General features: G+C 40.9%; 3 protein-coding genes and 1 pseudogene across 4 annotated transcripts; all 4 read right to left on the reverse strand.

The window, feature by feature from the left end:
* Positions 1-17,580: 17,580 nt before the first annotated feature.
* Positions 17,581-55,488, reverse strand: VAPA (VAMP associated protein A). 2 transcript variants are annotated; one of them, XM_016208927.2, is made up of 7 exons: positions 55,188-55,488; positions 39,205-39,357; positions 34,989-35,092; positions 34,441-34,521; positions 28,823-28,960; positions 24,262-24,435; positions 17,581-20,920 (listed from the first exon to the last, which is right to left on the reverse strand). In XM_016208927.2, the coding sequence occupies exons 1-7, from the start codon at positions 55,264-55,266 to the stop codon at positions 20,762-20,764; spliced, it is 888 nt and encodes a 295-aa protein (XP_016064413.2). In that variant the 5' UTR covers positions 55,267-55,488; the 3' UTR covers positions 17,581-20,761. The 2 variants fall into 2 exon arrangements, with proteins under 2 accessions (XP_016064413.2, XP_016064412.2); XM_016208926.2 differs by lacking the exon at positions 28,823-28,960 and having other exon boundaries at positions 55,188-55,477.
* A 17,121-nt stretch (positions 55,489-72,609) lies between these two features.
* Positions 72,610-74,961, reverse strand: TXNDC2 (thioredoxin domain containing 2). Its single transcript, XM_087818611.1, has 4 exons — positions 74,347-74,961; positions 74,158-74,165; positions 73,422-73,888; positions 72,610-72,971 (listed from the first exon to the last, which is right to left on the reverse strand). Exons 1-4 carry the CDS (start codon positions 74,959-74,961, stop codon positions 72,610-72,612), a joined length of 1,452 nt encoding a protein of 483 aa, XP_087674737.1.
* A 12,567-nt stretch (positions 74,962-87,528) lies between these two features.
* Positions 87,529-191,854, reverse strand: RAB31 (RAB31, member RAS oncogene family). The gene is made up of 7 exons (XM_016208925.2): positions 191,763-191,854; positions 147,090-147,169; positions 138,475-138,556; positions 123,164-123,235; positions 121,627-121,733; positions 104,657-104,766; positions 87,529-90,951 (listed from the first exon to the last, which is right to left on the reverse strand). Exons 1-7 carry the CDS (start codon positions 191,799-191,801, stop codon positions 90,854-90,856), a joined length of 588 nt encoding a protein of 195 aa, XP_016064411.1. The 5' UTR covers positions 191,802-191,854; the 3' UTR covers positions 87,529-90,853.
* LOC107533977 (uncharacterized) lies at positions 185,405-190,326 on the reverse strand (annotated as a pseudogene).
* Positions 191,855-257,223: the final 65,369 nt, after the last annotated feature.

Genomic DNA, 257,223 nt, shown 5'->3' on the forward strand with positions numbered 1-257,223 from the left:
TATAAAATGTCTGGCTTTCTAACATACTAGAAAGCAAGAAATCTAACAAAAAAGAAAATTACCCTTTGGATTCCAGATAGTTGAGGTATAAAGCATGGAATTTAAAATAGCTATACTTAATTTGTGCCAGGGGATAAAAGGTAAAATTTTCAAATCTTTCAAATAACTAGAAACTATTTAAAGGAAATTCTAAAACTGAAAAATGCAGCAAATTAAGAACTGAGTATAAAGGTCTAACTACAGATTAGATATAGCTGAAGAGAAAAACAATAAAGTAGAAGGCAGAAAATATTCAGAAATAAAGCACAGAAAGACAAAGGAAGTAAAACACAAAAGACACGGTGAGATACACAGGGGACACAGTAGGAAATTTAACATACAAATAATTGGAAACTCATTAGGGTAGAAGAAATAATTTGTACAGAAGCTGTATTAGAAGAGATAATAAAGGAAATTTTTCCAAAACTGGTGAAAAAATATCAAGTCACAAATTCAAAAAATCGCTCAAACCCCAAAAAGAACAGACAAACACATACCTCATTGCATCATTATAAAACTGCTTAAAAAAAACAAAGACAATAACAATACTTTAAAGAAGCCTGAAGAAAATAGACAATTCCCTTTAAAGAAGCAATAGATAAACTAATGGCTGACTTCTTACCAAGAAAAGTGGAAGCCAAAGACAATGAATGATATTTTCAAAGGACCGGGGAGGAAAAGGGGAGGAAATTACTAGAAATCTAGAATTGTATACCTAGCAAAAATATCCTTCAAGAATGTAGGTGAAATGACATTTTCAGATAAATGTTTTAGAAGAAAAAGCTGTAGCAAAGGCAGGTTATGAAGTATTATACTACTTAGAAACACTTTTCATCAACATCATGTGGTGAGCAAGAGACTCTAGTAGTGGGCAATCAGGTTTTCTTTCTCTCTCTCTGCCTGGTTTTGGAAGCAGATGGATACCTTTGGTCAACTGTAAAAGGTGGGAAGGGTGACAGGAGAGGAAACCTGATGAGGAAGAGACTAGACTTCCTGCAAATATAGGCACAAGGCAGCTAAAGTGTTTTAACAAGAAAATTTAAAAAGCATAATTACATTTACATTGGGGAAATACCATATTTAAATTAGAAATGCAGAAAATTTAACCACAATTCACTTAAATTAGGGTTATTTTTTTTTTCTTATGGCACATGAAATCCAGGAGTGGGCCAACAAGCATTAGCTCAGCAACTCAAATATATCATCACTGAGACTTCTGTGATTCTCTTAGTCTTTAGTTCCTGGTCTCAAGACGTCTGCTAGAGGTAAAGCCAACCAAATTCACATTACAATCTGGAAGAAAAAAGGAAAATAACACAAGGAAAAAGTAGCAGAAGTCAAAATAAGAAAGTAAAACATCCCAGAAACTTTCAGGAGTGTTCTGTAAACCAAGAAACAGGTCTAAGCTGAAAGTGAATTATTTGAATAGAGAGGTTGCAGCTGGGAGACACAGATTCAGATAGTAACCTGAAGAGTACTCCAGAAGAACAAAGCAAGGCAGGCCTTATAAAGCCTCCAGAGACATGGGCAGTCAGGCCTCACTCCGGTCCTTTCCGGTAAATGAAGGATTCCGGATACCAGGTTGATTGAGAGTTGTTAGTCTGAATATGCAAATGAAGGATGCTGGTTGGCAAAACGGACTGGCTCTTTCAAAGTAAGGAATGTATATGATCTGGTTGCCATAGTGAGGAAGAGACTAAGGTCCAGGCAAGGCTGAGAAGTTCAAAAGCTCATGGAGAAATATGTTGGGTGGAACATGTCATGTGTAAGACAAACTTCTTTATGGCCTCTTGACTCTATTTTAGTTCTCTTGACATAGCAATTCCTATTCTCACTTCCACATACTTCTGATTGTTCAGGACAGTACCACATGACCCTCCACTCAACTACAAAGGAAGCCAAGAAATGCCTTTTTTTTAGCGAGGCATAATGCTCCCCAAACAAAAGCGGTTCTGTCAGTAAGGAAGGACAGCAGGGTGTAGACTGGGTAGGAAGCGGTAATGCTGCTGTTCAGCCACACCAGTTACACACAAAATCCACAATCCTAGCTTTGTAAAAATTCATTGTAATGGCTGCATGGATTTCCAAAACACCTTTATTTAGAGCAATAAATATCTTCTTAAAAGTTACGTTTTATTTTCCAAAATCTGTATGGTGTTTTTTGGTTGGTTTGTTTACTTTTCACCGATTCTTCCAGGCTAAATTTGTGGAACATGGTTTGGACACCACAAAGATTGTTTTATTTTTACGGTCAATAAAAAAAATGTTCTCTTAGAAGTCAAAGAACATCATTAGAAATGGTATGTTAAGGAGTAAACATAAAACTGTTCCCCAAAAAGTTAAAATCAGATTTTTTTAATTGAAAATGTCCCCAGGCTTCATTCCTTTCTACTGAGGTAGGTCGAGGAAATGTATTTATTCATTCTTAGGATAAACTATTTAATGATGCTAATGAACTCCACCTAGCCCCTCTCCCCCCACAGCCTAATGAGAAGCAGAAGTTCACAGCAGCGCTCCCGCCTTAGCTCTCTCTTCTAAATGCAGATGGCTTTCAGCCAAGCGAGCCAGCTCTGGAGAATGCTGGTAATCCCCTTCCTCCTGGTAAACCATGCCAGGCAAAGGGGAAAATGCCCTTTTCATTACAGGAGGGAGACACTGTCCTTCCCTTCCAGGTGGTGGCCGTGAGACCAGATTTCCAGCCTCCATCCACCTGCCCAGGAATTACAGGGTGTGACGAGCCTGTTCTTTGAGGGCAGGGACCGAGCTCTAACCCCTGACAATTAGCTCCAAAGACAACCATCATCTCAAATAAACACACTTCCAGCTGCACAACCAGATAAAGAGCCGGGTCACTCCACCCACGCAGTTTCCCTTTCAGAAAGCTCTGGGTGACCTCGATAACTGACCACTTAAGTGACCCAGCTTCCCCCCGCCACGCTTTAATTCTCCCTCTTGTGTTTTAAATTCTTCAATAAAGAGTGAACCCAAGAAACCCCAGGCACCCCACTCTTGACCCCAATAAAAACAGAACCTCAGGCCTGTGCTCTCTCCTTTTTCTACCTACGACCTGGCTGTGTGGCCCCAGGCCTGTCGGGTACCCTCTGAGCGGTGAGTAATAAACCTTGTTTTTCAAAGTTCCCTGAAGGTGTGGCTGAGGTGCAGCTTTCCACAAGTTTGGCTCAGGTTGGGGAAATGTCTGTGGGGGCTGCCACAAGCAGGACTGGCCCAGGTGAGTGCCCCAAGCATTCCTAGCTGATAGCATCACTGTGGATAGGTTGAGACCCACACAAAACACTCTGCTGCAGAGACATTTATAGCAAATCCTGATGCATGCATTTGAACAGCCCCCTTTAAAACACATTCCTCTGTAGGCTCCAGATTTATTGCCCTGGGGCAAGAGAAGGCAAGTACTTGGCCCTTTAGTAGGACAAGAGGCCTGAAAAAACAAGCAACTATTGGAAAGGGTATTAGAATTTTCTTTAGTGTATAAAGAACCAAAGCTGGAGAACTCAAGTCAATTCTACTCCCTGCCCTTCATTCCGGCCAGACCAGGAGCTGGGAGTGGAGGGTCAGACTAGAGCAGAGCGGGGGAGGGGGCTGGAACACAAGGCCAACCGGCCCCGGGGCCCTCTGAAAGGCCACCTGAGGGGCACAGGCCAACTTGGGACAAGCCGGCAGTCAGATGGCAGGGCCTTTCCAGAGCATGGGTGCTGTGGAGCTGGCTGAAGCAGCATCCGTAGAGGGTGGGCTGGACGCAGGGGAGGAATCTGCAGAGTTCCCAGAGGCCAAGGGTGCGGGCTCGCCCTGAGGCACAGGCTGGCCTGCCTGCAGGTGAGGGAGGCAGCGCTGAGCAGCCGCCACACCAGGGCTCCTGCCGGGGCCCTCGCCCCACTGCCACTGAGTCAGCACGCACAACCCAGAGTCCATCAGAACAGAGCAGGTGACCAAGGAAATAAAAAGAGTAAACCGTTATTAAAAACAAAACACACCATTGCCTGGAGGGGCTTTTTAATGATTGGATTAAGAATGAATTTCAAATGGAACAGAACTAAAAGTGAGTGTCCCCTCATCTTCTGCTTACCAGTGGAAGACGGTGAGAACTATCACTTTATCCATAAAACCAGGAAATTCACTTTCTCAGTCCTCTGAGCCATGATACAGCTGGACTGACCCTACACAGCATTTGTAATCTGTACTATACAGCAGCAGGTTATAGTTTCCTGCAGCTGCTACAACAAGCTACCACAAATTTTGTATCTTAAAACAACACATATTTATCTTACAAGTCTAGCGGTCAGAAGTCCAAATGGGTGACACTGGATTAAATCAAGGTGCCCAGGGCGGCATCCCTTCTGGAGGGTTAGAGGAGATGTGCTTCTTTGCCTTTTCCAGATCCTAGAAAATGATCTCCACCCTCAAAGTCAGCAGCCCTGGGCTAAGGCCTCTCATGCTGCGGGCTTGCTAGTCCTCCCTCTTCCAGTTGTAAGGACCTTGTAATGACACTGGGCCCACTTGGATAATCTAAATAATCTCCCCACCTTAAAGTCAGCTGGTTAGCAACCTTGATTCCACCTGCCGCCTTAACCCTCCCCTTGCCGTGCACCATAACATATTCACAGTGTCCAGGGATTAGGAAGGAGACATCTTTGAGGACCTGTATTCTGCCCACCCCACCTGACAAACATTTTTTCTCCTCCGTGGGCTTGTTGGAAGGACTGTATGAGCTCATGTAAACTGACAGTCACAGAGTACATTCACCCAGCACTGGGTGATTCCACCCCTGATCCACCCACATTCCTGCTAACCTGCCCACTCACCTGTGCACTCACCCTCCCTCTGCCCCCATGGCTAATACCTGGCCCAGCTTGGATGGCCTTTTTGTCAGATGCAATTCAGCCACTCAAGAATCAGGATTCTTGTCAAAGCTAACTATCTTCTTGGTCCTTGGCTCTTAGCAAGGACAGTATGTTGAAGCACAGGCATGGTAGATATTAACTGAGAGTCATTCCAAACTGGTGTGCACAAAACATGATGCATATACAATACCTGCTGGAGAGCAGAGAAAAGCCAGAAATAAATTGCATTTCAAACGTAATAAAGTTAATGAGATTACTTTCATTAGAGTTCCAAAGCAGAAAACTCAAAGACAATTATATATTAACATTTTTAAAGATAAAAAATTTAGGAGTTTTTGCTTTATAAATTACTTTTATTTTTAAGCCCTTATTCAAGCTTTGCTCCTCTCCCCATGGCCAGAGGTTCCATAGGCAATTGAAGGATAGGACAGGCCACTTACATGTTAAAGGGGAGGGGGATACGGAACCCAGAATTTAACCATTTAAATCATTAAATCAAAAAGTTATTCAAGCCGGCCAGCATGGCTCAGCGGTTGAGAATCGACCCATGATCCAGGAGATTGCAGTTCGGTTCCCAGTCAGGGCACATGCCTGGGTTTTGGGCTCGATCCCCAGTTGAGGGCTGCAGGAGGCAGCTGATCAATGACTCTCATTGATATTTTTATCTCTCCCACTCTTCCTTCCTCTCTCAGAAATCAATAAAGATATTTTTTTTTAAGTTATTCAACATTTGAGTGAAGGAGAAGATACAAAAAAACACATAACACTTTATGCAAATATAATATAATTAATTTATGCAAATGTAATTAACATTTGCAACAAAAGATGTCCCACAGATGAAAGTAATGAAATTGAAGGCATCATTCTATAGTATCTTTTCATCAAAGATACTACAAGGACTAACCCACATTCTTGCTATAATTACACTAATTTTCTGATGGAAAAACAAGCTTTATATTAACTATCTGATATCTTCTAAGGAAGGGGGGGAAGTTTGACATCTATTCTTAGAATCAAGACACACACTTCCATCAGTTGGTAATTACAGTTTGAGTAAAAAAAACATAATAGCTTGATTTTGTTTGACAGGTGGGTTTTTAAAAGGAATTCACATGTCAGTACAGATGGGAGAAACCAACTTGAGTTTTCCCTGGGCCAGAAAGCTCAAGACATAAGGCCACACTGCCATCTGGTGGCAGAAAAAAAATTGCAATAATTCATTTTAAGAACTCCCCAGCCTTTGATTTATTATTTGAAAAGTGCAAAGTATGTTTTTTAGGTGGTTATCATTTAAGCTCAAGACAAATGAAAGGGCCTGAGGCACGGGGTTTTGGCGGCGCTGAATTAGAACAACACATTCTTCGAGTTCCAAATCTCTTTAGAAAAGCCATTACGAGGGGCCCTGGGTTTTCAAACTCGACGCGCTCCGGGAGGCCGGTCAGCTCTGAAACGTCCGAAGCCGAGGGGCCCACGGCCGGCAGCTGGGCCTCGGCACCTTGCCCTCAGGAAGCCGCGTGGCACGCTCGACTTCCCCGGGGGGGGGGTTCGGAAACCGAAGCATTTCCTCCCAGGCTTCCGGGTTCGTCAACCGAACTGCTGCTCAGTGGAGACGCTGGACGCCGAGGCCCCGGCAGCGCGCTTCTCGGCGGAGCAGAGCCTCCCCGCCGACGCGCTGGCCCGGCGCAGCCGGCGCTCCCAGGACCCCCGGGTTCCCTTCATCTCCGCGGGCCGGGGGCCCAGTGGTTAGGGCGCAGCCGGCGCTCCCAGGACCCCCGGGTTCCCTTCATCTCCGCGGGCCGGGGGCCCAGTGGTTAGGGCGCAGCCGGCGCTCCCAGGACCCCCGGGTTCCCTTCATCTCCGCGGGCCGGGTGCCCAGTGGTTAGGGCGCAGCCGGCGCGCTCCCAGGACCCCCGGGTTCCCTTCATCTCCGCGGGCCGGGGGCCCAGTGGTTAGGGCGCAGCCGGCGCTCCCAGGAACCGCCCCCCCCCGGTCACCTTGAGCTCAGCGGGCCGGGTGCCCAGTGGTTAGGGCGCAGCCGGCGCTCCCAGGACCCCCGGGTTCCCTTCATCTCCGCGGGCCGGGTCGCCCAGTGGTTAGGGCGCAGCCGGCGCTCCCAGGAACCCCCCTGGGTCACCTTGAGCTCAGCGGGCCGGGTGCCCAGTGGTTAGGGCGCCCGCCGGCGCTCCCAGGAACCCCCCTGGGTCACCTTGAGCTCAGCGGGCCGGGGGCCCAGTGGTTAGGGCGCCCGCCGGCGCTCCCAGGAACCCCCCTGGGTCACCTTGAGCTCAGCGGGCCGGGTGCCCAGTGGTTAGGGCGCAGCCGGCGGCCGGAACGGGGTGAGCTCCACCAGCCGAGGGCATGTACCTGGTCCCTCAGCTGCCAGCTCCTTGCCCTGGCCCTGTGGGGCGGGGGCGGTTTCTCTCTGCCTCTCCCCCTCCCTCCCTCTCTCTCCAAAATGTGAGGATTAACCCAAAAACCCCTCGGCAGTGCCATTTAGCCCAAATAAAACCAGTAAGGCTCTGGAAGTTCGGGAACCAAAGGCAGCTATTTCCCTAGCTTTAGAAAGCACAGAAGCGGCTCCAAGAGCAGGTGTCACTTCAACCCAATAAATGCTCTGTCTTCCTTTTTCAAACACATCATGATAGTTAAAATGTCGGGGCTGAAACATTAAGGAGAATTTCATAAGATAAATTAAGTTGGCACAAGAGCCTACATTTTATGGAAGACGTGCACTTCCCTGAAGCCTCCTGAAAGGTCTGCCGGGAGGGGCATTCTTGGGGGTCAGTGGGTGACTTAGCCATTCCTCAGGAGGCTTTATGACCCTGAAAAATTCAACAAAATGATTCCTATTTTAAACCCATACAATTTATAACTAATTATAGTTGTATAAATTTGACCCAATTATCCAAACCAAGGCCACGTGTATCTTCATAATCTGATTATGGCATCAGGCCCCAAGCACCGAGGCTTTCCCTGGGGGTCGCTCCCTAAACCCTCACGAGGACCACAGCGATGGGCTCGCGGGCCAGTGCCCAGGCCCCTTGACTTCTCCCGTCGCCATGTCCATGCACAGAGTCCCTCCAGCTTTTCCCTAAAAAGCCAATCCCTGTTTGCTGGTCTCCGAACCCAACTCTGCTCCACTGCCCTTTCCAAACAGAGCCTGAGACACCCGGAGACTCCTCACAGTAAAAAGGAAGAAGTTTGAGGGTTTCCCTCAGGAAAACTGCCAGCTCTTCATGACCTACTCCTCAAATTTGCACCCTGCAGCCATGTTCCCCAAGACATGCCCATGAACTCTGTGGCTGATGAGACAGGTTCTCCCCCGAGCCCCGCACCCTTCAGGTAGGGTAAAGGCCTAGCTCTCCTCATGCTGAGAGTGCGGTGGGACCAGAGCACAGACATGTCCCCTTAGGCTGGAAGGACCCTCCAGGGGTCTGCCGCCACCACCTCCCGTTGTGGGAAGTAACTAAATTCCACAAAAGTGCAGGTAAATACCCACCCACCCATGCTACGCCTGCCTCTCTGTTCCTGGACCTGGGCCCAGAGAGCAGAGGAAGTCCTTCCTTCTCCAAGGCCCAAGGCTTGCCTCATTTCCAAATAACCACTTCCCAGAATGACTAATTTTGGGGACACCAATACCTTCCCAGAAAAACCTCAACCCAGTCCCCCAAATCCCAACTAAGAGGCCAGCATTTCCTAAGGTCAGGGGTGTTTGATCTTACTCCTGCATGTGCATCTTGAATGCAAAGCTGAAATGAAGGGGAATGACCTAGCCCCTGACGGCCTCTGCATGTTCTAGAACCTTCCGTGGAGCTAAAACATTCCCTGTGAACCCAGAGAGGGTTGGCATTTGCTAGATGGGGATGAGTGGAAGCAATAGAGTTAAAAGTGTTGTCTAAGCAGGGATTATAATCATGGACAGGGAAACCGAATCTGGCTGACGAGAAAATGGTAAACTCCGTGGAAGAGTTAGTGTCCAAATGTACGGCAACTGGGAATATTTCTGCAACTAAGATGAACGGATAGGAAGCCGTGATTGCAAAGTGGTAAATCTGCAGTCAAGATTCCCCAGATGTTTCTGCCCTGGTGGTGAGAACCTTCAGACAGAGGCTGGGTGAGGGGGTGGCAGAGGCGGTGAGGCCGAGGGAAGTCAGAGCCAGAAACCCGCCCCCTGCAGTCACGGGGAGTCACAAGAGAGGGGCGGAGGGGGCTGCGAGCCGGAGCCACCTGCCGCATGAACGGGAAGCGACTAGGGAACAGCAGCGCACAAGGGGGCAAGTGAGCCACGGACGGAGCGCCTTGGAAATGAGAGCACAGTCGTTTCTGCAAGAGGAAGAGAAAATGCTAATTCAGAATAGGTATGAAAATGAGGAAGGAAACCGGCCCGTCCTGACTGCGAGGTTCCTTCTCCATTTGACATTAGGCTTCTGTCCAAACAGGCTGCCCAAAGCTGTCCCCAGAAGGTGAAGATAGAGGAGTCGCACATTTGTTGATCGCACGCTATGAATCCAGAGCTCTGTGCTGAGGTCAGGAGGGCAAGGGCGAGGGATAGGATCAAACGGAGGCAGGTCACAGTTTCCCTTTAACTAAAACCCATGCTAAGAACGCATTTTATATTGTTAACCTGTGTGTGTGCACGGTTGTGCTTCTTCTCACGCTCCAAAGATTTATTGAGCACCTACTATATGCCAGTTGGTTCTAGGCAGTGGGGATACAGCAGCGAAAAACACATATAAAACCCTGCTCTTATGGAATTTTCATTCCAGTGGAGGAGCAGACAATAAACAGAGTATATTGCATATGCCGTGGAAGCGGGAGGCACAGGGGGAATAGACCTGGAAGGAAGCTAGTGTGCAGGGTGGGGTGGTGCAGGCTTAGCTGGAGCGGCCCGGAAGGCCTCCCAGAGTGAAGGCCTGAGTGACATGGAGTGAGCCACACAGACAGAGGTAACACCAAGTTCAGTCTCCAAGGCCAGGGTATGCTGGAGTGTTCCACAAACACCCAAAGACAGGCAAGATGGAGTAAAAGAAGGAGGAACTTAGTCTAGAGGTCAGTGGGGGTGGGGAAGACTGCGGAGCCTTGTAGAGCATTGTAAGGTCTTAACTTTTACTCAGAACGAAATAGGAAGGCTTTGGAGTATCTTGAAATCTGACTTAGTATGTTCACTCTGATTCCTGGTCTAAGAACAGGCTGAAGGGGGAGAGGGGTGGAGTCAGGGAGATCTGTTAAAAGACTCTGGAGAACACGAGGGAAATGAAGGGGACTCACACTGGGGTGGTAACAATGGAGGTGGTGCAAGGTAACAGGGGTTTTTTTAAAGTAGAGCTAAAAGAAGTTTTTAATAAGGTTGGCTGTGGCACATGAAATAGAATAGAATAGAATCTGCCCGGCCGGTGTGGGCCAGTGGTTGCGCATCAACCATGAACCAGGTCACGCACAGTTGGATTCCTGGTCAGGGCACATGCCCGGGTTTTGGGCCTGATCCCCAGTAGGGGGAGTGCAGGAGGCAGCCAATCGATTCTCTCTCATCAATGTTTCTGTCTCTCTCCCTTTCCCTTCCTCTGAAATCAATAAAAAAATTTTAGTAATTAAAAAATAAAAGAGAGACTCAAGGACAACTCCAAGATCTGTCGCCTGATCAACCAGAAGGATGTCCATGGGAAGACTTGGATGAAGCAAGCGTGGGAGTGAAGACATATCTAGTTTGAGATGTTGAATGGATGTCCAAGGTGGTTGGGTATGTAGTCTGAAATTCAGAAGAGAGACCTGCACTGGAGGTTAAAGCTTTCAGCTAGAGGAGGAAGCCAAAGCTCTGCTTCCTGCAGGAGACTTTGGAGACCTCCTTACAGAGCACCCTGTCCCAACAGGTGGCAGCCTGGAGGGATGAAAAAACAAAGAGTGGCATGCCCTGAGGGAGAGCGAGCCCGAGTGAAGCATCTCCCTTCAACATCTGCTGTATGGAAGGATCTGCAAGTCCCGCTGGGCACTCGGAAAGCAGCCCCGGTTTGAGAGCCAGTGCCTGCCGAGGAGGAACACAAAGGTGGAGGGTGAGGGGACACTGGGGCAGGCAGGCTGTGCGGAACCCTGCTGAGACCCAAGGACCAGCAGCACTGTGAAATCCAGATCTTTTGAGATGAGAATAGTGTTGACTTAAACTTTGACTTAATAGGAGAAAAACTTAATCTGAAGTGGACTAAACCATAAGAAACTGAGACCCACTTAAGGGGTAAAATTTTATCTTCTCTGGCCCTGACTGGGTCACCTTGTCTCTGAACCAGAGGGATGTAATAACTGGCTTAGATCTGGACCTACTTCCTCCTGGGCTAGAGGTGGAGCCCAACCGGAGACTGAAGAGGGAAGAAACGGTGCCTCTGGTCAACAGGATAACGGCCCCCAAAGAAGTTCACATCCTAGTCCCTGGAACTCGTGAATATGTCACCTTACAGGAAAGGGACTTTGTGATTGAGTATCCTGGATTATCCAGATGGGTCCAATGTAATGACAGGGTCGTTAGAAGAGGAAGGCAGGGGGATCATGATGAAGGAAGCTGTGATGCTGGAAATTCACCCTGAAGTGGTCAGGGATAATACAGGGGTGGCAAAAGTAGGTTTACAGTTAGAATGGAAAATACAATAAACAACACAAGAGTAAACTGTTTCTCATACTGTTTCACAACTATAAATCTACTTTTACCCGCCCCTGCATAGGCATGCTATATGCTACATGCAATGCATATACATTATGAATGCATGCAGGAGCATATATGTATATATGAATGTGTACATGCATATAAACTGTTCATGTATTTTGTGTATATAGAGAATATAAAGTAAATGGGGCAAAATGTTAATAACTGATGAATCTGCCTAGAGTGTGTGGCTGTTTTGTACTATTCTTACAATTTCAAAATTATTTCCAGGTAAAAAAATAATTGTAACAATTTTATTTAGTTTACAAAAACATACATATTGATTGTGATACTATTAATATGTATTTACACTAAACATTATATTACATATATTTGACACTCACCTAGGCATTTATAAAGCTATTAATAAGCTGTCTCCAAGGAGTGAGATATTGGAACCTTTTCCTTTTCTGTAATATCCAAGGCTCTATAATCAGTGTTACCGTCACATTTAGAAAATAAAATTTTTAAAAAGTATAACACACTTAACACAGGCTGCTTACCTTGAAGAACAGGCTTCTTTAAACTTTAAGATATTTTTACATTTTCTAACTCAAGATTACCATTAAAGAGCTATTAAAACTTAAATTCTTGCCATGTTTTGACATATAGACAGTGGAAAATTGCAATTTTAATGTTTATTGTGTACCAGAAACTATGCGAGGTTCTTTAAAGCAGGTCTTAGAGTCATCATTACAACCCTACAAGGTTACAAAAGAGGAGTGTGAAAAATCAGTTACTGACGAGGAAGCTGCACTTGGAGAGGTTCCACCGTTTGTTCAAGAGCACGTGTCTTGTCAAGGGAAGAGCTGAGATCCAAATGCAAGTTTGTCTATCCTCCGAAACCGCACTGCATACGTCCTGCTTCCTCTACAGGTTCCTTTTTGCATAGTCCAAAAATGCCTTCAGCTGAACTGTCTGGATATCTTATTTTAATTTTTAACCCAAATAATCCAGTAACTGCCTAATTTTCCACCTCATTTGTACATAAATAATAATTACTAACATTTGCTGACATCTCTGGGCCAAGCTCTGTTCTAGGCACTGTATTCTTCAATCCCCTTCACAGCCAGCGAAGCAGGCACACTTATAGCATCCTGTTTTAGAGAAAGCTGGAGCACTGAAATAAAATGCCCAAGGTCATAACTAGTGAAGTGACTCAGGTAAAATTATAACCTAGTGTCACTCCACACCCCAGGCTCATAGCCACTTTGATATGCTTCCTTCCCAAACTACTCATGCTTAATATTTAAAACTATAATGTTAAATGCCATTTATACGGCCATTGACCTAAGTTAACTTATTGAAAGGCCATCTATAAAGAGCCCAAGTTTCAAAATACCTTAAATTCTGGAAGCATATTGCAGTCACACTCCAACTTCTAGCCACTAGTGCAATGTTAATAAGCTTTAGATATATTACGCTTGACGCCAAAATTCTGGAAAGCAGAAAGCAATTTAAACTCTCGGTACTCAGAATGACTGAGTCCAAAGCTCTCATTGTTACTGAACTGACCACACTTAAGTCAATTTCACAGCACCACTCCTTTCCCCCAAAGGCAGCATGGCATGGTGAAGGGCCCAAGCTAGGGACCAAGACTTGGCCCTACCACAGTAAGCCTGGCAACTTATTTCTCCAAGCTCTCCTCCCGTTAAGTTGGGAAGGTTGTTCTCTAAAGGACATGTAAATACAGATCTCCTGGCATACAATAGCTACTCTGTAAAAGTAGCTTTTAGTGCTCCTCAAACTTGATGCCTGCGTTTCAACTGACCATTTTTGGACATTCTGGGCCCAATGATCTGTTTGACTAGGCGTAAGTGTATTTTTCACCTCCTAACAATAGGACCCCTTAGATTCAACCCCATTGTCCAAAACTAAATTCCAATCTGGTATCACCTTACCCCACTTCCATTCTCATTACTGTCCAGTACAGGACAAGTACTCAAGTACTCACTCAATATTAGTAACAGGTGATGAGTATCTAAAACAGGGTCACAAATTCGGATGAATCCAGGGATTGTACAGGTAACTAATAAGGCTGTAACAAGAAGTGACGGGAATTGTAGATAAAATTGTGAAGTTTTTGTTGCCTGTGGGAATGCAAATCCTGTGTTCCAAATCTTGAATTTTTCAAAAGTAGAATTCCAGACTTTTGTGACACTTTTCCATTTTCGAAACATACAACATCACTACAATGGGTCCAAGCTGCTGGTGCAGAAAATGGTATATTAGTTCATGCAACGCATATGAAGACACCTCAAGGGATATACTTGGAAGTGTGGAGGCTTCCAAATAAGAACTTTTAGGTGAGGCTAGAGCTATAGAAATAAAATCCAGTGTAAAGGACACTTTAAAACATGCAAAATTCACTATATACTATTACATACGTATGTAGTAAAATATTGATGCAGGAACAAGAATGATGCACATACATTTCAGGTTAGTGGTTTGACAAAGAAAAATGTGATTGGAAAAGGGTATTAAGGGGACTTTAGTTACCATTATCTTTGATTTGTTCCTTAAAAGAAACCAAAATATCCAAAGAAAATAGAGAAAAAATCTGTGAAGGCTGGGAGAAGCTTCCTAATGAAATAAAAACAAAGACAACACCACCAGTCTGCAAGCACTACAGTCCATCCTATCCCCACACAACTGTGGGATGGGAAACACATTATTTAAACGTAAAATAATCTCATTTTCTATCGATATCTGCAATGCAGTTTCTTGGAGTTAGGAGATCTAAGAATTATTGGATGGAAAGAATTTGCTTACATATTTAAGTAGCTTAAACACTACTTGCTGGGAACACTTACACCATTTTACTGTCTCAACCAAATGCACGGATGTTACAAGACTCGTTAAATACTCCACAACAGTAGCTGTTCCTCTCATATTCCATAGCAATACAAACATTGTTAGCACACATTTTAGCGCTTTAAAGTTCATGCTGAAAACCTTTCAGTATACATTCAATATACTTATCTCCCTGAAATTCCCATTCCACCCACCACTTTTACAAAGGAACCACTTTATCCAATTATAAAATTCTCATCAAAACATTTCCTCTTTGCTTAATGAAGAATCTTGCTAATAAACCATCATTTCTTAAAACATATATAAGTAAATTCCCCATTTGACAAATTTAATTGGTGGGGAGGGGGGTGTCAAAGTCCAAGAGAATTTTTCCCTTGTGGAGATAAGAATTCACTTATTTGATAAGCATGATCATTAAACTTTTCAAAGAAAATCTGAATTTTATTTCAATTTCATAAAACTTGATGGCAAATTACACAAAAGCACCCTAAGGAATTCTTTGCAACAACAGTTTTGGTTCTCAAAAATTTATCTTTATGTTGAATTAAGTGAAATATTTCCCTAAATTTAATTCAAAGTAGTTTGATACACACTCTCACATATTTATCTACATATTACACATTTAAGGATATATACATTTATCTATGTATTACACATTTAAGGATATACACTTTGGATTAAAATAAAAAAGAACAAGCAAGTTTGCCCTCCAACACTGTATTACATACAACTCTTTATATAACTCCTAACAAACCTCTACTTCTTGACACAAAGAATGTACTAAAATGAGGAATTATACTACTCAGGAATGTAAAACAGTACTTGCAGTTTCAACTCTCCACATTTTTTTAGAACTTAGGTGTCAATGACTTCTAAAAAAAATGTCCCTTCAAGGTTCTTAAGTCTATTACTTGACATCCTTTGTTCTTTGTAGAACCATAAACAGTATCAAGAATTTAAACCATGAATTATATCAAAATTCTCCAGCCTTGGTTACATAAACCATTTCTGTAAGCTCCATAGCCTCCTTGATATAATACACTAATACATTTGCTTACTAATGTTCGTGTTGATTTTGTTTAAGAGCTGTAATTGCTAACAGGCAGTTTATTTCTTCTCACCTGAGATAATGGCGGGGGAAAAAGTCTGAAAATTTAAGACCAGATTTTCACAAAGAAGTATCAGGAAGCACTGCCTTTAAAGTGAATTCAAAAGCATCACAGAATTACCTAACATTTTTTATGGAGACAGTATTTGACTTGGACCAGGGTACAAGTCATTTCCTTTGAATGGCTCTAGGGTCAGATCATCAGGATCCAACTTTGCATAACTCCTGTGGTTATGTAAAGCTGTATAAACCTGAGCATGTTTAAAAACCTCTAAAACTGTCTGCCACTCTGCACCCCATTCAATAAAGGTAAGAACAGTACCTACTACCTAATTCATAGGATCTAGGAGATTATTAAATGCGTTGACATAAAACTAACACATAGCACATAGTAATAATAAGCATCTTGAAAACCATCTGTTATTTTGAGAAATATATAATGGGCAAAATAAATTTCCTAGGTGGGTAAAGATAATCACTTTGGGCATTGTGGTAATTAAAAATGAACCCCATAAAATTTCTCAAACTGTTTATTTTCATGCAGACAGCTCTCATTTATTTACAAGTTAAAAGCCTTACTGATATTCTAACAATGCAAACTTTACAAAGATAGTTCTTGCATTAATAACTAAAGGTGACTCCTGCAACTTAAAGATTAATATACAAAGAATTGTGAAAACACAGCTTCCCTATACTGTAGAACTAAAGTCTTGCTTAAACCTATTTTGTATCCAACTTTGACATTTAAAAGCCTATAAAGCAGTTGTCTGGCTGCAGATTAAAATGAGTAGAGCTTAAAAACAAATGACCATACCAAGTCTCCACCCCAGATGAATTAAGTCAGTATCTCCACAGATACTGTTCAAGCATCATTTAAGCTCATTGCATGAGTTAATGTACTGAAGTTGAATACCAATAAAAATAAGTTATCTTAATAGTTTCTTTCACCTTCTTTCAAAATGGGTATTATATACAGGAACAACAGGAAAACAAGACTGAGTTTTAAAACAAATGTGATACATTTATATAATGGAATACTATGCCGCTGTAAAAAAGAAGGATCTCTAACTCTTTGAGACAGCATGGAAGGACCTGGAGAGTATTATGCTAAGTAAAATAAACCAGTCAGAGAATGACAAATATCACATGATCTCACTTATATGTGGAATTCTAATGAGTAAAATAAACTGACGAACAAAATAAGACCCAGAGACACTGAAGCCTGCAACAGACTGACATGTAGCAGAAGAAAATGGGGTGGGGGGGGGGGGCAGGAAGAGATTAACCAAAGAATTTATATGCATATGTGTATAACCCATTGACACAGACAATAGTGTGGTGAAAGGGGGGAGGAGACATCTGTAATACTTTGTTGATAAATTTAAAAAATAATAATAAATGTGGATATGCACAACCAGAAAGAGAACTACCTGGCCAATCAAGCCTTACATTATAAATAATATGCCACCACCTTAAGGTGAAGTGATTGTAAAAATAAAGTACTTTGCAGTCACCTATGCTTGGTTTTCAATAAACCAGAGAAATGATTAAGTGAAAAAAACAGGATATAAAATTGTAATTTATGATTATAGGGAAATAAACGTCCATAGAAATTGATACTGCTGGATGTCAGGATTTGGCATTCTTTTTAATTTTTTTATAACGTATTTTTCAAATTCTCTAAAGTGCAAACATCCTTATTTCTACAATCAGAAACATGGGAAGATAAGAATCTTCTTTCTCTTTAAGGATGAATGTTCAAACTGCTTCGCACCAATCCCCAACAGGCTGGGCATTGACAAAAGGCCACTGCTCCTGCACAGCACTCTCCAGAAGCATGGCTTCTACCAACAGTGTGGGCCACCAAATGTGGCAATAAAACATCAGCTGACCCCAACTTCCTTCAAACAAGCATTTAACCTCTAGGTCATTAAGCAAAAGACTTATCTGCCATCAGAACTCAGTCCCAGTCGATGACTGGCTATTTTTACTTGAGAGAACATAAACATACAAACCATCATAACCTGTTCAAATCACATTACTTTTTCTGTTTTTTTTGGAAAGGAAAATGACACTTTACCACATTTTAAATCAGTTTATTTATTCATGTAACAGTTTAATTTCCTTTGAAAGCTAGAAAATAAAGATCATTTACCTTCTTATTTTGTTGGGTTTTCCATTCGGTAAACACTTTTCCCTAACTCTCATAAAGGTCAATTTTTTAAAATCTACCCACACACCAAATCACTGAACAGGAATGTGCAAAGCTCTAGGAAAACTTACTTGATTTCTTTTAAAGTGGCAAAAGATCACAATTTGAAATTCTACTATAAAAGAACTCTTCCTTTTTACCTGACAAAACTTGTTTTTGAAGTGGCATAGTTTCAATGATTACAATCCAATAGTAATCCCCACAGTAGATAATATCAATTTTTGAAGTTCTGAGCAAGATATTTGGAGAAATTAATATTATTTTTTTCTTTGACCAGAATTTCTGAATTTGGTACCTATTTTTTCCCAAGTGTCATTTTTTTAAAGGTAACACTCAGAATACAACCCTTAAATTTGTGTCTTGTAAATACAAGAATGGGCAAAGTTAAGGTACATTAGTTATAGGAAGAATGAAGGTAAGTGCATTTAGCGTCACATATGAACTTAAGGCCTTAGTTACTTGATTGTGATTTCAGTATTAGCAACAAATGATTTCCCTCATGCTTACATACACAAGTAAGCAGGCAGACAAAAATTTCTAAACATAAGAAATGAAAACAAACAATTTAATCTTGTTATCAGTCATTACAGTTGGACTCTTTTAAAGTAAGCAATGGTAGTAAAAAAAACCTGATCACATTTCATACAGCAATTTAAAAGAACAGAAATTAAAAGTCTCCTATACAATTGGAGCATCTCGTGATATGTAAAGCGCTTAAGAAGCCCATGTACACTTTTTTTTTTTCCCAGATGCTACCCGGACTATAATCTATCTTAAAACCAACCACTGCATAATGCATTTTGTAGAATGCCTATCTAAAATACACCGTATTTCATAGTGTTTATTACCAATGGGGGGGGCAGATCTCTAGCCTAAACACTAAAAGCAAACATACACAAGACTATTCAACGGTAGCCTGTAATACAAGCTTATGATAGAAAATTTCACATACTTATTAAATAGTATCTTGTGTTCATTACTTCAGCCATGTCAAATTAATACAATTTTTTTTTTCTACAAAGTGACCAGAAAAGACACTGAACTAGAATCAGGAGAGCAGAGTTCTTGGTCCAACTCTGCCTCTACCTACCTATGAGAAAGTTTTCTTAACTCTCATAAAGGCCTCCAATTCCTCAACTTTAAAACAAAGGGGTTGAACAAAATGAATTCTAAGGAGCATTCCCGTAAAATGGGATTTTGTTAAATTTTGAGAACTTCAATTTTTAAAAAAATGACAGCCATCAAATACCAAGCTTGATACTTTATCACCAATAATGTAGGTTACATAGAGCTTTAAGCCAAGGAATTAGAGATTCTTCATTTATGGGACAAAAATGCAAGACTCTTTTTAGCATGCTTTTCGTTATCAGAAAAGGAAGGAAATTTTACAGTGACTATAAAGCATACAACAATGGAAACATTACCTGCATTAGCACTCCAGTAATGGATAGGTGTTACTTGTATTTGTTTTTAGTAACTTTTGCACATAACAGGTTTTATATAGAAGACACCAAAGAGCCAATGACACAATACATGTGATCTGACAAATCAAAATACACTTAAAATGAAAAGGCAACCAAAATATTTAGAACATTTCACTCATTTATAAAATGTATACACAGACCTGGGCCCAAGATACTTGCACCACACAAGTCCCAAAGTCCAATCTCCCTCTCAGATAGAAGTGTATCTTTTACAAAACCAACACCTATTTTCAGGATCAAAATTCACTTGTATTAGACTGTACTCAGTGGGGAAAAAAAAACAAAAACAAAAAAACTGAATACATTTCTATGGTTCCAAAATTTTCTATGCTAATACAAATGAAATAAATTCAAACCCCATAATGCATATTTATACTAAAAATGTGTTTCACATGGTTAACAGATAGATTTGCAAAGAATAAAGTCATTTCTCACAAAGATGATTTCCAAGGCTTGCTCAGTAATAACAAATTTCTATAATGGGAATTTGAGTGTCAAATTGGGCAGAAAAAACACCTACTTTTAACTATTAGTATGAAATATTATATAGGGAATTATTAGGCTCGTTAAAAAGCACTTTACTAGAACCACCAAGAAGAATAAGTCTTTCTTGAGAAGATAGTAAAAGAACCTGTTTAAAATGGGGTAAACACAATAGAGCCACAAGGCATACACATAAACTGGCAAAAATTACAGCACTTTTATTCTCATGGTATTTGCTAATTTTATATTATCGTGAAAACAAACTGATTATGATCTTCCAAAATATCAAAAGTAGCTTGAAATTTATCAATTCCTTTCCTTAATAGAATAAGGTCTTCTACCTACAAATACTGTAAAATCTGAAAGGGTTTCAATGCAAGATAAAATTATGCATTATAAATTTCAAATTATCATAGAGTGGACTCCCTGGTATCCGCATCTAATGACACGACAGACACAAACAAGCTATCGAGCAAGAATCTGTTAACAGTTTTATTTTTTTTTTTATGTTAAATACCATGGGACAGGATTGTAAGGATGAAAAACTCAGTCGACAACTGCCTCACAAGGGATAAGAAAAATTCTGCCATGATATTAGCAAAGGTAAAGGAGAAAATTTACACTGTAAGAGGCACCATTTCCCCACAGAATACCTCTTGGCATTTCCTGAATGAGTGGGATTAGCAATCTAAATAAATCATATCTCAAGAGGTAACAGCAACAGATAAAATTTAAAGGATTATTAAAATAACATTTACAAGACTCTGAACAATTCTTGAACTCTTATTAAAACCACAAAGAAAGAACAATTCTTTATTTATGAATTTCATAAAGGACTGAATGTGCAACTGACATCTGCTAGTGATGATCTGGTAATATACAATTTGTCCAGTAGCCGAACAGTTGGATTTTATTGTTTTCTAACCGTAAGAGATCATTAAAGGCAAAGCCTATATGACGCTGTACACACAAAAAAAAAATGGTCACCGTGGGCCATACTACCAATGAAATGGTAGGTAAACAAATCATTTTCTGGTCAAGAGAAAATAAAAGAAATAGCACTCTGCATGCTTCACTCTACAAGATGAATTTCCCTAGAAAGAATCCAATGAAAATGGCTGCAATTACAACAAGAAGTGAAGGAAGAGGACTGGTGACATTATCTCTGAAGGATGCAGCTGAGGTTGATCCAGGTTTATCCGAGTGTGCTGCCTTTCTGAGCCTTAAGCCTTCATCCTAGGAAAAAAAAAATATATATGCACACACTCACACCAAAAGGTTTTAAATACAAATATGCATATATAAGACTACTGAGCTAAAAATCGACAGAAAGCAATCAGTATGCATGTAGGTGGGTACGGGAATAGAACTGCCAACTGGCATGAGGAAACTAGTTTCTAGGGTGATGCAAATAACCTAAAACTGATTTCTATGAGGGTTGCACAATTCTATAAATTTACTAAAATCACTGAATTGTACACTCACAATGAGTGTCTTTATAGAATGTAAAATATACCTCAATAACGCTGATTTTTAAAACTAGACCTAAGAAATATACTCCTAAAAACCTGAAAAATCAGACATGGCTGTATTTACATAGAAGAAGAAAAATCCCATTAAAATTAATAAAATTTAAGAGTTCTGTGCATGCACTTAAATCCAAGGTGGCTAATAGTATTTTTATACTGGTTACACCTGTCATAGCCCCACCACAGCCAAAGACTACCAGAAAAAACCCCTACAGTCTGACAGGTTTACTGACTCAACGCAACCAGGGCACCCATACAGCCAAGGCACAGGTAAATATCTCACCAAAGGCAGGCAGGACTTTATAGGGTTTGGGAGAAGTTCAGGGTGAAATTTAAATAATGTAGTATATTTTGATATGCTCAAAGTAAAGCAGGAGGGCTGTGTGTGAAAGGGTCAGCATTGGGTCTGAACTGCAAAACAGACACTGAATCCTGTTTCTTTGGAAAATACAAATTACAACAGAAGGGGAATGTTATAAGAAGCGCATTTGAAGCTCTGCACCTGGACTTAACTGGGAGGCTGCTTCTCTGCACCAAAGTGACTTTGACGCTCCAGGCGAGAGCAGGCTGCTTCATTCTTACTGGTATGACGGCTCACAAAGCAAACTTTCTGACAGTCTTATGTTTCTCAGTAAGAAAGCAGTAGGTTGTTATGACACTTTATCAGCTGCAGAATGACCCTGGGAAAAATACTGATATCTGTATCTGGTACCGAGGCAGCTGGTTTTGTCTGTCTGTGTCCATCATCCCAACCAGATGAATGGCAAGGCATATTTTTACTTCCTTAGAGCTAGTTAATTTTTATTGTCTCACACAGATTCCTCTAGTGTACCAAGTAAAAGAGTTCACCTGATGTCATACTATTTTATTTGCATTACTAGATTTTCCAAGGGTTTGTGGGTCTTTTTGGTCTTATGCTAATCAGTCCTATGTGGAGAAGGAGTGATTCTCAATCTCAGCAAGAACTTTAAAAAGTGCTCCTAGTGATTCTGATTCATGAGGTCTGGAGAGGGCCCAGCCAGGTGCATTTTTAAACAGCTCTCTGGGAGATTCAGTTACAGGCTGGATTAAGAACCACACAGGTAGATGAAAAAAAGGGACAGTCGTCAGATATGCTCAAGAAAGTTAATCTGGCAACAAATTATGATGGGCCTTACGTATGAAATGTTAGAGTCTAAAACTGATTCTATAAGCCAGTGGTCTTTTATCTTCTAAACAGCAGAATACTTTTTCAAATAACATCTCCTAGAGAACATCAGCTTATAAACAGTTGAGACCAGGAATTAAGTCTCACTCACCTATCTCCTTGTACACTCTTCCTGTTTTCCAGCCCTGCCCTACCTGTGCCATTCCTACTTACCTTCCCCCTCCCTGCCAAGAGATAAAGTGTTTTTTTGAACAAATATATTGAGCATACTAAGGAACACAACTCTCATCAAAAAACACAACTGTACAAGTCATGGCAGACAAAGTAAAAGTAACAAAAACTGCATGATGTGTGAGGCTGAAATGAAGATTATTTTTCCATTATCCAGACAGCTGCTGGGGGCAGGAGAGTCCCTGAGGAGATACTAAGGAATATCAAGAGATAGCCAGAAAAATTATTTCAACACAGACCAATTCAAGATATAATGCCTTTGATTCAGAAAGTAGTTCCTATGCACACTTAACGGAACAGCCAAATGTAGATTAAGTTCATAATTTAGCTTATTTACACATATACATTTTTGTACCATCTCCTTTGATACAAAAAGCTCAAACAAAGCCTTAAAAAGAAACTTAAAAGGTATTCAGATCTTGAAATAATTACTTGTCAAAGGCTAATTAATAATCTCCATACATATTCAAATAAGTCCTCAATTCACCAGTCCATTCATTTATTCATTCAAATCTATTAATGACTACTGTATACGAATGTGCTATATAGTACAAATTAAATTTGTGGAATGCAAAGATGAATCCACACAGTCCTTGCCCCCAAGGAAACTACTGCCCACTAGAGGGAAGAACACCTCCAAGTAAGAGGTATGGTGGAAACAAAGAGAGACAGCATTCCTAAACAATTTTTCTTTTCTTTTTGGAGGAAGAATATCCTACAAAAGGTTGTACTAAAAAGATGACAAGAAACAAGTACCAAGAGATGAATATGCAAGTATGTACTGCTGTGAGGGTAGGGACAAGAATTCAAGGCATTCCAGTCAGAGGAAAGAACTTAAGCTAAAGCAAAGGAAGGATAATAAAACAGAGAAACTGTAGCCCAACACTGTCCAATACAAATAGAATACCAACTTCAAATGCAGGTCACATATGTAATTTTAAATTTTCTAGTAGCGATTAAAAAATAAAAAGAGCCCGGCCAGTGTGGCTCAGCAGTTGAATCCATCAGATTGAGGTTGAATTCCCAGTTAGGGCACATGCCCAGGTTGCGAGCTCGATCCCCAGTCAGGGGAATACAGAAGGCAGCTGATTAATGACTCTCTCATCATTGATGTTTCTATCTCTCTCCCTTCCTCTCTCTGAAATCAATATATTTTTAAAAAGTAAAAAAAAAACCTGGCAAAATTAATTTTAATAATACATTATATTCAACCCAGTAAAACCAAAATATTATCTCAATACGTAACAATATAAAAAAGGTGTAATTTTACTTTTTTGGAGTATTAAGTATAAGAAATCAGTGTGTATTGTGATGTATTCATAGCACATCTCAATTCAAACTAACAACATTTCAAGTGCTCAAAAGCAACAGATGACCAGTGGCTGGCTACTCAATGGGCAGGCAGCAGGCAGTTCTTAAGACTGGAGCACACAGCGTGAAGAATACAAACAAGAGAGGAAGCTAGCACTGTCCAGGAAAATGAGAAGTCATGCTAAAATTGTCAAAAGAGGCTGGGAGTGGGGAGCAAAAAACAGGACATAATCAAATCGAAATAAAGGAGAAAGAACTGACCAAAGATAAATTAAACAACTGATAGATAAGATGGCCTAATAATATTCACATATCCAATGTATTCATTTAAATCAACTTATTTTCAAAACACAACTTACTCTCAGGTATCGATTTTCTTCTGATAGCTTCATCATTTCTCCCTGAAGTCTTTTACACTCTTCCATGAGTTTCCTTGTTTCAGTATCACTGAGTGAAACACTATGTGGTTTTGGCATAGGTCCATCTTGTTTAGATGCATTCAGAGGAACAGCTTTGCTAGGCTCCATATCATTCTGTATCACAAAGACAGTGAGAATTTTTTTAACTGACCAAATCTCCTTACAGGTTTTCAACAAATAAAATTTTAAATTCCACATCCTTCTTTTCAAAACAATTACTTAGAAGTTTTGACAATTTTCAGTAAGAATTTTTTTGGATAGCAAATGTTATGGTCACCTGCTACAACAATTTTAGAAGGACTAAATCAGTAAATGTTAGCAGTTAGATAAGCAAATAAGCCCACTCCCTTCCTCTACTTCCATAAGCCTTTGCACTTACCTTTGCACTTATCATATATCATAATAATGTATTTTTTACATTCTTTCCTATAATACTTCAAAGGCTGGGAGAGCAAGAGTCATTTCTCTTTGTATTTACCCGTTAACCCAGCACTCTGACATTAACAGTAGTTATTCAATGAAAGTATTCAGAAAAACGACAAAATCCAAATAGGAAGGTCATTTTCAGTGCTCCAATTCTGCAATTCAAATGAGGTTCTGGGAGGGTGGGGGGATATTATCGTAATGATTCCCGTAAAATTAGGAAACTACTGAAGAAAACTATTTAAAAGAAAACCTAACTTTACCAAAGAACTTATATGCATATATGCATAGTCCATGGACAGACTATAGTGCATGGGGAGAGGGTGGGAGCAGGGGTGTCAATGGGGGAAAAGAAGGGGACATCTGTAATACTTTAAACAATAAAGATAATTTTTTTTAAAAAAAGAAAAACCTAACTTCAATTAAAGGGAAAAATGACTGAACACATTCTTGTGAAATAATGAACACAAACATATAGCAAAAAAAGAAAGAGAAGAAGGGAGTTAATTCCATGATCTTAAACTCAAACATAAATGATTCTTTCAAATCATTAACATAATTCATAAATTCAGTATGAATTTATAAATTCAATATGGAATCACAGTACAAAGGCACTTTTAAAACTATGAGCCCCCAAAATCTTAATTCCTATCAACACTTAACCATTTGAAACTAGTGGCAAAGGCATGAAGATAAATATCTAAGTACTCCTGAGCCTGTTATCTAAGGTGCCTTGATATCCTTCAATCCTAAAATCATTTATCCCATCACTACAACATAACAGTACTAGTGCAAGAAGTTATCTTTTAATTAAAATTTTACTTGCTGAAAATTTATGAAATGTTTTATTCAGATATAAACTTCTAACAAAAATATTTCCAAATCAACTTTATGGCATTCCACAACACTCATTAGATTTTAATTATAGATTACATACCTATCAAATCATCCCAGGTTCTGAATTTATAAGTGTAAATAAACTGTTCAAGGGGCAAAACTAGTATTTTCTTATGAAAGGGAGGGGATTTGATCATTATTCCTAAATCCATGTAAAAATTAATTTTATGAGATTCTAATGTACACTATATAGTATTTGACCTCGATTTTCCCATTTTTCTTTAGAAGCTTCCGATCTGTGAAGGATTCTTAAGAAAGCTACTGCGATGTTCTTCTCTGAGCTTTGCTCTTGCTAGCTCTCATTCTTCACCCTACCTTCCTTCCCTCACCCCAACTAATCCCATGTCTACTATATATAATTCGTCTCAGATATATTTTGCACTCCACCAATATTCTTTCCCTTAATAGTAATTATATTTCAAAACCGTTTTTCAAACGTGCTCAAATTCCAACCTACAAGTCCAACTTCTGAAAATGAGGGTGCCATGTTGCCTTCCTCTGTAAAAAAGAGGGCAATAGTCAACAACATGGCAACTGAGGAATCTTTAGGTTTTGGTTAAGAATTGGGGGGAAAATGTCATGCTCATACCAAAAAGTTGACTAAAAAATTAGAGATAAAAGAGGCCAACAAGTGAAGACAAAAAAATTATAATGAATTATTATCAAACTTTACAATTGGATTTTTATTTTTAAATAAAGTCTTGAAATTTAAGAAAATTTAGAATTTTGAGAGGAGAGGAAATTACCTTCCATTATCTCATCAGTCCAACACGACTATTATTTATGCTATCCAATATTTTTTCATAAGCACACTTTGTAAAATCAGCATACACGTAACATTTTAACCTTTCTTTATTCAAATTATATACGTATCTTTTATCATTTTAAATGACAACATATGTCATTAAATATTCTATTCTGTGCTTTATTTACAAAAATTACTTAAACATTTCACTTTTGTTAGACATTTAATGGGTTGCTTCCATTCTTTGGGATTTAAGTGACATCTCAATAAATATCTTCTTATGGTGGCAGAACTGGATTTCCTTTTTTATTGAAATTTTCCTTAATGTTGTTATATTGCTTTTATAACCAATAGAAGAAATGTCATAACCAACTTGTGGAGCATAAACATAAGACTAGGCAGGGATGCAAAAGATACAGTGAAGCTTAAACACATTTCAAAAGCGAGCTAAGTCAGTCATGAAACAAGTTACATGGAGTACAATTATATCATGTACTATTTAGGGCCCCTACAAACCAGTCAACATACATAGGAGATGCAAAGAAATCTAATTTATTTATATATATTTGAAGTATAAGCATATATAACCTAACTTAGTTGGGGGTTAAAATGTAGTAACAATCTGAAGAGTCTGATGGGAAACACTAAGGCTGCTGTGACTTTAAGTATATGCTTCCATTCAGGAGCTCCATTAGTGAGGTTTGGCTCCAGGAAAACAGCTTGTTCCTTGCGAGTTAGTTCAGACTGGTCCAGAAAGTGGAGATTGGTTTTTCTGAGAACCATGAAAAAAGCAAACTAGAGGAATTCAACAACATGCTGCAACACTTAGAAAACTGATGAATAGTAACATTACATTAACATTATTAATTAACACTGTAACTTAGAATAAACTAAAAGGCCAAGGCCATGGTATCAATTAAGAAAATATACCCTACCTTGTACTTTTTCCACTGTTTTATATTATTTAGCCTATCTGCAGTAATCCCTTCTCCATCTGTGAGATGAATTTACTTCTGTGTTTTAGTGTGTGTTTTTAACAACCTTCAGAATTTCAATTCCAATATTCTAAGTAATTCCTATTGGAGGTAATTAGACAAAAAAAGAGCTAGGGACTGGAACTTGGGAAACATAAAATATAAGGCAAAGTAGATTTTTGGAATGAAGTATTGAGAAGGACAGAGAAGCTAAATAATGTAAATATGGGACTTCATTCTTATGACTATTGTGAGTAAGGGGTGTAAATATATAAAAGCTAATGTCAAGAAGCTATGGAATCAAATTGTTCAGAGGCATAATTAAGGTCTTACCCTTGGAAAATATAGTATTTGATAAGGTTACTGAAGATTTATTTTCACTCTAAACAACCAATTTACTCTGTTACTCTAGGATCATCAGTAACTAAACAAATTTACATAAACGATCATTAAAAAAATATGTTTATCCTCACTCACCTGAGGATATGTTTACTGATTTCAGAGAGAGAGGAAGGGGGTGTTAGAAAGAGAAATACCGATGTGAGAGAAACACCCATCAGTTGCCTCCCATACTCATCCCAATCAGGGATTGAACCCACAGCCTAAGTACATGCCCTGATCAGGAATTGAACCTGTACCTTTTGGTGTACGGGAGCCACCCAGCCAGGGCGGATCAGATTCTTTTAAGCCTTAATATACATATTCTCTGCAAAGCCAAATCAAAGTATAAAAAACCTGTTCAAACTGTGGGGCTCCTGGAGTTTCCAGTAAGCAAGAAACAGAAGAGGGAATCATACAGCAACCATTACACTTCCTAAAAGTCAACGCGCGCACACACGCACAAGCACAAACACACACAGGCACACGTGCATGCGTGCACACACGCGAAGACATCAATAAATTCAAATATGACCTAAGATCTTTAGGGTTGATACTACAAATTCTCCTACCCTGGGGCATTGTAAATAACTAACAATGTAGTTAAAGAGGGGTTACTATTATTTGTATTTGATAACAAACCACAAAATAGTAATTTCATTTATCTTTTGTTTACAGATATAAATACAAATACTTATCTGAAAAGCAATGTTTGACAGCTCCTACCTTGACTGCTCTGCCTGCTAAGTCTTCAGATATGCTACTAACTTCCTTTTTAGAGTATACTCCCAAAATCTCAATGAAAGGACAAATTATAGCAATTTCATAACAATGTTCAAACTTACATTTGTCCTGCTCACTACTGAGATTTTTTTAAGTGTTATATTTTTTTGGTTTTTTGAACAGAGAATAGCCTGTGTACATAATTTTTAAGTGAGTTCTGCAATTTTAAACACAGGTGAAAATTTCAATTCTATTTACTTCACTTAACACACTCACAATACCACATATGTGCTAGGTAACTTACATTAAATAACCAGTAACACTAGTAGACTCCTATGTCTGTTAACTCCCTAAAACAAACCTTCTGCTTCTCCTGTTTGAATACATTGAGTCCCCTGGGGTCATTCTTCGTGTTATAACTGGCAGGAATTGCAACTGTGTTGTTGTTGATGATGTTTATTGAAGTGACAGCTGGAGCAGTCCCTGGTGGAGTTATACCCTGAGGTGGCATGGGAAACATATTCTCAGATTCGCACCAAACTCTGAGTTCTCCTGCATGGTGCTGGGAATGACTAACACAGAAATCATTAGGCTCTAAAACATTCACATTTTATTCTATATAAAGGTGTTTACATAAGAAATAATAGTAATAAATAATAACTATGTTAAAACAAAAAATACAAAATTTCTGAACTTATTTCCCCAAGAAAATTAGCTATGACCAATTTGTATTATGTTCACAAATTAATGTACAAACCTTATTAAATTTATGCTAGCCTCATAGTGTCTTAAAATGAATACTTTCAAACTTTGTGGCTCTGAATTTTGTTACTAATCAATACTGTCAATATCTAAACAACAAGCACTTCTTATTTTTCTCACCTTTGATAACACTCAACCTGAACAATTTTTAAGTTAAATGAATTTTTTCCCCTTGAGGTTCAAAAACTATAGTGATTTATAAATCTCTCCTGTACTCAACAACACCCCTCCCCAAATACACACACACCTCCCTCTCCCAGGACCAATAAATAAATTTAAAGACACATAAAACATTCTAGTATACCATTATCTCCATAGTTCTCCTATCTTCTCAAATTCCTCAAATACAGATAAAAATATTACAAAAAAGGTTTCAAACAAACTCTGAAATAACATTTATTGATATATAGGTTATTGTATATAATAACTAAGAAAACTCTATCTTACTTAATAATGCACTGTCCCCAATCTGTTGTCTCAATAGAAAATAATGTATATTTAATCACAAAAAGTCTATACATAAGACCAATGACCTTTTCTTGACAGCCCTTCATCGTTCATTAAAACAAATCACTATTTTTTCCTAGAAAATAAGTCATTAATAGATGTTATATGTAGAGCATAAATGAAATCCAATACATTTTAAAAGTTGGGAAAATGCCAAGTAAAGGTGCAAGGCTCAAAAAAAACCCAAACCATTTTTACTTTAACACAAAGAACTGAATAGGTGATAAACATGATAAATAATGCGTTAACTAAAAACACAATCAATCTTGAAAAAATACTACTAACTGGACATTAGATTTAATACAGAGTTGACAGTAACTAAAAAGGGCTAATAATTCAGAAAACCCCACTTTGTAAAATATAAAATATCAATGTTTTAGTATAATATGCCTCCAGCTATCAAGAACCCAAGAACAATGCTGAATGGCTCTCAGTATGAGCGCTGAATACAACTCAACTGAACTCTATGGGCCATTAATTTACTGAAATATATCCAAAGATCTGCTGTTCCCTAGGACTAAGGAGACCACAAATTTTAGTGTGCTTAAAGGCAGTATTAGCTAATACCTGTTATCCAGGAATAATTGTTAATAGTACTTCCTTTTATTCTAAAACCAAAAGGCCCCTAGATTCCTAAGCCACTTTATCTATAATCCATATTAGACAGTTATTTCCCAAAAAGAAGCCCACATTCTAATGATGGGTCATATAAATTAAGAGTTGTTTTGTCACAAAAAATGACATCTTTAAACTATAAAAATAAAAACCACTACACTTCTAAAGCTGGCACCTTTTTTATTCTACAAGACTGACCACAAAGCTTCAATCATTTATTTATATAGTTGATCAAGGTCCTGAAAGAACTGAAGAAACCAATAAAATAGCATACCCTTTTCCATTGTTTTTAGAACATGCAAATGTCTAAGGATTAATAGCATACCTAAAAAGATTCAAATCCTCAAACAGATATACTATATAGCTTACTTAAATTAAATGCCCATCTACTTCTTGGAGCGGGGTGGTACAGGGAGATGGGCAAGGAGCTGCAGGCAGAGAGGTTTGAGAGTGGGATGGGGTGCTTAATGTAAAAACCATCATAAAGTATAAGACCTGTAAGACCTGCTCGGTACACCAACTTTGAGAAAAATATATCAACAACTATGATAACTATCTATCTACTTTGGATATACTGACTAAATTTTTCTAAGCTGACTACCAAAGATCATAAATTCTGATGAACAACTCTTTAAAATAAATGTGTGAGAAACCACTAACTGAATGTGGGCTTCACTGCACTCAACACTAAATGTGCCATCCTGAGTTTTTTAGTATATTAAACCTAAAGATGTCAAAAACTAAACTAAATTTTGCTTCAATTAACATACTTTTTTTTACAACATATTAACAAATAAACTAAAAAACACCCAAAAAACACGATAAAGGTCAAACAATCTTAATTCACTATATAGTAATCATACTATAAACAAAAAACATTTTTAACATTTTTAACATTTTTGTTAATCTTGCACATTTAGAAATGTATTTTCCTTGAATAGGAAATATCACCTTTAAACAATTTGTGTAAGTCAGAATTCAGCTTTTATCAATATTAACATTTTATCAATTTATCTGTAGTAAACAAACTTTATCTAGACAAAACACTATTCAATAATGCCCTAATTTCCCGACAAGTTTCAAAGTAAACTGAAGATAAACATACAGAAAAAAGGATATTGTGTTATTTTGTAATTTTATCTATGCTAGATAAATACTAGATGGTTTCTAACTAAATTTCTAGCTAGGTGCTAGAAAGGAATAAATGTCAAAGACAGTTTTTAAGCAATTTTATCAACGTCAACTATAAACACTGAACTGGAAATAGAAAGATTCAATTATCAACAGGGTCTAATTACCACATGAATTATTATAAAAGATTTTTTATATGTATTTTTATATATATAAGGTTTCATCCTTAATTATTATAACAAATAAAAACTTTATCATATATTTCATACTATTATAATATAAACTCCAGGTTTGGCAACATTAAGGTTTCATATTTTCTAAAAAGGTTGAGTTGCAACATTAAACTGATGACTTGACAAAGTCTCATAACAAACAACTCAGAACTGGATCTAAATATATTTCTCAATAATTAAGATTTCTTATAGAATCTGCAGGTATATAGGACAAAACTCAGTATCTATAATAAATAACTTGCAAAAGAAAAACAGAGAGGACGTCTATAGATTAAAAGATTTAAGAAACATTATCATCCAATAGCAGTATGTGGACTTTTAAATCAATTCCAACAAACTGGCAAAAAAACTTTTTAATGCATTTGTGAGATTAACTTGAATGCTGCTTGGATTGTTTGATATTAATAATATATTAAGCTTAAAGGCTTAATGGCAGTATTGTCATTAAACTGCTTTCCCTTCTCTTATATTTGAATGATACATACTGAAATATTACAGATTCAACTATATCACATCTGGGATTTGCCTTAAAACAATGTGAGATGGGAAGTAGTGAGGTGTAGATGAAATAACATTAACCATAAACTGGTAACTGTTAAAACTAACCATAGGTTCACGGGGATTCATTGTTTATCTACTGTTCTAAGTGTTTAAAGTTTTTCCAAATAAAATATTAAAAAAAACACACACATTACCTTCAGCAAATATTCCCTACAACTTAATCTCAATAATTGTACCTGAAGTCCAAGTAGTTCAGTTAGTGCAAATACATTCTGCAGCTAGTTCATCCAGCCTCAAAATGAGATATTCTCTGGAGTACTTTGAAATTACTAAACAGACTTCAGGTTACTAACACCTGGTCTAAAAATTTACCAGAGACAAATTACTTCTGCTCATGTTCCATGGTGTGGGACTCTAAGGACTACATTCAATATTTGTTCAAGCCCTTTGGCAGATCCAAAACCGCTTTCTTGGATTACTATGGGGATACACCTCTATGTAGATACACCTGTTACTCTCCTCTATGATAAGGTAAAATGGCTAGGCTCAACTTCCATTTCCATCAACTTCTGGTTTGGTTTCCAAAGTACTGAGAACTACTCTTGATCAGCAATATCAAATACTTGGCTTCCATCCCCTTTCAGGCTATAATGTCAAATTTTCCACTATCCAAAGAATACAAAAGCCCAGATGAAAGACAGCTCTAAGTTTATTAAATGATTATTAAAAAATCATATAAATATTGAGAAAATATCAGTACATGTTTTAAAATAAGTCAACCCATATTCCACTGAATTTCACTTTTTGGAATATATCTGAAGGAAACTAAAATACTACATCAAAGAGATATCTGTACCCCATGTTTATATAACAGCATTATCTATCATAGCAAAGACATGGAAATAACCTAAGTGGTCATTGACAGATAAGTGGATAAAAAAGTTGCGGTGTATATATATATATGACACAATATTATTCAGCCATAAAAAAAAGAAGTAAATCTTGCCATTTGCAGTAACATGGATGAACCTTGAGGGCATTCTGCTAAGTGAAATAAGTCAAGACAGAGAAAGACAAATACTGTAGGATCTCACTTATATATGGACTCTTAAAAAAACTCACAGAAAAGAGATCAAATCGGTGGTTACCGGAGGCAGGAGTGGGTGAGGGAACTGGATGACATGAATAAACAGTTTATTCCAAGTTTGGCTATTCCTGGGTATTTTGCTCAGTATTGATTTTGGTCAAAATCAATCTGATTTTCTTTTTTCTTACTGTAAGTGGTTTATGGTAAGATAATTTATAAATATTGCTGCCTTTAATCTGATTTTATTCTTTAGTAAATAATTTTTATGTTGCTTTTTGATTAGTGTGAGGTAAATATAATTTGGAGGACTGAGGGATATGTGTATGTAATTTAAAAAGTAGTCTTTGAATGTATAGAATGGGTTGTTGTCACTTTCTGTATTCCCTTTCTGAAATGCAAATTTGAATCTTTCTGTGGCCCTACGGGGTACCTGAAAGGTAAACTGGGTTTTTTTTGGGGGGGGGGACTTAATATATAAAATAATATGAATAAACAGAATTGTTTGTCAAAATTGGGTTATAATCTGACATGACTATTGCCTTGATCTGGAGGCTCTTTGCTCTACTGAAAAGTAAGCTTGCAGATTAAGTACGTAGGCTCAATTATTGTGTTACTTTCAGTGTAAGCTGAAATAAAGAAGTCCCTGAATGGCAATTAGGTGTTGATCAAATTACTTTGTTTTTAAATGCTTTTTAAAAGGGATTTTGAGATATGTACCCAAAATAAAAAATGTGAATGCATATATCTTATTCATGTAAATTAAACATTTTACCCTCAGATTGCTGGTATACAGTTGCCAAAAAGTGGTTTACATCTGTTATTTAATTATATTTATGTATATAAATGTCTCATTCTATAAAGAACTTGAAATAGTTTAAGTGGAAAAAATTTGGTAGAATTAAATGATTCTTCTCCATCATGCAGAAATGATTCTTCTCCATCATGCAGTTTCTATCTAAAGGTATTTTTCTTCTTGAACAAATGTTATTAAGATAAAAAGAGCATATCAAGTTTTTTTAAAACTAAGCACTAACTCTTATAAAGTGAAATGGCCATTATTACACACCCCACAAAGGTCAAAACAAAAGGAAAATTAATCTCAAAGTAACAGAGCTTGTCAACAGCTTCCAATTTCTTACTTACCAATTTATCATTTTCATTGGGCATTTCAAAAACACATCTCAATTTAGAATCCATTAATTCATCGGGTTTTGCCTCTTTCCACTAAAAACAAACAAAACCAAACATGAGACAGAAGAGATATGACCATGACAAATAGGTTTCACCTCAAGGGACAACTAAAGGATTAGTGTAGCTGCTTGGAGCAGAAGTGCTGTGTTTGGCTCAGTCAAGATGCAATGCTGCATTGCACTCTGTATTGATCACCCTGCCATAGTTATCTGGCAATGCCAAAGAAATTTCTATATAAGCCTAAGAAGAGCTACTATCACCATCCATTAAAATCACACTAACATCTCTATAGAGATTACAGGACTTTCTTCTTAGTAGGATTTCTAAATTGTTTCTAAAAAATACTATTTCAAAATTCTTTCATTTTTACAGTCAGGATTATCTATAATAAACAGATTCATAGATTTTTTTAAAATTAGGTTTCTCAATTGAGAACTACACAAAACCCACAGTTTAAACAACATTCCCCAAAATAAATTCTGTTCAATTTCTATACTTACCACAGCTTCCATATCTGAAATGTTTGGTGGAGCAAAAATTGTCTGTACCATAAACTTGTGTTTACTTTTTTCATTGGGATCATAGTCAAAAGGCTGTAGCATTACTAAATAAAAAGAAAGAACATATTACATTGTCTTTCACATCTGTGTGCTTCTTATTCCTATTATCTGATTCACTAATATGCAAATTTAAAGAAAACCAGGAAGCATTCAAGAACCCAAACACTGTTTTATTTACATTTAGGATCCAGAATCAACTTTAGGTTTTACAATTATTTTTCAATTTTCCACCATTCTGATTTGCTAAGTCTTTAACAACCCACAAATTAAACAAATGGCTATTAAAAAAATACCAATCCATGATTGTCCCCTCTATACTTATGTTTGGTAAAGTTTTCAAAACTTTCCCAAAACTATTTTCATGCCTGCAAGCTTGAATTAAATCTAGTAAATTTTCTATTGAAACTAGTTATAAATGCAGGCTTCCTTTAGTAGAGATAATATCTCTTAAAATTAGACAACTGGATTATTTAAAGGAGAAACACTAAGTAACTTAAAAACTCACTACACCATGTATTAGTGTTCTAATATAACTAATTTTTTTTAATGGATTTTTTTTTAAATCTTCAATTTTAGAGAGGGAGAAAGGGAGGAATGGAGGAAAGGACAGAGGAAGGGAAGGAGGGAAGGACGGAGGGAGGGAAACATAAATTCAAGAAACGAACATCAACAGGATGCCTCCCATTCTCTCCCCAACTGGGGACTGAACACGAAACTTATGTATGTGCCCTGACCGGGAATCAAACCTACAACCTTTTAGAGTAGGGCATGATACTCCAACCAACCGAGTCACCTGGCCAGGGCTAAAAATAGATTTTAAATAAACACCCATTCAAAAGGAGTTTATCAATTTGTTTAAACCTGAATCTAAGAAAGCAAAGTATACAAGGAAACCATAAGGTCTCATGATTCCTTTAATTTTTCTAGCATTCAAATAATTATATTCAAAATTTTCCTAAGCATTTATGATTGTCAGTGCCCTATAAAATAGGGTTTTTAGAGACTCCATGTGGTTGTAAGTCATGCTAAATTATGTAATATGAATCTAATAATTAATGAATCAGCAATTATGTAAAATATGTATATAGTATTGTGGAAAGTTATTCCCCTGCTAATACTTACATCATTTCTAAGATGTATATACATTTCAACACTTTCAGAAGGACATATGCAATTAAGCAAATGTGAGAAATATCAACTATATAAGAAAATCTTATTTCTAAGCTATGTCTGAGAAGTCCATCAACTTCCATCACGGTTAAAAACAAAATTTTTTTTAAGCCAAATACATAGCAGCAGAAAATGCACAGGATAAACACCCAGAATCCAAATAAAGCACAATAAATTTCCATTAATACTCCACTGAGCAATCATTACAAGCTAATCACTGGGATCTAGATAAAAGGAAAACTTCAAACATGACTGTGACTTTATGACAGTTATACCATAAGGTTGCAAATAACAAGAGGAAGACAATCTTAAAATGTATATAAAATGTTAAAGGGAGGGGGGGGAAATGAGTATAGAAGTAGAGTCAATCAGAGAAAGTTGCTAGAGGAAGTGTAGTTTGAGTGACTCCTTGTACAGAAAGGCACTACACTGAAAACTGGAAAAGCTAAGTTCTAATGGGAAGAGAGGGATCTGAGGACAAATCATAATTAGTGTGTCTGGAACTTTTAATAAGTCAGGTGTTCAATACAAGGGGTTTATGTGGGAAAAAGCGCTTTGAAAAAGTACACTATTTTTACTTTTTAATTATTATTTTTTAATGATCACACACAAGAATGTGGAGATGCTCTGAAGAATATATGACCAAATAAGCCAGGCAGCGAAAGACAAATATCACATGATCTCGCTTATACATGGAATCTAAAGAACTTAATAAACTGATGAACAGAATAGATTCAATGACATGGAAGCATAAATGAGAATGATGAATGTCAGAGGGATGGAGGAGGGTGGGTGGGTGGAGGGGGAGAGAGTAACCAAAGAATTTATGTGCATATATACACAACCCAAGGACATGGACAACAGTGGGGAGAGGGACTGGGGAAGGGGAAGGAAAGGGGTGGAACAGGTCATTGGGGAGAAAAAGGGACATCAGTAATATTTTAAACAATAATAAAATTAAAAAAAAAAAAAAAAAAAAAATATATGATCAAGATAGGGAAACTAATTGTCAGCAACAGAAAGGAAAAGATTCTGGGGAAAGGAAATTCAGCATGAAGACTGGCATGGGAACAATGATTACAGAACAGAAAAGGAAGATGATTTGGGGAGAATCAAGCACTGATGTGTTTGAATAGGTATACTGAGGCCACAGCACTGGAATCAACTGTCTGTGTCCATGAGTTATGCTTATAAACATGTAAGGTCTTTGATTAATCTCTCCCCACTCACTCCCCCCGCCCCACCTTCCCTGAGATCCCTCAGTCTGTTCCATGCTTCTATGTCTCTAGACCCACTTTGTTCATCAATTGATTTTATTATATTCCACATGTAAGTGAGATCATGTGGTACTTGTCTTTCTCTGACTGGCTTATTTCACTTAGCATAATACTTTCTAGTTCCCTCCATGCTGTGTCAAAGAATAAAAGATCCTTCTTTTTTACAGGTGCATAGTATTCCATGGTGTAAATGTGCCACAGCTGTTTGATCCACTCACCTAATGATGGGCACTTGGGCTGTTTCCAGATCTTAGCTATTGTAAATTACACAATTTTAAAATAAACATTAACACAGTAAAACTTCAGCAATCTAGAACCCTCAAAGAAAGTCATTCTGAATAGTTTTATGGACTCCTGGGGATGTAACTGTTTGCACCGAAAACTATTTTTAACCACACAAATAGAAATAATTCTATTTTCATCCACTGTAACTAAAGCTTGAAGATTTAGGGAGCAAATTCCAGAATGCATGTACTCATTGCTTTATCATATTTCTCATCCATTCCCCCAGGAATTGACGACATGGACAAATACAAAAGCATTCCTTCCAGGTCACCAGACCACCAGACTCACTAAAAACATCTTTCCTAGGGCCTCCTTGCTCTGAGTTTTGGACTCTAGATACCGAGGGAGGATTCAGGGTCATTAAGAATTCTATGGTCTGTCTTCTGCTGCCTTTGCAATCAGGTCCTACTTCTAAATACTCTCAATGGATCTGCTCTAGGCTCTCGCTCTTTATATAAATTGCTATTTTTAACCTCTGTGGACTTGAAAACTGATAGTGAATTATTATATCTTAGGAGTACTTATTAGGAACACTCAGGCATGTGTTGTTGTTTTTTAAGGTACACATGTCTAGGCCACGTCCCCAGAGATTCTGATCTGGGAGGGTCCACATGTGCTCCTGTTCCCTGTGTTATTACGACATGCAGTGAGTGTTGAGAGCCACTGCTAGAAAGTAAGAGTAAATGGTCTCTTGTGAAGCCTGAGAGGTTCTCCCATAAGTAAGACACATTCTCATGCTTGTTTCCTGTTTCTCAGCTATGTTAGATCATTAGAAAGTACTGTCTTGGAAAGGAAAGAAAGGAACATTTTATAGCGGGCATTAATCATGGCATTAGCACAGACTCCATGGCAAGGGTAAGTAATCCATATATGGAAGTCACCAAGTATACTCCTTGGACTACAAGTAAACACAAAAGGGAGTAATAAAAATAAAATTTTCAAGTGCAGGGCACTGTTTACAATGAAAAGCAGAAATACTCATCTAATTTGATACAATCAGCAAAAAGGAATTATATATATATATTTTAAGCAAACAATTTAGAATACTTCTATAATTGCATGTAACATGTAACAATAGCTAGGGATCTGAATAAAAATGATCAGCCACAAAAATGGTGTTGTATTTCAAAGATAAAATAATAAGGGCAGAGAATGTGGTAGTGAGCTGTAGAAAAAAGAGACAAACTAAAGATACAAAATTTAAACTGACAATTGCTTATAAATTGATCACATAACACTCATCACAAATAAGAATGAGAAATTTTCTGCAACAGTTTGCATATATATAGTAAGAGAAGAGGACATCACTTAAATAAAGGCAAAGTCAGAATAATTTCTAAAACCCTCTTAATTAAAACCAAATAATAAATAATCATAAAATGTCAATATTCAAAACTGCGTAAATTCTGGATATGATGTGCTACCTGAAACAGTCACAGTCGACCCTGGGTCAATAATTCCACTGTTGGGCCTCACACAGTACCGACGAGGTGCTGTAGTCTTCACTTTGAAACATATTTTTCTATCCGATGGATTTCGCAACTTAAGATTTGTAGTGACTACATCTGTGAAGGGGCCTGTAAGGTTCAAAAACCAAAAACAGGAAAAAAATTTAATTGGATTGTCTCACACATACACACAGCAGAATTCAAAACTGAATGTATATAACCTCAATTTTATTTAAAGTATATATTAAAGTCTGTATACATAAATCAAACGACTACTTTTCTCACAGTGGTAGACTTACAAATGAGTTTTACTTTCTTCTTCATTCCTTACCATATTTTACGAAAGTCCTACATGAGCATGTGTTATTTCTATCAAATAAAAGTATTCTGAAAGTTTCAATTTGTGAAATAAGTCCACAATTATATTCTTATAATAGGCTAGTATCACACTGCAGGATTTTCCAATGGTCTGCAAACTAGTGCGTCAATCTTCAAACTCGCTTTACTGAGCCAAATGAAAAAATTTCTACATCTGAAGACACTACATCTAATGACAAAAGTGCTCTTGCTTCACCTCAATTATGTTTGATTCACTCACTCACTCATATATAGCTGTTAAGTATTTATTATGACCACTGTGTCAAATACTCTAGATACAAAGTTTTTAAGCTTTGGTTCTACACCAAAGCAACACAAAACTCAAAACAAAGAATCCGAAAAGGTGATCTAGTTCTGCCTGAATTAAATAAATCCTAAACTGTTTTTTTTTAAATATGTCTTTACTGATTTTAGAGAAAGAGGAAGGGAGAAGGAGAAGGGAAAGAGAGAGAAAAACAAACGTGAGAGAGAAACATCAATGGACTGACTGCCTCCTGCACACCTCCTACTACTAGGCATGAAATCAAACCGGAGACCTTCTGGTGCAGGGGATGATGAAGCTTGACCAACTGAACAACACCAGCCAGGGCCTAAACCATTTTTTTAAAAGGAGAGAAAAAGAAAGTTTACAGCCATTTTTGCTCTCGGATAAAGAAAAGCCCTAACTCAAAAGCAATTTTAAATGGTTTTTGAAACAACTGGTCTTAAGTTAGTTTTTTTAAAAGCCAGAAGACTGAAATCAAAGACAACTGTTACAAAGGCTTTCTTTTATTTAAATAAACAAGAATGTGCATGTCTTTTAAAACTATAAAACAAGTAGATCTGCCTAATGTAATGAGAGGAAAAGAAATAAATTTCAAATGCAAGGCCTTTAAAAGGTACTTATTTCAAGCTCTAGGAAGGGAAATTATTTTATCCTATATTTAAAGTTTTTGAGTTACACATTGTTTCATAACAAAGATTTGCAACTGGGATGAGAGGGTGAAGATAGAAATGAGAACATTAGAAGAAAATATATGAAGGCAGAGAACAAGTTACAGAAAGGAAAAAAATTTAATGTCAAAATAGCCAATGTAAATCAACAGGTATGCGTGTTTCTTTTCGGAGGGAAAGTATATATACAATATACAGGGTGGGGCAAAAGTAGGTTTACAGTTGTTTGTATGGAAAAGAATACAATAATAATGCAAGAATAAATTCTGAGTTTCCCATACTCAACTGAAAACCTACTCCCCATCCCCACCCTGATATATATACAGTGCAATCTTTCAGTTTCCTTTACTTAATTATATGGTCAAGTTAATCATTCAATTTGTATGTTATTTTGCACCCTTTGCTTCTTCTTTAATCCCAACTGCTTGAATTTTTAATGAGCAGCTGATTAACAGCTACACCATACATTGGCATGTTAGAATAAAGAAGAAAACTCCAATCTGTCCATTTTCCACATGAATTCATCCACAAAATGGTTGGCTATCAAAGCATTTTTAACTACTGATAAAATTGGAGTCTTAAAGACATAGATTCCACTTTTTGACATTCTCCGAGTCCAAATACTACTACAGATCACTGAGAATGTATAAATTTTTATAGGACTATTTCAACTAGACTTTAACATGACAAAGGAAACATTTCACAAAATTTTAATTTTGAACAATCCTATATTTTTACAATGTAACTATGTAAAAGTTTTTAAATTTTAAATTCAATTTTTCTAATTCTCCCCAATTTTAAAGAAAAATACCAATTATCCAAAATAAGGTAAAATAACTGATTTTTTTTTTTTTTAAATATTTCTTTACTGATTTCAGAGAGGGGAAGGGAGAGGAAGAGAGACAGAAACATCAACAATGAGAGAGTCATTGATCAGCTGCCTCCTGCACGCCCCCCACTGGGGATAAAGCCCACAACCCAGGCATGTGCCCTGACAGGGAATCAAACCACAATCTCCGGGATCCTAGGTCGATGCTCAACCACTGAGCCACACCCTGCTGGGCAAATAACTGATTTTTTAAACTAATTTAGAAAATAAACATGTGTCAATTTTAATCAGCACATTCACAACAATTTTACACTGAATTTTGGGGTAGTAGGGTTGAGATAAGGAGATTAGGTAGGGGTGGGAGGGAGACCTGGACCCTTGAAGGCTGCAGGTTAAAAAGACCTAATAAAAATCTACCTTTACAGACCCTTAAAAACAGAGAAAAAATTATGTAATTTACTTGCTCTGAAACAATCCTAAATCCCAGAGTGATACTGTCCCTGTCATGTATTTTTTGTCTGGCATTATAACTGAGTGGTACTGTTGTTGGGGGGAAAAGAGGATATGTTAGACAACATGCAATGCCAGGGCAGATTCATATAATAAAGCATTATGTCCCTATCCCACCAAATTTTCAAATACCCCTCTAAAAATTCATACTGATGAAAAATCTCCTGTTCAAAAATTCATCTATTGTGTAAAACAGGGGAAAAAATGTTCTCTTTCCTCCAGAACTTTAAAAGGTAAGTTTACTATTAAAAAAATTATTCTAACAGCTATGTCACTCATGATACTTGAATCATCACTGCAACATATCTATATTACCCAGCAGACATTTGTAAGTGACACATTCACGATTCTACTTATATGCATAATTATTCTTATTTTGCCCTTATTATAAAATGTTAAAGAAAACTGGTCAGCCCTCTAAGATAAAACTCTTGCCTAACTTTTCTCAAATGCAAACTTATTTGTTATAAGTAGGTCACAAGCATATGGCTACTTCATTATATCTTCTAGTACATATGTGCCCAAACGTTTACACAATAAAATACATATTTCATTAGAAACGTACTTTTTTAAAAATTTCTTCTTTATGTTATATTAAAATTTTTAAATTAGGTATGTTGGCAGAGAATTTTCTATATGAATTTCATTTTGGGATGGTAAAGAGGACATTACAAAATATATATATATTAAAATGGGATACTGTGTTGCACAGTGTTTTAAAATGCTGCATTAATAATTTCTTGCTTTATTAATTGAATAACCTATCCTATGCAATACTTAGGTGGTTAAACCATTAAGAAAATCAAGTTAATGGTTACAAATAGCCAGGATAGGGGTTAACGTAGAGAAAGAAGGAGGTAGTAACTAGGAGAATTCTGGAATGCTGGCCAAGATCTATTTCTTTTTCTTTTTTTGGATAATTTGTTTTTAAATATTTTTATTGATTTCAGAGAGGAAGGGAGAGGGAAAGAGAGATAGAAACATCAACGGTGAGTCACTGATCAGCTGCCTCCTGCACATTCCCTGCTGGGGATTCAGCCCGCAACCTGGGCATGTGCCCTGTCCAAAAATCAAACCTCTATCTCCTGGATCACAGGTCAATGCTTGACCGCTGAACCATGCTAGCTGGGCCCAAGTTCTATTTCTTGTCCTGAGCACTGACTACGTGAGCATTTACTTTTGATAACTCCTTAAACTATACATATTTTTCCTTTACACAAAACAATAAAGTTTTAAATTTTTTTAGAAAAGCTAACCTATAGACACAAACAACAGTAAGGTGATAGCCAGAGGGAAGGGGAACTGGTGCTGGGTGGAGGTGGGCAAAGGGGGTGAAAATGGGGACATCTGTAAGTGTCAACAATAAAGTTTTAAAAAAAATAATAAAACCTATTATTTTTTTTAAAAAGAAAGAAATCTTGTCATTTGTCTAATATAAATGCTTAGTTTAACATTTAGAAACAATTACTGCAATATATTTTAAGATTACCTAATACAAAAGTATACTAGTCACTAATCACAAGTACCATCTGATACATACATCCTACGTTAGAGAAGAAATTTCAGTATCTATATGTAATAATAGTCCATATAAAACAAGAAAATTCCACACAATTCAAGTTATATCTGTTTGCACTCTTTTACTGGGGGGAAAATACTACAATTGAAATAACTCTACAACTCTACCTTTTAATTGCATGGGTTGTCCTCCTTTAAGTCTCCCCTTTAAAGGACCATAACATTTCCTGTCACTTCACTACCACTGTCATTGCGAATAAGCCAAAACCCTATTCCTAGTCCCAAATCCTAACAATTAGATAGAAATATAACATAAACAAATATGGCCTCTGTATAAAAAGGGTTGGACATATGAAACAAACTTGGAACCTGGAATTTCAAAAAGGTAGGAAAAGGTTAGGGTAGCTCACCCAGAAAGGATGTCCTAAAGTGGGACTTGCCTGCTTCCTTTGCCTAAAAATATATTTCAGGCATGAAATGCCCTTTATATTCAGGCTCTACACCTGAAATTCTAGCATTCAGAGCAATGACTTCTTACCAAATAGTGGGGCCTTTTTTGCCCAAACTTCCCAATCTTAAAAGGAACCCCATTAAACTAAAAACAGCTAACAAAGAATCACTGACTAAACAATTTTTTAAATGGTTATCATCCACCCATATTTTGATGGGGATTGCCATTAAAGTTTTCTTGAAATGCCAAGCTGAGCTTAGGTACCAAGAAAATTGACTTGGCAAAGAGAAGAGAGCAACTGGCTTTTCCCCAACATTTTTTAAAATTTCATAGAGAAATTGAAATAACTGTTACAGTGAACAATCACATATCCATTTACCTAAATTCTAAAGTTAACATTTTGTTCTTATTACTTGGAGACATAACCACCTATTTATTCATCTCTATTCATCTAACCATCTTATTTTTTATGCATTCTAAAGTAAGATGAAGACATCAGTACACTCACTCCTAAAATCCTCAGCAGGCATATCAACTTGAGTTCAATATTTGCTTTCTGCAAAGAGAATCAAATTTTTACTCAGGATAAAAAGTGGTATATAGCATGCAGCATTTCAGATACAGGAAAGGCTTCTGAAATGCAGTTTAAGAATAAATGAGCAACACACAAGAACATTTAATCCATGAACTCTGTGACATCCATTTAGGCTAGCTACTCAGAGGCAGGTTGGGAACAATTCTTTATGGATCTCTAGCATTTCTGCATGTTTTTCAAATGGAGGCATGGGGAGCTTATATTGAGAATATCTTTTCAAGAATATATTAAATAGTGAATAGTCTTGGAAAATAATGTCTTCCTCTTGAGAAGAGGGTAGGTTTGTATAATATCCAGTATAATAAAGATAACTTTCTTCTGGAAAAAATGTCAGGCAGCTTTTCATGCATCCCATTATAAAAGATTCAGGTTCCCCAAACTCAAGATTTTCAGCTATGATGAATATTCACTATATATGGGTAGCGTCCACCTAAACTGAAACCCTTTGGGTTACAGCCATGGAACTTGAGGGGGCAATGGAAAACAACACAAATATGAAGCTCATGCTGCTCGCAGTGCCATGAATAGTAACATCCTTTGTCTCTAAACCCAGGAGTTTAATGTCTTCTACCAAAATCCACAAAACTGTAGCAGGCTAAATTTTTGGATCCTTGACAAGGTTTTTCTGAGTTCTTGTCTATGAGGTACAGACTGAGTTAGCGACCTTTGAATAATTAATACCAGAAAGTACAATGCACCAAAGCATGAATCTTTAAAGAGAAACATGGCTGACCATACAATTCACAAGATACATAATCTATACCTCTCTCATGGAACTTTTCACTTTCTTTTATTATTTATGTACGTCTTATCCCGCCCAACTTAACTATAAGCCCCTTGTGAAGAAACATTCAATTCATCCCTGAATGAACTGGAGTAATTAACACAGGCCCAAAGTCACAGTAGCTGCTAACACATTTGTTGAATGAATATGCACTGGAAGTATGGTTGAACAGTCACATGAATTCTTTCTAACCAATATATAAGAACAAAAAGTATCAGAAGTATGCATGTTTTGTTTCAAATGCTATGACTAGGTCTTCAAAAACCATTTATTCCAATATTATGTGTTTCTTCATCCTACCTTAACTAAAAGAGAATAAGTAAAAATCCTAATGAGGAAGGAGGCTAGATGCTCAGCTCAAATATATAAGTAACGTAGCTGTAGCAATGCGGACGATGACTACTTCAATGTTTCCGCAAGTTTTAGTAAATCAACAGCTGTATATCACTGATTAAAACAGGTTTTCATTTATATAAGGGTTATGTTGCTGAACAGTGTCATGTTACATTAACTTAAAATAATCATTCATATAAAGTATACAGAATATCTACTAAGAATTTCCACAGTAATAGAATGACAGCAGCAATAGGAAAAGTAGTATAACAGCAACAAAGGTTTTTACAATAGCTAGCCTTTATCAGTAGCTGCATGAATTATGACATCTAACCCACTCGTAATAAGCCCATGGCGAAGACACTTTTATTATGTATTATCCTCATTTTACAGATGAGTCAAACTCAGAGAAGTTAAAACATTTGTCCAAGGTCACAGGACTCCAAAGCAATGAAAGCAGGAAGTCAAACCAGGTCTGACTCTCCTAAATACTGTAGGTAGTTTATGCAAAGACCTAGCTATGTTTATTTCCTAATTCATAAGCATTCCAGGTAGATTTCCGTGCAACATCAAAGCATTAAATTGCAATCAAATCAGTTATATATTAAAAAGATTTTAAAATAGATATTTATTTCCTTTGGTCCTAAAGGTCAACAATGAACATTTCCTAAAACAAGATTCAAACACTAAGAAAATATTTTATATGTTTACATCCAAGAAAGCCCTAAAACATTTTCAATACAAATTTTTTAAATGAAGTCACCTTAATTTACTTACCTTGTCTATAATATTTTTTGAAACACATTGAAATCTCAGACTTTAGATTACTTTTTAAAATCTAGGTAGCTAGGATAGGATAGGAGAAATTAAAAGAGAAATAGATATTTGGGGAGAACTTTAAATAAACACTTTTTGCACCATTTATAGATCTAAAGCTCTTGTTACATTAGAAGCACAGTATTTATAACATGAAAAAATGGTCACAGTTAATATTAACTTAAAATTACAGGATATAAATGTGCAGAGTTACACAGAAAACATAAAAAGAAATACTACAAATGTTAACAGTGGTAGGTACGTGGTAGGTATTAAGTACTGATTTTATAATCAGAAGGGACTTTTAAATGTGTATATATATTAGCTTAATTTGTCCATAAAACCTTTTACTGGTGAAGTCCTAGCGGGAAAAAAATTGGAAAGATTCTGAAAACTGTATCCTCTGAGAATGTTGTTCAAAAGGTTTTAAGCACTGGGAACAGAACTCAGAAAATAAGACCAAACAATTCATCTTCCCCAATAAGTTATACAATTTTGTCAAAGAGAAAATAAACTAAACAAAAAACACTCTATGATGTTTTTAAAGATATGGCAGTCACTGCAATTCATGTCAAATTACCCAAATACTAAAATAAATATATATGTAAATATACATAAATATAAATATATATGGAGGAATATATATGGATATATATATAGCTACAAAATTAAAAGCTGTGAAAATGCAGGCCCATATTCTTATTATATTGCAAATTTGTATTTTAAAGACCTCTCATATTAATGACTCTATTTTTTAATTTATCTTTATTATTGAAAGTATTACAGATGTCCTCCCTTTTTCCCCCATTGACCCCTTCCCACCATACTCCCCCCACCCCAGGCATTCACCAGACTATTGTCTGTGTCCATGGGCTATACATATAATTCCCTCATTAATTCCGCCCCTCCCCCGCCCCCCTTCTCTCTGAGATTCATCAGTCTGTTCCATGTTTCCACGTCTCTGGATCTATTTTGTTTGTTAGTTTATTTTGTTCATTAGGTTCCCTTTTTAAAATGACATCCCTATTTTTTATAATGGTAACTGAATCAAATCATATCCTTAAAAAGCTATAACACAAATAAACTTCCCATTCATTTAAATCTAAATTTTGAAAATAGTACCAAGTTCTTAATAACTCTAGTTATAGAGAACATCCCATATGCCAGAGAAAAGCAGCTAAGCAAACTATGTTATATTAATAACACATAACACTAACAATAACAAAATACCAAACTTTAAAGAACTTAATCAGGGTTTCCCAATTCTTTATATTTTTCCATTTCATAGAAAAATGTTCTCTTTTTGTACTCAACTGTCATATATATTCACAAACCTTTGGGGCCAGAACAACATCCAAGAAATGAAAAAGGTGAAGCACAAAGAATGAACAATTTATATATGGCTAGTCAGCTCTTAAAAAAATACATTACTATCCATCCCTTTTCGGGAACTACAAAATTATGAAGAATCTAGTCTGTTAATAAGCAAACTTTTCTTTTTCAGAGGCACTTCCTGACTTCTCTTTGTTGTCGCTTTTGGCTCTTATCTTGACTGACCAGTGAAGTCTTATCTGCCTTTTGGAGAAGATAGTGGTTAGAATGGACCTTGCTTTCCTTCAACCATAAAAAGTTGTTTTAAAAGAAAATTAAATGTATGCTGGTTTATTATAGTGTACAGACAACAAAATGTAGTATTATTTTGTCTAACTACTAAAGAAATATCCTTGTAAAAAACTAAATGTAGCCCGGTCAGCATGGCTCAGCAGTTTGAGCATCAACCTATGATACAGGAGATAGAGGTTCGATTCCCAGTCAGGGCACATGGGTCCAGGGCACATGCGGGGTGGAGAGAGAAGGGAGGTTGTGGGCTTGATCCCCAGTGGAGGGCATGCCAGAGGCAGCCCATCAATGACTCATCATTGATGTTTCTCCCTCTCTTCCCCCTCTGCAATCAATAAAGATATATTTTTTTAAAAAATTTAAATGTTAGAGGGGGCTATTACTTGCAAATGCCTGTTTACTGGGTTTATTTTAACTGAAATATGACTCAAATTACTTGACAAAAAGTTTAAATTTAATAACTTCATATACTTAAGTTTAATATTAGCATTTTACCGTATTTGTTTTTTGTTGTTTTTGCTGCAGTATTTTAAAACAAATTCTGGCTATCGTAACATTTCACGCCTAAATACTTGAGCTTGCATTTCTCAGGGGAAAAGGGGGGGGGGGGACATTAAAAAATATAGTCATGACACCACTGTCACTTAATAAAACAAAAAATAATTCTTTAATATCTTCTAATATTTAATCTACTGAAATTTTCCCATTGTACTTCTGTTATCTTGTTGGTTTGTTCAATCTGTGCCCTGTATCCAGTCTTCTTAATCTTAAACAGTGCCTCCCCCACTTTTTTTTTAATCATGCCATTTACTTGGTGAAAAACCCCATTAAAATACATCCAAGACTAAAAACATGGGAATTACAGGAGAAATCACCTGAGTCTTATTAATGCAATCAATGTTTACTGGGCAATCATCCCCCACCAGATCTTGTTATCATGGATTTCAAAATAAATGGGTATATCCTCAAGGAGTTCACAGCACAGTTTGGGAGGGAAAAATATGTACACGTAAATACTATGTAACGTCGTGTTGTCATTACAAGTATGCACAAGCTTGGATAATGCGTGAAGGAGCAGTGACCAACTCAGGCTGGGAGAATCAAAGACTTCACAAGAGGAAGTGATTGTTAAACTGGGTAGACTGCCTGACAGACATGAGGGAGGACAATATTCTGAACAGAGCATGTGTAAAGTCTTCCAACAGCTTAAAGTTTGGGAAAATGGTTTCAGATAACCAAAGCTATGGATAGAAAAGAAATGGAGAGGTAGGGAGTGGATTTTGGACTTAAAATGTCAAGCAAATAATGGGGAAATATTGTAGGTTCTTTAACCAAGGGAACAATATCAGGTTTTCATTTTTCAAAGGGTAGTTCTAGCAGCAGTGTGCAAAACAGGCTGAAAAGAGAGAGGACACTAGAGATAAAGGAGACCAGCCTGGTGTCTAGTAAAGAAAAGATTAAAAGATAATCGCTTGAAATAAAGAAATTATCCAAAGTCCAGAACTCTCCCTGAGTAACACATCCTTATAACCAAATGCTTACTAGTCACCTTGAAAGGGCCTAAACATATCTAACACATCTAATGAGATCATGATCTTCCTACCACTCCCCCACACATCTCCAAATAAATCGAACGCACTTGGTCCTTTACCCAGACACACAATGTTTCTTTGCTCAGTGCATAACACCATCATTTCTCCAGTTATCTCAGAAATCTCAATAAGCCAGAAACCTCAGACATCCAAGAGACCTCTACTCTCACTGCATATACCTAGTAAACCTTCAAGTCTCAGTGATTTGTACCTCTTTAACTTTTCATCATCTCCAACATTCTTTCCGTCCAAGTTATCACCTCTTGCCTGACTGCACCAATGGTAATTCATCTCTACTTCCCATCTAGTATTACATCATACTGCTACCAGAATCATATATATATTTTAAATACAAATACAAATGTGATGTCACTCCACTCCCTCTATCTCTCCCATTCCCTCCCCATCCCCACCCCCTTCAAGTCCCTCAATGGGTTAGGATAAAAACAGAACTCTTTATTTGACCTACTAAACCAACACCATGCTCATTTGGCTGTTTCCACTACTTGTCACACTCTTTCAGCCTTATAAATAACATGGGATGTTATTTAACATGTTCAATTTTATATTAAATAACATGTAAAATGTTTCATGTTCCCTACTGCCACAGGATCTTTCTACTGTATTGTCCTTTCTTCCTCACCTAGATAACTTCTGCTCGTTCTTAGGAAATCTTAGTCCAATTGTGACAGCCTTCCCTGACCAGATCAAGGTTCCCCCTATTTTATATTCTCATAGCACTACATACTTCTTCATAACTACATTTTCTTCTTCTGGTTATCTGATTAGTGTCTCTCTCTCCCATTAGAACTGCTTCATGAAAAAAGATTTTATGTTACTCAAAACTATAGTTCCAACATTTGTTCACCAAGCATTACACATAGCAAAAACTCAAATCTTTATTGCATAATTCAATGAATTAAAACAAATAAATGTAAAGTAGATACACATTAAAGGAGAGAGGTTCAGGAGTTATCTCTGGGATGCAGAAATATAGATTTTAATTATTAGATGTGCAGAGTATTTCTGGTATGTTTAACGATGATGCCACTAAAAAATAAAAAATATGGGAAGAAGAAAGAGACTCAGATAGTAACAAACCAGTTTAGTATATTATGAGTTTGAGATGTATGAATAGCATACAAATCCAGATAGTCAATAATTAATATGTATTCCAAAACTGACTGTAAAGTCTGAATTAAAATAGAGTGTGTAACAACATGCACAAAGAAAGAGGAAGGAAGAGAAAGAGAAGCCCTTAAAACAATGAGACTGAACAAGGAAAGTTCAGAGATAAAAATTAAACCAAATCAGAATCTCAGGAACATTACCATCTAATAAAAAGAAATGAGACAATAAAGGGAGCAAATAAGAAGATAACTATATCACAGGAGTCAAAAGAATTGAATTTTTAAAAAGAACTGTCAATAATGTTAAGTGCTAGAGAGGCAAGTGAGATAAAAATTGGAAATGATCAGTGTAGTTTAACAACCAATAAATAGTAAGGACAGAGACGGTACTATAGTGGACAGGAGGTGAGGAGCTGGAGAAACAGTGAATATGGGCTGTTTTTCCAAAAAGTGTGACTGCAAAGAAAATGAAGGTCAGGGAGGAACATGTACCAGGAGTTGGGGGTCAAGGATGTATTTTGTTTGCTTGTGAAATAAGAGACTTAGGTGTATTTATATGTTTGAAGGAAGCAGCCAATGGTTGAAAACATGAGAAGGAAAATATCTGATGAAGAACATGGTCTAAATAGGAATCATAAGGGTTTTTACCTTAACCAGCAAAAATAGTAAACAAACAAGCCTGGATATGAGAAGAGCTTTTCTTTCTCAGGGAAAAAAGTATGGATGTGTGCAAATAAAACAGGCGTTACAAGAAGAGGCAGCAAATCATGGAAGGGCTTGTATGGCATAGTATGTATATATATGTATGACATATACATATACATATACATATACATATACATATACATATACATATACATATACATATACATATACACAGCTTTTATCCAGTGGACAATCTAGAGCTATTTGTAAGCTTTTAAGAAATAGAGTAATAAAATGACATATACGCACCCCACCCTACAGTCACCCAGGGGTTGGCTATAACCACTGTGAAATAGAAGCTGATCTGAAACACCTAAAAATGTGCCAGATATCCAAGAGTAGAATCTATACCTTCATTTGTGCTTCCTCTTAATGATGTACAACTACTCAAAGATGCTCTGACATATCACAGAACCTTGGGTTCCTCACAGAGCTTAATTTTCTTTACTGATTTATTATTGTTATGGGTCACCTTCAAAACTATGATTTTGGTCTGTTTTCCTCTTTTTCTGATCATTTCCTAGACTTTCTTCTTCAAATGTTCCTCCAAAACTACTAATAGGTAGGAAAAATAAAACGTTATATAATACAAAAGAAGAAATTTTACAACATTAAAAATTTTAAGCACAAAAAAACAGTCTCACTGTAGTAAATTTCCAACCTAACTTCTAGGTCAAATTACTGCCAGGGTTTAAACAACAGAATTTGAAAATATCTACTTTTTCTTTACTAATGAAACAAAAGAGCTACTTCAGAATTCATTGCATCATTATAAAAGCACTTTCATATATTAACAATTATATAAAACAAACAATAAGTTTTAATAATACAGTACTGAGATGTAGAAAATGTACTAAACTGGTATCTGCTTCTCCACAATTGTGCTAAGTGCTGATAATTCATGTCATGATGATTATGTTACCCATATAACAGAAAAAAATCATCACCCAATTTCAGAATGATTAAATGAGTCACTCTTGGAGAAACCACATCAGTGAAATGTAGAGTCAAAATAACTCAAATAAACCTACTAGAAGATGACATTCTGCAAAACCATTCTTTAACAGACTTTTACTTAAATTAAAAATTACAGGTGTCTTAGGGCAAGTCAGAGCTAAATAACTTTATATATCATCATCAAACTAAGCCTAAGGAGACTGTCGATTCTCAATGAATATCCTCACTTAGTGTTGAACTGTGCATTAGAATACAGAAAGAATTCCATCAAAGCAAACTACCTTTGACTAAAAGACTAACATTAAGGAGGGAGGAATCAAATGACACCAAATGTCACCTCCTAATTCATCCTACCCACCCCTCCACTTTTTCAGTCCTCCCCATTATCGCACCTTTAAACAGAAGCACACAGCAAACCATTGGATATCTAAGTATAAGCCATACATTCTCTCACATCAGTGGTAGAGCAAGACTCCCTTGCCCAACACTCTGGCCCCCCAATTGAAAACAAGCTTCTTCCTAGAAAGTTTCCTAAAGAAATGGCAGATGGGGGCAGAAAGAAAGGGGCCTTCTTTCCTCATACTTGTTTTGCCTCCATCTATAAGCCTTCTGTCTCCCTCACTAGTCTCCAAGTTCTTCAAGGACAAAGATACACTAATGCATTTTTCTGTTGTTTAACTATATGCTTTCTCCATTAAACCACAAATTATTAATCTTTTCTCCACCTTGCTTACCACTGAATCCCAAAATATAAGCTAATACCTGTTGAATGAATTACTCATTAATGCTCTTATAAACATACGGATGACACAAAGCTTTCAGTTAAGTGTCCAATAAATAAATGACCCAACTGAATGTGTGTCTCTATAAACTTTTAAAACACTTTTTTAAAGTCAGTCTTAAAAGGTAGTCATTTTTCTCCAAACTTTTAAAAATGGGACTTGTGAATCACTTTCATCCATAACACTAGAACAACCTGTTCTATAATCATAGTAATTCTTCAATACCTAAAACAAGTAAAATGTATGGATGTCATCCTGTAGGGTTTTTGGTTGTTTAACTTGCTTCTCCGCTATTATTAGTCTTACAACTTCTCTAGGGAGAAAGTTTCAAACTCTGGAAATTTCCTGGCCTAAAACTAGTTTTAAAGGCTTCTAAGGCCTTAATAGTAATATACACATAGTTATCCAGTAAATTTCCTCTGTCAACTCAGCCTATCGAAACGTAAAAGCAAAATAATTAAGTTCTGGAAAGAATTTAATGATTACTCAAAGGCCATTTTTTTCTTTCAGCTAAAACTATGTAAAATCATGCCACACACATACACTTGATATAATAAAATGGCACTTAGTGCTCCTCAAAATATTTCATAGTTTTAAAACCAAACCTTTACCTAACAAGCAGCTCATGGGCATTTCTATTCAAAGAAATTTGAAAATGCACTGAGAAGCTTACCAAATAAAGTAATACATAATATTACTCTCACAAAACACCTGAATACAATGTTTTAAAATTTCTAAAACTATTTAAAACTTTTCCCATGTAGCAGTGGAATGGCTATACATTTCACAAAAATTGTCCTCATCATAGCTAAGGAAACTTAAATACATGATACTAAGTCCTCCAAATGGGGATTCACTTTACACTTAACTGTAGAAAGGACTCTGCTTTGTTTGTGATCTTCACACACTTGTACTACTCCTAAAAAGAAACCTGTTCAGTTTAACTCTCTTCCCTAAAGAAACCTACATATTAAAGAGCAAATGGGCCAAACAGCCCCTAGGGTTCCTCAAGGATCACCAAGTCCGATCATTTATCACAGGCATTGCTGCAAAATAAATCAACGGTGCTCCACAGCCGAGTGACACCTTATGAGCCTTCTCAGGGGCGGGGGGGTTGTTGGGAAACCACGAACGTACAGACAAAAGTCAGGAACACTGAAGAAACCGCAGGAAAGAGCTAAATTTAAAGGGCTAAACAAGAGCAGACAAACCCCAGGTCTACCCTACGCCGAAGGTAGACTGAAATGCATTGCCAGAGGACCAGGAAGACGTCTACTATTAACCTACTACTATCAATTCTGGAACTGACGCAGAGCTATCCTGCCCGCGCGCGCTTGGGTCTCTGCCAGCACAACTGGGTAAGTCAGAACCAGGAGACTTCCCGGGCCTCTCCGCCTCCCTAGCCCTCGATGTACCTGACAGCGACTAATAAAGGGGGCAAGAAGGTAGGCAGCAGCACTGCCGGCGAGGGCCGAGGGGTGGTTCTCTCTCGGAGCCGCGTCCAGGGGCCGCCGCACCGCCGCTCGCCTCCCCTCCCACCGCCTCTGACAACCGGCGCGGGCGACGGACGCACTTGCGCCGGCCCCAGAGCCCGGCTTCCCACCGCAGCCCGGGGCGCACGCTCTAAGGTCACCGCCCACCCACGCCCTCCCGGACAACGCCCGTCGGCCCTCCGGGGCCAAGGACAAGTGGCCGGGCGCGGGCAGCAGCACCCGCAACACCAAGAGGCGCCCCCGCGGGACCGCAAGATGGCGGCGGCGGCGCCAGGGCCGGGCCCCTCCGCCTCGCCCGGGTCCAAGCGCGCCCCGAGGCGCCGGCGGGCAAGAGAAGCAGCGGGCCCAGGCGCCCGGCAGGCCTGCCCAGGGCCAGAGCGAGGCCGAGCCGGAGGAGGAAAGTGCTGGGGAGTGGGGGAGGGGACGCTCACCGGGGCCCCGGCCGCAGACATTCCCTCCACACCCGTCCTCCACTCCAAATCAAGTCCTCCGCCCGCCGCACCCCCGTCCGGGGCTGCCTTCTTCCTGCCTACCTTTGAATTTGAGGTCTGTGGGAGGGTCGAGGACCAGGATCTGATCGTGCTTCGCCACGGCCCCAGAGGCGGACGCCATCGGAGAGACAGCGCAGAGCGGGGGCGCGCCCGCGGCGGCGGTTTGCTGGCGGGGACGATGGCGGGGACGGCTCAGCCGAGCTCTACGATGGGGCCAGTTCTCGGCTCCCGCACCCCCGGCGCTTGCCGCTGTGTGGCCGGTTGTCGAGCAGCCCGCTGGTTCAGCAGCTCGGGGTCTCACAACTGACTCTACCCCACACCAGCCGCCCGGCCACGCGCACTGCGATCCTCAGAGCCCCACGTGACGACTTCTGCGTGCCTACGTGCGCGCCCCAGCGGCCGGGAGCCCCCAGCGCTCGGCCCGCCCTCAAGTTCGGCCTGACGGGGCGAGGGCTAGTGCGCCTGCGCGCTCCCGGCCTCCAGGGACAAGGAGTCCAGCCCGGCTGTCAAGGGAACGGGTGTGGACAGGGGGCGGGGCCAAACTCCTGGGGACAGACGCGGTGCGCACCGCGGGGCAAGAGGGCACAATCCTCGGTCACGGTTTAGCTCCTATTACGAAACTGGAGACCTCGCTATGGCCGTGCCTCGACGTCTTCCAAGCGGGAATGCCCGCTGCGAGGAAGCAGCGGCCGGCCGCCCTCGCAGCTCCCGGCATGCTCTGTGCGCAGCGCCGGGCCGGGCCGGGCCCCTTCGCGGCGCCGCGGGCCGCTTGCCGGGAATTGTAGTTGGCGTGGCTGTGGGCGGGAAAGGGGACGGGGTGCGTCGGGGGCGAATGGGGTGGGGCGCGCTGACACTCATCTTGGCTCGCAGAGCGTCTTGTTTGCGCTCAAAAAGAAAAAACACAAAAAACTTTTGGAGACTGATCCGCGGTCCCCTGGATAGAGAGAAAAAACGTCCTCTGTGGACAGCACGCCGGGTTTTCGGCTTGCGCTCCGTTCTGTCTGCCCCTCTGTGGGCAGAGCTCAATCCTCCGTCGTCCTCTAATCCAGCCTCTCCCGCTTCCTGAAAACAGCGGACGAGGAAACGCACCGCGTGTTAAGAAGGAAACGCGTCGGTGGGGAAATGTGACAACGCACACACGTCAAGCTAGAAACAAAAGTCAGACTCTACAGCGTTCCGCGGCTGTAGTGTCCTCTCAGCTTTGGTTAATGATAGACCCGAACCGAAACGTCTGTCACGTTCACAAATTGGAAATGAATTCCATCTGCATCGTTTCCCGTACCATGCAGTAAACTGCGCCAAATGAGAACAATCCCAGCAGCAAAGTTGCTGACAAATCTTGAACCCGTTGACAAGGTAATCGGGGACAGGAATATTAAATGGGGGGGGAAAATGAATGTGCTGTAAATAAATCTTTATAGCACTACCTGAACTTGAATGCCCAGAAGCACCACGAAACAAAGGACATATTGTTGCTGCTGCCATGAAAGAGCAGCCCAGTTTGTCCAGAAAATAAATGAGACAAATGGAACAGTCTAGGCCTAGCTACAAAGTAAAAGTTTTCACGTCCAAACCAGGCATCAGAGCCCTTCTGAGAATAGTTCTCCGGAAGAGCTAAACTAGCATCCACAGAAGTCGGTGCTACACACGAGTAACGTACCTTGTTCAGCTATGAAAGCCTTTGGAGGATAGGAGTGCTTAAATAATTTGAAAAGCATATTCTAAATGTACCTTTACTTTGATTTATTTTTATTCACAAAATTTACTTTGAAATTTCAATGCTTATTAAAAGAGAATACAAAAATTATATGTTTATAAAAGAGGAGCTTAAGACTTTTTTTTTAAGTTGAAGTTGACATTCATGCCACAGGATGGTGTCCCACATATGTTTAGTTGTGAACTGACAACCTTAAAACTGACACAAACTTTTTTTTTTGGCTTGCCTAAGAACTCCTATCCATGGGAAAGTTAGGCTTGGCTGAACTGGCTGCTCTGCAGCTAGATGGACACTTCTCTTACCTAAAGCATGAGGGACTCTTCAGTCTGCAAACAACCAGTTAGCAAGGTATAGTATGCTGAGAAAGTTCCCAGTCACTCCTCTATGGGACAGTGGCTCCCCATTCACCCTGAGTTCAATAGGAAGCTGAAATTGGATGTAGTCCAGTTTCCCTGTCTATATATCATTAAGAAACCCCTGCTCACTTAAGTTGTCACCTTTGCAATCAGCTGTTTTTCTCTTCTCAATATTACTTCAAAAGTCAAATATAGTCTTAATATCTATATGAATTTAAATAGGTGGTAGTCTAAGAATATATGAAATGTTTTTTGGAATAAGTCTCCTATTTTAGAGCATTACACTAATAATGACTCAGAGCCCTCCTGAATTATCTACCCCTCATTAAATAGTGCCGTAGTTCAGTGGTTTGTGCTTGGGTATTTATTAATACCTTTCTTCTAACAGTTCAAAGAACTTTATAAACATCATCACACTCTACTCAGAACAACCTTATAACAGCAAGTGTTACTTTTATAAAGTGTTACTTTATAAATATCATCACATACTACTCAAAACAACCTTATAACAGCAAGTGTTATTTTTATTGTAAATATGAAAATGAAAACACAGGTGAGAGCATCTCATGCCAGTAATAGAGCTAAACTATGGGGAGAGAGTCACCCACTTTTTTATTGTATGCATTTTTGCTCTTCCCAAAGCCACACGATAAAATGACAACCAAGAGTGTATTATGGCAACAATTTACAATGTAACTGACTTCTCTATTCTTTAACAGTTAAGCTAGCAATAGAGAAACATGGGGCCTAATGTTCATTCTTACATTGACTAATGCAGCATATAGAGGTCTCCTGAAATATTAGCATAAATATATATACTCAAGCACATTTTTCTAGCTCCCAAGTTTTCCTGAGTGTAAGAGGTATGAAGGCCTTGCATAGTACTTCAACCTACTTGAATTACTAATAGTATTCACCTTTGGACAGATTATCTCTTATGGCTTTGGCAAAGATAAAAAAACAAAACACATCAGTTTTCAGAACAAATGGTAACAAAGTATACCATTTTCTTGTCCATAGTTAAACATGTTAAACTTTACTACTGAGGTTCTCTGTATTTATAAATATGTTTATGATCAGTTCTCTGCATAATTCAGTTCAGTAAACATTTAAATGGACATACTTTCAATAAATATTGAGGCAGTAAAAGAGTGTAGGCTTTGGTTCTGAACTGCTGGATTCAAATCTTATTCTCCACTCTGTGGTCCTTGCAATTTACGTCACCGCTCTGTGCGCATTCCACATCTGTCAACTGGGGAGAATAATACCTGCATAACAATTCCCATAATTGTTATGAGAATTAAATGAGTTAATATACAGGAAGAGCTTAGAACAGTGCCTGGTTCCAGGACTGTTACCTTGTTAATGTTAAATGTTAAACTGATGTTATGTGCTGGGCACTGTGGTAGGTGGTATTGTGGTGAGCTGCTAGACATGGTTTCAGCCCTTGCAGGCTTACATTCAAGCAGGAGAGACAAACATGAATGCTCCTTTGCAGCTAGGATTCTGTTCTTGACCTAAGTTCAACCAGTAAGTTACATTCAACGTGATATTGGGAATTATGAGTGACACGGAGGAAGCCAGTCTTCTGTGCCGTCTGGCTGTTTTTCTGCTGAGGCAGGAGCCCAGAGCCCGGAGGCTTTGCGAAAGGCCCGCATTCCAGCATTCCAGGCCCATGCACTGGCTTCCTGGATACCAGGAGGCAGTGAGCTGCTGCAGTCAGCAGACGCAGTGGCTCCTTCTGGAGTCCAGCTTCCTGGCACCTGGGTCAGACGTAAGAGGCAGCCTTAAAGGCGGCTGCTGCCCTCGTGGTGCAGATCAGTCTTGCCCTGGGAGTCATTCCTGGAGAGCCTCGTATAAAGCCCGCTCCTCCACCCCTCCCCACATTTTATAAGCACCTAATTTCCTTTATTGTGTTGCTTCACTCTTCTGATCTTAGAGGGCTACAGAGAGTCAGGTGTCAGGGAAGCCAAGAGCTGATGGAAGTCAGCAGTGTAGAGACCAGCTGAACTGCACTCTAGGGTGAGGACTGTAACCTTCCACCTGACAGTACCGTCCCGGGACGCTGGGGAAAAAGGTAATTGCAACAGGCCACGCAAAGAGCTCCTTCTCAAGCAGGTAGGTATGCCAGAGAGTGATGAACTGAGATCTGTACAAGGTCAGCGCGTGTCACGGATGCGATGCTTGTATGAATGTGGTATGTTAGCGGTGCTTCTCGTAGCATATTTGCCAGACTTCTGTGAGGTATACAGAGTCTGAGAGAAGGCAGATGGAAGCTTCGCCAAATAAAATCAAGTCTGGATGAAGAAGAGTTAGAAAAAGACTTATCCTGGGGATGTTTGTTTGTATGACCACTTAAATCAGTTAAAGTTATAATTAATCATCTTCATATATGAAAAGTAATTTGAATAATATGTGTATTCTCAGTCTTTTATATTGTAAAAGCAACATGTGCTTATTGTAACAAGTGACACAATCCAAAAACAAATGAATTCGGTTTCCCAATTTCCATTCCACTGAGGGTAACCAATGTTAACTGCCTGGGTTCTGTATCACTCCCCAACTTTATCCATACTTATAAAAATACAGGTAGTTTGTTTTGGATTTCCCCCCCCCCAAGAATCTTAACATGTTACTATGCAATTGTCTTATTCACTTAACAGTATATTATGGATATCTGACCAGCTCGATTGGCATAGATCAAACTCAGTCTTTTTTTTTTAATCCTCACTGAGGATATGTCTCTATTGATTTTTTTTTTTTTTAGAGTAAGGGTGAGGGCGAGAGAGAGAGAGAAACATCTTTGTGAGAGAGAAACATCTTTGTGAGAGAGAAATATAGATTGGTTGCCTCCCACACATGCCCCGACTGCGGGTTGAACCTGCAACCTGGGTCTGTGCCCTGGTGGGGAATCGCACCCTTAGTCCTTCTGTGCACAGGACAATACGCCAACCAACTGAGTCACACCGGCCAGAGCCAAACTCAGTCTTTTAATAGCTGAATCCATAGAATGGATTATCCTTCTAGGGCACCGTTTGTTCCCTGTTGATGAATGTGTACATTGATCTAGGCTTTTAGCACAACTAATAGCACTGCAATAAGTACCCTCATCCTATCCTTATCATAGGGTGCTTTTGTTTCCACAGGGAGGTGTCCCATCGGTGGGACCACTGGGTCAAAGATATTTCCTATTCAAGACTCACCGCATACTGTTTATCTAAAGGACTGTTGTAGTTCGCACTTCTATCATGAAGGTGTGAGGGTGTCCGTCTCTCCCATTCTCACCAGGTGGAGATCCCACCCCACACCAGCAGCAGCAGAAGGACCGTATATAAGCATCCTTAAATTGTTTGGGTCAATAGTTTCAGCCTCCAAAATTTCCTTTTCATCCTCACCTGGGGATTTGTTTTATTGATTTTTAGAGAGAGGGGGGATTCTGATATTAAAAAGAAATGTACAATTCTGGAGAAAGAGAAAGAGAAATATTTATCGGTTGCCTCTGGTACATGCCCCGATGGGGATCTAACCCACAACCTAGATATGTGCCCTGACCGACAGTCAAACCCACAACCTTTTGGTGTATGGGACAATGCTCCAACCGACTGAGCCACCTGGCCAGGGCCAAAATTGTACATTTTTATTGAATCCATCTTCTCTCATTCCATTATCCTTCTCTGGATTGCAAAGATTACAACCAAATCCTCTGTAGCTAGTGATGTGTTTTCTCCCCCCAAATACAATTATTCTTAAAGGAAACCAAACAAGAAGAAATCTAAAGATGCCTTTGAACACTAAATCCCCATTTGACACCTTGACTGACCTGTCATAGTCTTGAACACACAGTCTTCTTCGTGAAGCCCTAAGGTAGCCTGGAGTAGATGTGGGCAAAGAGCGCAAGTTTGGACACCAGACGGGATGAACTCTAGGCTCCATCACTTTATACCCTGTTGTGCAGCTCAACTCTATGGCCTTATCTATAAAATGACAACAATACAGCCTATATTTAATATTGCTTATGAGCACTAAATCATATAATGTGAATAAAGGGCTTAGCATACTGCTTGGCAAATTGTAAACTTTTAAAAATGATATTACAGCCCTGGCCGGTGGGCTCAGTGGTTAGAGCGTCAGCCCAGGCACTGACGGGTCTCAGGGCCCATTCCCGGTCAAAGTCAGTAAACATGTTCTCAGATGAGGATTTTTTTTTAAAAAAAAGGAAATGCTGACACGGGCTACAGTAGGAATGAACCTTGAGGACATTGTGCTAAGTGAAATAAGCCAGACGCAAAAGAACAAATCCTGTACGATCCACTTATTTGAGGAACCTAAATGGTGAAACTCACAGAGACAGAAAGTAGAATGGTGGCCACCGGGGCCTGCGGGGAAAGGGAATGAGGAATTAGTTTAATGGGTGCCGAGCTCCAGTCTGTGAAGATGGAAAAGCTCTGTGGGTAGGTGATGGTGATGATTGCACAACACTGTGAGTGTACTGACTGCTCCTGAACTGTGCACGTACAGTGGTGCAAGCGGTAAATTTCATGTTAGGTACATTTTACCACAATAAAATCATAAAAGCATTTGTTTCATTTAGTGCAAATGGTTGACCATTTCATCCTGTGACGGCGCCCTTGCTGTCTCCTTCCATCTCAGTAGCAATTCTCACTTATCCTGGCCGTTTTAAGAAATAACTTGGGAGCAGAGCTTAGGCTCATTCAAATCTGGGTTCACTTCCTGGCTCTATCACTTATATGAAGGTAATAAAACTACCTCACAAGGTTGTTGTGAAAATTAAATGACATAATACTTGTAAATGTCTGTGTACAGTACCTGACCCTTGTAAGTGCTCAAATAAATGTTACCGTTATTGACATGAATATCTGCCCGTGTGTGTAGTTTACTTGTGCGCTCTTTTCCTGTTTGGGCTCAGTCCCAAATACATCATTTCCATCTCACGAACTGCTGTGGGCTCTGTCTCACTTTATGAGTTGGTGGGTCTGACAGAAATTCTTATGACCCGGGGGCACTCATAAGGAGCAGCCCCAGATGCATAGTCGCTTGGTGCCCCAGGAACACACCAGGATCTGTTTTTCAAAAGGTGTCAAATTCTCTGCAGCAGACAATATGGTCATGCTCCAGAACACCAGAGCTTGCCATCAACATCAACAAGGTGCTACTGCATCTTTTCCCACCACAGACACCTCCAGCACCATAAACTGCTGGATCTCATGGGCCACAGAGCAAGGCTCAAAGCCCCACTCCACGCTGGCAACCTTCCTTCCGTGTCATCTGAGTTGGAGCGGTATTCCCAGTGTGGAATGTGTTACATCCAGAAACCAGAGGCCTACAGACACTGTGTTTCCTTCTTGTAGAGTGTGCAAGAGCAAGAATTTGGAGGAGATACCTCAGCACACAACACCTCTGATCAGTGGACCTCCTAACAGCTTCCTGAAGAGGCAAGTTTCTGAATCTCCACCATCCTCCCAAAGCCTCCCATACACTAACCCATCTGCTGTCCTGTTCCATCAGCACGAGGACATCAATGAAATGGATCACTGTGACATACCACAGGATGTCCAGACAGTCCCAATTTCTTCATACTATAACGTAACAGAAAATGGAAAAGTTCATGATGCCCTGGAGCAAAACGGTAAATGGATATTGTTGTCTGTTCAACATGAATACAAATTGTTTCTCTTCAGAATAGAAAAGAACACATTTGCCAAGTCAGTGGCCACAGATCATGGACAATAAAGCCTTATTAATCTGCTTTAGCAACAATGCTGCTCTGTTCAGCAGCTGCAGCGGGGCTACAGCTTGGATAAGCTTGTGGTATTCTACCATCCGGTTTCTGCAGGTTCCAGACCCGCTAGTCTAAAGGAGATGTGATAGGAGGGACCACCACCCTGTATCCTTTCATGCTTTAATAGAGGCACTAATCACTTTAATTTACTATTTTGACCTGGGAAGTGGGGACAGTTTAGAGGCTGGTACCTCACCTTCTCCACTATGATAGCTCTTACCCACAAGCCAAGGACCCAAAGAGGGTATTACTCTTATATACTCAGGGCCTAAAAAATAACCATTAAGTGGCCATATGGGGGCCAACTGTAATCCAGGTTGTAATCAGGACTCTAAGGTTGGGACAGGAAGAGGAACACACGCAATATGACATTTCAGATCTCGAGGTATCCATCTCAACCAAGACTTTGTGTCCAACAATCCTTGAAAGTCTGGACATTCCCTTTTCCCCAGTGTATAGTGATCCAGACAAATGACCAGAGGTCTCTTTGGAGTTGTCTTGTGAGATTCACCACAGCATTTATTGGCTATGGTGTTGCTGCATCCTTCCCTCTGTGGACTTAGCCATCTCTTCAGTCAGTGAGTTCTGAATGTGAAAATTGGGTTAGCTCTGGGAACTGAGCAAGAAAACATGACTTTTTGTTGACTTACTGCTCCTCTTTTCCTGAATTCCTACACATATTCTTTCTCCCATTCAGGGTGAAATTCCAGATTACCTCTCACTTTAATCCATAAAAATGCCCTCTGCTGAAAAACCAGTTTACAGTTTCTTATTTTCCTCAAGCTTTTTGTTTCCCTCCCAATGAATTTCTTACTATTTATAGGCCATCTTTCTTATGTGTCATATAATATTTGCCTCTGTTCAGAACACTGGTGTAGGAGCTAACAAAAAAGAAATACAATAAAGTATACGATTGGTTTTTGCATACAATGATTTATAGGTTATAAAAATAACCAACTTTCTATACTATCCCATTCTATGACAAATGAAAATAATTAAAATATTTGTGTGAATAATATTCTCATAATTGGGCAGAATATAAACTTCTTAGGCCATTAGAGAAAACATCATACTAAAAATGCTTATTTCATATGCTGGAACACATTACCCTTAAGTATATCCTAATACCTATCACTGCTACTCTATAATTACATGCCTTTTGCAAAAATATTTTATCAGTTAATATATTAGTTTTCTGTGGCTGCTGTAGCAAATTCTACAAACTATTGTTCAAAACAACAGATATTTCTTTTCCCGCAGCTCTGGAGACCAGAAGTCCAAAATCAAGGTGTGGGCAGGGCTGCGCTTTCTCTGGGGTCCCTGGAGAATCTCTTCCTTGCTTCCTTCGCCTTCTGGTGACTGCTGGCCGTCCTTGACTTGTGTCCACTTCACTCTAACCTCTGCCTCTGTCTTCACATTGCCTTCTCCTCTGTGTGTGTTTAGTCTCCTTCTACCTCTCTCATCACACTTGTGATGGCATTTAGGATTCACCCAGATAATCCAGGAGTGTCTCCTAATTTGAAGAGCCTAAATTTAAGCACATCTGCAAAGACCCTTTTTCCAAAAAAGGTAACTTTTACAGGTTCCTGGAGTTAGGACCCAATACCTTTGAGGCCACCTTTCAGCCTACTACAGTTGGTACTAATAATCTTCACATCAGTTTAAGAGCTTGTTTGAAATTATCTCTGACAAATAACCCAACACAGAGAAATGTAATATAAATAGGTGCCTGTATAACATAACTACTACTAGTTGAAAATAGTTTTAAAAATCAATCAACAGATTGTTTTTACATAAAGGGAAAATTGTTTGCTGTTTCTAATTCTCTTATAAAAATGACTGAGGCACTGTGAAAAATAATATTCTACTTACATTTTATAAATTTACCAATGATTACTATGCAAATGTAGTTTTATTTTTTTTATAATAGGGTTGAAAATTATCAAAAGTTGAAGTGCAAAGGATACCAAAGTCAGACTCAGACTCATAATCAACCCCCCCCCCCCATTAGGGAATTTTGTTTTGTCTTTTATCAAATGACAGCAAACCCGTTATGGAATTAAATATCCTGTATTTCAGATGCACTTTTTAGCCACCCATCCTATTAACTAATTTGCAGTGAGATTGGTAAGCATCATCTAGTTACAGCTATCCAGTTGCTGAAAATTCCAGAAACAGTATGACTAGATTTCTGGTATAGCCCAGTGATCTACTTAGAAAAGAAACACCAAGGGTATTGCTAGGGTGACACTCAAACGCTAAGATCTACTCATTCTGATCCCAGTCCCCGGAGTCAGGGTGACCCAGCTCTGCGTCACACCTCTGCCCACTTCACTCATGGTTGTCCCGGGTAACGCTTTCCTGCTCTTCCCACATTTTCTCTACGTCGTCTCACCTGAGCCTGTTTTGTCTCCCCGCCCTGTAACCAGATTCTGACTTTTGTCTGTGTCATTTCTATATTTATTTATTTAAATTTATCTTTATTGTTGAAAGTCTTACAGATGTCCCCCTTTTTTTCACATTGACCCCCTCCACCCCACCCACCCCGGGTCCCATCCCCCAGGCCTTCGCCACACTATTGCCTGTGTCCAGGGGCTATGCATATATGCATATAAATTCTTGGGTTAATCTCTGCCGACCCCCCACCCCCCGAAATTCATCAGCCTGTTCCATGCTTCGTCGTCTCTGGATTCTGACTCTTATACCCACTGCTAGCTCACCCCTGTGGCCTGGCAACTTCTGCAGCCCCCTCCTGATTTCTTGGGTCTCATCCTCAGTGCTTCATTTTCAGCTTTGTTGGCTTCTCTGCTACCTGATGAGAGAGACCTCTACTCTCAGCCCTTGACTTTCAGGACTTGCCCGTTCCCCTGCTGTTCAGCTGAAGGCCTATTCCTCCTGGAAAGGGGACATTTGGACACGTTTCACTTGAATTGTTGGAAAGTCATCTGATCTCTATCCAAGAGGATCAACTCAGGTTATCAAGGTCTGAAATTTAAGATAGTCAATAAAGTGTAGAAGAATCCTAAGAATTAAAAACTAATTTATTACCTTAATTAAAAGCAAAGGAGTTTTCAGTTTCATATGTACCTCTAAACAGTTTTCCTAGAGGACAGCCTACGGGCTCTGAATATTCACACATTCAGTTTATTTACCAAGCTCTGAATACAGCTCATTCCTGACATATGCACCTATCTTTCTGCCTTCAACCTGAATATCAATAATGAACATGTGTGTTATATGAATCACACATCATACATCTTGGCCTTTTTTTTTTTTTTTTTTTTGAGCACTTAGGGAATCAATCAGTACCATAGCTGGGGCCTGAGGAAGATAAATGACAACTTTATTTTAGCATTTTTATATCTGACACAGACATATATGAAAATAGCAATCTAAAATAAAGTGGGATTATAATTTGGATCTATAAATACTTTTTTTAAAACCTCAGATGCCAAAACAGAGACTATAAAAGCAAGCATCTTTCTCGCATGAGTAATTTCGAGCTCACAGAAAGACACCAAGTGTATTAGGGAAATGAACACAGGGGATCATGAAAATCCATTAATGTTGAATTGTTTCTTTCAGATACTGCTCCCGTTATTTGGCTGTTTCTGATAGCACAACAACACACTGCAGTCTAGCCATTGTTAACTGGTATGGGATTTAAAGGAAATCTCTTTAAAGCCTTCTCTGGGAGGTGACTAGCCTCATCTGCCATTTCTAAACTAAGAATCATTAGCTAACTGGTTGGTGACTTCCTCCTGGATCTTAATGTCAGTGCCAAATATTGATCTATGAGTCATTAGACTTGCATTTAGCTTTGTCTTTCAAACACCAAGGCCCTGTGACCTTCCTGGGGCGCAGGAGAGAGAAGCAATCCTTTCCATCTTCCTCAAGCCCTACCAGTAGGATGGCTCTCCAGAGGCCAGGGACCCTTCAGAGGCCTCCAGTGAAAACGGCAATGCGGCCTGCGGGTATGTTCTGATGAGCGCAACCCTGCTCTTCTCCGCTCCGCCCCATGCCAGATCTCATTTTGAAATAGCCATCCTAACCTAAAAGAAGATTATTCTCCACTTAAGCGCATAAAAATGATACACTTCTAATCAACATGTAATAGAATGATCAAGTTTTCTTTCTGTTTTCACTACTCACTTTTCTTAATGTCAATCACTGCCTCTCTTTTCCAACCTTATCTTTTTTATGTTTACCATTTTCAGCTTCTTCATCTTCAAATAAATTCTTTTTTTCATTCTGGAATTTGAAAATCTTGATTTTTTTTTTAAACCTTGAAGCCACAGCCTTGGGCTTTCTCTGGCTTCATACTGTCTTGATCCCAATATTTGTACTGTTGCTCTGGGCAACTATTTTCACTGCGGTTGTTAAAGGGTCTTGTGATTAGCACGCCACTATTATTTCAAAATTTGCAAAATTTCTCCTTGTACCTTTTGGTTTATTTTGTTTCTTAGTTAACTTCTATCTCCATAGAATATACCATTCCACAGTTCCCTTACAAAATTTGAGAAGCTTAAAAATCTGCCAAAAATCACACTGGAATTCTCCAGGCAACAATATACCATAACTTTCAAATATTTGTTGAATATAATTTATTTGAAATGAACATTTCTGCCTCAAAAAGACAGAAGTACTGAGTACCCAAGGAATATTCTATGTAGATCCCCACTGTTAAACCAACTGGCTCGTACTTAGAGAAAAATAAATTTCAAAAACATCATTTAGAAGGTCAGACCCCCAAACTGTCTTACCCTATGCATCCTTCTGAATACTTACTTCATAAATGTTTCCTATGTCTTTGATTTATATTCCATGTCCACCTTAGTGAAATGTATTATCATAAGATATTTTGTCATTTGGATAAAGCACAGAGTATTATTTAGTTTTAAGGCCATACAGTTACAGACTTAAGGAAATTAGATAGGATTAAAATGAAATGTGTTAAAAAGGAATTTGATAAGTCCACAGATTCTTGTTACCAGATTGAATTTTTCATGGGAACTGCTAAGTGGGGATAAGGGTGATCCTGACCATAGCCTTAGGGTAACTCTTGATCTGACGCAGTGCTGCCAACCGCAGCCCGAGAGGATATGCTTGTCCGCACAGCGGTCCTTCCTTCCTCCCACTCCCCACTAAACACTTTGCTGAGCCTCTCCCCTGTGTCTGTGGACACATTTAGTGCACCATAGATCTTTTCCCCATCGCCATTTACCCTTCCTATACCCTCTCTCCTCCGGCCACCCAGCTTCCTCCCCCCACAATGACCAAACATTGTCCATGTCCACGAGTTCTTTCTCTCGATTTTTCTCCCAAATGTCCAAGTTTTGTTGTATAAGTTTTGAAAATAACCCACTCATAGTCCACCAAATTGAAATTGTTCCTTTTTCATATATTACTACTTACATATCAGCGTTTGATTCTTGCTACTACTATGTTTCGTTGGTCTCTTTTTCCTTCATCGATACCATTATTGGTGTCGCTACACTTACTATGCTAATTATACCTTTTTACTGTCTGATAGGACAAAATTGCTCTCTATTACTTCTCAATTAAGACTTTCTCCTACCTACTCTTGGCTATGATGCTCAGTGAACTTTATTTTGTCAAGTTCTCCCAATGATCTCATTGAGATGTGGGTTTATAATAATACTATGTCTACTAAATTAAGAAAAAAAGAACCAACTTTTTTTTTTCTCCAATGGGGAAAATGAACTGTCTCACTTATTCAGAGCTTCTTGTTGTATACCTCTCAGAATTTTTACATTTAACCTTAATAATCCTTACCATTCTTCTTAGGACTCTTGCTAGATATTTTATTTTAATTATGTTTTATTTTATTTTCACTGTTACGAATGAGACCTTTTCCCATAATGATTCCCAGTTATTTGTCACTGAGTCAAAAGGAAACTTGATTTTTGGCTATCACTCTGAATACTGTCAATTTGTTGAGCTCTCTTATCAATTCAAACAGTTTTCCCATTGATTCTTATTAAGGCTCTAGTTAGATTATCATCATTCGCAGCCAATATGATTATCTGGGATCTTCCTTCTCATTACAAATGCTTATTTCTCCTTCATGTTAAATATTAGAGGTGATAACAGTTGCTTGGCTCATTTAAGTGCATGATTTTTCTCTTAATTAGCAAAGAGAACGTAACTTTGACCTGGTTACTGTTCAACTGTTATCCCTGTAGTAAAGAGAAATAGAGCTTGTGGTGAATAGTTTGAATAACATAAATTGATTTTCTGGTAGTTTTGATTTTGTCCCTGGATCAAACTAGATCATCCAAGACCAAAATGTTTGCTCTGCATTTTCTTGACCCAACAGAATTCTCTTTGCAAAGTTGTGCTTTGCCTTCCTCCTTTGACTTATATCAGGAATAGTATAAAATCACCTGCAAAATCTATTATAATTATTTTGTAGGATTTTTTTAGTTCATTGTTCATGTCATCACTCAGTAACCTAAATATAAAAAAAAAAACCAAAAACCCTATGATAGAAATGTCTTCAATACTACAGTCCCAGAAAAAAACAGTTGGTGTAATTCATTCCTGTTAGATTTCAGGGTCCCTGGTCCTTGAAATTACACAACCTAGAGTGTTGTGGGGCTCACTAAGTTGTCCAAATGGGGCTCTGGTAGCAGAGGGCTTGAGTTAATTTATTGACATCTGGGCCTAAATGTCTAAGCAGATAGTTTTATATCAAAACCAGGCTTGTTCAATATGGAAAATAGGAACGAATCTGAGTGAAAAAGTCAGAGGAAGTTCTCTCTACAAAGCAAAACAACAGCTATATGAATCATTAGTAAAAGTCCATATATATGAAAATACAAAAGCCACAGACTTGTATACCTTGAATCCAGAATCCTCTCCTGGGAAAGTGCTTTATGATCATAGCTTTGGCTTCTAGGAAAGAGTATTACCAGGAATAGCCATATGAAAATTATTTCTGAATTTTTTATTAAAAAAATATTGTCAAGAATGCTATGCAGTGTTCAAGATCTTAAACTTAAGATCCCAGAAGAAAAATTTCATTCAGGAACTTAGTGACAGGAAAGCCTCGATTCCTGTTTCAAATTCGATGCTTGCTCCCTCCAGGTATTAATTGAGTTTTCCACTTGTTCTTCCACCTCCCCATTACTAAGAAGCCCAGAACGAAATCTGCCATTCAGTCAAAGCAATGGCGTGAGCCCTCAGAGTTGACTTAGTATTTATTTTCATGTTTCTAATTTCCTCTTACTAGTTGATTAGCTTTATCACTAATCATTTCAAAATTTTTTTTTTTTTAAAGGCCAAGTATGTATGGTATTTTGTTTGCTGCTGTCAGATGGCTGTTTTTTGTTGTTGTTTTTTTAAAAAATACGTTTTTGCTTTCAGAGAGCGGAAGGGAGAGGGGGAGAGAGAGAGAAACATCAGTGATGAGAGTCATCATGAGTCGGCTGCCTCCTGCGTGCCCCTGCTGGGGACCGAGCCTGCAACCCGGGCATGTGCCCTGACCGGGAACCGAACCTCGGTCTCCTCCTGGTTCATGGGTTGATGCTCAACTGCTGAGCCAGCTGGGCCAGATGGCTGTTTTCAGCGGCTCAAATAGGTCTATGATTGAGATATTAAGGAGAGTCCGGGTAGGCGCACAATGGAAGTTGCTGGAACAGTCCCGCTCCTGCAGTTAAGTGAAGACGGGGATTGCAACTCAGCCGGATAAATCAAGAAGCCGGCCGGGCTCCTCAGCAGTGGACCGGACAGCACGTGCCGCTCTCACGCCCGTGGCTGCCACGCGGCCCTAAGATCAGAGTGGTTTCTCGAGGGAATGCGAGTCCAAATTGCCATATTTTACAATTTTCCAAGAAAATCTAAAATTCACTACGTTAAAGGGAATCCTGGTCTTTGAATGGTCGAAAACTAGTTCAAATTCTTTAAAACACTCTGAACCAGCGGAAGATAGAGTGGAGGCTGACAGACAGGGAGAGAAATAAGCAATAGTTGTTTCACGGGGATAAAGTTACAGTTATACAAGATGAGTAAGCTCTAGAGATTTGTTGTACAACCTTGTGCTTATGATTAACAATGTGGTATTGTACACTTAAAACTTGTTAATAGGTTAGACCTCACGTTAAGGGCTCCTAACACAAGGAAAGGAAAAGTACACCCAGGGAAAGTTCTGAAGGCGATGGGTTTGTAAATGTCACGGGTACGAGCATATTTCCAAAATCATCAAATTGTATATACATTGACTATATGCAATTATTTAATATACACATAGTTTCAAAAAACACACAAAAGCTCAAGTACTCCTTCCTTAGCCACAGTTTTGCTGTGGTTTTGGTTACTCCCTGGTCAACTGCGGTCTGAAAATATTAAATGGAATATTCCAGAAATAAACAATTCACAACCTTTAAACTGGGAAAATTTAACAATTGATTACGTTTTAGTTGTCCTGAGTAACATGATGAAATCTTGTCCCATTCCACTCTGTCCTGCCTGGGATGTGAATCATCTTTGTTCAAGGTCCCTGCACTTACCTGCTCCCTACGCATTTGTCACTGAGCAGCGGCTTAGTTACCAGATTGACTATCGAGGTATCATAGTGCTCGTGTTCAAGTAACCTGTATTTTGCTTGATAATGGCCCTAGAGCACAAGAGTAGTGATGCTTGAGATTGTATATGCCAGAGAGAAGCCTTTAAGTGAAAAGGTATGTATGTATAGAGAAAACATGGTATATAAAGGGCTTGGGACTATCTATGGTTTTAGGCATCCACCGGGGGCGGGGGGGGGGGGGGAGGGTTGGAACATATCTGCTGTGGATAAGATGACAGACCAAGACACCACCTATGGCCTTTGGGCTCTGAGACATCTGGGAGCAGGTATCAAAACCCAGTTACCATGGGGACAAAACAGGAACTTTGCCACCAGGGACTTGATGTCACAATGGCACCAAGGATCACACCAACTTAAACCTGAATAATAAGGCCTTGGCGTGAGAAACCAGGGTTTTGAGCTGTCTCAGACTTCGTGAACACTGATTAACAAAAAAGAGGCCTGGACTTGAAATCTGGAAGCATGGCCATGGTGTCAGCTCTGCCACCAATGAATCAGGCCCATGGAACTTCCTAATGCCTCCATAGCACACCGCACACAAGAAAAAGGTTTGATAGGATATGTGAATCTTTCAGATTTACAAAAATATCTCATCAGAAACCCCAAAGATATGCAAACATGAGAAGTTTCCACGCATCTTTAAATCATGTACTTCTACAGAATTGTCTAAATTTCCAGTGTTTCTGCTAACATGAAATGAGCTGAATTTTCAAGGTTGAGCAAAAAAAGTCAAGATTGAAAAATAGGGACAGCTGGACTTCCACAAAGGACTTCCACCAAAGAATATCCCAACATCATACTTTTCTATCAAGAAAAATATGGTCACAATGTGCTTTAGTGCTCTATTTTTTGAAATGGGTAGAGTTAATATTTATAATTTATAAGTAGGTGCCATTTGGACATACACTTTTGTTATACCTCTTTTTTGTAAACAACAAATCACAAGTTATAAACACCCTACTCTGCAATGTTTTCAGAATGCACTACTTTAATTCTGCGATGATTGTTCTGAGTTTTTCCTTAAGGGGGCCACAAAATTCACCCACCTTTTCTTCCTTTTTGTAAAATTGAAAGGTTGGGATACAAATGATCCCACGGTCTTTCACCAGCTCCTCACACTCATCAACATCCACTTCCAGGAACACTACATCCTCGTGCTTCACAGACAGGGAACAGAACAGGGGCTTGATGGTCCTGCAAGGCCCACACCACGTGGCTGAGAAATCCACGGCCACAAGCCTCTCCCCGGCCTCCCTGAGCGTCAACTCGAAATGCTCTTTGCTCAGGATCACTTTCACCATGTGGACCTCCAAGAGCTCCATTGTTTCTTCTGCTGAGATGTCACCTTCTATAAGCTGAATGTTTTCTTCTGAAGACTTGGGTGTGTCACCCTTCTTGAGCTGGATGGCTTCTTCTGAGGACTTGGGGGCAGTTTCCTCCCCTGGCTGGATGGCTTCTTCTGGAGATTTGGAGATGTCACCCTGCTTGGGTAAAATGTCTTTTTCTGAGGACTTGGGGGCGCTGCCCTGTTTTGGCTGGGTGGTTTCTTCTGGAGATTTGGAGGTGTCACCCTGCTTGAGTGAAATGATTTGGGCTGAGAGCTTGGAGGTGTTGCCCTGCTTTGGCTGGATGGCTTCTTCTGGAGATTTGGAGGTGTCACCCTGCTTGGGTGAAATGTCTTCTTCTGAGGACTTGGGAGTGTTGTCCTGCTTTGGCTGGATGGTTTCCTCTGGAGATTTGGAGGTGTCACCCTGCTTGGGTGAAGCATCTTTTTCTGAGGACTTGGAGGTGTTGCCCTGCTTTGGCTGGATGGTTTCTTCTGGAGATTTGGAGGTGTCACCCTGCTTGGGTGAAATGTCTTTTTCTGAGGACTTGGGGGTGTTTCCCTGCTTTGGCTGGATGGTTTCTTCTGGGGATTTGGAGATGTCACCCTGCTTGGGTGAAATATCTTTTTCTGAGGACTTGGGGGTGTTGCCCTGCTTTGGCTGGATGGTTTCTTCTGGGGATTTGGAGATGTCACCCTGCTTGGGTGAAATATCTTTTTCTGAGGACTTGGGGGTGTTGCCCTGCTTTGGCTGGATGGTTTCTTCTGGAGATTTGGAGGTGTCACCCTTCTTGGATGAAATGTCTTTTTCTGAGGACTTGGGGGTGTTTCCCTGCTTTGGCTGGATGGTTTCTTCTGGAGATTTGGAGGTGTCACCCTGCTTGGGTGAAATGTCTTTTTCTGAGGACTTGGGGGTGTTGCCCTGCTTTGGCTGGATGGTTTTTCCTGGGGATTTGGAGATGTCACCCTGCTTGGGTGAAATGTCTTTTTCTGAGGACTTGGGGGTGTTTCCCTGCTTTGGCTGGATGGTTTTTCCTGGGGATTTGGAGATGTCACCCTGCTTGGGTGAAATATCTTTTTCTGAGGACTTGGGGGTGTTGCCCTGCTTTGGCTGGATGGTTTCTTCTGGAGATCTGGAGGTGTCACCCTGCTTGGGTGAAATGTCTTTTTCTGAGGACTTGGGGGTGTTGCCCTGCTTTGGCTGGATGGTTTCTTCTGAGGATTTGGAGGCATCACCGTGCTTGTGTGAAATGATTTGGGCTGAGAGCTTGGGGGTGTTGTCCTTCTTGGGCAGGATATTTTTTTCTGAGGAACTGAAGGTGTCACCCTGCTTGGACAGGATGATTTTTGCTGAAGACTTAGAGGTGTCAGCCTGCTTGAGCTGGGCTGTTTTTGCTGAGAATTTGGGGGTGTCGATCTGCTTGGATGGAATGTTGTTTTCTGAGGAATTAAGGGTGTTGCCCTCTTTAGGTAGGATGTTTTTTCCTGGGGACCTGGGGGTGTCATCCTGCTTGGGTGGGATAGTTTTGGTTGGGGAATTGGAGATGTCACCTTGTTTGGGCTGGATGTTTTTTTCTGAGGAATTAGCAATGTTACTCTCTTTGGGAAGGATGGTTTTTTCTGAGCAGTTAAAGGTGTTACCCTCTTTAGGCATGATGGTTTTGCCTGGAGAACTGGATGTGTCACCATGCTTGGGCAGGACAGTTTTTGTTGAGGAATTGGGGGTGTCACTTTCCTTGGGTTGCATGGTTTGTGCTGAAGAACTGGAGAGGTCACTGGCCTGCTTAGGAAGAAACAAATCCTCGGGCTGTGAAACGTTGGACTCCTCTGCCGGCATGGGTGGTTTGTTGCTGACATCATGGGCAAAGGCCTTCTCCTGGGTAAGCGCTGGCTCCAAGAACTCTGGGACCGGGAGAGTCACATGGCTGGGCAGAACCTGTAATAGTGGACTCTCTGAACAAAAAAACAAATAAAATATATTGCAAAAGAAGAAACCAAAAATTCTGATCATATACTCCAAGGAAGACCTGTGTCATTCCTAGAGCTCACCGATGTAGTCTTATGAATGATGCATTAATTTGAATATTCACATTCAGCAAAAGGCCAAGGATCGTGTGATTACATGTATCCTTTATGTAGGTTTTTTTAAACTACAATTTCCTCAGCTTAGTCCTACACTACTGCATACTCCTAAGCACATAGGTCCATAAAGCAACAGTCTTCCCTCCGCCTTACCATCAGAATCACCTTCATGTGTTTCTGCTTGTTTGTCTGGCCTCATTGTCAGTTCTTCTGGGGCTCCAGCTTCATCACTGTCCATTTCCGGTTATCTGCCTTCATCCACTCCTACTTCATAAACGCCTCTAGGAAAGACAAGGCCACACCCTCCAACTTTTTCCAACCTATTCAACCTAACATTATATCATGAATAACAAGTTATATCTGGGTAGTACTTACAGATGGTTTTCCCTCTCTGTACTCACAACAGTAATATCTGAGAGTTTCATGACAGCCTCAGTTATGTAAGGTGGCCACACTGTGCATGAAGCTGTCCCTAGTGCCTGATATACATTCATAAGTATTAACTATAACACAACAAACCACTGAGGTAAGTGCCATTGTGATCCCTCACTTTACAAATGAGAAAACTGACCCTTAGAGAAGTTGTATAACTCACTCAAGGCCACAAAGCTAGTATGTGGGGCAGATGCCAAGGCCTCACTCTGAATACTATGCTGTTTGCCAAATGCCCTGTCCAGGGTGGGTAACTTGAAACCAACTTTCCTACAATCTCCCTCTAGGGTTCTCCAGGTCCAGCTTTCCCCTTATGACTCACCCACTGTAACCATCTGCTAAGTGTCTCCTCCTAACCACATTACCCTCCTCTGCAAAGTCCTGCCTGGCTGTCAGATGCCCTGTTTGAGTTATTTAGATGGGAGTAGATTGTGACACAGAGGAATTCCCTGAGAGGAAGAAATAAAAACCTCACCCCTCCCATCCAGGTAGATGGGGAACCAAGGGAACAGATACATGTGTCCCAGCCTCCCCTCTCCAGGTTGAAGCCTCAGCACGGATGCAGGTTAGGTGTTCTCTGAGGGAAGCCGAAAGCAGAGGAGCACTTGCCTCATTCTCCATCCTGAAGGCCATGAAGGGCCCACATCCATGTTGACGCCACATCAACAAATAGCATGGCCCATTGGCAGAGGGTGTGACCCGACTGCTGGGCCTGGGGCAGGCTCCTGGCCCCACAGCCTGCCGTGAGAATTGAAGGCCCCAGTTCCGCCACCAGGGACCTCAGTTCAGCATTGCTGTCGCCAAAGAGACTGTCTTGAGAGGAGAGGGAGTGAGGGGAACACCCTGGTCTAAGAAAGCCAGAGACCCAGTAGAGGCTTCAAGGAAGAAAACAGAAGCCATAGTGTAGGGTGATCTGCAACCAGAGGCAAGGACTAGAGGCACAACCTGGACCAGGAGGTAACATCACACTGCCCCAGCCCTTAAGATGGGGTCAAGGGTTCTCAGTAGCCTTCAGTCTAGGGACCAGACCAGGAGAGGCAGAGGGCCCAATCACAGCAAGTCCACAGAGCACTGTGCACCCATATATTAAGGAGCAAGGGAGGAACTGGAAAGACTGAGCTGCTACCAAAACGAAAAAGTATTCTTTAGGCTGAAACACCACAAGTAGGCAGATTTAACTCCATGACCCTGCTCCCCACCATCCCCCCTCGAATCTCTTCGAGATAAAGCTCACAGGGAAGAGCAGATCCATTGAAGAAAAATTTGAAAGTCGTATTATATCTGAACATCTTAGTAATAAGTGAGGAACTACGATCCTGTGACATTTGTGCTTGGAGATTTGAGTTATGTTTTAGGTTCAGCAGAGTCGTTCCCGTTATTTCTACTCTTCATTCTGTCATTCAGATGGATTCTAAGAAACTTGTAATATTTATGCCTCTGCATGATTTTCATTCAGCTTGTCATAAAATGTTTCTTTTTTCAGCACAAGCTTGTCCCCAAATTGCTCATGAACCCTTATGTTCAGAAAATGAATAATCGGCTATTTTAGACATAGAAAGATTTAGGTAAGTATGAAACAGCTGGAAAGACTGCCTTTGGGCGAGGGCTGAGTCCTCGTGGCAAAACTGGCGCCTCAGGGGGGCTGTGACCCTCATGATATCAGAAAGGTAGGGAATCATAAAGTCATTGTTAGAACTGTTGCCTTCAAGAACTTTTGCTATAGGTTCAATCCAGGGCTGAGTCAGCCACCCCACAACTCCCTCTCAGCTCAGAACTAGAGATAAATGCTGTTCTGCTTCAGCGTCCCTCACCAGGCCCCACCACCGGGCCCCTGCAGAAAGGGACAGGTCTGCACGAAAATGGTCTCCTTCTCATGCAGGTTCATCTATTGGTAGAATTTAATTTGCATCCAAAACCTCAGCTGCAAAGGAGCCAAGGAAACATGGCTTCTAGTTTTCCAGCCTCTACAGTATAGGGAAGCACACTAGAAGCTGGAATAAACACTGCGTGGAAATTCATTTCTACCACATACAATGACTACATGATGGTCTCGTTTTTTTATACATGATACTGGCATAATTGTTTGGTTTTATAATTATAAATATAATACATATTCATAATAGAAAAACTAGAAAACACAGATAAGTAAAAAGAGAAAAAATTACAGTGCTAATCTTCAGGTATCACTACTATTAATATTGTGAAGTATAATTTTAGTCTTTCTTCTATTCGAATGTAGACATTCTCAAGTGAGATAATTTCCCAAAAGCTATTACAGTTGACCCTTGAACAACACAGGCTTGAATGGCACCGGTCCACTTATGCATGGATTTTTTTTTCAATGAATATTGTATGTAAATGTATTTTTCTTATGATTTTTAAACAACATTTTTTCTCTAACTTATTTTATCATAAGAATACAGTATATAATACATATAACATACAAAATATGTATTGATAAACTGTTTATGTTATCAGTAAGGTTTCCAGTTAACAGTAGGCTATTAGTAGTTAAATTTAGGGGGAGTTAAAAGTTATATGCAGATTTTCAACTGTGCAGGAGGTTGGTGCCATTAACCCCTGTGTTGTTTAAGGGTCAACTGTACTTTGTAATATTTTCACTTAATATATTTTGAATATTTTCCATGTCAAACATGTTCACCTACAGCAGGATTCAGCAAACATTTTCTGTAAAGGGATAGAGAGCGACTGTTTTAGACTTTGCAGAGCACATGGTCTCCATTACAACTACTCAGCTCTGGTGTTGCAGTATGTAAGCAGCTGTTGTGGGTTGAACTGTCTCCTCCCAAAGTTCATATGCTGCAGTTTTAACACCCCATACAGATCAAAAAAGACTTCAACTTTATCTATTATATACAGTTTCCTATTGTTTCATTAAATGTTTATGTTTATCACCCATATTTAGAAATAAAATGTTAGCATTTGTAAATTTTGGACGGTGGACATACATTTATGGGTTAGTTGTATGAATCCTTGAAATGCTCTATATTTGTAAGACTTTACATAAAAGAAGGGATACCAGCCGGGAGCACATTCTGATGTGGGGCGATAAGCAACTGGACAAGGGCTGTGGTGGGCGGTGGGGATGACGTCCCTCGTGCAGGTGACTCATGTTGCAATGACATGTCAACTGCGTGGGAACAATCACCTCTGAAGGAATTTAACTGGAAGGTTCAAGTACAGTTCAATGTGGTTCAAGCCATGGATCTGTTAACTGAGAGAATATTACTTAGAGAAGCACTTGTCACAGAAGATCACCCTTCATTACAAACTTTTTTGTAATCAGATGAAGATAGCATGGATGTGTGCTTGCCCCTGGAGTATATAAGGATGCTTATTTTCAATAAAAACCTTCATTTCAGCAGCATTTACTCTAAGCATAAGGTTATCTACACTTCATATTCCCATCCTATTTTTTTCTTGTTGATATGACTGCTGTCTTAGTATTTTTTGCTAAGGTAATCAGAAGATAATTGGTTGTGTAAGTCACTGCACAAGCCTGGATTGAGTTTCTCTTGGGTTTTATTTGGTTCACACGCCCTATCCTACTTTCCTTTAGACTGTCCCCCAAATCCGAAAGATGTTGTTATGAGCTCTAATAAAATAAATAAAGCCATAGATCCATTTAAATATCTATTAGAGGATTATTTTTTTTACCTAGTTTCTCAGTGTCATAATAACAAACACCGGAGAAACTCCTAAAACAATCTAGGTGCTTTGAATGTCAAGGCAGATTGGTAAACTGCTTACCATCCCTTCTATCTTCCAAGGTTTTTCAAATTTTCAAGGATGGACGTTTACATAGAATGCAATGGAAAACAGTATGGAGGTTCCTTTGAAAACTTAAAAATAGAACTACCATATAACCTAGCATTTCCACTTTTGGGTGTTCATTCAGGGGGGAAAAATGAAAACTTTAATTAGAAAAGATGTCTGCTTCCTTGTGTTCATTACAGCATCATGCACAATAGCCAAGACATGGAAAAACCTAGGCGTCCATCAACAGACGAACGGGTAAAGAAAACGGATCTAGCCTGGCCGGAGTGGCTCAGTGGGCTGAGTGTCGTCCTGTGCACCAAAGGGGTGCTGGCTCGATTCCCACTCAAGGCACATACCTGCATTTCCAGGTTCAATCCCCAGGCGAGACGCATGGGAAAGGCAGCTAATCTCTCTCTCTCTCTCTCTTTTTATCCTTCTGTGAGGATAAAAAAAAGAAACAAAGATGTAGTCTGGCCGGCGTGGCTCAGCAGTTGAGCGTAGCCCTAGCACTGGAGGTCCCAGTTCAGTTCCCCGTCAGGGCACATGCCTGGGTTGTGGGCTCAATCCCCAGCAGGGGATGTGCAGGAGGCAGCCAATTGATGTGATGTCAATATTTCTGTCTCTCTCTCCCTCTCCCTTCCTCTCTCTCTAAAAAAAAATCAATAAAAACATATTTTAAAAAAGATGTATCTATATGATGGAATATTGTTCAGACATAAAAGAGAATACAATCTTGCCACTTGAGACCTAGAGGATATTATGTTAAGTGAAATAAGTCAGATAAATAAAGACATATACCATATGATTTTACTTCTGTGTGGAATCTAAAAAAACAAAAAAAAACAAAACAGAAACAAACTTGTAGATACAGAGAGTAAACTGATGGTTATCTGAGGGGATAGGGTGGGGGGTTGGGCTGAAAAGGGCAAGGGGATTAAAGCTAAAAAAGAATAGCCATTTGTATTGGAAAGAACATTATTTTTAAAAGTGATAAATGAATTCTTTTTTTTTTCCCTACCTCCAAATGGTTCATCATGCAGAGGATTTGTCATGATTAATGAGTATTTTATCTAAGGTACAAATTTTGTGCCTTTTCACCTGGCTCCCTGAGTTCATTATCTCACGCATTTCTCATCAAGTCTGGACACAATGGCACCTGTGTTTTGCTCAAGGGAGGTAACTCAATTGACTTAGCTCAGTTCCTTTGTTTCTTATCTAACCCCCAACATTTTTGTGGTTGGAAAGACTCTAGTATAATATTTAAAGCCATCCCATGTAAATATTTACTGGAAAATTCTATTTGGAGCTGCTTTGGTGAGATCCAGGTTATTTGTAAGTTTGTTGATGTTTTAATACTAATATTCTGCTACAAAACTTTAAAAATGCACATGACCCCTCCTAGTGCAGGGACAGTGCTCTCTGTACGTGGTTCCTAGAATCTCCCAACGCTCGCCTTCTAAAGGAAGCCAGACAAGTAAGTTAACAAATTACAGAGTGTACCTGACTCCAGAACAAATGGGACCCACAGCAGAGTAGAGCAGAGCATCCGGTCTCACTGAACATCTCTTGGTGCATTAATTGTAGCTTTGATGTTCAGAGTCAAGACACTGAACTTCCTGGGAAGGGCCCAAGGTCGTTCTCCCCATAAGTGAGTGTGGCATTCACTGGCACTTAATGAATGAATGGATAAAGGCATGAATGGATTACAGCAGGTACAATGGGAAACAGTTGAGGAAGGTTTACATTAAAACAGCTAATTGAAAATATATTTTTGTTAAAATCATCTTTATTAGCACCTGGCAGACCACCATCCCCGCCTTGACCCCTAAAGAAAGAAATGAGAGAAAGGTTAAAAAAAAACCAAAAAAACCTATTGCCATAAGACTTATTCAAACTATCCATACTAAGTACAAAATCAGAACATTGAAAAACAAATGTTTATACCAAAAAGGAGTGAAATGTCACATACTCACCTGGCCCCCTCCTGTCAGCACTACACATTTAGTGAAACAATGTCACATGGCATAAATCTTTCCTCCCCAGTCCAAGTACAAGGTTTTTGAGAGTATGGGACACTGTGTTGGCTTCTCTAGTCTTTAGCCGGGCATGTAACACACCAACACTCAAGGAAAACTTGCGCTGTAGGACTCAACTGCCATGTGAGTTTCTCTTTTTGCCTGACCCTCCACAGTCATACCTCACTAGCTTCCTTGTCTTCTGCTACAATACTGAGAGTAAATAATAAAAATGACAATTTATTCTAGACTCATTGTGTTTAGTGTAAAAAATGTACTATCTTTGATAAACACGATTTGACTTTAACTTACAGACTAACCTGCTAGCCCAAACTCTATGGTGATTACAAGGAGGGCTGTTATTCCCAGGGGGGGTTGGATCTGGAAAAGCTCCTAGGAGTGTTCCCCAGCCTCCAGAAGCTGGCTGCACTGCCAGGCAGAGAAGAGCAAAGGGTGGTGTCCTTCCTAGTGGGGAGAGAGCAACCACGAGGCGAAAGTGTCAGAAGTAGTGACCACAGCCAACGACAGGCACAGACAGAGGCTGGGATCAGATGAGAGGGATATTTTACCACAGGTTACAGTATTGGAATTTATTTAATTTGCAATAAGTTGTCACAGAAAGTTTTAAAAAAATGATATGATGTGATCTGTACGTTAGCAGATTCACCGATTGTTCAGAAATAATTGCAACAGTTGAGAGAGAACACGTTGAGAGCCTAAACTAGGGCAGTGGAAAGAGGGTTAGGAAGTTCAAGGAATTCCAGAAATAGAATTACATCACTTGATAAATGCTTGAGAGGAGCTGAAACTGACACTCAAATGTGAAACCTGAGCCACTGAGAGGCCACAGTGCACAAGGTGCGCAGGTGACAAGGTGGAGTAGGGTCTGTGCGTGGCACCTGAAGCGGATGCCCACTGCGCACACCCAGCAGGTGGCTGGGAACAAGGTGTGATACCTGGGAAGAAGTCAGGCCAGACCAAAATTTGGAAGCTGGAGGCAATCGATGAAATCATAAAATTAGATGAGATCATAAGGAAGGGGTATAAACTGAGCGGGGTCAGGAGCGGGAATTTGCAGGGAGCGCCTACATTTAAGTAGGTAACCGTCTAAAGGCACAGTGGAAAAAGTGAGAGGAACCGTGGCCCCCAAAGCAGGAAAGGCGTGTCAGGGGGAGAGGTCAGCCACCTCAGATGTCCACAGGGACGTGGGAAGAGTCAGAAGAGAGAGGTCAGCAGCGGGGCAATTAGGCAAGTCACCGGTCACTTTTGGAAGAGCACAATGACAGATAGGGGCCAAACGCCGGTGAGAAGTGAATGGAAGACCAAAGAAGTAGAAGATCAAGATCATCTTTTCAAAATTTCATTAGCGTAAAGGAAAAGGGGGGAAAAAATAAAACTAGAGAAAATGTATGCCTACATGGAAGTTGATGAGAAGGGAAACAGTGTGCGTGGAATGTTTAGACGGAAGGGAAAAGCCAAAGCCTGGCATATGCTTTAGAAGAGAGTTGGGATCCTTTCCTGAAGGACCAGGGAAGGAGAGGATAGGTATGAACCTAGAGAAAACTCGAGGTGAAGGAGAGCAGAGGGAGCTGGCCACTTGCGGTTTGCGCAGGCCCACGTGGGGACGCTGCTTCTGGAGCTGGGTTCTCAGAAGCAAATTCAGGGCCTTAGGTCCCACGAAGTCAAAATTGCCAGACTCTGATGCAGAAGTCACTTCAAAAATCCAGTTAAGTCAGGGCTGAGCAATAGGGCCATCGTGGACGTCAGGGTTATGGGAAAGAGAAACCAAGCTGCGGGAGCAGCAGGGTCCAGGAGAGTCACTCCAGCAGTTTGGGATCAGATAATAGTTCAGTGAAACCGGCAAATCTAGTTAATGGAGTGATTCAGCTTTTCCATCTGAGCTGGTTAACCCTTAGCTCCCCAGCCAACACTTCCTTGTCAGATGCAGGAATGATAGAGCGTGGGCCTCGGGTAAGTGGAGTCGCCCTTCTTATTAACTATAAACTTGAGAAAGTCAGTTAGGTTCTCCAAGCTCCTTCTATGCAAATGAGAATAATTGTGCATCCTTCTCAGATTGTTTTGTGGAGAAAATGAGATAAAATCTGAAAGTATGTAGCTCACGGGAAGTATTCAATGAACAAGAATTTCCTTATTTTCAGTCCTTTATATTACAGTACTTAGAATGAGAGTAAACAAAGGAGAAAACGGAAGCACTTAGAACAGTGCTGGCATGTGGCAAACGTTCCGTAAATGCTAATTATAATCATGATGATTATTTAGCCACTTAAAAAAAAATAAAGTACATCTGTAGGTGCTGGTATGTATGGAAAGAGCTCCAAAATATATTGATTAAAAAAAGCCAGAACAGATTGGAGGTTGCTGCCAGAGGTGGTTGGGGTGGGGGGTGGGGGGTAGAATGATGAAAGGGGTCAAAAGGCACGTACTTCCAGTTATAAAATACTTGATTCCTGGGAATCTAACATGCAGCATGGTGGCCATAGTTAATAATATTGTATTGCATATTTGATAGTTGCTAAGTAAATTTTAAAAGTATTCATCACAAGAAAAAAATATGTAACTGTGTGAGGTGACAGATGTTAACTAAACTTATTGATGATCATTTGGAGTATGTACAAATATCTATTCATTATGTCATACACCTGAAACTAATATGTCAGTTATACCTCAGCACATTTTAAATATCAATTTGCTGTTCCACCCATTCATGCATTCCTGTATGTGCTCTGACCGGGGGTGGAACCCGCAACCTTGGTGTATTGGGAAGACACTTGAACCAAGTGAGCTACCCAGCCAGGGCATAGCTAACATTTTAATTTTATCTTTCTTAATAGTCCATGGTCTTGGGCAATTTACTTAACCTCCTGTGCCTCTGTTTTCTCATCTGTAGAAAGGAGATAATAGTATCTACTTCATCCAGGGGAGTGTGATAACAAAGAGGTAATATGATGTAGAACACCTAGGACGGTACCTGGCACACAGCAAGTGGCTGTATTCGTGTTCGCTATTATTGTTTTTGAGCATTTGCTCCATCCAGGAGGTGAAGAAGTGTGTTCTGCAGAGTGAAACCCCTCAGCCCACTCAGGAGACACGGCAAGTATTGACGTCCATGTAAACAGCGCCCCCTGTGGTTTCCAGGAGCTCCCCAACGGGAAGGCCTCTTCCTGTGCGTGTTCTCATTCAATCCTCATGACACACCCGCAAGGCAGATATTCCAAGCCCACAATACCTACGAGACAATTTAGGGGCAGATGTTTTCAGGATTAAGAATTTTGTTTGGATTTTATTAAAGTAATACAGTGCATCTATTACAGAACATACAGCAGTCACCCCTAGTGGGATAAATAATGGCTATAAATAACATCACATCAGTTCAAGTCTTGTTTTACTGCCAAACGACTTTGTTTGAAACTTAGAAAAAAAATCTGTTCACTTATAAAGCTTTTTGAATTCCAGAATTATGGATAAGGGTGCATATGCATTATTTTCTGCATTTACATAGGAGGAAACAGGCTTAGAGAGATTAATCTGCCAAACATCCCACCACCAGCAAATTACAGAGTTTGGAGTCAAACTCAAGTGGTCTGATGCAATATTTCTTTATCTTAATCTCTACACTACATTGTTTCCCAAGGAGAGAAATAAAAACAAGAAAGTGGCCACAGAAGGACAGGCAAAAAGAACTCGGCCCAAGTCCAGGGTAAAGGTTGAAGTCTGTGGCATAATCATAGCCACTGGGTTCTCTGTGCTAGTGCTTTACGCAATGATTTCACTTTATCTCAACTTCAAGGCTGTGACGTGGGCACTATCCGTTTTACAGGAGGAAATTGAGGCTCAGAGAAACCAAGAAACTTGTTCAGGATCTTATGATGAGTAAGGGGCGAGCTGATTACCAAGCCCCCATTCCTACCCTGGTGGTCACAGTGCCTCCCCAGTCAAGCTGCCCCTTCTGCCCTTGAAGGAACATCTCCTCCTCCTTCCTGTCATTCATGTTTCTCTTGTCTCTTCCCTTATCTTTATTTCCTCATAAGTTTGGAAATTACACACATCTGATGGAACATGGAGGGCTAGTTTAGCACTGACTCATAGTAGCCCTCCACAAATACTGGATGGATGGATGGATGGATGGATGGATGGATGGATGGATGGATGGATGGATGGATGACGTTATGAAGAGAGCTGTGATAAGGTACTTACCCAGGAACTCCAAAATTTCCTGTCCCACCTCCCCAATACCATTTCTCACCTTGCTAGATGGGTCGGAGGCTAGACCAGAACGACCATCTGTCCCAGTTTGCCTGCGACTATCCGATTTTCTCCTGTTGTCCCAGCTTAATGTTAATAGCATCCCCTTCACTCTCAGAAGTGCCCCAGTTTGGGTAAAACTAGGTATGGCAAAATTCAGCTTTCTGCCTTAGACAGAATGGGGCTCGAGGTAGAAATTAAATTGTTCCAGAAAATAGGAAGAGGTGTATTTTTGTACCTTTGAGTTTTGTGGCCAGTAACACTTATTTCTAATACTGTAATTTTTAATGATCATAATATTCTACTTTAGGAATGTACTATAACTTATTTAATTTCATAGCATAGGACATTTAAATTATTCCAAGTTTTATCACTATAAATGGCACTGGGACAAATACCTTAGTGTGTGCATATCACTTATTAATTAAACCCATGCAAGCCAGCTACCACGTCACTTTCTATAAAGTGTGTACCAATTTATGCTCTGAGCAGCATGCATGAGAATACCCACTTTCAGTATAACTGCTCTCGCTTGCTATTATCTGTTTGGTTTTAATGGACACTGGAAAGGGGGGGAAGATAGCCTCACATCTGTACGGGAAGCCACTGAACACACGCTGCTGCAGTATCTCAGAACGTTGGAGACGGACGCTCCCGGGTGCAGGATGAGGTCTCCCTCCTCCCTTAAGCAGCAGGCCTTGCTTCGGAACCATCCTTACCTGAATAGGAAGTCATTCCCCAAATTCCCCAGTAACCACCCTTAGGAAATGCAAAAGAATGGCTTGTTTTCTTACTGTATCAGAACACTGGGTCTCTAGGTGATGGTGGGGTTGGGTTTTTTTCTTGTTTGCTTTTACATGAAAAGCAGCTTCCCAGGGTACGCCCTGGGGAGTGACTCCAATGCTGAGGACACAGCACTGCTCGCCCTCTGCACATCCGTCCCCCACATTCATCCAGGCACCAAACGAAGCTCTGCGTAGAGAAAGCCTGACTCGGCGCTTGGGAGAAAGGGTGTGCATCGGCGACAGGTGTGGGTGGCCCAGAGGAAGGGTGGGCGAGAGTAACCCTCACAACGTGTACTGAGCATGAGGTTGGCAGTGACACTTACGGAATCTTTCTAGCCCACCGTCTCTCTCTGAAAAAGTTAATACAGCAAAATACGCAGACTAAGGAAACCCATACTTTGAAATTACCAAATGCTGTCATTTTGTCCTATTGGCTTCAGATTTTTATAGCAGAAATAAATAAAAATTACTGATAGTTAAATGCCCCGTGTTCTCTTCCCTGATCCTGTTTACTCCACTCCCTCCCCAGAGGTAAGCAAGCGCCATCATGAAGCTGATGTTGTTCTAATTCTTCCTTTATCTTTGTACACATTTATAAACAACATATATTATTGTTTTGTGTAAGTTTAGGTGCTTTGTACTTCAGCGAGCTTAAGTGCACTGCACAGCCCGAGGGCTCCAGCCACACAAAACACTGCGAGTGGCTCCCTTAGGGTATGCAGTATGACAGCCCTGAATGCCACATTGTTGTGTGGTGTGCGTTTTGTTTTTGTTTTTTTTTAATTTTTATTGATTTTAGAGAAAGGGAGAAAGAGAGAGATTGCTTTTTTGTTCCACTTATGTATTCACTGGTTGATTCTTGTATGTGCCCTACTGAGGATTGAACCCACAACCTTGGAGTTTCAGGATGATGCTCTAACCAACTCAGCTACCCGGCCAGAGCTCACATTCTGTTTTCAGAGACATGTTGATGCATGATAGCTTTTGCATTCATTTAAATTACCCTTTTGTTTTTATCATGTAGCTGTGCCACATTTTATTTACCAATTTCCTTAGGGAAGATGTTTTGCTATTGCACAGTGCCAGTGAACGTCTTTACGTGTGTCTTCATGTGTAGAGATTACACAGGTTTTTCTGGGAATCACCACTCTTTATGCTGAGGTGACTGTAATTTTTAAAAATCATCCTACTAAACATTATAATAAAAAAAGAAAAACATGGTAAAACTTAAAATATTTATTAGTATGAATCAGTGTTGTTAAACCAAAAATAACAGATACAATTGGGCAACGCTGAGGGCGATGCTTTACTATAGAATGAATACAAGGTGGAAAGGTCCTAACTATCTACAGCGGCGTCTTCTATATGTGAGAACTGGGTCCAGCCCAGACAGAATCCCTTTATAAAAACATGAGAAAAAGGAGCGGTTTACACAACAGAGCACTGAACTGGATCACTGGGTCTGGTTTCAACAATGATGATTGAAAGAACAAACTAGATACCTAACAGGTCTGAATACAGCTCAGAGCCCCTCTGTTTGTAAGCTGGCTCATTCAACTCCCTGCTCGCACTGCAGAGCGACGAGAAGTGGAGTCTCCTACAAGGAGCTCAATGCAACCAACACATGCCACGCTCTTAATCTTAGAGAAAGTATTTCAGTCATCCAAACCTTGCTCAGAAAATGCATTCAGTTCTCATCGGGGAGCAGCCCTTTTGTTGGCTCAGGGTTAGTTTTGAAGTCTTCAACCTTCTATAGCTACAAGGTAACGTCATATTCAGCACCCGAGTGTGCCATTTTCGAGCACGAAATGGCAAGTCAATTATGTACCTACATCAAATGCTTGCACGACTGCACTGCCACCTTAGGGCTTTCCACTGGGAAGCAAGCCCGGCGAGAACCCGTGCCTACATTATATAACATGGTCGTGAGCCAAACTCAGCCAGTGAAATGGGTTACATGTTGGCGTAACAAATATGAATCATATTTACACATATACACATTGTACCACACATGGAAGGAGAGAAAAAAAACCTACAAAAAGGAGCACATTTGGGAAAATTATGTGAAGTACATCACATGAAGTTACGTGTCATTTTGGAGCAATGGTAATTTCCAGGCCTTTACAAAATATTACTTGGTTACAGTTCAATGATTAGAACAGCCAGAAAGTAATCTCAAGGCAGAATAAAGGTAGATAAGAAAGCCTGGACAAGGCTCGAGCATCTACCTTCAGAGGCGGCTCCGTGTTTATGCAAAGGCTCCTGTGCCCAAATGCCACTACTTTCTGTGCCAATGACTCCAAGTAATAATTATATATATGTTGTCATCTGACTGGATTGAATAGTTAAGGCAGTTCAGAAAGGTAAGAGAGTGGCTTCACGCCCTCATGTGCTTCTGAAACAGAACCGTGGCCTCGTTCGTGGGCAGCTTGCTACATGAGGATAATACCAGCCATTTTATGCAAAAATGCAACCACGAGAGGCCCAGCCCAAATCTGCGGAACTCCGCCGGGACCGTACCAAAGCCAGGCAAGCCGAGAGGCTCTCTAGAGATAAACCCAGGAGGCCGGGGACAGATGAATGAGGGAAGGTTCCAAAAGCAGTCTGCATGCAACTGGAAAGAGGGCATTTCCATTTTCATTCCCAAGTTTTTAACTTTGGAAACAGCATGATCATTGCTCGGCCTGCAAGCAGCAGCAGAATCATGTTAAACAACGATATTGACAATGTGGAGAAAACCTGCCAAGTCATCCAAATGCCACTTGCTAACGTTTTTTGAGGCACCTGTCTGGGAGAGCTAAGAGGCACTTTTAAACCAAAAAATAAGTATTTACAGCCTCCACATGCTAAGACTGTCAAACTACTCTTGCAAGCTGGGTGAAGAACATCAAATAGATGGCATATTCTTGAGTTAAAAAACCCTTAATCTGTGATCTCCACCCATTTACCATCCACATAAAGAAGGGACCCTGGTCTCTCAAGGACTCTTCTTTTTTGTCAATGGCGGTACTCGGTGTCTCTGTGCATCAGGGCACAGAGCACACAGACGTGACAGGACTGTGAAGCGGCAGTTCACACTGAGTTACTCAAAGTTTGGGGTCTTTAATCAGCTCATGACCTCTCTCCTGGCTTTTACATTGTAGGTTTTCAATAAATGTTTGCTGGCCCTTGAATGTTCATGGACCACACTGCACAATTAACTATTTCTGAGGCTATTGTTTTGCAGCTTCTTAGCTCCCATCAAAGGCCCTGATCTGAATATCCTTTAATAGTCACCTCCCAGTATAAGCCCTAATAGGAAACCAACTGCTTCTAGATCCCAGGTGATTATGAAAGTTAGAATGGGAACAAAATTTGAATTTGGAATGGAAATAGCTTTTCTTCCTCTTCATGTCTTTTCTCTCTTTACTGCATTTGCACTCAGACATCTTTAATTAATTGAGCAGACAGGGAACCTGAAAAGGAAACTTTTTATCAAAGCCTACGCTCAAGTTAATTGGCATTCCAGAGTTGGATCCCTCTTAAGCCCTAATACCTACTTCTCCAAGCTTAGCATCTTCTAAAATGCCTTCTCTAATTTTGCAATTGGGTTCTAGAACCTTAAGGTGCTGGTACTTCCCTAGGCTGGCTTTCCAGTAACCTGCTATTAATTGCTATTATTAAAAGTCTGCCCTACAATATAGACTCAAACATCCTCCAGTTAATTTTTCCCCCTAGATATGATGCTATGTCATATTCATTAGTAAAATAATACTCTGTGTGTTAAACCTCTCTGAGAGAGGAAGAATTTATTGCCGTGGAGGTGATGCATCATCCCAAGTGGTCTCTGGGGTAATATTTACATCCCACACCTGTCACTGCTTATATAGGAAGTACTTGAAAGACTCTTCCAAACCAGGCCTCCCAATCCCAAAATTACATAAAATATTTTAGTCAGAGTTGATTTGCTTGTTTATATATGACCCAAACTTAGAAAAACGTTCATCAAGTAAAAATCAGAGATGTAGACAACAGCTTCTGATACATCTTTCTCCACTTTGACAACAGCTCAAGTCTACAGCTTGAGTGATGATCCAATTACACTCCACTGAAAGGTAAATTAAATAAAATTAAGTTAGTCTTTCAGTGAAGGCTGGTCAGGTAACAAAGGCAATGGCACTGAAGAACTTACTGGAATTTGGCCAAGGAACACAGGACGTCAGAGCAGAACACCACTTTTAGAATCTTACACACATAAGAAGCCAGTAAGATTTCTGAACAAATTGAGACTATTTTAAGGGTTTTAACAAAACCTCAACTGTGCTTAGTATCTAACATCCGTTCTCTCCTGTGCGCATTTCATGCATGAAAGGTGGTGGGTTTTTCTAGAGGTTTCTCAAAGCCTTTTCCAGGGACATTTCCTGTGCCATTCCCTGCAGGTCTTCCAGGATGCCAAGCCAGCGTGCTCACTTCCCTCCAGGCGAGGTGCCCGGCCACCGAGAATGGAGTCCTTGGGCAGCGCACGGGGGGGCTCCGGCGTCTTCAAGTACAGCGGGCCGCGGGCCCGTCAGCAGCACCGCCGGCTGACTGCCATGGTTTGCTTCCCAAGTTTGATTGCTCCATTGTTTCCATTTTCTTGGGGGTCCAAGGGTGGGATCTGGCGACCTGGAACAAAAACAAGGCAGAGGTTGAGTTCCGATTTCCCAGTTGACGCCACACACAGGTTGTGACTGTGCCCCAACAGCTCCACTTAATGTTGGAGATGTTCAGGAAGGAGAGGGCCTTCGGGTGTAACTCTGTCCCCCATCTCCTTCCCTCCCTTCCTCGCTCCGTTGCTCTGCTGAATAAAAACTCATGTTTAGAAAGTTAAGGGAAAGTAAAATCAGCTTCCTGACAATACGGATTTCCTTGGATCTGGAACCTCGTGCTTCTGAGTAAAGGAGAAAGTTCCCATTCACCTTCTGGGCACAAACACTAGCCCACAGTCCCTCCAGTCTTCCCACAAATTATTCCCACTGGAGTGAGCTGCTCGAGGCACCGGGACTTCAGTAACAACAGTGAGTACTCATGTCTTCTGCTTCTTAAAATAGAACTGGACTGGGAATGGTAATCTTCCCCGTAATATCCTTTATTAACACTTAGCTTGCTGGCCCTCATCCTACCAATGCACTTAGAGCATTAACTAAAAAGCCCTAAGAGACACTCTTCCCAGGAAACAGTATTTTAATGTCATTCACAAGTAATCTTATTTTTACTTAATTTAATTTTAAAAATTTATCCCATAGTCTCTGTAAATAAACACAAAGTAAAAATCAAAAAGGTAATGGAGGGTGATTAGGGAGGTGGTAACTAAGGGATGCGCAGGTTTTGTGTTTAGATAATAAAGATATTCTAAAACTGACTGTTAATGGTTGTATATATTTGTGACTATGCTAAAACCCATTGAATTGTACACTTTAAATGGGTGAAATGTCTGGTACATGAATGTTAAAAAATATATTGTTATTGAGACATAATTGAATATAACATGGCCTAAGTTTAAGGTGTTGATTTGATAATTTATATATTGCATTATAATTATCACTGTAGCATTAACTAACACCTCTAGGATACTACATAATTATCATTTCATCTAATTTCTTAGCAACTTCGAAATTTATAAGAGAGGCTTGCTATCTATAATGAGATATGCAAGCTTTATCTTATAAAAGGTGTCTTTAAAAAAAGGCAATAGAGCCATGGCCAGGTGACTCGGTTGGTTGGAGTGCTGTCCCGTATACCAAAAAAGGTTGTGTCTTTGTCCATTAGGGCACAAACCTAGGTTTCAGGTTTGATCCCTGGTCAGGGCTAGCACAGGAGGCAACCAATTGATGTTCCTCTCTCTAAAATTCAATTTTTAAAAAAGGCATTAGAATCTGGAAATCCCAAATATTAGTTTAGAACAGCTTTCAAAGATTTTCATAGGCACTGTCCTCACTTAACCCTGTGAAGCTGGAGGAATGGCTATTATCACCATTGTACTATGCCTCGGAAAACTTAGATGATGTGCTGAAAGTCATATCAATAATTAGTGGCGCAGGCGGTTCTTTGTAACCGACATCTTCATTTTTCTGATGGGTCCCACAGCCTGTGTTCTTCCCACTCTACCACATTAGCTCTCTAAGCTATTTTTCTCTCCTCCCATGAAAAAGGCATGAAAGCTAACTCTAAAATAAGGATTTTTTTATCAGCTAATTAGCATATTAGTTTACTAAGTAACCAGCAATTAGAAACAGAAGGAAAATTAGTTTCAAAAACAATGTCTTTCAATGCAACTGGATGTTACCTAGGGACCATGAAGAGAGTGAAAACTCCCAGGGGGAGGCGCGTTTCCACAAGAGGCAGAAACAGTTCATTTCAAAGGTTTCAATGTGTTTTGTAGGTTGGATGGTGTGGCCATTCACCAAAGCTCAAGTATAAAAATTAAGGTCATTGGCAATCATCCAAAATTAATGGCTCTTCATCTGCTTATGGAGCAGACTGAAGGGTTGTAGTGATTCCTGCAGCTACTGTTTCTACCATTTCGTATGGCCAACAAAGCCATATAAAGCTTTTGCAGGCCATTCTTGAAAAAGTTCACTCCTAATCCAGAAGCAAATGAGAATGTTAAGTATGTGTTTTCCTCTTCTGGGCATGCTGTTCTTTTACTAGTCATAATTAAAAGGAAGTAAACAAAATACTGCTTCTACTTTGTCAATCTTCAGTGATAAATAGAGGGGATAGTTCCCAATGACTACCAATACTCTGATTTATTTAGGTCAAATCTTACCAGTCAAATGTTACTTACTCCTTGGAAAAAAAGGTGTTTTGGAGGGATGATAGCGTCAAGATACATCATTATTTAAGTTATTTAAATCAGTACTACTTCGGGTGCCTCCTGAATGTTAGTTACTGCAATAGACTTTTGCTTTTGCATCTGAAATATTCTGGGACAAAATTGTAATTCTGATTGGTGCTAGCTATTGCCCTAGTTTAACTAAGACCAGTATTGCCCCCGGCCGGGCATGGCTCAGTGGTTGAGCGTCAACCTAGGATTCAGGCCATCGGGGTTCGATTCCCGGTCAGGCCACATGCCCAGGTTGCAGGCTCGATCCCCAGTCGGGGGCGTGCAGGAGGCAGCTGATCAATGACTCTCTCATCATTGATGTTTCTCTCTCTCTCTCCCTCTCTCTTCCTCTCTCTGAAATCAATAAAGATATATTAAAAAGAAAAAAAAAAGACCAGTATTATTTACTGATCAGTATTTCTGGCAATATCAAAATCAGTATCTATACTAACATCAACTTGGTGCTATGCTTATGTTATTAACTCTAAAGTTAACAAAACAGCATTAGACTTTTAGCCCTCCTATACGTGGGCTTATTCTACAAGCCTTGTGGCCTAAGTTTTATTCTATGAAAAGCACCCCAAATGTAGAAAAGTTTATCCGTAAGATACACACTAAGTCACAAAAATAGAATGAAAATCTGAAAACAAGGTGCATACAAAAAAAACGGGAATGTTAGGGAGGCCTGTCAGTACACTTCCTTGCTCCCCCCTCTTCCTCCCCGTTTCCTGCCTCTCACTTCTCTCCTCAGGAGAAAACAAGCACAAGTCTGGGATGCCAGATCAAGTTAAGAGCTGAGAACGCCTCACGGAGATTCCCTTCTTGTTCATTTTAAACTTCTAGCAATGATTTTTGAATCAGCTGTTGAACATAGCCTCTCAGAGGCAGCAAGTTCTGTTTGTCTTTAGAATACAGTATTCAAAATCTCACTTATTAGAACAAAATATTTCTCAAAAACAGAACTAGTGCAGTTTTCTCAGACGTCATTTTGCTCATCTGATAGTTTTGAAATCTGAGAGTCAGTGTTCCAGTTAAGTGAACTTAGTTAATTTATTTATTACCTCCAAGACTCAAAGTTGTTTAGTATCTCCAAGACTTCCTTTCCTCAAAGTTATTTAGTATCTCTAAGACTTCCTTTCCTCAAAGTTATTTAGTATCTCCAAGACTTCCTTTCCTCACCTATAAAAAGGATATGAGAAAGTAACTTGACAACTACTATGCACTATAGATATACAGCTGTTTCTAATCTGGCAAGAACTAATGACAATGAACAGAGTCATGGCTCTGGGCACAGCTCAAGTGGAGTCTGCGTGGGGAGAAACCCCTGCCTCGTGGCTCACAGTGTCGACACTCAGGGTTCAGTTACTAGGATTGGGACCCACCCTGCTCTTCGACAGAACACTCGACCTGGGGGGCGTCCCACACATTCCCACTTCAAACAGTGACAAGAAAGCAAGCACTTCCACTTTAAGGCAGAGCGAGAGGAAAGGCAGGTCATAACCGTGAGGCCAAGCACCTTAAAGAGAGAAGGGAGCAAACAGCGACGTGAAGACACAAGAGCCTAGGATCTTATATCTGAGTTACTAGGAACTTACTGAAAGGTTAGAGGTACTTGGACAAAAGCGTAGCTCTGGAAAATGGCCATAGCATTTTGTACCAAGGTGATCACCCTGGAACACTGTTGAATTAGTATGAATCACACAGGGCATGGAGCAGCACAGAAAGACAGACAGACAGACATCTGTAAGGACTCCGAGCAGCGTCTTCATGTTTCTGCTCTTACAAAATGTTCTCTGAGCACACAATCTCCAGGACAAGCCATCCCTGAGTGTAAATCCTAGGCCAGGGTGTTTATTTTTGTAAGGTTTGGATTGTGTAAGATTCTGTTTGGGAAAAGTTAAAAGACTCTTTTTTGAAGCTCAGTTTTTCTGAGAGTTGACAGCCTAGAGAAAAAGCAGGTTTTATAAATGACTCCTCAGGAATGCGCTCTGTGAAAAAACAAAGTCCATGCCTATAAATTTTATCGCGGCTCTGGACTACAGGCTGTAACGCTCACACCCAACGCAAATAAAACGGCACGCTTAGCTGCAGCTGTCCTTCCGTCGCGTGGTGCCGGGCCACTTCCTGCAGGAGCTGAAGGCCCTCCCTGCCCATTTCTTCCCTGCTTTCATTCCGGTTCCAGTATCTACTTGGCTCGCTGTCTTTCGCTGAGTTTTAGCAGCGCTGGTAGCTGCTGTGTAACTTCCATTTCTTGGTTATGATTTTCTGAATCATTCAGATTAGCAAGCTGACCAAGTGTATTAGGACTTGGCAGTATCTACGCTTGCTAACGGGCCTCACGCCTCTCCAATGGGGGCAGTCCCCACAGGACACCGCAGAGGCGGCAATCACGGAGCCCTGCCCTCGGGGTGCAGCCCGGGGGGGGGGGGGGGGGGGGGGGGGGGACGCGCACGCCCGAGGTCGCGCTCTGTAACTGTTCCCCTGCTGCAGTAAGGAGGACGGGGCTGGAATCACTCGATGACCTTGAATATTAGAATGCAGCCTAACATGCTCTGCAGAGCAAGGCTGGCGTAGGGGAAGGACGTGAATTTAGTCAGAAAGTTTGCAGAAAGTCTGAGTCGGGAACGATGGGAGCCTTCGTTTTGGAGCCTTGGTTTTGTGAAGTAGAAAACAAAGATGGAAAGGGAACTGTAGCAAGGCGCCTGGCAGATGTAACAACTGAATGGATGTGGGCAGGCGAAGGGAGAAATTAAAAGCAAAAAGACAAAGTTAAGTGTAGGGAGCTGACGGAAGGTGCTGCACCGAGAGAGAGAAGTAAGGGGGAGGTCACTGTTGCTGTCGGTCCAAAATAAAATACCAAATGTCCTAAGCATGGAGGGCCCGAGTCACTCTACAGTCGTTAGGCTTCTGGGCCATTCTAAGGCATCTCTCCCCCACCACATGGATTTTTTAACCCCCAAAATAGACTATTTGAGGGGGTGGCAGTTTTAGATTCACAGACAAAAACTGAACATAAAGTACAGAGAGTTCCCACATACTCCTCCCCCTCGGCCCACTTTCCCTGTTTTTAACATCTTGCATTAGTACGGAGTATTTACTACAACTGATGACTCATTATTGATCAGTATTATTAATTAAAGCCCACAGTTTACTTTAGGGTTCGCTCTTAGTGTTGAACATTCTATGGATTTTAATAAATGAATAACGACATGTATCTACCATTACATTACACAGAATAGTCTCATTGTCCTAAAGATCGTCTAGGCTCCATCTATTAATCCTTCCCTTCCTCCCTTCCGCTAAACCCTGGCAACCACCGGTATCCCTGTCTCCATAGTCCTGCCTTTCCCAGAACGTCATAGAGAAGTAATCACACAGTGTGTAGGCTTTTCAGATTGTCTTCTTTCACTCAGTAATATGCATTTGAAGTTCTCCCATGTCTTTTTGTGGCCTGAGATTTCACTTCTTTGTTTTGTTTTGTGTTGCTGTTGACACTATTACACATGCCCTCCATTTCCACTCCCTTTACCTGCCTCCACCCAGCCCCCGCCCCCGGGCCTTCAACACCACACTACCAACGCTGTTGTCTGTGTCCATGAGCTATGCAGGCATGTTCTTTGGCTATCTCTTCACTTTCCTTTATCCAGTCCCTGCCACTTCCCTCCCCTCTAACCTCTGTCAGTCTGTCCCATGTATCCATGCTTTTGGTTCTATTTTGTTCATCTGTTTATTTTGTTCATTAGATTCTGCATATAAGTGAGATCATATGGTATTTGTTTTTCTCTGTCTGGCTTATTTCACTTAGCATAATAATCTCCAGGTCCATCCATGCTGTGACAAAAGGTAAGAGTTCTTTCCTTTTCATAGCTGCGTAGTGTTCCATTGTGTAAATGTGCCACAACTCATTTGTTTTTATCATTAAATAATATTCCACTTTATGAATATGTCCCTTTCATTTTTTAAATTTAATATTTAAAAATTATAAGACACAAAAAAACACAAGCCACAAAGGAAAAATCTAAGAAACTAGGCTTCATCAAAATGAAAAACTTCTCCTTTTCCAAAGATATTGTCAAGATAATAAAAAGGTAAGCCATAGCCTGGAGAAAAAAATCTGAAATACAAATACCTAATACATGTATCTAAAATATATAAATAATCTTTAGAACTCAACAATAAGAAAACAAACAACTCAATACAGAACAGGCTAAATTAGAACAGACACTTTACCAAAGAAGACATAAGGATTGCAAACAAGGAAACGAAAAGATACTGAACATTACTAGTCATTAGGAAGATATACATTAAAACCACAAGCAGATACCACTGTACTAATAGAATGGTTACAATTTTATCAACTGACCATACTAAGTGTTGGCAAGGATGTAGAGCAACTGGAGCTCTCCTACATTGGAGGTGGAAATGTAAAATGCTAAAACCATTTTGGAAAACAGTTTGACAGTCTCTTAAAAAGTTAAACATTACCTATCAGATAAGCAAGCCATTCCATTCATAAGTATTTACCCACACACAACTTGTACATGAATGTTCATAGCAATCTTACTTGTAACTGCCAAAACCTAAAAAAACAACCCAAATGTTAGGTGAATGGATTAATGAACTATGGTTTACACATGTAACGGAAATCATTCAGAAATAAAAAAGAACTCAGCAAAATCCATATGTTAAATTCTGTAAGACAACTGAACAAATTTCTTGAAAAAAAATTGCATGCGGGAAATAAAGAGGAAAAGATAGAGAAGGAACCTCCTGATTAAAAGAGGCTTAAAAGACATGTCAACTAATCACTGTGTATGGAACTTATTTGCATTCTAATTCAAACAATTGGATTTCAATGTAAAATGCAAAGAAGCCACTTATGGCAATTATGAGATAATTAAAATCTGAACACTGAATATTTGATTATATTGATATGACAATAGCATTATGATTATTAATGTGATAATGTAATTGTTATGTAAAAAAGGTTCCATACTGAAAATATTTACAGAAATGTCTGGGATTCCCTTCAAAGTAATACGGGGGTGGGTTGGGTTGAGGTAGTATTGACACCAGCTTGGTTATCAATACATAAAGGTTCACTATATTTCACAGTTTACTGGTGCATATGTTTAAAAATTTCCAGAATAAAGTATTTTTAAAAAATTCCCTATAATCTCATCACCATGAAGCAACCACTGTTAACATTTTAATGCGCATATATCTTTCCAATCTTTACCCAGAAGAATGTATTATTGGCTATTATCTATGGTTCACAATTTATGAAATCAGGATATAATAGAAACCACTCTGCAACTTTTGTTTCACACTCAGCAATTTATCTTTTTATGCCAGTAAATACAGATTTACATCATCATTTTAATCACCAGTTTATATTTGTGTACTAGGATTTTTTAAAAACGATTTCCCAACTTTTGGACAGTTCAGTCATTTCCTGTTTTTCACCATGATGAATGGTGACATTTAAACCACTGTTTGCAGTAAGAAGTGATATGGGCTAGAAGTTAGAAGTATGGGATCCAGAGCCCGACTATCTCCCTTAGGTGACCTAGAGCAAGTTAGAAACTTCTCCATGACCCAATTTCTGCATATGTAAAGTAGGAATGATAGCGGTGTCTATTTCATAGGAAAAATGATGCATTAAGATATATTTAAGCAATAATGGCACAGAATAAGAGCTTGCATTATGTTAACAATTGTTATCATTACATTTTGTACACCTGATCATTTCTTCTTTAAAATCTCTGGGATAAGAGAGATGCATGTTTAGGGCTTTTGATATCCAATTTGCCCATATTCTGAAGCGACATTATTTCCCAGACGTCTCCTATTACCACATTGGCTAAATTAACTTTCTTGGTGGTAAGAAAGTGGACGAGCTTTGCCCTTGTTATTTCTTTGTCCCTTAATGGCTAAACTTACCTTTACTTGACAGCTTGCTGTACTGTTGTAAAATTAGCAAATGTTTTGTTTTTAAATTTCTTTAACCTACTCTAGACCAAAAGTGACTACTTAGGGAATTTCAAAAATCCAGTGGACTTAAAATAGCTAACACTCTGTGCAATAAGTGATTATAGAAAAAGACTTGATTACTGCCCATGAGTCTGCTCTCCCCACCCCTCCTTCATATTAACATCCTATTGTAATTTTTCCAAATCAGTATGCTTATACCTCTAATTATATTCCCTTTAACAAACAACAAACCTAGTTTAAGGTCTACAATGTCTCTAAGCGTGATTTTCAGGAGAAATCCTGGCATTCTCTTCTCTACAGTCCGCATTCAAATTCACTGGAGCAAAACACAGCTGACTGGCTGAGGTCCCACCACAATCCAGTCATTTTTCTAAGGAGCCTGCGGCCCCCCACCCCCCTCTTCTAGCACTCAGGGAGAGTTGTGTTTGTTGTTGTTGTTGTTTTTTAAGGTATTTGAGTTGAATAATTAAAATCCGAAAAGCGAAACTTGTGTTCCTCACACTCCAGAATCCATTCTTCCAGGCTCACAACCAATCCAGCCCCAAGAGCGCTTGCTCCTGTGCCAATCTTCCTCGCTCCAGGAGAGGGACCCCTGGGAGTGCATCTCAGTATCACTGGCTTCCTCGGTCCCCATTTCCAACCGGGTACCCAGTGTCATTGATTCTACTTCCAGAATTTCTGAAATTCACTTCCACTTCATTTCATGACAGCCCAAGCCACGCCTCCTCTACATGACTAGACAGCATCCTAACAGGCCGAGCCTTGTTCCAAGCTTTTCTCCTTCCAGCACACTCTCCAAGGGTGATCTTTCCGTCAGTATAAATTGGATATTATTCATGCTTGAAGCACTTGAGGAGCTTCCAGTTGCATGTGGAGCATGACCCCCTCCTTCCCATTCGAGGCTGTGAGAGGACCTGCCTCGGCCCTGAGCTCGTCTCCCGCGTCGCCCCCGAGCCGCGCCCGCAGCCAGCAGCCTCCTTCCCCTTCCTTCGGTCACGCAGCTTCCCGCCTCAGGAGCTCAGCTCACCGTCCACGCAGCCTCACAGCCCTTCCTGAGCTCTTTGCCCAACTGTCCACTTCTCATTTTTCAGGTCCAGTTTAAAATCATTTCCTTGGGGAGATCTCCAAGAAAATGATTTTAAGTCCCCACCTGTCACTATCCCCGCAGTCCTTATTTTTTGTCTCGCAACACTTATTACAATGTGTGATTACACGCCTATTATACAGCCCCACTCCCCACCTCACCGCCAGTGTATTTCGTTCACCGTGATGGCTCTGTGTCTCGCAGGAACCTGACCCATCAAAGGGCACAGGATATATTTGTTGAACAAACGAATGAAGAGATACTAAGGCCTGTCCAATAGGCTGGTGTTGTGCAAACTTAAGTCCCACAGAAAGGTGACTCCACTTCACTCGATCTAGTGGACCCTGAACAGTATCTCCTGCAACATCGTGAGATGAGGCTGAAGGTCCAAATTCCAAACCCTGAATTTGGCGCTATCCCGTTTACTAGTCTCAGCTTTACGGGGAATATGACGGAATACGGTCTGCTCCCCGAGAACTTACAGACTCACCGGAAGAATGGGCGTATGCCTGAAACACTTGGAGAACAGTTTAAAGGCAGAATATGTTCCGATGTCAAAATGATGCAGCAGACCGTATGTAACCTCAAATTAAAGGCAGGACCCATGGCGAGAGTTGGGGCAGATGAAGACTTTATGAAGGGGGCAGATTTGAACTGGACGTTGCAGGAATTAAGGTTTGCAGGGAAGGAGGAGCACCACATAGAGGGCCCAACAGAACTAATGTACGAAGGAGGGGCCAGAGGCAAAGCCTGCTGAGAGGAGAGGCTGACATCGGAGCTCTGTACCCTCCCTTTCAAGCGACGATTAGAGAGAGCAGTTCATAAGGAAGACCGTCAGAATTTTTGCTTTTGATTTCTAACACTGTAATAACAGCAGCACAATATTCTTTGTGTTTTCCTACACCAATTTAAAAACTCAAATGCACAATCATTTCTTGGCCAAGAATTCTTCTTGTCTTTTAACTCAAAGAGGATATCTTTAATCTTCAAAGGTATAAGAACCCAGGAAAGAAAAATAAACAATACGGGCTGCAAATGAATGGAAGAGAATTAGCCCCAGGCAGTGGGATAAAGGTCCAAAGATGTGATTTAGAAAAGGGTGCCTGGAGGAATGCCAATCCCAGGACACTACATTATGTCAGGACTGTGCACAGACCACCCGAAACAGGGCAGCACCTAAGTCTTTTCCCGGGTAGCTTCAGTCTTTGAAAACAGATAATATTTTGGCAAACAATTTCCAGTTAGAAAATATATTAACTCATGTTCAGAAAACACAGTTGATTCATTTCTGGTTTATGAATACTCTAGGAATGTAAAAGAGAAACATTTGTCTCTTTAGTGAAGTCAATATGAATTAATTCTGTGTAAGCACCCCTTTTTAAAGGGGCTTTTATTCTCACGGCTCATTCTTGGTTTTTTTATTGCATCTTTTCTCCCAGGCACGTCTGTCTCTGGGTCGTTGCTTTGGGGAGCATAGGTGTCAGCAGGATCTCAGTCTATTTTGAGCTCAGGGAGAAGTACATGTAATACAAGTAGAAACAGGGAAAAGGAAAATAAACGAAACGTCTGCTGCAATATATTTAGGTGTACGTGGTACTGTGTTTTAAATTAACCTGTACTCAGGCTACACCACCTGATTCAGAAGAAATTCACCTGAAGGAGTAGAGAGGCTGGGAAGGCACCGCCACTTACAGTATATATGTGGAGAGAGATCTTGCCGCAGGCTGTGTATTTCCAGGCTTCTTTGCAAAGGCACTTAAAACCACAGTATAATGAAACACGAACAGTTGTTTATTTGACTTGGAACACAAGGTGATACAGTATTCTACAGCTTCTATAGGAATTGATTATTTGAAGCCATAATTCCCCGGTGCTTTAAATAAAACACTTGTTTTTTCTTAAATGAACAGACCAGCAGGATCTCAGGAATTCTGTAGTCAAAGTCCCCACCCCTTTGAGCTATAAGGCTTCACATGCATGAAGGCATTTATGCTGGCTGGACCGTACAAAGAAATATCATTCAAATTAAGATATCAATTCTTGCTACTTAGGTCTGTTTTATTCTTTGAGGTCCTATTGAATTTGGTATTTTAATTATGGCTTACATAAACCTGAGAGTCTCCGAGCTCATGGAGAAGAAATCTCAGGTTGCATCTGAGGTATACGGAGTGCTGAGCCTCCTTCACTGGGCACTGCCATCTGCACTGCCTGCCTTCTAGGGGCTAAAGCGGCGGAGAGAGCTCTAGAAAATACAAGGAGCTGCACAAAGACAGGTGTGAAAGTCGCGGTCATCGGGAACTATCTAGCTTCGTTAATTAAAAGCATTAATAAAAACAAAATACTTAATAGCTGCACAATTAGCCTAACCTGCCAGAAAAGTCAAATGCCACCAGGAAAAGAATGAGTTTGACCTCAGGAAATAGGAGGTTAATGGAATGAGTTCAAGCCAAACGCTGTCAGATGTCACCCAGAGCTACACAGCTGCAGAGGGCAGCTGAGCAGAGCACTGCACGCAAGGCCACGCTCGGGAAGGAGCAGGAGTCGGGGAATATGGGGTTTCCAACATAAAATGACAGCCCTAGCACTCCAGAGTTCAGCCACTCAGGACGACGGTCTTGGCAAACGCAAGCATGAAGTAACGGCAAGACAAGGAACCCTTCTGAAGGAGACTGGACGGGAAGGTGGTGTAGACCAGGGAACAAGAAGGGGGGGGCCGCATTCTTTTGTGTGTTTCTGTATCATGCAAAAAACCCAGTCAGGGTTCCTCATCTCTAGTGAATTCTCCATCAAGCCAAAGGAAACAAACAAAATATTCCCTACTGTGGGTTCTCAGAGCCTGAAGCAATGAACCAAAACCAGTTAAAAGGAAATCAAATCTGTTCTGGGAAGCAATGGTCCCTCTGACTTTGAGAGCATCGCCAACAATGAGCTCAGAGAGATCAAACTATCAGTTTCCCTTCTGGAATTCCCTTCTGGAACTGTGTGGAGCCAAGATATTTGAGAACAACTGCCAACTGTTCAGGAGTTTAACTTTTCCTAAGGTGACCCAAAGACTTTGAGTCCCAGCACCTCACTAAACACTTATACCTCTTGCAAGTCCCCAGTTATGCTCTGAAGGTATCTCAGGACACAGTTTTACAAGATCGCTGCCAGCAGGCAGCTCTCTGAGGGCACCCAGAACAGAACATCATTATCACAGAAGTTGTAAACCATGAGCTGGGAGACAGCTCTTAGATAAAGGTTGTTCATGGGGAACCAGTGTAAAGAAAGGGAAGCATAACATTACCCAGAACTGGAGAGGAAGAACGGAGAAATCACCTTCCATTAATTAGCTGATCAGAAATGAGGAAAACATTTACAAATCTACTCTCCACCCAATTCCCAATTTCAGGTCACGTGGGATGGAGACACTATTTTTGTTGGCGAACATCAAGCAAAAGAAAGTACAAAATGTTCTTTTGTTTCATTTGCCTAGTGTCATTCAGCTTAATGGGTGACTTCAATTTTCTATACCTCTTCCATGTCTGTTTTATTTCTCCTACCCTCAACAGATTGATCTGTGAGGGAAAGCAGTGGGCCATCCCACAACATGCCTTTTGAGATATCGATTATTTTAAAATGGTTATTTTTAAGAAAAGAAAGGCTGAGGAAAAACCGTTGACCTCCACGCTAACTGCCTAAAAGAATTTAGATAGAGGACCTGCTCCAGGAAGGGAGGTATCATTACAGATAACTACAGTAGTTTAATAAGAACTGGTGCGACAGGCAGGAGGAACCAGCAAGGCCATCTGATCAGTCTTCTCTGTGTCCCATTGTTAAGATGGCCCAGCAAACATTTGTTTACCAAACATTTGCTTTTCCATCTCCATGTGGACTGCCTTCCTCCCCTTTGAATTCCCAAACCACAAACCCGCCCCCCCCCCCCCCCTTCTCCTTAGCTCAAGATAGCATGTAAGCCTCAACTGCCAGTCCTGTCCTGGGAGCCCATATTCTTATGAAGCCCCCATATTACATACATAATAAATTTGGTCATTTTCTCTTGTTAATCTGTCTCATGTCAACTGGATTAGTTCAGCCAGAAGAATTTAGATGGGTAGAAGCAAAATTAATTTTTTCCACCCCCACACATAAATGCTATAGAATATATATTTTTTAATTAAAAGAAATTTTATTTTGCAACAGAGTTACTTCATTTGGATTCATAAAACATAGAATTACCAGGTTAAAGAACTGAATTATGGAAATTTAGAATTGGGAGACACAATATAGGTCAATATTGACATGTACATGCTTGTAGGTTTTATATCCACATCATCAAACAAATTCACACCGAGGAAAAGCTCTACTTCAGAGCTCTATGATTTCATCATTTGACTCAGAGGCATAAAAAATGTAAGCTAAGTTAAAAACACGATTCAGATACTTACTGATTCCTTGAAAGAGTTCTTCAATGTTAATAGCATTTTTTGCACTTGTTTCAACCACGATGGCACCTATGGATTCAGCATATTCCTTCGCATCCTTCAAAGGAACCTCCCTAGAAAAGAGGTGAAACCCAGACAGAAATGAATGATCTTTTGTAAAATATAAATAATCCCAACAGACCAAACAAAAAGCTCATGTGGAAAAAGCTCCTTTACAATCCTGGAGAATATCAACTCTATCACTCAGCAAGTATTAAAAACCTAGTATGAATGAGACTTTTTAAAGTTTAAAACCTGGTCTCTGGCATCCACAGAGACAAGACGTGCATATATAACATACTTTCCCAGTCCCACAGAAGTAAAGAATTCCAGAACAGTAGGAAAAATCATTATGTATACACTCCAGTTTTCCAAGGAAGGGTGGATTTCAAATATCTTCCCCCATAATACGATGAAATATTTTTTAAAAATGTGTGTGCGCTCATGTGTGTGCAAGTTTCTGTAAGACTCTATGATTTTTCACAAATCAGAGAAAACATGTGGCATGATTTGAAAGTTTGTAAATGAACATGTTATAGCTATGATGCAATATGGCATATTTGGACTTTGAGCTTTACATGGCTATTCCTGCAAAGGTTTTAGGACATGAACTCTATTTAAATGAACAATCTAAAAAGACATTTATTTATCTACTTCTCATGTAAAGATGCTGTGGTGAATCCAAAGATTAAAAAGTTACAGTCCCTGTTTTCCGGAAGTTTATTCATTTATTTAACAAATATTCATTGAGCAGTTAGGGTATGCCAGTCCTTCTTGTAGGTGCTAGAGAACGCACTAGTCCTTGCCTTCTGGAATCTACATTTGAGAGCAAAAGCAAACACACCCACAGTCACTCTGGTCCACAACACTGTTAACATCTGTAATATTAAGATAGGTAGTAGCAGGGTAGAAGGTAATGCATTTTGATCAATGGAACTGAAGAAGACGAACTGGAGGAGGTCTGCTGTAAGAAGAAGAAACAGAGAGAGGAACACAAGCATAAAGAAAAAATGGCAATAAATAAGTACCTATCGATAAGAACCTTAAATGTAAATGGATTAAATGCTCCAATCACAAGACAAAGGTAGCTGAATGGATAAGAAAACTTAACCAACAGAGGTCAAAAGGGAGGAGAGTGGGGGGGACTGCATGAAAGAAGGTGAAGAGATTAGCCAAAGAACATATATGCAGAGCCCATGGACACAGACATCAGTGTCATGAAGGCCGAGGGCGGGGAGGGGGGTGAGGGCTGGGTGGAGGTGGGCAAAGTGGGGGGGAAATGGGGGACATTTGTAATAGTGTCAACAATTTAAAATCAAGCAATGAGCTGAGAGATGGAGAATGAAATTAATACTAGTCAGGATAGGGGAGGGGCGACTGCATCCAACAGCAGACACTGTGCAGTAGAGCATTTTATGGACCCACCGGTGCATGGCCTGTGGTAACAGGCACAGAGGGGCTGAGACACTGCCCTTTCTCTTCTATATCTAGACATTATCTCCCTGTTGAGCTAGCTTTTCATGGTCCTTAAACAGAAAATATGCTTCTCAATTGTAACTTGTCATGGCCTGATAACTGCCTTTCACCCACAGATCGACTCTTTTCATAAACCTTCTACTTACCAAATAAGAAATCAAGGAAGTGCCCAAGTGCTTCCCCTCTCTCACCGCCCAACACTAAGTAATGAAGCTTAACCTACCCTGCAGCGTCGCCTCTCCCGACCCTGCCTCTGCCTGAGCTCAGGCCCTCTTCATTTGTTACACAGATGTCTGCAGTGGCCTTGTTGTGCATTGGGTTAATATGATTTCACATCCACTTGCTTATGACTTAAATGAAGTTCTTTTAATCCACTTGTTTATGATAAAAACAAGTTGTTTGATACAAGAATAGAGGAAGTCCTACCAGAATGTCATCATTCTACATCTGTTGTTGTTGATAAGCAGCCAGCTGCGAAGGGGCCTCTTCTTATCAATAAGAACCTGTGGAGAGCAACTATGGCCAAGGGGACATTTAGACTACAAACACAGAGAGCTTGCAAGGACTATCTGAGGTGGGGCATTTCACTCCTATCTTGGTAAGGCACTCCTCCTCACTAGTGGTGACAAGGCAGGGACCCCAAGAAAGAGTTCAGCTCACCTATCAACACTTGTATCTTCATTCCCTAGCAAAATGCTCTAGCAACAGGAGACTTTTACTTTTGCCCTGGCAGCTGGAAATCTGGAAATGAGTCAGCTGTTCACTGACTTTCCCAAGTGCCTTCCTGGACTTTATTCCTTTATCTCCCCTTGCCTGGAAGAACAGTATCATTAATCTGTCATTTGTTTGGAGTATTTCTTTATTTTGCTTATTAAGAGATATTATCCTGTAGGCTACTGGCCAGTGAAATTATAATAATTCCCATAGCAAACCTGTGCTAAACAAATTGCTGGAAAAAGTAACTCAGTTTCTGGGCATGACACTTAATGTTGCCTCCCGACAACGAAAACTAAACATGCTTTTCTAACTGGTCCTCCAGCCTCCAGCAATTCACTACCCACACGCCCACCATGGGGATCTCTCAAAACTGCAAATCTATCAAGTATTCACCTGAATAGAATTCTTACACGTCTTCCAATTGCCTCAGGATAAAACCCAGCGCCTTAGCAGAAAGAGGCTTCCTGTCTCATTCCCCCTGTTCACACCCAACGTGACAGCCATTCCGAGCGAGTGGCCGTTCTGGGAGCTTGCTGGGCTCATGTCTGTTTCTGGGCCGTGCACCTGCTCTTCCCTCTGTCCACCCCGCCCATTCGCTTGGCTCTCTTCCACCCTTGGCCTCCTGGAGAGCTCCGTCCAGCATTCCCTCCCTTCAGAGAAAATGCTCTTCCCCATGCCCTTAACACCTGTGCATACTCAAGCATAATACTATCATCCTTGTGAGGTTGTGCGGCTCAAAAATAGGCTGTGGGTTTCTTGATACCGGGGCCATGGTTTTTGTTTGAGTGTGCCAGGATCATAACACTGCCTGGCATCGAGGAGGCAATTAATGAATATTTGTCAACTGATTAAATGACAAAATCATCCCCAAGTTGCCTTCGGCAGAGAGGAGGGTGCAGGTAGAGGAAGTGCCATGTGGACTTAAGGGAAAGCGTGGGAGTGCTGAGAACGTCAAATGGGAAAGTCCTGGAGGCGGAGGCTCACCCAACCCTTCCAAATGGGCCAGGAGGTAGGCCTAGGGGTGCAAGCAACATAAAATGGGGGGTCCTGTGCTAGACTCGGGCTCTGATGTTAATCAGCTTACATCTGAGCATGGCCCACATGTCAGCCTGTCTGTGTCTCGGGGGCACAGCCTGAGCTGCCCACAGCACCCGGAGGCTCTCGGCGGGCAGGGAGGTCAGGAAACAACGTCCCTGTGGGCCCCAGGCTTCTCAACAGGCCGTGCTGCCCAGGAAGGGTCCTTGCTTTGTTGTTCACGGGTGGCACCTGGCAACGTGGCAGCTGACTCACTCTCACTACAGGGCTATTTAATTCATGACCCTCCTCCGCTGAGGGAAGGGAGAGAGGGACAGGAGAGCCAGAGGCATTCCTGGAGCCCCGCCTGTCAGGGAGAGGCCTCAAGGGCGGGCTCAGGTGGAACCACGCCCTGCCCCTCCTGGGGTTCACCGGGAAGCCTCAGTTCCACGGGCTCCTTCCGAAGGTCAGTGACACTGATGACTCCCCCGGAGCCCACCGTGCGCCCCAGCCACGGGCTCTAGATCCGAATCTTTCAGGGGTGACCCGGGAAGGAGCCGGCGTGAGAACGGCAGCCGAGTGTGCTGCTCGGGGAGTACAAGTTCACTTCCCTCGGGTCTCATGCTCCTTCTCCCGCGTGGGCGAATGCTTCACAGCCATTTTAAATGTCAAGTGGGTTGGTATTATAAAGTGCTCAAAGCAAAACCCGGCACATGCTGAGCGCGACGTCAGTGTCTCTTTACAGTGTCCCGGCCGGGCGATAATGGCAAGGACACTGGGGAAAGGAGGCAGAGGAAACGGGGGAGCAGGAGGCCCGGCCTGCTCAGGGCCGCGGGCCTGTCATGGGTCCGCCGTGGCCCCCGCGGTGCACGGCCCGGGAAGGCTCCCAGTCTGGTCACTGCTGTTCCTCAGAAGGATGGCGGGACACACGCTGTATCAGCCAGCCGGTTAAGCACGTTGACTTCCATAAATCGTGCCAGAAGTACAACGGCATCATATTTTGAAGTCCTTTCTCCATAAGAAAAGCCCGATGTCAATTCTGAGTAACTTTTAGTCAAAGATGATGAGCAATTTTTCACAAGCCATGAGCATTTCTTCTCCTGTGACATTCTCGTGAACGTTCTCTGTCATCTTGGTTTGGGTCGTTTGGACTTTTACTTGAAAGTGCTCTTTGCATATTAAAGAGCCTAGCCCTTTGCAATGTAGTTTCCACATTTCTTTTAGCTTATCATTTGTATTTAATCTTGTTTGTGGCATTTTTGCCACACAGAAGTTTTTATAAGTTAGACTTCTTTTTTAATCATTTTTCCTCTCTGACTTCTGAGTTTTATATCATGATTAAACAGTTCATTGCAATTCCAAGATTATTTTAAAAATTCACCTCCTTTCCCTAACTTTTATGGATTTGTTATTTTACCTTTAAATCCTTGTTCATTTTGAAGCTATATTTCCCTATGACTGGCTAATTACCCCTAAATGGTTTATTAAATTGTGTTACAATTGCTTACAGTATTCAGTACAGTAACAGGCTATACAGGTTTGCAGCCTAGGGGCAATAAGCGTATCATATAGCCTAGGTGTGCATAGGCTATACCATCTAGGTTTGTGTAAGTGCACCCTATGATGTTCACACAAGGATGAAATTGCTTAATGACACATTTCTCAGAACATATCCCTGTTGTTAACACATGACTATACATTCATCAGGCCCAATTTTACAAGTGATAAAATTATAGTGGTCTCACGAGCTCTTCCCAAACGAAATCTTTGGTGGTCCAGGTAGGTTCTAGTTGTGTATGCTATATTTCTAAAACACCATAACAGCAATAACAAAGCATTTTATATTCTCCCAAGCTCCTGGAGCCCAACAGTTAGCATTTCATTTAAAAATGTTTGCCCTATATTTTTTACTCTCTGCTCCAGCCACGGACCCTTTCCAAGGTCAAGCTTAAACAACCAACTAAGCAGCCCAGGCATAAGTAGCAAGCCATCAGTGAGCAGGAGGCAGCTGTTAAATGTCTGGTGGAATTATTTTTTGTCAAAACCATCCCACATGTTTAAGGTATTCTAGCCAAAAGCAATGGAAACCATTCACAACATTCCATCAAAATCCAACAGAGGCAGGCTGCAGGCTGTTGGCAAAGGCTGTGGTGAAGCCGTCTCAGTCTTCCCCACTCCCCCAGACAGCCACCGATATGAATAATCAGGGCTTGTTGTGCTCCTATTAGCTCATATTTCATCTAAATATGCAAGATATTTATGTAACACACAGATGAGACAACCATTTTAGCAATAATCAAAGCAACAAAATCTCTTTAAAATCCCAGTGGTGTTTTTTGTTTGTTTTTTTAGATACTTGAATTGGTTTACCTGTGAGGGGAAACTAACACTAAACTTTTTTAAAAAAGAAAAACGACAAAGAATAATTACCACCTTCACAATTACTATCTGATTGGACAATAACATTTTGCAATGATCAGTTAAAGCGCTTGATATGTGTACCCTGGGAAGAATTTCTGTTCCCATGGGGCCTTGTCTGCTTATTAATGTGTGTCCACAACTGCTATTCACCTGGGGCCAAATTCCCGGTGTCAAGTTCTAACAAGCAGTGTCAGGTTCTTACCACAGACTTAAAGGGATTGTTTCTCATAAAAAGTGTCAGAATTTAAATTGAATGAGGACTGAACAGAAAACATAGTTTCTCCAAGGGGACCTGGCTGTTCCTTGGGCTCTTAATAACCCTTCTCCCGACAGATATATTTAGGCTAGTCCTGAAGAGGTCAGAGAGAACCATTGGAAAGAATCACTAGCTCCAAATCTTCTGAGCAGGATCAAATTAGCTGTCATTTTCTCTTAGTAGTTCAGAAATTCTCACGGATCCTGTTCACAGTTCTGTGAGATACGATACAGCATGATCAGCTCTGGAACAGACTGCCTAGGCTTAAAGCCGGGCCCCTACACCCTCTTAGCTACAAGACCTGGGATAAGCTCCCTAATCTCTGTGCCTCAGTTTCCTCATTGATAAGATGGGAGACCGATTATAACTCTTTCATAGGACTGTGAAGGTTAACATACACTAGTTATAATAGTATCCGGAACATAGTAAGCACTCCATTCAAGTTAGCAATGATGACAATGGTGAGTAACTTTATTTTCAGGCCACTGCCTAAGTGAACAATATATAATATAGTAAAGATTGTACCACTTGAAAGTCATGGCTGAGAGAGCCATAATGCTTAATAGAAGTTACATTTTGAAACTCTGAAACTTTGGGCAGTATGTAAAGTAAAAGGGGAAAGATTACTGTTTATCTGTAAGAAATCTCCAGGACAAAAGCTTACTGTAATTCAGCTTAGTCATACATTAGTTGATGATTTTTTACAACATCCCTCCCACACACGCTACAGAAGGTTAGAATTAGTCATGTAGTTCTAGATTAGAATCAGAGCCATCAATATGAATTTATGTTTATCTTAATCTAGATACAGATGGATAGATATAGAAATAATTACAGATATGTGTGCAATTAATCAAGTTAGCATATATCCATATATTTTTTCTACCTCTGTTCACTAAAAGGGCCTATACCCAATGACACTCCAGTAACAAGCATGCCCAGCATAGATCTTAGTTTCTAAATACCACTCTCCAATGAAAGGAACTAGGGCTGCCTGGAGACATGGTTGATTCTAGGGCTGTATCCTAAAATATACAAGGTGAGCCTGGGACATCTTGTACCAAAAAGTAAGGAGGCACTCAAGAACTGAAGTGACAGGCATATGTTAAAGGAACACAGGAGTCAACAGAAAGAGTTCCCAGTGGCCAAAGCTGCAACAATTTGAGCAACAATTTCCATAACAGTATTGCATTAAAAACCAAAGTATAAAATAAATATACATGAGTTCCTACTTTTGTAAATAAATGATTGAATAAATAAAGGGGAGAAGAGACAAATTTCACCCGCAGAATTCCAAGTAACTTATTTAGATACTCCTCCCTCAAGGAGATGGAGCGTAGTGCCCACCCCGAGTGGGGGCTGTGCAAGAGACTTCCTCCAAGGAATACGGTAAGCAGAGGGAGTGAGAGGTCACTTCACAGTGGAGAAACCTGACAACCACTACCTCAGCCACGTGCTCAAGGTCAATATCATCGGTGGTAAGGCGTGCTGATAACCTGAACACTTCATATGTTTAAATATGATATGATAAAGTAATAAAATAGGACTCTACCTCTGTGGTCTTCCTTCCCAAAACACATAATCCCAGTCAAATCATGAGAAGCACATCAGACAAACCTTATCTGAGAGATATTCTCCAAAGTATCTGACTAGTTCTCCTTAAAACTGTCAAAGTCATCAAAAATAAAGGAAGTCTGAGAAACTGTCACAGCCCAGAGGAGCCTAGAGAAATGACAATTAAATATAATATGATATTATGGATGGGATCCTAGAACAATAGCAACAACAACAACAAAGGAGATTAAGGGAAAACTAATGAAATCTGAGTAAAGTATGGACTTTATTAATAGCAAAGTATTAAGAAAGTTCCTTAATTGTGACAAAGTTACCATGATAATAAGATATTAACAATATAAAGAAGATATTAACAATATAAAGAATTAAATGTGGGATATATGGGAACTCTCTGTACTAGCTTTGCAACTTTTCTGTAAGTATGAAACTGTTCTAAAATAAGTTTGTTTAACTATTTTTTAAAATAAACCACAGCCCTGGCCAGTGTGGCTCAGTTGGTTGGAGTGTCATTCCATGCACTGAAAGGTTTCCGGTTTAATTCCTGATCAGAGCACATACCTAGGTAGTGGGTTCAATCCCTGGGAAGCAATTGATTGATGTTTCTCTTTCAAATTGATGTTCTCTCACTCTCCTCCCCCCCACCCCTTCTCTCTAAAATCAATAAGTATGTCCTCGGGTGAAGGTTAAAAATAAATAAATGAGCCATAAAAATACAGCCCCCTAACACACATACCTCACCACATGCAGATATGGGCCTGAACACTGCCCTAATCTCCACCATTCCATTTATATAAAGCTCAAAAACAGGCAAACCTAAATCTGTCATTTAGAAATGCAAACATGGGTGGGTAAAGTATAAAGAAAAAATTATCACAAAAGTCATAGTAGTAGTTGCTTCTGGGTAAAGATAAAGATAAAGATACAACTGGGGAGGGAAGCATACTCAATTACATCGCTGTTCATTTTATGCTTTAAAATTCATAGTATTCTTTAAAATATACGTAAAATTCTTCATTAAAAATACTTTATAATTGATAAAGAGAGATTCTGGATGCCCTTGCTTGGCTCTCTGGGGAGCTCAGTCTTCAGGGCCTGGCCTCCTGCTCGACAACAGGGAACAGGTGCAGGCTCAGCCACCTGCACAGCATCGGGATAGAAACACGGGAAGGTGCGGCACATCGCAGAGCACCAAACACATATTTTAACAGCAGAGCCCCTACTCTGCCTCCTCATCTCATGTACAAAAATTTCTGCGTGCATTTTAACACTGGCCATGATATTTCCAAACCCTGTGGTGGCTTTTGATGTCCATTGGCTTTTGTGCTTTTTAGTTTTTAGTATTCAGAATAAGTGGGATTTTTATTATCCAGCATCTCAAGTTCTCTTATTCAATTCAAATAATTTTAAAGAACTTCCTATATCCACTTCTGGCCCACGACTAAGACTGGAATGAGTTTTGGAGTCACATGTAAGTAGTGAAAGCAATTTATGCATTCTTAGTAAAAACATTTATTTCCAAATATATAGTTAGTCTGCTAAGGACCTCAACTTTATCCAAAATTTGAAACAACAGATGTGTGGTGGTTTCTCGCTTGGTTGGTGTGTATTTCAGAAAGCTGTAGAAGAAGAACTTAGGCTGCAGAGGCCAGCTCCCACCCCAGTGTCTAGCTCTAGATAACACAGGAAATTGCATGAATCCTTACTTGCTCAAGAATTCAGAATGCTCCCACAGCCCACCTGGAGGTTGGCAAACAGGTTTCAGCTCTTTAACTGGTGGTGACTACATGGAGCATTCATAGAGTTAAGAAGGAGCCTCAGGCCACAACAGACTCAGGAAAAGACAGGGCCCTGACGGATGAGCCGCGGTGCCAGGGGTCTGAGAGACAGGGAAGCAGGAGGCAAGGCAGCCGGTGTTTGTCATCCTGGCCCAGCCTATCAAGCCCGAACCACTCGGCATGCTTTTAAGCCATTCATAAGCTATCTTCTTACTATCTAGCTATCTTTTCCTCCATTCCCCAGGGCAAGCCGTCAGGTAAAACTCTTGATGTCCCCTCACCCATAACACCTGTCAAACTCCCCCCACCTCCATGCCTTTGTCCCTTCCCTTCCCTTCCTGGAGTTTCCTCCTACGGGACTCAACAGCTCCGCTTGTGACGCCTGTCATCTGAGAGCAAGCCTTTCGAAATCACTCGAGATAGCTACGAACTTTCCCTTTCCTGAATTCCTTTGTCCTTTCTGCACCATGACTTCTGGAACTTTGTTAAATCCAGTCTGGTATTGCTCATTAGATATTTTCCTCTGGCGAGTACCACTCTCAGCTCCCCAAACAGAAGTAGCTCAAAGGAAAGTACTTAAAAAAATGTTTTTTTGAATTTATCTTTATTGTTGAAAGAATTACAGATGTCCCCTTTTTTTTGCCCATTGACCCCTTCTACCCTGTTCCCCCACCCACCCCAGGCCCTCCCCACACTACTGTCTGTGTCCGTGGGTTATGCATTTATGCGTATCAGTTCTTTGGTTAATCTCTCCCCCCACCCGCCCACCGCCGCCTTCCCTGAGATCCCTGTCTGTTCCATGCTTCTGTGTCACTTTCTTCTCTTTTCATGATCTTCCCATAGTACTTTCTACACACAAAAGAACTAAGAAAAATTAATTGCCAATCAAATGACTGAAAACTGATAGGACAAATTTCCTTCTTCTGTCCCACCTTAGTTTCACCTCACCCTCCACGTGTTCCTTTCTTGGAATACAACCTCTACTCCAGGAAAAAATCTTGATTCACCAGCAGCAAACCCCCCAATCTCTCTCACGGTTTTTTTAGAGATACCAGAAGTGTTGATATAAGACCATGAGTCCATTCCTCAGAAGAGGAGAGAGGACACAGAGTCCCTGATGACCTCCTGGGTTGTATTTATGGGGGATGGGAGGAACCTTGGGCAGAGAGGGCCAGTGACAGAAGAGTCACCCCCAGGTCATTACCCACCACCTCTGAGTAGAAGGTTCCCTCACTCCTAAACCCCTAATTTCCACTATCACTTTTGTTAGGTAAGTTCCCACTGCTACCATTTGCAAGATAAAATTAATCAGGCCTGAGAGCTTTTCTCCCATCAGCACTTCTATATGATACTCCCCCCGCCCCCCCCCCCACTCTCTTACTGATTCATTCACAGCCCTAAAAATGCCAGTAAGAGGTGAAATTCTACGGAAAAGCCAACAGGAGACCCTTGAGCTTGAAGAGCAGGTCAAGTTAGAACCCACCAGAGGAAGGCCAATGTCCAAATGATCAAGCACATCAGGAAGAGTTTCCAATCTGGAGAGATCAAATTACTGCTCTGCGTCCTGAGTGATGACAAGCCGCTGTTTCCATTCTCCCTGAGGTCTGAAGGGTGAGAGGGAAGCCCAGGCACATGTGGCCTGAAGTCAGAGACCTGCACAAATCCTTCGCTAGGCTCCGGACCTCCTCCTTCCGTACCATAAATCCCTTTCACCTAAGGCAATGCTTTTCCAAGTATGGCCCGTGGACCACTTATAAATCACTTTTTTAAATGCACATGCCCCCAACCTACCCCTGCCTATTGAATCAGAATCTCTGGAGCTGGATCCTAGAATCTAAATGTTTAACAAGCGCTCTGCATGATTTTTAGGTTCATGGAACTTTTAAAACTATTGAAGCAAGGTGACCTATTTCATTTTTTTTCTGTTCAAGACTGCTTTGCCCCAGTTCTTCCACCAGGGCCAAGACAAGGCTGGGCAGTCTCTCGCTGGGCTCCTCGGACTTTCTCTGAAGAACGTTTCTTTTCTATCTAGACCCCAGACCAAATCTGCCCTCCTTAGAGCCACTGGAATCAGCCCCATGCCATGCACTGCTTGTTCAGAAACTTGGTCACCCGCCACAGACTCATGTCAGCTTCTCCTGCCATCTGAGTCAGGCAAATCCCACCATTTACCCTCTGCTCAGACCTGCCATGTTCTTCAAGTCAGCCGTTACCCCAGGTCCTGCACGATCACTTTAGTGGAAGTTCCCTTACTTTTTTTCAACCCTGTATGTCCCTGAAATGTCCACAACTTTGCAATCCCTACCTCAGCATGAGCAGATGGTAGGGAGAAGGGGATAGCCCTGTTTCCCAGGCCCCAGCAGGGGTGGCGCACTGCCCTCCTAGGAGCTGTTACCAGAACTCCCTTCCAAGGCCCATCTTCACTGGGAGGGAGAGGAGCCGTGGAAAGCAGGGAAGTGACATCCACTGAGCACCTACTGTGTAGAGCCTTCTCACTCACAGTAGCACCAATCCAGGTGGCTTCCTCACCTCAGATTCAAGAGACTACACATTACTCCAATGTCACGACAATTTGGGCACAGGGAGATTTTTTCTAGAATTTTCAAGATACCCAGGAAAATCTCTCACAAAGATCAGAAACCTAAAAAAAAAAATCCAAACTAGAAGTCCTGAATGTACCCGACCAGATGCTTCTGAATGCCTTTCAGTTTGGGTAGTGTGGTCACACCTTTATACCGTCTTCTGGAACATCATGAATATGAAACACCCTAACCCGACTATGCAACTATGTGGCAGCTCCTCTGCAAGGCACTTCTGCATACAAATGCCTCTAGTGGGCCGAGTCAAGTTCAGGGAGTTAATTCCATTTAAATTCCAGTACCCTCTCAAAAAAAAAAAACCAAACAAACAAAAAACACAACAGGCAAACAAAACAAAGCTCCCCTTAAGGAGCTTTGGCTGTTGACACAGCTAAAGTCTGCTAGATGAGACTGGTTACACCGACACATACGCACACACAGACACACATGCACACTCACATACACAACCAAACCTAGATACTGTCCCTCTCCAACCCCCAACAAAAAATATAGTGTCTGATAATTACAGGAAAGCAAAGCGTTTTAGGAGTAGAGTAAAAGAAGGTCAAGTTCTAAATACGGTTTGGAGTGCAGAGATTTGGCTAACTCCCCAGAAAAAGACGTACCAGCAGGCAGAATCTGGAGCAGCCAGATTGGGTGACCAAGAATCTGATTCCACTGCCATGGAAAGGTGTCAACAAGCAGATGCCCATTAGGGTCACAGGTCCTATCATTTACCAGACTATGCTTCTGGAGTGGGAGAAAGTTTATAGTCTCTCTGGGCAAGGACCAATCCATCAGGCTTCCCCTTCCCCACTTTCCTAAATGGGAGTTTTTAATAAAGTTACCCAAATTTCCTTTTGTACATTGTATGTTCTGGGAATAAATTCATCATTTGGCCCAGTGTGTTTACAAAACTCTATTTAATCATATATATATGTATGTTATATATATATATATATAACATGCATATATATTGTGAATATATATATCTGCACATATACCACTGTTTTAATATTGTTATTATTTTTATCTCAATCAGCTTTTTGTTCATTGAAACTTTTATTGAGGTTATTACAGAGTCCCATGTAATGTAGTTATAAGAAATGATACCAAGTGATTGCTTGTACACTTTACCCAGGTTCCCCAAATGGCAACATTTTGCAAATCTATAGAATAATGTCACAAACGGGATATTGCCATTGATTGATTCACTCGATGTTACTTAGATTTCCCCAGTTTCTTTTACTTTAATCCTCACCTGAGGATATGTTTTTATTGATTTTTAGAGAGAGAGGAAGGGAGAGGGAGATAGAGAGAGAAACACTGATGTGAGAGAAACAGCAATCTGTAGCCTCCCGTACAGGCCTCAACCAAGGATAGAACCCGCAGCCCAGGTATGTCCCCTGACCAGGACTCCAGCCTGCAACCTTTTGGCATATGGGACGGCACTCCAACCAACTAAGCCACCCAGCCAGGGCGATTGCCCCAATTTTACTGGTACTCGTGTGTGTGTGTGTGTGTGTGTGTGTGTGTGTGTGTAAAGTTCTACACCATTTTATCACCTGGGTAGGTTTGCGTGTCCACTACCACAGAGAAGATACTGAACCGTTCCAGCATTAACAGGACCCCTCGTGTTGCCCCTCCTCCCTCTCCCCCGACACTGCCCCGGCCATCAGCTCTGGCAACCACTAGTTTGTCCTCTGTGTCTACAATGTCTTCACGTCGAAGTGCCACACATCTGGAGTCGGACACTATGAAACCTGCGGGAGTGGCTGTGTTCACCCAGCATAATTCCCCTGGAGGTTCACCCAAGTTGCATGCACTACCAGCTTGTTTCTCTTTATTACTGCGTAATATTCCATGGCATGGACCCACCAGTTTGTGTAGCCATTCACCTTCTCAGGGACATCTGGGCTGGCTCCAGTTTGGGCCAATTACAAATAAAGCTTCTACGAATACTCATGTGCAGGTTTTGTGTAAACCCAAGTTTTCATTTCTGTGGGATAAATGCCCAACAGTGCAATTGCTGGGCCATATGGGAATTGCATAGTTAGTTTTTTAAAAAAAAATTGCTGCACTATTTCCCAAAGTGGTTGCACCGTTTTACATTCACACCAACAATGTGTGAGTGATCCAGTTTTCCCCCATCCTCATGTGTTTGTTGGTGGTTTCTAATATAATTCCATTGTAATCTGAAAACATACTTTGTATGATTTTAATTATTTTAAGTTCATTGAGGTTTACTGTATGGCTTAGTATTTGGTCTATCCTGGAAAATGTTCCATGTGAGCTTGAGGCTAATAACTTTTTAACACTTATTTTTATACTTGCTATTCTCCCTTTAAGAGAAAGAGAGACAGAGAGACAGAGAGACAGAAAAAGCGGGTCTAAAGTTAAGGGCCTTCTGCAGACAACTACTGTCATGGGCTGCTTAACAACAGGAATAGGTTCTGAGAAATGTGTCAATGGGTGACTTCTCCATAGTGCAAACACCACGGAGGGCATTTACACAAGCCTAGGTGGTACAGCCTACGACACACCTAGGCTTCATGGCGCAGCCCAGTGCTCCTAGGTACAGGCCTGTACAGCACGGCACTGTACACAAGGGCATGAGATTAAATCGAGCACAAGAGAAAATGATATGAAACTGGGAGTAACTATAAATGGGCATGATGTTTCTTCGTAGGATGGAAATGTTCTAAAATTAGATGTCACAATGACCGCATAACTCTATAAATATGCTAAAATGTATTGACCTATATACTTAAAATAGGTGCATTTTTTATGGTTTATAAATTATCTCAATAAAATATATTAAAATTTTAAACTACATATTAATAAATGTTTTAAAATTTTATATTTACTAGCATCAAACTAGTTTTTGTTGACTTAACCAGAGGTTTGAAGGAGAATTGCAAAGGGAATCGCTTCTTCCTGCATGATTCAGTAACAGGCAGCATCTGAAGTCACTTTGAGTATAACAAAAGATACATATTCCATCTAGAGAAGCCACATTCAGACCTGAGGCCAAACTAGAGAGGAAAGGGTATCACTCCGAGAACCAGGACTCGTGTGACAGTGGCCCCATGATGTCACCACTGGATGGGGTCTTGAATTGTCTCCCACTGGGGATGAAGGGGCTGTGAGTAAATTTGTGGTTGGGGGTGAGATGGACGGACTATGCATTTGAAAACTGTATACAGAGGAACTGGCTAGCACAGAGCAGAAGGCCTACTGAGGAGAACCCTATACCAGTGCAGAAAAGCTGGATTTCGCCCTCAGAAACAGTGTCTTTAGGTGCCAGTAGTCAAGCCAACATGTCACAGACATGTTTTGTCTGCCCAGACTGTACTTGACTAGAAACTGACCCTCTTCCAAATTAGTCACCCTCCCATTCTCATAGTTATGGTGAGAAAAATAATTTTATACTACCCAAATCCCCTCCCTTGGCCACAAATGCCTTATCATGATGTGGGAAATCCTTCCGTGGCAATTCAGACTAGAAACCGAGTGCGAGGATCGAAAGTTGGCACAGATGGCACACCAGAGCTAAAGGCAGCCCTGGTATTTACCGTGTGCATACCAGTACCTCCCATTAAGTTCTTTTTCCTAAAATTAATTTCAATTGGGTTTCAGTTCCATGTAACCAAGAGTCCTAATAATCCTATTCAAGTTTAAATCATTTTCTGCTTAGATTCCAGTCATCAGCTCTGCCACAATACACAAGGCTTAGCTCACTTAAAGTCACACCTTTTACCGCAGTTCAGTGGTGTCAGAGGTAGCGCCTTCTTTCAGCAAAGTCCACCTCTCCCCACCCACACCACCCCCTTCTAATGACAAAAGTTAAAGCAATTCTGCTGGAAATACTAGATGAGTAAACTGTTTTTGGATTACAGTAAAGAAGGCAGGGATCTGAACTAAGTCTGGGGAATTTAAATATTTGTCCAGCCCCCAGAGAAACAAATGATTAAGTTGTGTTGATGGCTGTTATTATAAACCAACCTGATGCAATGTCATATAAAGCTTCTGAAATCCCAAAGAACAGAGCAATTTGTCGAAAGACATGTTAAGAGCTTTTGCAAGATCTATTTTCATTGTTACTTAACTTTGGTTTAATCACATCTGGATTAGCAAAATCCAAAGCATGATGTCGTTGTCTTTATGAAAATCAACTACTAGAATTGCTGAGAATTAAATTAACCGAGGGAATGGAGACAACACAAATTCTCTATCTTCTTTCATAACATTTTTATTGAGTAAAAATAAGTAGCTTATCAGGCTAGATAGAGTTATCATCAACTCTCCAGCCCATGTGGACTGCATCTCTACAACCACCTCTCCAGGTAAAGGAATTCCACAAGCCAGTGTTTCTGGAACAAGCCAAAGTGTGCATACATGGCACATCCTATTCAGATCTTAGAACAAAACAGTGAGATTATATAGACTTCATTATGTCCTTAAGTCTAGAAATAAAACAAACAAGGATGTATGGGAAATGTTAATAATCTAACTCTTGCTGTGGCGGGTGTGGCTGAGTTGGTTGGAGGGTCGTCCCATACACGGAAAGGTCCAGGGTTTGATTCCCAGTCAAGGCACGTATCAGGTTTCGGGTTCGATCCCCGGTCAGGGTGTGTACAGGAGGCAACCAATCAATGTGTCTCACATCGATGTCTCTCTCTCTCTTCCTCTCCCTTCCTCAATAAAAACATAGCCTTGGGTGACGATTACCAAAAAAGAAAGAAAGAATGTAACTCTCTTTACCAGATGAAAGTGTTATTAAAATGGTGATTATAGTAATAATGACAATAATAACAGAAAAGGTAATAATAAAATAAAACCATGTAGCCCAAAGACATTTAGGGTCAGGGATGAAATTGTGCTGTGTATAGGAGATTTAATTTTAATATTCATTATTGTGTGGTCTATCAGATTTGCATTTTCCTACTATTTTCCCTTAATTCTACTTTGGTTGAATAAATACCACTTTGACCACCACAGTAAATGACCATTGATTAAATTATTACACTGAAAATAACACAGGCATGACAGCTTTTTACACATAGACATTCAGGGATGGAGGACATTAACTACACACCAAAAATTTTAAATGCATCTTACCTGATATCTGAGAGATCACATTTGTTTCCAGCGATAGCCATTACAATGTTTTCTGGACCATGTTCTTTCAGTTCTTTCACCCACTTCTTCAAGGTATGGAATGAGTCCTAAATCCAAAGTATAAACCAAGCATTAGAAAGACCCATCAACATACTAGAGTTCCGGGTTCATAACACAACACTATGCACATAACCCTGTGTCTTTCATGCATAATCCTATATACAGTGTTTCAACCAAACAGAAATCAAACCCTAAACAGAGAAACATATTTTCAGGAAGCTCACACAGATCGATAAACTACCCTTCTCTTGGCACAAATTTTAATACTAGCTAAATTATACTTAAATAGACTATAAAAGGTTCCCTTTTCTAAAACGGAAACTTGATAAAGTTAAGCTATATAATCTTATTAACCAATGTCACCCCAATAAATGTAATAAAAATATTTCTGCAAAAAAATAAAATAAAACTGAAATCAAACAAGAAATAAAAACCCTCACAGACATGGACGACAGCATGGAGGCACCGAGGGACGGGGCGGGGGGAGGGGGGAGAAAGGGTGAATGGTGACAGAAGATTTGACTTTGGGTGGTAAACACACAATGCAATATACAGATGCTCTATCACAGAATTGTGCACTTGAAACCTATATAATTTTATTAACCGACATCACCCCAATACACTTAATTTAAAAAGTAATAATAGCTCCATTAAAAATTTAAAAAACACAATAAAATCTAAAAAAAAGATTATAGCCTTGACTTAACATGAAAAAGGACAACGTCCTAGGACCAAGACAATGTTCATGCTTACTTCAGAAAAGTAAAAATACACACACACACACACACACACACTTTAGAGTCTGTTTTCCTTTCTGTCCTTTACTCACAATCGTCCTCCAGGAAACAAGCCAAGCAAGGTAGACAGCACGTTTAGGTAAACGCGGTCAGGAACTCACAGATGGAAACTGTGATGACTCATTAAACTAGCAGTCCTGTGCACTGACTCAGCACTCCAGCAGTGGGGAAAAAGTCTCAGCAAACCACTGCGGTCAGTGGTTGATATCCTGCATCCTCAATGTGATCACTAAAACTACACCTACATTGTATGTACACAAACATGTCATACATACATAAACATTCTCCTTGGCCTTTTATGTAGTGTGATTGAAACCCTAATAGAAGATAAGTGTTTTATAATTGTAAAGCATGCAAAACTTAAAAATAAATTCCCTTTTTCTAAAAAGCGGACATTCTGGAGAACAGTACCAGCAAGTATGACCTTGCCTCTACAGACAGTCAGTCTTAAAAATGAATGTTCATTGTTGTTCATTTAATTTAGCAGATAAACCTGAAATGCTTCCTTACATACAGATGAAATAAACTCAATATCTAGTGTTCATTATCCTCAACAACCACATTATGAAATCTCATTCCAGGTTACTGTCAAGATTCAAGCAGTGAAATCTCTGCTTTGGTCTTTCTAAGAGAGAGAATCACCATAAATGGCATCTAAGATATAAAGGGGACTTTCTTACCTGTTTGGTAATATCATACACTATGACAGCTGCAGCGGATCCACGATAGTACATGGGAGCCAACGAATGGAACTGTTTAGGAACAATGAACAGTTTCAGGCCAGAGTGAACACATTTTATGCAATCTCAAATTAAATGTAAAACTTTAGCCTACATTACCCCAAGAAGATCCCTGAATTTCCCCTAAAATTTTCCCAGGGTTCAGATTAGATATAAATTTTTCTCCTCAACAATACATATGCTCATGGTTTACAGACCATGAAATTCACTCTTGAGCAAAGGCCAAAAATAAATTTTATTTTAAATGTTAATATCCTATGAATTGTCTTTTCTCTACTGCTCATCACTTATTTAATATGGCTGACCCAGAGCAATCTTATTAGACTTAGACAGCAACAAGAAAAAGAAGTTTGCCAAGGAGAAGAAAAGAGGAGACTGCCCAGATCACAAGACCCTCCCTGCGCCATTAATAAGGAACACTGCAGCAAGGGCACCTCGGCACTGCCCTCAGGCGTGGACGGCTGCGTCCCTCCACCGCGTGACAAACGGTGAGAGCGAGGAGCTCCTTTCCAGAATGTGAGCAAAGCCAGTCTCACTGTCACGAGAATCACTTATCCCTAAGCAGGATAATTATTCTGAGGATACATACAGATTTTATGTAGATTTTGAAGAATGTATCTTTGAATATATTTGAAGAGGTTTTGAAAGTCAGTAAGAAAAAGATAATTCAGCGCAACAGAAAAATGGACAAAGGATATATGTAGATAAATCACAGAGGAAGAGATATAAATTGCCAATGAATATTTTAAAATATATCCAATTATAATAAAATAAAATGAAAGCAATGACGAGGATTTTTTAAAATTTATTAAATATTTGAAAATTGTATCATATCCAGTCTTTGTGGAATTCGTAAGGGAGGCACTCTCATAAGCTACATGGGAATGTATTATTATTATTATTTTAAATATATCTTAATTGATTTCAGAGAAAGGGAGAGGGAGTGAGAGAGACAGAAACATCAGTGATGAGAGAGTCATTGATCGGCTGCTTCCCACATGCCCCACACTAGGGACTGAGCCCACAACCCGGGCATGTGCCCTGACTGGGAATCGAACCACAATCTCCTGGATCCTAGGTCGATGCTCAACCGCTGAACCACACTGGCCAGGCGGGAATGTATTTTAAGACCTTCTTACAAAAAGATGCTCAACATCATTGATGATCAAGGAAATGCAATTCAAAACCACAATGAAATATCATCTCACATCTATTAGGATGGATGTTATCAAAACAAACAAACAAACCCAAAAGGTAACAAATGTTGGTGAGAATGTGAAGAAAAGGGAACCCTTATAAATTGTTGATGGGCATGTAAATTGGTACAGCCATTATGGAAAACAGTATGGAGGTTCCTCAGAAAACTACAAATAGAACTACTGTATCACCTAGCAATTCCCCTTTGGGGTATTACATAACCAAAAGAAATGAAATCAGTGCCTCAAAGAGATATCTGAACTCCCATGTTCACTGCAGTATTATTCACAGTGAACAAGACATGGAAACAATGTAAGCGTTCATCGACGAATGAATGGATAAAAAAAATGTGGTGTATCTATGGAGTATTATCCAGCCTTATAAAAGGAGTGCCTGCCATTTCCAATAACACGGATGAACCTGCAGGACATCATGCTAAGTGAAATAAGCCAGACGCAGAAAGAAAAAAACTGCACGATCTCACTTATATATGGAATTAAGAAAGTCAAATATATGGAAGCAGAGAGTAGAACAGTGATTTCGAGGAGCTTGGGGGCTGGAGGCTGGAAGGATGGAAGATGCTGGTCAAAAGGGACGAAGTTTGCAGTTATGTGAGATGAATAAGTTCTAGAGATGCAATCTACAGCATGATGACCATGGTTAATACTATTATGTTAAATCTTGAAATTTGCCAAGAAACTAGATTTCAGGTGCTTTCATCACTAAAAAAAGGTAAGAAGATATGTTAATTACACTGACTATAGTAATCATTTCACTATGTATACATACATCAAATCATCATGTTGGATACCTGGAATATATATGTTTTATTTTTAAAAAAGAAAGACATTCTTTCAATGCCACTGTCGGTAATATATATCAAGTTTAAATGTGTGTACTGTTTGAACCAGCAATTCCACTTATAGGAGCATATACTGGAGTGATCTTCACACACACAAAGATACTCATCTCTGCTGCGCGTGGGAGCAGACATTTGAAATCAACCTAAAGGTTAATCATAGAGAATTCACTAGTGGTATATGTTTGTAAGGGAATATTCCACAACAATTAAAATTATGATGAGGGTTTTTATTTATAGGAAAAGGTACCCTTGACATACTGTTAAATGAAAAAACATAGACTCAAAGTAGCATATGCAGCATAATATAATTTAGGGTAAAATGTGTGTGGGTGCGTGTCTGTGTGTCTAAGTATAGCATAATGTTTCTCAAAATGTTAACAGTGGGATTTCTAGTGATTTGTACATTTTCCTTACAGGAGTCTGAATAGTATAAATTTTTACAATGATTTTTAAATAAAATGTTTTTTAAGTTTTTAAAAGTAGTCATTTTTATTGGAGAGTAGGGGAGGGGACAGGAAGGGAAAGAAGGAAGGAAGGATCCTGAAGCTTTTCCAGTAAACAACAAAACCATCACTCATTCATTTTTACTTCCCGCCCAATACTTATCATGGAATAATTAATTACTTGCCAAACAGAAATGATCCTATTTGGAAATCTGAACCACATCAGTTCCCAAGGTTTCCCTTTTATTGCTCTGAAGAATGTCAGTGTGGCTCTCACTGAGTAGAAGGAAGCAGGCAACTCTTGCCCAACTCCATGCCCTAATGCAAATCGCCACCTTAAAAAGAAACTGCCCTGGTACCTCTGTGGTTTTCAGGCTGGATGGAGCTCAAGATGAACTCAGGAGTTCCCAGCTGAAGGGCCTGGGCCACTTGCCAGGGCTCACTGGAGGACAGCAAGCCATTTACCATGTGTGCCTTTCCATAGTCACCAACTGCCCAACACTGTGCTTATTATAATACTAGGCATCAATAAAACTATTTTAATCCATCCTTCAGCAATTCACTCCACATGTAGAAAACAAAATAAAAAACTCTGCCCAAACAGAGGAAAAAAAGCAATTTTTGAAACACTAAAGGTAGGCCTTGCATATAAAGTGTCCTTTTAGCCCAATTATATAAGATGTCCATTTTTTTCAAAATAGCCTCCATATAAGAATGGTCCATTTAAACACACCAAATAGAGTCAGTACAAAATTTATATCTCAAAAATCAAGGTACTTGTGGACTCAAGCACAAAGAGGAACAAACTGTGGCTATCTTCTAAGGCAGAGTTCATTTTCAGCTATAAGACCATGGACTGAATCTAAAATGGTCACTGGTGTGCTGGTCTCATGAATTATTGAATAGATCTTTGTATATAATGCATTACTTGTTCTTTCCTTCCTCCAAATGGAATCATCTTGAAATAAATCTGTTGGTGAAGCCACTTAAACGACTTTATTGCCGGGGACTTGGGAGTTTTAATGACTTCAAGTTCACATCTCAGTTCTAAACCCCAGTAATACATTGACCAAAGGATAATATTTGTGGAGGACAATAGGATAAATCACTTCCAACCTACAATGTGCATACCTTCCCCCATACAAACAGAACAAAAGCACCATAATCAGCCTCAATACTCAACAGACATAATTCAATTTCCACGGGGTCAGAGCACTGACAAAACACTCCCATAAAAGATTTCTTCCAGAAACAAATTTCACAATCACGGGAAGTTGATAGAATTTTTTTACTCTCACCTTGAAAGGTTATTTGAAAATTAGCAAAACAGATGCCAATTCAAAAATCCTTTCTTCCCTAACTATCAAACAGAGTATCTGTAATACCAAATTAAAGTGCTCAGAGAACTCCTAGATAACATTTTAATTTTTTAGTAGAAGCACAGGGAATTGTGAAAAGCCAATTTGTCTCCTCAAAAGAAATGGCTGTTTGTGTCCTTAGTATGTGTGAATGCTTGTGTTTGTTTGTGGGGTTTTTTTTTTAATGTTTTTTATTCATTTTAGAAAGAAGAAGGGACAGGGAGAGAGAAACATCAATCAGTTGTCTCCCACATGCACCCAGATGGGGTATCTATGGGGTGATGCTCAACCAACTTAGCCACACCAGCCAGGGTGAATGCTTGTTTTTTAATTGCTGACTGTCTAGAGGATAAGAGAGAAGGGAATGGCCTTCGAGCTCCTTAGATCCTCAGCTCTGACAGATGGATGCTAAATAACCCTGACCACGCTTTCAGCAACTGGACAATGTATTTTGAGAATATTGAAAACATTCATATGCTTTGATTCAACAATTCCACTTCTGAAGGGAACAATCAGAGATGATCACAAAGTAACCAGAATTCATTCTAGAATGATTAGTAATGTTGAAAAATTGGAACCAATCTCAATGTCTAACCATTGGGGACTGAAAACATAAATTTGGCTTAGCCATATAATGGACTATTGGGCAGCAATTAAACGCAAGTTTCTGAAAAATATGAAATAGCACGAGGAAAGATGGCCTAGTTTGGTATTTTCCAAGGTCTTCTGCAGAACCCTGTGCCCTTGGGGTGCTTTTTGGAAAAAAGCTTTCTTAGCCAAATAAATTTGAGAAACTCTACATATAACAATGCTCCCCTGGAGGCTTACAAAGTATTATTGGTACCTTAGAGACTCTGAAAAATGTCTAGAGTAAAAAAAACATTTATTTTTGTTTGAACTCAGGAGTCCTAATTTATTTTTTAAGTAGTATATTAACATCTAGCAAACCAGTGTGCTCAGAATCAACCGTGGGAGACAGTAGGAAAATCTAGGCTCAAGGTGGAATCTGGAGACCTATGCCAGGCTCTACACTTTTTCATATTTTGTGAAATGGAGGCAGTGGTGAGGATGGTGTCGGTGGTGATAGCTATGGTTCTTCCAGCCCTGCAACAACACTCAAGGCCAAGGTAAGGAAGGCTCTGTCTGGATGGAACCTCCTTCCCTTGCCATGCTCTTAATTCTTCAGAGTGCCTTACCTGCAATACAAGCCTCCCTTCTTCCTATCCCACACTACCGTGTGTGTGTGCGTGTGTGTGTGTGTGTGTGTGTACTTAGCACACAGTGGAAACTATTATTCCAAGAAATCTAATCCTTCAGACCACCCAGTCTGCTTCAGGCAAAATTCCTTAAATGCAGGTTTGTGGCATCATAAATTCCACAGCAGCAAAACTCGGCATGTCAAGAATGAGCAGTGGTGGAAAATACGCGAAGTTTCCAAACAAGGGCAGGCTCCAGCTGGGCTTGGCCTTCCCAGATGAGAATTATCCAGGCCAGAAGTCTCTGGCATCTGGTCCAGGAACTTGTAGGGATTGGTTCTGTATTATGACTTTCAGAGAACACTCTGTCCCTGGTGAATCGCTTCAAAGCATCCTGAGAGCCAGTGCTGGTCTGTCTCAGGTGCCGGTGCACAATCAGAAATGTTAACCCTCCCACAGAACACTGGGGCCATGGACAGTGAAGAGCAGAAGCCAAAACATATCCCGAGGTGCATTAGGATTCAAACAAGGAGGGAAGTGGTAGAGGAAAATTCCTGGCATTCCCAACATTCTCAGCTGGCAAAAGTTGAATGGAAAAACCATTACTGAATGTTCTCTCTGTGCCATTCAGAAGAACGCCCCTGACTTTTACACAGACCCTCTCTCTCCATGGAAAAGCAGTGGGTCTGTTTCATATGCCTACTCAGATGTCCTAAAACCCAACAGTATGTATAGCTGAACAGAAAAGGGGCTGATAGTATACCAAACTATTAGCAGTATACATTATTTAATAATGTCATTATAGGCAGACCACCATTTGCTTTAATATTTCTGAATTTTTTAAAATTTTAACAGGGTACATTACTTTTGGAACAAGAAGGGACATTTTTTCCATTTCTTTTTACTCTTTTTCTTTTAATGTGCCAATTAATGTCAAAGAGCTTCCTCAGCATTCAGGCATCAAAGGAGTGAAGCTAAGTACCAGGAGGGGGTGGGGTTTAGAGGTGACCTGACATGCATTTGACTCCTTATGGACAAGATGCCGTGCAAACTCTCTGTAGGAGAAAATGATCCGACACAAATCCAAACATTTTTCCATAAAAACAGTGTCGTGGGGAAGGGAATGAATTGTGTTTTATAAAAGACAAGGTAATGAATTGGCATATTGTGATGCCTAGAATAATGTATAAGACAGAATCAAGGTTCTGAAATGCTGTTGAAATTCATTTTTCCTACCCATGAATACCCAGCTACAGGGAACCTCAGCTCTGACCTCTCTGTTGACAAGCAAATGTCTGTTCCCAGTAAATGTCCATCTTTGAGATAAGTCTCCCTGCAGGATGGGGCAACAGCCAAATATCACCAGGGACCTTACCAGAATAGGACAGACCCAGGGTCTGAGAGCCACCCCATGGCAGGCCTGACCCAGCACTCCTCAGCCACTCCTCCCTCTCTCCTGAACGCAGGCCATCTTTCTTTATCTGCCTGTCCAGAAGTTTCCATCACAGCATTTAGAGACTGCAGTAGCCTCCAGGCTGGCCACACAGAAGCCAGAGGAATCCTGTTTTTAACTGCTGCCTTAAGACATTTATTTACATAGACCATCAAATCTATTTTTAACATTTTACTGTGGACATTTTCAAATACACACAAGAAGAGAGCATAATATAATGCATTTCCATTTTCTCATCCCCTAGCCTCAAGATCATCCCTAACACACAGTAGTTTATATTGGCCCAGTAAGACTTGTTTTGGACTTCTGACCTTCAGAACTGTGAGAGAGGGAATCTACCAAATGTATGGTCATCTGTTCCAGCAGCCACAGGAAACACATAGAAAAGGGGAAGAAGACAAGATTCCTGGCCTCAAGAAATGAACGTTTTCTTGGAGTGAAGGCTGGAAGTCAGACTGCCTTCAAAGAGGCTGCTCTGGAAGTCTCTCTAAACAGCAAAGTCTGTGCTCTGAGAACACTCCAGCTGTCCCTGTTTAGACGTGTCCTTGAGCACCTCAGGAGCACACTCTTGGTAATTACGTGAAGTCCAGGTGCCTAATTTCCTTGTCAAGAATGAGTTTCATAGGCTTCATAGGCCCTTTTGCCTGCCTTTTAACCACATTTAGGAAATTAACTGTACAAAATAAAAATAGGGAGAGGAGTGGAGAAGAGAAAACACAACCAGGTAAAGACTTCCAGAATTCTTAATAAAGGCAACCCTACACCCCCCACCCCCGACGCCTCTCTCCAGCCCGGCTGCTGGAATCTTTGCCACAGGTCCTCCGAGAGTCAGCAGAACGGAAACTGGCCTCAACCCAAAGGCGCAGACAGTGCCTCACAATTAGAAGCTACTCAGGGCATCCCAGACAAAAATATACACCAGTAAAATGTGGCGAACTTGTGAGGAATCTAACAGTCACCTTCCCCCCTGGATCCAGCCTGTCCCTGAGGAAGGTGCACGAGGAGGGGAAGATGCCTTTCGGGGAACACAGGAAAACAGCGTGATCTATTGTGACAAAATGCAGAAGGGGAAAGGGGCCGGGTGTACTTTCAGGCAGGAGCAGCTCGTCTTTGCTTTCTAAGATCAACTCCTGGTTGAGACTTTCCTCCCCACCGCTCCTGGCTCCCACTTCCCGTTCCCTTTCCTTCACTTCCAGCTTTCCCATGTCACCGGCCGAGTGCAGAAATGTTTCAAGTGTTTCCCGAAGGACATACTAAATTTATTCTAGCATGTGGACATGTTTTTCCCCTTCTCTCCTGTCAGTGGCATTCTGACACCCAGAAGGGCAATTCTGCACCTTAGCTCCTAATTTCCTAAAGGACATCAACACCCCGAACGGTACAACTCTGGGGATGTGTCAGCAAAGGTGGCTCCAGCTCTGCCCACACAGATGCCAGCAGGCGCCCTTCCTCCAATATCACTGTCATGCTTTCCTTCTGCAGTTTCTGTTGCCAATTTTAAAAATCACTGCACCTCTTCAGCTGTACCATTTTTAACTGAAGGTGATTCCTGAGGCTTCTTCTAAAAGACCATGACATGGCATAGCTCTATTGATAGCTGTTGATCTCATTTTTAAAAAATATGTCTTTATTGATTTCAGAGAGAGTAAGGGAAAGGGAGAGAGATAGAAACATGATGCGAGTTCATTGACCAGCTGCCTCCTGTGCGCCCCCTACTGGGGATCGAGCCTGCAAACTGGGGCATGTGTCCTGATCAGTAATCAAACTGATCTCCTGGATCATAGGTCAATGTTCAACTGCTGAACCACACCGCGATGATCTCATTTTTAATAGCATACACCCAACTGCAAGCTTCTAATCTGTCTCCTTACCATGGGAGGATGGAGTGGCACAGAGGGGAACGAGGGGAAGGGAATATTTATTTCATCAGATCTCAATTTGCACTAATTAAAGGCACTGTTGGGTTGGGAAAGGAGGGGGGAGCAAAATCGTGTATTTACTCCTACTCTCTCTCACCGGAGGGAGGTTCCGAGGAAAACTGTTCTCTGGTGGGTCTGTGGGGAAGGTGCCATAGGGTGCAGCATCCCCTCCAACAGCGAGTTAGGAGCCGGGTTCTGAACGCGTGCTATTTGCTGGTGTGTGTGGAGCTCCCTCTGCTATTTCTAGCGGCTGCGGGCAAGTAGAGGGGAAACAAAGAGCAGCTCATTCTGAGCTTGTAAGAGGCCCCATTCTTCCAGTACTCCGCAGGTCAAACTTTCTCTGACTTTAGCAGTGACCTATGAATAGTGAACCACTTTCTGGCCCATAGGCTCTAGGGCCAGGAAGAGAGAGAGAGAAAGAGAGAGAGGGGAGGAGGGAGGAGGGGTAGGGAGGGAGGGGGAGGGAGAGAGATACTTTAGATGTTAAAGCTGGATATTGACAGCTTTGGTTCTCTTTTCTTTCTCATGGACCCATTCAGACCCAGTATTTATGCCACAGCTTTGCTTACCTGCATCCTGGCCCTCTGAGCACAGGCTGTCCAATCACCAAACCTTTCAAATTATGGTAGACTGGTAGGCGCTTACAAAATTAGCCAATGCAGGCAAACAAGCATTATGGTTAAACAGCAAGCAGCGCTCAGATTTCATGGCTGCATCCATTAAACTGTCAGCTCCTGAGGGCATATGTGTGATTTTTCCTTCCAGGGTTCAAGGAAAATTTCTGACAGATGGAGCAAGTAAAGATTAAACAAACCTGGGTGGTGCAATTAGAGATGTTTATTATATTATTTCCTGAGCTTTTCTGGAATACTTGAAATATCTCACAATTGGGAAAAAAAGTTTGTGCACTCACTAGAAAAGTGACCATAAGCCTTTTGAATCAATGAGTTTCAGAATATTATCATATTATCTTTAGCAGTATGTACTAAGGTATATATAAAGTCTGGTTCTGAGGTTAGATAATATTGCTGGAAAAAAAACTAAATCAGCTTCAAATAATCCTGTTTTGAAAATAGATTTCTTCTTTTAAAAAACATAATTTAGTCCAATATTATAAATTTCAAGTCTAATAATGGTTTGGTAAATTCTAAGTAATTACTTTACAAATATAACCTTTTTTATGGTTCTATATGAGTTTACTACAGGGAACATATTTAAACATTTAAAAGATTTAATACTTTATTCAGAATTTTTCTTTAGGTACCACTTTGAGGTCAAGGCTGCACTTCCAATCCATGGATAATCTCCAAAGAGAGGAAGACGGCATACAGCTTGCTCATAACTCATCATTTAAATAAGGATTAAGTAACCCCAAATCCATCTGCACATTCAATACAATCCCTATCAAAATCTTAGCTGGATTTTTTTTTTTTTTTGGTAAAAATTTTCAAGCTGATCCTAAAATTCATGTGGAAATGCAAGAGACCCAGAATAGCCAAAACAATCTTGAAAAACAAAAACAAAGTTGGAGGACTCATGCACGACCCACTTTCACAACTTACTAAAAAGTTACAGTGATCAGGGTAATGTGGTACTGGCATAAGGATAAAATTTTAGATCAAACAAATAGAACTAAGAGTCCAGAATTAAACTCTCACATTTGTGGCCAATTCATTTTCAACAACGGTGCAAAGACAACTAATTAGGCAAAGAGGGGTCTTTTTAATAAATTGTATTGGGACAACTGATTTTGTATGATACTGACATACAAGGAATGACATTGAATCCCTTCCTTACAAGATATACAAAAACTAAAAACAAATGGATCATAGAGCTAAAACTATAAAATTCATAGAACACATAGGAGTAAATCTTTGTGACCTTGAGTTACGCAAAGACAAGTGTTGTCAAGAATGTGGAGAAATTGGAACCTCAATCATTTCCAGTAGCAATATAAAATGTTACCACCACTTTGGAAAACACTTTGGCAGGTTCTCAAAGTATTACCATACAACCCATCAATTTCACTCCTAGATATGTAACCATGAGATTTTTTTAAAACATGCACCTGTGCAAAAACTTGTACATGAATGTTCATAAATGCCATTATTTTCATAACAGCCAAAAAGTTGGAAACAACCCAAACATTTGTTAACTGGTGAGTGGAAAAACAAATGATGTACGTTCATACAATGAAATACTAATCAGTCACTAAAAGGAAGGAAGCACTGATCCATGTTACAACACAGATGAACCTTGATGACATTATGCTAAGTGAAAGAAGCTAGTCACAAAAAACCACAGATTATAATTCCATTTATATGAAATGTCCAGATTAAGCAAATCTAGGGACTAAAATTAGCTTAGGGCTAAAGGACTTGGAAGGAGGCTATTTTTCATCTGTATGTGTCCTCCAATTTCATCTTTAAAAAGCATAAAATAATGAGTCTGATTTCAGAAGCCAATCTATTCAACTTGAGATGTATTTGTAGAGTAACAAAGAGTTTTTATGCTAATAATGGAACCATCAATTCACCTTTGTGGAATTTGTGACTGTGGCTCATTTGAAACCCAGATTTTATAAATGCCACATTGTGACTCAGGCAGTCCACTAGGAAGGACAGGCAGCTATAACACGGACTTCAACCAAATGAAACAAAATAATAAGATGATATTAATATTTTTTCCATGTTAGAGTGTTAAAATAATGTTGCTCTGATGGATCAAACCAAGAAAATGAAGCCTGAAATTCTTCCAAGTTATGGACATTTTTAATTGCATTATCCTATGGATAGTGATTGTGTTTTAAAGCAGAAACAGAATGATTTGGAAGAAAATGAAGGTTGTATTTCCTATTATGATGAAATATTTTTACCAGCAATAAGGATATTCTGGGTCCCAATTTAGCAGGAAAGCAAAGAAGGAAGTGAAAAGGACACTGAATGGGAAAGAAAAACGTTGACACATTAGAACAGAAGTCTATCTCACCACCCCACACAAATCCTGCTGGATGGAAAATGGAGAACAGAGCCGAGCAGATCAATTCCTTTTTCTCCCTTGGGACCTCTCTGGGCTGTGGCTCCTGCATACATCCTTCTGAGCTACAGCTGCTCTTCCTCACAGCATGGCATGAAACAGAAACCAGCACGACCCATCTAAAGAGGGCAGGGTGAAAACCCGCAAAAGCTCCCACTCTACCCTTCTCAACACTAAACTAATAAACTAAGTCCACAAATCTTGAAAATGTTGGGCTTTTAACAAATTGGATTCAACAATCAATTGGAAATGATTAAATTTTTTAAAACTTTTTTTACAGAGGCACTCTGTGGATGACCATTTATTTGCTTGCCCATCACAAATGGTTAAATGAAAATTAAGACGAGTCAAGAATGAACGTTCTCTTATACAAAGAGAGGGAAGAGGAGGGGAATCCTTTCATATTCCCAGTGCTCAGAGGGAAAAGTAATTTTTCAGGAGTATAAATTATGCCACAAATATAATACAGAATTAATACTGGGCAGTAGTAAGTAGGGCATTAACCAGAATGCCACGTATGCTAGGCAGAACTTGGTTCAGTCAGTCCACAAATAAACAAATACTGACTAATTAACACATGCAAAGCACTACACTGAGCATTATCCTCCTTGGAGGGCACAGATCTATGTCTTTATATTGTCAAATCATAAATCCAAAGAGATTTTGTTTGTTTAAAATTATAAGCACTAAGGAGAACAGTAGCATATTTCTACAAAGATAAGGAGGGATAATAAAATGCACTGGACTCCAATAATTAATGAGACAGAACAAACAGCAATAGGCACAAGCAACAGCAGGGAATTTATTTTTAGATCAAACATTAGGCAACGTCATTACAAGCACGATTAAGTCCAGCAATAAGCTGCCAGAACGACTGAAAAATTGCCATCACTGGAGAGATGCAAGACTGCACCAAGGGACACAAGACAAGGACAGTCTGAGGATAACTAAATCAGGCCTTCGAGGGTTAGAGGGATCGATGACCACAAAGACCATGTGGATGTTGCTCACATTCTCTCCACAAATCTAGATTCTAAAAAGCATTCACCTGAAATTATCATCCAAAACTCAATTGTTCAACCCTGAAGCAATGCTATGGAGTTATGCCTTAATACTAATAATTATAATAACATATGACACTATCATATATAATACTAATATAATATATAATGTGATGCTTTTTGAAGTACAGCCATACCATATAGTCATATTATAGATATCTATAACCTTTAATAGTCAAATTTTAGGAAAAGAAATTATAATAATTAGAAATACCATCATATAAAAATTTTTCTATTGCAGTTTTGCTTTGAGATGGTAAGTGGGCCAAATTACAAACCACAATAGTCACTTCAGTGTACCAAATTTCATCAAAAGCAGTCAACCTCTGGAATATTATATTAGAATAGGTAGGTAAATATCAAACACTCTGCTTACATCATACAGAAATCTCCCTGTAGAAACATGGTATTATCAAATGAAAACAGCAGGTTATAAAGAATCTTGATCCTACTGACATGTAATTATCAACACACACATAGCGAGATACCTGAAGCATGGTCATCTAAAGTCAATAGTGGGAATAGCTGGGTAGTAAACTGTGGATAAGTTTACTTTCAACTGTTATGGCTTTTGTGTGGTTTCCCTATCAGGACAAAACTATAAAGCTCAGGAACCAGACTACTGGATTCAAATTTCAGCTTTATACCTTATTGACTGTGTGATCTCGAGCAAGTTACTTAACCTGTCTATGCCTCTGTGACCTCACCTGTAAATGGGGATAGAAACAGTCCCTACCGCAGGGTGCTGTGCAAGAACTAAATGTGTTAGTGCACAGAAGGCACTCAGAACAGTGCATGGGACAGAGCAAGCCCTCAGGACACATCAGCCAGTAGTAGAAGTAGTAGTACTGCTAATATTAAGCCAGCTATTTGTAAAATAGCTTATTACGCTCATTAAAAGTGGCTGCAAAAGCAACCATTTCATTTACCAAAAGTAAAATGGGGAGCAAGAAAACTCCATTGCTTAAGTTTAAATAACAACCAAAACCAAAAAAACTAGCAGAACTACAAAGAATACAAAAGTATGTAACAAAGAGGTCCCTAAGAAGACATTTCTTCCTTTAATCCGTGCCCCTCATTTCAGGAGTCAGCATGCACAGCTGACTGACAGAGTTGAAGAGGTGCTTCAGGCAGTGGCTTTGTGTATGCAAGTCTGTCCTCTTAATTTAATGGCAAAATAGAAGACATTCTAACGAGGTTAGCATTTGTAGGCCAGGAGATTTGTCCTAATTTTTTTTAAAAAGAAATTTTTTAAATGCTTTCATCTACAAACGCTGGAAAGTTAGTTTTAAATGAGGATTTATATAAAATGAAAATTATATAAACACACACTTGATTTGTTAGGAGCTGATAATGAAAATGATGGATTATCCTGAACCTTGGATTCTCTTCCTTTGAGGGAGAGAGATAAACAGAGTAAGTGCTCTGGCCGGGTGGCTCAGCTGGTTGGAGCGTTGTCCTGTACACCAAAAGGCTGCGGGTTCAATTCCGGAGGTCAGGGCACATACTTATGTTGCAGGTTCCATCCCTGGTCAGGGCAGGTATGGGAGGCAACCAATCAATGTTTCTCTCTCATATTGATGTATCTCTCCCATACTTATCTCTCTCTCAAATCAATAAAAAAAATATCCTTGGGGAAGGATAAAATATATATAAAAATAAAAAAATAAGCAGAATAAGTGAATTAAATAGTATATTAGAAGGTGGTAAGAGCTACAGAGGGAGGGAAAAAGAGGAAGTTTTGACCATTTTAAATGGGGCAGGTAAAGAAGGTGATCTTTGTGCTTGGATCAGACAAGGGAAAATTCAACCTATCTTACTCCATAAGTATTTGCCCTGATGAAAGTTTTAATCAAGCTAAAAGCTCTCAGTTAAGACAAGGTATTGGTTATCCCTGTGCTCCATTTATTCTGACCACCCCTTTCAACTTTGATAATATACATTCCAGTTATTACACAAATTCCATTATAGACACAGTCTGTTGGTATTCATTATTTCACTTTTTAAAACCTAAAGACACGAGTTTCTTAAATAATCTTCTCCATAAATATTTCCAGCAAATAAAAAGAATTAAGAATAAGAGAAAAGTCATCTACTGTTTCTGGTAACCCAACATCCACTCCCTCACTTTCCAGTAAGAGAACCCAGACTTTCTCTGGGGAACTAAGACTACCTGACTTCCAGCCAATGTGATTCAGGTGGAGCTGATAGCCAGTGTATTACCTGGCCCGACCAGTAGGAGCGCCAAATCCCCCAAACTCTGTACAGTGTCAAGTTCAAGAATGAGCACGTGACCCTAATGACCAAAGAGAACCCTCAGGTGCCAAGATGCAGGGTGCAACTCAGGGAAAGAAGTGCTTTCCTTCATTAGGTTGCTAAGGTGGCAGAATGTAGGCCTAGAGCTGCTTGCCACCCTTGGAGAAGGGAAGAAGAGGGTCTTGCCTAATGAAGCTAATCTAGAAGTGAGCCTAGCAAGGAAAGGAATAGAGTTGGGTGCCTTTGACAGTACATTTGAAGGGCTTGAACTCAGCCCTGCCTTATAATAGGCACTCCCCCTCCCCCTTACATTTTTCTCATAGCTAAAGAGTACATTACTTTTTCTGCTTTAATCATTTCGAGCTGGGTTTCTGTCACTTGCAACCCCTAGAGTCTTGCCAAATACAAAGAAACCTTCAGAAATTGATATCAGCATTTTCCGTAGAAAGCCAACAACAACGTATCCTTACCCGTTCCTGACCAGCAGTATCCCAGATGAGGAACTTATGAAGTTCATTTCCACAAGGCACAGTTTTGGTCATAAAAGACGCCCTGAAAAAACAGAATCAACATCTCCATGTTACCAATTATCCTCTACTATCTTCACAAAGACTTTTGTTTCAAATAAGTTAACATTATGACTCAGCAGGACTCCAAAAGCTCCCAGCATTGTCCTTGTCCTTGGGGGGGGTCACTAAGAGGAAAGAAGGGTTGTTAGGGTTCTGTAACCAAAAAGAAAATACTCTGCATTTTCTATAGTCCATCTGGAGGTTTAGGGGGGGGGGAAAGGCAAAGGATGCATTCAAAACACTATTTCCAAAACCATTTATCTTCAGTTGTTCTAAGATAATATGCCCAAGATCAGAAAAAAAAATGAAACTGTAGATTTTAAAAACTTATCATTATAGCAATTAAGCGTGAAAAGGACAGCTGGTATTTGGGCATTTTCCAGTTTGGGCCTTGCAATGGCACAAGTAAAATATTGCCTTGCCCTTGTCTATGAGGCCTCAGCTGGTTGGGCGTCATCCCATGCACCAAAAGGTTGCTGGTTTGATTCCCAGTCAGGGCACAGGCTTGGGTTGTGGGCTCGACCCCTGGTAGGTGGCAACCAATTGATGTTCCTCTCTCACATCGATGTCTCTCTCTCTCCCTCCCTCTCTCTCCCTTCCTCTTTCTAAAAAAAAAAAAAAATGAAAAATATATATTTTAAAAATTGCCTTACATCTTTACCTATGCTATGAATCCCACACTAGCAGCAACAAAAATACTACTATCTAATTCCCATCCTACTTGCATAAATTCAGGGATAAAGATTGATAGCTTAGCAAAGTTATGCTTTCTCAACAGAAAAAGGAAGAATTTGAAATTCTCAGATGATAAAACACTTGGTACTTTCTTTTTTGCATATTTTCTTTATTTCCAGTATTTATAGTTTTATTTCATTTAAATATATTTTTATGTTCTTTATTTTATTATTTTTTCCATCACCATTTACCCCCATATACCCTCTTCCACCACCCACAACCCCCTCCACCACCTAGTCACCACACTATTGTCCCTGTCCATGAGTTCTTTCTCTTTTTGCATATTTTCTCTCAATAAGCTTTTTCTCTGTGCTCATGAAAGACATAAAAATCTAATACCAGAAATGTTTAATACCCTTGACTTTTTGTGTGGATAAGATAAAGTTTCCCCTTCATTAAAAAACAGTAAGCATCCCCAATGGTGGGACAACCAGACATGAGAAGCCTCCCGGTGCGATGGAATAAGAAGTACATACATCTACGCAGCATTCTGGCCAAAAGATGTTTAATCTGAGTTTAACCATGAGGAAGCAATCAGGCGAATCTAGGATTTTATAAGGTAACTAGCCCGAATGCTTCAATAAGTCAATGTTATGAAAAGTAAACAAAGGACAGGGAGATGTTCTAGAATCTAGATTAAGAAAGAAGAAAGCAATAAAACCACCAAACGTACCTATTATATGGACCTTGACCGGGTCCTGGATGGGGAGGAAAACAGCTTTAAAAGATATTTTTAGGGCAGTTGGAGAAATTTAAATTTAGACTACATGTCAGATATTATCACTGAATCAGGATTAATTTTCTAGGTATGAATAATGCCCTTATTCTTAGGAGATGCATATTAGAGCTTTTGGGGGTAAAGCCCTGCACCCACTCAGCACTCACCCCAGTGATACTTCAACTTCTACAACTTCACCCTAAGACAAACTGCATGTAGAAAGGAGAAAAGTACATGTCCTTACAACTCCCACACTATTCCCACAACATACATATACACACCAAGGGTTAACAGAGAGTTCTAATTATCAATGGATAATTGCACTAAATGGATATTCTATGTATTTTTCTTATGTGATATGATGAAATACTATCAAGCACAGCCAGGCGTGGCTCAGTGGTTAAGTGTCAACCTAGGATCCAGGTGATCAGGGTTCGATTCCCGGTCAGGGCACATGCCCGGGGTTGCGGGCTGCAGCCGATCAATGGTTCTCTCATCATTGATGTTTCTATCTCTCTCTCTCCCTCTCCCTTCCTCTCTCTGAAATCAATAAAGATGTATTAAAAAAAAAAAAAAAATGAAATACTATCAAAAACCACATCTGTCCCATGGCATTTCATATCTTTAAAAGTGCTCAAAATATACATCCCAAACCACTGATAAGAGCAAATATAATTCAGAAATGGAATTATCTTTATTACTTCTCCCATTATAAAAGCGATGTATGTACTTCGCAAAAAAGAAATTAAAAAAAATAAAATTTAACTGTCCTTTTCATCACCTAGCCACAATCACTGCTAATGACTTGTTATATGTCCTTCCAAATTATTTTTATACAGCTTTTACCACCAAAATTGATCATACTTTATGTAAATTTTGTTTCTTCTCTATTTTATATATCATGGACATTATTCCATTTCTATAAATGTAGATGCACACCATTATAAAAAATGACTGCATATTATACACCATGTTATAAATTTATTCACTACTCCATTGATAGGCATTCGGGTCACCTATTTTCATTATAATGACAATAACTAAATGAATATCCTTATACCTAAATCTGTGGGTCCTTGTACAATTTTTTTGGAGTTAATTCTTAGAAGCAGACATGCTCTACTTCGCTACAGTCACCAAACTGTGGGTTGTACCTACCTACCCATCCACGGCCATGCATGAGACCGCCTTCTCCCCAACCAGTACTAATCCTTCAAATCTCTTCCAGGATGACAGGTAGAAAATGCATCTTAGCCCTATTTTTATTGTGCTTAGTAGAAGTTTGAACATCATTTTAGTCTTTATTATTCACTTGTATTTTTCTCGTCAATCTTTAGTTCATGCCCACTTTTCTGTTGAGCTGTTCATCTTTTTCTTAGGTACTTTTTTAGTATTTTATCCTAACCTTTGTAATACTGTACTTTAAAAATATATTTTTGCAGTTTAATCTTTGCCCTTTAACTTTGTTTATGGAATTTTTTGTTGTTGTTGTTAATCTCTACCTGAGGATATTTTTTCCATTGCTTTTCAGAAAGAGTGGAAGAGAGGAAGGGGGGGAAGGGGAAAGGGGGAGGACAGAGAGAGAGAGAGAAAGAGAGAGAGGAGAGAGAGGAGAGAGAGAGAGAGGGAGAGAGACATCGATGCAAGAGAGACACATTGATTGGTTGCCTCCTGCACACACCCCAAGTGGGGCCAGGGATAAAACCTGGTATGTGCACTTGACCAGGAATTGAACTTGAGACCCTTCAGTGCTCAGGCCGATGCTCTGGCCAGGGCAAGCTTACTTTTAGAATTTTTTTTCCACAAACACCTTTTAAGCTTTTATGTAGACAGCTATATCAATATTTTGGTTTTGTGTTCATTTTTTTACTCTGACGTAAGGCAGATTTGCAGTCATTCCTTCATATGTTCTAGGCAACAGGATAAATGCTACATCAATCTTATCCTTTAAAAGTTCTCAGACTTTTTTTTTTTTTTTAATCCTCGCTTGAGGATATTTTTTCATTGCTTTTCAGAGAGAGTGGAAGGGAGAGAGACAGACACATTGATGTGAGAGACACATCGATGGGTTGCCTCCCACACGTGCCCTGACTGGGGCTGGGGATCGAGCCTACAACCGAGGTATGTGCCCTTGGCCAGAATCAAACCTGGGACCCTTCAGTCCGAGGGCTGATGCTCCAACCACTGAGCAAAACAGGTTAGGGCAAAAAGTTCTCAGACTTTTAAAAAAAAGTTCTCACACTTGGAAAAAACTAAGTTCATGCCTTTAAAATCTCAGAATCATAGACTTTTACAGCTGGAAAATACATGAAATATCCAGGCCAATCCCTTCACTTTACAGCTTGGGAGAGAGGGGGCTTCTGAGACCCAAAAGACCACATTGACCCTGGTCAAAGAAGAATTAAAGGCAAAGTCAGGAAAGAAAGCTGAGGCCCTCACTGCCAGTCTGAGCAGAATGGGCACTTAGAGAGTTCCTCAGTTTCCTCATCTGTGAAACAGGACCAATATCCACTCTACATGACCTAGAGGGCTGTTGTAGATCAAATGACATCTGTGAAACTTTCCCTTGGTACACAGTAAGCCTGTGAGGAACAGCTTTAGTAATAGTAGTATGCATATCATATACACGTATATAGATATATATAAATACACACACACATATGTACACATGCACGTGTACATACCCTTCTCTGTTCCTGATTTCTTGCCACTAGGAGATAGACTATCAATATTTGGAATGAAGATTGATCATTAATCTTTCGGTTGTTTGGGGTTTTTTCAGCCTCTTTGCTAGCTTTGAACCTTAAGAAGCTCAGGTGTCTTTTCTTCTTTATAGATTTCCTTCCAGAGTGGTAGATAAGGAGATCGGCCATGCTGAACTGACTTCATTATCTGTGGGAACCAAAATCTGGCAGAGAAGTAACCCAATTTCCTTGTAAAAGTTAAAATAGAAAGGGAGATACACATACACACACACACACACACACACACATATATATATATATATATATGTTCAAGATGTCGACAATATCTGCCTGAATAGCAGAGCCAAGATTTTTCAGAGTGAGTCACAGGAGATGATAAGAATTAACTCTTTCAATGCTAAGACAATGACATTTCATAGCCTATGGTCTTTTGCCAATGAGAATGTGATCTCAGTAGGAAGAACAAGGGTGGATTTTAACAGTGGACTCCCTTGGTTTGAGTGACAAGTTTATTGCTCACTTAAACAAATCATCTAGCTGCTCTGTCTCTTGGGGCAAGCAGGGTTACTGAGAAAAAGGCTCTGGTGCCAGGGACATGAACTGGAGTGTCCATGGGGCCAAGTAGGACGTGTAAATGAGCAAAACAGGCTGGTGTAAAAGTAATACTGATAAAAATAATAGTAGCAATAATAATAGCGGGGACAACATGGAGCAGAGAGAGCTCGTCCACCCACAGGGAGTGCCTATGGCTCAGGGCCGCCTGGCTTCTGCCAAGTGAGCATGTGCTCCAAGCCTACTGATTTATAAGAGAAGCCAGAAATGCAATTTTATTGTGTAAAAATCTCCTGATTCTTCATTATTGGCTTAAAACTTTTAAAGCAGGCTAAACAAAACACATCAATAAGCCAGAATACCAGCCCACCAAATCTACCAAGGGATTAAAACACACAATCTTTTAAAAAGTATTCCATTTATGCCATCTTCCAAAAATCTGTTCATTCCTGCTAGCTTTATTTTTTCTGAAACTGCAGTTTGGAAACATGTTTTCAAAACCTCAGAAGACAGGAGAAATTTTGAGCAATTTTAAAATTGAAAAAATAAACTATATCAGGAAAAGACAACAGAAAAGAATGGTGGAGCTGAGCTTAATTTTGACTCCAAAAAAATGTGAGAAATGATGTGGATAGAAAGCATAATGGGACATAACACTACAATCACTTAAAATTGTGTTTATGAAGAAATTTTAAGGTGTGAGAAACGTTTAAGTTTGAAGTTTACAGGAAAAAAACAATTCAAAATTCTATATACAAAAATTTTCTAAGTCATACCTAAAGCTGGTGAGTACATACAAAAATAAGGACAGTCTTCTGAAAAAACAACTTGGCAATACCCATCAAAAACTTCAAATATGTTCTTATTCTTTGACTAAATTACTCCATTGCTATGAATTTAACCCAGTGAAATAAAAAGAGGTACATGCCAGTATTTATGCCCAAAGATATACATCATCACATTGCTTAAAATATTTAAAAATCTTATAAATAATCTAAATGGCTTAAATAGAAAACAGCCATTAAAAATCATTCTTTTAAAGAACATTTAGTGGCATAGGATTCACAATATAATGTTGAATGAAAAAAGTATTTAATATATATAGTACATTGGAAAAAGACTGAAAGAAAATATACCCAATGTTTATTGTAGTTACTCTAGGTGGTAGTCCATGGGTAATTTTTATATTTTTCCTCATAGTTTTCTTCATTGTCCATTCTTATGATGAATATATAATCAGAAAAAAAATATTATTTTCATGTTTTTGAAGATTATGTAATATTATAGGAACATGTTCATACAATATTAAGTAGAAAACAGGATATAAAACTATATACATATTATAATTTCTATTTTTATAAGTTAGGTGTTTTTTAGTTTTTTAGAGTGAACATGAACTTTAAAAAAAGAAAAAGTTTTTAATCCTCACCCGAGGATATGTTTATTGACTTTTTGAGAGAGAGGAAGGGAAAGAGAGAGAAAAAAATTGATGTGAGAGAGAAACATCACCCAGCAGCCTCCTGTCCACGCCTGAGCGGGAATGGAACCCACAACCCAGGTAAGTGCCCTGACTGGGAATCAAATCCGCGACCTTTCAGTTTACGGGATGATGCTCCAACCAACTGAGCCACACTGGCCAGGGCGAACATCAATGTTTATAATCAGAAAAATTAGACTTTAATCTTGACTCTGTCGAGAAAATGCAGAGACAGCACTTAAAGTATTCTGTTTGCTCCATCTTCCAAGAAATCTGTATTCATGGAAGAGTAAGGAAGACGCACGTGGATAACGAATGCACGCTGCAACGTGTTAAGTAGAGTGTGTGATACCGTTTTTGTTTTTAGATATTTATGCATGGTCTAAACTTTTCATAAAGAGCACTATAACTTAAAGATATATAATATTTTAGTTAATACATAGGCTGTTTTTTAGAAAAGTTTTAGGCATACAGAAAAAACAAGCATAAGGTACAGAGAGTTTCCCTATAATATGTAATTTTTTAAAAACCCAAAACAATTACAATGCATTTGCCAGACAAAGTACCGTCAACAGTATTTGACTGGCTACCAACGATCCACTGGGTTAGAGGGAGGCTTCCGCCTGCTGCCCTTCCCACCATGAAGTGGAGTTTATTTCCCCTCCCTTGAACCTGGGCTGGCATGATGACTTGCTTTGACGAAAAGATGGTGACCAAAATGATAAACTTTTGTATAGGTATAATGATGTTTATACCTAGACATAATGGTTATGTTGAACACTTTTACCATATTTGTAGTAGGAGCATGGGTTGCCTTTTTATTTAAAAAAAAATCATTACAAAAGGAATTCAGATTTGTTATTTTTTTTTTAATTTTAACTTTAAAAAGTAGACAATGAAAGACTTTCTTCTAGAAACACCCTTTAGAGTTAATTGCTCTTATGGGTCTTACTTTTATTATCAAGAAATACAAAGTGGCAAGTTAAGGGGAAAAAAGTACATCAAAGAGAAGACTGAAAAGAATTTCCTGTATAAAACTGTCCCCAATCTACAGAAGTGACTATGTTAGGAGACAATTCTCCATGAGTCTCTTGCAAACAGAGGTACTGGCTTTTTCGCAGACTGTGTTTTCAAGGATGTCTGTAGAGCAAATAGCCTTGGAAGGGAGAAATAAGGTTTCCCTTTGGAGTAAAGCACAGACATGCTTCTGCCCGTTACAAAAGATTTGGGTTCCCTAACTTGGGGTTCCTTTCCTGTAACACAAGCTACTGCATGTGGAGTGTCACTTGACCCTCTTCACATCACCCTATGGGAAATTGGAGCTTAGGGAACCAATGCAAAATAATACTCTAGCTACTGCTATTTCTCTCGTCTTTGACCCAGGAGTCCTGTGTTTTTTGCCAGCATCCATGACACTGGGAGTTAATTTGTTGGCCTGCAGGCTCTTCAGTTCTTGACACATATTTTTGTGAATATGTTTCTTTAAGCCACTTTTAAATGAAAAATGTGTTGGTTTGTCTCACCTCCATTGCTCCAACCACTGGCCTATCAACCAACTGCTTATGCCATGCCATGAATTTTCTCCACTTATGGCCAACAGAGACAATTGCCTGTCATCAATCCTACAGAATTCTCAAAAAATATATATGCATTGTTTCCCTTCTGAAGAAAATGAAACTTTGCTCTCTGCAAGGATCAAGCAAGGGAGAAAAATATGTGAAGCCAAGCTCTAAGAGAGTGAAAAACCATGCACCTGCAAAACGCACAGCACAAGCACATCTGGCAAAAGAATCCACAGCAAAGGGGAAAATGGAATAGGAAAATGTGCCTACATTCCAAGGTCAGGGTCTCAGAAGTGAACAATCCACTCCTCCGTCCGCAAGCATTAGAATGGAAATGCTGACATTCGATTAATCCAGAAAATGAAAATTAACCTCTCCCAGACTGTGCAGACAGCTCTGCCATGTGAGTGGAGAGCATGTCCAGGTTTACTGGCAGGCAAGTTACAGCAGAACCTTTGGGATTTGTCCTGTGTCTCATCTTCCATCTGGAAAGAAAGCTGGCATGATTTTTAGAATACTGCTCTTTGAGATCAAGGAAATGACCTTAGACTGCAGCATGACAACAGTTGGCTAGGAAAAAAATCACTGACAAGAACAGAAAACCCACATATACAACTTAAAAGTGACTGAATTTCTGTCAAAGTCTTTACCATTGAGATTGATTCTCACTGGCTGGGATGAAACCTCTTGAAGGCTCAGGCACAAAGTGACCTCTCTGAGTGCTTTCAAGGGAAGAAATGTAAAAGGGGGAACACATGGAAACTTACCCAATGGTCGGGCTGATGTTGTGGTCAAAGTGATCCTGGACAAATCGACACACAATGCTTGATTTCCCAACCCCGGTGTCCTGGAAAAGAATAACAACACACCATGAAGACCAACAGTGCCAATTATGACCTAGTATAAACACAGAACCAGAGGATAGGAGAGGTCATTTCTCGTTGAGGCGGGGGGGGGGGGGGGGGGGGGCGCGTATATTTTCTTCTATTTCTTACCAGTAATTTCTACAATGCAATTGTATTGCTTTCATAGAAAGAAAAGGAGTATGGTAAAAATAAGTTTTAGAAATATGTCCTACATATATGCAAGAATTAAACTAGAATTAGCATGTCCACAATACATATATTTCCAGAAATTTTAAAAATTCTTAGAGCAGTCTAGAGAAGTATGGCAACACATCACATTGTTTTGGTACAGATAGAATTTATTTTGTTCAAAACCTTAGCATTCAAAAACTGTGTAATCTATGTTTCTAGGTATCACCCTGCGAGATCTGTGAATTCTAATTTCCATATTTTTTTAAGTTTTTTTTTTTATAGATTGAGATTGAGATTGAGAGAGAGAGAGAGGGAGAGAGAGATACTGATTTGCTGTTGTACTTATCTATGTATTCATTAGTTGACTCCTGTATGCGCCCTGACTAGGGATTGAACCTACAACCTTGGTGTATCAGGATGAGGTTCTAACCAACTGAGCTACTGGCCAGGGCTCTAATTTCTGTATTTCTAACATTTTCTCTTTAGAATCTGATGTTTGCATAATGATCTCCAGTTTTGCTTAATTATATGAAGGTCTTATCTCAGCTCTTTCTCCATTAAATAATTCTTCTAAGCTGATTAGGATAGAAGTCTACTTACATATTGGAAATCAAATATATGTGTTTCTATCCACTCCCTCCCAAAACCCTTGCAAATGGCTTAAGGAATAAAATATACAAATACACAAGATCCAAGAGATAGGAGAAGAGATAACACCAGACAAGCAATGTCCACGTAAAGCACTTGGCCGAATGGTCAGTGAGAAAGAAGAGTTGGAGCCTTACGTGCCTGCAGGGAGAAACAGCTAATGAGAATCAAGTCAATTCATGCCACAGAGTCCTGTACATATCAAGAACTGAGGGAGCAAGTGAAATCAGGGTCAGTGAAAGGTTCACACAAACGTATCCTTAGCACCCAGGCCACATACCAGAGGACAGACCCTCCTGATGGGAGGGTGACTCTTCAGGAAACCTGCACGGGACAGCAGGTGGGCTTGGGCACCTTAGATACAGCTCAGGGAGCCCCGGCGCTCTTCCCTGCCCTGCGCAAGCCCCACAGAGGAGTGAGGGTTCCCATCTAGGTAAGAGGAGAAAGGATGCGGGTCCTGATCCTGGGAGTCTCCCAACTGAAGGCCGTGTGTGCGGCAGGTGACAAGCCTCGGTGCAAACAGAGCTTTTGCTACACACTTTAATCTTGTGAAAAAGAGGCAGTCAGCTAAGAAATACTGGACAGTTATACACACAAAAAGGAGCAGGATGATGCTCACTCAGAACGTAAGACTGAACTTACTCTCAGAAATTACAAATGTAACGGTAGAAATGGAAATTTCAAAGGAAGAGTTACAAAATAAAGTTGGGGGACTGTCCAGAAAGGAGAACAGAGCAGTTGCCAGTAACAACTCTTCTGAGAGGGGCGGCAAGGCCAGAAGATGCAAGGTTCGCATACTATGCACACCGAAGTCCTCGTCAAAATGTGCTTATCTGAAAGGCTGGAACATACAGTCGTTTTGAGGTCTATAAGTGAAAGGGGAATGAGACATATTTAGCCCAAAAAGAAAAAAATAGTCACACAGTTCTCTCAGATTAAAGGCACAGCTTTAAAAACCTAACTATCGAGGAGAAAATGTTGAAACTCAGAGAAATGTGTTACTCCTTAGAAACTGAAATATGAAATGAGATCTGAAATACCAACAGGCAATCTGAATTATTTTTGCTCCTTCTTACTCCTATGCGTAGGGGCCATTCCAGCAAACCTGGGGACGCTGGCTGGCGGTACTCATCAGGAAAGCATTCTCCAGAGGTCTCCCATGCCAGCGAGAGCGGCCTGCGGGCTCTGGGCCACAATGAAACAACTGCACCAAAAGCCGTTTATCTGCAGTGTGCAGATCGATGTGCAGAGTTCAGAGAGGAGAAGACAGAATTAAAACTTCAGCTCCTCAGGTTCCAAATCAATGCAGCTGCTATTTCTGAGCTGCACCCTCGGTATAGATTCCGGCTAATGTTCCCCTCACTCCCCCAAACCACAACTCAGTTCTTTTTATCTCAGTTGCTTTTAAAACCCCCTGTGGATCCTGGCCCTCCTTTGAAACTGAAGAACTCTGCTGCCCTACCCTTGAAGACAAGGAAAAAGCACTCTTATAAAGTGAATTGTTTTCTGTGAACTGCCAAGTAGGCAGAGCGGGGACCTCTCCCCAACACTGACCACACTCATTTTTATGTCACCATTCTCATGGGGTGCATCCCTCTCCCACTGTAGACAGCTTTCAAATTTATTATCTCACAAGAAATGCTAGATGACTAATCTCTGGCCTCTCTTCACCCATTGAAGCCATTCCCACAAGGGGGAGGCAGGTTAATGTGAGGGTCTGTCTTGTCCCTCTCTAGACCTCTCGATCACAGTTCGAAATTCTCTTTCTCAGGGCTCTTCTATTCATCCATCGTTCACTGGGCCAGCAAGCAATCACCAAGTGCTACCTTCCATGTGCCCATAGTAGGCGAGCCCTGACATGGGAAATAACACGGCCCCTCCCGAGCTTCCTGGTCTCACATCTCACTGAGAGCAGCCTTCACCGGTTCTGGGCCCAATAAAACAGCAGCAACAAAAGCCGTTTATCTGCAGTGTGCAGGTCGATGCGCAGAGTTCAGAGAGTTCCACAGCCCTGAAAGGTGCCTGACAGAGGTAAGTGCCTGCAGACAGTGGTGGGCAGGACTGCTCTGCCTGTGGCTAATCCACTGCCCAGAGCTCAGGAGACAAATCCTTACCTCCCAGGCTTTGTTCCTTTTTGGCCTTCCTTGGTGTCCTTTCAGCTTACACCAGGCTCGCCCTACTTCCAAGCTGAGAAAAACGTCCCTGTGAGATGCCTCTACATCTCAGGCCCGCACGGCCGTCCCCCCATAAGCAGCATGGCATTTACTCTCTGTGGCTGGCCTTGGGTGTACACGGCTTTGGCTACTTTGTGTGTCTGCACAGTCAGGACTCTGCTCTGGGAAGCACATTTTGGAGTCTATCCATTCACTCTGCGCAAGGGCTCTGCTCAAAACAACTGGCTCCAAATCCCCCAAACAGCCAAACAGCTCTTGCAAAGGTGACCTTCAAAACGCCCCTGAAGACAAAAACTTCAAAAGTCCTATCTTGTCCATCTCTACTCATCACCGTCTACAGGCAACTGAAGCCAAAACACCAGCTTTTCCGGGTAGCAAAGCGGCAAACCTGCCCAAACTTGGATCTAACAATCAATTCTTCAGTCAAATACACTCAGTGTTTTTCTTTTTACAGTTTAACTCTCAACATTTCTCTCTCACTTGCTTATACATTTGATAGGAAAAAAAAAAAAAAACAGGACAAAAGGATAGGCAAAGTTTTAGTTTCTTTCAGAAAAGAAAATACTCTTACAAAAAAAACACACACAGCCTCAAATAACCTCTGGCCAGTGGCTTTGCGACAGCTCAAGAAATGACCTCCAGAGCCTCCTGCTCCCAGACCCATTGCTGTTCCCCTGCTGACCACGAGGGGAAGGCCCTGCCCAAGGATTGCTGAGGAGGCCTGAAGCCAGGATGCTGGGCAGTTTTCATGAATCACTCAGCTCTGTGATTTCCTTTCCCTGAAGGAACCTCATTCAGACGATGACACATACACAAGAGGAAATCGCCGCCCGTGAATCATGACTATCACGCAGCAACACATAAACGTTTAAAGCAGGGGGAGAGAAGAAAGCCTGCTGGGTGACTAAAGGCGTCTGTGAAGCAAGAGAAAGGATGAGAAAGGAGGCTCAGCATTCTTTAAAGGCCACTTTATTCTTAGTGGACTTATAGCAATGGAAGGAAACTTGTCTACGCGTGTATTTTTTTCCATTCTATGAGAATACCGAAGCCCATCTTGTCCAATCTCCTAGTTTTGCAAAAGAGGAAGCCGTGTGACTTCCTCAAGGTCACAGAGCTGGCTGGAAGAGTCAGAACCAAATGGTCTGAGTCCCAGTGAAAACCTCTTAAGGTTCTGACCAAGTTAAATCGCCTCCCTGCCAAATGTAAATTTCTTCTAAAGGAAAATGTCCATTTTCTAGAACTCACAAGCAATACTTTTTTAAAAAATATATACTTTTATTAATTTCAGAGAGAGGAAGGGAGAGGGAGAAAGAGAGAGAAACATCAATGATGGGATCACTGATTGGCTGCCTCCAGCACACCCCCTACTGGGGATCAAGCCCGCAACCCAGGCATGTGCCCTGACCAGGAATCGAACCCTGACCTCCCTGTTCATAGGTCAACACTCAACCCCTGAGCCATGCCAGCCGGGCAAGGAATATTTTTATTACTGCCTTCCAGTTTTACCTTCCAGAGTCTTATCATGTGTTCTCAAGAAACAGCTGCTGGGTGTTATTGTTGTTGTTTTTGCCTGTAATACAGAGGACATACTACCAGCTACTGGGGGGGGGGTCGGGTCAGAATAAAACGAGTTCTGATTCCACAAACCAGGAATAAAGTTTGGTAAACCCTCCCTCAGGGATAACCAGTGTTTCACTGTATTCTCTGTAAGGTTGACGACAGATGCCCTCTGAGGGCAACTACTTAGTCCCAACTACTTTCTGGGACCTGGGTCTCTCATGATATTCCGCCCATATACATTATCATGTGGGGCTGTTAATACAATTCCCTGAGAACCACCACTTACTCTACCACGACAATCTCTGCCTTTGGCTGCTGCCACATAAAAACTCTAAGCATTACCTGATTCACTCCTGGACTGCTGCAACCTGTTTCCAGTAGGGGTTCCCACCTCTCAAGATAAAGAATAGTAAATCCTAGGCTGATATATCACTGCTACCGAATCCTCTCTGATGGAAGATATCACTAATCAGTTCAGAACATATTATTTTATTGAACCTGAGAAAGGCCTCAAAATCTTCTCAATCTAGCTCTGCAGAGAATCACTACAACTCGATCAGGGTAGGTTCTCAGAACAAATGATGTCCTCGCCCATCGCTGACTGTTCCCAAAAATCAACACACAACACACGCCTACCAGCTCCTCCACTCCAACCTCACTCAGTGCTGCTCTGCGGCTATTTTGGACATCTTTACAGGTGGGAAGGTTTGGAGGGAAACTAGTAAGGAGTATACATTGTTGATAACATTATAAACAGATATGCCACTATGGAAAGAAAATTACAATCCATAGCAAGACACACAGAGACAGGAATTCCATTCCTAAGACTGTAATTAAAAGAAGGAAAAATGATCACAAAAATGTTCACTGAAGTAGTATTTATAAAAATTAGAAATGGGGTAAAAATAACTATAAATTAAATTATGGCATAAACAGTAATCTGTTTAGCTTTCATTTCACGCCTATCAAAATGTGAAAGTGCCAGAATATAATCTGTCCATAACATGAGTCATGGAAATGATAAGTCCAGCATCTGGTCTAGAAGTTAGAGAAAATCCATGTAGCAAGGAGCTTTGCATTTACTTATTTGTTTCATTCAGCCATCCATTTATTTGTTTAGACTTTAAGCCCTGCATTTTTCTAAAAAGTCTTAAGTGTCTTACATGCTGATAAGGAGTTAAATTGGAAATTTAGAAGGACCAGAGAGGCCAGCCAGATCTTGTAGGTGGAGAGAAACAAGGTAAGGAGAGAAGGAGGCAGAACCATGGAATGGCAAGTGGTTTGATCTTCTAACCCCACACATGAGGGAAGCCAAGAGCCCGGCAGAGTCTGACCCAGTGGAATAAAGATCTTGTCAAGGTCAGTGGACACAGCCACCATCCCCCACGCCCTTGCACACGATGGCCTGGCGTGGAGACAACTGCAGGCAGATGCAGAGAAGAGCGCCTGGTGACAGGGACAGTGCCATGCATACCTGGTTATTTTTTCCACTTTGGGGAAGATGGAGGAGAAATCTGGAGGAAGTGTGTGGTGCTGCTCAAGAAAGGAGGTCATGAGGGAAAGAGCTTCCGTTTCCTGTATCTGTCAGGAGGAAATGAGTTTCCATTTCCTGAATCTGTAGGGCACGTAACCCAGGGCTCATCACCACACCCTGTGTCAGAAGGCTGGGTCTCAGTCACCCAGGCCAGTGAAACCCAGGGTCCTTAGACTCTGATTAAAATGAGCTTTAAGTCCTAGCTCTAGAGGCCATAGCCCTCTCTCTATATATACACACTTCATAGAGACCTAGCCTGTCCTCAGGATAGCCAGCAGCCCCCGAGGCAGCAGAAGACAGTAGCCAGGACCTGACCAATAGTCACAAGATCCAGACCTCCCGCAGGCTAAAGACAACATCTTCACTTATGTTTCAGTTCCTGAGCCCTCAGGAGTGACCTCCTGGCTACTTTCCCATGAAACCAGACAGAGGGATGCCAAAGCTGTCCTCAAGACCTGAAGAAACGACTTATTACCTTTACCTCACCTCCAACCAACCAGCTCCCAGCAGGACCCTGGACCCTCTAACCTACAGTGTCTTGTGATTTTGCCCTATATAATCTGTAACCTACACGACATCGGGAAGTTCATCCTGTAAGCATTAGCTTCCCATTCTCCTGAATGGCACCATTCATAATAAAACACACAATCTTTCTCCACTGCAGTTCTTGGTGTGTAGTGTTTGGCTCTGCTAGTGCCAGTGGGTGAACTCTTTCTGTTCTATAACACCAGCACTCCTCAATGGCAATACCAGCCCTTTTCACAGCCCAAAACCCAGGTCCACCAAGAACAGAAAACACAAGATGTCAACACAGAGGAACATGCCTCTGTCAGGCTTAGGAATCAAATCCGGGAAGCTCTGCAGTCTGCACTTAGAGGTTTCAAAGAACTCCCACAGAAATGCAGCACAAATTCCATATGAATCCACCAAGGCTATTCTAAAGCTTTGGCCAGGGGGTGAGAGCACACACTCCCCCTTCTACTTCTCTGCACTGGAATTATAACAAAGCAACTGTGAAAAACACCAATTGTATACACCCTTTTACAGAAGTCAAAGGCCACTGCTTCTGAGAAAACTAAAGTGACCAAACTGAGGGCTCAAGATCAGACACTGCACATCACTCCCAGAGCTTCCACCGTGCTCCCTGGAGATCTCCAATGCGTCACTCTGATTCTGTGTTTACAATTCCCTTCCCACAGGACTGAAGCACTTTGTTCCTGGAGACCGTTCAAGGGTGCACTGAAATTATAAACATAATGGGCCTGTTGGCCTCTGAGCCCTAAACAGTGTCTCACTGGTATAAAATAATTCTTATGCACCCCCAGCACTTTTTACCAGATTCTTTAGCACTGAAAAAGGTTCAGTATCTATAAATCACAGGAACTACAAAAAAAAAAAAAAAAAAGCTCCATAAAAGCAAAAAAATCATTAAACTCAAGTCCGTAATATCCTTGTTTTATTACCACACATTCTATGAGATTTCTTCTGGTAGTGGTGAGATCTCTATCCAAGCAGAATAAATCTCAGCCTTCACACTATGTTCTAGGAAAAAGTGAGCTAACAATGCAAGAAAATCCAACTCTAGGCATCTTACTGTATTTAGGAAACCATACCACAAAATTATTTGCAAGAAACACAATATAAATGAAAAGCTCTTGAGCATTCCCAGAAACAACTCTGCAATTCCTCTTGTCATGGTAATTTTGAAAAATGTCAGTGGTGCATATTATAATAAATGTCTTAAATGCATTTACAAAGGGGAACTAACTATATATATGACAAAAATGGAACTGAATTGTCATACTGAAAAAGGTGGGTTCTGCCCCAAGTCTGAGAGTCATTAGGTTTTGTTTTCTCGGCCTCATGGGGGGGGGGGGGGGGGACAGCTTAAAGACCTAATTTTAAGCATATTAATAGCATTAATGAATTTAAGCATTTAGATTAATGCCCCATGGAAGTTAATGAACAGAGCTTAGAAATTCCACAATCCTCCAGATATATAAAAAAATAATCTAAAGTCCACACACAGGGAAAAAGGTGCACAAATGACCAGGAGAGACTGGAGGGGGGGTGCACGGTCCTACTAGAGAACAGGAAGAAATAAGCAGAAATGAGGAACATGAAAGCACAAGAAATGGTTCGATGGTTCAGAAGAAAACAGAGACACACATACTCTTACTTTATTCACTCAGTCTTCGCCACAACCCTTTGTAAAAGCGAGGAGAGATGGCACTGTCCACATTTCTCACATAAGGACACTACGGCCTTAAAGTTTCTGTGAATTGCCTGCAGTCCTATAAACTAGTAAAAGCATAAAAAGACTCATATGCACTTTTCCCACAGTTCTAGCACTCTGCTCACCGAGCAAACCCCCTCTCTCCAGAAAGCAAGCATCCGTCCACACAGCCGCTCACTTATTCAGTGTCTGTGTAGTCAGCCATGTGCAAGGACAAGAGAGAAGAAGACCAAGTCCTGACTCCTCCAGGCAGGATACCTACACATCAGACTTAAACTTTACAAAGGAATCAGACAGGAGGTTAGGCTGATGGTGACTGAGATGACTGTCCAGGTAAGCACCAATACATCACCTGGATGGCTGATGGCTGTGTTCCAAAAGTGCATTTGTTAGCTAATCATCTGAAGTTCACATATGCCTTTTCCACTGAAGTAATGCTGTAAATAAGTAATGATTACCTCCCAAACTTATGCCGACCTGTGCTCTACAAGAAAGAACTCGATACCCATGTATATCATTGTTTCCATAGGAAACTGAACTCTAATTTCCAACTGGGGATTTCAGACAGTGGGAACCAGACTCCCAGGCCTTTAGGACAAGCAGAATGCCCCAAGAGAGTAACATCTTGGGGGAACAAATGGTCTTATGGATTTGGACTCCAGTAGTATTGCTGATAGTACAAACCTTCCTTAAGAACAGGAGTAGGCAAAATAGTAATAAGGACAATGACAAAAGCTGACATTTACTGAGCACATAAAAAGTTCCAGGCACGCAGCTAGGCATTTCAGTGGAAAAGCATCAGCTGTTACTCTTCAAGGATTGCTTCTGCTTCCTTATATCTCTTCTACCCTTCTAGGACTCCAATTACGCCTGTATTCATCTCTTTCACCTTATCATATACACCTCTTAGATTCTTTTTTCATTTTCCATCTTTTTGTCTGAGTTTCAGTTTGGAGATTCTGAGCTATTTTCTCGTTCTTTCTACAGCTGTATCTAAGGGGAGAGTCGCCCGGCCAGGTGTGGCTCAGCGGTTGAGTGTCGACCTAGGATCCAGGCGATCAGGGTTCAATTCCTGGTCAGGGCACATGCCCGGGTTGTGGGCTCGATCAATGACTCTCTCATCATTGATGTTTCTATCTCTCTCTCCCTCTCCTTTCCTCTCTCTGAAATCAATAAAGATATATTTTAAAAATAAATAAATAAATAACGGGAGAGTAATCCCATTTATTGATTTCCTAATATCAAATACTGTATTTCTTTTTATTGTAGAATTTTCATTGTATAGTTTTCAATTGCCTGCCAAATTTTGACATCATGACTTTTATTTCCTTAAACATATTAAACATCCATATTTTAAAGTTCATGCCTGATAATTCCATTATCTAGATCTTCTGCAGGTCTGTCTCTATTGTCTGTGGTAAGGTTTTCAGTCATATTAGCTTGTTTCCCCATATCTCTGGTCATGTCTAATTAAGTCTTAGCAGCAGCATTTCAGAGAAGGAAATCAGAGCTATTTGTCTAAGGTCATGGGTGTCAAAGCTAAGACTCCACCCAAGATCTTCTCTGACTCTTATATGAGTGTTTAAAAATGAGAAATAGCCTTGCTTTGGGGACATCACCCATCCCAAAGAAACTGATGCTGGTAAGAAAATGTTTGTAGTGTTAAAAAAAATACTGTCCCCTTCTACTGCTGTAAAATTATTCCAGACTTGGCAGATCTGGTGGATTCCAAAGTTCAGCAACATTTCAGTCATGGGGTGCACTAGACCAATGACTGTGTGGCTTCTTGACCCTGCTGATGGCAAAGGAATGCCCTAGAAGCCAAAGTCAATGACATATCTATTGGGAGTGAGAAACGATGCATACCAGAGGCTCCATCCCTCTCCTCACCCCAGCTATTAAAGAAATCTTTGTGGTCAGCCCTCATGCTCAGTGTTTGGAGCATCAGCTGGCACAATTGAAGGTTTGGTTCCCTGTGAAGGGCACGTACCTGTGTTGCAAGTTCAATCCCACACCCCAGTTGGGGCATGTGTGGGCGGCAACCAATCGATGTCTCTCTCTCTCTCTATCTCTCTCTATCTCTCTCTCCCTCCCTTCACCTCTCTCTGAAAATCAAAGGAAAAAATAGCCTCAAGTGAGGATTAACACACACACACACACACACGCACACACAAAGAAAGAAATCCTTGTGGTCGCCATCTCTCCTCCTGCTTTCTCAGATAAGTAAAAGAAGACACTTCTTCAGTGGAGAATAGGAAGGTCCATAACCCCTTCACTTCCGTTCCTCTTCTAATAGCCCTCCCTGCTTCTCTGCATTTCCAGAGAGCAATTTGTCCTAATGTGCAAATTCTGTGCAGCTAAGCAGAAATTTCAAGTTATGTAATGAGTCTGTTTTTTAAAAAAATTTTAACACTGTTTTTTATTTAAATCACACTTCCTGCCAGAGGAACAAACTGTTCTTATACTACCTTTCTTTCCTTACAAGTAACACATGTTGGCTCTTGGTTGGGTAAAGAAGGGGCACTAGACAAATGACAAAGACACAGGTTCCCCTCATCCTAGAGGGAAAACCCACTGACTCCATGAAATAGCTGGCCTACACAGGCGCCAAGCACCAAACGTTGGATTTTATTATATTCTGTAATTTTTTTAATAAAACCCTCAATATTCACTGATCCTAAGTTGCAGATCTAGCAACTAAGGATAAATAATTATCATAATTACAGTAGGCTGCTTCTAAAATGGTTCCCAATGATCCCCAGTATGTAGCCTTGCTCCTAAAAAACAGAATATGGTAAAAGAGAGAAATGTCACTTCCAAGGTTAGGTTAGAAAGTACTATGACTGCCTTTCTTTTCACACCCCTACTTGCCGCCCTCACCAGCTTGCTCTAATGAAGCCAGCTGCCATGCAGGGGGGGCCAGGAGGCAAGGAACTGAGAGAAGCTCCAGCCAATAGCCACAGGCCTCAGTGCACACCTACAATAGGCTTCCAGCAACTGCTTCCTGCCAGCAAACCCCAAGGGAGCTGGAAAGTAGGCCCTGCCCCAGTTCCATTAAGAGATGACTGTAGCCCCAGCTGATACATGATTGCAGCCTTGTAAGAGTCCCTAAGACAGAGGACCCATGAAGCTATGCCTGGATTCCTGACCCACAAAACCATGAGATAATAAGTGCATGTCGTGTTAAGCCGTCATATTTTAGTTGAGGTATAACTGACATATAATATATTAGTTTCAGGTGTACAATATAATAATTCTAAGCCATTAAATTTTGGGGAAACTTGTTACATAGCAACGAATAAGTATTACAGATGTAGTGGATAACATTTATAAAGCACTAACTCTAAACCTATTTTATTTTATTTTATCCACCCAGCAACACTAATGAAGTAGGATTATCCCCATTTTGCAGAGTAGAAAATTAAGGTTGAGGGCAGGTCAGCAGTGTGAGAGGTTGACCCTCAATGAGGGCAAAGTTGTAAGGACTCACAAGGCTCTGCCCTGAGAGCAGTGATTCTGAATATTCCTGCAGAAGTCCACTCTGGGGTCCATGAGAAAGAAAAGATATTACATTGCTTTAACTGACAAAACCTATTTAGAGTGATTTAAGCACTGAGGATAAACCTAAAGTCAGCAAGTAAAATTGTAGATAAAGAGCTACAACATTAAGCAATAATTCAGTCTTAAGGGAAAACCTCTAGGGAAGATATCACAACATCCCAGATCAGAAAACAAAGAATTGGAAACTTCAGAATTTGCTGTTAAGATCTCATCATAGACATTTCAAGGTTGCTTTGAGTAACCATTCACACAGCTCCCTGTGAAGTGCTGCGCCATTTTATTAAGTGCCTTTTCATCTCATTAGAAACATTCCCCTTCATTTGGTATCATTTCCACACACTGTGAGTCAACAGGGAATCCAGCATCAGAGGATGGGCTATTTTTGTTCTTCCTAAATCACCTCCTCCCTCCACATACAGAGCATGTGCCTTAGGCACTGTGGCAAGACATTTCGGGGGAAATGCAGGAATGTTCTCCCATCCAGCAGTTGGGCCACGGCCAGGATGGTTGGTGCCTGAACCTGGAAGATGGAGGGAGAAAGGAATCATGGAGGACACATCCAGGAGCTAGGTCCCTCATCTCTCAGCTTTAGATAATCCGGTTAATACACCTCAGAAGACTGTTCTAAAGATCAGCTCATTAAACTGACCCTAAATCTTGGTGGGAAAAAATGTGGAATAGCAAAGTCTTAGATGAAAGACAAGGCAAACGACAATCCAACAATTAACCTACCCTCATACCCCCTGCAAATGTTTACTGGCACCACCTCAGGCTAATGCTCCCTCATCTCACCGTGCTCTCTCCTTCCAGCCAAAGGGCTTCTGAGCAGACACAGTCCTGATAACTGACACATCAACCCATCAGAGCCACAGCACCCAAAGACCATTCTGGGCATTTGCCCCTTATTAGAAGCCAATGGCATTGCTGTTATTTCAATACCACCATAAATAGTATGAACAAAAAAAGGGCTATGTAGCAAACCTGACAAGTTCAGTGACCAAAAGTAACAACATGACCTGATCATAAATTCTTAACTGGGCAAGTCATGGTGGGTAGTTCCACCCTAGGCCTACAGTTTCCTTAGTGAAAGGTTAATCTTTGCCTTAAGTGATCCCTGTCCATTGTTCTTGCGTACCTAATATAACATACCTTTGAAATGAAATGCCAGAGAGTAATCTTGTTCAGACCCCTCAGGGGTGTAACCACCCTCACAGGAGCACATGCACCAAAACTACTCCTTGTTACCTTGTCGCCTGCATACCATCTCTATTTACTATAAATGTTAACTGTTAACTATCCTATGCCACCAATGTAAAAGATGTATGGCTCCTCTGTTCTTTTCAGCCAATCCCAGAAATTTCCCCTCTTTGCTTTCTCTCACCTCCTTAATCTACCACCAATGGATTTCATGTAATCTTCCTCACATTTTCTCCTTTCATTCTAAGTGTATATATAAAATGAACTGCAAAATTGCCATTCTCCAGAGCATTTTCTCAAACCAGTGAGATCTTACTTCTAGGCATGTCCTCAGTTTGGATCAAATAAATTCTAATAAACTCTTTACATTTTTTTCTGTAGGTTTTGATGTTCTGGCATGGACAACAGACAAAAGTACTTTCCATTCAAATGAGAGGCAAGACTGAAAGAGCTCTGAGACTAGGACAAGGAGACAACATCTCACTCCATCCCCACTCTGTCTCCACCAGCCATGTGACCTCACACAAGCACACTGATCTTTAGTCCTGTTGCCACATCTCTAGGATGCGAGTCAGAATTAGATCATAAACATCAGGCATCCAATATCCCGCTTCCTCCCCGCCGAAATCATATGGAAACCTCCCAGGTAGGCAAGTTTTTCTGGTGAGGAGGTCCTTTATCAGATTCTCAGTGTCACCTATGACCTAAATATTTTTAAGATCCACTGAAAACACAGATGCCCTCTAAGTCCCTTCCATTCTAAGAAGCTGAGGGGACACATTTCAGGCTCCCTTCCTAATCTCTGAATCTGAATGCCTATGAACACTGGAAAATCCACACACTGCCTGATCTCTAAGATGGTAAATTCTGCTTTATCTTCCACCTCCCTACTTCCTGTTCCCAACCACCAGGGCCACCTGTCGAATTCTGAAGATGTGATAAGTTACACTGTCTTGAGGTCTTGCCCTCTGTGAGGCACTGTCAGAGCAGAGGTCCCAACCGCGGTGGGTAGTGGTCATCCTCACAGGGGGAAAGAGAGACAAGGGGATGAATGAACCATCAATATACACACACGTGCACACATGCACACAAGCACAAATTAAACTTGGAATCAGAAAGGCCAGACCACATATCACTTGTCTGACATCAGAAACGGAAGAAAATGGCTATTGCTAGTAAGTCCCAGCAAGATCATATGTCCCTACCACCACAGAACTCCTAGTCCAGTGAAGAACAGAAAACTAAACTGGAGAGTAGAATATGTCATGATGAGTTCTATGATGGAGAAACAGAGGGACATCCAACCCACACTTGAGAGATCAGAGAATGTGTCGTGGGAGCAGGGGCATTAAATCTGAAATCAAAAGCACAAATAGCCAGGCAAGGTGGGGAGCAGGATTGGAGAATGGAGGAAGAGGAAAGGGAGGAGAATTCCAGCAACATGACAAGCACAGGCCATGGAAAGGAGAGAAAGGCAAAGATGCCTCCCCATGAATATATGGATGGAGGGGTCAGTTGCCCCTTCTGCCCCTTCCTTTGATCTCACTCTCACTGGAAGGAATTGTCCTTAAAGGGGCTCCCTAACCCAAGGCTCTATCTCCCCACTTCTGACATTCCTGCACATGTCCCTGCAGGGAATCTAAAGCACATGTGGGCACATACACACATGCACACACATACACCCATATACACACATGCACACATATATACATGCACACGCACATTCGCGCACATGCATGCATGCACACACACACTGTGAAATTCTGCTTGTCAAGACTTTGAGATCTGTGGATATAAATCTCTTTAAGAAGTTTATTTTAGGGTCAGGAAAGAAAATGTGTAGTTCATGCTTCTCAAGATAGAAATTGTCCTTGTATGAATCACTGAGTATTCCCAGAGATAGTGTAGATAAACATCCTATATGTAGTATAAACATTCCATAAAGTAACGGTCTCCAAACCGCTCTGACTGCACATCCCTGAATGTAGAAAAAGTCCACATGCGTCCTCTAATATGTGTATAGTTATTTACAAATGGTATTCATATATGACCGTACTAAGATACTATACAATATATAAAACATATACAGAAATAGAAATTTTAAAAGAATGATATGTCAATCAGGATCTTCTCAATACCACGCCACCAAAGTACAGATATCACGGGACACTGAAGCTAGTGGAAGCTCCAACTGCCCTCCCTACCTCTAGATTTCACATCTCTCTTCTTAAAGAGCCTGGCAGGTGTCGCAGACAGACTTATAACCACCACACACAAACAGTGGGGGAAAGAACTCTCACAGCGTCCTTCCACAGAGGCTGGGAAACACACACAGGAGAAGCAAGGCTGGGGGCAGCTATCCTGTAACCCCCTGCTGGGGGAAGAAGGAAGCAGCTGTGCAGAGAGAACGAAGTCCAGCAGCCCCAAGGCAGCATTCAGGGCTGCTAGGGATCCTAGAACACCCTCATCTTCCTGAGGCCCAGCGCATTCCTGCCCTTGGGCTCCACGGGACATTCTGTATTTTTCTTTCGTTATCTGGGCCTCACGGCATGTTGAAACCTCCCGATGCCCACTAGCAGCACAGCAGCAGGCTGCCCCATCTGCAGCTTGACCACCAGCAGGAAACATCCTTAAGGATTTTATAGGTGAGCCCTGGTCATGTTACACATCGCCACACCCCTTTCCACTGGGCTTCTTCCCTCTGCCCTTGCACCATTCATTACACACACTATTTGTTACAGGCATTAACCAGCTCAAGTTGGTTTCTGCCACAAGTATTCATCCATCCGCCTCTGGCCACAGCATAAGGAACACTCCCTCGAACACATTTCATCTGCATCTTGGGCCATTGTCATGCATTGCTAAGCGTGTGCTCAGAATCTAAAGTAGAGAAAGCTACAGGCATCCTCTAATTTGTCAGAGAATGTTCATTTCTATATGCTAGCTTTACGAAAATACAACTGATGAACCTTACTTTTTAAAAAAATATATCTTTATTGATTTCAGAGAGAGGAAGGGAGAGGGAGAGAGATAGAAACATCAATAATGAGAGAGTCATTGATCGGCTGCCTCCTGCACGCCCCCGACTGGGGATCGAGCCCGCAACCCGGGCATGTGCCCTGACCGGGAATCGAACCCCGATCACCTGGATCCTAGGTTGACGCTCAACCGCTGAGCCACGCCAGTCCAGGCCTTTTTTTTTTTTTTTTTAATGAAAGAAAACAAATGTGCTAGGAAAGATGATTTCTTGCTCCAGGAGTGAAGTCATCAGTCTGGTTTGGAACGTTTTGTCTGTTAATGTTTTGACTGAGGGGAGCAAAGATTCACTGCCCCCGGCTCCTGCACCAAATTCTCTCTCAAGCAGGCAGGAAGATTGCAGTTAGATTGAGGTAAGCAACCCAAAGGTTTACAAGAATAATTTGGTCAGATGAACCAAAGGAAGTATGTTTCTTCACTTAGTGGTTTGGAAAACTTCAGGGGTCAAGAAAGAGATTGCAGACCTTCTCTGAACTCAGAGCGCAAACTTCTGCTTTGCCGTGATCTGACCACACGACTTTAACTACTAATTACAAACTTTGGTTTCCTACCCATAAATCTGGTGTCTTACCCAATCCAGCACAAAATACTTTCCCAAGTGTCTGATGCATATGAAAACATGCTGGTAAATGTGCCTATAGTGCCCTGTTTTTGTGTGTCCACCCCTCTCCCCAGAAAGGAATAATATATTTTAAAACGTGTTCCCACAGTCCCAGCATGCCAAGCCTGCATTCTTACCACAGGATAGGATCTTTTTCTGTTAAATGGATCTAAATGGCAAACTGTACTTGTGGCAGCCAGGAACACAAAGGTCAGCCAGAACACACAGACGGCACCAGCATCCTGCCATTCTGCTGACAGAAGGAAAAAAAAATTGGAGCTTGTGTTTTCTATTACGTTTAATCTTGACTCTAGACCCAAATCAGCTAGCTGTTTATGCTCCCTCAAAACAGTAGCAAGGAGGCTAGCTGGTGTCACTGTGCTATCCATTTCACTGCTTCTCCACGAAAGCCAACTGTTCTCACTCACACACATCTCCAAAGCATCCCCTCCTCTGATAACATACCACAGATTCACAAAGCATCCCAAGCCCCTACTACCCTCTGACCTGTTCAGACCACATTGGTTTGCTAGCTGAGTGACCAGCTACATTTCAATCTGGAGCTCAGTTTGGGGAGAAACAACAACCCAGTGTGAAGAAAAAGGAAGGAAGGAAGAGAGGGAGGGAGAGAGGGAGGGAGGGAGGGAGGGAGGGAGGGAGGGAGGGCGGGCAAAGGGCCCACTAGCCCAGGATCAGGAGATTCTTTGGCTTAGCCTTTTAAGTTGGCACCCAGTCCCTGTGTGTGTTGGGGGGGGGGGAGTAAGGAGGGAGGGAGGGGAGCAAAGGAGACCCAGAAAGTCTGTGTGTCTCACCCACGTGGCACACCAGAAGAACAACCAGGATTTGCCTCCCCTACAGAGAATAATAGCCTCTAATGATTTATTTTTGTATATACACCAAGCTATAAAAATTACACTCTGTTTTCCAGGTAAATAGATCAAGATCTGATAGCCGTTCTTGGGACCAATTCTGCAAACCTTAATCACAGCTGTTTTACTCTTCTTAGCTACTTCCTACCTCTTTTAATTGGAGAATAGCATAAGAGAACTCCAATAAAACAGACACTGGAAGAGGTCATGGCCTGGGATACAACACACATAGCGCACACATCTTAGGGACACTAACAAAATGAAAACAGGAAGCAGCAGTCAAGGAGAAGAATGAATGGACACTATAAATAATGACAACCCCCACTCCTCCCACTAACTTCGTATGGGAGCACAAGGCTGTGGCGGTCAGCGGGTGGGTTTGGGATCAGACACATGAAATTTAAATTTCTTACTGGGTCTCTCTGTGCTTCTCTCATCTGCAAAACAGGATCAATATATAGAGCCAATCTCGTAGGAGTGTTGTGAAGATTAAATGAGATTATATGGCCGCAGATATTAGAACAGTGCTGTCACACTGCAAATGGCAGATAAATGCCAATTATCATCATGATTATGCAGCCATTCGAAAGAATAAAGTACATCTACAGATGCTGATACATACGGCAAGAGCTCCAAAATACATTGGTGTGTTTTTTTCGAAAAAGCCATATACAAAGCTGAAATGACTCCTTTAGTTTTAAAAAATATGTGTGTGTGAGCATATGCGCACAAGCATGAAACATTTACTCTTTTTAAAAATCACAAGAACATATTAACATTTATTGTCCTAGGTAGAGAAGCCTTCACTCTTCATTCTGTACCTTTCTGTATCATTTGAATTTTGTAATCCTATACAAAGTATTCCTTGTGTTTATTTTTAAATATGAACGGCTGTGATCTAGATGGAGGGATTAAGGTACAAATTTTGTATTCTTCTTTAAGCTTCTCTATATAAATGTAACATACTTTTTCTCCCCACACTCCTGTCCCCCACCTTCACATGATCAAAATTTAAAATGATCCTCACTTTGCCTGGCTGGCATGGCTCAGTGACTGAGCACTGACCTATGAACCAGGTCACAGTTTGATTCCCAGTCAGGGCACATGCCCAGGTTGTGGGCTCGATCCCCAGTCGGGGGTGTGCAGGAGGCAGCCAATCAATGACTCTCTCTCATCACTGACGCTTCTACCTATCTCACCTTCTCCCTTCCTCTCTCTGAAATCAATAAAAACATATTTAGGAAAATAAATAAATAAATAAATAAATAAATAAATAAATAAATAAATAAATAAATATAAAATGACCCTTACCTAAATCCCAGATTCTTCCCTCTGTGAAGTATACCACACATGATTTGTATTAATCAGAGAAATATAACAAAGCCAATGAGGTGAGATTACAGGAATCTCACTGGGAATCGCAGGTAATCCTGGGAACTCCTGGAGTGTGCTTCCTGTGGATGTCATCGACCATAGGTGTTACATGTGTCATGTGCTTTTGGTGGGAAAGTATTAATACTGCTGATGTAAACCCTATTCCTCCCAGAAACTAATTATTCACATTTAAACTATATCAAACATGTAAACGGTCTACACTCATTTGTTTCTGTTGAAGTGCAATGCACATAACACAAAATTAACCATTTTGAGTGAACAACTTGGTAGCACTAAGTACATTCACAATATTGTGCAAATACCACCTCTATCTAGTTCCAAACATTTTCTTCATCCCAAAATAACTCCATACTCACTAAGCAATTATTCCCCATTCTCCCCTCCCCATAGCTCCTGGCAATCACAAATCTACTCTTTCTCTATGGATTTACCTATTCTGGATATATCATCTAAATGGAATCATACAATAGGTGACCTTTTGTGACCGGCTTCTTTCACTCAGCGTAGTGTTTTCAAGGTTCATCCACATTGTAGCAAACACCAGTAAGTACTTCATTCCTTCTTAAGACTGAATAATATTTCATTGTATGAATATACTACAATTTGTTTATCAGTTCATCCACTGATGACATTTGGGTTGTTTCCACCTTTTGGCTATTGTAAATAGTGCTGCTGTGAACATTCAGGTACAACTACTTGTTTCAGTACCCGTTTTCAATGGTTTGCGGTATATACCCAGGAGTGAAATTACTGAGTCATATGGTAATTCTACATTTAGCTTTTTGAGGACTGGCCAAACTTGTTTTCCACAAAGGCTGCACCATGTTACATTCCCATTAGCCATATGTGAGGATCCCAGTTTCTCCAGATCCTTACCAATACCTATTACTGTCCTTCTTTCTTTTCACTACAGCCTTCCTAGCAGGTGTGAAATAGGGTTATGTCATGGTTTAAATTTGTATTTCCCTAATGACTAATGATGTGAAGCATTTTTCAGATGCTTTTGGCCATTTGTAAATCCTCTGGAAAAATGTCTAATCAAATCCTTTGCCAATTTTTAAATTGGGTTATCTGTCTTCTTGTTGCTGAGTTTAAGTCTACTTTACATATCTGGATACTAGACCCTTATCAGACATTTGATCGCAAATATAGGGTGTCCCCCAAAAAATGTATACACACACTCTGAATAATTTAAAGGCAGTGTTTATTAAAATACATTTCATTTTCAAAACTGAGCTATCAGCTGTTAAAGTGTGTATACATTTTTGGGAGACACCCTGTATTTCCTCCTATTCTGTAAGTTGTCTTTTTACTTTCTTAATATCTTCCTTTGATATACATAAGTTTTTAATTTTGGTTAAGTCCAATTAATGCATTTTTTTGTTTTTCATGCTTTTGTTGTAATATCTAAAAACCACTGTCACATCTAAGGTCATGAACAGTTAACCTTATGTTTTCCATTAGGGATTTAGTAGATTTAGCTCTTATATTTAGGTCACTGATTCATTTTGAGTTAATTTTTGTATATGGTATGAAGTAAGGGTTCAGTTTAAACGTGAATATCCAGTTGTCCCAACACCACTTGTTGAAGAGAGTATTTTTTTCTTGGCACTCTTGTCAAAAATCAATTAGCCATAGATATATGGGTTTATTTCCGGAATCTCAATTCTATTCTATTGGTCTATATGTCTATTCTTATGCCATTATCACATTGTTTTGATTACTGTAGCTTTGTAGAAAGTTTTAAAATCAGAAGTGTGGGTCCTCCAATTTTGTTCTTTTTCAAGAATAATCCTTTTAGTATGCTGCTGAATTCCTTTTGCTACTATTTTGCTAAGAATGTTCCCATCAATAACATAAGGAATCTTAGTTCGTGGCTTTCTTCTCTTGTAGTGTCTCTGTCTGACTCTGGTATCAGGGAAATGATAGATTCATAAAGTAAGTTTGGAATTGTTCCTCCTCATATATTTTGGAAAAGTTTGAGAAAGATTGCTGTTATTCTTCTTTAAATGTTTGGTAGAATTTACCAATAAAGCCATCTCAACCAGTTCATAGCCTCATTATTTACAATAGCAAGATATGAAAACAACCTAAGTCTTCACTAATGGATAAATAAGTTATGTGTGTTTATATATACATACACACATATATGTATATATACAACACATATGTCTACATATTCACACATATATACATGTGTATACATATACATATATACACATATACATATATACACACACATATATATGATGGAACATTATTCAGCCATAAAAAAGTGAGGAAATCCTGCCATTTGTGACAACCTGAACGGTCCTCGAGGACATTATGCTAAGTGAAATAAGTCAAACAGATAAAGACAAATACTATATGATCCCACTTATATGTGGAATCTAAAAAAACCCCATAAAACTCATAGAAAAAGAGATTGGATTGTGGTTACCAGAGGCAGGGCACGGGGAAAGAACTGGAGGAAGGTCAAAAGGCACAAATTTCCAGTTATAAGGCAAATAATTACTAGGGATAATAGAACATGATGACCAAAGTTAACACTGCTCCATGATACATAGGAAAGTTGTTAGGAGTAAATCCTAAGCGTTCTCAACACAAGAAAATTGTTTTTCTTTTTTTGCTTTTTCTTTATATTGTACCTGTATGAGATGATGAATGCCAACCAAATGTAATGCAGTAATCATTTCACAACACACTTAGGTGAAACCATTATACTGTATATCTTAAACTTATACAGTGATGTATATCAATTATATCTCAATAAAATGGGGGGAGCCATCTGGTCCTGAACTTTTCTTGGTTAGAAAGTTTTTTATAACTGATTCAATGTCTTTATTGTCGTAGGGCCATTCAGATTTTCTATTTCTTCTTCAGACCGTTTTGATAGTTGGTACTTCCAGAAACCTGTCCATTTAATCTGGGCTATTAACTTTTTGGTATAGAATTGCTCATAGTATCCTGTTAGAATCTATGACATTTTTGTAGTGTCAGTAGTAATGTTCCCATTTTCATTTTTATTTTAGTTATTTGCATCTTCTGATTTCTTCACAAATTCCTCTTACTAGGGCTCATTCTTGTCACTGGTTAACCAGGGAGCACTGCACCTTTATTATTTTAAATAGAAAACATAAAATGTTATGTTAAAGAACAATTATCAAAGGTGAAATCATGATTCTCATATAGATATAAAATGAACGTGCTAAAAGACTTTACTGACTTCATTATTAATAAGGGAATCAGTAAGATGTTACAAGTTCAAAGGAGAAATCAGAGAAGCACAAATTTATATGGATTAAAGGAATGATCTAATTAAAGGTTGAACTGAATTAACAAATAGACAACAAACTGGGTTTTTTTGTGTGTATTATACGGTTTTTGGTGGTGGTGGTGTATGTTTGTTTTTTCATAAAAATTTAACTTCCACAGCTGAATGTCTCAGAATGTCTCAGAATTTTTCTACTGGCATTTTAACCACACCAATAGATTTTTTTTCCAAATCTATATAAATAGTAATTATTTTGCATTGCTACCAGTTATCTACAACTTACAGAGGTGTAAAACAGACCAAAGGCAAGAAAAGGCCAGAACCAGTACTTTGGAAGAGTGCTCTCTACATGACGCATAGTTTTTTATTGGAGACACCCAGTAATCTCTTCTGCTTATTCCAAATTTCCTCACAACATGACACAGAAAATAAGAGAAAAGCTAAAGCTGTGGATGAGAAAAGGAATTAGCAGAGGCAACTCCACCGCTGAATAAAAATGAGAACTAAAGCGGGAAAAGATTAATGAATGGGCTCCCGGATACATCAGGCCCCAGGCCTGAAGCAGCTGGGGAGGTGACCTAGGCGGGGGGAGCACTCACAGTGAAGTGAGTCTCTGCCCGCAGGCATGGCCACACTTTGCAATGGGAGTAGACAGAGGAAGAACCTGTGGGCTAACTTCCAGATCTCTCTGCAAAATGAGACGGAGGCCTAAAAGAAAGGGGCCCAAAGGCACTGGACACAGGACAAATAAACCAATCTGGGCTACAAGGTGGCAAAACCTGGTACTGGTCACTGCTTCCCAGAGGGGCACATGGGGACTCAGAGTGTGTTAGGAATGACTAACAGAACGGGTTTTACATGGAGGCTGGGAAGGGAGGTTCCCTGGAGTCCCAGAGCAGGGAACACATGTCAAAACCCAGGAGTTTTCCCAAACCCACCCAGGGTCCAACTTGGCATCTATCTAGGAGCTCAAAAGTGGATCAGCTTGGGCACTGCCTTCCTAACCAATCAACCCTCCTGTGAACCACCCCTGCTAGAAATCTAGAAAACAATAGTAACTTTCAAATACTTTTTAGATAGGCAATATGTCAACATTCAGGTTTTATTATTTGGCTTAAGGCAACACTTCATTTTCAAGTGAGTTGAGATATACAGTGTAACTCAGATATTACATCTATCTTGTTTATATTTGGTAACAAACATACTGTTTTACAGCTCTTGAGCATATGAAAGTTATTTGTACATCTGTTAATAATTCTCCTCATATGGCAGTAAGGCCTGTACAGAAAAAGTCAACACACAGAACTTTTTAAAAAATCACAAAATTCAAGGAAAATAAATTATTTCAAGCAAAATTATTCCCATCAAAAGTAGATCTAAGGGCTGAATTATTAAAGCTTGTCCCTGGTCTTCATTTCACTCGGTAAGCATTACTTGGTTATAATTGCTTTTTAAATGGGCATTTTTTCCATGCACTTTTTTTGAGTGTACAATTTAATGGCTTTTACTATATATTCAGAGCTGTGCAACTACCACCACAATCAATTTAAGAACATTTCATTACCCCAAAAAGAAACTCCTCACCTCTTAGTTGTCAATCTGAAACTGCCCCTCTTTCCCCCCACCCTAGTTTCATCCACACTTATGAATAAAAACATACCGTTATTAGAAGACTAAAAGCTATGCAGAAAACACTGAGTGTGTCCTTAGCATATGCACTTGCAAAGCAAAGAAAGGGTTGGCCCCACACTCCCTTCCTGCCACTTTAACAGGACTTGGCTGTTCCACTGTCACATTAGCATTTCTTTACTCTTCCTGCCCAGACAAATGGGATGATTGTTCAGACAGGAACTTCCCAGAAGGCCCATCAGCTCTTCAATGGGAAGCATCAACCGACAGTTTATGCCCCAGGATTCTTTGAAACCTTCAAAAACCTCTCCTTTCTGTTTCCACCCGTCCCGCACCCACACCGTGATGTCGAGAATCTTACCCAATCCCAACCAAGTTCCTGCTCTGAAAGCCTGCCTTAAATCAAACCTGTAATTCTCAGTCATCAGACCTTGCCTCCCCATACTGAGATGCTGCCAACACTTTGGTGTAGCCAGCTGGTCAGCAATGAACTCGACTCTGTCTTATCCACAGGCTGTTGGTGAGGTCTGGGGACAACTTTGAACAGGAGAGGGAGCAGCAAGCCTGGGCCCCCACCCAACCACAGGCCTGGAAGCCACTTTAAGGGACCACTGACTCACTTTCCCTGCCTGCCCCAGGGGTCCCTATATCATTAGGAAACCTGTGGCACTGAATGAGGGAAAGGTTCATTCAGTTCACAAAAGAGGAGCCTGAGGTAAGAATTTCCAAATGCAATCCTCCCCAAATGGCAATCTCAGGGTTCATGCAGAAAGTAACCACACCTGAGGGAGCTAACAGGCCTTGTCGCTTATCAAGGCTGGAGCAGCCTTGTGCAGTGAAGCAGATGGTAACTTAAATAAAGCACACATGGATGCCCTAGGGAACTGAGGCAGGAGGCAGCGGTCTCCACTCCTAATAGCCTTTGAAAGCTAGCAAAATACTCTGGACAGCTACCTGTGTGCATGTACGTGAGGCCAGGCTGGAAGGGGGTGCGGGCACAGGCACATATGCACAATAGTAGCGGTGGAAGGAAGGAATGTGACTTCCCAGGTGGCCTGCCTAGGGGTGTGAATCCTTGCTGGATGCCATTCCCCACAGATCTTTATCAATTCTGACCCCAACTCTCAGTCCTTGTCTCACCGCTTTGACACAGCACTGGCATCCAATTCTGGAGCTGCTGCACTATGGACTTCATTTTCCACCATCCAGTGGTGCCACTGACCACCTACGCAACTTCAAGCACACAATGCCCCAGCAGGAGTAACACCTGCCTCAAAGCTGTACCTGCCAGGGGCTTGCCCAAGTTCAGTATCTTGCATTACATGCCAGGAGCAGCACATCTGCTCCGCAGCGAGGGCTGCCACTCACCACCGCCTCAAAGCCTCTTTGAGGCCACGTGCAGCCACCGCAGGCCCCTGTAAGGCAGCTTGCACATGTCATTTCCCAAGGAAACCTGATGTTTTGTTTACCCCTTCATTCTAGCATTGGTGTGATGGCAGTGAGTTACCTCTGGGTGGGGGAACATTAGCCCATCAACAGAATTTTAAAACTTGGAGAAGCAAAAACGCTTTTAATGTAAAGTGATGTATTCCCAGTGCAATAATGCAAATTAAATCAACTTTTTGAGAAAATCATCTTATTTTTCTAGAAGTAAATCAACTTGATTTCCTAGAAGTGTTAGGAAAGCAGATGACACCTACAGTTCTTCCTAGAAAGGAAGAAAGAACTAACTTTTATTGAGAAATTATCGTATCACAGGCATGATCCTGGATGTTCTCATGTTACCTGTACTATTGAACTATAACAATAACTCTGTGAGAGAGATATTGTTATCAACATTTTACAAGTGAGGGATCTGCGTCTCAGGCTCAGCATCACAACTTAAAGGACACACAAACAGCAAGTGACAGAGTCCAGATTCAGTCATCTGGTTAATCTAACTGGAATCACCATGCTCTTCCCATGACCCAGTCTTGCTTCTCTCTTCGTAGAGTCCAGAGGCTAAGAGAAGAATCAGTTCAAAGCTACAGTCAAGGCGCTGCTGGCCTGCCAGTGACCTTGTTGGAACATAAAAGCTGCTTATAGAAGAAGCTATTGCAGGTCCGCGATACCCACTCTCCCTTTTATCCATCAGAAAAAGAACCTCAAGTTTAACTGGTAGAGGTGGCCATGAGACTCGGTTCTGGCAAACAGGAGAGAAGCACAGGCACTGTGTTGACCTCAGAAGCCACCAAACCAGCCCTAAACCAGCCACCAGGACTGGTAAAGGAGAAAGAGATTAGTTCTAACCTATTTAAGTCACTATACTCTGGGATTTCTTATTTCAGCAGCTAAGCCTGTATCCTAACAAACACAGCATCTAAGAAACTCAGAAGTCTGTGTATTCCTCTCTAGACTAAGAATTATCCTTACAGCTTCTCCGGCATATTTACCTGCTTAGCACACCACTTCAGAAGGGGTGCACAGGTACATTCCTCCCGGGCCCTGTGTCTGAATTCTCCTAAATTCTAAATCCAACTTTAAGAGAGTTACTTGTATAGTATGACACTATCCCAGGCATCACAATCCATTTCTTTAAACCAAGGGTGGTGAACCTTTTTTCTGCCAAGGGCCATTTGTATATTTATAACATCATTTGAGGGCCATACAAAATTACCAACTAAAAATTAGCCTGCTGTATTTGGTCAAACATTTAATTAACTCACCCCTAATATGATGGCTGGAACTGCTTCTCTTTGGTGAGGCCTTGGCAGGGCCAGACCAAACGATTTCCCGAGCCATATATGGGCCAATGGGTGGCCGTTCCCCATTCCTGCTTTAAACCTGTATTTTCCCCAATGTCCTTACTTGGGAAATGTCACCCACCCACGTTTAGCTATTGGGCCGGCGGTCCACCTGCCGCCATGGTTTCCCAGGCCAGCATGACCTCGTTTGGGCCGAGGCTAAGCTCACTGTGCTATCAGGTTGCACTTGGCCTTCAGCAGCTGCATACAGTTTCACACAAGGCAGCCAGTGGTGTTGCCTCGGCAGCAAGCACCATTTAAATGCTGGCAGGCTGGCTGCCTGCCAGGCCCAAGTTGTTGGAATCCTGTCTTGTTGGTTAGCGTTAAGGCAGATAAAACACTTTTTATGACCATTCAGTAACAAGGGTTTTTTACAAAAGCAGAAAAGGTTGGGGTATCTGTTCGAACCCTGTGACCTATTTAGAGACCCCAGCTTGGAGGCCTCTTATGTAGCATAGTATTTCAGCCCCTCTGTGTATAACCCATCATTACCTGAGGTTACGTTAATTTGTCCTAGCCTGCCATTTTCTGCCTTCACGCTAACCTATTACCAATTCAAGACTGATTAGCTGTGACAACTGCTGCTATCCATGACCAGAATAATATGCATAAGCAATTCACTTTGGCCACCACATTTTTAGTAAAGAACCGCAATAGAGAATGACATACGTCTGCTCATTAGTAGTAGCACATAACTAGCAGCATTATTTATCCACCCAATAACAAGCAGTATAATGAAAACATTGTTTCACAAAGAGAAACCAGCATCCACCTCTATACATTGAATTACGAATATTATACTCTATTACCACTCAGCCTCTACTACAATATAAATATATATACTTTTATATTACATAGAATATACATTTATATATTATACACTATATATATATTACATTACATGTTATACAAGGCAATTGTGTGTGTGTGTGTGTGTGTGTGTGTGTGTGTGAGATCACCTATTACAGAGGCATGACTAGGGCTAATCTTAAATTGAAACAGATGGAATCACCAACTATGCTGACAGGAAGACTGCTACAGAATTAAACTGACATATGGAACTGTGCTTTTTATGGCATTTGATTGGAATTTTTATAGGCTCAACCTTGTCGCAGGAGCAAAATCTTTCATCTACTAAAAGCTGTAAAACCAAAAATGTCACCTTGGCACACTATTCTAAACTTATTAACCAGTCCTCTGCTAGGCACATAAATCTATTGATCCATTCTTACGACTGGTATACAAAACGTTTACAAGTGCAAATAGCTAATAAATTTTAATATGTATTTGAAAGAGTATACTAGAAACAACATAAATTTAAGAATAAAAATGATGAGCCCTTGCCCTTATCATCAAACAATAACTCAAAACACTGCCACCAAAGCCTTTTTAGTATTAAGGGAAATTTTGGAAATTCACCATAAGAGTATTGTGTTTTTGAAATAACAGTATATTCTAACACAAATTACACACAATTTTCAAAGCAAATTTATTACCACCATAGTCTGAAGGCTTTTTGAAAACTGAAAGCATTGACCTCTTACAACTTCTCTTGACTTTGGAAAGTCTGATTATTACCAAACATTTACTCAATTAACTTTGAATGGCTGATATCAAATTAACACACCAGCAAATATTTACAAAAATATTCCCAGGATGAATGCCACTATTTTGATGTAGTGAGTCATCAAGGAATTTATAAATGAAATTGAGGGGACTGGGAGGGTAGGAACACCCCATTCTGGGCAACAGAGAAGGCTGCCCCACCACATCAATCGCATCACTGAGTGTCACCTACAAGGGGGCCATGGGCCAGCTCTGGTACTGTACAGTCCTGAGACGGAGGAAGGACCCAAGTTCAAGATCAGTAACAGCAGTGGGTAGCACGCTTCTAGAACATCAGCTCTTGATTTAGTATCTAGATACTAGAATCAAAATAAAATGCTTTAATAATGGCAAAGAGGTTATTTACTTTCTGCATCAAAATGGTAAAAAGAGTGTGAAAAATGTCTTTAACAAGATTCTGACATAGACATTGAGAGAATAAACACATACAGCACTTCTGGAACACGATGCTGAGGCAAAAGCGCCTTTCGATCCCTTAGCAAGTCCTTCCCTGCGTGTGGCTTATGGGCACAGTGATTTGGTCCTTGAGCCAAGCAATTCAAAGCAGTTGCCACCCCTGGGAGCTTTCAGTCGCCAAAGCCAGGGAATGCAATCTCAGCACTCCTCCTGACTTAAGAACTCAGTCGTCCCATGGCTGTGTCCAACATCGCTCCCTCGCTCGTCACACTGAAGCCAGGTCTGTGGAGGGGTATGTGGCCTTCAGGCGCCGAGCCCTGCACGTCCTCACCTTGGTGGTCCCTTAGATCTCAGGGACTGGCTGGGTCCACAGAGCCAACTGGAGCCAAGAGCCAGGTTGAGAAGCCACGTGGTGAGGTTTTTCATAAATGCTTCCTCCATGATGAGAACTACCAGGTCTCCTTCGTATCCTTACCTGTGTGATCCTTTCTCCACCCCACCGCCTCTCCTTTCCCGTGCTCATGACCTTCACTTCATAGGACTTATTTCTCCACCCTTGCAGACTGCCTACCCAAGTTGCGTTAAGCCTACTGCCACACTTCCCATCTGGCCCAACAGTCTTACCAAAATACCCTGAAGTTAGGGTTGGAGGTCAAAGTGGCATATTTAAGCAGAAAGGAATTTACTGAAAAGATGTTAGCATAGAAACAAAAAAACACAATAAACACAATAGTCAGAGCTGGGTAGAGGCCGGGAGTGGAGTAAAGAGATAAAAATGAATTAATCAAAGCTAAAAAGTAAGAGACAGGATGTCCATGAGCCTAGGATAAAATGTGGCAAGAGGAATATGAGTTATTTAACCCTGCATACCTGAAAAACACAAACGTGGGGTGAGGTGGGGTGAGAGCCTTAACTCTGGTTAACTCACATGATTTTCAGAAAATCTGGAGAGCTGAGCTGGGGAAACAGACAGTGACCACAGCCAAAATCACACTAAGATACCAGGCTGGCTATGTGAGTCTGCTGGGGCCTGCTTGCCCAGGCCTGAAGCCGCTCTCACTGCTCATCCCAGACAGTGCGGGCTTCCCAGCTCCTCGGGGCCTGGCTCCCATGCCGGGTTCATGGTGTGCGCCTCTGTGGAACCAGGTCCTGTGCCTGGAACCAAGCTGCCAAAAAAGTATTTGGCCTTTTTAGCTTCTGTTGGGAAGCCAGGATCTGTTTCCATCCTAAATTAAAGGAATTTCCTAAAATAAGAGACAAACATCTACACAGTCCTTTCATCTAATTTTGTAGTTTGTGCAACTCAGACCTGGTATTGCACCCAACTCAAGACAAAACTCGGTTTAGTTCAAAGGAGAAGCTGCTCCTTCCTCGGACATGTGTCAGTTTCTCTGAGAAGCTTCTCTACATTTGATCTGGAAACTAAGCTAAGAGAGTCTTCCATCCCATGACTTTTGAGGATTATAGGCAACAGAAGTGTTAACATCCCAACTAAACTAAGCTCTGTCAATTTAGCGAGCAATGAGCACATTTCATATGTGTGAAATTTCACCACCGATGAGTGTGAATTCACATGCGTGAGTAGTGAAACTGAATGGCGAAATGTCTGTCGGGTTCTACTTTAAAGCTGAGTAACACACCTACAAGCTCACTACCATTATTTCCCCACCACTTTACATAAGAGAGTTTCGTAGCAAAAAATAAAGTTACCATCTCAATAAATACTAGGCCACTAAAGCTGAGGGAAAAGACTCCAACCCAAAACTTTGGCAGGCCTGAGCTGTGGATTGTTATGTGTATTTAGGCCGGACCCTTCCTGATCTGTCTTTCCAATTTCAAACACTTAGAATTCAACTCACAAATCTGAACCCAGGCATGCACTTCAAAATTCCTTCAACACTTCTTCTCAGTGTCCAGTAGCCTACCTCCTCTGAGAAGTTACTGTGGGAAAGGCACAGCAATGACTTCTGGTGAAAGCTGAAAGAGCAGGTGAGGGCCAGGGCTGCTGCTCCCTCTGCAGCTCCCAGAAGGTGCCTGGCAGACGTCTCCCAGCCCAGAGCCAAGGTCTTTCTTCTCCCTCCACCGCTAACCAGAAATCCGCCCACACAAAATGCTAAACCTGGGCTTCAGAAATAGGTAGCGCGCATCTGTGCCCTCACAGCGTGGTCGCCCAGCTCTGTTGAAACACCTCCTGTGACAAAGAACTCAAAAGTCATCCTCAAAATTCCTTCAGCCAGTCTTGAGATGTCACCACTGAAGCTGCCCTCGTCCAGGTAGGCTCCATCCTGCAACGCAGCACAGCCTCAGGAGCGGGCACAAGCCAGGTAAAACGGGCGGCTCAGGAGTACAGCTTCCCCCTGCCTCACTCAGGACTGGCTTCCAGCAACCAACCCTGAGAGCCCGGTGACCTTGGCCACCGCCACCTCCAAGGCTCACCCTGAGCTTACTCACACTTCAGCAGCTAACTTTGACCACACTCCCTGGTCAGGCACGGCACCTCATCCTGCCCCTTTACAGGAGGCACACGGTACCCTTACGAGCCGTGCAGGCACCACATGAATTGGAAAGCTTTCGCCTGCGCACAGAGGGACTGCAGCACCGCTCATTATTTAGGGAAATGGACCTGGGCTCTAGGATTATTTTAAATGTGTTACATGTTAAGCTCAATTTATCCCCAACTTTCAGACTCACAATTCCCACTGACACAGCAATTTCTGGACTAACTCCAATGGAAGTTATCCCACACATACTGAAGTGGGGGGAAAATAAAGATTCACAGCTTGGAAAATACCCAAGTGCTGTAGATGGTAGAAACTGTAACTCATCGCTCCACTGGGTTTCTACCACCGATCCAAACACATAAGCCATCACACTTCAGAGTCAGGTACCACCCCAGCTCAGTTCACAATACCCCTCTTTCCCTTTAACTACCCTAGGATTTTTCACTCTTTAATGTGTCTTCCAGTAATGACTGAATTAATTCAATATATGCATTGTTCCAGGTTATTATTCTAAGTAAGATAAGCATTGTCATAGCCAATCAAAACTCACTATATACTCAGCACCTAGCATGACTCTTGCATGTTAATAGTGGTCCAATAAATATTTGTTGAATGAGCAAACCAGTTAACTAGCCCCTGGCATTCAAGGCACCTATACCATTCAGCTCTCACAAGCGGATTGATTCCTTTACGCAGTTTCTAAATTTGCCTGAAGCTGATTGATTCAGAAATCAATGGAACTTTTAATAGACCAATACAGAATCAAGAAATAGACCTGTATACACATGGAGATTTCACTTATGGCAAAAATAGCACATGATCAGTAAATAACAATGAATTAATCAATAGATGGCATTAAAACAATTACCGAGGCGAGGCATTTGGAGTTAAAAAACAAAAAATGGAATCCCTCCTGGCTCTTTATACCAAAATAAGTCCCACATAACCAAATAATTTTAACTATGTCATTGTCGTCACGCATTAGTGTTGTCACCAACATCCAACCTTCCCTGATACAGCACTTTGCCTCTTTACATCTAATACATTCCCAGAAGTGAGGAACAGTCATCTTAGCTCCCCAAAAACCTGCCCAGGACCCTGACATTGTGGGAATTTCCTCTTTTTCTCCCATGGGAGTGCTTCATATCTGGTTCAAATTATTCAATCAGGTTATTAAATTATAATGATTATTGGTACAAGACCTTTTATGTTTTTAAAAATCGTATTCTATTGATCCAGTGGTGTCCCCCCTACTACATGCCAGTTGTGAACAAATAATTTGTGACTAACGACAAAGTTAGCCGCACAGCAAAGAGGTTGCATGCATTGGGTTTGAGAGTCCCACAAAGCTGGTTGTAATCCACGGAGCATCATTTATTCGCAGTGAGTCTTTGCGCACGTCACTCAACCCCCTGAGCTTCAGTTTCCTCATCAGTAAGATGGCAGTAACAGAACTCACCTTTACAAGTTCTTTAATGCCGTAACATATGTAATCCACTTATTCGGCAGAGGCAATAAAAGATGGCCACAAATTCTTGCTATTCCTGCCATTCAGAGGTAGAGTCTAATTCTCCTGCCTTTGCTTCTGAGACGGCCTTAGTTACTTGCTTGATTAATAAAATGTGGCAGAAATGACATTCCGGGATCTGTGGAAGTAGGTCACAAGAAGCCTTTTAGCTTCCACCCATGGCTCTTAGAACACTCGCTCTAGAAACAGCAGCTACCATGTAACAAGTCTGACTGCCCTGAGACTCCATGTGATGAAGAAGCCCAAGCTAAGTGTGTGGAGAAGCCACATGGAAAGAGGTGCCTGGTCAGTCCCAGCTGACACAGCCACCGCAACCCAGGCACCAGGCATGCGAGTGAGGAAGCTTTCAGGTGGCTCCAGCCCCAGCCACCACCTGACTGAAGCTATGTAAGAAACCCCACTCAAGAGCTGCCCATCTGAGCCCGATCAACCCACAGCACTGTGAAAAAGAATAAGAAATTGTTATTTTTTTATTGATTGATCTTTAGAGACAGCGAGGAAGGGAGAGAGTGGGAGAGAGCAAGAGAGAGAGACATCGATTTGTGGCTCCACCTTGTTACGCACTCATTGGTTAAGTGCCATCTGTGCCCTGACCGGGGATCAAACCCACAACCTTCGTATATCAGGACAATGCTCTAACCAGCTGAGCCACCCGACCAGGGCTAAAAAGTTGTTATTTTAAACCACTAAGTTTTTGGTGGTTTGTTATACAACAATGGATACTAAGACACTCAGCATAGTGTCTGGCACATGAGTTATAGTCAGTACATGTCAACTGTTATAATTACAGTGATACTCATAAACTAGAGTGATTTCAGGGCGACGCCCCTCTTAATCAAAGGCATTCTGAAGTGCTTTCCTGATTGGAAAAGAATGGAATAAATTTTAGCTTCAATTCCAGGACTGTACAGCAATCCTTTCTCAACTAGTACTGATGTCGCTGTGATTAGGGGTAGGGGCGATTACAAATTATTATACTGCTAGTGAGCTTTTAATTACTGATTTCCTCTTACCCATGAATATTTTTAATAAGGAGGAAGTCAAGGACATATGAAGACACACTTCCCTCATACTCCACTCATAAGCAGGAACAAAGATGTGCCCATTTGGTTGTGACACAACAGTTATGATGAATGAATAAAAAGCATAGGGCTGCTGCAAGTGAAAAGTGCAATAATGCAATTCACGTTAAGAGCAGCAACATGGTCAAACCAGTAAATTATATCAATTATAATTGTAACAATATTTCTTAAATATTTACATTTTCATTGTACAAGATTAACCTATGAGGTGGAGGTCTAGAAATAATACAGCTCATCTTTTAAAATAGAGGTATTTCTTTAAAAAAAACCTGATTTACCATAATTATTAATAGTTCCTTTTAAACTGAATTGTGTTGGAGGATCTTGAAATGACTGAATTCATGACTCACATGCTTCTATAAAGTCTTCACGAGAAGAGCATTTTTAAAAAGCAAATGCATAATTTGGTTTTTTTGTCACATATATTTGACATTTCAACAGAATCTGTGTGTTTCCATGGGAGTATCTAGGATTTTCAAGGTTGTCCATTTGTTGTGTTGCACCAGAAAAAGCAGTTAAGACTGCAGAGTTGGGGCCTGCTGCTCTGGGAATAGATCTCGGTCCCACACTCAGCATAGCTCAGAATATACCTCCACATTCCACCTGGTGGTGCCCAGGGACCGATGATCACACACAGTCTTCCTTTCCCGAGTCCTGCCAACACTGGCACCTCATCAGGGAATGACAGCCTCCATTAGCCATGGCCAAGCTGGGTGGTTACAGCAGCAGTTCTCAGGCCGTTGGAAGACTCTACAGGCTTGTTTAAAGGGAAAAGCGATCCATGGACCCCAATGTAAAATTTAATTATTGTGTAAATATGTACAAATCATGAAAATTTACCCAAATTATTTGTGCTATTATAAATAACAAAAAACAAATGTATTAATTAAATACAAGTTAAACTATAAACCCAGTAACATTCAAATTAGCATTAGTCTAATACGATGGATGATGTTGCTCTGCTAAACAGAAGCAGCTCGGGGCTGTGCTGGATTCTGAGGCAAGCGTGCTCCGTCACCACGGGCCATGTGATGGCTTAATTCCCTCACACTCCACTCACAATCCATGCGCAAAGTTTTCAGTCTACACTTAAAACAGCGCAAGTGGTACCCCTTTCAGCACCTAGGCTGCTGCACTCCGGAAAGTCACCATGACCTGCCCCCCACCAGGCCCGTGGCAGCAGCGGTCCCCTGCCGGCTGGGTCCCTCCCATGCACCCTCCTGTGACCACGGTCCACCCTCCACCTGGCGCTAGGGAGAGCCTCGTGAAAGTCAAGGTGCTGAGCTCAGCATGCTCCCTGCTCAGTGACGGGAGCAATCGAAAAGCAGTTAGAAACTTTTCCCTTTAAAAGGAGAAGCTTTTCTCTTTAAAAGGAGAGCAGATGATTCATCGATGAGAAGTGCAGATAAAAGAAAAATTCAAATGGTGGAGGAAAATGATCCTGTGGGGCAGAAAAGAACAGAGACATACCAGAAGGAATGGGGCAGGACGGTGAGCTTGATGTTGACCATAAAATAAGCAAGCAGCCGTGTCTGAATGTAAAACAAACTACAGGGAAAGACGGGCTCCGAGCAGGTGAGCAGCGAGGGAGAGGGGCAGGCAGGATGGTTCTTCACACCTGCAGGACTACGAACCACCAGAGGGAAAGAAGGCTTCAGCAAGTTGGGACAATGATAATGTTATTATCAAGAAAGGATGTTAAAGGCATCGCTGGTGTCCCTCGTCTTTGTGATCTCAAAGGAAAATCGACATTTATCATTTTACCACTTAATCATTTCCCTACCTCATAATTAGATTCAAAATTGAATTAAGACAAACATGGATTACTTTATGAAAAAATAGCCTTTCGAAGTTTGTTATGAAAAAGTTTAGAAAATATTTTAGCTTCTAAAATAAAATATATCTATGAAGTATGTGGTATGATGCTATGAGGTGTTCTTATAAGAAAAATGAAAAAAAAGCTTTCTTAATTAAGCTTAAGCTTGCCATAAATGTAAAAGCTCTGGCTAATAGTCTAACCAGGAAAGTAACAAAACACACACACACACACACACACACACAACAGGAACAATTTGCTCTTTCCCCTCGCCAGCAAAGGGCAAGTTTTATGTGATACCCTGCATGTGTGTGTGTCCCTCCTTCCTCTCTGTCTCTCTCCCTTCCTTTCTTTCTGTTCTCCATGTCTCTCCCCTTTTCCTCTCTCTCTCTCCCCCTCCCTTTCCCTTCCAGGGGAGCCTTTGATGGAGACACTTTTTTTAAAATATGATTTTTAGAGAGAGAGGAAGGGAGGAGAGAGAGAGAAACCTTAATTGGCTGCCCCCTGCACTTCCCCTACTGGGCATCAAGCCCGAAGCCCTGCATGTGCCCTGACCGGGAATCCAACCAGACAACCTCCTGGTAGTTGGGAATATGCTCAATCAGCTGAGCCACACCAGCCGGGCGGCTGGAGGCACTTTTTAAGGACTACACATTCTCTTTGCAGACCCTAGCTAATATATACAGTGATTCCATGAGGAAAGAAAGGAAGGTTACTGGAGAATTCAGAAATCTTTCTCTTCTAGATAAACAAATGTTGATACAAAGGGATCCAGCTGTCTGGTAGGTTCTCCTGCTCTCCTGCAAGGACCACCCAATCTTCTGATAACCCAAGTCTTCTAGGAGCACCTGGGGGAACTGACAGTAACCTAGGCTACCTTCTGGGTTAAATTCTGAGCAGAAGCTGACATCATGACCTCCAGGGAAGAAGAAACAGGTCTGAGGCAATAAGAGTAGGAAAATAGATCAGGGAAGACTCATCGAAACAGAAGACTCCACAGTGAGAAACTCATTCGGTGATGCCAGAGTTAAATCCCATTTTCCTTTTCCTGATTTCTGCTGGTAAAGTTAGGCAACAAGAAAGACCACTCTGGCTCCTTAGGACATATGTGACTCAGCAGTTCAGGGATCATGCCACAGACCTGAAGATGAACCAAAGTCAGCTCCTGGGTAAACGAGAGGTGATGCTCCCCTCTGGTCCGGACAGACACTGAAAGCACTTGATCACCTACCACCCAACCTGCTCCCCACCTCTCACAGCTCCTGTGCCCCTCACTCAGCTCTGTCATATCCATTTTTCCATATAAGACCTTCCGACAGGCTATATAATTTATCTTCCCCAGCTTCCTGCTAAAATCTAAGTTCTACAAGGTCAAAACCCTTTGTTTTGTTCAGATACACCACTGCCTGGCACTTGTAGAAGTGAAGAGATATTTTCTGAATGAGGCCAGAGACGTAAATGGGAAGGAATATTTTAATATTATACATGAGTACATAAAAAAAAAGACCATTCAACATCATCTATGCTGTCTTCTCGCCAAAATGCGTAACTGGAGGAAGCAATGAGGAAGCAATCAGACAAAAATCTTGGGACTTTCTACAAAACGACTGGCCTGGGATTCTGCAAAAATACCAAAGTCGTGGTGGGGAAAAAGGAGAGGAATTATTTTAAAATATATTTTTTATTGATTTCAGACAGAGAGGAAGGGAGAGGGAGAGGGAGATAGAAATAGAAACACCAATGATGACAGATTCATTGACCGGCTGCCTCCTGCACGCCCTCTGTTGGGGACTGAGTTGGCAACCCTGGCATGTGCCCTGACCAGCAATCGAACCGCAACCTCCTGGATCGTGAATCGATGCTCAACCACTGAGCCACATCGGTCCAGGGAAAGGAATTGTTTTAGATGAGAGACATGACAAGCCAAAGTAATACATGATTTCTGACTGGAACCTGGATTTTTTAAATACCTGTTAAGGATGTTTAGGGACAACTGGAAAATCTGAGTATGGACCTCATGCTCAATAATACTGCTGTATCAGTATGATACAGTTGTGCAGGAAAGTATCCTTTTTCCTAAAAGATACATACTGAACCATTTAGGGGTGAAGTGTTATAATGTCTGGAATTTATTTTCAGATGGTTCAGAAAAAAATTCAGTGTTATTTAGATACATTAGAGAGAGAAAGCAAGAGTGGCAAAATGTTATCCCTACTGAATCTCGGTGAGAGGTCTACAGCCATTCACTGTGCTACTCTTTCTACCGTTCTGTAAGTTTGAAATTTTTCAAAATAAACCTTGGGGAAAGGGGAGTTAAAAATAAAAGAACTCATGCTAAAGAGACAGTGGGATCAATGGGAGAGAAGTCAGCCGAGGAGTGGGAGGGCAGTGTTCTCCCCTCCCTACACTCCCCAACTACATCAGCCCTCCAGAAAATACCTGAGATCGGGAGCCCCACCTGCTCTCCCCAGTGCCAGGGGTCCACACCCACCTTTCCTCCCGTGAGGCAAATTCAGCTCCTTCCCGCTCCAAGAAACCTTCCCATATTGCTCCCTTCCCAGCACCAACTTAAACTTCACCATCTCCTACTGCACCCCCAGCACCCCACACATCACAAACGCCATAGATACTAGTTCCTGTGCACATGCCTGTCTTTCCTGCTCCACCAGGAGCCTCTCCATCACATGCAGGGACCAGAGTCCCACCCTCCCTACTTTCTATCTCCAGCAGAGCTTGCATAGCCCCTTATCCACAGCAAGTGCTCAAAACCGACCTTGATTAGAAACTGCCTGTCCCTCACCTGTCCTCATGTCTAATAAGATGGAAGACAGTCGATACTTATCATCACACTCTTGCTTCTGTTGTGCCTGGCTTTGTGTGAGTGTTGCCACAGGAACACAGGTGACATAGTTCAGCCCTTTGCTAGTGTATTCACATCCTGGGAAAGGCAGAGTGCTCTTTGAAGATGGGCATACAGCTGTCCTGTCTACTTCAAACACCCACAGCTCCGGCATCAAAGAAACACTCAAATAGTGAAGGACTGAGTAAATGAATGCCTATTCCATTTCCAGAGACATATTATAAATTATAAAAACTAAGACAAATGAAAGTGTAATAGTTGCACAGATTTGCAAGCACTAAAATTAGCTTAACCTGTTGGACACAATTACATTTGAAGATGTTTTCTAATTCATGGACTCAATATCTTTTTATGTCCTAGCACCTTAAAGTATAAAGCTTTTTATTTTCCAATGGCTACTGCTTTGGAGTGGACCGAAGGAATACCACACACTCCCTAAAACACTGAACCAGGGCAGGATTAGGGAGGGCCATAAGCCTGAGAGCTATAGACAAAGGAAATGGGGAGGGACCACAAGAGCTTTGAAAATGCTCCACAAATGATTCTGATACACACACCAGAGATGCTTTGAACTCTGAAATCTGAGGAAGAGTTGCACTGATGTTGATCCTGAACAAAAGAACAAAGGGACCCTGGTGCATTCCACCAGCCTGGCTCAGGGTCATTATACCCTGGGCACTGCTGGGAAGACATCCCATTACACTTTTTTTTTTTTTTTTCTTAACTGATTTTAATAACATGACATAAAACTCCTACACTTGATATAATTGTTATGCAAAATACATAGATGAATACTGTCTTCTTTTAAAAATATAAAATAAGCAAAACGTGAAAATAGTCAACTTTCCATTAAATAAATAAAAATTTTTTAAAAAGGAAGTTTTGCTTTCCATATCATTGAAAAGGGAGAATTATCATTTAAACAATACTCAAGCTTATTAAGCAAATTTTTAGAAGCATTATAAAGTGTTTAATTTTCATCAGCTTCAAGGTTTATGTTGCTCCCAAATTTTACATGTAACTGAACTTTCAAATCTGCTAACAATCGGTGAATCTATTCCACTCCGGATTCTAAGTCGTCAGTTTCTTCTTGCAAATGTTTCTTTGCCTCTTCTAACATTTCTTGTGTTTCTTCTTGAGAATGGCTAATGCAAACATCACCAATTTGATAAAGGTACCATCAAGCAGTCATCTGCAAGCATGGTGTCCTCCAAATTTTGGAGTTGTTTCTTTTTTATATCTACTTCTTCTTTCTGTTCTGTGATTCTACTTGTATTCTGTGCAGATCTGTTTATCTTTTGTTGATTTTCAAAAGTAACATTGACGTCTTCTGCAGCCACCCTCTTCGTGGTGGCCGCAGTCTTGGGACTGGACTATGGCGTGAAACCTGTATCATTTACATGTATTCTCTCCCCAGCACCACCAATGCTGAACCACAGTTTCCACAGGGGTTCAATTTAATAGCGGAATCAGGTGTAGTAAAAAATACATTATACTGCTAGCCTCTCTGCACACCCTCTCACCCCCAAAAGAAATGCTAGCTTCTGGGCAAGAAAAAAAAAATGTCTATGTTAACAGACTCTCAGACTTGGAAAGCAAATGTGACGGTTGCCTAGCCCAGTCCTCCCCACACTATACAGTCATTCCTTCAACAATGACCCTAACAAATTCAAGTAACCTTATTGAATACTTATAGTAATGGGGAGCTCAGTATTGTTCAAAGCGGTCCACTTGAGGTTCCACAGCCCTGACTGACATGCCTACAGAGAGCAGGAGTCTGTTCCGCTCTTGAGTCCCAGTGTCCTCGAGAACCACATACACCTTACATGTGAAGGCCCCGTACACATGTATCTGAAGCCCCCAGTGCCCAGATGTCACACCAAACCCCAGGCATAAGAGTTCTCGGTGATGAACCACCATACAGATTCCATCAAGGCCAAAAAGAGAAGCAACATCAAGCTCCTTATGAACTGAAGAGATGATGTCCTCAGCTGTCTTTCAACCATGCCACTCAGCTGTTGAGGAAGTAGCAGAAATCTCTAAAATGTTGTCAAGACAACCAAAGTCCAAATACAAATCTCTTTGGGATTCCACTCGGCAGCAGTTTTTAAGTGTACGCCACACACCCAGAGAAAATAATAAAAGAAAGATCCTCTCCTCCCACCCCTTCTTTCTTCCTCTCCCTTCTCTCTCTCTCCCCCCTCCTGCTTTCGACCACGGGGTAATGTGTGTTAAAAATGCACACTGGGAAGCTTTCCACCTTTGGGACTGGAACAGCTGCTGCCTCAATATTGTTTTTGTTAGGGTTTTTTTTAACATACTTTGCTGTTTTTAAGGGAGTTGTTTTTAAGCTACATGTTTTATACTACTTGTTGAGATTACACAGTAGGACAATTGGCACTCTATTGACAAAAATGAGACTCATGTGGTCCTAGGTGTCCAGCAAGGACCCATGTCAAACACACCCTCCCACACGGCTAGCTTTCCATAGATGGCCCGACTTATCCCAAGAAAGGTCATTCACAAAGGCTTTGGGATAAACCCGAGGAAGTACATCCATAAGAAAAATGAGAGCCATGAATTTATATCTAAAGAAATGCAAGGTGCTTGAGTCCTTGGTTTTTCCAACAGCACAAAGCATTCAGAGAATGTTCCACAGACTATTGTCAATTCCATGTGGGAGCATTCACCAAAAGAAATAAGATCAGACATACCCTAACATCAGGGCTCTGAAAGGCACAGGTATGGGGGAGAAGACACACCATCCGGCCCACTCTCACTTCCACCTGTTGCAAATCACCCTCCTGTCAGGAACCTCTGACCCCACCAAGAGGCTACAAGCTAAGAGAGAGAAAAGGCTGCTCTGCCTACGCCTAAAACAACCTTAGGAAGGGCATTCCCCAGTAATCACTAAGCAATCAGGGCTAAAGATCAGGCACAAAAAGACAGCCCCTCAACCTCTCCAGTGAGACAGCGAGAGTCCGGTTAGGAGGCCCACATTTTCCATGACCTTCCCAAGGGGGGCCCAACAGAAAGTGATCCCACCAGAGGGTGTGGCTGCCAGGGTCTTGGTCAAACTGAGATGTCAGTGAGGTGTGGCACTGGCTAAAAAACAGGAAGCTTCGAGCTAGCCACATGCAAGATTTCACAGACCTCCTGACACAAAGAACAAAGGAGCTCGGGGTTCCTGTAAAATTTCTAAAAGGACTTGTGGACTTTCATAAGTCCAGCCACTGACCCACAGAGTTCTCTCTTAAATCAAGACAACAAACACAAGGCAGTTACAATGGCTCTGACCTCACCCAAACGCTCTCTCACCCAAAGAATCGCCTTATTGGGGTGAGCAATTGATAACATCGCCTGTCACACACATCTTGCCCAGGACAGCGAAACCCAAAGCATTCAGAGCAATTGATAATACGTGTCAAAGTTGCTTCTTGATCCCCTGGGACACGACATTCCAAACATTATTTGGTGTGGATAATAAGGTCATTGGCCTTTCAAATGAGAGATCCTCTGACCTAAGTAAGACTAAAATCTAGAGCCATTCTCAAAAAAAAATGCCATGACATGTGTGGTATGATAGGACTTGTGCTTCAAGGCCTCTGTTTGCCCAGAAACATCTTCCTGTTCTGTGGCTGCACGGTTCTTTTCCAAGCTCACACTCCAACACCAACAGAGTAGGTCACTGCAAAAATCACGCACACAAGGGTGAGGCGCTGTGTCCAGGAAGCCCCTAGAAGTTTAGTTCTCAGAGATGAGAGAAAAGAAGTAGAGGGGTTTCTTCCAGCTTTCTTATCTCAAGCTTCCTCACTGTCACAATGGAGTCACAGGCTTGCAGGGAATGGTCCCATACATCTAAGACCATCTGATACAGTCTTCTGCCTTAAAAGGAAGGCTGTTATTATATCCATTTTATAAATGAGGTGACTAAGATACTTGTCCAAAAATGCACGGCTAGCGAGTGGGAAAGACCGAGAGCCCAGGTTTGCTGCCTCCTGGTACAGGGCTCTTTCCATCTGATGTTTCCTTACAGAAAGATACAGAGACTTGTCAAACAGTGAACTTGAAAATAACTCATGTGATGGGGCAGGGCTCGTGCACCTAAGCAGATGACAAGGGAGAAAACATGGGGGGGCAACTATTTCCTACTTCATTTGTTCTCACGACCCATCCTGACATACACAACACGCGTGCAAGTTGCTTCTTGGTTTCCTGGGGCGTGAAATCCCTCTAAGTCTTGGAAGGCCTTCTAAGGGTCCCAAATGACTCCTCACAAGGAGAACACGGGCCTCCTGGAACTGATGCGCCGACCACCTCACGGAGCCCGTCAGGCGGTGAAAGCTACCCCGGCGACGCCGCAGGGAGGGGTCGAGGGGCAGGTGAGAGCCGCATCCACTCAGGCCGGCTGCGGGCGCGCCGCGCGGGGCGGCCACCCCGGGAGCTGGGGCAGAGCGCAGGCTGCCTGCCCGGCGCGGGGCAGCGGCGGGGGGGGGGGGGGCAGCGGCCGAGGGGGGGGCAGCGGCCGAGGGGGGGGCAGCGGCCGGCGGGGGGGGGCAGCGGCGCGGCCGGGGCGGGTCCGCCCCCGGGCCCCGCGGCGCCGCTCGCATCCAGTCCCAGCCTGAGCTCAGTTCCTCCCCGGGCGCTTCCTGCACATCCATCTTGACAGGCCAGTTAGCGTTTCTCCGCGGCAAGCAGGGACGCGTCTGCTCTCGCCGCCGCCGCTCTTTTTTTTTTTTTGGAAATGGTTTTCTTGGGACCAGATCTGCCAAGGGCAGTGCAACAGGTAGCGATGCCAAAGGCTGCAGAAAACACGGCCTAAAAGCAGCTCTTTCTAAAGAAGTAATTCTGGAATTTAATGTTGTTCCCTGCCCCCCACCCCCCCAAAAAAAGATTAAAAGACATGGCCCCTGCCCCCGTCTGAGCTCCCCGAGGCCGTTTTCAAAGGGCTGCCCGCTGCCCGGCGGCCTGCGGGGCCCGGGCCCGGCGCCTGTTTCTGCCTGGGGCTCCCGGAGCTCCTCCGGCCCCAGGAAGACCCGGTTCGGAAGGGGAACTGGTGGCGGGGCTTTCTCACCCCGCCCGCCGGGCGCAGCCCCGGCCCCGCGCCCCGTCCCCGCCGCCCGTCCACCCTGCGCCCCGGCCCCGCGCCCCGCGCCCCGTCCCCGCCGCCCGCCCACCCTGCGCCCCGGCCCCGCGCCCCGTCCCCGCCGCCCGCCCACCCTGCGCCCCGTCCCCGCGCCCCGCGCCCCCGTCCCCGCCGCCCGCCCACCCTGCGCCCCGTCCCCGCGCCCCCGTCCCCGCCGCCCGCCCACCCTGCGCCCCGGCCCCGCGCCCCGTCCCCGCCGCCCGCCCACCCTGCGCCCCGTCCCCGCGCCCCCGTCCCCGCCGCCCGCCCACCCTGCGCCCCGTCCCCGCCGCCCGCCCACCCTGCGCCCCGTCCCCGCGCCCCGGCCCCGCGCCCCGTCCCCGCCGCCCGCCCACCCTGCGCCGGCCTTTCTTTCTAAAAAGTTAATAAACCGTCTGCCCCCGGGGAGGCTAAAGAGGACTCGGCGCCGGGACAGAGTAACTTAAAGTTTCCGCCGGAAGGAAATTATCGAAAGCGCAGGGCGCCCCGCACGCCCGAGGGGCCGCTGCTCCGAGTCCCGCGGCGCGTCGCGGGCGCCCGGCCGGCCCCGGCCCAGCGCGGCGAGGCCCGGGCGGGTCGCGAACGGGCGCCGGGGTGGAGCGGGCGGAGAAAGCCCGAGCAGGCGAGCACCCGGCCCGCGGCAGGGACGGGGCGGGGCCGGGGAGGGCGCGGGGCACCGGGGTCGGTGGGCGCACGGGCCGGGGAGGGCGGGGGGCGGATGCGGGGCAGCCGGGGGCGCACCGCCAGGGGAGCGCGGGGAACCAGGGAGTCCGGTGGGGGGGGGAGGGGGACGCGGGAGAAAAGGAGGGCGCACAGACCAAGGGAGACTAGGGCGTCGCGGGGACAAAAGGGGGCGCACGCACTGGGAGGGCGCGGGGGACGAGAGGGGCGCAGAGCGAGAGGGGCGCGGGGACGTGGGAGGTGCACGGATGAGGGGGGCGCACGGAAGAGGGGTGGCCGCGCAGGACTCACCCCGAGAAGGCACACTTTGAGCTCCCGTATCGCCATCATGTGCTCGGGGCCGGTCCGGGCAGGGGCTCAGCATCCTCCGGGGCCCGGCCGCGCCGCGCCCACGCCGCGCCCACGCCGCGCCAGCGTCCGCCAGTCCCCGCCTTTCCCTCGCGGCGCCGCCGGCGGAGCCGCCGCTGCTATTTCGGGGCGGCCGCGGCGGTCACGTGTCCGCAGGCCGGCCCCGCCCGGGGCTCCGGGCCCGACCTCCTTGGCCGCGGCTCCCGGGGGCGCCCCCGAGGTGCGCGGCGGGCCGGCAGCGCAGCCGGTTTCCACGCGGCCCCGCCGGCCCACGCCGGGCTGGGCGCCGGCCGTCCCGCACCTCGGCTGCAACAGGGTGCTGTCAGTCCGGGTCGCGTCTGTGCGAGCACTTTGCAGTCTGTGTGTCCGTCCCACCGTTAAGTGACATTGTAGGTTCCTGGCAGAAAGGAAGCCAAGCGAGGGGCAGCTGTGAGGATGAGAGGCGGGGTTAACTCTCCACTGCGGCCCCTGATACTGGGGCTCAGTTTACCCCCGTGTCGCTCCTTGCTCTCATCCCTGAGTTCATTATTCTGTAGGTAGTTAAAATGGTTCTAGAAGCAAGATTCTATTCCTCCCTCCAAAACAGGCCTATCAGCGTCTGAAAAGGAAACGCATGTTCTAGCGTGGAAGCTGCCTTGCTCAGTGCAGAAAATGCTACAACCTGCCTGGGCAGGACCCCCAGCCCTCAGACTCTAGAAATATGTAGCTCCCCGGGGGACCTTCTGCATCCTTCCTTAACCTGGAAATAAAAACCTTTTGGACATATCTAACCTGAATAATTCACTGGCATTTCCAGTTGGAAATGATATGGTTTAAACAACAACAACAACAAAAAGCCCTTCATGCCCTATCCCAGACTCTCAGGCCTCTCCTCTGACTTGACAGTTTTGATCAACGACATTCCCATCCCCCCAGCTTTGTTCTCATTGAAGCCAAGTTGAAGTTATGAGCACCCAAGTAGCTCCATACAATGGGGACTTCTGAATCAAGGCCTCCAGAGAGAAAACCCTAGAAGCTGGAGTCAAAACAGGCCACCAAACAGACAATTGGCCATTAAATTCCCTAGAGCAGCAGGGGCTTCCCCTTGCCAGGTGCAGGCTAACTCACACAGATCTGGACTAAATTGTTCAAAATGTAGCCATGGACAAGATACAGGCCCTATTCAACATGGAGATTATTGTATCAGTATCTGTCCTTGGTTTATCCAAAGTAAGGACAGTCTTCTGTGGGCAGCATGAACAGGGCCAGCCTAGAATTACCCAGCTCTGGTAACAGCACCTCCCTGTTCTCAGATTTGCTGCAAAGAGGGAAAGTGCTACCAAGCTCCAGAGGAGACATCGTGGTAAAGCAGCTCCTTGGCCGAGGCCTTCAGCAGCCTTCCCTAGCATCTGGGTCATCCCGGGCAGTGTGACTTGAATCTCATGTAGAAGTGCTTCCCTTTGGCCTTTCTTCTCACTTCCCAAAAGCTGGTCAAACCGGAGTGGAAGCCCTTTCCGTTATCTATACCTTATGGAATGAGTGGGAATTCATAAAATTGCAATAGGTGGCTGAGGACAGGACCATCTCCAGACAAAAATGAGCAGACACAGTTTCTCTCCCGTTCCTTCCTCTTCTTCAGGATTCTTCTCATTCCACTCTCTTCAACATTAGCCTCGGGGTCTGGGAGGCTTGTGTGGTTTCTAGGCTTTCCTGGAATAGTCCCTTATTCAGGCTCCTCCTCCCACCCCAAAGAAAACACCCTAGTCTGTTTGCCCTTCCCCCAACCCCAAGGCTGTTAAAAATCACCTCATTTGTGTCTCATTCGGATCAGGCAGAGCTCTCTGCTTTACCAGGTGGCAGTCCTAGTCTGTCAACCGGACCACCTTGGTGGGTTTATACTCTCTCCTCAGCCAGGTCACCCTTGGGGACTTAAAAACTGGCCTCACGAAAAACCTGGTCTGCATGATCAACCCAAAGTGACGCATTGACCCTCACCAGGAAGGAGGGGTGAAGACTGCTATGACACGTATTTGGGAGTGACGGGTCTTGGGTAGCTCTCAACTTTTTAAAGACATAATGTTCCCTATGAATGCTATCGTTATACTCTATGATTGCTATGGTAAGGCCTGTCCTGGCTCCTCTGGGATTTTCTGAAAATATGAAGAGGTTCTGATATAACTTAAGCAGGGATAAAAATTCAACGGTATATAACTGAGAATTTATCAAATAAAATAATAGAACATGCAAGTTTTTCTTATGAGGCCTTTGTAAAGTAAGAGGTCATTTCACTAATTCAGACTTCTGCTTTTCTGCTGCTTTAATGTCTTCAATGGGGCCATACTAGAAGAGGTCCAAACTCTCCTGTATATCTTGGCCAAACTAGCCTCTTCTCTGCCCATCTGGCGAAATTCATCATTTTTCTAAGACCTGCTCAAATTTCAGCTCCTTAGGAAAGTCTACCCCTGAGCTTGCCCATACTCTGCTCACACTTTTCTTAGCACTGGCTGAACATAATAATTAGCAACTAAATCCCTTTTACAAGAAGTCAGACTCTAAACAGATACACAAATGTAATTATCTGTCTATATGAGAGGTACCCTTAGATTAAGAAAGGATCATTGCTGTATCACCAGGGTTTTCAAGTGACAAGAAATTCTTTAAAAAAAAAAAAAAAGTGACTAGAAATGAATCTTTTTATCTCTGTCTACCTAAGACTTTTTTCTAGAAAGATCCCTGGCCTCATATGCTATTCAAACAAGCCTACAATTTGTAGGTCTCTGTCTGGAAGACCACAGAGTCATCTTCATGGTTTACATGGCCCCGGGACCCAGGGGCTGTCCCCCTAACAGGATGCCTGAGCCTGTTACACTCCTCATCCTGGGACTTCATCTCGGAAGGTTCTGAATGGGAATTTCTCTTAAAAGAAACAAATAATTCACCAACAAGTATTTAGTGAAAATCTACTAAGAGACTGCAAAGCGACTGGAAAAACCACCCCATTCTTTCTCTAAGATCTACCAAAAGCCAGTAACAGCCATAAAACGGATCCTGTTTTTTGATTCAGTCACTCCTTTTTTGGACAATAACATAGAAACAAACTTAAAAAATGAACAATTATAAAGCCAGCCATCCAAAAGACACAAAGAAATACATTAGAGAAATTTAAAAACAAAACAAAACAAAAAACTACTTCCACTGAGATAAAGGAAGGATCATTGCATTCACAGAAGCATCAAAGGGGAGAAACAAGTGAAATCGCTTAACATTTGGGGAATGATTAAGCCAACTATGGTGTCTTTACAAGGGTACATTTAACAGTGTATAATGGGCGTTAAATGAAATGTGCATACTATGTAGATTTATAGAGAAGTTTGTAGTAAATAAGTTTCTGTGACAATAATATGACACAGACCAAAAGCTGATCTCAGCAGACCCGTGGTGAGTCATCTGGTCTGCTCGAGGACCAATTAAGGAAACATTAAAATGTTTATATAAACCTTGTTTCTAATAATTCTATCTTTTCTATGGAACATTAGTATCTGCAATATCAGTTAAATAGCCTTTTAATATTTCTCATTTTCTGAACTACTTTCTCCCTTCCTTTTTTCCTTCCTGTCTCCCCTAAATTCCATACACTTTCTAACTAGCAAGTGCTGCCATCTGTTATTCGTAACTCAGACCCTGTAAAACGCACTCTGAGGAGCTGAATCTGGGACATACCGGGTTCAGAGAGGGATCTGAGGGATTTAGGAAAGCAGAGGTGAGAGGGTCCCACAACTCACCCACAGACTTAAAGAAGTAGAAAGCGTACATCAAGTAGGGGGAAGACAGATGCAGCTGTTTTGAAAGAATTTACATTGGCTATAGATTAAGGGGGTGGGGAAGGTGAAGTGGGACTAGTTCTGGGACAGGTGCAGAGTCCATGAGGAAAAGAGTTAGCTCCTGTGGGTCGGTTGTGAGCAACACTCTGGGAAGCTCCTGTGGAAACAAGAAGCGAGGCTCCTGGGGCTCCATGGCACCTGGTTCTCCTCTCTTTCAGATAATCAGGGAACAGCCACCTGGAAAGTAATTCAAAGTTCTAGCACCATCAGGGATGTGAGCAGTCTTGTCAGCTGACCCCCAGCTATTAACAGGCTGTTCAGGCTCTTTCTCTTCCTCTCCAGGCTGCTATCATTCCACTTAGGACATTTCAGAATTTTTCTCTTGTCACCAGGGAGGCCTGAGAACAGAAGGAGCCTCCATCTGTGGGGAAGAGAAAGTCCCCAGGCACCAGGGAATGGAGCAGTGTGGTGGAGGCCAGGGGAGGTAAGTGGATTCAAATCCCTCTGTAAATTACTCTCCTCCCTTGGCCACTCCAGTTGTCTTCACCTTCATGTGGAAAGGACAGTGATATCTTTTAGAAGCTTAGGAGCAGCAGCTGGAGAAGTGGGGGAGTTGTCGGCACTAGGGACAGACAGACGGGAGCAGAGGAGGGTGGAGACCCGCCTTCCCCATTTTCCAGCGCCACCTGAATGGAAATACTTAGGAGCACTTGAGAACAAGCAGATCACCCTCGCTTAAAACAAGGGGAGCATTTGTTGGGCTTTCACAAAGAATTGGTGTCAGATGATAATTTTCCAGAGATACCTTCCTGAGTCTCGACACTGGGCACCATGCCAGACTCATCTTACTGGCCTCTTCATGGACACTCTTGCCCATCAACATCTACAGTCTTTCCAATCCTTGGTTGAACTGAAAAGATTGAGTTAAAAGAAGATATTAAGGCTCAGTGGTTGAGCATTGACTGATGATCCAGGAGATGGAGGTTCAAGTCCTGGTCAGGGCACCTTCCGTCAAATAATTATTCTCTTAGCGTGCGCGCCGCTCCCTGAGTTTCAGGCTGCAGCCCCCTCTTGTTTCTGCTGTCAGTGGTTGTTAAGCTGGTGTGCCAAGATTATCCAGTGGTAGCTATGGAAAGGCTGAAGATGGAGGGACTCTGGCTCTATTTCTCCTAAATGGAGGAAGGAAAATGCAGCTTTACTTTCAGAGCGCACAAAGAGAAAGACTAGTAGATTTGAACGCAAAAAGTTAACAACTTATTATTATAAACACACATTTTAATTGTAATCTAGAAGACTATTTGGCAAAAATAGAATTCAGTTAATGATCTTAATATAAAATAATTGATATATTAAAAAAAGAAGAAACTAGGATGTCATTAGAAAAAATGAGCAGACACTCCCACTAAAATCAGGTATGAGGCAAAGATATCCCCTCTCACCAATTTCTTTTCAGCATGGAATTGAAAGTCCTTGCTAATGCAATAATACAAGAAAAGGAAATAAAAAGGTATACAGGTTAAGAAGAAAGACATAAAACAGTCCTTGGTGGTAGGTGATGTGATTATGCAGAAAATCTGTTCAGATTCCAAATAAAATCTGAAACTCATAAGCGATGATAGCAAGGTTGAAGGATACAAGGTTAACATACAAAAGTCAATCACTTTCCTCTATATCAACAATGAACAAGTGGAATTTGAAATTAAAAATGCAATACCATTTACATTAACACCACCAAAAATGGAATACTTAGGTATAAATCTAACAAAATAGGTAAGACCGATATGAGCAAAGCTACAAAACTCTGATGAACAAAATCAGAGAACTAAATAAATAAAGAGATATTTCATATTCATGAAAAGGAAGACTCCATATTGTCAAGATGACAGTTCTTTCCAACTTGATTTATAGATTCAACACAATTACGATCAAAATCCCAGCAAGTTATTTTGTGGGTATTGACAAATTCATTCGAAAGTTTATATGGAGAGGCAAAAGACCCAGGATAGCCAACACAGTCTTGATGGCAAACAAATACTAAGGAGCGTGACTGCTGGATTGTATAGCACTACTCATACCCATTAGAGTGGCTAAAATCTGGAACACTGACAACACCAAATGCTGGTGAGGATATGGAGTAGCAAGAACTCTAATTTGTTGCCAGTGAGAATGCAAAATGGTACAGCCACTTTGGAAGACAGTTTGGGAGTTTCTTACAAAGCTAAACACACTCTTACCATGCAATCCAAAATCATGCTTCTTAAGTATTTACCCAAGGAGTTGAAAACTTATGTTCACACAACAACCTGTACATGGATGTTTATAGCAGCTTTATTCATAATTTCCAAAACTTAAAATAATATTGAATGTCAAATATAATTGAAATATAATAAAATAATAATAATTGCCAAAACTTGAAAACAGCCAAGATGTCCTTCAGTAGGCAAATACATACATAAACTGTAGTACATCCAGACAATGAAATATTATTTTGTGCTAAAAAGATGTGAGCTATTAAGTCATGAAAGATGTGGAGGAACTTTAAATGCACATTACTAAGTGGAAGAAGCCTATCTGAAAAGGCACATATTGTATGATTCCAACTACACGACATTTTAGAAAAGGCAAAACTATGAGACTAGAAAAAGATCAGTGGTTTCCAGGGGTTAGGGGTCAGGGAGAAAGGATGAATAGGTGAACCACAGAGGATTTTTAGGGCAGTGAAAATACGTTGAATGATACTATAATGATGTATACATGTAATTATGCATTTGTCCAAACCCTGAACCCTAATGTAAACTATGGACTTTGGGTGATTATGATGTGTTACTTAGGTTATTAGCTGTAACAAGTGTACCTACTGATGAGGGATTTTATAATGGGCAAAGCTATGCAAGGGTATATGGGAAATCTCTGTACCTTGGTGAACCTCTCAAGTTTGCTGTGAATCTAAAATCGCTGTAGAAAAATTAATTCTTTTTTTAAAAAAATGAACAGACAGGCATTTTAAAGTAGGAAATCAATGTATGAAGAAAGTATCAGTTTCACAAGTAAGTAAAAATACAGGTTAAAACATCAAGAAACAATCTTCCATTTATCAAATGAGCAAAGTCATAAAACCTAAAGCCCCATGCTGCTGAGTAGGGTGGAGATGGAGATGCTCAGGCTGGTCACGTGTGTTAACATCCTCACAGCCATTTTGTGATGGGGTGCCTTCACACGTCTTTTCTCTGATGCATTATTTGTTTAATTTCTTTTTTACTCTCCATGAGAAAATGATCCTCTCATCAAGCTTATTTTTAGGTTCTTGTGGGAGGAGGCATAAAGAATCTAAGAGCTCTCTGCTCATCACCAAATACATTTTTTCATATAGAGTATAAGGAGGGGAAGAAAAGGAACCTAGAAGACTTAGGTCTAAATAACTGGTAATATTCTACTCTTTTGAATATAAAATCTTGAAGGGAGAGTGGCTTTTAATAATGAGAATGAACACTGAGTGTTAATTGCTAGCTGGTTACCGAGTACCACCCTGCCCAGTATCTTATATCATTTACGTCACTGTCCTCCCGCCTAGAAGAAGGTGCTATTGTTCTTGAAACTGAGCCACAGAGGTCTCTGTAAAGGTTTGTTTTTGCAGATTTAAACCCAGGCACTGTAACTGTTCAGTGAGCAATTTAAGTACCACGTGATGTGATTACTTGGTTTTTAGTTTGAGGCTTTGGCAAGGATATGCAGAAATGATGAGTGCAAAATAAAATATCAGAGCTAGATGTAGGGGATCAGGAGTTAGCTGTAGAGAGGAGAGAGTCTGTGCTGGATGCATCATTTGTACAGATTCTATTTCTCCCTATTGACTGGAAGGTCCTAGACATCCAGGACTGTATCTTGAATATTTTATTATTCTGCTCAGGGCCAAGGAGTCTCTCCCAAAGAGTAAAAGTAATAAATATTTGTGGAACATGTGAGATGATGTCTATGAAACACAACATTTTCCACTAAACTGTATTATTCTTAATGCCCTGAAATTCTTTCCTGACAACAGTACCTGTGATGGTTAATTTTATGTGTCGACTTAGCTAGTCCATAGCACCAGATATTTGGTCAAACATTATTCTAAATGTTTCTGTGAAGGTATTTTTAGATGACATTAACCTTTAAGTCAGTAGATTTTGAGTAAAGCAGACTACCCTTCATAACGTGGGTGAGCATCGTCCAATCAGTTGAAGGCCTTAATAGAAAATGACTGACTCCCCTGAAGGAAGAGGAAATTTTGCTAGCAGCCACCCTTCAGACTTGAACTGTAACTCTTCCCTGAGTCTCCTGTCTACTGGCCTACCCAGCAGATTTGGGTCTTGCCAGCCCCACAATCACATAAGCTAACTTTCAAAATAAACCTCTCTATAGTATATACACATCCTACTGGGTCTATTTTCTGGAGAACCCTGACTAATACAATATTCAGATAACTTTTCCTTGTCCTGAATTCACCGCCCAGTGTGCACACATACTGGTCCTGAGTCTGTTCCTCCAAATGTTAATCAGGCACCTGCTGTGTAACAGACATGAATCCAGGAGCTAGAGATGCAAAATGTCAACAAGGAGGCTCTGGCATCAGGAAGCCTACAGGCTGAGTTTACCTCTGACTGTGACCCTTTGAAGAAATAGACTGTTTCCCCAAACCCCTAAGGCTATGGCCACAATGTGAGGATTCATGAATATAAATGTGGGTTTGGACCACATTAATGTTGTAAAGAGAGGGCAGTAATCATTAAAAAAAAAAAATTGGAGATAATAATAGATCCAGGTCCAAAGCAGAAAAGACATGGTCTATAAGGTTTAAGCTAGTGACCAAAAAGTGGCAGAACTAGAGAGAAGGAGCTGGTGGAGAAGCAGAGATGGCTGTTCAGAATCAAATAGCAACGCTGCTGCATGGGGGTGTGCCCCAGGGAGGAGAGGCAGCACTTGGAGAAGGTTTCATTGACCACACCATCAGGATCTCCAGAACCTTCTCTGGACTGCGACATCTAGCCTGACTCAGGACACAGCCCAGAGAAGTGAAACAAAAAAGACATCACTTCCTCACTGTCCAAGGAAACTGAGAGAGAGGGCTGAAGCTCAGACCAGGAATAGAAAACTGTTGTTCATAGAAATAAGAGAGGAACAATATAAATGTCTGGTGTGCTAGCCCAGCCCCCGCTGGCCAGAACAGGACTGTGTGCTTACAACTTAGCTACACAGATGCAGGCGCTGTCCCTGGGGCACAGAGTAGATACTCAATAAATATTTGCTGGTACATGAATGGATGAACAGATGAAATCCCTAGAAGACGCTGATAGTTGAATGAAGGAGGAAAACCAAAGGAAAGTAAAAGAGAAGAGGCTAGGAGAGGGTCTCTAGAGGAAATGTTGGTGGTCTTGGGTAGGTAGCGAGAAGTTATCCCTTCTGCTTGGGAGACAGCTTTTTTCCACATCTGGTGCCATCCTGAGTCTCTCTCAATTCAGTGTGACTTCTCCAGGCCCAGTGTCTGAGACACACATCTGCCCCAAAGCTCAGGCTCAATTCCACCTTTCTAGACAGTGCTCAGTTATTCTTGGTGAAGTTATGGTAGATCTGGTGCTCTCCTTTCCCTCCTCCTTTAAAACATTTTTTAAATTATATAAGTAATATCTGGTTATTTATTGAAAATTAAGCAAAACTCTGATGGCAGGAAATCACATTTTCTCCATTCAAAGCACACATACACATTCGCATACACACCCATACACAGAGCTAACAGTAGGTTATTTCTCTTCTTTTTTCTATATATAAAGTTGCATCTTGAAATAGTTACAATCATTCTACATATATAATTTTTCATCTTTTATCTCTTAACATTATACCCAAAGTATTTTCCTGTGATGCAACCTAATTTTGCAAAAAATATTATACTTTTTTTATTAAAGTAGAATACACAACATAAAATTGACCGTTAATGGTATTTAGTATATTCGCAATGTTGTGCAACCATCACCACTATCTACTAGTTTCGGAACACTTTCGTCACCTCAGAAGGAAACCTCATGCCCATTGAGGAGTCATTCTCCACTGCCCCCTCCCCCAGCCCCTGGCGTTCACTAATCTGCTTTGTCTCTGTGGACTTGCTGCCTCCAGATGTTTCACGTAAATGGAATCACAATATGTGGTTTTTTGTGACTGTCTTCTTATTTGGCGTAATGTTTTCAAGGTCCACCCATGTTGCAGCGTGTATCAGCACCTCATTCTTTTTCAGGCGATACTGTTTTATAGTCTACTCTTTGGCTCAAAACCTTTCATTTTGTGCTATGGACTGAATTGTATCTCCCCAAAATTCATATGTTGGAGGCTTAATCCCATTGTGACTGTATTTGGAGACAGGGCCTAAAAAGAGGTTGTTGAGGTTAAAATAGTCACAAAGGTGAGGCCCTGAACCGATGATGGAATTGGTGTCCCTTATGAGGAGAGACACCAGAGAGCTTTCTCTCTCTCTCTCTCTCTGTCTCTCTCTGTCTGTCTCTCTCTTTCTCTCTCTGTCTGTCTCTCTGTCTCTCTCTCTCTCTCTGTCTCTCTCTCTCCCTCTGAGCCCACACTGAGGAAAGGCTGCGTGAGGGTGCAGCAAGCAGGTGCCCATCCGTGAGCCAGGAAGAGAGCCCTCACCAGAAATCAAATCAGCTGAACTCTGATCTAACTTCTAGCCTCCAGAACTGTGAGATTTAATTTCTGTTGTTTAAGCCACCCAGTCTACGGTATTTTGTTATGGCAGTTTGAGCTGACTAGTGCGTTCTGATTTGTTCCTTTACATATTGTTGATTTCTTATAGGAGTTTGGGATGTCCACTTCTCCGGAAGAGCATGGTCCTGGCCAGAGTGAACATACAAATAAATAATAAAAATAATAGACAAGTATATGTGCACCAGATGTCTCTGCATAAATTATAGTTATTAATACCTCATAGGACTTTTGGAGCAAATCAGACAATACAGAAGATAATTCTTTAGGAAAATCAAGCCTAAATGAGGGGTTAAAATATCAGCTGCTCAGTACCAAAACCAGGATTGAAAGTCACATTTTTCCTAGATCCAAAGCTCATGCTTTTAAATATGTTTCAAGGAATAATGAGTTAATAAAGACTAATAAGAGTTTCAGGGATTCTAATATTTTTATTTTTTTTAATTGATTTCAGAGAGAGGAAGGGAGAGGGAGAGAGAGATAGGAACATCAATGATGAGAGAGTCATTGATCAGCTGCCTCCTGCAGGCCCCCTTCTGGGGATGGAGCCCACAACCTGGGCAAGTGCCCTGACTCTGAATCGAACCGTGACCTCCTGGTTCATAGGTTGACCCTCAACCACTGAGCCATGTTGGCTGGGCGAGTTTCAGGGACTTTAATGATCCAGTAAAAAAAACGATTCACTATGCATTTATAAATAATAAAGATATGCATGTATATATTTTGTTATCATATGCATAAAGAAAAATAAGCAGGCTGACTTGGATTTATCTGCGTAAGGGGGAGAGCATAACTGAATGCATTGCAATTGATGGCCAATCTCTAATACCAAGACCCCCAAAAGGTACCCCATATCTTAGTCTCTCAACAATGCATCTTTGGAGAAAGAACTCACCCTTAGGAGACCAAAAAAAAAAAGTGTATCCAAGTTAGTCTAAGAAAGCTCAAGCTTGCTTCAATTTTCTCCATTTCAGAGAAGTGGGAAAGAGCTACTATGATGACCATGCCAACACCCACAGTGAAAGAAAAGAGAGATGGCAAAGGGTCACAAAGTTTACCTTTGAGGAACATGGTCAGGTGACCATGAAAACTCTCAAAGGAGACAGCACTTATAATTAAGATGTTAAACCTGGAGAACCTGGGTTGGACCCCTTTCATGGTATCTGCTTTAGAAGAATAGAAGTGCCAACATTTCTAAGTAAGAAAAGAAAAGAAAAAAAAAGAAGTGCCAACACTGATCCAAGAGACAGAGGGACTTAAAGTGTTCAAAGTTGCAGTTGTCCCCAAGACCAGATCACCTCTGCCCTCGCCTAAATTTGGCAGCAAGAGCCAATAAATTCCCCCTCGTGGCTTAGGTGCAGTTGAGTTTCACTTGTAAACAAAGACCCCTGACTAGTGCATACATCACTCTGAATCCTCACTGTGGGCCATGGGATAACTAGGAATATTTTGCTGTTTTATGAAGAGAAAATTAAATTTTAGATGCCTGAAGTAACTTATTTAAGATCAAATATTTAGTAAATGGCAGGCAGAATTTGAACCAAGGTCCTCTGAGGCCGAAACACTTTTCACTGGGTTACATCATTAAATAAGTTATACTGTATATTCAACAACTCTATGAACAAAAAGCTTGTGTTTACTGAAAAATACAAATTATAACACATATTTTTATCTCACTTCTCAATTATTAGGAAAGGAACAAGGAGGACATTTATTGAGCAGCTACCACATGCTACATGCTTTCAAATATGTGAAGTCATTATCCCTCCTACCAAGCCAGTGGACCATCCCCATGTTAGAGCTGAGGATACTGAGGTTCAGAAAGTGTACTGGGTAATTGCCCAGAGTCACACAGTAAGTGGCGGGACTAGTATATGCACAATTTTTTCTGATGAGGATTCTGATATTCTTTTTACTCTACTAAATTCCTTCTTCCTAGTATAGAATTTGATTATTTGACTCTAATTCTACAAATCAAGATAATAACAGTTATCTAGTAGCCTCTATCCAGAGAGTGAAGAGAGAGCTTCTGAGAAACTAACGAGCCTTATGGACAACTTTCCTTGTTCAACCCTGCTTCTGTGGTGGAAACTATGGCGGCATTTCTGAACAATTACCTAAAGTTCAGCTGAGAGCTACTCATGACTTGAATATTCATCAACAATGAATTTACAAAAAACAGAGTAAGCATCCAAGTAAAGAAATCATTTTATTTATATGTTATAATTGTCTAGGCTAAAAAAAAGTTTACCTTGATAAGAAACAAGTAGAACACACTTTGGAGGCCCAAGTGTTTTCTTTCATGACCCATTAAATATCCTAGACCATTTTCAAAATATTTTTATCATTCCAAGACCATTCATTAACTTTCTTCTTGACAACAGAATTAGGTTTGCTATGGCATTTTAGATTCCCACTGTTCAACTCATTTCCATTAGTTAAAGCCACCAGAAGTGTGCTGTCCAATAGCCACTAACCACACGTGGCTGTTGAGTGCATTGAATGCAGCTAGTCCATTTTGAGGTGGGCTGTACAAGTGTGAAATACACAAGGTTTTGAACTCTTAGTATTAAAAAAATAACAAAGTATCTCATTAATTTTTTATTGATTACATGTTAAAATGATAATACATTGGACACAGAGGGTTAAATAAAACATTATTAAAATGAATTTTAACTTGTTTCTTTTTTGTTTTTCAAATGCAGCTACTAGATAATTTTAAATTACATGAGGTTCATATTATATCACTATTGGACAGTACTTCCCTAACATATAACTTTCAAAATACAAAAATTCCTGCATCATTAACATCCTCCAAGCAATTAGCATAGTTTGTATTTTTTTTTAAATAACCCAGGGTCACATTGAAGTGAAACAGATGTGGAAGCAACTTTGTGTCATGTAATAGGCACCAAGTCAGGAGCTAGCTTAGGCCAGAAAACCTGGTAGCTAGGGGAAGGTAGTGATTGAACAGCTTCAGAGATATCTCATCAATCAAGATGGAGAATGCATCTGGAACTCAGGAAGGACTGGGCTCGGAAAAGCCAAGTCCTCCAGACCCTCCTTTTTGCTTCTGTGGGCTCATGTGTTGCCTCCTTCTTTCTGCCTGCAGGCGGGGCTTCTCTGCCTGTCCTGTCCACACGGCAGGACATGACCATCACGCCGTCCCTGAAACTTCCCTATTATAGTGATAGCCACACACACTGGGAGGCAGGACCTCAGCGTTCCCTGTGAGGCAAGTTGGTTGTGTTGAGAGAAGGCATCCTCTAGAATGGGACACTTACAGCAGAGGGCCCCAAGAACCGGGGACAATGAGAGGGGGGTCCCAAAATACAACCCGAAGGGAACAGTTGGCTACTTAACAGCTTCTGTCTCAGCTTGAATCATGTTGCGATGGACAGAACCTAGGGGAGAACCAATTTTTCTGGACACAGTTGAGAAAGGATAAGTTTGCTATGGCACTTGAGATTCCCAGCGTTGAAGCCATTTCTGTTAGTTAAAGCCACCAGAACTGTGCTGTCCGGTAGCCGGAGAAAGGCCTTCAGAAAATCCGCGGCAGACCAGTGAGAACCCAGGGGCACAATCAGAACAGAAGCGGAAACAGAACTCATGTGTCTGACTCTTGGCTGTCACTGCTTTTGAAGAAGCGAAACAGACCAAGAACAAATGAACAAAGAAGGTGAAACAGTTAAATGTGGCTCCTAAGCCTTTCTTTTCCAGGAACTGACACAAATTCTGTTTATCTGCCTGCATGGAGTTGTGGTTAGGAACACATTTCTGAGTGACTGGTTTGGTTTCAGTGTTTTCTAGCATCTGGTAAAAACAGAACTATGAAAGTTCAGTAGTCACAGACTTTTGTTTGGGTTTTAAAAAAGGAACATGCCCTGGCCGGGTGGCTCATTTAATTGGAGCATCATGCCATATTCCAAACGGTTGTGGGTTTGATTCCCGTCAGGCCACATGCCTAGGTTGTGGGTTGGATTCCCTGTTGGAGCACGTACTGGAGGCAACTGATTGATGTTTTTCTCTCACATTGATGTTTCTCTCTCTCTCTCTCCCCCCTCCCTCCCTTCCTCTCTCTAAAATCAATAAACCTACCCTCAGGAGAGGATTTTTTAAAAAAACAACAAATAGGAATGTTTTGAAATACTGAATGTGTTATTCTTTTATATCATTATTTTATTTAAAGAGGTACTCTTTAAGTAAAACCAAATTTTTGCCACTAACATAAACACTTTAGTCTTCCTTTTTGCTCAAAAGCCAGTTCCAGATATTACAATTTTAGAGGGAGGGAGGAAGGGAAGAAAGGAAGGAGAGAGAACATATCACAAATAAAGAAGAAATTTGAGACAGCTACACATGTTCCTCCTGAATGTTCTAGGTGATCATCAAATCCCGTTTCTTTCTCTGGCTGTGGAGATCTTTCCACAGAGTGCAACAAACTGGGAGAAGTTAGAGTTCATCTGGAGCAGCTATTTGCATTTGATTTTTAATATCTTTAAATAATGTGTATGTGCCAATGTGTTTTTTTATTTATACATAAAAGAACTTTACTATGTATGCTTTTGGATTTTCTTATTAGCATACACATCTAATGTTATTTTATTTACTGGATTCAGAGAGATATACAGGAATTACAAAAGGGAGTTCTAGATTTCTGCTTCTAGCCAAGATGGAATAACAGAAACCAGACTTGTGTTACTGCCTGAAACAACCCCTGAAAATGGATTTTTAAAAAAGCTTTTAAGATACTAGATTTAGGCAACAAAAGACAGTGATCCCTCTGAGATGAGAAGCGAAAGAGGTGAGTAAGCCTTATGATTGCCCCAATGGGTCGCCTTGAGACAGTTTCCAGACTGTGGTGCAGAACAGGGACCACAGACAAAGCCTGGTTGGTTTCCTGAGTTGTGGAGAAGAGATGGGGGTCTGGATTTAATTTGATCAGACAGTGCAGCAATTAATTTTATTTTCAACAGTGTACTGTTGAAAACAATAGAGCAATCAACTGCCAATCAGTGGAGGCTAAGCACTGGTTGTGATTCCAAAAGAGGCGGACAGCTTAACCGAAAGATTAAGGAAGGAGACAGTCGAGTAAGCGCTGCTAAAACCACTGTTACCCCAGATTACTGTGCACGTGCCCAGAACTGCACACATCAGAAGCTTTGCACTGTGGGAGAAATAGACTTCACTAAAAGAGTGAAGCCAGTAGACAAATAAGCAAACAGCAGTAAGCCTGGGGTTGGAGAGGTCAAGACTCAGTATCCAGAGTTGTTACAATATCTAAAAAGTTCTTTTTCTTTAAATAAAAAATTACAGTGCATGCAAAGAAACAGTGAAGTATGAATCATACACAGTGGGGGGGAAGCAAACAACAGAAACTACCTGTGACAAGGCCCAGATGTTAGAATTAACAGACAAAAACTTCTTAGCAGCCATTCTAGATATATTTAAAGAGCTAAAGGAAACCATGCTTAAAAGAAGAAAAGGAAGGTGTGATGACAATGTTTCACCAAATAGAGAAAATAAATAAAGAGAAATTATTTTTTAAATTTGATTTATAGGTATAGATTCAACACAATCTCTCAAAATCTCAGATGGCTTCTTTGCAGAAATTAACATGGTGATTCTAAAATTCATATGGAAATTTAAAGGACCCCAGTTTTGAGAAAAAAACAAGACAAAAGAATTTTGGAGTGATCTCACATCCCAATTTTAAAACTTACTTTAATGCTAAAGAAATTAAGACAGTGTGCTGCACTAGCATAAAAATAGACATATACATCAATGGACTAGAATTCTGAGTCAAGAAATAAACTCTCACATTTATGATCAATTGATTTTCAACAAGAAAGCTAAGATAACTCAAGGGACAAAGAATAGTATTTTCTACAAATGATCCTGAGACAACTAAATATCCGTATGCAAAAGAATAAAATCAAACATCTTCTTGCCATATACAAAAGTGTACTCAAAATGTATCATACATTTAAATGTAAAAGCTAAAATTGTAAGACTCTTAAAGAAAATATAGGAGCCCTGGCTGGTGTGGCTCAGTTGGTTGAGCTTCATTCCATGCACCAAAAGGTTGCCAGTTTGATACCCCATCAGGGCACATGCCCAGGTTGCGGACTCGATCCCCAGTAGGGGGCGTCCAGGAGGCAGTCGATGTTTCTCTCTCACACTGATGTTTCTCTCTCTCTTTCTCCCATACTTTCTAAGAAAAAAAATCAATAAAAACATAGTTTAAAATATATATACATAGGAGTAAATTTTTGCAATGTTGGGTTAGGCAATGGTCTCTACACCAGTGCACATCAGAATCATATTGGCCAAGCCCTGGCCCGTGTGGCTCAGTGGGTTGGGCATCATGCACCAAAGGGTTGCCAGTCCAATTCCTGGTCCAGGGCACATGCCCAGATTTTAGGCTCAGTCCCCAGTAGGGGGTGTGTAAGGGCAGCTGATCTATGTTTCCCGCATTGATGTTTCTCTTTCTCCCTCGCCCCTCCTCAAAAATCAATAGAAACTTTTTTTTAAATTTGTAAAACCAGAAATAAAGAGCAAAAGGTTAAAACAGCGGGAGGAGAGGGGGAAGAAGACATATTCCATAGACAGCAACAAAGATAAGAATAACAGCATATTACTTGTGGTAAACCATGTAAGCAAGAATAAAAATGTGTAATGTCTAACATACTGAAAGAAAAAGTTATTGACCTAGAATTCTATACTCAGTGATAATATCTTTTTAAAATGAAGGTGAAATAAAGATATCTTGAAGCATACAAAAGCTAAAAGACATAGTCGCTAGCACATTTGGAGCACAAGAAATATTAAAGAAAATTTTATAAGCAGAAAGAAAATGATACCAGCTAGGCACAAAGTTTGTTAAAATGCAGATTCCTGGACCCCAATCCAAAGATTTTTGTCTCCAATTCTGTAGTACAGGTTAAACATATGTATTTTATTTTTATAATTTTATTTGTTTTAATATATAACACAAGCTAATGATAGAAAACATAAATAGTACCAAAATGTTGGTGACTGTTGAAGCTAGGTAATGGATACATAGGGTTTTACTGTACTGTTCTCTCTACTTTTTTTGATTGCTTTTAGAGAGAGAGGAAGGGAGGGAGAGAGAGAGAAACATCAATTTGTTGCCTCCTGAACACACTCCACCCAGGGATCAAACCTGAAACCTGGGTATGTGCCCTGATTCAGAATCAAACCTGTGACCCTTCAGTGTATGGGACGATGCTCCAACCAACTGAGCCACACCGGCCAGGGCTGTTCTCTCTACTTTTGAATACTCTAAAATTTTCCATAATAGTGTTGTTGTTTTTTAAGGTTAAGAAACAAACAACCTAATACCAGGTAGAAGTTTGGATCTACACAAAGAATGAAGAGCACCAGATATGGTTTATTATATGAGTAATTAATTATATAACTTTTTCTTACTATTTAAATATATTTTAAAGACAAATGACTATTCAAACAAAAATGAGAACAGTGTAGTACAGGGGTATAATATATATAAAAGCAAATTGCATGACAGCAATGGCACAAAGGTTGAGAAAGGAGAAATAGAAGTATCTTATTATACTACTATACATGCAGTGGTAAACTATCACTTGAAGGTAGACTGTAATAAGTTAAAGATGTATACTATAAACCCTAAAGCAATTACTTTAATGATACAAGAATTATAGGCAATAATCTAATAAAAGGGGTAAAATAAAATCATAAAACGCTCAATTAATCCAAGAGAGGACAGAAGAAAAGGGGAAAGGGAAGAGAGATAGGTCAAATAGCAAACAAATAGCAAGACAGTAAATTTAATCAATCGGTTTGATAATCACATTAAATATAGATGGCCTAAACACCCCAATTCAAAGACAAAGATTTTCAGATTGGATAAAAAACAAGATTTAACTATATGTTGCTTATAACAAACGCTTTAAATATAAAAACACAAAGAGTTAAAAGTAAAATAATGAAAAAAGATATGCCATGTTAATCAAAAGAAAGATGAAGTAGCTATATTAATATTAGAGAAAGTAGGTTTCAGAGCTAAGAACATTACCAGGGATAAAAAAGGTTATTTTATAATGATAAAGGGGTCAATTCATAAAGAGGACAGAATAAGCTTAAATGCTTGGGCACATGATAACAGAGCTGAAAGATACATGAAATAAAAACTGATAAAATTGCAAGGCCAAATAGAGATTCCAGGAACCCTCTCTCAATTGTTAATAGAACAAGTAAACAGAAAATCAGTAAGGATATGGAAGACCTGAGAAACACAAATATTTAACTCATCAGAGTCTACCTCCAAGTGATACTATATCACATCCATTCCTAATAAAAATTCTTAGTAAATTAGGACTAGAAGGAGATACCCTCTATCTACTAAAGGGTGTCTATGAAAACCTACAGCTAGCATCATACTTTGTGGTGAAAAACTGAAGTCTTTTCCCCTAAGATTAGGGACAAAACAAGGATTTCTGCCTTTACAATTTCTATTCAACAACTATATTAAGAGTCAAGCCAGTGCGATAAAAGAAAAATATGAAATAAAAATAAACATAGCCAGATTGAAAAGGAATGAATAAAACTCTTTTTTTTACAGATGACTTGATTGTCTATGTAGAAAATTAGAAGTAATCTGCTAGAACTAATAGCAACTTTAGCAAGGTTGCAAGACACAAGACCAATATTTTTAAAAATTGCATTTTATGTACTAGCAACAATCAGAAATTTAAGTTTTAAAATACCATTAGAATAACATCAAAAGCTATAAAATTTTTTAAGGATAAATATTGTAAAGGATGTGCAAGACCTGTACATGGAAAACAACAAAACATTGCCAACAGAGCTTTAATAAGACCTAAATAAATGAAGAGATATACTGTGTTCATTGGCTGGAATACTCAATATTGTAAAGATGTCAATCCTCCCCAAATTGATTCATAGATTCAACATAATTACAATCAAAATCCCAGTAGACTTTTTTGGTAGAAATTAACAGGATGATTCTAAAATTTACTTGGAAATACAAAGAACCCATGTAGTCAAAGGAGTTTTAAGAAAGAAGAACTGTGGGTTTGCTATGAAATACTACTCTGATTTCAGCCAGATTGTTACCTCTAAACATTTCTTAGGCAAAAATGCTGCAGCCAGACCACTTTTGTTCCACGATATAAGTTAAAACTACCTATAATCCAAGACTGCTCTATTTTCTTTACCGTCGAATTCTAGGAACCCAGGGACGCCACAATCCTTGAAGTGTTGAAGATTTCAGGTATCCAGGTATCTGTTAAGAGTTATAAAATTTTAAGCCTATTACTTACTATACATGATATACCAGTTACTAAGCACTTTATGTGTTATTTCCTTTAATACTCACAATAATAGTGTCTACCATTGCTATGATTGCCCTGGTTTTATAGACGAGAAAATGAGACATGGGAAAAGCAGAGGCTGGGCGATCTGGGCCTGGAACCACCCACCCCTTCCTCAAACACCGCGGTGTCCTTGGGCAGGTGTCCTTGGGCAGGTGTCCTTGGGCAGTTCACCTTGCTCTTCATTTGCAAAGAAACCTCTCTGGATGGTTTCTTTTTTTTCTTTTCTTTTTTTAAGTTTATTGGGTTGACATTGGTTAATAGGATCATATCATTTTCAAGAGTACCTTTCTATTATACATGATCTGTACATTGCACTGTGTGTCCACCACCCAAAGTCAAATCGTCTTCTGTCACCAAATATTTGGCCCCCTTTCCCCCACCACCACCCCACCACTCCTTTCCCTCTGGTAACCACCATACTGTTTGCTGTGTCTATGAGCTTCAGTTTAATATTCTGGGCGGTTTCTAACATCTAACATTAGATGGCAGTGGCTCTAAGCTAACAGCCCTCGTAGGTCCACTATGCTCACATTAAGCAGTGGAAAAGAAGCATCTGTGTTACAGAAACTTAGAGATGAAAGGAACATCTTTTACTACCTTATTAACTGCTCCTGTAGGAAGTTTTATTTCTGGATGACATCCATTTACTACACAAAAGAGAAATGATTAAATTGCTTGAGGAAGTACACACTAAAATAGCATGAAATTTATGTAGCGGTGAGAGAGTGCCATTTGGGTGAGATCGTTCTATTATTAGTATCTAATTATCTTTCCTTGGTAGCTAAAGAACCATGTGACTTGTTAACTCTGAGGCCTCTTAGCTCACAAAGGCCCAGAGGTGATGTAGGTCTGAAGGCACCAGTGTGAGAGTGCTATGACTAAGGCATCTCAGGACAATACATGTAGATTATTAACTCCAATTCTAAGAACTCTGTTATTATTAAAGGTAGAGAGTCCATAACTAGAGAAACCATCCAGGTGATTCTGACTGGAGTCAGAGAAAAGGCAGGGCCTGCCAATCAGGTTTAAAATATCCAGAAAAGCATTTCTGTGAACCTGATAGTATTTATATGATGGAATATTTTCATTTTCCATAAAAAGGATATTTTTATTTTCCTCTTGTATAGTATCTACTCAGAACATAGCAGACATTAAAAATTACTCAATGAAAAAGAAGCTGAAGAGATTAGCCAAAGAACATATATGCATAGCCCATGGACACAGACATCAGTGTGGTAAAAACAGGGGTGGGGGGTGGGAGGAAGTGCTGGGTGGGGGTGGGCAAAGGAGGGGGAAATGTGGGACATCTGTAATAGGGTCAACAATAAAAAAAGTATTCGGTGAATTAATTTTCAAAGTATTTTTCCTTTAAATTGAAAATAGGTATTTCTCATAAGCAATCACTTTTTCTTTTCTTTTTTCTAAGGGGAAAAAAAGGAAGAAATTATAAAGTCAAAAGCAAAACTGAACAAATTAGAAAACATAAAACGATAAATCTGATAGACAGAAATGGCTGTTAACAGGTCTCGGGGAGGAAAAGTACAAGGTGAGTATTAAATATCTTCTATCAGAAAGCAAGGAAGCTATCAGAGACTTTGAGGTTAATGTCGAAAGTCGCAGGAACTAATGTGGAGGGAAGATTAAGACACAACGAATAGCCCGGCTGGGCGTGGCTCAGTGGTTGAGCATCGACCTAGGATCCGGACGATCAGGGTTCGATCCCCATCAGGGCACAGGCCCGGGTTGCGGGCTCCAGTGACTCAGCATTGATGTTTCTATCTCTCTCTCCCTCTCTCTGAAATCAATAAAGATATATTAAAAAAAACACAATGAATATAAAAAAGCTCATAGTTCACCATGATACTGAAAAATAAAGAGAGAAAAAATAACACTCAACAGCTCATTGGATACCACTGGGAAAGAAATGAACAAGTTGTTGAACTATCTCCAGAAAAGATACTTCAATTCCCAGCTTTGGAAAAGATGGAAAACATCACAATTCATTTTATGAAAGTATTCTAATCTTAATATGAAAACTTGACAAAACAGCACAAAAAGTAAATTACCATTAAATATCATTTATGATAGGAGTAAAACATTAATAAAATATTAACAAATACAATCGCATTAGAAGACTAATGTCAATCATTCTTAGAAACCCCTGACACATTTTGACATTACAAAAACAATTTTCCCACGGTTTATTCAGAGCTTTCTTTGAGTTCAGTTTTTACAATTGTCTTATTTCCTGTTCCCTCTTCACCTGAGTTGAACTTTATTTATTCTTTAAGTATAGGATGTGAGGTGTGTTACCCAGTTTCCTCAATGTCATTTTTATTGTGAAAATATACAAATATATACAAAAGTAGATTTTACACACAGAATAGAACTTCCTGACATTCACCTTTAACAATTACAAATATTTGATTATAAGTAATCTTATTTTATCTATGCCCCTCCCATCCCCTCCCCCCTACTCAAATCTATTATAGCCACTCCAGAAAACAGAATTTCATCAGAAATACTTTGCTATGTGCCTCTAAGAGCTTAAAATTCTTTTTTAAACATAATCGCAATATAGCTTCTCTTTTTAAAAGTTACTTAATGTTATCAAATATAGAGTCATCGTTTTAATTCACCTGATTGTCTTACAGATCAAATATCTTTTTACAATCAGTTTGTTCAAATCAGGATTCAAACTAGGTCCAGACAACGCATTTGATTAATAAGCCTCAAGCCTCCTTTAGCCTTTAACAATGTACCTCTCCTCTTTTTTTATTCCCACCATTTATTTGTAGACCATGTTGGCACGATTTTCCTGTAGTATTTCTCATGACCTGATTTTGGTTGATTGAGTCCTTACTGGTCATTTAATATGTCCCATATTTCTTCCAAATATTTCCTATTGCATCTCATGAGAAAGTTCCCTCCGGTCTGGTTGTCTGACTCTTGGGCACCTCAGGATTGATTATGCCGTGTTTCAGGTGTGGTCAGCATGACCGCCTAGTAGAACATTCCCCATCAACTGTTCCCCTGCTGGCTTTAAGGACATTCTTCATTGCCTGCCTCTATTATTTCATTAGAGGGGGCACGTGGTGACTTTCTAAATCTATCTCCCCCTCCACATTACAATCATTAACTTTGATTCTTCTATAAAGAAGAACTTTCCCCGTCAATGATTTGTTAACTCTTAATGGTGTTAAATGAGTTGTGATAAATACATGAGCCTTTCCCTTTACTTCTCAATTTTAAAAATAATGAATTGGTGCCTGTATCAAACATAGGGCTATCTCACATCTTGTTCCCTGTTTCTTGTCCCTTCTTCACCTAAGTCAACCTTTATTTATTCTTTAGACAAATTACTTGCGGAAGTCTGTTGGTCAAATCTCCCACCACTTGGTTTTGAAGCACCCACTACTTATTCTCTAGTAGTTCAGAATTCTTTTGTTTGCAAATAACAGAACTCAATTTGGGAAAGCTTAAGAAAAAAAGCATATAATTTATTGGAGTTACTATTTATTGCAGAATCAAAGAACTGACCAAAACAGGAGGAATCAGGAAAGCTCTGAGCACCTCAGCAGCTGGCATTTGTGAACTTTCTCCTTCGAGAGTCACCACTTACGTGAGTCAGCAACATTGACTCCCAGAAGCTGGGTGCAGGAGGTTAGCCCACTATCCAGTTAGAAAGAACAGTCCCATGAGAGACTGCCCTTACCTCTAACACCAATTGCAAGTTTGGGCAGGTTCTCAAAACCACCCTCAGTTTTTGTAATACTGATGCTTATGTTTTATTACAGAGAAAAGAAACACATTAAAATCAGCCAACAGTAGTAACACTTTGGGGCAGGGGCCAGTTGGGTCCAAACACAGAGCTTCTGTCTGGTCATCCTCCTCATGTATTTTATGGATGGTGTTAACTCCTTCCGGCTGTGATGTGACAATATGCATAGAGTACTGCCAAGCAGGGAAGATGACCAGAGCCTTTGGTGTCCAGCATTTTTACCAGAGCTCGATCACATACTATCCGCATGGCTAACCTTTAGTCTCTAGTCCCTCCTGGAGGCTGGTATCTTTCACTTCCAGTCCCTTCCAGAGGCAGAGCTGATATCATGAAGCCCAAAGCTTCCATCATAAATCATATGATCACTGGTCATATGTCCAGTGGTCAAAGGTCCCAGGCAAACAAAGATACTCCCATCAGGCAGGACACTCTGGGGGCCTAGAGATCACCTCCCAATAGCAGGGGGCAAAGGACAGACCTCTCTTTGGGTTAATTTTTCTCTACACATTAGGTCTCTCCATTTTAAGTTTAAAATTACTCAAGAAGCAGAAACTGGCCCAGTTTATACAAAATCACTTAGTTCAGACTTGGCCACTGGAAGAGGACCTTGAGAAAGAGCTATATTTTATATATACTCCCCATCCCCCATCCATTTAGAGATGCTCTTGTCTAACACAACTGATCTAACCTCCCATGCATTCCTCTTTCCCCAAGAAGATATAACCCCAAGTCAAACTCAGCAGCTGGCTGTGAAAGTCATTTCATGGAGCCACATTCCCCAGGGCCAGGGCCACAGGTGAGGCCTGTGCGTCTCTAGTTCTGCTGAAATCCTGTTTCACTGTTCTGCTCCTTGAAGACATTGGCACATTCAGGCAATGATATCACATCCAGTATCAAGTAGAAGAAAAATAAAATTATAAAGGACAAATCACTTTTTAAAAGGGGAAGGGGTGGTATTTAGTTCACTCTGACAAAAAGCAGTAAAATACAGATGGAAGCATTCCACTTATTTTTCTGCAACTGGTTATGAGGTTGGGCTGGTGTCATGGGTTGAATTGTGTCCCCTCTAAAAGATATATTAAAGTCCTAACCCCCAGTGCCTCAGAATGTGACCATATTTAGAAATAGGGTCTTTACAGAGGTAATCAAATTAAAATGAGGCCATTAGGGTGGGCGCTAATACAATATAACGTATAAAAAGGGGAAATTTGGATACAGAGACAGATATGCACAAACGGAAGACTCAGCAAAGAGACACAGGGAGAAGACAGGCATCTACAAGTCTGGCAGCGTGACTCAGTGGTTGAGCATTGTTGACCTAGGATCCAGGAGATCAAGGTTCGATTCCCGGTCAGGGCACATTCCGAGGTTTCAGGCTCGATCCCCAGCAGGGGCGTGCAGGAGGAGCTGATCAGTGACTCTCTCTCATCATTAATGTTTCTATCTCTCTCCCTCTCCCTTTCTCTCTCTGAAATCAATAAAAATATATTAGATAGATGATAGATAGATAGATGATAGATAGATGATAGATGATTGATAGATAGATAGATGATAGATAGATAGATAGATAGATAGATAGATAGATAGATAGATAGATAGATAGATAGATAGATAGATAGATGATAGATGATAGATAGATAGCCATCTATAAGCCAAGGAGAGAGACCTAGAGCAAATTCACCCCTTGTGCCTTCAGAGTGAGCACAGCCTTGCTGACACCTTGATCTCAGACTTCTGGCCTCCAGAACTGGGATACAATCAATTTTTGCTGTTCTAAGCCACCCAGCTTGTAAACTTACCTACAGCAGCCCTGGCAACCTAATACAGCTGGTATTTATGACTTCCCTCTTCCACAGGGTAGTCTGTCTTCCTGGCGTTGTTTCCCACCCTTGGTTTAATGGGTTATTTTCTGGGTGAGAAAGCCCAAACCTTACTTCAGATCTAGATTTTCAGCCAAAACTATAATGCCTTGTGGCATAAAAATCCTGAAGAGAAAAACTTGTAGCCATTTCATCTTCTCATTCAATGCAATCAGCATTGGGTTCCTGCTGCAAACTTCACTTTGAGTATTTAGACAAGTGATGATTAAGGACCTACCACCTATGTCCAGGGAGGCAGGTTAGTTTTCAGCAGAGAGCCTCACTTACAGCACAGGCTTCAGAGCGTAAGCTCAGCACAGCCAGTCTTTGATGTTTCTGTTCTCTTTTACCCAGAGGGGAAAAAAGAAAAAGAAAGCCACAGGGTGGAATTTAGAGTGACAATATCTCACTCTTCAGGTAGGGTCAGGATAAACTGACAGTGCGGTAGGAAGTCTGAGTCAATCCAGCAGCTGAAGAGTCTCCAGTCCTTTCTGCGAGACTGTTAATGGCTCCCAACCGGAGCTGCAGGAGCAGCCCCAGGTGAGTCATTTTTCTACTGACTCAGGCTCTCCCAAGGAAATGGCCCTTCTGGGGCCCCCCATTTATGGGTTAGCTGGATCTAGTTGTGACTTTTATCAAGAGACACAGACAATAGTATGGTGATAGCCAGAGGAAAAGGGGGGCGGGGGGCGGAAAGAGACTACTTTGGGCAATGAGTGCACGATGCAGTATGTGGCTGTTTTGTGGAGTTGTACACTCGAAACCTGTATGGTTTTATTAACCAATGTCACCCCAATAAACTAAAAAAAAGTGGGGAGAGGGTGAGCAAAGTGAGCGAAGGGGGTCAAAAGGTACAATTTCCAATCATAAAATAAATAAGTCCTGGGGATGTAATGTAGAGCATGGTGACTTAGTTCATAATTCTGTATTGTACATTTGAAAGTTGCTAGGAGAAGAGTAGATCTTTAAAGTTCTCTCACAAGGAAAAAAATTTGTTACTGTGTGTGGTGATGGATATGAACTAGACTTACTGTGGTGACCATTTTGTAATGTATACATATGTGGAATCATTATATTGTGCACCTGAATCTAATATAATATATGTCAATTACATGTCAATTTAAAAATAGCATAGTGTAAAAAAATAGTAAGTCCACTACAAAAGGTATACCTGGATCTGTAGTCCAGAGATGTCTGGCTTAAACAAAAAAGATCTTTATACTCAAGCACATGACCCTCAGCCTGTTGATAAGACTGGTATCCTAAAAAGGAAAGAAAAAAAGAAACTAAAGTCTTGATGTATATTAACCAAACTTGCACACCCTAATTATTTGCCGAACTGAAGTTGGAAGTCAGAGTCCAGTATTCTATTTCTTTTGTCAACTGTTACTCTATAGTCATGCATTTTATATAACTGCAAGTTGTATGAGTTGTTATGCATACATCCTTTTATTTATTGACAGGAACAAAGGTGAAATTAACAAGAACTTTATATGAGATATTTATTTAGGGAACCAAAAAACATTAACAGCCTGGCCAGTGTTGCTCAGTGGTTGAGAATCAACCCATGAACCAAGAGGTCACCAATTTGATTCCTGGTCAAGGCATGTGCCGAGGCTGCAGGCTTGATCTCCAGGAGGGGGCATGCAGGAGGCAGCTGGTCGATGTTTCCCTCTCATCGATGTTTCTGTCTCTCTGTCTCTCTCCCTTCCTCTCTCTCTAAAATCAAGAAAAACATATTTTTTTAAAAAACATTAATAAGCACATTTTGATTATTGATAGATTTTTTCAAATAAAGATGTTATCTTTATAGCAATAATAATAAAAATGTACATTTATATAGTGATTTACAGCTAAAGAAGAATATTCATGATCATTGTGTCAATTAAATGTTTTGAAGTTTAAAAAAAAAAAGAAGTAGGCATTCAAAAGTCTGCATTAATCAGAACAAGTGCCCCACAAACATTTTTTAATACAATGCAAATATAGTACTGCATGTGTAGTACTATACACATAGTACTACTAACACTGTACTACAATCAGGTTGCATCAGTTTTATATCGGAGGCCTTCAGGATTCAACACTGGACTTAGAGGACAGTCTAGTGACCAAAAAAGAAAGGACAAGGCGAGCTCTATGTGCGCTTCTAGAAACACAAACCTTCTGGAAGGATGCACAATGGAGCGCTCACAGGACTCACTGCGGTGAATGTGAAGGGTAGAGGAGTGGAAGACTTTTGCTTTTGCTTTTATGTTTTTCTCAATTGTTTAAACTTCTAAACATAAATATGTATTAGTTTTACAACTTTACAAAAAGCTTTCTCCATTGATGGACAAATGGATAAACGAAATACGGTATGCACATACAATGGAATATTATGCAGCTTTGAAAAGGAAGGGCATTCTGACACAGGCTACAGCACGGAAGGACCTTGAGGACATCATGCTCAGTGAAATAAGCCCGTCACAAAAAAGAAATGCCACGCGATTCCATTTATATGAGGCACCTAGAGTGGTCAGACTCATAGACAGAAAGGAGAATGGCGGTTGTCGGGGCTGCGGAAGGGAAAATGGGGAGCTGTTGTTCAACGGGCACAGAGTTTCCCTTTACGAGGATGAGAAAGTTCTGAAGGTGGGTAGTGGTGACAGTTGCACAACGTGAATGAACTTAGAAAGGTTAAACTTGTAAATCTTATGTTATGTAGTTTATGTATTATGTGTTTTATCACATTTTTAAAATAACTTATTTTCATATTCCCTCTGTTGTGAATTGTGTCTTCTTGTCTTTGCCCGTAGTCCATTAATTTGAATGAGCTAATTATATTTTAGAGTATATGAAATGGGGTTTTTTTCATATTTACATAGAGTAAGTTTATAAATTATATAAATTTATAATTTATTGCCTTTTTATTTGGAAAATGGCATTTCTTTTTTAACTTAGAAGTTAATCACAATTATGTAGTCATTTAAAAATCTTTTCCTTTGGGATTTCTCCCACAATTTTAAGCTTCTGAAGTGTCCCACCCCCTTAGTGTTTTGATTTTTCCCCCCAGCTTTTGCCATGCTTGTTTATTTTTTTACATTTAATTCTTGAATTCATCAATTGGCACAACATAATTAATTGAATAATTTTCTTTTCCTATTGACTTGAGATGATTCTTTAATCATATATTAAAATTTATAATTTATAATAAATTAAAATGTATAATAAATTCAGTGGTTTGGCTTTCTTTGTACCATTGATCAGGGTATTTTGTTTCACATCACTTAATTATTGCACTTTTATGCGGCAGATTTTTTTTGTATTTTGCCAAAAAAAAAAAAAATTGGTTTCAATAATATTTCCCATCTCACATGGTCTTCTAGAACCTTAGATTATTTTATTTTTTTATTGAATTTATTGGGTTGACATTGGTTAATAAAATTATATAGGTTTCGGGTGTACAGTTCCATAATACATCACTTGGATATTGTGTTGTGTGTTCAGCACCCCAATTCAAGTCCCCTTCCTTGACCATTTATCCCCCCTTTACCCTCTTCTGCCTCTTCCCACCTCACCCCCTTCCCTCTGATAATCACCGTACTGTCCCTGTGTCTACGGAACCTTAGCATTCCCTCTCCTTGAAACTGGGCAGACCCTTGTGACTGCCTCAAAGAATATTATACAATGAAGGTGACCCTGAGTGACTTCTGAGAATAGGTTAGAGAAGCCACCAAGCTTCTTCCAGGCTCCCTCAAGACACTGGCCTTGGGAGGCCTAAGCCACATGTAAAAAGTGCAGCTACCCTGAAGCTGCCATGTTGGAAAGACCACAAGGAGGCAGAGAGAAACGCCCAGAAACCTCACAGTTCCAGCCTCAGAAATTCGAATCTTCTCAACCCAAGCACCTACCAGACCTGGCAGTGAGCAGTTCTTCAGACCTTGCAGTCTTTGACTGCACAGTCCCCCAAAAGATGATGCAGGGGTTCGGAAGTGGTCCCACCTGTGGAATGGGTTGGTGTTCATCTGCTTGGGGAGAAAGGCCAGGTACTTCAACTTGTTTTTGTATAAAATACCATAAATGTTGAGGCCCTCACAGCGCACAACCACCACCTTCCGACCCAGCAGTATCTGCTTGGCCACGATGGTCGTCAGGTGGCCAAGGAGATGGAGTCGGCGTTTGAGCACTAAGACCTGTCCCTCGGCCATCTTCGGCACCTGCCTGGAAAAGCCCAACTTCGTGCGTTCTTGACTGTTCAGCTGTTTACAGTGAATGCTGTGGTGTGCCACCCAGAACCCCGCCGAAGATGGGCGCTCTCCCCCCACTGCCAGATGGTGTAGCTGCTAACATGTTGCAACTGCTTCCCTCACTGGTTTTCAAGGAAGGGAGCACCTTGCCTGAGGTTAGGCTCCCTCTCTGGCCCTCCCAAGGATGAGTGCAGTGTAGACCAACTTTCTTGCCTTCATCTGAGACAATTCTGAAGGGCCATCTGAGGCCTCTGCTGCTGCTGCTGCGTCACCAATCAGCTTCTCACTCTGCCCAGTCCCGCAGCCCTCACTCCCTCATGGGTACTGTTTCTAATACCCTCCTATTAAACTTTTTTGCAGCTTTATTGAGGTATAATTGACAAATCAAATCATAAGATATGTAATTTATATATATGTATATATATGTATATATGTGTGTGTGTGTATATATATATATATACATATATATGCATTGTGAAAGGATTCCCCCATTGAGATAATTAACACATCTCACCTCACATATTTACCTTTTTAAGTGTGTGCGAGAACATTTATTTATTTATTTATTTTCTGCGAAGGTCCTATATATTTATAACCTTTGTTTTCTTTTTAAAATATCTTTATTGATTTCAGAGAGAAGAAGGGAGATGGAGACAGAGAGATAGAAACATCAATGATGAGAGAGTCATTGATCGGCTGCCCCCGCACAAGGCTCCCACTGGGGATCAAGCCCGCAACCTGGGCATGTGTCCTGACGGGGAATCGAACCTTGATCTCCTGGATCTAGGCCGATGCTCAACCCCTGAGCCACACTTGGCCAGGCTGTGAGAACATTTAAATTCTACTCTCTTAGCAAATTCCAATTATACAATTGTGTTATTAACTATGGTCATTATGGTTATCATGTTATATATTAGATCCTCAGACCTAATTCATCTTATATCTGAAAGTTTATATGCTTTTACCAACGTTTTCTTATTTCCCGACACACACAACCCCACCCTCCAGCCCCTTTTCTACTTTCTGTTTCTATGGGTTTGACTTTTTTTTTTTAATTGTACATACAAGTGATACTATGCAGTGTTTGTCTTTGTTTGGCTTATTTCATTTGGTATAATGCCCTCCAGTTTCAGCCATGTTGTTGCAAATGACAGAATAGCCTTCGTTTGGTGCCAATATTCTAGTGTGTGTGTGTCTGTGTGTGTGTGTACCATATTTCCTTGATCCGGTCACTCACTGACAGACACTTAGAGCCAAAAACTTCCTGTGCCCAAAGTTTCATCTCAGCCTGTTGCCAGGAAACCTAATTTATTTCTCATCGACCTGTTATTATTTCCCAACCTCTTTCCTCTTTTTTTGCCTTTTTTGTTATTTGCAGATGCTGAATTTCAAAATATCATACAATTGCATCTATCTTTTTTTAAGATATATCTTTATTGATTTCAGAGAGAGGAAGGGAAAGGGAGAGAGAGAAAGAAACATCAATGATGAGAGTCATTGATCTGCTGCCTCCTGCACGCCCCCGACTGGGGATCGAACTCGCAACCCTGGCATGTGGCCTGACTGGGAATTGAATGGTGATCTCCCGGATCAAAGGCCGATGCTCAACCACTGAGCTATGCTGGCCGGGTGCATCTATCTTTTTCCTAGGTAATTTCTTCTAAACTTAAAAGGCCTCCTCACATACATACACCAGAGGTTTGATAACAAGCAGTTCTATTTTCTTCTAGTGTTCCTATGGTTGACATTTTTAATTAAATTCTAATTCTAATGACCTTAATTTTTAATAAAGGATTTGAAACGAATAAGTGCCATTTGTTGACTCAGCCTCTATTCCTCCCTTTGCTTGCAATGCCTCTGTTATATTTTAAATGGAGGCTGTGTTCTTACCATGGCTGCAGCTGTAGGAAGACTGCCACTGAACTGCCACTTGGAAATGATTTCCGAAGCTATCAACAATTTCCTCCTTGTGCATGGGCTTCTCAAGTGTTCTTGCCCAGTTGGAGAAGGGTTTTGGCCAAGTACCTGTTCTACCCCCTTTCAGCACAACCCAGCACATTACCATGTTTAAGAAAAAGGCTGAATCTCAACACTGACCCTTCTTTACCTTCCAAGAAACTTACCCCTATTAATGAACTGGTAACTTTGCCCCCAAATACCAAATGAAACTTTAAATTTAATACAGATATCCATGTTTATTGCCAAATTGCCAAGAAAACATTCACAATTATACTTCTTAGTTAAACCAAATATTGCAAATGGTGGGGGGGTAGTATTAGGTTAAGGTCAGAATTTTATTGTCTAGTAAGTGTACTTTTTGTGTGGATTGCCAAGTGAAGATAACATGCCCTTTTAATACACAGTCAGCATTCACATCCTGCCAAGCAGGCTTGAGGCTTATTTCAAAAGATCCCAGTGTATTTTGTGCCAACCAAGAAGTTGTTATTCAGATCTATCTGCAGAACCTTAACCAATGGGTATGGTTTTACTTGTGTGTGTTTTCCTTATAAGCGTTCATGAGAAACCTATTTATAACTTGTCCCAAACCTGAATTTCTGAACACATCTGAATGGAATTCACAGGTTCAGCGCTTAGATGTGGTCTAAACAACCCCTGTAACCAAGTGAGGAGCATAACATTCAGAGCTTGGTTTTCCACAAAGCACATCTGAGTAACCCACAAACCAAGTCCTGAGTGCTCCTGGGTGTGGGGGAAGTTGTCTAGTGCATTCATACACATCACACAGGACTCAAGCAACTCGAAGTCTCCAGTATCAAAATCCACATGGTACAGGGTTTTGGAGGCACTAGAAATAAGCTGATAAAGCTATTTTCACTAATGCATCCCTTTGTTCGTACTAGAGAGCCCCACTTCACTGCACAGACTACCCTTAATAGAAATTCACACGGTAAACGTACTTTCTTCCCATAAGCCCCATTTTTGCCTCACTCAGTGACATTTGTAGTTTTAATTCCTTTCTTCTCTCAAAATTCTACCTTCTCATTTCTTGGTAGCACCATATACCCCCACCCCCATCCCCAAGATGTTAGCAGATCCCAAACCTCCTCTGGTGTCAGAAATTTTCCCAGCTCCCTCCATGAGTTGTAAGCCAAAGCTATGCTCATATCTGCCTATATCTGCTGCTAACTAGAGGAGAAGCACAAACACAGGAGCCCGAGATTAGATGGGGTGGGGAGAAAGGGTTTTGGGGTGATTCTCCATTTCCCAGATGTAGTTTGGCTTTTGGCTTGTCTTTGGTTGTTTCCAAGTATATATATTTTTAATTACACATAGCTCACACTGCAAGACTTCATCTCTTTATCATTGCCCTCTTTGGGTTTTCATATAAACTCAAATCTCCATCAAAACCACAGTCGGCATGTGTGAGTTTATTATGAAAAAAGTATTGGTTCCACTCTGACCCTGACTGACATGACAAAGCCTCTTCCATCAGTTTGGCATTGGCAGGAACCAGGCCAAAAAACCCTTCCCTAATTCCTGAGTAAATGCCATTGTTGCTGGTGGAAATAGGGCTCTTCCATGGAGTCAGGAGAAAAGCATTTCAGGGACCTGTGCATAAGAGGGTGAGGTGCAGTGGTAAGATTTATTGGGGCAAAAACAGAGGACTGCCCCCAGGTGTCTGGTATCTCATTCATGACCAGGCAGCTCAGCTCTGTCTTGCTACAGAATGACTCTAGGCTCTGGGGCCACAAGCTTGCACTTGTCCTCACCAAGGCCAGAAGGTTCAGGGCCCAGAGATGCAGAAACTTCTCTGTGTCTCATTTCCTGACCTGCACATCCATCACCAGGACTGTGCTTGGGCCTGTGCAGCTGCCAGGCCCGCATGGCCTCTGCTAAAAGAGACCATGCAAACGAAATTTAATTAAGCTTTGATTATATCTCCTTGGGTTTGGGAAGGGGTAAACTTTCTTTCAAACTAACCAGACTCTTTCCTGGCTCTTCCTGGACTTGTGCTGGGCCCTCCCCCTAACCAACCCCTTTTCTGGATCTTCCAGGGTTTCATATTCTTTATCCAATTCAATCCTTTTCTCAGGCTAGACACCTCCCCTTTACGGCTGCCGTCTTGGCTCCTACTGTGCATGCCTCAGAGTGTTGCCTTGTCATCTGGTTTCTACTGCATGTGTGCCCAGCAAAGGCATTTCCCCCAGTTTTATTCCTCTGATAATCCCTGCTACTGGGCCAGTTATCCCCCGGGGAGATTGGAAAGCCAGTTCTTCCTGCCCACTCCTACCTGCTCAGGGATTAAGTCCCTTCAGTGGAGGATGTGGCTGTCGCCTGGGGAGCCTGTGAATGCTGTACCTTCCTAGTGAGTCAGGTTTAATGTCCAATTCATCTCCCTCGTAGACTAGGTGTAATGTCTGATTCCATTTGCTCCCTTCCTTCATCAATAACTAGCTAATTACCTACACTAACACAACCACATAATTTTGATATCATCTATGTATTACCACTGAAAGACATATTCTCAGTTCTTCCCACCTCATCATTTGCTCCCCTCTCTAACTGCTGTGTAAGTGTGTGGAGCAAAGAAATTGGAGCAGCTGGCTCTGGCCCACAGATATCTTTAGGTAGCCACTGTACCTAATCTGAGAAGTGGGTAAAAGTCACACTCATGGATGACCCAAGAGGCATTAGTTGGAACAATATGACAACTTCCTGGAAAAGTTTCAACATGTTTTTGGCAATCCTGTTGAAGAGCAAGTGCCACACAGTGTATTTGACAAAGGAATGATTCAGACCACCATTACACCAATACTTTCAGCATTCTTCTCCAAGACCCAGTAAAACTACCTTACTTAGCCTTGGCTCATGTAGTTACTTACTGGCACATCTGAAATATGTCTTGTATATCTGTTGCTGGAGAACCTCATGGACCTGATCACCTTTTGCATTTGCCTGAGGGGTAAGATCGGCATAAGGGCCTGAAACAGTTCCTGGTTTCCCCAGGAGATTGCCCAAAACCCTGGAAATACACTGCTGAAAGGCAGGACAGAGAAGCTAGGTGATTCAGCAGTTCCTCACCCTGGGTAGAATTCCATTTATGGAGCTGTGAATGTTTACCTCACAAAAAATCCCCACGACTGTCAATAGCATCCTGTGGTAGACACTGCCAGTAGTCATTTACCCTTACGTCCATATAGAGACTAAATTGAGTACATGGATGCCCAGCTAGAGACTACGTTTCCCAAATACCCTCAATGCTAGGTGTGGCCAAGTGAATAATTTACAAAGTGACTAAACAATGAGCAACTTCCTCCTCATTGCTGCAAAGGAAATTGCTTGTCCTGAACTTCTGCTTTTTGTTCTAACCTTAAGTTGGAAAACCAAAGTGCCCAATTTTGACCAGGCATTTGAACAGGTCATAGACTGACCAAGACTATGATCTAATGCAGGGGTCTTAGAACCGTTTGTGCCATGTACCCATTGGAGAGTCTGATGACATATATGGATCCCTTCTCAGAAAAATATTTTCAAGTGCACAAAATAAAATATACCACAAAACACTCACTAGGGTGGCTAAAGTTTAAAAGACTAATAATCCCTAATATTTGTGAAAATGTGGAGCAACTGGAACTCTTATACATTGCTTGTTAGTAAGAGTATAATCTTATTCAACCACTTTGAAAAATAGTTTGGTTATATCTACATATGTTTAACCTATGACCCGGCAATCCCACCCATAGGTTTATACCCAAGAGAAATCAGTGCATTTGTATATCAAAGATATATCTAAGAGTGTTCATAGTAGCTTTAGTTGTAATAATCAAAAACAGCAAATAATTCATGTGTCTATCAACAGGAGAATAGATAAATCAGTTGTTACTTAAGCATTTACATTCAGTTCACATACAACAATACAGGGAAGGAATTACGAATGCACATAAAAACTTTAATGAATGTCACAGACATTATATTGAATGAAAGAAGAAAACACAAAAGTGTACACATGTTAACGAGATTTATTGTGGTGATCATTTTGCAATATACACAGTTATCAAATCATTATGTTGTATACCTGGAACCAATATAATGTTGTGTGTCAGTTATAACTCAATAAAAATTAATATTCTGAGGTTGGGGGGGAAGATGAATAGGCAGAACACAAAATTTTTAAGGCAGTGAAAATACTCTCTATGATATTATAATGATAACTATATGTCATTACACATTTGTCCAAGCCCATAGGATGTATAGCATCAAGAGTGAAGCTTGCCCAGCCGGGCGTGGCTCAGTGGTTGAGCATCAACCTAGGATCCAGGAGATCGCAGTTTGATTCCCAGTCAGGGCACATGCCTGAGTTGCGGGCTCGATCCCCAGTAGGGGGCATGCAGGAGGCAGCTGATCAATGACTCTCTCATCGTTGATATTTCTCTCTCTCTCTCTCTCTCTCTCTCTCTCTCCCTTCCTCTCTCTGAAATCAATAAAGATATATTTTAAAAAAAAAAAGAGTGAACCCTAATGCATACTATGGACTTCGACTGATTATGAAATGTCAATGTAGGTTTACCCTTGGTACAAAATGTACCATTCTGAAGAATGATATTGGTAATGGAGGAGGCTATGCCTGTGTGAGAACTGGAGGTATATAGGAAATCTCTGTACCTCCCTCTGAATTTTGTTATAAACCTGAAAGTGCTCTAAAAAATAAATTCTTTTCTTTTAAGTGTATAGACTATATGATTCATTTATACGGATGTCAAGAACATCACTTACTGATAACATAAGTCCAAATAATAATTACCTTTGTAAGAGAGACACCACAAAAGAACTGGGAAGGACCACAAGGAAACTTTCTAGAGTGATGAAAAAGTTCAATATTTTGACACCATTGAAAAGTATAATTTCACCTAGCTGTACACTCAAGATCTGTGTGCATTTTACTCACCTTACTATGTATATATCATAATGCAGTGAAAAAGTAGAATACACAAATAAGTAGAAAATAAAATTCTTAAAATTATAAAGAAATTACGTTGAAGTATATTGTTAAAATATTACAAATGTTTTAAAAACTAATTTGTGATATAGTATTAATTATGTTTTTTCGGTGATGCATCAAATAATAAGTAGCAGCAGGCCTAATAATTACCGTAATTCAAAGTAATGAAGAATATAACTGACATTTCAAGACAACTGAAATTGATATGAAATATCTATTATTTGTACTGGTGATAGATTTACAAGTACCACCAATAGTACCATGGTTTCTTGCCTATATTCATAGTTGAAGGAAATGCTAAATATAAAATAGAGATGTAATTTTTTTCCCCAGTCCAAATTTATGGAACCTCTGAACTCCATCCATAGGATCTTTGGAGGTCCAAAAACAGAGGTAAGAAGCCTGGAGGGGTGATGGAGCAACAATACGGAGGCACCTGGGCCACGGAATGGCCACATGGAACAAAGCCTCTCCATCAGTCCGGCCCATTTCTCACAAGGCTGTTACGTGAGAGTGAAATGAACCTCTGTTGTTTATGAGCCATCCTATTTTAGGGCTCTTTGTTACAGCAGCTTAGCCTTCACCCTAACTAATGCAGACCACTATTAGGTGAATTCATAAACTTATGATCCTCTTTCACCAAATCGAAGCAGGGAACTGCTTCTCGGACCCTGGTTATCTGGAACTCAGCTGCTTATTGAAATCCTACATTTGATTACCCTCTCTGAGAAGATACATTTATCAGGTGAGACCCTAGTGTCTCTCCCTCGCCTCTCCTTTTCGTGCTTTCCCCCGCCTTAATCCCCAGGCATGAATTCAGATGCAAGACCATGTTAAAGAGCTCTGGCTTAAAATTACAATACCACCTCTGAATGTCTAAAATCATTTCAAAAATAAAAGAGAAACTATACGCAATTTGAAAAATTATAACCCCACATAGTACCCTCTGGTGCCTAGATTAGGTGGCTCAAACATACCACCCCCCTATTAGATGATGTTTCTAAGTCTTCATGTCACCATCTTCACTGATCATTACCATTGGCCAAACGAGGACTGCCACCTAAGGTATCTGGATAAAAATTCCAAATACACACACACAGTGGTTGGAACTTGTATTCAGTGTATCCCACTCAAAAGTGTCCCTTCCAAAATCTGATTGAAAAAGAGGAAATTTCCTCCCTGAGATTTAGAATTAAGTCTAAAATGCTTAAGAAAATTAAATCTGCAGAGTTTAATAAATATATATTTATGTTGTGGAATTTGCTAATTTGAATTTTATATACTTGCAAAGTTTTTAGTAATTGGGTTATTAGAGTCAGAGAAGTTAGTAGAGGGATTGTAATTTAAAATGTGTAACTATTTGAGTTGTGGTTATTTAGCTGAAATCTCACTATGCTTTTTTACTACTATTTAAATACCGAAGTGAATATAAGTTTAATTTTTAAAGTTTTATTAGCTATTTAAGAACTTGAGAAAATTTTGTTTCATTAAAGTTTGAAGTACTTTTTAAAATCAGGTATATTATCATTATACAAACAGTTCAAAATATCTAAGGGAATGGAATTCCTAAAAGCCCCTCTAAATGTGTTGGCTAAAATGTGTCAAATTAATAAATAGAGCAAGATATGTGAATTGAATGTAAATGCTTAAGAAAGAACTAAACAAATACAGATTTTAATTAATTTCAATTAATTTTTAACATTAAAGTAAACCTCTAAAACATCAGCAAAAACTCTTATTTAACCAAGACCGAGCCAAGACATCATTGGTGATGACTAACTGCCCAGAAACTCCTGTTTGTGAAGTTTTCACACTGGGCTGGTCTTCAGTCTTATTCAAAATATGAATTGCTCAGCCTCCACTCCAAACTGAATCAGGAATTGGGGTGAAGTCTGGGAACCATGGACTTCCTCTTCCTGTACCAGGAATAAGGAAACTTCTAGTTCATTTAAGTCTGTTTAATATTAATTTCATTCATCACCATGCTTTCAGTGAGGAACTTAAAGTGCTTTGCATGCAATATATGAGTCATGCTAATATCTGAACATGTGGTAATCGTAACTCTAGGTGTGGTGGGCTTACAAATGTCTCCATGGCAATAATCCACTTCCCGGTCTCCTTGGTGAGGTTTATAAGAACCCTCAAATTTATTTTATTTAAAATTATAAATTATTTTGCTGTTGCTCAGACACACATAAAGAGCTGTTTTTCAAAATGACTCTCTACATCTTTTTCAGGAGTACTACAAAAAAGGAGGGCGGAAAAGGAAATAGGAAGGAAAGTAAGAGTAGTGAATCAGTCCTTCTCATGAGAGCTCATTTTAGGTGGCAATTAATTAGAATATCAAGGTCAAATGATCTAAAACTGACTCACATGGCCTACATATTTTTTAATCTGACACCTATTTGTCAAAATTCATTTTGTATTATTCAATAACACAAAATGATTCATTGTTCAACTAGACATCACTTGTATGCATTAAAAGCATATAGATAATCTTATGCAGGAAATATCTCTTTTTGTATAACATGCAGCTTATTCAGATGTCTGATCACAAGAGAACAAGCTGACAAAATGCTGCTGAATTAAACGGCCAGTCCTGTTAGGAAGAACGCCTCATAATCAAGTACATGATTTAAAAAGAAAAGTTGTACCATGAATTGTTCCTTCAAAACTGACACAAAGTTAAATGTACCACTTTCTCCCTTTTGTTAAGATTGGGTTAATTTAGAAATGGAATTGTTAAATAAGGAGGCACCCTGCACATTCCAATCTCAGGGCCCAATACAGCAATAAACATATATTAATTGATCGCTTGCCCGAGGATTGGTAGAATCTATTCATTCGAAAAACCAAATGAACACATTATAAGTGGTCATTGAGTTGTAACAAGGGACAATGAAATGGCCCTAAAGCAGCATGACAGACTCCTATTTTAAAAATCTGATCAACGCTCCTGCCTCTGCCCTGGTCTACTCGACCCATCCCCTAGGGTGTTTGTCCACGGGAGTGTCTGTCTTCTTCAGGATGGCCGGGGAGGACACTGCCTTCTGCACACGCCAACACTTCCAACTGCAGTGCTCCTGAGGCTGTGTTTACCTCTGTGGATTGTCTGACAGAACTCAGTGGTATGGAAGTTAAATACTGTGAACAGCTGCACTAGGCAGTAGGCTCTGAAAAGCCAGGGCCCACAGGATTATTCACTTTGCCATTCTCTTCAGTCTCCCCTGCGCTGACTCTCAAAGCAGGTACTTACTACGTGTTTGCTCACTGAGAATGAATGAATGAATGAATGAATGAATGAATGAATGAATGAATGAATGAATACTATTGACAGCACGAGCAGGGGCATGGGGAGAAGTACTTGGATAGTCTGTGGGTCATTTTTCCCTTGGGCCAGCAGTTGGGACCACCAGTGTTGGGGTGCAACTGGCTTCATGAGTCCCCACCTCATACCAGGATCTGGGGGAGGGACACACCCCTTTTTGGCCCTATTGCCACATCTAGGAGACCTCTTAGGGGGATGTACCTCCTCCCTAAGCACATGAAAGTAGCTCATTCTAAATACAGCCTTAATCATAATCTTCACTGCATTACTTTTCTTCTCTTTATTATTCCACATCTTATCTCACTTATACTTTTGGAACAAAGAACTTCCATCTTTCTGTTATCATAGGGCTCTAGTCTTATAACACATAAGTGACACTGACATTCTTGTTAAAAGCAAATATCCTTCTAAAAGAATTCTAGATATTACCGGTGGTAATTAGGGAAGAAAAGAGGGTGGGTTCTCTCTGGCACCTCAAAGAACTGCTTCTTGCTCTGGTCGCTGACATTACCTATATATCTTTTTAAAGTCACCAAGCATCCTGAGCTTTCATTTTCTTAATTTATAAGGTAACTTGGAGAAAGAAAAAAAAAAAAAAGATAATCTTTAGGTTTCCTTCTACCTTCAAAATTCTCTTCTCTGCCTATGGGTCTCCTGCACCCATCATAGTGCAGGACACTAAGGTGACTGAGGTTGAACAGCATGGGACACTGAGGTCACGTCCCTGGAATGCATGTCCTCATGCAGCAGAGCTGGTGCCCTGGGGCTGAGCAAAGAAGTCCAGGGTTGTGCTGAGCCAACAGCAGTAAATGATAACTGTATGTCATTTATTTTGTTATCTAAAAGGCAACATCATAAGGATCAGGAGTTCATTCAAAATCACCAGGTGCCCTTCCTGGATATCTGGAGTGTATGGGAAAGCTGAGTTAGAAATCAATGGTGTTGGGAGCATGAGTGGTTCAATCACCAATTTGTTTAGACAACTTTAACTGAACAGAACCTTGGTCATCTGTGTGGTTTTTATGAAACCGAGTACTTTATTCTTGGGATAACATTTGCCCTGAATCCCCTTAAAGTGATATTTAATCTTCAATATGGTATGTGGTAGGCAGAGTAATGCCCCCCAAAGGATGTCCACATCCTAATCCCTGAAACCTGTGTATATTTTAGGTTACATGGCAAAGGGGGGATTAAGGTTACAGATGGAATTAAGATGACCAATCAGTTGGCCTTACAGAGGTCATTCTGGATTACCCACGTGGGCCAAATACAATCACTAGAGTCTTTTAAAGCAGAAGAGGGAGGCAGAAGCGCTTAGAGTCAGAGAGATACTTGGAGTTGCTATGCTGCTGATTTTGAAGATAGAGGGAAGGGACATGAGCCAATGAATGCAGGCTTCCTCTAAAAGCTGGAAGAGGTAAGGAAACAGATTATCCCCTGACACCTCCAGATGAATACAGCCCTGCTAACACCTTGATTTTAACTCAGTCAGACCCATTTCAGACTCCTGGCCTCCAGGACTGGAAGAGAAAACTATGTTGTTTTAAGCCACTATTTTACAGTAATTTGAAGCTACAACAATAAAAAAAAAAAACACAACTAGTAGATGCATGCTCCATTTTAATGCTTCAGAGCTTACTGTAGTAATGCCATTAAGATGGCAGAAAATTGGTAAATTTAAAGTAAAAGATATGCTAAATTAAAAATCCCAGAATAAAACTACAAGGAAATTAAGTGCATATTATTCTTTCAAGTTGAAACAAATACAATTGTTTCATCTTTCATTGTCCCTCTGAGCTACGAGCACCAACTGATCACAGAAACAGGTTGAGGCGCCCAAACTGAGAGAAAGGGGAGAAAAATATGCACCAGGTACCACTGAACCTGAGAGCTGCTCAAAGCCCAGGTTCCAAATTCAAAAGAAAGTCAGAAGGTTGGAAACATGTGGATACCGGAGAGCTCAGCAAGGCAGTTGGCCAAGCAGGCGAGACCAGGTATCAGGTCACACAGGAGTCCTGAAGCTCAAGGCAGAGCCAGAAACTAGGAAGAAAGCAATGATAGAAGACCAGGGCACCCCCTGCCCCCCAAGGGGGCAACCTTTAAAGTAAGGGGTTGTCTTCATCAGCCAAGATGCCTCTTACACACTCCCTATCGGGTCAAGAGCCATTCTGGGGGCACAGAGGTGGATGGAGTGGGATGTGTAAGGGAGACACTGGCTACATTAACCTTGCTGACAGAGTGTAGAGGCCATAGCAAAGGACACATTTTAACATTTGCCTAATTGCAGAATATATGATTTTACTTATCTGGTCATTTTAAAACTTTTTACTATGAAAAATTTCAGACATATACCAAAAAAGAGAGATAGCCAATTTAATTTGTACCCTCAATTACTTGCCCCCCAGGAAAGAAATTCCCAGACATCATATCACTTCATCTATAAATATTTCAGCATTTGTCTCTAAAAGGTGAGGACTCTGCCCTGGCCAGTTTGGCTCAGTGGTTAGGGCATCAGCCCATGAACTAAACAGTCCCGGGTTTAATTCTGGCCAAGGGCATGTACCTTGGTTGCAGGCTCGATCCCTGACCTGATCCAGACGAGTGTGGCAGGCAACTGATAGATGTGTCTCTCTCACATCAATGTTTCTCTCTCTCTCTCCCTCCCCCCCACTCTCTCTGAAAAACAATGGAAAGAAGACCCTCAGGTGGAGATTAAACAAACAAAAAAAAGGGGTAAGGACTATACCTAACCAATTTTTAATAGAAATACTCATGCTCCATTGTTTGAGCTCTGTTGCTTCTCCAATCTCTGCTCGCCGAGCAGTCTGTCTGACTTACCTTTATCCTTTGAAAACACTGTAATTGGCTAGTGGCTGGGAATTCTCTGAATCATCTCTGACAGCCAAACTCACACGAACACTAATTCCCATGCGCATTGGATTTTACAATTTACAAAGAACCTAGACATATGTACATCCATCATCTCCAGAATACTTTACATTCTGGCCAACGCTGGCAACATTTCTTGAAGTCCCTTCTTCATTTCAGGTATAGAGACAGGTGAACTAGACTTACAGGCAGGAAAGTGGGGTCTTGCAAAGCTACCTGAAATAGGTATATCATGGTTCCCAGCTGACTTGTTCCTCTACATTGTTAAACACTTGTGGTGAGCCAAGGATTGGGCTAAGTATATATTAGATCTATTATTTCATTGAAACTATCCTCTGAAGTTGGCAATTTCCCCCTTTTTATAAAAGAGAAACCTCAGAATCAAAAAAGTGGAGTCACTTGTTCAGGATCAATTCTGGAACATTCTGGAATACCAGCCCATGTCTGTCTGGCTCCTACGCCTATGCTATGATCGACTACACCAGTCCTCCTTCCACCTCAGCCTTTGTTCCCTCACCCTCACCATCACCCTTTCCCTGTACCCCAGGGGAAGCAAAGTGCTGGCTACTGAAAATCTAGTCCCTTTACCCCAGAATACAAGAAGTTCTCCATATTTTAGTGAAGAACAGAGAAGAAACAGACTCCTGATTCCCAAGCATTTCAAATCTCAGAGTTCACTCTTTCAGAAAGTTAATGAAGCTTAAACTACAGGGCATTTCACTTGCTGAGGCTCTCACAAGGCCCTGGGAGGCACCCCACCAATATGTCCACACATATTATGTTTTGGTAATATTGGCAAAAGTGATTTTTTCTTAAATAAAGCCCCCAAAGTTATGTACATTCCCCATAACCTGGATCCTCCCTTGCAAATCTCTCTCATCACAGAAGCTTTGGAATCCTGACATAATATCTGTGTGTTGTTGAAAGAATAAATATATATATTTTTTTAAGTTGATTTTAGACAGAGAAGAAGAGAGAGAGAAAAAGAGAGAGAGAAAGAAACATCAATGTGAGAAACATCAACCAGTTGCCTCCCTCATAAGCCCCGACCAGTATCAAACCCACAATTTGGGTTTGTGTCCTTACTGGGAATCGAACCGGTGACTTTTCCACGCACTGAATGATACTCCAACCAACTCAGCCACACCGGACAGGGTAAAAGAATATATTTATAATATTCCTCAGGTAACATGGGCTAACTGAGCTTTTGTGGATGTACCAGGGAGACCAAAGACCAGATAGAATATTGTGTCCATGCAAAAGATGTTCATGATCAACTGTGAAAGCATTGTCTATGCACCACTGATGGAAGTGATTTTAATCAACTCCATGTGTACAGACCCTGCCCGCTCTTCAAGGCTCAGTCTAGGTATCTGCTTTGTGAGCCTTCCTGGATTGGCTGCAGGCTGAGTTATCCCTTCATGTTCTGAAATTTCCAACACATTTATCTCTGCCTCTCTTGTGGCACATATCACCCTCTTCGTTGAATTACAGTTATTTGTGTACATGACTTAGCTTGTCTATTTTACAACAAGTCCAAGGGGACGGTCCCTTTCTTATTCATTATGAAATCCCCTTAGCACCTAAGCAAACGAGTCTATGAACACTTATTGGTTGAGCAAATGAAATAACTGGTAACTGAATGAATGAAATTTGTTAGGGGTCTATCTCTCTTCTGAACTTCTAAATCACCTTTACATTTTTCTTTAGCAGTTAATTTTATTACATATTCCATATAGTAGCTCTTGGCTTCTTTACTGTTTTCCCCCAAGAAGGAATTAAACTTCTTTAAAAAGCAATCATGATCTCCATTTCTTTGGATAATCCATGGTAATGACCACTGGGGCTTGTGCAGAATAGGTGCTTAGTAAATATTGGTCGGTACTGTAGAGTATGTAGAATCACACAACTATTAAACATAAATAGGCCTCGATATATCAGTCATTCATTCACTCTCAGGAAAAATGAGCTACCAGAAATTTAATACTGATCAGCATAACTGAGAGTACTCCCATTTTATTTAAATATCTTTACTACCAGGTCCGGAGCAAGGTTGCCCTGGACGGCCTTGAACTGCTGAGAATAAGAGTAGCAACTCCTTTAACTTTCAAAATGAAATAGAACGTGAAAAAATTAAATAAACTCCAATATCAAAAAAACTTTAAAAAGCGAGAGAGCACTTATGTTGGTCTATATCATTATCTTAGATTGGAAACTTTTCTTATAGGGAATTGGTACTTTTCTTGTAAGGAATGGGCACCTGAGTTTTCATCCCCAAAGGCACAGTAGGGAGCTGACAGAATGAATTTCCTTTTCATGCCTCGTTCTTCTTAAACAGCACAGGGAGTCCTTGCCCTTGCCCGAGGCTCCTCCTGCTACTGTTTGAGCAGGGCAGGTGTGGCTCAGGGGTACTTACAATTCCAAGATAAGGGCACCACGGGGCTTGTGATCACAAGGCTGATCCACTCGGTCTCTAAGCCTTAATCAGAACATTCTTTTGCTTTAAAGTAGTCTGAAACAAAATGGCACTTGTTAAAGAGAGAAATTCCATACATTTTGACAAACAAAGTAAGAGCTAGATAAACAATTACCCAGTTCAGTGTTCAAGGGGTTGCAATTAGTGACCCATACAAGGGTCTCTATGAATTCCAGTCAGAACAAGAAACCCTGAATCAGTGCCACAGAGGCAGCGTTAGCATGTAGCTTGTCCAAATCAAAGCAAAATGGGGTGTGTGCCCCATCACCACTGGCTTACACTTGAGTCAGTGCCACCACCTTGTCACCTCAGTTTATATATGAGGAAAGTCAGGCCAGAGAACGAGTGGATAGCTCAAGATCTTGCTTGAACACTGGAAAGAAGAATTGGGGACAGAGGATAGATGATGGGTGAGGGAATCGGAGCTCCACCTAAACTCTCTGTCCACTTGAGGTTTGCCTTTTCCATTACCCTACTCATGTTCCTAGTGACTGAAGCTATTAAAGTTTCAAAACCAGACAGATTTGGGTGAGAATCTTACTTCTGACTCTTGCTAATCTCTCTAAGGTTCAATTTTCTTATCAATTTTCTATAATTGGAGATAGTACTTCTTCATAGTATTATTAGGAGCACTAAATGTAATATGCACAGAGTCTGAGCTACAATAAACACTGGGTAAGTGATATTTCTATCCCTTCATATCCGAAATGATTTTCCAAATTAGGTTTGTACATCCTATAGTATCCAGCTTTCTATATCTTTTTTTTTTTAATGTTTTATAAAGAATTTTTTAATATATTTTTATTGATTTTTGAGAGAGAGGAAGGGAGAGGGAGAGAGAAACACCTATATGAGAGAGGAACATGGATGGGCTGGCTCCTGCACGCCCCTACTGGGGATCGAGGCCTCACACAACCCCAGGCATGTGCCCTTACTGGGAATTGAACCAGTGACCTCTTGGTGCATGAGACAATGCTCAACCAACTGAGCCACACGGGCCAAGACTCTATATTTTTTTATTTAGTCTTTAGCCTGTTAGGATTTTTGGTTCCAGGGCATCAAGAAGCAGTGGACAGTCCCAGAATCACTTCTTTCTTTGCATTAGCACAAGTTGCCGCTTGTGAGAGCCAGGAGGGGACTGAAATGGCTGCTGTGACTTCCCCTTCATTTCCAGCCCACTGACTGCCCATTGCCAGTTCTGAGTTGCTTCAAGTTGGACTTTCTGATAAGATAGGGAAGCAACAGTGTTTTTTATTCATGTTATTTGCCCTAGACTTTGAGGTTTCACAGGACAGCAATACGTGGCACAGCCCGATGGCCTTCAGCACTGCTCTTAACAGCCTGGAATTTCTTCGAACTCACCGAGTGCCAAGCATTCATGTTCTCCTGGCTAGAAGGTAGTAAATGAGGCACAAGAGCTACCCGGCTGAATTGTCCTTGGTACCCAAGCTCAGTAGATTTTGCAGCCTTCTGCTATTGACTCATTTGGGGCAGCAAAAAACAAATAACAATTGTGCAAAGAACTATTGTAAATCAGGATTTAAAAGAGACAAAGATGCAGCCTGGCCAGTGTGGCTCAGCGGGTTGGAGCATCCATCATCCTATAGACCAAAAGGTTGTGGGTTTAGTTCCCGGTCAGGGCACATACCCAGGGTGTGGGTTTGATCTCTGGCGGCAACCAATTGATATTTCTCTTTCACATCAATATTTCTCCCTCCCTCTCTCTCTCTCTCCCTTCCTCCCTCTCTAAAATCAATAAACATATCCTCAGGTGAGGATTAAAAATTTTTTTTTAAATAAGAGAGAGACAAAGATGCTTAAGCAAGTACAATAGGTCATAGGAAAAATTTAATACAGCAGACAAATCAGATAAGTGTGAATGCCAAATAGTATCACATTTTAAAGGGACAGGAATCAATATTCTTTTATGGATGATATAAATAGCTTGGTTTGGATGTCTCAAGCTACAGCATTTGGTGCCAGTCTATCATCTGTGATAATGCCTAGGTTTTATTTTACAGAAATTGAGAAGGAGGTATCTTGCTTAATTTTTTTATCTGTTATTTGAGAGAATCTCATATTAGGAACTTCCATTTTTGAACATTCTAAAAGATGGGCATCTTGAAATTGCCTAGGTAACTACAAGCAAGTACAGTTCTGACATTGTTGGGCCTGAATTCTGGAAGCAGAGGATGGGGGTTGGTCAGCAAGAAACAATGGTCATTTGTGAAAGAGAGAGCACTGATAGCTAGCTCGGTGTCCTCATAACAGGGGACAAAATCATGTTGACCAATAAGGTTTCAAACCTTCATTTAGTGAAATGAATTGTTAGAAAATAGAGTAGGTTTTTAGGAGATTATTCATCCATCAAATAGAGTCACACCAAAAATTTAGCGTAAAAGGAAGTATGAGAAGAGAACTGCAAAGGGCAAGAGGTTTCCTCAAATACCTGCAGCTTTTTGTAAGTATGAATATAATAAGAAATCTGATATTCTATTCTAAAATTGTTTTAAGTTTTTAAAGAAAATCTTGTTGACTTCAAATGGATACATAATTCAGAGAGTGATTTATTAACTTTTTAAATGCATACCTTCCCAAAACAACTATCAGTTTAGAGGAGAAAATAGTTATATTTCTGCCTAGCAAATAATGTTTGTCATACTAATTACAGGCACGTCTGCTTTACAGACGCACCCTTGAACATGTAGCGTATAAGATATTCTTGATCTTGACAAAAGGGCAGCATCTTAGCACTACAGGGTTGGCCTTTTTAGAAGAGGGAGGTAAACGGTTTCAGTCTCTTAATAGAAAATGTTTTAATATATTTGATTTTATTTAAAACATAAACACGAGAAAACAACTTGACCTGTAATAGAATTTTGCCTGATTCATAGACATTTTACTTTTCAAATCTTCCATATATAAATTTAAAATCCCTTAGGATAAGCAAAGGAATTAGTACTTGGAGGGTGTTGAAAATATGCCAGGCATTTTGCTAGGAACTTTAATACATTGTTCCATTTAATTTTCATCATAACTCTAGGAGATACATGGTTAGGAGCTGTCCCAGAGAACCTGTTATTGTACTGCTTCTGAATATATCAAAGATAAGGCACTTGTTCCTATCAATGTCTGTTACCAAAAAAATAGAATTAGGGCATGGAAATTCTTTTCTCTCAGAGAATATGACTTTATCACTATTAAGTCATTTGTTCCTTGAATGATTTTTAAACTAGTATTGTAAAATCTTATCCAAGAAAGGGAAACAAACAGTAGTTTTTCTAGCCAAAAATGCAAGTTTTTTGCATGTCATCTTTTTGTAAATCTTGATGTATTTTGTGTATCATTGGGTGTATCACTTGAATCATGGGTATTATGAGTTAGATACATTCATAATAAACCTCAATATACAATTGGGGAGCATTAAAATATTCCTATAAGATTTGGCTTACTTACTTTTAAAATTACATTTTTCAGTGTTGTATTTCCTCAAATGATAAAATTCTATCAGAATCCAACAGCACAATTGTGAATTTATATAAACGTTCCTTGGTCATGTTTTGTATCAAATACATGATTTTGACTTTGGAAAGACTGATGAAAGGAAAGTCTAATAGGTTTGTGAAAATTATCAGAAAATCCCCGGAGTACTACGTTCGTTCTTCATCCCTTAGGTCACTTTTATATAAGTGTGTAAACATATGGGTGAGCACCCTGGCAACCGCAGGCAAGTCAGCCCACAGCATTCCACAGCCGTGACTGCTCCTGAGCGTCAGGACTCCAGCGTTGCTCTTCCTTTTCATACATGTGGAAACGATTAGGTGGTTTCCAATGTAAATCAAAGCAAATGTATAAGGGGGAGACAGGAATACACTAAATATGCACTCTACGGCTTTCGTGGGATTTGATTCCTCTGTAGTTATAAGAGCAGAATTGATTATGGCTACTCCTGAATTGTCAAAATTGGAAAAAGTCATAACTAAGGAAAAGACACATGAGACATTACTAATCCACGAGCTGATCCCTAGATTGAGTTAATTCCTGCTAAAGTACTGACATGACAGTTTCAACGTATTATCCTTTGTGAGGTACTTAGGTTTTGATTGAGAATGCTGGAAAGTTAAAATCCCCTCAAGACTCAAAGGGATACACCCCAAAGGGTGGCACTTCAGGCGTGTTATGCCCTGAGATGACAGGAAGATATTTTGAGAAAGGCAGTCCCACCCCTGAACAGTTGCCTGCTAGTCAGCCCCAGGGCTGGCTCCACTGAAAATTCTCACTAGGAACAGTTAAATGATTTCAGTGTCTGGCAGGGCCTTCCATCTATACGAAGGACTCCATGCAGAATATATTTGAGTACGATCTTCATAATTTACTTAACAACTCAATCTAGCAATCAACTCAAATCAGATAGAACTGAGCATATACTATATACACATGTACATATATATATATGTATCCTATTGGTTCTGTTTCTCTGAAGAACCCTGATTAATACAAGTACCTACCTCACTTTGAGAGATGAACTTCCTTACAATCCAGAGTTTATTTCAAGACTTTAAAAAACCATGTGTATAAACAAGAAGGAGCAAAGCTTGTGAGCTTTGTCTGTTTATCAAGCATTTTCATGTGCGTATTATTAAATGTGCACCATAAAAATATTTTTAAAATATGTTTGTATTGATTTCAGAGAGAGGAAGGGAGAGGGAGAGAAACAGAAACATCGATGAGAGAGAAATATTGATGAGAGAGAAACATTGATTGGCTGCCTCCTGCATGCCCCCTACTGAGGATCGAGCCCACAACCTGGGCATGTGCCCTGACCAGGAATCAAATCGGTGGCCTCCTGGTACATGGGACAATGTTCAACCACTGAGCCCCACCAGCTGGGCATGCAGCTTTGAATTTATTGTTATTATCACCAACTTACAGATGAGGAATAAGGGACTCAAAATTCAAATGACTTGGGCAGGTTCATACAGCTAATACATGAAAAGGCCAGAAAACTCTTCAAATATAAATTTGAAATCTAATATATTTTTAACCTTTTATTTTGAAAATTTTTAAACATCAAAGAAGTACAAAGAGGAATATAATGTAAGCTACCCGTTAACTAGATTTAACAATTAATATTCAACATGTTTTCTTTCTTTGGAAGTTTTTCTATTATAGACAGTCATCTCATCTTTAAATACTTAGAATGTATCTCTGAAAAATAAGAACATTTTCTTAGTGAACTATAGCAGCATTATCATGCCAAACCTAATTAGCATCCATGAATATACAACCTATGTTCAAATTTCCCCGTTTGCACCTAAATTGTTTCTGACAGCGGGTTTATTCAAACCAAACTTCAATTGGGGTTATGCCTAACATTTGGTTGTTCTAAAATTTTTTCTTTTAATCTAAAACAGTACTCCTCTCCTCTACTTTTATTCTTGACAGTGACTTGAGGTGACCTGCTGTCCCCTTTAATCTTCCACTTTCAAAAATCCTGTTTTCTTGAGATGCTGTTTAGCTCGCTCCTCTCCCCTGTATTTCCAGTAATCTGGAAGTTAGATGTTAAAACCTGATTATATTCAGGTTAAACATGTTCTCCACCTACTGAATCACCCTGATTTCTCTGTAGAGAAATCTTACCCATAATAGTTATACCCGTTTAGCTTTGTCAGTGACTTTTTTGTTTGGGGCAGTTGAGAAGCCAGGGAATACATTATTAATGAAGACTGGGCGCGCCGTGGCAGGCCTCAGCGCTCACACAGGCTCGCGTGGAAGGGCTCTCCCCCTCCTGCTGCACTGTCCACAGGCTGGATAGCCTGGCGACTGTTTGAAGACTACTCGGTTCCTAGTCACTTTACGTAATAAAGGAATAAGCCTTCACTTATGAGAATGTAAAGAAAGTGCTACGAATCTGCCAGCAAGAGGAACTTTGGTCCCTTTCCAAACGTGCATGAATGTGGGCTGCACAGCTGCAGGCTGGAGTTTGGGCCTGGCCCCTTCAGTGATCAACAGCTGCCTGGGGTAAGGAAGCATCTGTGGCCACTGCACTATAGGGCAGGTCCTCGAATAACTTCATGCTGGTCAATGTTTTTTCATTATAATGCTGATGAGAAAGAAAAAAAGAGATTCCTGGCTGGGGCCACTGTCTGTGGGATTTGCATGCCCCCCTCCCCCCCCCCCATGTCTCGGTGATGCAGTTAAAAGAACTTGTATGACTACATTGTCTTACAGTGAGTGTGGATGTGAGTGTGCCTTTCGGTGGAAGGGTGTCCCGTCCAGGGTGGGTCCCCTCTTGCACCCTGAGCTGTTGGGCTGGGCTCTGGCCACCCATGACCCTGTACTGGAACAAGCAGTTCGGAAAATCATTATCTTACTTGTTAGCACTAACCTTCTTAGGTGTGTGTATAGCTAACATTTATTTCAATGTTTAATATTAGAAGTGTTTTGGGTTTTTATTTAGAAGTTCGGTGTTTTGCTGGCCAAAAATATGCCATAGGAACTTAACTCTTGTTTACATCAACTAGCCTATGGTAAAACTGGTTTTACATTATGCATAGTTTCCCTTAAAGTCCCAGTTTCCAAGAAATGTTAAGTGAGGACTTACTATACAGGGATGAAACCTGTAGACTTTATTAAAGCTTTATTAAAACTATTCTCCAATCAGCTTAGTTGACCACTGTTTACAAAAGAATTTACTAAAAAGATATGATTTCTGAAATTTAAGAATTTAGCCTTTCATATCTTTCCCCTTAATTGTACCTTTACAAATAACTTTTTTCTTCTAAAGATGGAGTCAGGATAAGATGGAAGATGTTTTGTTCCCATGTTTAAGTCAAGAGACATGTTTTTTTATTTGTTTCAAATATGGAGTGGGGATATGCCACAGGAGATAGTTATTAGGCACTTCTTAAAAACAAGTTCCTTTTGACAATAACTGCTTAAGAGCATTAAATTTGAGGGTGCTTGGTTCAATTTAATAAATAGCTGAACTCCCACTAAGTGTAAGGTACTTTGTTAGGGGCTTTGTGGGGACTGCAAAAGGGCCCTAATTGTGTAATAATGCCAAGCTGATTTATTGCAAAAAGCAAGGGTAAAGATGAAATAAGCTAATGTATATTTCATGCCCAGCACTCCCTGTAGCACCTTTTAGGTGCGTCAAGTTCTCTTAAATGGCTTCACGTGTTTGATGTCTTATAGCTGAGGAAGCAGTTTCCAGGCACTTTCACTACTTTGTTTCTCATCTGGCTCTTAAAACACGTAAAACTTAGAAGATTCCACTGAGTGAAGGAGACAACAATCACCAGACACCACTCAGAACAAGCTGAGTACCCCAGAGTGGTTCTTGTGAGGTGGCTGTTGTAAGGAGACAGAGTCCCTGGACATTCTAGGCATGTGGCCTCTGGCCATGGGGAGGTAGGTTAGCATGGACCCCTATTTTACAAAAGAAAAAAGTCCTTTTTGTAAGCCATGCACCTAGCAGATAATGAGCCCTTAATAATTATTTTCTAAATTAATAAATATGGGAGTAAAGTTAAGGGTCACACAGCTAATAGGTGGCAGAGATAAGGTATGTCCCAGCTCTCCTTTCACCCCCATATTTCATGTGTTCCATACATATTATAAATAGGCAGATCAGTAGGTTGCTTTATTTAAATAGCAAATAAGTCAGCTCCATTCCTTGATTTGCAGGACTTCAAGGAAAGACTTTTTAATCAAAGACAACACAAGCCATCTGGGGAGCTTCCAGGAAATTTTCCCTTCCCTTGTCTTAACATACCCCACAAATGATTGATTCAACCCTGTGTGTCTCACACTTGAACCTTACCAGGAAGATCAGTATCTTGTTCTTTAATTTTATAAAAATGGAGATTTTTTTATTCCTCCCCTGCAAGGAAGGAGAAAGGATCAGAAAAGACATATCTTAGATGTCACCTGGACATTCCTAAAGATAGAGATGCTTTTTAGATTTGTAATTCAGTGTCTTTTAATTGCTGTCCTTTCCATCTACTTTGCATTCTTGATGTCATGCTGTTAACACTGCTGCTAGTCAGGAAAGGACAAGGGACTGGTCACAGTGTTCTGATCAGATCCCACAGCCTCTCTCCAGCCTTGTCTGATCCGTGGGCTCTTTAGCAGGGTCTCAAGGGATTCAGAACATGGGCCTCTAAGTTTATTGCTCCCTTTTCTTTCAATACAAAGGTGTCTTCTTTGGAAATAATCATACATTCTTGTTACATTAAATTTTGAAAAATCTCTCAAAATGCCACTCCTATTTATTAATTATCTCATTACAGTGTAATATGTATCTGTATTCTATTTATGAAGAGGAAATTTGAAATTTTGAAAATTTGAAAAGCAATTGTTATTTAATGCAACTTTGTGAGATTTGTACATGCTTTCATTACAAGTGTTGTCTGTCAGTGGTCCCCTAAGTGTGGCCTCCAGATCAGCATCAGCATAGGTGAGAAATGAAAATTCTCAGGTTCCTGAATCAGAAACCCTGGGGTGGGGCCCAGCAATCTATGCTTTGAGAAGTACTGATAGAAGTATTATGCAACATGCTTAGCAGGCAGCTAAGCTCCCTAACCCTAGGGAGTCCAATTGAATTAATTGAAAACTGAAGGATGTCAATTATGTAATTTTCTCGAGATGATACTTGTAGAAAGACATTATGTCCTTAAACATCATCTCCATAGTAAACAAATACAATTTAAATAAATATGCTACAGAAATTGTTCATGCACATTCCTGTCCTACCCCTCTGGACTAGGACATGATGGAATGGCCAGTGGCAGAGTGGCCAGCAGACAGGGCTGGACATGGGAACACACGCCCATGGGCAGTGATCCCTGCCGGTTCATGGCACGGCTGGACCTACAGACAAACTCCAGGTGTGCTGTTTCAGGAGACTTTTCACAGCAGGCTGTGACTACCAGTCAGGTGATGGAGTAACAGATATGTGTTTATAGGGCATCTGTTCATCCTAAACTGTTTCCCTAGAGGCAAACCTATAGACAGGGAGAGAACTCAGGCCCTTAGTGAATCCCATTAAATTGATTTGAATTAGCTTACATGGAAATTCTTATTTGTAAAAGTGAAAAAAAAATCACATTAAAATACATGTACAAATGGGTCCATAGACATTAAACACAGATTGAAAGTAAATTAGAAATTATTTCAAATTCAAAATTACAAGATTTCTTTTTCCATCAATATTGCCTATTTACTTACTTTAAAATAAATAAATACTTACTTTAAAACTTCTGACTGAGTCAGAGGGTTGGCTTTCTGAAGCTCAGAGGACTGGGTTTCAGTCCTGACTGCCACAGACTACCCACCAGGCCTAACCTTAGTTTCTACCCTTTCAGAGCTTCAGGCCCATCGTTGGTAAACTAGAATCACACTAGCCCTTTGATTTCACAAGACTGTTTTGATTAGCAATGAAGATAACTTACGAAGGAGTTTTAGAAACTGTAAAATTAAAAAAAGGATTATTTTAATGGGCACTCGGCAGTTCTGGACTCAGGCAGTCATATTTATTAAACATCCTTTGTAGGTAGTGCCTGGTCATAGCTAATGAGGAAGTGGAACATCCAGCAAGCTACGGTCTCTTCAGGTTGCAACCCCGTGTGTCCTGGGTAGCATTACGACACTGACACCATTCCTGGGGAGACAGCAGAAACAGAAGCACATGAATACAAAAACTTGCATTTATTTATTTATTTTTTTAAAAATTACATCTTTATTGATTTCAGAGAGAGGAAGGGAAAGGGAGAGATAGAAATATCAATGATGAGAGACTCTTTGATTGGCTGCCTCTTGCACGCCCCGACTGGGGATCCAACTGCAACTCGGGCATGTGCCCTGATTGGAATCGAACCATGATCTCCTGGATCATAGGTCGATGCTCAACCGCTGAGCCACGCCAGCTGGGCAAAAACTTGCATTTACTGAGCACTTACTATGTGTCAGGTGTCAGATAACTCTTTTCATAAATCAGGTCATTTAATTATCACAGCAACCCTAATAACAGTAATGTTCCCATTTTACACCTGAGTAAAGTTGACCAGTGACACAGTAAGTGGGGCGCTGTGGTTGGAACAGGCCTGTATGGTATCAGGATGACTCCCAACCAACTGAGCCACACCAGCCTGGGTGACATTTTATTTATTTTTATTTTTCACAGAGAGGAAGGGGAGGGGGGTAGAGAGAAACATCAATGTGAGAAACGTGGATCAGCCCTGGCCCATATGGCTCAGTTGGTTGGGCATCCTCCCATGCACTAAAAGGTTGCCAGTTCGATTCCCAGTCAGGGCACAAGCCAGGGTTGTGGGCTCAGTCCCCAGTAGGGGGCATGCAGGAGGCAGCTAATCGATGTTTCTCTTTCCCTCACTCTCTCTCTCAAATCAATAAAAAACAAACATTCAAAAAAAAAAAAAAAAAGAAAAGAAACATCAATTGGTTGCCTCGCATATGCACCCTGCAAACCTTTGGTGCATAGGACAATGCTGCAACCATCTGAGCCACCCAGCCAGGGATGAATAAATTTTTGATACAGCTACAGCTCTCTGTTGACATTTGAGCTTGTAATTTAGGGGGAACCTGAAAAGTTGGTATTTTCTGTGCCTTGTTTGTTGGGAGAGGCAGAAAGATGTGACCCCCCTTGCCCTCTTATTCAACCAGGCAATGCTCTCCTAGAGTACTTGCCAATTCTAGCTGCACCTTAGGAACTAAATAGTATGGCCAACAAGATCTTATGCTAGTTACATATGGCCTGTCAGCTTCAGTTCCCTCATCTGTCAAATGGGGACAACCTAATCCTTGCCTCATTGACTACTCTCTGATGTACAGTTGTTTTGAGTTTCAGCAGGATCTCATGATTAAGCTGTAGGCTGAGGTGACCAATACAGCACTCCAGCTGTGTTTCAAGGACTGATCTCATATCTTCCATTTTTCTAGGATCAAGAAAAAAATCATACAGTGAAGTGTTGGCATATACCACAGACGTGATTGGGTCTGTTACCATTTCAGTCTATCATTTCCCATTCAATCTCCTACTTAACTCCCTCTCACTTTGATTCAATCAAGGTGTTTTTAGCCTTGGTATTTGCACGTGGCCCACCCAGTTTTTTGCCTTGGGAATCCCCCCTTGAAGGCTCTTGTGAGGGACCCCCTCAAGACCTCTCAGTCCTGGATCACCTAAAGTAATGTATTTGCCCCAGCTTGTATCCCAACCCTAGGCCCTGGTCCACTGCCAGTGCTGTGCCTTTGAAGTCAAGATTTTTCCCAGAAGCTCCTCTTTCTACTATATCCTACAGGTGCACTAGGAAAAATGCTTTATCTCCAAAGTTAAAGCACTCTGATCTGTGTTCTTTTCCTTCTTCCCAGAAGTTCCTTACCCTGCCCATTGTAGACAAATAAACATATATACTACCTATAATTTTTCAATTATTGTGGTAAATGTATATAAAATTTACCATTTTCAAGTGTACAGTTCAGTGGCATTAAATGCATTCACATCATCACCATCCACCTCCAGAACTTTTTCAAATCTTCTCAAATGAAACTCTGAACCTATTAAACACTAACTCCCCATTTCCCCCTCCCCGAATTGAATTAATTACTGGATTATAATGGTAATTCTGTTTTTAACTTTTTGTTGTTGTTATTAATCCTCAACAAAATCATCTCGAGGATGATTTTTAGAGAAAGTAGAAGAGAGGGAGGGAGGCAGGGAGAGAGAGAGAAAGAGAGAAACATCGATGTGCGACCCACATCGATTGGTTGCCTCCCTCATTTGCCCCTACGCAGGCTGGATTTTGAACCTGCAATCCAGGTACCTTCCTTTGACTGAAATCAAACCCTCAACCCTTCGGTTCAAGGACCGATGCTCTAACCACCGAGCCATACCAGCCAAGGCTGTATTTAACTTTCTGAGGAGCCACCGTACTGTTTTCTTTTTGTTTTGTTTTGTTTTTGTGAAGCCTTATCCAAGGATATTTTTTCCATTGCTTTTTAGGGGAGGGGAAGGGAGGGGGAAGGGGGGGCAGAGAAAGAGAGAAAGAAATACTGATGTGAGAGAGACACATGGAGTGGGTGCCTCCTGCACGCCCCCCGCCAGGGTGGAAGTGGAACCTGCAACCCAGGAACATGCCCTTGACCGGGAACCAAACCTGAGCCCCTTCAGTGTGCGGGCTAACACCCTTACCACTGAGCCACACGGGCCAGGGCCCCCATGCTGTTTTCCATAGTGGTGCATCATTTTACGTTCACACCAGCAATGCATGAAGGTTCCTATTTCCCCACATCCTTGCCAATACTTGCTATTTTCTTTCTTTCTTTTTTAATCAAAGCCATCCTAATGAGTATGAAGGGTATCTCATTTTGGTTTTGATTTGCATTTCCCTAACAATTAGTGATACTGAGCATCTTTTCAAGTCCTTGTTGGCTATTATATATCTTCTTTGGAGAAATGTCTATTCAAGTCCTTTGCCCGTTAAATATATAAAATACTTTTTACTGTCATTTGAGGGAACTCATTTCTTATAGTTCTTTAATATGTATAAAAACTATTTTCATCTTATCACAGGCTAGTGTCCCTTATCAGCCCACATTGATTTGGGAGATGTTGAGGAGAAACGCAAAGACACTATAGATATTATGCAACATGCATATACATATCATACCTAGTCATGATGTACATTTGAGCAGTAAACTGAATATATATTGCGGCCAAATGCCAAGTTACCAAATCTTAAAAACAATGTTTAGCCAAACCTGGGAAAGTTCCAAATTCACTCAAAGCTGAAGCAGAAATTGAATATCACAGATTAAGCTTCTGGAATACAGAAATAAATGGCATGTTGTCAAAAAATTGATTAGGATTATAATTTTACCCTTAAATTTTCTAGTAATCGATATTTTAAAATTTGACATTATAGTGTAGGAACAAAATTTGTCAATGTTGTCATCTGTGAAATCACTTTTGTAGTCACTTTACTGCACATTCATGAGACTAAACTGTTACCAGCACATTGAACAATGGCACTAATATTTTGTGCATAACCGAATATAATTCAGGATAATGGTTTTTGGTGACATATTTCCTCAAAGAAATTGTGTGCCTAGAAAAATCTAAAAAATACCTATGTCTTTAATTACCAAAAAAATGGTTGGCAGACCATAACAAACATTTTGACCAGCTTTTTATTTTGTGGAGGCTAAAAAACACTTTTTCTCCAACCTTCTACATTTTTCTAGCTGAGCTAATAATAAAATTAACAGAGATAGATTAACAGGAGAAAATGTCCCCAGTTGATTAAGGATGTACATGCCGGGGGAGGGGGAGCTGTCATAAGATAGGAGACCCCAAAATGCACTGGGCAGTTGAGGTTTATTCATCATTGTGAACAAAAGTGTGAGGGGACAGGGGTCTGACATTTCAAAGGAAATAGGCAATTTGCAGGTAGTTGAGGAAACGCTGACACGTCCAGCAGGCAAATTCTTCCTAGGCAACCCAGAAACAATGGGACACAGGTGGTAATCTAGTTAACAGGCCCCTGCTTGGAGCCTTTCTCTCTACCACACTTAACTCATATTAGGCTAGGGTGAATATGCTAAGATTTCCTTCCTGGAGGAAATCTTCCCATCTGAATCTCATGGACAGGAAAGGGGGTGGGTCAAACATTCTTTCCAATTCTTTGTTTCTTAATAAACAGCTTTAAATCAATATCACAAAAGGCAGTTTTAGGGTGGCAAAATTTTTATTCTCTCCAGTTCTAATGTTGAGTTTCTATGGGATGAAATCTATAAGAAATTGTTTTCCTGTAATTGTTCTTGTGGCATCTACTTTTTTTTTCTAAAATTCCTTTTTATTTATTTTAAAGAGAGAGGAGAGAGGGAGAGCGAGAAACACCGATTGGCTGCCTCCTGAGCCCCATAACCTAGGCTTGTGCCCTGGTTGGGAATCGAACTGGTGACCTCTCGGTGCATGGGAGGACACTCGACCAACTGAGCCACACCCGCCAGGGCTTGTGGTATCTATTTTTAAATTTATTAGAAAGAACGAAATGTAATTGGGGTACCTACTTTTTCACTAATATTCTTTTTTTTCCTACTGCTTTTACACTTGAGTATATCTATTTGGATCAAAGATAGTTCATGTTGTTTAGGACATTTTCTTGTGAAACTGAGATGGCAATAGTTTTCAAATAGGACTTTTTTCAAAAGATTCTTAGGTTAAAGTGCATTTTTTAGAACTTTAAATCAAATGCAGTTATTATAGATTATTTTATTGTTTTGAGTCATAAAGCTAATGTAAGTATGCAAAGAATAATATGACAGACCCTTACTTAACCCTGTTATATGCATTTCAAATATCATTTTTTTAAATATAAAACAACTTGAAGCTTTTTTATAGCCCATTCCTAGTCTTGTTTCCTTCCCCATTCCAATAATTAACCAAAATTTCATCTTTCTTATCTACTTTTATTACTGGAAAGGGGACCTGGCTCAGAGCAGGTCTGCCTCTGGCCAGCTGGTAGTGTGTGGGTTCTTGAGTTTGTGCAGGAAAGATTTCACAACACAAATCCAGGTGATTATGAGGGTACATTTATTAAAGCTGGGGACAGTGAAACAAGGAGGGCTTAGCATAGAAGAAACAATAGGAGGGAACTAGGCAGGGATCTTTGGCTCATTGGGATGTCAAAGAAAAGGGAGCCTTGGAGACAGATTCAGGAGGTTAGCCCTGGACGAGCTGCTGCTGCCCATTACTCCCCTGGTTGCAAATCTCATGAGGTTTAGGAGATGGATGCCTGTGAGGGGAAGGAGAGGTGAAAGGAAAAGGTGTGCGTATGGTCCCAGGAGGGAGAGCCTAGCTGGGGCCTTTGTTTTGAGGGTTTTTAAAGGCTGGGACTTTAGGGGAGGTGTGAGAGGAGATTTCAATAGCATATTCATCAGCTTTTCCAGGTGTGACCTTTCAGAGTCGTGGTCTCTACTTATTGGTCATCACCAGGGCAGAGAGTTATTAGTCATTGCAGCTGGTCCTGACCTTGCCCACCTGGTTTTGCCGCTTTTCTGGGCCTGGAGCTGAAATGCAACTGAGGTCTAGATATTATCTCTAGGGAGGTGACCTTCTGTATCTGGCTGTAAATTGCTCAGCTAATTTTTTTCAGCTCTCAGTTTCCCCATTCTACTTGCCAACGAGTTTTCCTAGCTTCTTACTATCCTGCCTCACTTATAGCATTTCTACATAAACATACTTCCACAAAAGTGAGTTATTTCAAGTATAATTCTAAGACCTACTTTTTTGCATTCAACATTCTATGTTTGTGATCTTTCTATATACACATAGATTTAGTTCATTTTTTAAACAGCTAAATAGCATTCTATGACATATATTTATTTATTTATTTATTTAGGCAAATGGTTAATTTCCTTTATACTTGCTGTTTTATTTTTTTTAATATATTTTTATTGATTTTTAGAGAGGAAGGGAAGGGAAGAAGGGAGAGAGATAGAAACATCCATTGTCTGCCTCCTGCAGGCCCCCTACTGGGGATTGAGCCCAAAAGATAACTGCAATTTTTATACACATCAGTGACTTTTCAACATTTTGCAGCTGTTTGGCTTTGCAGCACAGCTATTTATACAGTATACTATACAAAATTACCAGCAAGACTGGAATGATATATTAATAGAAGGCACCATTATGTTTATTATTTTACCAGAGAACATAAATACAGTAAAGACATTATTTCCCCAGTTTCACAACAGGATTCACATTGTTAATTTATAAATCTAGACTTGGAGAATTGAGGACTGAGGAATGACTATATCTTAAACTATCTCCAACAAAATGAACTTTTCATTTAAAAGGACATTTCCAACTGAATTCAGGTCCTTTGAGTTAAGAAAAATCCTCTGCTGCACATTTTGTTTAAGTGATACTGTTTCTGCCTATTCATGTTGGAAACACAAATAGGGCAGCTGGAGAATGCCTTTTTTCTTGACCCCATCCAAATACAAACCAACAGAACTTGTTATGCACTCATCAAAACACACTAATGGGTACTCTGAACTCATTAACGTTGACATTTCCAACAGGAGGTGGGGGGGGGGGATCTTTCATCCTTTCTTCCAGTAGAAAATAGCTTGTGAAATGAGGGCATTTTATCTGCTTGCTGTGACCGGCGTGTGTACACATAAACCTTAACAAAACTACAAACATATTCCAGAAGAAAATTATTTAGTTTGAACGAAATAACAAAAATCAGAACTTTAAATGCTATGGTTTTGAATACTAGGCCAGATTTAGTAGCTCCATATCTAAGATATTTCTACCTGCCCCTCTCCAGTACAGGGATGGCTGGCTGCTCAACACACTCCTCCCCACCTTTTTCCTTCCTTTTTCTAGGATGGTGTGAGAAAATATATCTGAAAGGTTAAGGTTGGTGGTGCGCAGGTAGGCTAAATAGCCATCTCAGGCGATGAATAAAGAAAAATTGAATTTAAGGACAAGGGGATGAGGGTATTGAAAGGGAAGGGCCACACAGCACTAAGTCACAGGGTATTGGGTCCATGACGGTAGCAAAAATATACTTATGATGGAGGAACAAGGAAGAGCATAGAAGATACAACAGGAGAGCCTAGGCTGGGCTGCTTTGGCTCCCTGAAAAGTCAGGGAGAGAAGGGGGCCTTGGAGACAGGTTCAGGGGGTAAGCCCAGAACAGGCTGCCACTGCCCACTGATCCCTTGGTTGCAAGTCTCATGGGGTCCCCTTGGAGAAAAGCAGAGGGAAGGAGATGGTGCCGGTGTGTTTCCTAGTGGGGAGAGCACACTGGGTCCTTTGTCCTGAGCATATTTATCTCTTTCTTGCAGGTGGAAATCTTAAGGGAGGTCTCAGGGGAGCCTCTCAATAGAATATTCATCAGCTTCCCAGGTGTGGCTCTTTCAGGGTCATGGTCTCCACTGATTGGTCGGTGCCAGAGCAGGGGGGTCATTAGTCAATGCAGCTGGTCCTGAGGCAGCCACCTTGCCACTTGTCTGGTTTTGCTGCTTTTCTGGGCCTGGAGCTGAAATACAACGAGGCCTGGATGTTATCTTTACGGAGGAAACGCTCTGGGGGTCTAAACCGATGACGAGTGATATGCTGGGGGAGGAAAGGTTACCCTGGGGACAAGGGTCTTGTTTTCCCAGTTTTGCCCCTTGCTAGGCATCCAGGGCTTTCTGCCTTGGTGAGTTTCTGTACCAGTTTTCTGTACCTGGCCTCTGCTCATGTGTGTCTAACAGTATCTTTAGCCGATGTGAATAAAGAGAGATCCAGTGCCTTTGAAAACCAAAACCAAACTATGAAAGCTCTAGAAAAGCCTAAGATTTCATATTTTGGAATGTCATCTTGACATGAAGCTTTAAAAGGGGCTAGAAGAAGCATAGAAAGGAAAGAGAAAACAAATTTCACAAATATTTTCCTTTATAAAATATACCAAAAAAGTATATAGGGGGGTTCAGGTAAGAGATTGGCAATAAAAAATTAAAAAAAGGAATATATTTGTTCTTTTTACTTGGGAATGGCAGTCTATGAGGGACATGGCATCAACCTGTCTAAAATTAATTAATTAATTAATTAATTTAAACAACGAATGATACGTTGAACATTTGTTTAAAAAGCATTTTGATCGTATTTTTTCATTTTTAGATTGATTCATTTTTATTATTCAAAACAATAACTGACAATCTGCTTTTACATACTTTCAGACTCAGGAATGATCATTCTGAAGAAAAAAGTAAATGGTTCCATTACCAGTATAAACGTTAATAAATGGGATAGCATCAAGCAATGCCAGGTAGGTTTTGCTTGTTTATTAGCAATATTTTCCCCATGATATTAAGTTTGTGTTTGAAGAACCAAATTAATTAATTTCCAAGGTTCCTTGGCTACTAATGAAAGTTTTCACTATCATTTGGAAGAGGAATTATTCTGAAAAATTCAGGCCTTAGTAGACACAGAGTTGGATAATACTTTTTAAAAAGTTGACTTGCGACACTCCCTCTATTTTACAGATATCAGGGGCAGGGCAGGTTAAGAATTCAGACATTGTGCTGTGTTCTGACCACTAAACAACACACAGCTTCTGGTATCCACAGGCTACACTGTAAGTGAAATTGGAGTAAGGGTACATAGAATAATGATTGCTATTCTTTGTTTAAATATAATTTTTTATAAGGAGCAAATAGAGTGCTTTTCAGAGGGTAAATACTGGTTTAAAAACCACGGATCTTATCTTTGAGAAAGGAGTGGAGAATGATAACCAAACGCATAGCTCTTGAACAACACAGGACAAAGTTATTCAGGCCTCCTCCCTTGCTGCCTTCCCAGAGAACGTGAGACAGAACTGCCTGAGGCCTGGCTACAAAGGACAGTCGTTCTGCCTCCCAGGCTAGCATTTGGTACATAACCTCCACTTATTTTATCACGATCACTGAAAATTATACTGGGTAGACCATTCAGATAGTTTTGTCTTTGGATGTCCAGTAGGCGAACAATAGTTGGCACTGTAAATTTTGTGTTGTTTAGAGATCACCAGTTAGTGTAAAGGGGCAAATTATCTTCCCTCCTCCTTCCAGCCAGAATTGCTCAAGTGGTAGGTGTCAACAAGACAAGTTTCACAGCAGCGCAAAAGTGTCACAGATTTGAGTCAATTGGGACCGGTTTCTGTTGATAGTTTGTGAATTTCTAAGTTGTCATTTTGAGAGGTGGTGTCAGCAGAATTCATGTAAGGGTATTTTTCAAGGGAAAGAGAAATATATGACAGTTTAGCCTTTAATTATTCTACATTTGACGAAATTAAACATACATCTGTAGTTATAGATTGTATTCCAGTTTTTATTACTCTCAGAGGTTTAACACTTGCTCTACAATGTGTTCCATACCTGAGAGGGAAGTTTTGGGGAAAGCTATGTAGGGCCCATTTTACTACACAGAATTATGAACTTCAGGGGATCTGACCCTTTAGCATGATCCTTCATTGGTTAAGGCCACAGTGCAGAAAGGAAAAAGCTGGTTAACTGTTTAGAATTCCCTCTCCTCCCCAGGAGACCAGACCCCCAAAGGGGCATCAGTTAGGGAGTCCTGTTCGGGGCAGTCCCTATTGGAGGCCTTGAACAGAACTGCAGGGAGAGAGGATGGTGCGAAAAGGACTCGGAAAACCCAGGTCTAGCCCTCACTCTGCGCTTGGGAGCTTGAGCTAATCACACGTGTAAAAAGGGGGAACAGTAAAATGGGATACAGAATTCAGTCGGGAACCTCAACTGCTACCCCAATCACTTAAACTAATTTAAAGGAAAAAACTCATCACAGGCACCCTTCACGGAGCACCTCCAACATATCCGGGACGGTGCCAGGTCCCTCAGGTTCTTCATTAGTCCCAATCATCTCAAGAGGCAGCACCCTTCTCCATCCTACAAACGGGCCCCGGCCTCCTAAGCGGAGCGCGGAACGACGACCGGAGCGCGGGCCTGCCGGCGCCTCGCTGGGGGAACTCCGCGTCGTCAGCCGGCTTAGCAGCGCGCCGGGGCAATGCCCTACGTCTGAGGCCTGAGCGGCCGGGCGCGAAAGGGGCTGCGCGAGGATGACTCCGTCCCTCCAACGCCGGGCCGCCGGGCCCCGGGCTTTGTTACCAGACGCTCCACGCGGGCCCCGGGCGCGCGGGGAGGCGGCGCTTCCTCCCCCCGGAGGGTGGGACCCTCGGCCTCCGACAGGCCTCGGATCCGAGCAGACGTACGTGCAGCCCCGGGGAGGGGGCGCGGGGCAGCGAAGAGCGCGCCCGCGGAAAAGGGCCGCGGCCGACGAGGCGGGGGCGAGGCCGGTGACCCAATAAAGCGCGTGGGGCGGCGGGAGGCCCTGCCCGCGGCCGGGCACAGCCGCGGGGTCCCGGCCGGCCGCAGC

The sequence above is a fragment of the Miniopterus natalensis genome, chromosome 7, assembly GCF_054644295.1.
Source record: "Miniopterus natalensis isolate mMinNat1 chromosome 7, mMinNat1.hap1, whole genome shotgun sequence".
Lineage (NCBI taxonomy): Eukaryota > Metazoa > Chordata > Mammalia > Chiroptera > Miniopteridae > Miniopterus > Miniopterus natalensis.

Excerpts from the sequence above, each read along its gene's own strand:
- VAPA (XM_016208927.2), bottom strand. The coding sequence starts at position 55,266 with ATGGCGTCCGCCTCTGGGGCCGTGGCGAAGCACGATCAGATCCTGGTC. Across the intron at positions 35,093-39,204 it reads GTCGACTGTGACTGTTTCAG|TAATGCTACAGCCTTTTGAC; the intron begins GTAGCACATCAT and ends CTTTTTATTTAG. Across the intron at positions 34,522-34,988 it reads TTTCAGATATGGAAGCTGTG|TGGAAAGAGGCAAAACCCGA; the intron begins GTAAGTATAGAA and ends GTTTGTTTTTAG.
- RAB31 (XM_016208925.2), bottom strand. The coding sequence starts at position 191,801 with ATGATGGCGATACGGGAGCTCAAAGTGTGCCTTCTCGGG. Across the intron at positions 123,236-138,474 it reads ATACTGCTGGTCAGGAACGG|TTCCATTCGTTGGCTCCCAT; the intron begins GTAAGGATACGT and ends GTTCCTAAACAG. Across the intron at positions 121,734-123,163 it reads TGTATGATATTACCAAACAG|GACTCATTCCATACCTTGAA; the intron begins GTAAGAAAGTCC and ends CTTTGGATTTAG.
- TXNDC2 (XM_087818611.1), bottom strand. The coding sequence starts at position 74,961 with ATGATCAGAATTTTTGGTTTCTTCTTTTGCAATATATTTTATTTGTTT. Across the intron at positions 72,972-73,421 it reads AACCATCCAGCCAAAGCAGG|GTGACATCTCAGCAGAAGAA; the intron begins GCAACACCTCCA and ends AGCTTATAGAAG.